The following is a 247,512-nucleotide window of genomic DNA, read 5'->3' as shown; positions in this document are numbered from 1 at the left end:
AAAGGAAATTAAATAAAAATTATTACTAAAAAAAAACAAACAAACACTGCATTTTCATGTTTCATTAGTTTTCGCGTTTATTTGTTTGAATCTCATTTTTTTCGCTTTTATTTGGGCTTATTGTTTGTTGTCTGGTCGCTGGATTTTCCCCCGCATCCTTTGCCCCAAAATGAGCAGCGCCAACGGGAATATTAAATAAATGAATAAATAAATAGCAGCGACTGGCAAACAGTGCGTGTCATAATTAACTGTTCGCTGCCTCACCCACACTGCCAGCGTTCGAAAATCCTCTTAGTCATTTAAATACTGGTCAACTACTGAGTACTCCTCATTTCACTACGCAATTGGCAAGGAAAAGTCTAAAAAGGATATAGGTTCCAAAACTTTTAACAGACTGATATTGAAAACTTCCGCTTATCTGCACTCTCAATTTGGAAAGTTGTCCGTTTTCCACTTCTTCCTGCTTCCCAGACGAATGACGATGATGGGCCCAAGGACCCAAGGACTTGGCCAATTCGACGGCCGGATAACGAAGGTGTAACATTTAATTTAATAAAAAACTTTGTCTGCCACCCAGTTTTGTGGCTAATCCAAAGCGGCGATTATCAGCGGCGTGGCTAAGCCAAGCGTTAAGCACTGGCTAATAGAATTTGGCACGAATGCTTCGAGCTCGACGAGATAACGTCGGATTACGGCGTATTTATATTTCGGAACCGTAATTGAATGCCCGCATGCGGGATATCTATTCATACATACGAGGTACATATATATATGTAGGTATATATATCTACTTACTTATAGTCTGGAATCGTTGGTTACGCTCGACTGGCGGCGGTTGTAAATTGTAACGCTTCACTAGCAAAAGGCGCAAAGAGTTTAAGTGCGACCGTAAAAACTGCTGGGACACCCCTTCCCTGCGTTTTGTTAACCCTTTTCCTCTCCCCTGCCCACGCACTGGGTGTTTTGGGCCAGAAGTCAAATAGAATTGAATGCCAAACATAAATTACGTATTATTAATTGCCGCCGCCGCTGTCGCCAGTGTCACCAATGTCACCACCAAAACCAACCTAAAGCCAATCTAACCAACTGCTCGACAAAAAGGGGTAATGTCGATGTTGTCAACTACATCTCCACCTCCATCTCTAGTTCCGTATCCATACCCGCACCCCTCCTCATTCTCATCCCACGCACTTAAGTTATTTCCCGGGCCAGTTACAGATGGAAATTGGAAGTATGCAATAATAGATTTATCATTGAGTTGTGAAGTCGTCAAAAAAGGTCACAGAGTGAAACTAAACAGTGTTTTGTACTGCCGACAATCAACACTAACGATCTAATTTACTTTTTGAAAGATTTTGAAAAACATTTTTTTTGCATTTTTGGTAAGGGTTGGATCATAAAATTTTGAAAAAAATTAATATTCTCAACTAAGGTACCAAATGATTGGAAATTTAACGAACTCAGCGAGGTATTACATTTCTCTTTTGGACATTTAGTTCCTGTCTTATGGCCAAAATACTGATTATTTTCTTGTCAAAAAGGTGTTTAGCGTTTTTGAAGTTGGAACTTGTTTCAAAGGCGAAAATCGTTTTTCTGTTTTTTTGCGTAAATAATTTATCACAGCATTCGAAATATTAGTCCAAATATGGAATGCCATACCTCGTCGAATTCGTAATAAAATTTCCTATCAAACTGTGTTTTCAAAAAAAATTTGTATATTTTTCAATTTTTTTTTGCAATTTTTGATACCCCTTACAAAATATGCGAAAATTTGGCCAAAAATTATTTTAACAGAGTCGGTCAAAAAGTGATTTGGTTGGTTAGTATTGGTAATTAGGAGTAAAAACTGTAATTCTTTTTGGTTTCTGACCATTTTCAGCCAAATTACACTGAAAATACCAATCGTAAATATTGAAACTTTGGCGAAAATCGTTTTTCTGTTTTTTTGCGTAAATAAGTATCGGTTTTTTATCACAGCATTCGAAATATTGGTCCGAATATGGAATGTCATACCTCGTTAATAATAAAATTTCCTATCAAACTGTGTTTTCAAAAAATTTTTTTTTCCCAATTTTTTGCAATTTTTGATGATGTTACCCCTTACAAAAAATGCGAAAATTTGGCCAAAAGGTTTTTTAACAGAGTCAGTCAAAAAGTGAAAACTATGAAAACTTAGTTACCAAAGTTTAAATTATAATTATGCTTAATACTTGAAATACTCTTCTATTTCAAGATCCGAATTTTAATTTGAACCAGTCCCACCTGCTGATCCCGATGACAGCCATCCATCAGTCGAAACTTTATGCACGTCATTGGGTCGAACATGCAAACACTCGCTGGTATAAATATTTAGATATCCGTCACTAAACATGAATTGGCATTATCATAACTTGCGTTTTATTGCCAAAACATTTATGAGACACAGACAGCGCGAGGAAGCGTTTTGAGAAGAGGGCGTTGGAGGAGTTCAAATAGTGGGCATTGCGTCGAAGTGCGTGTCGAAAGTTACTAGCTAGAAGGCATACCCTTCGGTATCTCGGTTCTCAAGGGGCGAAGAGGTCCTGCCATAATGATCATAATAATAGTTTTACGGGTTAGAGAAGTCACAGTCGCAGCGACAGCGACAACGAGCAGCAATAATATAGCAGCAAATCGACATTGGGTTAAATCGACGAAATGCCTCTTGTCCTTTCTTGTATTTGAGTAGTGATGGCAGTTATAGCCGTGTTAATGTACCCAATTCCAGTTTGATACTGGCATTTCCACTTTGGTAAAGTTTAGGTACAGCTAATGTTTTATGAACATGTTTTAGAATCAAATATATGGTGTACCTTGTGCCCTAGCAAATGGCACAAATTCCTGGAGTACCCAAAGCAACACTGATTTTAACGCCTTGACGGTGCGTAAATGTTGCGTGTGTTAACCAAAAAGGGTTGGCCTTCGGTGGGCTGAGCTGATGGGTGGGTGGCTCAAGTTTGTTATGCATATTTGATTAGTTAGCGCATTTTGTGGATACGCACAGGAAGTTGACTCCTTGCGTGTAGCACTGCGAAGTGGTTGCGGGCATCCCCAACCCCCCGCCAAAAATCTGTCGCACTCCCAACCGCCTGTTTGTTCAATGGGCGGAGCTGTTGTTGTACGTAAGCGGCCGCACGGCAGCAATTAAAATGCTCAACTTGTCAACAGCGCATTCCATTTCCATCCCCCAATCCACCAGTCCATCAGTCGGGCAATCCAGCGATCCGCCGATCCACCGTCACTCCTGTCAGTCCCTTTCGCAAAAGGCTTTGATTTGTGGGCAACAAAAGTCGAAAAACTGTTGACAACATGATGATGGTGATGATTCAGTTGGCTGGTTGGTTGGTGGTGATGATTCAGCCGATTGGGATGTTCCGAACGGCTGGCACTTGTCTCTGGATGCTGTTAACTTTGCGTTGGCTCACCATCGATTCGTAATTAGCGTAATTTGTACGCATTCTAGTATAATATTCGCTTTTGATGAAATATCTAACATTCACATGATTTTTGTTTGATAAAATAAATACTGAATATTGAAAAGGCTCCCATACGTAGTGTTTAAGTTAAACCTATCTTCAAATTTTATTATTAAAATGATTCCATAGGCCACAAGCAACTCTTTGGACCATTAAAGCTAAGTCCCCAGCGGAAGCAGAGAATTTTTAAAATCCTGCAACTTTGTAATGGCAATTTGCATACACTTCCATTTTCAGCTGCCTGTCAAGAATGCTTCAATGCAGAATGAATGGATTGTGATGTGGAACAGCATGCCCATTAACCAGTATCCATTATTCCTGGGCGGAGCTCCAAGGCCACAAAAAGCTGCCGCAGTCAGCACCTCGATTAATGGACACTGCCTAATCAGGGAAACGGGTAAAAGGATGAGGATGGGGAATGGGGATGGGACACCCGACCACATATTGGCGTATCCTGTGCTGTGATCATTTTATAAGCGCAATTTCCCCCTTTAACGATTATCCTCTCATGCGAAACTGGGTTTTTCGAAAAGGGGTAGAGAAAGGGAAGGGGAGGGGAGGGGAGGCTTCAGCTATCGATACGTGGAAATTTGTTTTCAATTTTTCGGTTGCAGCGGTCATAAAAAGAACTCACGCACACACAGACGCACACACACACATACACACCCACCTGTGTTTTTGAAAAAGGGTTGTCGGGGCTGGAGGAAACAAAGGGTAAGGGGCCGGGGGCGATCGGCTATATCCCTACACTGTACTATATGTATTTGTGCAACCATTAAAATGCAAATGCGCGACCATAAATAATGTGCGCAGACAGACGTTGGAGACGGAGACAAGCGCCCTAATAAAAACCACCCAAACGATTTAAAAAAAAAAAACACAAAAACTACGGTGAAAGCCCAGAGAATATATATACCTATAAAATCGACACAAAACCCAAATCGAAGTGGGCGTGGCAGGTGGGGGTACTCTCTGTTTTTTTTTATTCCGAAACGAGGGTTTTTTCTTTGGTTTTCGGGTGACGCTTCAATGGCTGCGGCGTTAAAGGGTTGCCATCGATTTGGCCGCTCTGCTCGCGTTCAAACGACGCGACAAATTAAAATTCCCTACATCCGGGAAAGAAAGGAGCCCCCTGCCCGCCAAAGTGCCCCCTCTCACGCCCCTGCCTTAGCTGCTGCGTAGGCGTTGCTCTACAAGTTTAAACAAAAGTCATGCTCGATTAAATTGCTTTTGTTTGTGGGACCTCGCGAACGGAAGTCGAGTTACCGAAAAAACTCAAAAAGCCCATGAAACACCAGCGAGAGACATCTATCAGATATATTCGAACTTGCATACTCGTATATATAGAGGCACTGTACGATACTGTGTGTCCCTCATCCATTGATCTGTGACGTAGGTGCGGCCTTCGCAGCATAATAATGAAAGGGAGCTGCCTTTTGTGTTTCGCGGTGGGGGCGCAAATTTGAAAATCAGTTAACGGCCAATTTGTTGGCCAGCCGCAAAAGAGCCGAAAATAATGCGGTGCCGCATGGTGTGGCATTGTGTCAGTGCCTTCCTCATCAGCTACCCGATATATTCCCCAACCCCCAACCCCAATCACCAACATCAACACCAACAGCAACGGCGACAACACCCATCCCTTCCCACTGGTAGCCATCGATCCATTTACTTATTAACGAAATACATTTTCCACATTCGCCGACCAGCGGCTGCCAAAAGATGACAAGATGATGGGATGTACCCGATATCTGAGCCTGCCTGCAGTTCGCCGAAACTCTATTTGCAGTAAATTGTCGACCCCTCGAATGACAATTCCTCTAATCACTTGGAAAGCAACGTTTATTATCGTGTATGAAACTCAACTGATCTACGCTTGGATCACATTATCTTATGCAAAAATCCTTTTTTTATGTTTGTTATTATAATAATTATTTTAATACATTGCTTTATTACTATATTTTACTGTATAAATGCCCAGCTAGTTTTTCACCGTGCACCTTTCAGAACGAACCATCGAAATGAGTGAACGGTGGACATTGGCGTGGACTGGCTGACCGGACTGGCTGACTGACGCTGCCATTATCCAATTTCCATATGCAAAGCCAGTTGACATTTTGCGGCAGCTACAATCGCCGCCACCTCCACCCCCCCGCCCCTTTCACCGCCCGTAGCCCTCCTATATGGAATATATATTCCAGCACCAGCCCCAATCCTGCACCCAATCCCCATTCCCATCCCCATCCCAATCCCAATCCTCTTCCCAACTGAGCCAGTGTTGTTCCACTTGCATAGCAATTTCGTCTGTGCCGTTGTCGTCACTTTGATTGATTTGACTTTTTGTGCTGCGATTTTCGTGTCGATTGCGAATGCTTTTCGGGAGGGGGGAATGTTCGTGGCTTAGATGGTCGCTATGGGAAAGGGGATTCCATCGATCGGTTGGCGTTTTGTGGGGATTAAGACTTCTGGCACACTTGCAAGTGGCACAGTTTCTTATACAAAGCATTTCAAAATTAAAAATTACACATGGCTATTTCACACACCCATGACCTATGAACCTAATAGTACATAATCAAGTAATCGGTTCTACTTGTTATCGAACTGTAGAGCTTTGCCACTGACCAAAAGGTACGCCTGAAATTCACTCCCGAGTTGCAATCCAGACAAAGGTTCAGTCCGAATCGGAACAATAGGTAAAAAGTGCAGATGAGGGAGCGGAAACTGTCGGCGGAGATTGTCAATAAAGTGGAAGAGGAGGATTCGGGATGGGCTCTTCCTGCTGCCGAGAACTTTATAGTCAATGCTCCGTTTAAAATTCCAATCGACACCCGAATGCGGCAAAGTTCAAGCGGCTGCAGATCCGCGAATCGGGGATTCTATATAGCCAGAATTCTCAAATCGAGTGTGTTTTTGTGCATATTTTATGCAAATTATCGCATCGCCGCCGCGATTTATGCGGCTCTGCGAACCAACTTGCAACTCGAGCGATGAAAAAATGTAAAACAATTTAACACTTTACACGACATTCAAATACTTTTGTGGGAAATTACCCTGGAGCTCATTGCACTCCATCCTTTGGCCGATTGTTTCAGTATACTCGTAACTATGTATAAATCTGGCCCCCGAGTAATTGGCTACCTGTTTATTGGGTGTAGTCAGCAATCGGCAATTGGAGCTGCCAACTTCCCATCTCAATTTTTTCTCTACGCGGGAAAATGTAACCCCTTAGCATCTGCATTTGGCGGCCTCAAATTGAGATTGGGGCATCCAGACATCTCCATCTGTCTGTCTGTCTAGGAAAATCGGGATAGTGAAAGAGGTGTTCTCGCCGTTGCAAGTGCATTCACAGATTACTTGGGCTAAGACGAAAAATTCTTAAAAAATTGGCACTTAAATTGGTGCTAGTATTTTACTATACTTTAAACGATCAGAGACAAAATGACAAAGTTGAAAATAGCATTTTCAAGTTAAGATTGAGTAACCCCTTTAAAACTTTCAGTTAAATCTCCTTTACAGAGTTAATTCGTATGCAAGCTTATTATAAACAGCTATTATGTTACTCGCTCAAACAAATTATTACAAATTTAATACGGAAATTTTCGGACTTTTCCATTGTGTCATTCTTATTGGCTAATTGATAGGCTTAAGACAACAGTTGGATGAACCATTGTTCGAAATGAAAGACCATTATTATTATTAAATTGGCCTAATGCAATGTTAACTTGAATAGGTGCACTTAGAAAAAATATAGTACATAAATAAATATATATGGATAACTAATTTTTACCTTTTGTTAAATTTTTGTTTGGTTGGGTTTTTTTCTTATTTTACAGGAGTATTAATGTTATTATGATGACAATATTTGTGGAGTATATCTATATAAGTTCTCTCTGTATTTATGCACAAGTGCATATATGTATATTTATGGATAACAATGCTATTGATTTTGCTAGCTGGACAATAAGGGCCGCAACGACAACATTAAGAACAACGGCAAACACTGTTCCAGCAATAAAGAAATCGACGGAGCCAACAAAAATTGGTCCAAAGAATCGAGCATAATAATTTGGGTACAACTGACGGATTGTGGGCAGACAGAGGCCCAAACAGAAAAGAAAAAAAATAAAAGTAAAATAAAAAATAACAATGGGGCAAAGGGGGGTTAAGCGCAGACGAAAAGGAGGCAGCAAAGGAAAATACGCGCACGGTTGCACAGGGGGGTGGAAATAAGGGGCAGGGAGAGGGGTGCAGCGGCTGCTGCTTCTGCTGCTGCTGCGTCCAGCATTTAACACTCAATTTAATACGAAATTTATGGCCAAGCGTCAGCGACGACATGCGACTTCGATTGGGAGATTGCGAGCGGCACTCAGCGAAAATATCACCGAAAACTGGCAAAAATTTATTTTAGTTAACTATCGCGTTGGATCATACTTTGTTTCTGTCACTACATATATTAACATTCTTAATTACTTGGAGAATCAAAACTAAGCTAAATTGAGTCTGGGTATCTATTAAACATTATCCTTTTTTTAGGAAACAGGCCACACCTGGCGCATAAACGGTGTGACCCTGCCTAACCCTTACCAGTTGTTGCTTAGCTTTGATAATCTTCTAATTTTTAAGCTTTTACATTAGAAATAAAAATCATAGTTTTTTCCTGTGTGCAATATTCAGAATTGGAGAATTTTCGGAACCGACTGACTAATTGACTGACTTGGCGGACGCATCGCTGCACACTTGACTGCCCCGATCGGGGGAAATTGGATTGGGTGGGTGGGGTGTGTGTATAAACAGTAGGAGGGGGTGGCACAACTCAAACAAATTAAAGACATTAGAGTTGATTTAATTTACGCCTGGCCATCTGACCCCGCAGCAAAACAGACCTGCAATTGGCACTTTTTACGCTGCCCTGTGACAAATTGCCGTCCGGCCACCAAAAGTGACCCCTCCTCGCTGCGCCCTTCTATTCCTAAACTATTCCATATGGGCCCGCACGATTTAATTGCTGGGGTTGACTGGAACTGGGACTGTGAACGAGAACGATACTGAGAATGAGAATGTAACGGAGACTTGCCCCCGGAATTTGGGAATCTTTCGAGTGTCAATTTCGTAGATTACAACGATTTGCCAATTTGCAAAAGCCAGATGGGAAGCGTTACATGAGGGGGAGTTGCGATAAGGCCATACCAAGGGTTGAACGCATCGTGGGGATTAAGCCGTCAGGATAATGCGTTTTCAATACTAGTCGAGCACTTTTCTAATGAACCTTGGACGTTTTGAAATGACGAGCAGGGAATGAGTTTGTCTGTCATTTAGTTCGATATGCCTGCATTTGGCAAATGTAAGCCTTCTAACATTCTTATGAAATAGTTTTTGCAGCTGAGGGACAAACCATCTGTCGAAACTAATTTATTTACAGATCGCTAATAAAGCTCATAGTGTCATCTCCAATCGCTTTGCGTCGAGGTATTTTGCCAAATATTTACTCAATCGCAAATTGATCAAAGCTTATCTAAGACTTTGGGCTACCCAAATCGAAAACCCATCAAAAGCAACAATGTTGATCATTTTGAAGATCGGCACAAGCTCGAACTCAGAATTTTAGGCTCAGGTCTGCTTGTGCCGCCTGAATGAGTTCGTGTCGAGGGGTCTTAAGAAAAAACAAAAAAGGAAGGAAGGGGTCCTATAAAAAAGAGCGGGGTTACTGCTTAGGGGCTACGGGATGAGGGCTAAGGGGTGAGGGGTGCATATCTGCCGGGAACTGCCTTTTGGTGCCCTTTAAGGCCTATCGCGTGATACGATCGCATAGCCGACTGTCGTCTTTGTCTATAGTTTTTCGCGCCAGGAAGGAGGGAGTACTGTTCAGTTGGCCATTTGAGAGCTGTATTGTAATACACCTTCTATACTCCATGCTGAATATAAACCATTACCACCTTTTTATAAATAAAATTCCCTCAAAAATATGTATAATAATCTATCTAATCTGTGCAGCAAAATTCCCTAAATAGAGCAGAAACTTGTAGGTAATTAAAAGATTACCCATCAATGGAATTTCTAGCCATTTTTAGCCAGATCTTCAGCTCCACTAAGCGATCCCAACCATATGCACATAGGTGGTTGCCGTTACGTGCGATCGGTCAGTTGGAACCGATCAATTAGGCGCAGAACAGGGAAGGCATCGGTAGGAAGGAAGGTATAGCCTTAGGCATATAGTGCGATTCCGATTCCGGATCGGTGGAGACCAGACATGGCGATCGATCGATGGCAAAGTGTTGGCCCTAATGGGAAAAGTGGTTTGGTTAAATGCATCGCTGGTTCTTCTTTCTGTCCATTATGCCAGTGTCAAAGGTCAAAGTCTGCCGGTTGTCGAGGCCGGCAGTCGTATGTCTAGCAATCCTGACCGCCGCACCTGACGGCTATTTCACACGGTGGTGCGGTGGCGGCGGCATTATTATATTTATACGGTGGTGCTGTCTTGCGGTTTTATGCCAGTTGGCATTGCTGTAATTTTTAGCACGAAAGGTTGTTTGCCACAATGCGAATGCGAATGCGTGCGTATTCAACTGTCAAAGTCTTTGAGTTTTGGGCGTTTTAATCAGCAAATAACAAGGCCGTGTCGGCATATCCGTCCTCCAAACCTCCGCTCTCCATATGCCATTGAAATTGAATCGATTCGATCCGATCGGCATTGGAGTCGGAATTGAAATTGGAATTTCTTGCAGTTGTTGGGTGTCAGTTTGATAAGTTGGTTGGACCCCAAAACAATGCCCGCTGTTAGCTGTTCCGCCCGATCTCTTCTGGCGTTAGCACCTATATATTTTTGTATACGTATATATATTTTAGTCAGTCTTAAATAGTCTGCAACAAAGGCAGCAGTTGACATTCCGAGGTCCAGCGCGAAGATTTCGAATGGGCATTATTTCTGGCCTTTCTTTAGATCGATGAAGTGGCCACTCAGCAGCAAAGTTTACCGGGTTGATAAATCAATCAAGTGACAAGTAATGCCCGATCGAACAACACCCACTACTAACCGAATTTAAATAGCTGCTAAAACAGCTAAAAATTGACCTGAGAATTAAGAATAGTTCCTATAGTGGGATTGATTTTTTAAAATCCTGGATCCTTGCGGCCACTTTGCCGTTGGTTAAAGATTTATTCGCCACTATGGATCCATGTCTGGCTTGAAATGCTACCCACATGGAAGCACCCCGTTCTCATGGGGCAATTAGAATGTTCCGTGGCTCTTTGGCTTGCATGACTTGGGAGCATATGCTATATGGCCGCCTGTGTATATGTCCTCTGAAAGCGATGCACACACGTGGCCAGCTGATTAATCACGTAAATGCGTAGTGGAGCACTCTGCTATATATGTATTACTATACATACATACATACATACATACCCATGATATATCTACCGTCGACCCCCCTTTTCCCCTATTGATGATTACGTGCAGTCGGAGAACACTCTTGGTCTAACGAACTAAATGGCGGCAAACGGCGACGGCGACGACGACAGCGGTCAACTTGAGTTCCTTTAGTTTTCTGATATGATGTGATGTGCTGTGCTGTGATGTGATGTGATGTGCCACACGCATGCGGATGATGCAGCAGCTCGCCCCCGCCTCTAAAATTTGTATCCCTTTGCTGCTGTCACGCCCCCTTTGGCGACCCCATTAATATGCCATGCGAGCGCTCAAATTGCAGGCCTTCCTGCGAATGTCTCATCCAAACTGCAGCGGAAATGTGGCCACTCCTCCATAGCACACCATACCATACCATACCATCCTCGACCTCATGCTCCTTTCTCTATAACCCAAACGGAACGGAAACGGAATCCAAGCGAACTCAGTTGAACCGACCAGAAGTGACCAGGACACAGTGCAATTTGGCAGCATCGAAGTCAACTCTCGCCCTGGCGGCTCATCATTAACACACACAGAGACAGACGGCGACAGGAGGGGCACGAAATGAGATACACTTAGAGAAACTGGAAGCTACTTAATTCTTCTACATTCAACATATAGCCCTATTGGTAAATACAACAGAATACCCATATACATATCTAATTTCTATGATTGAAAGGCGAATGTAAAATAAATCATTAAATGATAATAGAAACCCACTTATTTTTGTTGTGCACATCCGCGCACAGTTGACTACAATTCAACTTCAGCCAATTGAGTTGTGTCCACTGCACACTCAAGGGGCAAGGAAGTTAAAGAGCGCAGGATGGGATAGGATAGGATAGGATAGAATCGTGGACATGGTCAATTGGAGGGGAAGGGGGTGGCAAGGACTCAAAGGTTTTGCAAACGCAGTGAGAGACGAGTAAACAACAAATGGTTTACGTGCCCCTCAACCAACGGACTACCGGAGAGCTCTCTAAGTCCCCTGAATCCACCGAAACGAAGTTATACAGTATGGTATGTAGGTCCATGCAAATGCGGAGGCTTATAACTGGCATACTGAGCAACGAAGAGCAGTTCGCTATGCATCATTAATAGTACTGACATCCCCGTTCAGAGTAAAATGTTGACTTGGCACATTTTGGAGGTGACTCCAGCTAATTTTTCTAGAGATGTTACCAAACCGCCTTTAACACGTTTAATGTTTTTTTTTCTACACATGCTGTTGAAGTTACAAGAAAGGCAAGGAAGCTGAAAGGACTGCTTTAAGTGTGGACACTTTCCTAATATTGAAATCTTCAGTTAAGAGACTTGCAGAAACTGAATTAACTCAAGCAGGAAACTCCCACCCCAGCCAACAGACAAGAGTTTCAGTTTAAGCGTAAAGTGTGCAAAATCACAGTTAATATATGATGACACCAAAAAAGGCATTAAAGTGTTGTCTCAACGAGCAACATTGAAAGCTAAAGACGCTCTCGGCACATAAAGCCACTCCGACAAAAGTGCGCAATGTGTCGTCAGATTGAGCCCAGCAGGTGATCTGCCTCCTCTTCGATTTCTTGGGGTGACAAAATGCGTTGGTAATTGCTGGAATAATCGCTCCATCTCCGCTCCACAATCAGTTCGCCTTTGTCCCGTAATTTCGTTAAGTCCAAGTCGACGTAGCCCCCTTTCCGTTGCTTCCACAAGCTACATCCAAGTCCAGGAAGCTGTCCGACCGCTCGAAAAATCCCGTGGTTTCTTCTGTTGCGTCTCAACCGCAAGGCAGTGCCACCCCTTCCGATTCATCCATCTCCCCTTCCCTTTCTCATTGCCGCCACCCATGACAGCTCCTGTTTCTTTTCGGGGGGTGGCTGTGTGATAATTTGGGTGCAGCGGCAGTCGCCGCGGGAAATGTAATAATACATCCGAAAATCAGTTGTTATTATTCCTAAGCGTAAGCGATACGGCCAGCTCCGGCTACCACTTCCACTGCACTGAGCGAAATACGTTGGTGGTAAGCTACACAGATTGGCTTCACATATATATAGATTATACGTGACATTCATAGACCAACCTGAACACACATACATGTTTTCTATCCTTTAAATATAATGATGCACATAGTTTTTACAACATTTTAACAACATTTCCGATTTTTAGTGTACATGTGTCCGAGTTTCGCAGCGGAACACAGTACGCACTTCTTCGGCGGCATAATCACAGTAATCATAAGCCAGTGGTTGGGTGTCCAGGGGATGGGAATCGCTGAAAAGAAGTGAGGAGTTATTTGGGTAGAGCACCCCACCGTCTTGTTGTTGCTGTTTATTTTTTACGCTGACTCAATAGAAATGTTTTGTGCAATTGCGGCTCATAAAATCACAGCGGGTTGGCGACTGGCGCGATCGGGGGAAATCGGAAAAAAAAAACATAACAGAAAACCCGATTCCGGACCCCGTTCTCTGGAGTTGTGCACAACGATGACAACAGCAATACAAATTTTTTGGGTCCTGCCCTCCTCCACCGGCCCAAGTTCATTTATTCCGTTGTCGGTGGTGCAAACTGCACAAATAAAAGAGTTCACTTTGTGGCTCCACAGTTAGCATTACTAATTAGTTGGGAAAAAACGATACAGTGTTGTAGAAATCAAGTGGACTGGGGTTATATAACAGCAAGGTTATATTAGTGATCAAGAAGCATTGTAGCTATCAATCCTAGCCCTATCTCTGCCTACATTTAATCCAAAATCCTTTCCCCGACTATGTCTATAATCCGATGGGGCCCATCAATATTAATCAACATAAGCTGCGCTATAATGGTTGCCATAGCCGGGTGTTGACACCACTTGCACCACCCAAGGATCGGGGCCACCAACATTATCTTTCGCTGAGTACTGCGTGTTTGGATCCGGCATATATATATATATACAATATATATATCTTTCTGTTTTGGGATCCGTTTCGGCGATGTCACCGCCGCTTTGCATGTCGCAAGTCCACAAAAGGTGAGTTCGCCCCAAGGAGACAGCGCCACCGAAGTAAAAGAGTTGCGAGTGACTGGGTGGTTGGGTGGTTTAGTGGTTGGGCGGTGGTTCAGTGCTTTTGAGTGTGGGTTAGCTAAAAAAATTAACGGAATAATAAACAGGCGCTGCTAACGACACGCGGACAGAGCGAAAAGGCAGCCAAAGCCAGCGGCACGAATCCTTGCAAATTAATTGTAATTCATGCGCCGCAATTATCACAAAAAGGAGTCCTGAAATTTCAGGCAGTTTCAAGTTGGTCCCTCCAGGTATATCCTTTCAAAATTCTTTGTACACTATTCAAAATATATTACCTACTTGTACTCACTTAATAATAACCCATTAAGAATACCAACTAGTGATTTGTATAGCACGGATATGATAAGATATGATTGGATATGATTTGTATCGTAATATATAAACGGTAAAATTAATTCTGAATATTTGGTATAAGTAGTTGAAATCTTATACAAAAATTGTTCATTTTGAAATTTTTTCAATGTGTACATATTCAAAACCATGGGATCTCCTACCGCCGTGGCCCGTTTCGAAAACAACTCAAACTGTCAACTGTTTTCGAGGTCATAGCCTAACAACCACAACAACGCGGATTGGGGCATTGTGGGTGGTGCAAGGTGGTGTGGCAGGGTGGTCGGGCATGGTGGGTCTGTTGGCTTGTTGGGAAAGACGCTCGGTGACGAAGGTTCTCGCGCTTATTTAGTGACACTGATGAGTGGGCGTGGCAATAGCAATGAGCGTTAAAGTGAGCAGCGCCAGCGAGGCATAACGTTTGGCCCCACAACTATATCCCCCTATCTGTCTACATATATATATATGTATACATATATATTTATATATGTATATCTAAGCCACCGCACCCCCTTTTAATCAGAGGGGCTGTGGCCGTGTGCAAAACTTTTCGCTCTTTTCCACTTTTCTTTTGGGGGGCCCTGGCCACAGAATTATGTTGATTGGCAGCAATTTGTCATAACGTGAAATGAGTTTGTTGTCGTAACAAGCTTAAAAAACCACCAATCTCTGCCGCCCCCACAAAGACGGATAGTTGGGAAAAATATGTCGATAAAAACAAACAAATTAACATTAAATGAAAAGATTAAGTGTTTAAGTTTTGCCCTTTTGCCAGGCAGGAAAGACGGCACCGCCAACGTTCTGTAGGATTTGTGGAGTTATGTCAGCCACAAAATGGCAGCCACAACATTTTGAGAAGGCCTATGCAAATTAGGGAATCTATATAATTTTAATTGCACCTATAACTCGGTTTCCCCGTCGTTGAAGAATTATTTTTTTGAAATTGTCGTGCCTAATGGCTTACTTAAGTGCTTTATCGTTTGTGGTTTTGTTTTGAAGAATTTCCGTTCGGCAGGTTTCGACCATTTCTTTTGATTTTGGTTTCATAACTTTACTACTTAATTTTCTTAATATAGATTTTTTGAGTCTTTGGGTATTAACACATTGAGGTTAGGCAGGGTGAGTTAATGTACCGCTCATAAAGTTTTCTTCCTTCCATCTAGCTCTGTGGAAACAAGGACAAGCTGCTACAAATCCAATTCCTTGCTGTCTCTCATTCTCTGTTTGGTACAGTTGCTTCTTCCGCTCGAAGTTGGAGGCAAAATGCAGAAAAAGCGCCGCTGACAAACGACCCGAGGCGGATCCACAGGACCGGCCACAGCCACAGCCACCGCCGGAAGTCGAACAATTTCAGGCTATTTAACTTGGCCAGCCGAGCTCTCCGGTTTCCAGTTTTCAGTTTTCAGCTCCAGGCCGCTCCGGTCCACGCTTTGCCACGCTTTGTTGACAATAGTTTCACAGCAAATTAAGAAAAGGTTGGACACAGCACAGCAGCCTCCGGCCGAAATTTGTGGCGACACTTTCTATGCAAATTGCAGCGCACACAAGCGCCCACACACATGACCGTAAACCTTCCCCTCACATGGCGCAAAAGTACAGTCACTACAGCGAAAGTAGTCACGTAAAGCGGACGCAGCGTTGCATGTGGCTGCCTGCCACTCGATGTGTGTGTGTGTGTGTGTATGTGGCAAGTTTTTGGGCAAACTCTCATAAATCTTCGCTTACACAATGTTGGCGGGTCAGTTGTTGTAGCCGCCCCGCCCCACGCCTCCTTTTCAGCCACCCCGCTTGCTCCTTCAGCTTCCCCTGCAGCCACCAGCGATGCCACTTCAAACATCAACAATTAAAAGCTAAATCTAAAAATTTAAATCTAGTAAAAAGTATTTGAAACAATCCTCAACAGTTCTTGCTATACAATATGCATGATAATAATTCGGATTAAAACAGAACTTTTTAGAAGTATTTAACGCTTATCTAATTCTGTATACATTATTAGTTTTTTTGTTTGCTGGCCGAAAAATGTCCAATTTGGCAACACAGGTGCCACCGCAGAGCCATAAACTTTTGACCAGCTTTGCATATTCGGGGGCATCTGTTGGCAGGGATTTTGAAGGGGTTTGGGCTTTGCCGGTGGTGTTTCAAGGCAGGCAGGAAAGTTTTATTGAACATATTGTCTAAACAACATTATCCAAGCCAAACCAAAGCAAACCGAAGTTTCAAGCCCCAAACCCCTTTATCATGCGGCTGTTAGTTTCGGAGTCAATTGAAATTAATTATGTTGTTGGTGGACAATTTATGCGCCATAAGTGTGCGGCGGCATAAATTGCCAAAAGAGCATTACCACACGGGGCAAAAACAGATATGCGAATAAGTTTGAAGATAAAATTGGTTAAAATCATAATGATAGGAGATTAAGATGTTATGTAATTTTAGTTTGGTAACTGGATAAGCGAACCCAATGCATAAAGTTCCACAACTCAATTGTGTCCTGTGCATTTACATACACCGAAAATGGGGAATTTTATGGAAAGGGAATGTGCTTTTCGGCCTGCATTACATGCTGGCAAGTCTGGCAATTTCCATAATAACCAAAATTACACTGACCGCGAGTCAAACGCTGACAAATTTCCCATCGAGTGTCGCCTGACACTTAAAACGCCCGTCTACCTGGCTTTATTCATGGATGTGATGGATAAGAAAATTACAAAATTTCATGTGACACTTCATAAAAGGAAAACCAATTGGCCAGTCAAAGAAAATTACAGCAGAAATTACCCAGCGGCTGAAAAAGAGTTTGAAAACGAAGACGAAGCTTGCTTATTAAGCAGTTGAAATTTTTATGAATGAATTCGAGGGATTGTGCCTGGGTTTTCGTTTTGGGGCTACTGAAATTACAATTTGGATTGGGAGCGATCTTATCTCGGTTCGTTGACGCCACCATCGACTACCTCGACACTCGATACACACCTAGGAAAAAAAATGGGTAACCATTTTCAGAAGTTAGGGGGATCGTGACAAGTGCACTTGATTGCCGAGAGAACAATGGGCCAAGAAATAACTGAAGTCGCGGCTTCCGAGAATAAGAAACCCGTCTAGGAAATGGGCTTGACTACCATTCAATATTTCACATGGGTTTCGAGGCTTTAATAAAATAAATCAGCTTACTCCCTAGTCAAAGTTTCACTCAAGTAAAATCTGGCTTACGCCAAACGGATTTTGTTTTGAAACTTCTGATTCTTAAATAATTACGGAAGTGTTGGTGCCACGAGCAGTTCTCCAAGTGCCATCAGGCGCCACATAATTGAGCCCTCCTCCCTTTGGAGGAAAATTAAAAATTCGTATAGACGCGGAACTTGAGGACATCCTGAGTAGCTTTCTTTGGCATTCAAAAGCCAAAGTACTGCACTCCAGCATTGACGCACACATGTGTTTGTATGTGCGATTCACACCTGCGGACCCCAGCAGGTGAATATGTATACACACATGAGCAGGCCAACTCAATTCCATTTGCCAGTCACATGCTCAACGGAATCCCGGAATCCAGGAATCCCGGGCAAAAGTAACTGGGGCAGAGGCCAAGAGTGCCACTCGGCAGATAATCGCAAAACGGCCCAAGAAGAGCCTCCTCAAGAAAATGATATATAAAATGCCAGTGTTCCCCTCACAATTTCCCCATTTCCCAGCGAGGGGCCAGGTCCAAGTCGGTGAGTGAGTCGACACATCAAAGCAATTCCACAAATTAAGCTAAGCAAAACCAAACAACAGCCAGCAACTCGCATACACAGGACATTCACAGGGGCTCTGTGAAAAGGGGGATTGATTAAAATGGCTTTTAATGGGAGTTAAGTTTAACATCTTGGGTGGGTGGTACTTCATCGCGAAAATATGATGCAGTTACATAGATCAAAAGAAGAATACATTATCTAACTATAAACTTGGGTCAAGCGATTCCAGATCTCGAAATATAGGGCCCCCCTTTGAGCTACACCACTGGTGGGGACAGTCTTGTCGGCATTCTTTCAAAGCGTGTCCCTGCCTCCCTTATCCGTCCCGTGGCCCCTGAAAAGTTAGCCTCAAGTTGCAGGAGCGTCAGATGAAGTTGCTCCACTTGAACTCACACACTCCAGCCTCGCTTGGTTAAGCATGTGTGCGTGTGTGTGGGTTAGTGTGTGTGTGTATGGTTGAAAGTTCAACTTGAAAGTAGCTGTACATGGCTGCCTTTTTTTCAGCGCAACTTTGACGACTCCTCAGCCCGCAGCACGAAATGGACGAGCCAAGACGACATTCCTGGGGGCCAGGGAAAATTTAGAAAACAAGCTGGAAAAATGTGGGCTTGCAATATATGGGTGCGGATGAAAAGCTGTAGTTTTCCCCTGCAGGGTCCAATCTATGGTATTGCGTAAACAAGGCGTCAATCAATCGATCGATTCTATTTATAACCGTCACTATGCAAAAACATTCAATAGAGCTAACAGGATGTCCCTTGTTCTCAGTCTTAAGAGCCATATAAATTTCTTGGAATCTTAGTTAACATTTTTTGTGGATAGGAAGCTGGAATTGGTGAAAAATCTGATTACTTAATTTTCGATTTTCTAGTCTCGTTTTCTGTACTCCATTCACCCATGCATTTATTTCATCTTTTCATTTTTCGTCAAAAATATTTCTGTTAAATTTTGACCAATAAATGGAACGCAATTAGGTTCATCGTTACTCATTTTATGAGGGAAACATGTCAGAACACCTGAGTTGTTTTTATTTTGCTATAATAAATGGAATTGAAGTGCATAAATGGTAGTATGGTCGATCAAATAGCTGCAATCGATTTACGCAATTTTCCTGGCTTCCGTAGGGAAATTTTGGAGTGCCAATTGCACTCGGCGTTTTGGCATTTGTGAGAAAAACCATCCCCCACATATCACATATCGAAGAGGCATTAACTAATTTTATTAAGCCATCATCAAAAAGCCGGACAAATTGCACCACGCCGGCTGGGAGGCAAACAGGACTACGTACGCAAAAGGAAAAACTGCGGGCTAGCTACGAAAATTAAATGGACTGGAAAACTGGTCACTCACTCGTGCCTAAGGAACTTCGGGACTTTCGGGGGTGGAATATCATCCATCCATTCATTCATTTCTGTACAGAGTGCGTGCATAAAACATTGCTTATTACAACAACAACAAAACAAGAAGAACAACAACAACTGAAGCTTGGACATCCGCAGAGCAACCAAATTCCCAAAATTCTGTACACAGAAAGGAGCTTCGATGCAAATTTGGTTGCTCCTTTTGGCTCATTTTGGCTCCTTTGGCTCCTGCTGGTGCTGCTCTTGTTGTTTTCGCTGTTATCGTCGTTGTTGTTGTTGTTGCTGTGGCAGAAACTAATGGGGCACAATGTGTCCACACACACATACACACACTCACTCACGTAGGCACATACACGCACACAGATACACCGCCTCGGGTTGAGAGCAAAGAGTCCTGGCCTTAAACATGAGCTAAATCATCTGTAAATGCGGGCCTCAGCACGAGTCTCGGTTCAGTTAACTACACTGCCAGAAATATGAAAAAGGTTTATAAAATAAACCGAAGCTTCATATACTATATATTTAACTGACCACCTCGATGCAGTAAAAATTTAAAGTAGCAATCAAACATAATGAGCAACAAATGTGTAATGAAGCATTATAATTCACATTTAAGTATTTGATTATTTTATTTCTTCATGTGCAGGCTTCTTCGGTCTATCGTTTGGTTCAGCCGTATTTGAGCTAGTTGGTTTGGGTGGACGCAGTGGGGTTCTGGCCAGCATCGCCGTCCTCATCAGCCATGGCCAACAGCACAGTCGACCACGTCCTCACAATGCACACGCACTACGCACATGTGAGTGGGAGGATTGGGGCGTATGGGGGTGATCGGGGTGGTTATGCCAGTGGGTGGCGCTTCAGTGGTCAACTGGGATGGCTGCTGCTGCTGACGTTGCTCTGTAGCCGTTTCAGGCGAGAAAATTAAATTGGCCAAAAGTTGAATCCATAACTTTTGGCTATGGACTGGACACACACTCACACTCGTCTGTGAAAATTGAGTGTGTCCAGGATGGGTAGTGAAATGGAAATGAGAATGAGAATGGCAATGGAAATGGAAATGGGGCTGGTTGAAAATGGATGGGCAGCAGAGTCGGCCATTTTGGTTCGACCCCAAGCGAAGGCCGGAAAAATACGTGTGCAAAAATGGTCACGATGAAAATGGCCAAACAGAAAATTGGCAATGATAAGCCAGCAATAACTGAGCCAAAAAAATTGAATCAGTTATCCAATTTTAAAATATATATTTTGTCATCTTAAGAAGATTTTAAGAGTTTTTAGAAATAATTTACTCGTATGTGAAAGATTGAGAAATGTAATAGTAATATACATATATTAAAACGATATATTTTAAATATAAATTTTAAATATTAAGGCACCTACTCGTTGTGAAAGTCCCTTAAAATTGTAATAGTATTTCGTTCATCCCACAATTTCATTTAATGGTGGTCAACTGTATCTCAAATATTGCCGCCGCATCGCCCGAGGCCGATTAAATTTAATCTCAACTGTGATAAAAAAGAACAGCAAAATTAATACTTGACATACCGTGAAGACTTTTCCCAGCTAAGCGGAATGCAATAGGCGGCCGAAAATTCAGTGCCTGGTTTACTACCAAGGGTATAAAAACCTTAGTGGCGGCTCGGTGTTGAAGGAGGTTTCATGTGGAAACTCTCGTAATAACGGGAATGACGGGAATTTCAGGGACCACCAACTTGGGTGCTCCATTTTGGGGTCACTCTAATAAAGAGTCCGTGTCGGGATTCGGGAAACCCCACTCCGCATACATGTGTGAGTTTCTGCTTAAAAGCCAAGAGCAGCTGCCCGAAAAACCAAGAGGAAAATGGGAAATGCCGTTGGCGGGAGGGGGGTATCTCGGCTGGATGCAGTGCGGATCCCACGGCCTGGTTATGTTTGTTGCTGCCTTGTTGACTGGAAAATATGACCGCCAGCTGTTTGTTGTTCTCCAAACCAGCCCCCACGCACTCACATATGGTGATGGGGCGGAAATTTATTAACTGCTGGAACCACCTTCTTGATTCCTGGGTATTCTTCCCCACTTTCAACAACTCATGTCAAAGCTGATCAAGTATTTGAACCTTTTTTAAGGATTCACAGAACCGAAATAACTCTTTTTCTCTCTTTTTTTATTACCGGACAATTTAAGTAAAAGGCTCGTGCCAAAAACAAGTCTTGAAATATTTGTAGATATTATTAAATTATATCTCATGCATTTTGTAAAAACAATGTATTTAGTAGACAATAATCATTCATCAAAGATATAAAATAGACGTGACATTCAATACCTTCCCTCTTCGCGCACACTACCGCCATCTGTCCGCTAGCACCGGCAACGAACGGGCGCCATCTATGGGACGGTGCCTACACCATGGCTTTCTTTCGCTGTGGTGGCAGAAAAAAGCAAGAAAACAGGCTTTGTCTTCAGCGACTTTACTTTGGGGGTTGATTATTTCCACTCCGATTAAAGACAGGGTTGTTATTCGCATTTCGACGACGATTTTTAATGCAGAAAAACTTGCAAATTTTATGATACTCAAGATCGCTGATAGTAAGATGTGCATTTTTAACTTCAATCGTATAATGACAATTTTGAAAAGAAAAATAAATAGCAACATAAAGGAGTTTTTGTAGTAAAATTCAATGCCGTTTAACAAGTAATTGAAAACGATTGTAAAGTGGTTTAAGCATTCGCAGTCGCACTTTCATTTTCACTTTATAACTTTGTAATCACTTTTTACACCCTATTAAATGTAAAAATTAAAGGTAATCAAAGTACATAGTATTAAAGACTCCTTAAAAGCTAATAAAGAGAAATCCAAGTTTTGGTATCTATGTTTAAATGTAAGCTATTCGGTTGCAGTTAAATTATAACACATTTACCCAAGTGTCAGCCTTTTCGTTTTACGTTAATTAAGTATGAGTGAAGAAATTTGACCAGACACTTCCAACAATGCTCAGCATTTAATTACGTGCTCTGAAAACAACGAGTTCATGCAATTTGAAATATTTTAATAAAATTAGCATCGGTGGTTCATAATTGACTCCATATTGCAGCCCCCAACGAACCTCCAACCACTTGTTGCCCCACTTTTGAATAGTTAAAAAAAAAAAGGAGAAATATAAATTAATACCCCCAGGAAGAAGCGGGAAAATGAAAAGGCGCATATGCGTGTTATAATAGGGATGTTGGTGTGTAGTGGTATGAGGGTGGTAGTGCGGCGGCTAGAGTGTTAGTCGCTACTGGTGGTCATGTGTCACCATTGGCCAAGTACTTCTCAAAGGACAGCGAAGACACACTCGAACGCACACCAATGCAGATCGAAAGAGAGCCCAAAAGAGAGCCAGAGCCAGAGCCTGAGCACAAGCACAAGGGAGAGCGAGAGAGAGAGAGAGAGAGTGAGTGCAAAACGAAACCGAAGCAGAAGCATTAGGGGTGCTTTTCTGCCGGCGTCGCTGCCGTGGTGAGTTTCCTTCGGTTGCCCTCGTCCTTTTAGATTTGTCACCACCAAAAGGGGAGGTTTTCTGAGGGCAGAACAAAATTTTTTAGAGTAGGTGGGGGTCCTTGTGAGTCCTTGTTTTTACTACTATTATTGTTGTTGCTTTTCCGTTTTGTTTGTCAGCGTCGTCGACTGGATGTTTTTAGAAGTCTTTATGTATGCGTGTCTGTTGTCCTGCGTGTGTGACAAAATGGTGAATTTGCTCTCGCCGTCGTTTTACATGGCGTTTTCCTTTCGTTCTTTTTTTTTAATAAAATGGCAGCGCGTTTCCTAGCCAAAAGCAAAAGGAGGGCCCTTCTTTTCATCCCGCCCCTTGCACAGTCGCCTCGAAATTGAAATGCAAAAACACAAAACAATAAAATGCTTCAGATGTTGATGAAATAGATACTGATTGCGTTGGGCATTGGCGTTTGAAATGCTGGTTTTTTAATCTTTTTAGGGTGCCCCGATCGTTTGTTTTGAAACATTGAATACAAACATACATATGTATGTCACTTTTTTTGGACATATGTAAATGTGTTAGGTATGCAAATATAACTAGGTTTCTCTATTCTATTCTCTAATCCCTTCATTTATTTTTAAGCCTAATAATAAGATTTAGCTAGATTTTTTTTATGTTGGAATGCTCAAGTCATATGAAAACAAAAACATTTAAATACTTCAATAAATACAATGAATGGTTTGAGGACAAGGTTCCATCCTGCGCGCCAATAATTAGGTTTTTTCAGTACTTCTTTTCCTGGGTTCCTCCTCCTTCGATTCTTTTTCGCAGGACTCTTTGGTTATTTCCGATTTGAGCTTGAGCGGGGGGGTCTGTCGTGTCGACCGTCGTCATCCTTAGACGCAATTGTGGTGCCTTGGTTTTTGTAGTTTATGTTGTCGTTGATTTTATCATTGTTTTTTTTTTTTGAGAAGCTTGTCCTGGCATTGTTGTTGCTCCTGTTATCCTGGCTTTGGCGTTGGCGTTGTCGCCCCGAGGGTGAAAATAAGGCATTCAAGCGAGAGACACATTCAACATCTATCTTATACAGCATTTATACATATACATATATACAAATGTACATATATACTTTTACAAACTTATAAACATGTGTACATTTGCGGCAGCCGGCAACTTGCAAATTTATTAAGATGCCATCATTTATGTATATTGATTTGCCCCTCCAACAACAACATGATGAACAACACAATTCCGAGGAAGATAGATACTTATATGCGACCAATTGCCAGCACTAATTGAAATACTTTTATCAGTGCTTCTTGTTCTAGTCATGCACAGCGAAAATAGCCTAAGCAAATGGGGTTTTCTTGGAACCACGTTTAATTAACATTTGAAATGTATAAATTTCGACAAAAAAAAATAGTAGGGCAATGAGTTAAATAATATGTCTTTTCTTCTACTTCTCTTCCGATATGAAGTACCACTTGGGACCGTTTTTTCTCCCAGTGCACTAGTTGCTGTTGTTGTCTTGGGCTCATCCTTGGTCCCTGTCCGTTTATCCTGCCCCGAGGGACTGGCATCGATATGATCTAAGGGCTGCTGCTGTCCTGATTTGGCTTCCGTTGCTCTCCTTTCCATTCATTTGGTTTCGTTTCATTTCGGCTGCTTTTATTTTATTTCGTTTAGTTTTGGCTTCGAATCGTTTCTGTTTTTGTTGTTCGCGCCTGATTGCGCAATTCGCCAGCCCACTCAGCTGTAATCATCGTCGGCAGCAGCCGCATATATCTATATCTATCCTCATCATCATTATCCCAATCATCAGGTAGAAGAGGATCGCTAGCCGTAAAGCATACAATCTGCAGGCAATATGGACAAATGGATACCAGCACCCTGGGGAAAATAGCCGGGAATTGGGCCAATGTTTCTCTGGGGTTTGCCCCACCTGGTGCCCCGGAAAATGTGTTAAATATTTCAATTTCAAATCCAATCCAATGCAATTCTAATAACCAAATCCGGGGCCGTATGCAATTTGCATGGCCAGCTGCTGGCCAAAAGTTGAAACCCCCACCTTTGAGCCCTCAGAGAAATGGCCAAACGGAGTGAAAATATTTTATAACTTGTTTTACTTTTCGGTTCCGGGCTTTAGTTTCTGTTTCGCATTTAGAAAGTTTCAGTTAAACGGTCGCAAATTGACTTTAGCCAGCTGACACATTCCCCCAAAGTGTCTTGTAATAGTTTGAAGTGATAAATTTCGTAAAGCCATCGATACAAAAACGAACAATTAAGACTTTTCGAGAGCAAAAGTGATGATATAAATGTGTGAAATTGAAGGTAAATTTTTTAATGTTTCAAATACAAATTGGTTGTCCTTAAGGCACTTTTAAACATAATCAAGTATTCGACTTTTACACTTTTAATGAAATAATACAAAATAATGTGAATCAAAGTAACAAAAATAAGGAATAGGAGAAACTGCATAATCTTAGACCATTGTTTAAGCATTGTCCTGATTATTAAAACAGACATTGTGATTACATTTCCATTATTGATAATGTTGGGGAAAATGGAGAAATTGGATCGTTGGTACATATGTACATATATATGCGCATTCCCGACGCAGTCAAGCATGAATCTAATCAAAAATCGAATTCGAAATTCAAATCTCGTTCTCTCACGTATGCAGAGGCGTCCGAAAGTATACAACGTGTTTAAAAATGCAAAAGGCGTGGGGGCGTTGGGCGGCGGTCGATGGGCGTGGTTTTGCAATGGAGGTGTGGCACATCCATTTTGCGCGAAATATGCAAATTCAAAATAAATCAAATCAAACGCGCCGCACGAGGTAACGAAGCGGCAGCAACACCAGCGCCTCGTTGACCAAGGGATAGCCAATTTGGGGGGGTGTGTGGGGTGTATGTAGTGGGACTGGCAATTGCGATGGGGGCACACCACGGGGCGGGGAGTGAGTCCATGAAGGGGTACGGCCTCCTAAATATTTTATGTTGTATTTCGCGCTGATTGTTTATCGGCAAATTGCCTGGAAGCGCTTTGAACGCTCCATAGAGCGCCCACAACAAGTGCAACATTTTGAAAAATCTGAACAGAAAGCAAACACAACTGATCAAAGCACATGATACCCTTGGTCAAGCTAACAAAACGGTTTAATCATTTTACAGTCAATAATAGAAGTTATTAATTTAAGGAAATCCAATCATAAAGTAACTATTTAAAGAGCGTCTTATACCATAGATATACAAATAGCAATTACATGATTGTTAAGTATACCATGGTATTTTCTTGTAATTCTTTCTATATTCAGCTTCCTATTTGTCGGTAGCTGAATCAGGGGATAAAAGGACCCCAGAAGAGGAAATGCCGACGGTTACAGGATGCAAATGCTGGCCGAGAAAAGTTGCACCGCACAGCAGCGCCCCACGCGTCATAAATACGCAACAAACGTAAAAATTAAACAAAAACATAACAAATTAATGGATTCGTGTGTGTGTGTGTGCAGGCGAACATGGCAATATTTTGTGTAGCTATTCACTGTGAGAAAAGCACGCCATCAATGCCTTGTGTTCTTCTGATTTTTTTATTCCAGGGCATATGAAATGCTTGAGTAAGTATCTAAACATGTGACTTTGGTCTTTTTGGGAAAATTCATAAAATGCTCTTCAGTAAATCTCGTGATTACCAATATTTTTTCCTGTGCTTTTGGGGGCACTGAAGTTGGAATAAATCCTGGCTAGCCGCATTGGTCGCTAGGCCCGATTGAGTTTTGTCTACATGCTCCCACCGCTGCTATCCTTTATTTCCCCATCTGCCCCCTCTGTTTCCCAATTCCTTCGTCCTTGTAACCCCACCATGCTTCCGCCCATTTTCCAACCGGCAATTCCTATAACACTTGTGGAAATTGCGAAAACAGGAGATCCTGTTGGGCAATGGGTTCGAAAGAGTTCGAGTTCATTGTGCATAGTCAAATATTTTTTACCATAAATTTCGCACGTCCATCAAAAATTGATTGCGCAACGAACCGTGCAACCTTTGCACCTTCAACAAACACACACGCTCACACACACTCGTGCATTGTTGGTGTTCAAATTTTGCATATTGTTTACATATGGGCATTGTCCAGAATTTTTATCCACCCGCAGATTGGCGGTGCACTCCTTTCTCCCCTCCCCACTAAAATACCATTTTCCTCTACTGCTACCCATATTTCAAATTTCGATTTAGAAACAGCGATAAATGTATTCAGCAATTCAATTGAAAAATTATAGGCAAACTCAAAAGGGGTTTAAAGATAGTATTGCTTTGTAGAATAATCCTAAAATGAATTAAACCAATCTCAAATGGTTTGCATTATAATTCCTTGTACCTTGTATTAATTGCTGCTTTCATAATTTAAATTTGGACTAATGCTGGCATAAATTTTACCACTTTGGGCCGTGTCCAAACAGCAGTTAAAGCGGCTGGCAATCACTTCAATAAATTTGTTTACCCAGTGCACCTGCTGCACCACCCACCAAAGCGCCCAACCACCGAAACACCCCTTGAATTTGCAGCACCACCATCACCAATTGCTGTCCCCAAATGCAGAACGAATGGGGAAAAAAGTTGAGATGAAATGGCTGCCGAAGTGCAGCAATGTGCACTAATTTCATTGCTGAGTGCTTTTAGTGGGGACAGCGGCGCTGAGCAGCACCACCCTCTAACCCTGCCATCCAAGCAACCACTGGAAAAGAACCACCGCCAATCCACCGGGCGAATGAAAAGCCCGAGTGAAGAGTGGAAACTTCTGCACAAAAAAGAAAGATGTCAACAGCACCAATTAGTTTGAAAAATTGGCATAAATGAAGCCCGAAGCGAAGAAGGGTGGTGGTGCTGTTGGGGCAAGTTGGTGGTTCCGGAAAATGAGGAAATGGGGCAACTAGGTGGAGCAGCTGCGACAAGTGCCTGCTGCCATTGCCATGTTGTAAATAAATGTAGTGGTGGCTCAGCCTCGAGAGCCACTCGATTTGGAATTATGAGCACCGCCCAGCCATCTAATGAGAACTTCCTTTCGACCTCTTTTACACGCCAAACAAATTCGTGTATTTTTGACATAATAAATATAAAAATTGACATTTTTTTTTTATTTATCTGATTTAACATCCAATACCTTACAACTAGATACACCAACGACAATCAGCAAAAACATTATTTTTCCCTTTTCTTTTTTTTATTTTTAATTACCATTTCATGAATAAAAGATGAAGATAATTTTCTAGAAATTTTCTCAGTGCATTCCTGAGTTACCTAAACTGGATGTGCGACAGTATTACTCAATGGGTCGGGTCACTCCAAAATCGGTTAGCCACCGAGTCAAGTGAGTCACTGAGCCATTCAGCCATAGAGCCACCCAACCATCGAAACCACCCACTCCAGTGTGGTGGTTGGTCATTAATTAAAATACACACAAAATTGCACAAGTGCCCAAAGTGGTTCGATAAGGCCCCAAGTGGCGAACCCAAGGGTTCTGCTTCTGATTTCGATTTTGATTCCGTGTTCCGAGGTTCCAGGCTTCAAAGTGTCGCCCTCGATTCGTTTTTTTGTCCCTTCTTCATCTCGGTTTGGTTTGAGTTTTTTTTTTTTTGTAATTTGTAGTATTTTTTAATTAAGTACGGCTGGAGTTTCTTTTTGTGGAATGAAAGGCAATAAATGCCACTCTGGCAAATGAAATTCTCCCCATGCCACCGCAATTTCGAGAGGGGATTCTAATTTCGCTGTGTGAAGCCCAACAAATGCCAAAATGGCCGACATCTGCTTGAAAAACTACGAAGGCAGGGAGATTGGAGGGTGGCCGGTGTTTGGAGGAGGTTGGGTGGTTGAACTGTCGCCCTAATTAATACACCCCATCATCCATCATATGCAAGCATCGAATCCCCTGAGAAGCCAACAAAACTAAACCCTCCTGAAGCACAAAAGTCGCCATTTAGCGTTCAAGTGCTCGCATTCGGATTTGGATTGAGATTCTCGAGTGCCGGCGACAAAATTTCGATCACCCCGTGCATCCGCATGGCTAAAGTCCCATATCCGCATTAGCATGGTGCACAAAAGATGTTAAAATTAATTTCGCAGCGCTATTAATCAAATGCTGGCACATGTCGTCGTCGGGGGTGCAAATTGCCAGCTTATGTGCCATTGACATATAGGGATTATGGGGCATTTCATCAAATCAAACAACTTGCGACAATTCCCGGGAGCCAGATCAAAATGGCCACCACCGTTTCGAGTATGCCAAACACCACCCACAGCACCATTTAACTGCTCTGGACCACTCTGGACCAACCACCATTGACGGCATTGAAACAGACAAGGAGTTGAGCCAAGTGGAAAAATAATGAAAACATTCGAGGATAATGATGACGTCGCCGTCGACAGCCCTTGAAATCGATATAAGGTCGGTTGTATGTGTGAGGGGGGGAATTAAAGGTCTATATATATGGCTGTATGGCTATATGGCTAAGCCGGGGATAAGTGAGCCAACCACCCCGAAAAGAAGCCAGCTTCCTGGGACAGCCCTGCCAGCGCCCAGCATCCAGCACCCAGAACTCCGGGTCGACATTCCAGATTCAGGATTCTGAGTTCGGGAGCACGGGGCAGGAGCAGGGACAGAGGCAGGGAGCACTCGACACAACAACCGTCAGCGGAAGTCCTCGATGAGCCTCAAGGAAGTAAACACTCTTCAAAAACCCCGCAAAAGCTTGTCGCCCTGCAAAATGAATATTGGGCTAAAGGTCTAAGGAAAATAGTAGTAGGGTGTTGGACCCGCCGCAAAATGCCGAATTTGATTACATATACGATAGAATCTCATATATTTTATTTATTAGCTTAGTCCCTTGGATAGAGAGAGCAGAATCTTCCCCTAAATTATGGTCAAATCAATAGATATATTATTGCCAATGCCTGAATGATACTTTCTAAAACATCTGTCTTGACTTTAAGCTTCGATTTGGAGGATTCCACTCCAGAAATAAAAAACACAATCCCCGTTTGGTGGATCTGCCAGTGCTGTGATGAAAAATGACGTAACATTTTTTGTCGTTTGTAATCTATTTACACAAAAGGACGCTCTCGACTTCCGACAGTTTCCCAACCCCCTCCCCAAACTCTTCACCTCTTGTCGTGTTGTGTTATGTTTTTCAAGAGCAGCAGAACAAGGCCGTCCACATGGACTAACGATGGATGATGGAGCTGCATCAACAGCAGGACCAGCAACTGGGATATGGGATGCACGAAGCAGGATGCTGAATATGGAAGCTACTGCTGAACGGACTGTCATGGTAAGGCGACATATCATGACAAATCCTTTGTGCATGCATTCCAGACACTGGCACGAGAAATGCTGAAGGACCAAGAGCACAGGCTGAACTGTACTCAAACAAACTAGTGGCCAATATTCCAAATTTTTTCTCTCTTTCAGTAAACTAAACTTTCCTTGTAGAATTTTCAAATGTTTACATAAATCTATAGAAAGAAATGAGTTTATTCATTAACATCTTGATCTAGATTATGTTTTTAAATTATTTTCACTTTTCTACAATTTGCGCACAGTGCTGTGTCTGCTCCTCTGGTGTTGGCGACACAGTTGACGCGCACTCGCCAAATTCTTGCCCCGGCCACGCCTACCGCCTACCGCCTCCCATCCCCTGGCCAACACCCACTTTTGTAGGGGGTTTCAGTGGCAGTGGTGGCACTGGGCGTGGGCAAATAAAAAGCGAAATGAATGTACACCCATGTGATATTGTGTGCTTTCCTCTGGCTGCCCATCATCTTTTTTATTCTCCATCTCTGTCAGTCCGCCTGTCTGCCGTCCTACCAAACAACAAACACAACAACAAGATAAAGCTCCCCGTCGAAAAGAAAGCAAACAACAACAACAACAACAATGGGTGTACTTTACTTTTTGCTGATGCTCCCAATCCCGTACCCATTATCTTTTCGAGTTTACCTTGCTTGTCTTTTATTCGCATTTCATTTCTTTCCTCGGGCAAATGGTTTTTTTTTTGTTTTTGCTATACGAAGGAAAATGTACGCACATATATGTATGTACAACGAATTAGTAAGATATTAAATATAAAATGGCTTAATGTAGATGAAAAAATGTTTTTTTTCGATTTTTTGCTAAAAAATAATCCGTTTTTTTTCGATAGCAGTGAAAAAAGTTGTCCAAAAGTGGAATGCCATACCTCGTTGAATTCGTAACATAATTCCCTATATCCACATATGCTCAAATAATGAAAATGTACTTTTTTGACATTTTTCGCAAATGATATTAAGTCTTTTGGGAATTCTATTATAAAATAGTTACATTTCACAAGGATTGTAGACACAATTTTGAAATACATATTAACGATTGTTATTATTATATACTTAATTTTATATGATATTTATCAATATACCATGTATCGAATCATCCGAATCCCTATCCGCATGTGCGTCTGCAATGGTGCCGCCGGCTAATCACACCAAAAACATACATACATTCTGACCTACCGTGTAATCGAAATGTTGAAGCAATGTAATAAAATTACCAATAACATTGATGGGAAATAAAAAATAAATGAAAACCTAAATCCCATTAATAATTTATTTTAATCCATATTCTGACTACGATGTTGCTGGATTTTGCGACCCACTGTGTCAGTAAAATGTGTAATTTTAATGGCGGGAGTAGGACGACGTTTTCTTGTCCTTTTCGCCATCTGTCTACTGCCCAGTGTGTGTATATCTTATGAAGATATCGAGCATGCCTGCAACCCCCTGCAGCCCACCCGCGAGAATCCTCCAGCCGAAGGACTATGTGGTATGTGCCGTGCCGTCGTCGAGTGTTTGGTAAATAACACGTTCCCTGTATCGTCGCGTCCGAATCTGCACCACCATCGTCACCATGTTACATAGGGTTGCTGATATGCGGATGGCACTATACCATACTATCCCATAGCTTGCCATATCATACCACACGTTACGATAATATACCCTTACCATACCATATAGAATGCCCGGGGGAAGCTTTCGGCTTTCGACTTTCAACGCTTTCGGGGTGGAATCATATACTATACTGCGGGTATTCAGTCAGTACTCCGTATTCCGTATTCACAAAATCCAGCAGCTGGAGAAGCCAAGTGAAGTGAAGTGCCAGGGCGGCCGCCATTATACCAATCACTTCGAGGGGCGGTGCTGTGGCAACCGTGGCAGGCGCCTAAACAACAACAAATATACATACGTGCACGTTTATACGAAAAAGAAGCGGGAAAAACGAAAGCCAAAATGAAATGAAAATGAAAACGAAACGAAACGAAACGAAACGAAATGAGATGAGTTGAGTTGAGATGAAAGCGCGACACGTGTAGCCACCCGCACCATGTAACCGCCGACCCCCTGTCGTTTTGACTTTTAATGAAAGGAATATGCACCACCAGCACCCACACGGACACCACCCGCATATGCACTGTGCAAAAAAAAGCAAAAACAAATTAATTAAAAACCAAAAAGAAGAAAACGCAAGAGGTGGATAAAAAACATACTAATACGCCAGGGTTGTTATCTGCGTCAACCTTAAAACTTGTTTTCTATTTATTTTCTGGACTTTTTGGTATCATTTATTAGAGTCAAAAAGTGCCTCTTTATAAGATTCGGTCGTTAAGGGTTAACTTTTCCCCAAGTGCACAGTCACTTTGGCTTACCAATGAACGTTTTGCCTTTGTTCGGCCCTTTTGTTCGCATTCAAGTGTCGATACAGCCCCAAACTCCTACGCCGAGTTTGACTTTCCGGGAAACTGCATCCGGCGGAGAATGTGTGCCGGACGGATGCCGTAAACCGTTGCCGTTTGCCGGGTGTTGCCGTAATGCACTTGAGCATAATTTATGCTGTTAATTAGTCCCGACTCAGTCAATGGCCATTCACACGATTCGCCCCCGATTTTTCGCATTTTCCAATCGGCGTAGGGGAAAACGCTTCGCAATCATTTGTCCCGCTTCCATTTGTTTCCATGTGCGCGCCTGCTGGTTTTGGCATTGTTTTTGGCCCTAATGAGCCAACTTTTCAGCGCGTCATGTTTAGTGGCCTGAAGTGGGGATTAGGATCTGGATGGTCCTGGATTCGGGATGAAGCTGCGCGATTGATTATGGGATGCGATGCCAATCAGTCGAGGGCATTCGCAGAGGTGTGAAGGAAGTGGATAACATGGCTCTTTGTGTACTTCAGAGCAACTCAAAGCAAATAAGTAAGTGGCCAAGTGGCTATAAAACTACTCTCCAGCTGATTTCGGCAGTACAGGTGAAAAAACACGAGCAATAAACGGCGTGAAAGGACTATACTATACACTAGTAACTTTGGCACAATGTCTACAGATTTATTACTCATTACTAAAGTAATAAAATGGAGTTGAGGGTAAGAAAGCGTACAAGCGGGTTCGTTATTTTCACTGTTAGAAAAAATGGCATCGAACGCATCTTCATCTTTTGCCGCTTGAGCACGTCTGCTATCGCAGCCTTGTGATGTTGCAACCCCAACGCCCCCAATTTGCAACCATCAAAAACATATGGATGCTAGATATGTACAAAAGAAGTGGCATGCAGCTGCAAAAAGGTATTTTGTCATTTCTCAAGGATATTTCAGCATTTCTTCTTCTTTAGCTGCTCCAAACGAGCGATTTTAATTAACTGCTAGTTGCTCTCTCCCTGTCTCCTTTCTCTTTCTCTTGCTGTGGGCCCAAGATGAAAGAATCGTAGAAATGGGAGTTACGAAAAATCACCAGCAAAGCGTTTTTTCCCCATTTCTTTTTCTTCTTTTTTAATATTTTTGCTTTTCTTTCTCCCTTTTTTTTTTTTGGGGGGGGGGGGGGGGGAGGTGGCATTTGTCAAAGCTTCGTGGATGGAAAAAAAAGAGGGTAACGAAATGAGGGGGCGACGGAGATTGGGGTCCCTTTGTTTGGTGTTTGCTGAAAAGATTGTTTTGTTGTAATGCCGCCATTTTAAAACTGAGTGGAGCTCCAGAAGGAGGCAAGCATAAACCAAAAAACAAAAAAAGACATTGCAAAATGGTTGCCAAATGAGGCAAAAAAAATGGGGTGCTCAGCGGTACCATAGCGATTTAATTACGCATTGGGTTCAACCAGCTAATAGCTCTAATGAATTTCCTCTTTCTAAATGTTAAAAACATATGCTTACATTTTAAAATAAAAATAAGATTGTATTTAAACCGTACTATAATGTTCATATTCGAGTTTAAATTGGCAGAAAGTTCTGTGAGTTAAATGAGAATTCTTCTACAGGAGTAGACCTTAGAAATCTCTTCTATCTAGCCCGCTGGTCAAAACATCAGCTAAATGCCATTTCATCCCATTCCAATCGGGTTCCAGCGGTTCCAGTGGTGCTGCAATCCTGAGAATGAAATCCTGCCCTGAAAAAGTTGATTACCATTTCCATGGACATCTGACCCCCTTGCCACCATATTGCCATGACACTCACCCCGATACCCACTCTATATAATACATATTCGTATATATGTATGTATATATCTCTATGTCTGCAAGTCTGTAGCAAAGTGTGTGTCCCCTGGCGTATTTATGTGTATTTTTGTTGGAGAGGCGTTCTAATTAGAGAGCAAAAATTCACGCTGATTGACGCAAGCACCACTCAGCCCACACAAAGTGGTCCGGGAAACGCGGATTCTGATGGGTTTCCAGGGGGTTCCGGGGGCCAGAGACACCCTCGTCTCGCACAATAGGAATGCGGGGTGCAAATTCTTCAATTTAATAACTCACATCCGGAGGCGGTTATGAAAATGTTGATGATGATGAACAACTCCGCCTCGACAAGCAACTGAATGTGTTTCGTAGGCATGTATATACAGACATACATACATACATCCTCGCAGATACTATGTATGGGATGAACAATAAGATGTTGGGACAACAACCACTGAAGGACTCCAAAGCGCCTGACGAATGGTTGACACGAACGCAAACACGGACACGGACACGGATGAGGATGCGAATGCGGATGTGGATGTGGATGTGGACAGGGCCAAGGACTGCCTTTGGCACCCATCAATAGGGCGAATCAAGGGCATATAAATTCCGTTCTATACCATTCATTAGAAATAAAAAGTACACCCTTCGTGACTCATAATAAATGGCTTACATAATACGAACTAATATTATCAAAATATTCCATTCAAAAGAGTAATGTGAAATTTTAAGCTCTTCCCTATTAACAAACTTATATGTAGTGACCCCAATTTAAGCACAAGGCATTTTAGAAACCTTTCCAATCTATAGGTTCGTTTAATAAGTCCAAATTTGCCACTTGAAATAAACCCTTTTCTCACTGTATCACTTGGTTATATTAAATAAAAGTCAAGTACCGGGTATTACAAAGTCGGAAACTTGATGAGTTTTGTTTGTTTTCCCTTTTTCCCGCTGGTGTTGTTGGCGGTGGTTGTTTGCACAACAGCAAAAAGAGGGTGGTTCCAAGGACGTGGACTGGGTGGTTGGGTGGCTCAATGGGTGGGTTGGCCATAACGGAAATGAGACGTTTCATTTACATTCACACAAAGAGCTGATTTGGGCTCGAAAATTGGGATATACTTTGAGCTTGAAAGTGGGATTTTGTGGGAAAGTAAGAGGGGTATGGGTTTGTCGGGTTTAAGTAAATTTCGAATTTTGGATTGGGGATGGCGGATGGCGGATTGCGGATGGCGGAACTGAAGTTAAACTGAGAACAGAGAAGCATGCAAGTGACAGTTGGGTAATTTCCAAAAAGAGAAAGAGGGTGGGCCAACGGCAGCAGCAGATAACAAATCGAGTGGTGACTGTACCTGTTCCGTACAGTCCGCACTCTCGGCTCATGCATATTGAATGCTTATTCCGCCGGACAGGAAGCGGACCAACATTTCGACGGAAAGGGCGAAACTACGGCGGAGCATTTGTATTTCCGGTGCTTAAGACAAATTTTAAAAGAGGCCCCATCAATATTTGATGCCACTTCCTGGCTGAACTCGCTGCCAACTCCAACTGGCTTTCTAACAGGATTCGATGTCCTTGGGTTTGGGTCGGTTTTGTGCCCCAAGTGGGAGTTAAAAAGCATTCTTTACACATGTGATAATCAGCACGACATGCATTTATTACCGATTGGATGGGACTTTTGCAGATATTATTATATTATAATTCTGTTCTTACTATTTAGCGAATGTAGCAATAGAAGTTCACAATGATGACATTACTTTTTAGCTAGAACACGGCTATTTGTATACAAATCGGGTACAGCAAGTGAAAAACAGTTCATGGGAAATAATCAATGGGAAATGCATATGAAATATGGCTAAATGGATCGATATCTGCGATATAATTGGTGCTCGAGCTGGATTACGTTTTGCGTCCGGTCATCGCAGGATTTCTGCATCCTCTCCGCCTTCCACGGCCACAAATTCGCTCCCCTTATCCAACTGCATCCAAATCTCCGGGTTTGTTTGCCGAATGAAAACGGAAAACCACTGCCGAACGTCTCGAATGTCTCCAGCTTGCCTCTAATGAGCTGCCCATTGTCCGTTTGTGGGGCCAAAAGGGGAGCGTGGCTGGTCCAGGAGCAAGGACCTCAATCGAGACGGGGACAAACTATTTCCAACTTTAGCCAGCGCCCAATTAGTGACGCTCAAATAGCAGGAACAGCAGCAGAAACAAGAGCACACTGCGAAAAATATTAAAAATACTACATTTTGAACTCCCATTGTGACAATTAAAGCATTTAATTATGCATATAACTAAACATCAACTGGAAATGGGATGTTATGCGGAAAAACAGTTCACTCAACAATGAAAAAGTTCACTCTGTGCGTTTTTTGCAGTGCCTGTCCACAGAATGTTGCTGTTTGGCTATTGAGCAGGATGTCCTTATCCGGACCCTCCTTCACCCACTCATCCTTTGCCGTTGGAGATTTTTGCGCCGCAGCACTTAGAAAATTGCGCCATAATCAACCGCAGTTGTTGGCCTAAACCGGGAGAGAATCGACAGTCCGATGAGTACGAGCCTAAAGTCAACAATGAGCCAAGTCCCGGACCATGAGACCTGGTCTTGATCCAGGGCTCGCTGGACCCAGGACAACAAAAGCCAATGCCTGTTGGCTTCAGCATCAGCTTTAGCTTTAGCTTCAGATTCACGATGGGCTGCGGGCCTGCAAAAGTGCTGACTGTGACAGCTTACTTTATTGGCAAAATCAAATCAACATGGCATTTACATGCACTGCCAAAGATACAGGACCTCCAGGAGGCGCAGAGGGCTGGAGCTGGAGAAAACTGGGTGGGTGGAGTAGATATCACCCAGCCAATCTGCAAATATGATGAAATGCCGGGCTGTTGGAATCCGAATCAGAATCATGGGCGGTGGCGAAGGGAAATGGGGGCACTCTGCTGCTCGTCGTCTGCGCTAAATGCAAGTCAAACACAAGTCAAGAAGGGACTGCCAAGGGGTCTGCCAAGGGGTTCCATAAAATGGAAATGCACAGTGGAATGGAGAGGTAAACTTTCATCGATTAATATGCCATTATATGCCAAATTAAAAGTCTTTGCTTTCATTAATAAAAACGCCAGCGTATAGCTTTGTAAAACAAATTGATAATACCCAGATTTCGGCATTGATTCTCATCGAAAAAATGCTTTGGAGAAGCTTTGCTTTTTTCACTTGGTGCTAAAACACGTCATATTAAGTGCTAACATTGTTATATTACTTCAAAAGCTATCAGATGAGAACACTGTGTTTCCCGTTGATGGAATTGTGGGGAAAGTTTGGTTGTTTGGTTGTTTGGATGATGGGATGCTCTGATGGCCTCGTCTAGGTATTGAAGCTTGTAAAAATTGCATGGCGCTGCATTGCCGCTCAAGTACGAGTGGCGTAGTGACGAGCTTTGAGTGCTGCCCCACCAACCTACACCCTCCCCTCCTCTACTTAACACCCACCCCTTGGAATGGCAGCCATCTTAGCCAGGAGTCACTCTCTACAGGCCTCGTTTTCAAACCAGGCAGTCATTCACATGCATTCAAGTGGGCCCCTTTTGCGCCATTCCCCATTCGCAGGCCCCTTTTCAAACCCCCTCTCCATACACCACCCCCTTCACCCGTCTTTCGCCCCAAAATAAGCCACATTTTACCCCCTTTTTTGTACCCTACTTAGACCCCCCGCCACCCCTACCTACTCACCTCTGTCAACAAATCGTATTCATGACATTTTCTTGCATTGACTGGGCCACCAGTTGCGATTTCTTGTGGGGCGGGGTTGAAATAAAGGGGGCCAAATGGGGGCGTGGGTTGTCGGCTGTATTATTTATTTGTTGTCATCATTAGTTGTTGTTGTTGTTGCTGTTTTTGCTGCTTCTGCTGGAACCGCCATTTGCCTTTTTAGCCAGCTTCCAAGGGTTGCTGGCTGCCTCAGATTTGTAATGAGTCAAATTGTGGAGCGTTGTGGGGTTTTGTAGGGGGTTTTTTGTGGCATTATTTAGGGGTACGAGCACCAGATGCAGGCAGGTATTCAGATGGAGTTGACTTGGCTCGGCTTTAGTTTTGCCGCACTTGACGCGTTTTATAATTTCCGCAAATACAAACGGCTTAATTTGCGCATATTTCCGTTTGGATTTGCACGACTCGAGTGCCGATGGCGGTTATTATTATTTTCATCCTTTTTTTCTCTTCTCTTTTTATTTACATGTAAGCAAAGTAAAGGGCAGTATTTGCAGAATAGGTATTTTATTAAAACTGGAGAAGAAAGTGTTTGGATACCAAATTTAATTTGATGTATATGTTTATTTACAAGAACCCTGTTTCCTGATGCATTTTACTTAAAACTATTGAAATCGAACCGAATTCAATCTTTTAAAAAGGGGAAAACTGAGAGCTTAAGATTGAATTCCGTGTGATATTAAGCTGGTGCTAAAATCTTTTTTCGAGTGCAGCATCATGACCCAACGAACGACTAACTAGACCATGTTTTGGTGACATTCTTCTACATGTGGATGCTCCGTGACAAAAAGCCTTTCAACGTCGTTAGCTTAATAACTGTCAAGTTGATGTACGTCTATGAAGGGGCGGGCTATGCTCTAAGGGGCGTGGCCTGCCCACATAGTCACTTTTTTCGTTATCTGTTTTTGCACATATTCTTCAGCTTTGTCTGGTGATTCAACGGCTTCTGCTGCTTCTTTCCGCACTTTGCAGTCAAGCCACATAATTACAGCAACAAGAGGACCACCCACATGTGTAAGTGGGTGAAAATGGGAGAGAGGCTGGTTAGAGGGGCTGAGTGCAAGGGGACGGGGCCAGTAGTTCTCCATTCAAAGGACATGTGCCAATATGACGAAATGCGGTTGCCTGCACACAGAAAAGAAGGGAAACGCTGAAGGAGAGACAACATACATATATGGTATATTATCACTTACGCTTATTACAGTACGTTTTCTAATACCCTCGGAAATTAAATCAAATCATATCAAATCATATTTGATACGGCACATCACAAAATATACCTAATTAAAACTGATTATACAAAGATTAGTAAAATTACACTTTAGTATCATTTCTGTATCTCATCAAAATTATATTTCCAACTCAAGCCATATTTTCCATAATGTGTCTTAAAAATAATGTTTTTGTAAGGTAAAAATCGATCTGTACTGCGACTTGGAATAAAAAGGCAAGAAATTGAGGACGCTGTAGAAAGACTGAGAGTGCGGTTGAGTCCCTGGAAATGTGTGAGTGCCATTGATGTTTGTTGGGTGGAATTGGATGGAATGGGTGTTTATAGCTCCCCCGTATCCCCTTTGGCAACCCTCGACCTCGTCGGTCTCATTTGCTCGAGTGGCAGCCAAAACAAAAGATTTCTACTTGCTGCACCTTATCATCTCGACATTCTTTTTTCTTTTGTTTTTTGCCCAGCCCCGGTCCCGAATGACATTTTGCACTTTATTAAAACCATATCAACGAAGCAGAAAAGTCAAATGCAATGCTGATTAGCATTGCGGTGGGCGGTAGTCGGTGGGTGGTAAGTAGTGGGCGGATTTGGCCACATTTGGCCTTGCGGTTGACAAGCTGTGGAAATTGGCGCTTGATGGCGTCCTTAACGGAAACTGTTTAATGCCCAAAAGGGGTTTTTGGCAAGGGACTAAGAGGGAAAGAGGTTGAGAAACACGAGCAAATTGCAATTCCGAATCTACAACAAAAAGCAATGGAAAAGCGTCGAGAGAAATGACAAAAATTTAACTCAGTTGGGATGGAAATGACTGAACAGTAAAGTAGATTATCAAAAATTAAAGTTTTGAGCAACAAGTATTGTTAAAGTGAATTCAATGGTTATAGAGGACAGAATTTAAATATGTGGGTAAAGTAAAGTATGTATTTAAACACTTTAAAAAAATACCAAATTCTAGGAATAAAAAACTCATTCTTTAAAGATTTGCCTTCAGAACCGAAGTTCCTGCTTAATCGAAACTTCTTCCGCTGTTAGGTATATTAAAAAAATGCTATCTTCAACCGAAATAGCAACAAAAAAAAAAGCGGCGAACAAACAAAAAATGGAGCAGGCAAAGGTAAAAGCAAACAAAAATAGATAGAAAGCACAATATGTGGGTGGCTGGGCTGGTGGGCGATTTACTAGCTGTCGCTGTAGAGGACAACTGCCATCTGAAAGGACAAACTGGACTGCAAGGACATCCACCCAGCCAGCCAGCCAGGCATCCATTGCCACCAACACCACAAGATACATCTGGCGTACATAAGACCCATGCTATGTGCTAGGCCCCCAAAAAAGAATATAGAAAATTCAAAAAAAATATATATATTTCACTAGGGGAGCAGACAGGTGAGCACAACAACACCTAAAAGATCCCAACGTCGACGGAGAGGGAGTGGATGGTGGGGCAGGACGATGTGGAAGGACGCCAGATGACAGGACAACGAAAAAAGAACGACTTACCATCGGGGCTCAAAATGCACAGACAGAAAAATGTAGAAATTTGAATGTAATCTGTTATTTAACTAGTTAAAAACAGTTTTTTCCGAATGCATCTATTCGTTTTTGAAGCGAAAATAATGGGTTTTGGCCCGATTTTTTAAGATCTGACAATAATCCCAGCGAAATTCGCACTAGATTTTCAAAGGTGTCAAACTTCCTGGCGTCCTGGCCATGGCCAAAAAAAATTGGGCCCCATGGAGCGGGGCGCGGATTGCACAAGCGGAATGGCAAAGGGATCTGAATCTGGGATGGGAACGGAAGGCGGGAGGCGGACTGGGAAGGGGTGGTCCACCCCAGACACAGGGCGTGTATATACGTACAGCGTTTACAGCCCTATGTGTGCAGAGGGTTGCTATATACATAAGCCTATACACACACACGTATATAGGCGATTGTATATACAAGGGAGGTTTCCGTTTCGAAAAAGCGAGGCAAAGTAAAGCGCTATAAGAGCAAATATGGCTGCCAACACCCGAATTCGACACGTAAAGTGCCGCGTTAGCTGCGTTGCTATGACAACCCAAAAGGCCTCCTGGCTTTCCCCGGAAAACCAGCTCCACCCACTGAAATGAAAATCCTGGAATATCGGACGAAAAAAAAAAAAAAAACATCCCAAAATATACAAAGAGCAAAGAAAATGGCATGACTTTTTCAGGGTTTTCCTTTAGTTTTTTTTTTTTGCGGGGGTGGGGGGGGGGGGGGGGGGAGGGGGGTTTCCTTCGAACTGCACGGCACGTAAATAAAGTTGATGCGGCGGTCTATATTGGTGGGTCATCGGATTTCGTTTAATGAGATCTTCCATACACGTCGTCGCCAGTCAGGTGAAAAAGAAGAAGAAATATGGCGAAGATGGAGATGGAGATGGAGATTGAGATTGAGATTGAAAAGAGTCCCCGAATTGGAAAAGTTCACCATGGTGACGCGCATTTGCCGGGGGAAAAGCGCTGCGCTGCCTTCGAATTCTCTGGGGAAATTCACATGGAGTGCGAACAATTGAAAGCACATACCACAATTCGTCGGTCAGCCAAATAAGAGCATTTACCGTCTTAATTAGATGGATTTGAATGCATTTCACCCTAGACTTCATTGATGTAAATAATATCCATCCGGAGGATTGCGAAAATTGCATGTTATTGACAAACGTGAATGACAAATGAAATATTATAGGCATTCATAAATGATAACGTTGTTCGATTATAGATACATACAATATGTTTATCCCTACTTTTTCGGTTTTCGACAAAAAAAAACTGGAATTTTTTTTTTATTTTCGTTAAGGGGTACCGTCATCAAAATTTGCGAAAAATTGCCAAAAATTAGAATTTAGAATAATAAGTAAGGGCCACAGTTCGATTTAATTACGAACTCAACGAGGTATGACATTCCATATTTGGACCAATATTTCGAATGCTGTGTTAAAAATACTGATAATTACGCAAAAAAACAGAAAATCGATTTTCGCCAAAATTTCAATATTACGATTGGTATTTTCGGTATAACTTGACTAAAAATGGCCAGAACCACTAACCAACCAAATCACCGAATCAACCAACCGACTCTGTTAAAATAATTTTTGGCCAAATTTTTTTTTAAGGGGTAACATTATCAAGAATTGCAAAAAAATTGAAAAATATACAAATTTTTTTTGAAAACACAGTTTGATAGACAATTTTATTATGAATTCGACGAGGTATGGCATTCCATATTTGGACCAGTATTTCATATGCTGTGATAAAAAAAACCGATAATTATTTACGCAAAAAAACAGAAAAACGATTTTCACCAAAATTCCAATATTTACGATTGGTATTTTCGGTATAACTTGACTAATGGCCAAAAAGTTAAAAGAATTATATTTTCGTAAATAATTACCAATACTAACCTACCAAATCACTTTTTGGATATTTTCAATAGGCGTTTTCGCCATATTTCTATTTTTTTCTGCTTTTTTCTTATGAGAAACCCATGTAATTAAATTAAATTTTTTGTTTGATTAAAAAATTAATTAGTTTTATGTTAAAAAATATTACGACCATGGCAATCATAAAATAAACGAAAAAACCAAAATAACCGAACTCTACCGTACCAAAATTAGAGCTACTAAAAGGTAAATTAGTTGTTAAATCAATACATGTTCCTTTTCGTTTCCCTTTAAATGTAATATGCTGATAAGCAACCACCTCAAAATGGCATCCATCCCTCATGGAAAACGTTATGTTAATTTAAATTTCCCCGTTCTACCTTCACTTTTGACACGGTTTTCGTTTTTTTGTATATTTCTGGCTCCCTCGAGCGAGAATTAACCCAAATTGCTGATATGTTCGTGGTACATGGAATACAAACTACGAAATACCAAATACAAAACACAAAAGATTGCGCAGGGTGCAATCCATTCAAATCAAGCGAATCGAGCGAATTTAACAAAATCCGGACGCAGTTCGTTGCACTCCGAGGATTTTTATTTTCCTTTAGTTTTGTTGTCGGTTACCCATCTCGTGTGTTTTTTTTTATCGGCGCTCATCTGTCTGTCTAAACTGAAAATTTCCAGCTCGCCCCCTGAAAAACAATTGTTTCGATTGCGCAAAACGTGAATTTCGTTAGCGATCCGTTGGGATAATAGCTCAAGGCTGTATGGCTCTATTGTATTACCCAGAGGAATCTCAACTCGGGACTTGAATAAACATTTTGTCGGCTAAGCAAACAAAGTAATTGGGTTGCCAAATATTGCGCAGGGATCTCCGATCTTCCTCCACTTCATCCTCGAACTCCACATATATTTCCTTTTTCGTTGGAGATCAAGATCTGAAGACTTTGATAAAGCGAACCGAGTCGAAGGTGCATCCTCTCTTTTGAGTCGGCGGAAACAGACAATTGTCCTGGCTCAAAGAGAAGTAAAGGAGATTCGATTCTCCTCATTTACTAAGTAGAGATCTAGGAACCTAAGCCGAAAAGTTAAGTAGCAGCGATCGCCGCTTTTAGATAGATCGATCTACGAATGCCAAGATACGAAAGAGTTGTTTGGGGATTACTTTCAATAACCCTCAGATCTCCTAACTCAGATCTTACATCTCAGATCTGTTAAATTGTGCGTGGGCTAATATGGAGTCCAAAATCAAGGTGTTGCGCCAGCTGTCGCACATTCAGAAAGTCGCCGACCCAGAGAATTCCGCTTCTTTTTCATTTATCGGTATGAGGGTTCCAGTGCCGTCCGAGAAGTTTGACAAAAAGCTCTGGGACCGACGCTTTGAAGTGACCGACAATGCCGGTACACCGGGCGAAAAATTTAAGTTAAAAATGTGAACTATTATACTATGTGAACTATGTGAACTATTATATACACATAGTTCAGAATATAACTTTAATAAATATTGTCGCTGTTTAAAAAGCTGTTTTAAACTATACTCGTATGTAAAGATTACATTCGTTACCTCACCGTTTTTTTTTTTTTGCGCCTGATACCTCCATTAATATTGAGTACTTCCTGTAGCTGTGCTGTAATATCTTTTGGCTCCTTTGAAAGTGACTCATCCGGAGCTGTACAAAATTAGCTCACTTCAAAGTTTGAATATTTCCTCTTGGGCGTGTGTGTGATTCGGCAGGACTCTTGAGGCTCAAAATGCCGGCAAAGAGGGACGCCTGTCATAACTGCACAATGGGACGAGGGGCGCGAATCGCAGGACTCACAGGGCTCGCTCGTAGACTTCCTTTCTTTGTTTGAATCGCTCTGAAGCGGATTCCCCATATAGATTTCATTCCGCTCAACAGAGGTAACCGATACGGATGCTTGTTCTTTTAATTGCTCGGGCGAAAACGATAGGCAATCATCATCATTCACTGAATCAGAATCTGCATTTGAATCTGGACCGGGATCGGGAATGTGAAATCAGGAACCAAGAATCAGGATGCGGGGCAGCGGCGTCCATTTGGCGTCGCCTGTTGGCGGTCGGCGGCATTTTGATTGTCGGCTTTTGCGGCCGGCACAAAGTATATCGAATTACATATCCAGCTAGTCCATTTAACTGACTGAATGACTAAAGAGCTGATGGACGGAGTGTCACTTTTATTCCGAAATCGCGAAATAAAGAAGAGGGAAATATCTTCACTAGTTGCATTATGTTTAAAGAAACAAAGAAGACTTATTAAAAATCGCAAAACATAACTACAGTTTATTATATAAAAAATCTGATAATTACCCACCAATATTTATGTATAATTGGGTATATTTACTTTTTTCTATAATTTTCAGAACAGTTTGCGCCAAAATTCAAACGATTTCTTGAACAACGACCCTGTCTTATCCCACATAACCGCTAACAGCGCCATCTGACGGAGCATAGCACAAGCTGCGTCTCAGCCAAGTTGCAAAACCAATTTGCTGTAGACCGCCACCCAGTGCTGTAACGCTTGGTCTATCGCTAATCGATTTCTTATCGCCCATTTCAAACAATTAGTTGTAAGCTTTTGTCCTTTTTTAGAGAATTCAAGCTTTAGAAAACCTGGCAGCCCTGCAAGGAACGGTCTGAGAACATTGAAAATCAAAAATCGCAGGAAACGCTGCCAAAAAACGCGAATATCGAGACCTCCCTCGCCCCCCCCGCAAAAAAACGCGAACTTTAACACCGAAAGCAAATCGAAGAAAATATAAGTACATTTTCTCGAAGTGAAAGAAAAGCGGGCGAAAAAGGATAGAAATCCTAGACTTTCAAGTGTGTCAAAATCGAACAAAGGCGAGAAGTCGGATTACGGATTACATAGAATTTTACATACATTTGTATACGTGTATATAGATTGCATATTGGTTGATAACGGGACTTCATTTGCCTTTTATCCTTGGCGGCTCGGCCTTTGTTGTTATTGTATTATTATGTAAGCCTTTTGGAGTGTGTTGTGCTGTTGTTGTCGCAATGAACTCTTTATTGTCAAAGGCAATTGAACGTTCGCAGCTGCCGCACACCACGCCCCCTTTCGCCCAAGCCACCCACCCACCCACTCATCGCCAACTTTCCATCCCCCACAAGCACACAGAAACGCACACAAACACACACAAACACGCACGCACAAATACAAGCGCATACGCAGGACACGAAAGACCTTTGTCTAAGTTGTCAAGTTGTTGCTGTTGCACTTATTTGATGTGATGACTAAGTGCTCTTTTTTTCGTTTATATCTTGTTTTTTTGTTTTAAATAGACGTTGGGCGATATCGATCGCCAGGTTTGCCAATTATCGATAAGTCGCATGACGTGTATCCTACGAAATTCAGTTCAAGGCAACGCCTCGAGTCCTGCGTCTCTGCTTTGTGCTCATCCTTCGCTGCCCATCCTTAATTTTCCCTCCCCCTCTTTGCTTAATAACAACATCTATTCTGACATCAAACTATAATTGAATTTGCGAAACCGATACCTTGGGCACGCTAAGTCGATTATTTCGATAGTAGGAACTACTGTTCCAGATCGAAATTTAAAAACTGAACCCTTTTTGGACACCTTAACTATAAAAGTATCACCTTAAGTATATTGAATAATAATACTTCTTTGTCCTTCCTTGGAAACCGAAACAAATCCGTTTTAAAGCTGTATCTTTTTCTTTACTTTTAGAATTCTCTCCAGGATGTTGTCGCTGTCGTCGCCGCCGTGGCTGTTGCTCCTCGTCCTTTTGTTTTTTGCAAGTGGCTCGGCAACAGTGGTTTCCTTGGCGGAGAATGTAACTCTGGCGGCGTTACCTTCCTCCTCGCCAATTTCCGTGAGCTTTAGCACGACCTCCTCGGTGGTGGCGCCCATTTCCACCGAATTGGAGAATCAAACAGTCAGCAGCAGCAACTTGAATACAAACAACGAAGCCAGCGATGAGCAAACTGGCAATACCAACAGCAACACGAGCAGTCACAGCAGAAACTTCGGCGGTTTGCCCAACAGCAACATTAGCAATACCAACAGCAACTCCAGTTCAGTTTTCCCTTTGAGTACAACGACAGCCGCTATTTCTGGTATAGATCCGCAGGAGTCGCTCATTCTGGCCACTCCCACCGCTATGAATGGCAGTGGCACACCTCCCGAGCATCAGACAATTGGTCAGGCACCGCCCACAAAGGGGGAACAGGAGGCGATCCTGCGAGCTTTGGATTGGCTGAAGGAGAAGAGGGCTTCGGACTACGGCTGGGGCAACGATACCCATGTGGTTATCCTGGCCAAGGAACTTTCCGGCGGCCGAGATCCCAACGATAATGTAGATGGCCATGTTCAGGTCATCCAAGAGCTGGAGGATACGCTATCCGTAAAGGAAATGGAGATCGAGATACTGGCCATGCTGGATCGCCATCATACACTCCCTAAGCCCCTGGATCTCGACAAGCTGGCCAGATACGTTCTGGCCTTGGGTTCCCTGTGCAAGGACCCCAAGCACTTTCATGGCCACGACCTGGTGGCCACACTGCAGCATCATGAGCCGGCCCAGGATATTGAGTTCGCACTGACCACTCTGTCGGCCTGCAGTTCGGCGGCCCATGTTAGAAAACGCCAGATCCGGCGGCTTCTGGACATTGCCAGCGGAGTGACGGACCAGAGCGTTGATGCCATTGCCATGGTGATCCTAGCTTTGCGATGCATCGTTACCGATCATCGCCATCGGCATCTGCAACACTTTGTCCGACGACCGGCGCGGGGACTGGCCAGTCTGCAGGATCAGCGCGGCAGTTTCGGATCGCTAAGGAGTACGGCTCTCGCCATGCAGGCTCTACAGGATTTGGAGTACGATCCAGCTGGACACTGGAACCGCACAGCCGCCTCGCGCTACATCCTGAGTCGCCAGCGGGCCGATGGTGGATGGAGCGAGGAACCGCTGCAGGATGGCCAGGAACCCGACATCGGTGTGGGCCTCACCGCGGACATCATCCTCGCTTTGGGCTGGAAGGGATTGGGCGCAGTGAGGGCACTGCAGTGCGACCATGTGATACGCGAGAGTAGTGATCCTACGGGTGAGTACAGTCTCTGGGTTCCCTAAATATCAATAGATATTCAAAAAGCAACCAATTGGTAAGGCAAAAGTTGTAACATAATTGCTCGGAGAATGAGAATCCCCGAGTGGTTGAATTATAGTAATGTGTGGCAAAAGTAGAGGTTTGGGTCACCATTTTAACTTATCTACTACAAGTATAAGATTTCCTTCCACTGGACTATCTATTTTCCCGCACAGAGAACGGCGAGCCCAAGTTGGCGGTGCCATTCGGACTCAGTTCCTCTGCAGAAGAGTCGGATGCCAAGAACATCTCCTACACGTACACACTCTGGGTGGGATCCAATGTGACCGAGGCCTTCTCCCTGTCACTCGTCTCCCCCAAGAACACCAGCTTCTTTAAGGCCATGACCCAAGCGGCCGAAATGGATCCCAGGTACATCAGCAACTTAATCAATATTACTGCATTACTATTATCTATAACTACCATCTTCCAGATTTATTTTCGAGGCGCGTGAATGGCCCAATGGTCACTATGTGCACACCCTGTATGGCAAAAAGGAGGAGCCTCGAGGGTGAGTCTTGCCCAGACCCATACTATACATATTTAAACGTTAATACCGTGATTACAATCGGATTATTTAGGTATCACTACTGGCTGCTTTATCGATTGCCAGAGTTGCCCGATCCCAATAATACGCCCGGGAATCAGCTTATTGCGCCTGTTGGTAAGTTTATAGTAAGAATTCTCTGACACAAATGAATATCTATGCCATGAAGCTGTTCAAAACTCGTGTTAATTAGATATTCATGAATAGAGTCAGAAAGGTTTCACTGTATAAGAGCTGGGGGTAATTTCGATGCGAACTATTGCAGGTGTGGACGAGCTAATGGTCGAGGATGGGGAGCACTATCTTTACTGGTACAAGAAGCTCTAAGCACGCGGCCTTAGACGGAGCGGCAGTTTAACCCACTAAGCAAAGTCGATAAACACCCGGTGCTATTGGACTATATTTATTATATATATGGCCATAGTCACGTCTCACACACACACAACACACACGCAACAAGCAAAAAGGCACTTACACTCGCACAGGAATAGCTGTATGCTTCACAGTACAGCTATTCCTGCGTAAGTGCATATATAACTGCATAATAATGGCGTAATCAAAAAGGAAAAACAAAACAAAACAAAAAAAAATAAAAAGCAGAGAAAAACACCCAAAACAATACACAGAAAATCACAAGAAAGTGAGTGAAAGATCGGTGAAAGGAGGTAAACTGTGGAAGCCCAGATTTCTAACGGATAACTAGAATATAACACCGTAATAGTTAATTGCTCTAGACCTCACAACTGATCTCGATTCAGAGCACCTCAGGCTAATACTTATGCATAACGATAACGATAATTAAAAAACGATAACAAACAAAAAGAATGAGAGAGTGATAAAAACAAAAACTTAACGACTTAAATGCACTAACAACAGGCATCGAACGGTTAGCCGTTGACTAACGGTAGCAATCCGTCCGTTTTAGGCACTCTCAATGCTTTGCTTCGCAGCTATCGATGCTTATCGATTATATAATCTCGGTAATCGAGGCATAATCGGAAAAATCGTTTGTGCGATAAGCGATAACTATTTGGTTGCCTATTTAAGACACCCAAAGAAGAAGAAAAAAAACCAAATCAATGCTTTATATGTTATTGAAGTTAGAGAGTAGGGAAGGAGAGATTTGAAGGATCCGGATCTGATGAATCTGAAGGTAGACAAAACGAAAGAGAGGTGAAGAAGGAGGCCATCGAGCTAGTGCAAGCGAAGCATGTTTTACCAAACACCGTACGTAACAATAAGTGATTGAAAATCATCCTTAGACATACACACATACTGCATAAATCGATATATACATCTTGCATATACATTTAAAAGAAAAAACCAAAAGCAAACCAAAAAAAAAAATGGAAAAAACTAGTTTTATATGAAGTTAAGCGAACGAAGGCCGTGGCATATTATATAACGTCTATACAGAATAGCGAAAAAGAGAAGAGAACGATACTACCCCAGGACACTATATACAAACGCTCTACTATATGCCTGTCAAGAACTACTCACTTCCCATTATTACATACATATACCCATGCCATATTACCCAAAATTGCATTAATACATACATACATACTATTCGTACATGCTATCTATTCCCCTAATCATTATATAGCATCCCCAAAAAACCCATATTTCTTCACTTATCACTCGGAACTTTCAAGCCGTTGATCTTAAAAGCCTAGCCTAACCGAAAACTAAAACTACTAAAACTACTACTTGAGATCTTTAAGTGCAGCAGCGAATCCAAAACTAAACTAAACATTACTAACCTAGCGATCTAACTAACTCGTTTATATTGATAAGCATGAAATTGAGCTTTTTAATTGTGCAGATCCCAAATTAGAACACAAGAAAATACAGCTACAAATACACCGACACCGATACCAACACACCTAGAACACAAATGGATTTGGAGAAAGCAGCGTAGGATTTGAGGAATGTATTTATGTATGTCAGTATGTCCCCTTTTATGATTTCCCACGGAGTTATTTTGAAGTACCCCCGACTTTCAAGCGACAGAAGCAGGAAATATATATACATATGTGCAGAAGTCTATTCGTCAACTTTTTAAAATTCGATTAGTTGTGAAAAAGTTCTTTTGCATTTCAAAAGTTACCATTTCTGACTTCTTTTATTCTGTTTGGTGAGTGGAGAAAGTAACAAGAACAAGCGTGAATAAACATCAAAATAAATGAAAACTTGTGGAAAAAGCATTTTAACTGGATGTTCAAGTTAAACCACTTAATTGGGTTATCCAAAAAAGGTAAGGCGTTCACAATTTAAAAGTAAGCTTTTATTTCAGCTTTTCAATGCGGAGATTCAGCTTTTCTGTTTCAGGCAGATTAACAGTTTGGCTTTTTATCATAATACGTTTCATTTGTTCACTTTACTTTGCCAGTATTTGCGCTGTTTATTGTATGAATATAATATATAATATATAGATTCGATATTCGTTTGTCTTTGCTACGATTTGAAGAAGGCCGCATAGAGCACGAAGGCAACAGATTTACAACATCAAACACTTTACAAATACGTTGCGATTACTCATACACACATTACACACACGCCTAGCTAAGTAGGATGGATTGGAGGATAGGATTTGGATCGGCAACGATTCGAGTTCCATCAATTAATCAATTATAAGACCTAATTTCTTTATCCGGAATTTGTGGTTGCAGTTTGTATATAGGAATATTAAAAGCGTTAGGATCATGATTCATTTATATTAGGGCGGGGCGCATTGTAATCCTTGAATGATTTTCGATTTGGACATGAAAGCTACACTAATCTCATGTTGTTTTCATCCATTCCTAAAAGGAAATGGTGACTTATTTATGCAAAATATCTTAGTATAAGCGGATAAAAAATATATAGGATTTCAATAAGTTTCATTTACGAAAGTGTATAACAATAAATATAGTTTCGTAGCATATACATAATGGTTTGCTTCACTTTTCATTCATTATAATTTTTTAACAATTTAAAGAATAGGTTTTAATACGGCTGCAATTGCAATCCCAAATGAATTTAAATTAACTTCGGATTTCAATACCATCATCAGTTACACTGCACAATTAATCTCTCGAAAATGGAATTTAAAACCTGTAATCTCAACTAATATTATAAACATTTCAAAGATTATGCTCTCCCCGCCCTTTTACAAGTGTATAGCTAAATATGAATGCTATGTTTACGTAGTAAGGCGGCATTGCCTTGTTGTCAGTTGAGTAGCCCTGCTCCAGGGGATTACCCTCCTCAATTTTGTTCGCTGTGGAGTCGCTGTCTCGCTCACTTTTGTGTCCCATCGCTTACATGGCAAAACTGAGCTGCAGAGCATTGCGCAACTCGTTGAGCACCATGGATCCAATGACCATTTTCTCGCAGTTTACCAGCAGTGTGAGGGCATCCTCCATTTTCCAATGGAGAGTGAGCAGCACGAGGCTTTTGGAGCTCAAGGTTTGACCGGCGAAACAGTGTAGCTGGCCGCTGGAAGAGCTGTGCGTATGCGCCACATTGATTGACTCGAAAACCTTTTGCCGCAACGCGGCCACATCGATTAGATCCTGCCTCAGACCACGCAACTCGCACTGGTGCTCGTTCATACCACGGAGCTTTGCCCGCTCCTCGCGATGACAGCTCTCGCCGATCTGGACGGATCTCACCAGCTCGCCCACCGGCGGCTTCAATTGCAATCGTGAACTGCCCGCACTTGAGAGAAGCTCTAGGTCAACAGCATGCGTCGAATCATTGAAATCCACGCCCAGCACCGCACTGGCTGTTTGTTGAGGCTGGATAACAGTAATTGGCGCAAACTCATTCAATTGCATGCCCGCCGGCAGAGTTGTTTGGCCCAGGCGAATGGCCGTAATCTCTTTCTCGCCACGATTCTGGAACTGCAGCTCAATGGAGCACATGCTCGAGGAGTAGAGATGCGGGGAGCGGGTGAAACGGTAGGCCAAATGCAGCCCATGGCCACTGACCTTGTTAAGCAGCTCCTTGTGCTTGAACTCGATGTGCGAGGGACCCACCAACTCCACCCGATTACGAGCGTGCAGCGGCTGCAGTGGCGCCGCCTGTCCAGCCATCATTGGAGTGCCTATTGAAGAATTATTATAGAAAGAGCTTTGTTTGGGGATGCAACTGATTACCGGGCGTTAGGAATCCTCCCAGTGAGGGCGTCATCACAGGACCAATGGGCGGAATGTCATCCAGATCGAGAAGCAGATCCAGATTGCTCTTGGAGGGTGTTTGCTCCGGCTGTTTTGCCTGCTCCTCTTTCAACTTCTCCGGCTTTGTTTTCGTTTCCGTTTCGTTCTTTTTCACTTCATTATCGCTACCGGAAGCGCTGTCATTACTACTACTACTGCCACTGTACGCCGATGAATCCTCGCTGTCCGAGGTTCCCGATGAGCCTGCCGTATTGTTATTATTGTTTGTAGTTGCTTTGACCGGCGAAGAAGTAGTGGCTAGCTCATTGCTTGCAGCATCGACAAGCCGCTCCTTCACCGAGGAAACCTTTGGGTGCTGCTGCTGCTTTTGCTCCTCTTCGTCATCGCTGCTCCCGCTGCCATCGCTATCAGATTCACTGTCGCTGGTGCCACTGCCACTGCTGCTCCCTGATTCCGAGTACGCGGAAGACTTGTCGTCCGACTCAGAGAGGAAGCCCTTCTCGCCACCAGCACCCTTTTCCTTACCGCCTTCCCGGCCAGATGTATCCTTGGAATGTCCTGAAGGCGAATCCTCGCCCGGCAGCTTGTCCTGCATAAATCCAGCTATGTTGCGTACCGATGAGTCCGGTGGAATCACCGGAAAGGCGGGCAGTTCCTTGTAGCCAGCCGCTGGCATGTTCAGGTAGTGGGACAACGATCCCAACTGGAAGGTGTTGCCATCCCGGTATTTACTCTCCGGCACCGGAGCCGGTTTGCTGGCGAGGAATACTTGGCGGGCATGCTGACTGAGCACCGAGCTCGTTCCGCTTGCCGGAAAGATGATTTGACGCAGAAAACGGGCGCGATCACGGACATCGTAGTTGGGATCATAGCGGGCCAGCGTAAAGACGTACTGACACAGCAACGACGTCTGCTCCGGATTGGTCAAATAGAGCTTGACGCCTAGGTTGAGAACCTGCAGCTTCACCACATCCTGCTCATCGACAAACGACTTGGCCATCTTGCGCAGCACATCCGGGGCAATCAGCGGCACCTTCTCGTTGTATTCGCCTATAAGCCAGATGATGGCTGCCCTAGCTGCCGGCACATTAATATAGTCGATCAGTTTGGCCATCTGGGTGATAATCTCAAAGTGCTCGGCGGCTTTCGTTTGCAGGAGACGCTTGATCACCACCACGCTCTCGGCCACCACGTGCTCTGAACGGAATAAATATTAAAAATTGATATAGAAACTGCTAAAGGAAAGCTAAACGCACCGTCATGGTTGGACAGCAAATGCACGAGACCACTCAAACAGGTCTCGGTAACCTCCTTAATGCTAGATGCACATCGTCCAATGGCCTGAATCGTGGCCGCCACAAACGAACGATCGCTGCTGGAGATGTAAGTTTGAAATTCGCGCAGGATAAGCGAAATGCTGCCCGCCGAGGCCAGATTGGTCAGAATATCCAGCTTGAGGAGCTTTATGTGTGTGGGATCGCTGGTGCGCACAAAGAACGACTTGAGATGCGGCTCAAAGATCGCCTTTCGCTTGGTGGACATCGAGGCAATGCAATTGAGCACCACGCTCTGAACTTCCTTATGCGATCGAAGCAATCGTATTAGTGCCTTGGCAATCAGTTGCACTTCATTCTTGGGAGCCACATGATGATACAGCTGCGCCACTGCCATCACCACGGAGGCGTTTCGCGATTGTAGCAGTGGTTTCGTTTGCCTTAACAGCAGGCGATGGTCCACATCGATGTGGTAGCTGTTGCTCGGTGAGCTGGGTGTCCTACTGCCATTTCCGCCGCCATTATTATTGTTGTTGGTGCTTGGCTTGTTTTTTTCGTCATCGCTACTGCCATCATCGCTGTGGGAAGACGACTGCGAGGATTCGTCGTAGAAGCGTTCATTAACAGGCGTTTCGCCCAGGCCATCGTTGACCAGATCCTCCTCATCCGCATTGGGATCAACGAACTGAGTTCGCGCGTAGCGGGTCAACATATTAATGATGATCACCTGACCCCATTCGTCCACATCCAGGAGGAAATTGCACAGCTTGCGGTAGTTCTTGTGAATCAAGTCAACGCGTTCCGGACAAACCTACGAATAAAGACCCTTGCTATACAGACGGGAAATGGTTTATTTTAGCTGGAGACCCACCTCGTCAAAGGCCATCACCGCCGATCCCACCACTAGAGTAGTGCGATCCGATAAAAGCTTCTCAATGACCATGACCAGTTCATCCTTTTGATCCGGATCCAGGGAATACAACTTGGGGATTGCATGGGCCGCTGTTTTCCGCACATACGGACTCAAGTCCGCGGCACTATCCCGGATGGCCAGCATTACGATGGGCACAATCATGCTCACCCTTATGGAGGATAACACTCGCAGAGCGGAGGCGCGAATAAGTTGATTGGGGTCCTTGAGGGCCCTCTGAAACGTGGAAATGGATAGCAGGGCCAAGTCCTGCTGCTCCTCGGCGTATCTCACCAAATAGACGTAGACCAACTTCTTGACCTCAATGTTTTTGGACACCACATTCTTGACGACAGCCGGGAACAGATCACTGGCATCCCGTCCGCGGGCAATCATCCCAATAATGCGCTTCATGGCTTCCAGTTTAAGGCCATCCTTGTTGCTGTCCAGCATTTGCTTGAGATCATCGTGTTTGCGTCCGTCGGATTGGAAGAAAGCTGCTCCGCTGGCAGGATCCGCTCCGAATTCGACGTCCAATCCCATTTGGGGCCGCTCCACATATGTGGACATGGCGAAGGGATTGCTGGCCGAGTTCTGCTGCATTCTTGCAAAGATTTCCCTAGACTCGGATGACCACTTGACCTTTTACTTTCCGTTCAGATGATTTTTTCTTTTTTTTTTCTTATTGTGTGGGAGTTGGCAGTTTTCCCTTTCTGTTTTTTGCAAAAGCGTCCACTGTGAAACCTTCGTTCTGGATGTCGGATCCTCAAGACGAACTGGTGGTCAGCCGCTCGTCCTGCCACGCAGCTTGCGAATTTTGCAAGGGATACTATTATTTATGCCGAAATTCTAGCCAATTTTTGCATTTTTTTAGCTTTCTGTTTTCTAATGGTGGGCAACTATCGATAGTCGCAGCAAGACGATCACTAAATACCAAAAAGCGCAACGCACGAAAATACTAAAACACTTCAACAATAATGGAAGATACCAAGAGTTTTGCAGATAGGTAATGTATCGCTTACGAAAGCAAATACTTTAAACGAAATAACCGCGACAATTACTTTATTTTTAAAGTTTTCATTTTAGGTAAGTTGAAAACGATATAAACATTTGGTATCGTTAGTCTGTATATTTAAGCACCTATCGGTGGCTATCGTTATTCGAAACTATCGAGAACTGCTGTTTTTCAATATCCTCTATTTGTCCAAACCTATCGGAGTCTATCGAATCGACTACAACTACGTGGCTGCAGTACGTTTAATAGCGATTAAAACCAGGCCAAAAGTACCCAGAAAAACAATGGAATCGACGCTCGCCAAGGTACTGCTCCTTGTGGCCAGTCCTCTGATCCTGTGCCGCTCCAGCTACGCCTTCATCGTCAGCGTGGACGCCCACAATGAGGAGTGCTTCTTCGAGAACGTCGAAGGCGGCACAAAGTTTGGTACGTGAGAGATATGGATTTGCAGACTTTGACAAAGGCTTTAAACTGATAAAGTGGTGGTGACTTTGCAGGCGTCACCTTCGAAGTGATTGACGGTGGCTTCCTAGACGTGGACATCAAGATCAGCGGCCCGGAGAACCATGTGATGCACGAGAGCGAAAAGGAGTCCTCCGGCAAGTACACCTTTGTGGCCCCCGCCAAGGGAACCTACACCGTGTGCTTCAACAACGAGCGCAGCAGCATGACCCCCAAACTGGTCATGTTCTCCATCGACGTGGGAGAGGCACCGCAACGTGCACCCGGAGCACCCGGCGAGGAGGAGGTGGGCCACACCAAGCTGGAGGACATGATCCGGGAGCTCTCCGGCACGCTGACTAGTGTCAAGCACGAACAGGAGTACATGCATGTGAGTGAAGAGGGAAAGTGCTGCCGCCAGCTGCCACATAATCAGGATTGGGCGATGAGGAACCATTTATTGGAAGGCTTAGCCGTCTTAAATGTAGCCAAAAGCATTTGGGGTATATGGAGTACTGGGGCAATCGAGTCAACAACTGCCACATATCGTGGAAGCCTCCAGCATTGCTTGTACAGATCCACGTCGTAAGATTCAAGAGCGAACTTGGTGACTTGTTCTAGCTGCCACATAAACAATACCTAGTGGATACGTATGTGCATATAAAGTAGAAGAGATTACTATCCACCTTGATAAAGCTAAGAATATTTCCAGGCATTATTTCTATTTATTAACTGCTAAGTGTCTTGTGCCATCCACGACTAATCCCCCAATTTATTCACTCCCTTAGGTGCGTGACAAGATCCATCGCTCGGTGAACGAGAACACCAACTCGCGGGTGGTGCTGTGGTCCACCTTCGAAGCCCTGGTGCTGGTCCTGATGACAGTGGGCCAGGTGTACTACCTGAAGCGCTTCTTCGAGGTCAAGCGCGTCGTGTAATCCCGACCGGAAAACCAGGATGGAAGTAGCAAAGAAAGGCGACACACAAAACTCTGGGGGAAATGTGTGCGCAATGCGTTGCAGTCTCAGATTTAATTTAAATGATTAACAACCTTTTCTAATTAAAATAAAATACCTTGTAAAAAGTAATTAGTGCTTGAAAGTATGTCTATCATGAATCTGTTTCGAGAATTATAAACACAGATTTATCGCTATATTAGAGAAATGTTTAAGCAAAATTAATATTTTTTCCAAATTACCAAATATCTCTTAATGGAAACAGAACAGCAAATATTTTCGGACACACATTCAATGGGGCAACGTTTAAATTAAATTAATAAAAACCATTGGTTTTATAATAAATGTAGAGTGACAAGAAATGTAGAGTGAAATTCTAAAATATTTTCCACGTTTAATGTATATTCATTTATTTTGTAAGGCTTTTGAGTAGCGTTGAATTTATGCGTAGTCAACGTACCAGTGGAAATAAGTCATAATAATAATAATATCGAACGTCACTTTGCAGCACTGACGGTTCATTTCATATGTACATGTATTCTTATCAATGTCGAGCTTTGCGATCCGGGAAACTCTACTAAGATCCCATGTGCATCTGTTCTCTATGAGTCCCATAATGGGTTCTGTGTGCGGGACATCTTCCGCCGTATGGCCTGCCAATTGTACGAAGCTCCCGGAAAGTGTTTTCGGTCATCAGATGCTGCAACAATGCCGGCAAATGGAAAAACCCAACGTTCCGGTGGATCTGAATCATTTTAAATCTGTATCAGAGAAGTTTCCCGCCAAGGTATACTCATTGGAATTGAATTCGAATTTGTAATGTCTATAGACAAGGATTCAATCCCCCCCACATTAGTTTGGCATCGATACCTGCCGGGTGAAGGCGCAACCGGTGGATCGAAGTGATCACATACAAAAGCAAATCGCATCCGCCTATCCGGTGATTCACGAACGGACCCTCCTACTCTACATCAGTTTCCTGGAGCACAAGCTCAAGTTCGGTGGGTACAGCTAGAAACCTTCTGTTTTTTTGGGAGCTCTCATGATTCAGAAGAAGCTTAAGATTGTGGTCATATATTGTCAGCTTATCAAAAGAGGGGATATTGTATAAAGGCTTTGTTTTAAACTTTTTTCTATTAAGTTTTCAACTGTTTATAAAACTTTGTGTATTACCAAGCTTCAAACCGAAGGAAATTAAGCTTTGGGTCATCGTTTTACAGGCAGCGAGCAGGAAAAGTTAATCTACAAGGACATGACTCTAGTTGACTTTGTGCAGCGCCTTCTGGTGAAGAGATGTGTGTGGTTCTTCGGCAGTGGCGACTACTACCATACCATGGATGGCAAAATTGGACTCGAGGGCTTCGAGGCGGTGGGCACTTTCAGCGAAAAGGATCCCCTCACTCTGAACTCGGTGCTCAGCTACGACGAGATCAAGCTGGCCGCCCTGCTCTACGTGTCCTGCCACTCGGAGTTCATTAACGATGGGAGGAGATCGAATGCTGGTGAGGTGACCCAGAATAAGGACACAATCGAACGGGAGGGCGTGATCATTGGACTGATTGGAGCTCGTTTCGAGCGCCCCGATGTGATGGAATACCAGGATATCATGATAACCGAAACCCAAAACACTCAGGCCAAAGGTTATGGGTTGGCCAGCATGTGCAGTGAGACTGCCGCACCTGCATCAGATTTTCGTAGAATCTGGCGAGAGTTCTACGAGGAACCCAGGGACTTCATTTACGGAGACACTCCTCATGATGATAAGCGTTTCGAAGAGGTTACCGAGGGCATTTTCGATCACCAGGTCATGCGCAAGCGATATGCCATCACTTTCGATACCCTGCTTTTGGAGGCACAGGATAGAGCATCCAAGGCTGGCAAGCCCGCCTATATCCATGTGGTGGGCATCGGACTGGGCGTTTGGAAGGCAGCTGGCCAGCAGGAGCGCACCTTCTTCGAAGCGTTTGAGGGACGATTGCGGGCACTTGGAGAACGCCTCAGCAACATTGGAGTGATACACTTCTCCTGGTTTCATTTACCGAGGGTGGGAAGCTTGTACGACGGGGCCACCTTTCCCGTGGACAAACATCCGCAAGGTGGTATTCGCATCCGGAATTCGGTCAGAAGCCCGGGAGACAAACTAACGAAGGACATGCTGCCCGTGGTGACCTACGCCTGGGATGGAAATGCCCTGCCTGGCAACGAATTTTGGGCGGTAAGTAAGTGACTTTGCTAATGCATACGCTATTTAATGGTGATTTGCCTACAGAATAACCTAGTTGGCACTGGGGATCCAGCAGCCGCGTGCTCCACTCTGATCTCTGAGCTGCAAAATCCCCACATTAATGTGGAGTACATGAATGGAGCCAATCTGCACATTGCATCCGTGGAACACGGCTTGCTCCATGTGGGTGATTACGCCAGGCGACTGATTGTCTAAAAACTGGGAATGTTTCCTACACAAGCTCAAAAATATATATTACGATGGTGGGAGATTGAAAATGTAAATATCTGTCTTCTTTTTTGAGGGCTGTTGAGTGTGACACGTTGATATTTAATCATAGACACAGCTGTGAAAGCAAACCAGCACATTCTTCTTATGAATCGATGCGATGCCCGCATTCTAGCAATTCCATTGAATGAGAAATTGATTGTGTGTGTTAACCATTACTGAGTTCGTTTATTGAAATTGAATAGAATTATTAGCTGTCAAATGACAGAAATGTGATATTATTGTAATGTACTGCATATAGATAGCAACAAGTAACACAAGATCCCATTTCGTTTCGGCCATGGGTCAAACAATGCAATTCCCAGTACCTCACAATACCGAGTCCTTACAATCCCGAATCTTAGTGTGTTTGCTTTAGTGTGGTGTGTTTGTTTAATTGTTTTTTGTTGTTTTTTTTTTGGCATTTTTGTTAAGTATGTATTACAAATGAATCATATTTAAAACATTTTGTTCTGTATACTTCTGAAACAGCGTCGTATATCGAAAACAGTGATATAACATTTACAACAACTTTATGCTCAAATATAATATAATATAATATTATTCTTAATCAACAATAGCGTTTTATCTGTAACGGTGCACACGCCCCCGACGAGCAGTGCGGCACTATATAGCCGCATCTCCCTCGAACTCCCACTGTTCTACCGCCTGCACTACGTATGTACACTTGTCTATATATATATATATATAATATATATTATATATACGATATAACTAGATATAGTATAATTTCGTTACATTATGTTGTAGGTAATTAGTGCGAGAAACAGTACAATAAAATCGAAAAATCAAGCACAAACATGCTCCAAATATGATTTAGTTCAAGGTATATATGCAATAGGAAGGTATCGTTAACGCTTTTAGATTTTGCTTGTATTTCTAGGTAATTCATAGGTATATAATGATGGCAAACCGCTTGAGGATCTGAGTGCTTTCCATAGATAAATAAAAAAAAAATCATTTAACATCTATACAATCGAACTTTTGTTACTCAAGCTTCAGACTTATAACTAAATTCCTGTATAACGAATTAAAACTTTATAATATGTCCACCACTTCCGTTTCCACTTTCAGCAAGAAATTTCTTATACATATCTTATGTTATTTTACTATTATTTCAATTTGTTTACATGACATTTTTGAAAAAATATTTTACTTTCAATTACAATAACCTCTTGTTGAAAGTGAAAACTACAGCTGTAGTAGTAGTTCTAATGAACGCATAGAAATTGTTTTAAACATGGCTTAGTTATAGATTCGCTGTGCAAATCGAAACAAATATACATACGTATATCTTAAACATAATTTAATATAGAATATAGAAAAAAATACCTGGAAGAACAGAAAGGGCTTTAAAGCTGCTTATCAACAATATTTGTTTGTGATCTAATATCCCGGAACCCTAAACTAAATATGAAAATGAACGCGGCATGGATGAACCATGTTTCTGTGGTACAAAAAATTTGTTAGATCGTTATATGCATGATTTTTTTTGGGCTCACTTTTGAGGTGATAGAGGAAGGGAGGGAGGTAGTGGGTAGGGAAGGAATAATACCAATAACAGATATAACATATAAAAGCAGCTGTGTTGTACCGCGGCTCGTTAATTAAACTCAATTGAGAACAGCTTTTTGTCAGAGCGGTTAGGCCAATAACTTGGCTTGAGTCACCGAAGTTCGACTGCATATACATATACATACACATATGTAATATGCTTTTCTTATATAACATATAACAGAGCGGCGATAACAAGGAATCACTCGTCATGTCCGTTTATTGTACTGCGTATGTTGCGTTGCGTGTACGTTACGTTGCACGTCATTCTTTGGTGGATGGGCGTATATGTTTTGTGAAGGCGCCAGCGCTTGTCCATCCGCCTACGTTTTTGTTTTTTTGTTTTCCCCGTATCCCATATCCCGTAACCCGTAACCGGTAGCCGGTAACCAAATCGGTGCACCCATATGTTGTTCTTTCCACTCCTTTTCCGCTGCCAGCTGGCTTACTCATCAAAATCGCTGATCAGCAGGCCACGCTTGCCGAATCCCAGCGACGAGACGGCGGCCAGATTGGGCGTCGTATCGATGCCCTCGAAAAGATCACTTGTTGCCGAGCTGTTTAGCGAGTTCAGCGTAACATTAAAGGTCGATCTGCCGCCGGCCGTGTGGAAGCGCTCCTGGAGCTGTTGCTGGCGCTTCAGACGATCCAGTTCCTCCCGCAGCGCCTGGTTGCTGGCCCTCAGGCCATCCGCCTCCCGCAGGCAGTCGCGTAGCCTGTTTTGTAGGTGGACAAAATTGAGTAGTTTGTTTGTTTGTTTTTCAATGGTGACCATTTGGGTGTATGGTTTTGCTCAGGGGGAAACCGCATTTGATTAACATGGAAATCCTATGCTCGAGTCTTGAATCACTGGGACATTCGAGGGTCCAGCTCATATTGCACCAGATAGTGGCGAAAAAGAACCGCTTCGAGGGGTTTTGTTTACTAAAAAGATAACACCCCTATGTCAGCACATTAAGTACGCATATCTACTGAAAATGTGGAAAAGATCAAGTGTCCGCCCTTTGGGTAACTTTATCCCCGCTTGCATTCAATACATGATGTAAGCAGAATGTGGAGTTGATTGGCTAGATCTATAAGCCTGATAGCAAACCCTTTCTTGTACAACAATATGAATTTTTTCAATAAGATATCATAAAAGTTATATAGCTGAAAATCAATAGAAGCCCTTTTTAATGTACAAAATGGACTTATGGATTTCCGATTCAATGGTTTCCCCCTGTGACCAAGACCCCACTCACGTGTCAATCTCGCCCTGCATGCTCTTGATGTACTCGCACGCCTTGATCAGGATCTGTGACTTGGAGTCATTGGGCGGCGTCCGTCCACTGGCACTGCTGGCATTCCCTTTGGAGTGGCTACTTCCATTTGCGCTTCCATTAGTACTCGTACTTCCGCTGGTGCTGGGACTTGTGCTCGCCTCGCTGAAACTGGAGCTGGAGCTCAGACTGGGCAGCATCTCCTTGAGCTTGAAGATCCAGCTGTTGATCTTGTCGCGACGCCGGCGTTCGACTTCGTTGTGCGTGGCACGACGTTTGTCATCGCGTTTCTTATACGCATCCAGTTTGCTGGATGGCGTTTGGCCAGCGGATTCTGGCTGGGATCGGGCTTGGGCGTGGCTGTGGCCGTGAGAGCCATACAGGACACTGGAGGTGGTAGTGTTGCCTGGAGTGGGAGGATTCACGGTCTGGGTGGTTATAACCAGAGGCTTTGTGCAGGAGGAAGTTGTAACAGTTGGAAGACGCGGCTTTTCGCTCAACGTATCCAGTTCCAGCTTGATGGCCGCCTTGGTCGGCGATTCACCCATTAAACTGCCGGTGTCTTTGACCAGATAAATCTCACAGCCAGTGGGCAGCTGCAGATTGGTGGGCAGCAGCGAATGAACATCCAGATCAGAGCCGGGTTCCTGTTTAATGGTATAGTATTCCTGCGAATCCTCCGAGTTCTCGTCACCGCAAATGGTGAGGAATATCTGAGCACCTTGGCTGTTCATCAGCGGATTTCCCATGGCGCTGGTTAGGATTAGGCTTTGATGACCGTTGGCAAAGGAACTGCTGATCAGGGCCTCTGACAAATCAGCGGTGTGGTGATTGGTAATGGTCATGAGGCTTCCAGCTGTTGGATTGGCATTACTGCTGTTTACGGAGGAGGAGGACGTGGATGTGCTGGTGGTGGTGGTGGTGTTGGTGTTGTTGGAACCGAGTTCCATTTCCAAACGTGGCCGCTTTCGAACATTCATTGTTGCATCGATGAACCGCCGTGGGTAATGCTCCAATACGAAGCCCAATCCCAGCCAGAATCGAATCCGTGTCGCCGGGAATCACGTAACTGTGGATCTTCTCGGGATCTCCACCTCTATTTGCTCCGATCTCTCGTTGGAGGGTACTCGGATATGGATGGTATATATCCTCCGATCTGGCCGCTCTGCGGTATTATTAACTACCGACTGCCTCGAGGATTTGGTTTGGAATCGGGCGCTGCGGCGGATTTTTGGTCGTTCGTGTTCGCACGGCCATTTAACAATACGATTTGTTGATTTTTTTTGTAACAAAATTATTTTCGTTTGGTTTAGTGTGCCCGCCGGCGGGCAGCAAATAAATGTCGACAAATACACACAGCACAGGTGTAGCGAAAAATACCAGAATTAATGTTGTGTTATTTGCGCCAATTACAAAAAGTTTTTTATATTTAAAAACATCTTAATATGTAAAAAGATATTAACACGTTGAAAAAATAGATTTTTTATCATTATAGATACATAAATATATAGATTTTATAATTGCTGATTTTTCATTATTTATTTCAATAAACGATCTACAACTAACCAAAGCTCTTGGAAGTTTTTGAAAATAGTGAAAAAATACCAGCTGCGTATACGTAATATCTGGTGGACAAGAATACCACACTGGCGGCCATAATGTCGTTAACTTCGCAATTTGTTGCGAATTTGAAACGCTTTCGCCTGGTGACCTTCGATGTGACGGACACGCTGCTTCGCCTGGAAGATCCCCTCCGCCAGTACCATCAGACGGCAGAGGAGTTCGGGGTCACCGGAGTGGATCGCCGTAGATTGGAGCAATGCTTTCGCCAGCAGTTCAAGGCGATGAGCAGCGAGCATCCAAACTTTGGACGTTACTCGCCGGGTTTGGACTGGCAGCGATGGTGGCTCCAGTTGGTTGCCCGAACCTTTAGCTGCGTGGACCAGGGACTCTCGCCCGAGAAGCTGGAGCAGATCGGTCAGCGTTTAATTTCTGTTTTTCGGACCAGTGCCTGTTGGAATCATGTAGATGGTGCCCAGGAATTGGTGCAGAACGTCCTAAGTGCCGGCAAATGTGTGGGCATCATCTCCAATTTCGATTCTTCACTGCCACAAGTTCTGGACGCCATGGGCTTTGCCGGGAAATTCGATTTCATTCTGACTTCCTACGATGCCGGTGTTATGAAACCAGATCGAGGGATCTTCGAAATTCCGCTGAAGAGATTGCACATTCCAGCGGAGCAGGCCCTTCACATTGGCAACAAGATGGACATAGACTATGAAGGTGCTCGGAATTGCGGCTGGAGCGGATTGCTTGTGAGTGGTGGTGACCATCCCCATTCCTTTGCCAGTTTGTCCAGTCTGCTGGAGGCCTTAAGAACCCAACCAATCCAATGGTAATGCACCAAAGAAACTCCTCTCAGGAACCTGGTGTTCTTCGATTGAATCATGGCTGTAGTTATTTTTGTAGATTTCTTCTTTTACATTAAGAAACATAACTGGATGTAAAACAAGCGTTAAATATAAATACGCGATCTTTATACTCATTTTTTGGGGAAATTCGAGGGAGGAAGTTCCGGACAAATATAAACATTGTAAAATAGTTCGTGTAGTTGTTACTAACTATACGAAACCAGAAATAAACTAAGTTGTCCTTAGTTAAATATAATTAAAATCTTGTTTCTTATCGAATGTGTTAAAATCTTAATCAAAGTTATCATTAAAAGCGTTTTTCTAATTTAAGAAGTAATCTTGTTAACAAGCCAGGCAATTAGTTAGACGTTCATACATTTAGAGAACCTCCTCTCGAACATTCCCGCTTAAAAGCCTAGTCTGATTAAACTATACCTGAAAACTTATCCTATAGATTGGTGTATATATATACACGCACACGTCTCTCGCACACAAACCTAAATACTAAATACTATTTAAGAACAGATTAATCGTAAAAGCTATTTTGTGACCCAAAATATTTGGTTGATTTGTGTAGGGAATGTGCCAGTCCATGTGGTTGCGATTATACTATTACTATGTAGCCTTGGTGGCCTTTGCTGGCATTTGGGCCTTGGCCGCCTTAAGCTGCTCCAAATTGAACTGCTTCCGGATTTCGGTGGACACTTGGCGAATGACCGCATCCGTATTGGCCTTCAGATCCCGTTCAAGCACATCGATGTCCACGTCCTTGCTTTCCAGTCGCATTTGCATGTCCGAATAGAAGTCGCAGAATAGCACCGGTTCATCCGAACCATTCGGCGTCCGCGTGCTGCAGTATTGACCCCTTCGATGGAGATCATCGTTGTTGGTCTGGGCATCCAGGCCAAGCAGACGCCTCGCTCCCAGTGGTAGTTGCTGTTGGATCAATCTCTCGTGATTCTGGGAGATGTGATGCTTCAGCTTCTTGAACTCCTTCACTTCGTTCTTCATGTACTTCACATAGCTATACATCTTGGAGGTTTTCTTGGTGAGGTTCTCCAGGCAACTGATGAAGTTTCGCACCTGCTGGGTTCTCGGCAATGTGCTGGGATCCAATCGCTCGGCTTCATCGAAGTGCTGCAGGGATCGATTGAAGTCGTGTTTCATGGCCAGAGCAGAGGCCAGAACCACATGATTCTCGGCCACATTTGGAGCATGTTCCACCGCGGCAGTTAGTATCAAATCGGCATCGGCCAGTCTGCCCATGCGAAAGAGTATGGTCCCCAGACTCAGCAGGGGTATATCCTTGAATATCGGCGGTGCCAGCAAGGCAGCCAATCTGGCACAGGGCAGTGCCTCCCGGGCATTTCCTCGCATCCGCCAGTAGTAAGAGCTCAGGGTGTGGAACTTCCAGGATGCTGGATGGTGCTGCAGTCCCTCCACCGCATATCGGCGGGTCAATTCCACGGTGGCCATGCCCACATTGGTGTCGCGCTCCAGAAAGGCAGCGGCCAGGACCTCGGGCTGAAAACTCTCCAGATGATCGTAGGTGGCTGGACCCACGCTCAATCGGTGGTAATCGCTGCAAACCGGCTCCATTCCCATGGAGGATGCGCTCTTCTGGATGTGCAATTGCATCTGGTCCGGGAGATTAATCCTTTTCAGCTGCTCTGGCGTGATCTTCAGGTAAGACATTCGTTTCTCTAGCATGTAGTAGTCCATGGCGCACTTGGCCTGCTCCGCCAGATCCTCACCGAAACGCATCGAGAATCGAAGATGCTCCACAATCTGTTCCCGTTTGCGCAGGAGATCCAGATAGGACCGCTCCACATACTCACTGTACCTGATCTGCTCGAGAAATGCCGCCAGATTCTGAGGCTCCCGCATGTGGAATGGGGAGTCCAGTTTGGGCACGATTTGCTCCTCGCGTAGAACCCAGTGATTGCAGGCCTGGATCAGGTGAAAAATGCCAAGAAGCACGGCAAATGCCAGCGGGCACGAGCGCATCTCGAAGGACTAGAGGCGGAGGACCAGGTGGACCAGAAGGATCCGCGAATCCAAATCCAAAAATAATAAACAAACTCGCCGGCGTGTGACCAGAGCAGAGGAATTCTTATCAGTATTTAAATACTGAAAATATATGCCATATATATTTTTAGGTCGGGTATTTAGGGTAGCCCGCTTTAGGGTCATACTGAACCTGTGCATTTCGAAAAACGTGCGGATTTGCAGTCGATACGTTTTGGAGTTGTTTTTACCATATCCAAATACTTGACGACATGGGTGGCCAGGGCAAGGCGATCAACAGGAAGCGAAAGTTCGTGGGTCGCAAGGCCGATGATCCGGAGTTCGATCTGGACAAGAAACAATTCAAGGTGCTCCATCTGAATGCCACCGAGAAGCGGCTTATAATCGTTTTGGAAGGAGCCCAACTGGAGACGGTGAAGGTGGGTCACATCAAATGAACTCCTTCCATACATATTAATATATATATATATTATCATTTCACTAGGTGCACAACACTTTCGAGCTGCTTAACTGCGATGATCACGCGGGAATCATGCGCAAGAACCAAAGAGATCCGGGATCCTGTCGTCCGGACATCACCCACCAGTGCCTCTTGATGCTCTTCGATTCTCCACTGAACCGGGCTGGTCTCCTCCAGGTCTTCGTACGCACCGAGCACAATGTCCTGATCGAAATCAATCCACAGACCCGTATCCCGAGGACCTTTAAACGCTTTGCGGGACTGATGGTGCAATTGCTCCACAAGTTCCAAATTCGCGCCAATGACTCCTCCCGGCGACTGATGAGTGTCATTAAGAATCCCATCACTGATCATGTGCCGGTCGGTTGCAAGAAATACGCCATGAGCTTCTCCGGCAAACTGTTGGCCAATTGCCGGGATCTGGTGCCACATGGCGAAGAGAGCTCTGCCAGCTATGATGAGCCGGTGGTCATTGTCATCGGAGCCTTCGCGCACGGCGTTCTTAAAACGGACTACACGGAGGAGCTGTTCTCCATTAGCAACTATCCACTTTCGGCGGCCATCGCGTGCTCCAAAATCTGTTCCGCCTTCGAAGAGGTTTGGGGCGTGGTATAGTCCATCGCACTGTTTTTCTTAGTCATAGTCATAGCTAGTAGTTAGTCTACATCTATTCTTTTGATTGACTTCCATTAAATTTGTTGGAATATCCAGAACTGCAAACTATTTTTGGTACTTAAATGCCTTATATATATATGTAGTTTTCTATCTATCTATCTGATGCCATTGATAACGCAGGGCAAGCAAATAGATCCGTTCAATATATACCTCGTAAACCGAAGTAGACGATGAACACAACCTGGGTTATCTACGATTCCCTGATTGCGGTTCATCAACCCAGGCGACACACACTCACTTGCTCTCCGTTTTTACAATTAGTTGGTTTATTTTTGTATAATTTGCAGTTACAAAAGACAGGCTTAGAAAACTTGAATAATTTTGAATGTGTGTTTACGTTAATTTATGCTTAACTAATTGCCATTTAGCCCTGTTCTTCGAAGGGATTATTGCGTTTCTTGTATACGTTGCACAATTGAGAGCTCTATTTATTTTCCCCGTGAGGGAGGAAAGGGAAGGTTTACAGGATGGATTGTCTACTTGGCGCCCGGCTTTTTGGTGGCCACATCGGCTGCCTTCTTTTCCGCCTCCCGCTTAGCGGCCGCCTCCTCGCGCTGCTGCCGGATGAGAGCCAATCTGGCCAGATCGGCCTTTGCCTCGGTGGTTTTGCCAGCAGCATGGAGTTTCTCGTAGCGCTGGCGCGCTTTTTGCTTCTCGATCTGTTCTCGCTCGCGGCGGGAAAGCTCCGGCTTGGGCTGGCCGCCGGCACCGGGTGGCCCGTCGTCCAGCTTGATGGCCGACAGTTTTTGTGTGGCCTTCTTGGTCACCCGGTTGGGGTTCTCGATTTCAATGAGTGAGGCCACGCCCTTCTTGGCATCGCGGGCTTCCGCTTCGGAGTCGTCGTCGGAATCCTCGCCAGATTCCGATTCCGAGGAACTGGCCGCAGTGGCGCCCGCCGCTGGTCGCGACTTTTGATTGCGATTCACTGGCGCTTTTCGTGGGGCGGGAGCCTTTGCTTTGGCGGAGGAGGAACTGGCTCCGCCGCCGGCTGCGGCTTTATCGTCGCTTTCTGATCCCGAGCCGCTGGTCTGGTCGCTGTCCTCCTCCGATTCCTGCTGCAGTTCCTCGGGAGATGTGAAATGGCGACTGCGACCCTTGTGGTTGACGAACTTTCCTCGTGGCATGATGATTTATGGACTGATCCCTTCGGTTTCCTGGGTATTCGCAGTTCTCTCCTCCTGTGTATCCTATATGTTTGTATATCGAGCTGTTACTTTTGCTACGTTAGCGGATTCTTGCGGTCCGTTTATGTCTCGAAAATAATCTATATTTAATCACGTTGTAAAAAATTTTTGCACTATTTGCAGTGTTGTACAGTGCCGGTCAAAAGTGTGCCCGTGCGTTTACTGCATGGTAATACCGAAATACTAATAAGAATGGTACTACCGTATCACGTCTGGCGCCCTCCAGTGTTCAAGTTAGCGAAACTCGGCCATTAACCGCTTCCATAACCGTTTCAAAACAAGGCGGGAAATTCGAAAATGTCGCCGGTTGTTTGATTTTGTTTGTTTGCTTTTTTGACTAACTCCACGTGAGTAGCACTTTTAATAGAAGCCTACTTAATGAACTTCCTCAGCATTATTTAAAATATTATGCTAAATTCTTTAGTTTTATACCCATTTTTTGTTATTCTTGTAATTGTTAAATATAGAATATATATATTTGTATTTGTATATTTTCACGATCTGTTTATTATCGCACTTATATATTAAAAAGCTGGAAGATTTACACAAATAAACTTTAATTTTGGTTTGTGCTCGCTTCAGCTTTTGTAAGAAATAAACTGAAAACAGCATAAAATTGAAATAAATAAGGCACACGTGCTGGGAATTCTTATATGGGCGATGGCAAATTGTAAATTAGTGGTACATTGGGCTCTTTTATTTTTATTGGGTCAGCTCCGAACGAAGAAAAACCGATTTTACTATTACTCACTGATTGGTTTCTTTTTTAAAACCGCCATTTTGTCGATCCGCTGCAACTGCAACTGCAACTGCATCTGCACAGAATCTCGAGATACAGGAAAACGTGTATATGTATGTACATACATACATATACGAAAGAGTCGCATTGGGATTGGTCTGCCGCTGTGATTTGCAGGAAAACCAGTTTTCTTCACTTTTCACTGGTCGTCGCCACATGTTGCAAGCCAATAATGCGGCATTAATAACCAGAAATAATCGAAAATCGTTTTGCATATTTGTGTCAGCGCACATTCCTCGCTATCATGCATCTCATTAACGGAAACTCTCACATATAACTTATTGATTTGGGCGACAAGAAAAACAAAATCAAAAAAAAAAAAAACAGAAATATAACCAAATATAATATACTCGAAAATTTAATGCACGAATTAATTATAAATTCTGTGTGTGCTCGCCACGAAAGCGGCAAACAAATATTTAAAAATTCATGGTAAATGCTGTTCTTCTGCTCCGCTCTTCATTTCCCCATTTTTTTTTTTTGTAATTTCAGACCCCTTATGGTGAATAAATGTAAATGAAAGTTCTTTTATTTATTGCTATTACACCGGCAAGATGCTGCCCATGCACTTAGAAAGTGCGCCATGCAAATGAGAAGAAATTAGTTAATGGAATTCTAATTGCGTATACGCACTTTCTTGCTCCGTGCGTCAATTTGTTTATATGATCACTCAGATCGGATGGTATATAAATGTATATGTCTATCTATGTCTATGCATGAGTGTGTGTGTATGTGTACGTATGTGTAGCAGGTGGGCCAGGTTTTCGTAGGCGTGTGGGTGCGGGATGTTTGCACACTAGCGATGTCAAGTATGCCCCTACGTTGTAAACTCTTTATTATATTATTGTAATTTCGGCATAGAAACAATGTATTCCCCTAAAAAAAAGAAGAGCATTATCAATTCAGTTAGCTTGCCCCATGTTCCACCTCCGTGGCTCAACTTTTTGCAACCACTGTAAACAATCATGGCTCGTGTGTTACTTGGACAATGGGCAACTGGACTCCACTCCACTTCACTTTGCCTCGATTCCCGATACGATCGGAATATATGTACACTATATGTGTATATTGTAGAGCAGGCACTGTGATGTCTCATCACAAATGGGTCGATGACAGATTGCGTTGGTTGCTGGGACTGGCTGATTGTGATAAAAGAGCGCAGAGTACAAAATCGAAACGAATTCCCGGCCTAATATCGTTTGGTGAACTCCGATTTGGATGTCGATCAGGCGTCTCGTCTCGTCTCTTCTACTTTCATATTGGTTTCTTTTCTTTTCCATTTGTCAGGGTGTGTAATCAGCACTTGATATCAGTACAAGAACAAGGTGTGTTGTTACTTGTTACGGCTACTGTAGCTGCTGCTGGTGTTGCCCGTTGCTGCTGCTCGTTGATGTTGCTGCTGCTGCTAGTTGAAGTTGCTGCTGCTGCTGCCGCTGGTGTTGCTACTTAGAAAACGTGCGTGACATACAAATATGTGCTGCTGCAGGCTCTGCCACTGCTTACTGTATTTTATCGCGATTATTATGCACAAAGGCAGCACTTATTTATCTCCACAGTTCACCACATCTCTTCAGTCTGTCTGCCCATTGATTTCTGACCAGGACATTCGGACTTAATGTCTTACCAATGTAGCCATTGCTTAAGCACATTATAAATGATTTTCTTACAGTTTAATATACATTTTAACAACGTAAAGCCACTTAATTTCTAGTTCGTGGCTAGAGAAAGAGAGAGAGAGAGCATTTCAGCTGCGAAATGTTCGCCAGTGCCGAAATCCATCTTGGATTCTTCGGCGGACCTGGAGCACACCCAACTATTTGGCCCGCGGGCTGCTCTGCTCCTCTTGGCCCTGGAAATTTACGATGCTTCATTAGCATTCCGCACGGAGTGGGCAATAAATGGCCGCAACTCTGAATATGTCCCCGTTGGAAATGCGGTTGTTGCATTGGCGTTTGACTTGGTCCAACTGACTTAAGTTTGTGTGGCTTAACTAAAAACAGAAAAACAACGCGGGGTCAAACTGTGATTTGGAATGTTTATTGGCTTTTGCTGTCCAATTTCGCTAAATGTCTCTTTTTCGGTACAATTTAGGAAAAAAAAAAAACCCAATAACGAATTCAATAAATTAATTTGGTTTTTGGCGCAGCATCGAAGAAACTTTAATCCCGCTAAGAAATCTGCTTTCCCATCGTTGTTTCTTCTTTCATTCCATCAAAGGTCAATTTCGCTTTCTATACTCTATTCAAAACGCGGTATTATGTTTCTATCACCTGTTCGTTAAGCATATGAAATACTTTGCTAAATTATAAAATATAGTGAGTTCACTAGACCTGACTTACTTTTTTTTTTGGAAAAAGGGTATTGAATGTGGCAGACTTGGTATTTAGTAGTGAATCTCCAGCATTGAACTTTCGCACCACGTGTGGGCTAACCTTTTGTGTCGGAATATCCAGAAATGGCAATTCCTTTGTTCGTTTTTTGCTCTTTGTGGTGGTAACTGGCGGATAAATCATTTCTTTGGTTTAAATAAATCTTTGGCACAATTCAATTGTGATCAGGAATGTGTCTGGTTTAAATTTAGTCAATAGAGTCGCTGAAGCTATTTTTATAATCTGCGAGACTTACGAGTATACATGGCATTCGACACGGGACTCATGTTCAACTTTCCACTCCCAAAAAGGGTTAAAATTCATACTGAGAGAAAAAATCCAAAGATATTTAAAAAGTATTCCTAAATTATTAGAAAAACAACATTGGGCATGAAGTTTACCTGTTACCCCTCTTATAAAGACATGAATTAAATATAGCCGGAAGTATGTATATACCACTAAGAAAGGGTTGCTTAGTTTTTCTTTGTGCAAATTGATTGCAAACCTAGATGACACACAATGGGCCCTTTTGGCAGAAACTTTCATCCGCATCGATGCTTGGTTATTAATGATCGGTCGATCCATTGACCCCGACAGAAAGTCAAAGAAGAAATAGTAATAAAACGGGTTCTCCAAAGAAAGCCCAATGGTGCTAGCCAAGCTGGAGATGCTGAGCTGTTGAGCTGATGAATAATTCAGAGCCCTCGGGTTCGTAGGAAACCGTACCTTTCGGTGAACTGAGCTGCGCTGAACTAAACTGAACTGCTTGAGCTAGCATATTTTTTGGCAATTAGCCGTGGGTCAATAGGTCCGTCCGTGTGGTGCGAGCTAATATAAGCCGGTTGCCGATCGTCGGCTAGCTCAGTTATAGACGAGATATAGAGATGAGGAACAGCTGTGTGTGGGCTTTGCTGGCTCTTGGCATGTGCCTGGTGGCCACCAGGGTCGCCGGTGAGACCATGATCGAGGTGGACGAGAATGGCGATGAGTACGAGCTGAAGCGATTCTACATTCAGGGGCGCCAATTGAAAGGCGATGGCAGTCAGTCGCAGTGCGTGGTCACGAGGAGGAAGCGTTCGGGTCGTGCAGCAGGATCAGGATCGGGATCGGCAGCCTCTGTCTCAGTCAGTTCGCAACCCTTGAATGTGGAGAGTCTGCCCGCAAAGGAACACCGTGAGGGAGGAGCTGTTCTGCAGGAGGTGGAGAATAGCAATAGGCGTTATGTTGCCCTGACGGGTGTCCACTTGAAGTCGCCGCTTCCCCAGGGAGATGTTCAGAACGATGACAACGACGATGACGATGAGCAGGAGAACGATGATGATGATGATAGTGACGATCAGTCTTCAACAAATCAGCCCAACTTTGTCCCCGCTGCCTTGGCTTTGCCCCTGCAAAGTCAATCCACTGCTGCCCATCTTAATCAGGGAGTCAGTGTGGTCGCCAATGCCGCCAGTCATGCCAATGTGGCCGAAGATGCTGGTATCGTGGTGGTCCAATCGCATCAGCCGCCCAAAGTCAATCCCGATACCCATGCCGTATTTGAGCTGAAGCCCGTTCAATCAGATGCTGCCCACCAGTCAGCTGGCGTCAGCTTTTATCCCTTTGTCCAGCCCTGGGAGGTGGTGGACCAGCATGAGGATGACTACGATGAGGACGACTACGACGAGGAGGACTACGATGATTTCTACTACGGCGGCAATGGCTTCTACAGAGATCAGCCCGGCTTTAATGGCCTGGGAGTGTTCGAGGAGGAGATCATCAGCGAGGACCAGCCCATCTCTACGGTAGCCAGCTGGTCTACCGGTGGGGATGATAGCGACATGCAACCCGTCGTCAATAAGCGGCCCAATAAGAACAAGAAGAACAAGAACAAGAAGAACAAGAACCAGAAACAGAAGAACAAGAATCAGCAACAGAATAAGAAACGCCAGCAGCAGAAGAAACGCAAGCAAGAGGTTCAAGATGAAGAGCAGCCTGCGAAGCAAAAGAAGAAGCCGCAGCAGCAGGATAAAGATCAGAAAAGGAAGCAGGATAAGGATCAAAAGAAGAAGAAGCCTGAGGAGAATCAAAACCAACCGGAGATGGAGCAGCTTACTCCCGTGGATGTGATCAAGAAGCCAGTGGCCATGGAAGAATCTGCTGTTGCATCTTCTTCCGCAAGCAGCAATATTGCCGCATCTTCTAGCACCATTTCATCTTCTTCTTCGGGCAGCAATTCTTCCGATAAGAACAAAAAGAAGAAGAAGAGGCCTAGCAGTAACAGCAGCAGCAGCAGTTTTAGCCAGCGCAAGACCAAGAAGAAGAAGAAGCAGTCTAGCAGCAGCAGCATCAGCAACAGCAACAAGCGTCGCCGACCCAGCAGCAGTATTGGTTCTTCCAGCAGCAGCTCCTCCATTGGTGGCTATCGACGCCGTCGTCCCCAGCAGCAGCAGTTGCAGCAGCAACGTCGCCGCAAAACGCAACAGCAGCAGAATCGCCGCCGCCTGCAGCAACAACAGAAGAGGCGCCGCCAGCAGCAGCAAGAACGCCGTCGTTTGCGCAACAAGAATCGTCAATTCTACGGCGATGAGCCCATCATCAACTGCATTTACATCAACAAGGACCCAGCGCCGACCACCACCACGCCGCGTCCCTTCTGGAACATCCTGGGCCGCCAATCCGATTCAAAGCCCAGTGCTGAATCCGCTGTGGTCTCTTCCGAAGAATCGCAAACGGATCCCGTCGCCCAGCAAGCTGTTCTTCAGGCCGTTCGCCGCAATTTTGGCGACTTCGGTGGACGAAAGCGCACCAACCTGCGTTTCGTGTCCTAGATGACCAATTCCTCCTAATTTTTTTTTTTGCCTATTTATTTATTTATTGTAATGACAACCAGCACTTTTTTTTGTACGATTGAACCCGATGAAAGTTTAATTTTAGAGAGCCGTCTTGTGTGTGGACAACTTATTTGGGGGGCGTTGCATTTGGCTTTATTGATTTCTGCCCGCAGAAGGGTGGCAGGCGGTATTGCAGAAATGGGTTGTCGCAGGACAGGTCAGAAGAGAAATGAACAGGTGTGTAACCTGAATCTGTCGCCCCGTGAAAACCATCAACTGCACTGAGCCAAATTTGGTAATGAAAGCAAAGAAAGCCTGGTAAAAATGACCTGGTTATTCATTATTCTAGATTTTAGCTTGCATTAGTTGTAAAATATTTCCTTTAATTATCGTGTAGCCTTTTAGGTAGCCCACTAACTTTCTTTAAGTGTGAAAGCCTCCTCTGCTGGTTCGTTTTGTCCAGGACTAAGTTGAAATCACCCCCAAGAGGAGAAACGAGAAGCGGGACGCAGAAACTCCGGATATATGCCTCACTGCACAGGCCAAACAATTCCGGAGGGAAAGAAGCGGGGAAAAGGGTTGCGGACCAGGGCACGTTTTATGTCTTCCGTCAGTAGATGGCGCTCTCTTTCAACTCGAATCGTGCAACACTGCTCTAAAAAACACACTCTGAAGATATTATCTCAATTAAGTGGTCTACAAATTCATCTTTTAAAAAATATAATTTTTTTACTGCCCCATCAAAACTAGTTTTTATGTAGATAATTCCGCTTGTTGGTCGTCTTTTTTGTCAGTGCCTAAATGTGAGCACTCATAGTGACTCATTGCGATACTTTGGATCGATATTTCCGTGTCCAGCAGCAGCAGCCAGGCAGCTGTGTTTTTTACATATATACAGGCACGCACATATATGTACATATGTACATATGTACATTCGTGCAACAAAGGTACCCGCAAGATACAAAACCCATACTTGCACAGAAGATTACCCGCGATGGTTTGGCTTCCGCCCACTGGAAAAGTGGAAAGTTGGAAAGTTTGTGTTGTTCCCTTTGTGTTTTGTTTTTTGTTTGTTGGACAAATAAAAAACGTGCGCACACAGGACCTCGAGAGAAATCAGGCGGGGCGGGGGACCTCTCGTGGCGGCAGGACACTGGGAAAGTGGGTGTGGCCGGGAGGTGGACTCTGGTGTCACCACCCACCCCACCCTAGAAGAGGAAGCTTTTTACTCCGAACTCTGGACAAATCAACACAATGTTCGCTTTTAGCAAGTCATCGTGCGGCAGTTTGGGGATCTGGGGATGAAGGGCTCTCTAATCTCTTGTATATACTTGTACAATATAGACTATATAGGCAGACATGCAAAGTCATAGGCACATAACATGTGTGTTAATGCGATTCTCTGGGGAACGAGCCACTTAAACTAGTGAAATAGGAACTCAACTCACGTAGTGCGTAAGTCGATTCAAAGTAGTAGTACTAGTCCTTGTACTAAATTTCATATTAAAGGGTAGAACCTAGCGCCTGGAACCTTGTTACATATAAAAACTGTTTAATTTCTGTTTATTCTAGTTGTTCCGATTTGCTTTGTTTTTCTCACGATTCTTTGTTTTCTTTGAAAGGAGGGAGGTTCGATTTTTTGGGCCACTGCGAGGGGTTGCGTTATTGATATCGTGCGACTTTCGCAACTTCATTTCTGGTTTCTAGTATTTTTATTAAATTAAATTAAATTGAGATCCTTGATCTTTTGATCCTAAAAAAGGAAAGCAGCTGTTGTCTTTTGGCCCTACTGATTTATGGATACTTAGTGCCCCGTCCTTTCTAGTTCATATCTCTTTCAGTCGTTAAATGATATGTAGCACACGGAAAAAAATAAAGAAAAAACCAAAAACTTAGGTTAAAGTGAATGTTGATGGTGTAAAGGCAAAAATATGCAGTTCGATCCCATTTTCTTCAATGTATTTCTCACTTCCCACTCTTTTTTGACACAAACTCCTGTCAAGGTGTGAGACGCGGTGGGTCAACAACAGATTGCCAAGACAGATGTTTTGGCTGATGATCCCTTTTTTAGTGCCCTGGGATGGGCAGGAGAATCGGGATCCTCGAGACCTAGTTACGCAATGATTTGTCCGATTGTGGGCGTGCTGGAACCCTCCGCTTTTAACTTCAAAGTGCCCATAAAACAATCGACGACCCACGAGGGTTGGAGGAGAAAGGTGCGCCCATTTAGTAATAATTGGTTGCCTAATTGGGCCATTGGCACGAGGCGATGATGAAGTGGAGCCAGACAGCCAGACAGCCAGCTTATTTCAGCTGTCCTTTTTCGAGGGATGCTGCGGTTAAGCCGATCCCCAAGTTAATAATTATTAAGCCCGATCTCAGCTGCCCGTGCACAGTGAAAATCTCAATACATTTTTGATTCATTTTCAATTTAGTCTCCTTGTATTAAATATCCTTGCCATAAAATAGAAACCAACATTTAAAGACACTTACCTTACTAAGTATTAATACATCGAAGGCCAATTGGAATTTTACCCTAAAACCAGAAAGAAAATATATATTAACATCAATATATATATGTTTATAATTTATTGATAAAAAAAGACAATTATTTTGGAATTCACATGCAGAATTGTTTATTTCGCTGAAAGGCGTTTAATATAGCTATGTTTTATTTTTTCCCCCAGTGCTGGCCCAATTTGGAGTCAAAGTAGGACGGTTTTTGGACAAAGGCACGAGCCAAGAAACCGCAGAAATGCAGCTTGCACTAAGAAAAAAGAAAGAGGAGTGGATGGACTCATCATCGTTGTTGGAAAAGAGGGAACTGAAGAAATACAAAAACAGAAACGGGAAAAGATCCTGCAGGAGGACAATGACGTTGCCGATGATGTGTTGCAGTTGCAGATAGAATTGACAAAGGGGGAGATCCTTGATTCTTGCACATTGAGCGGCACGTGCCCCTCGGTTTTCGTTTATTTACGAGTTGCGATCATGTGTGCCAGGGATGCAGCGCGTGCAAGGATCCTCGGCTCCTCGATTCCTGGATGCACCTGTTCGCCCGGCCTGTCCCGGCCCATTAAAAACCGAGGGTTGGGGTTTCGCTTCAGAGAAACAGGTTCAACGATCGCTACCTGTTGACCGCTATGTGCTGCAGCATCAGGATATCGCGGCAGTTGCCAAGGTTGCCGAGTGCCCGAGCAGTTGCAACTGCAGCAGAATGAGCAGCATCTTTTTTTGGTGCAGGGGCACAAACGAAGCAGCTGAACGGAAGGCTTCGCTGCGGCCAAAGTGACTCACTCTAATTTATAAAAGTCTTACGCGCAATTTAAACAGACGTTTCGGCGTCATCAATTGACCCCAGTGCAAGTTCTTAATTCTAAAGTAAGCAAACAGCTTACGAATCACCTTTCCCGCATCTGTCAATGAAATAACCAAAACTGTCCCACCAAAACCATGTAAGTCAAGTCAGGTCCTGGTGTTCTGACTCCCATTCTAGCATCCCAGAACCTCGCAACTGACTCTCAAGGGGGCAGGAAAATTAAAGGTAAGGCATATATATCTATATAGTTATTTTCAGATAGGGTCCGGTAAGAAGGGAAGACATGTGCATGACTGCTTAATCTAATTTAGCTGCAATGCCGGGGACGTTTTAATAGGAAAAAACAAGAGCGAAGGAAAAAATAAATGCAGCAGAAGTCAACCCCATATATACAACTTAGTGTGCCTTATAGCGGCTACCATTGTAATATAAAGAAGAGGGCCCTGAAGAAAATAAGGAAAAACCTGCGGGAATGCCAAAGAGCCAGGACAGTACAAAAGCAATTAAAGAAAAGATCATGATGATGTTGATGTTGATGATGGCACAGGGAGAGATATATACCATTAAGGTAGAGCACACTCAACCGCAGCGCCGGAAGCGCACACAAGAAGATAGAGATGGCTAGATACGAGAAGATACTTGGATACTACAGATACCCAGCAGATACTTCAGATGAGCAGTGGAAAACGAAAAACAGAAAAAAGGGGAAGGGCGCCCGAGAAGATCAAGTCCAAAGTCGGGGGCATCTCGACTGTTGCAGTTGCAGTTACACTTCGCGCTTGAGAGGGCACGTGCCCCTGCTCAGTCGAAGGGCGAACCCACATGACATTTTTTTACCTCCTAAACCTGAACGCGAACGCATTCCCGCTTCTCCCTGTTGGCCATCTATGCAGTACAGATGGTGGCCAGGCCAAGTCTTAAGGCTCTGGGTACAGCTGCTGCCAACAGAAGTTCTTGATGTCTCTGATAAGTTCACGACCGACTGGTTTTCCAAACTTGGGAGACTGCATTCTTTAAATTGGCTATACTATTTGTTATTTTACATTCCAAATGCTTGTTTCGTATTTGCTAATCTTAACTGACAAACTAATTTAAAAAGGCCAAGTCGCTCTTTGGGATAATCAGTAGAGTTATGAAAACATATTGCCACCATTCAAATTGATAATTATTCTTAGCGGGAAGACAAGGACATGGCTTCTCGTCCTGGCTTAATCAGCTTAGGAAGCCTCGAATCGAAGAAGAAGTTCCACAACTGCCCCTTGGATGCGACCCACTTGTAATATGGTCAAGTTCTTAAGTTGACATTCCACTATCAAGATTGTGACGAATGCGGAATTATGTGTTATGGCAGCTGGTCATTTTGTCAGGGTTCCGTAATTTCCTTGGCTTCCGCCTCGTCCTTCTCCTTTTACATATTTTTTTTTTTTCTCCGTTTTTCCCTCCTTTTCCAGAGGTTTGTGGGCAACGCTCGAGCGACTCAGTTGATTTGGGATTCCTTGTGAGTCCTTCTAATCTCGACCGTGCCAGCGTGTAACTATAATAACTATAGCGTCAGCTGGAGGAGTAAGTCCTGAGGACTGTGATCCTCGGCGTGCCTTTACCCACGGAAAAAAATTTCAAAGTCTTCTCATTTCACTGCAAGGAATATTCCATTAAAAGCGGTTGGCAATCGATAAAGTCGCCCAAGTTTCATTTGCCGCAAACGAAGAATAATATAAAGTACTATTAAATTATGCCTAATTTCATATTGATTTTTTCTTACAAACTCTATAAGTGCTCGATTTTCCGCGAGTGTGGCAGCCGTTACAAGAGCAACGACAAACGACACACGACAATTCCCCGTTCCTCCGTTTCCTAAATATCCACGCCTTATCGAGGGACCTCCTTCCATTTCGATTCCCATTCCCACTTACATTCCCATTTCCACCTGGGGCGCACAACTGTCTTGCTCTTGGGCGGCTGTCTTCGGTCCGCTGAGCAAATGGCGGGAAAGCAATCCAAACCAAGTCCGGCCCATATGGCAAAAGATATAGACCTTCTTATCAGAAGACCGAGGCGGAGAAAGAGCCACTGGCTCCCATTTGGGAACTGCTTGGGATCTTTGGGGTTTGCTTTTATTTTGTAATTATACCCGTTACTCGTAGAGTAAAAGGGTATACTAGATTCGTTGAAAAGTATGTAACAGGCAGAAGGAAGCGTTTCCGACCATAAAAAGTATATATATTTTTGATCAGGATCAATAGCCGAGTCGATTTGGCCATGTCCGTCTGTCAGTCCGTCTGTTCGTCTGTCCGTCCGTATGAACGTCGAGATCTCAGGAACTACAAAAGCTAGAAATTAGGCATACAGACTCCAGGGACATAGACGCAGCGCATGCTGTCACGCCCACTCTAACGCCCACAAACCGCCCAAAACTGCCACGCTCACACTTTTGAAAAATGTTTTAATAATGGAAAAACCATTTTTGTATTAGTCTTGTAAATTTCTATCGATTTGCCAAAAAACTTTTTGCCACGCCCACTCTAACGCCCACAAACCGGCAAAAACTGTCAGTGTTGAAGATTCTCCTTCGCACTTTCACTATCTGAGTAACGGGTATCAGATAGTCGGGGAACTCGACTATAGCGTTCTCTCTTGTATTTTTTTGGAGACCCATGCGGGTCCCATGAAAAGCTTTGGTGATAAGCGTTTTCTGGGCGTGGGAAAATGCCGGGAAACCTTGCTTATCTGAAGCGTAAGCGTTGTCATTTGAATCCACATGCAAATGTGGGTGGATTATCACCTGAAATTTGTACATGTTTTTCCAGGGAGTTGTTCAAAGAAGCATTTCGGCTATTTGTGGTCTTAAGCGCGTAATAAACATGAAATAAAATATGAAATTGTAATAAAAACGTTGCCTAATTATTATTTGGATAAGAATACAAGGATAATGCCAAATGCTATAGAAGTTACACTTTGCAATAAGAATTATACTACTGCAACAATTAGCTCATTTTCTGTCGTCTTTCAAGTGTATATAGCCTTTTACTTTTTATTTACTTTTGCTCACTTCTTTACCCAATTATTCTCCCTCATCTCCTCATTTGTCGGCCTTTTGCTTTGTACCAGTTTCATGGCTTGCACGTGATAATTGCATCGGTTTCATTTTCGATTTCGTTGCGTTTGCCTTTTTTCAGATTTTAATTTGTATCTCGTCTTTATTTACACATAATTGATTAAACAGGTAAGGCTTTGAAATGTATTTATATGTACATTTTTGCACCAATATCCAAGTACTCCTCAACTTAAGGCTGCACATATGTACATATACCGCAGACATACTAAGACATACTACTCGAAGTTAAACAGAGATCTGGGTACTCAAATTGGCAGACTCTTCGTGTCTAGTGCATAAATTGTTTGAATTTAATATATATTTATGGAGCTGGCCGAAAAGTCTGTCTAGCGTAAAGAAAAGAAGGAAAACGAAACTAAAGCATGAAAAGCAGGAAAAGTGTTTCCTGGGCGGAAGGAAATACGGATATGTGGTACAAGTAAAATGCACCTCATTTTTGTTTGTTATCTCCTGCAGAGTAAAAAATAAGATTTCTCGTTTAATAATAACCACACATATATTTTAGTAGTTTCAAAGTGTTTTTGGAAAAGTTTCTTTCTGTGTTAATCCTGTGCCCTGTGCAGGATTTGATGCATTTTTTCTCTGGTTCGCTTGGCCAAATGTCAGAAGTCTGTTCTGAATAAAAAAACGTCCCAAAATAAAAACGAAGCGGGCTAAATGCAATATTTGACGTCTGCCATCGAAAATACCAGAACCTCTGGGATTACGACCACCAAAAAGCATCTGCTTTCCCGCTGGGCGTGGGTGGGGGATTTTTGGTTTCTGGTCGAGCACCACACCCTATAACCTTTAACCTCACCTTGCTGCCCATCCTCTGTGGACGGATGTGCGTTAAAAGTCACGATTAAGCGCCGCATCAACCCACAGAATGAAATACGCATTTCCACATCCCCATGATGAGTTGTTGACTCTTCAGCATTTCTAGTTTCTGGTCTCGGGTTTTTGGGTTGGGAATTTTCAACCTCACTCTTCATTGAGGGTGGATGTTGGCCTGGGCTTGGCTTTCGGGGCATAAAGTGCATGAAATTAAGTAATTAACTGGCTGAACTTCACTCCACAGGTCACCAAATGGGACCCAAAAGGTCACATCAATATGCCATCTGCCATGATGAATGTGCGCTGATTTATCAATTGAAATAATGAACATGAATAATGTTAGCTCACGGGGAAGGTCAAAAATGGTATTTACATTGGGCCAAATATCTTGTAACCATTTTTTTTTTGATATAAATAATATTTTAAGATTATTCTATAGACATTTAAAAACCACAATAGATATATTGTTGCAATAAAAAGCTTTTCACATCTCCATTACTGTGGTTCCCGCCCAAAAGTTGTCTCTAAATCGAGGCATATAATTAGTGACTTGATCTGGGATCGGGGATCACAGCTGTTATGTACCAAATAATTGCCGCAAAATGAGTGTTATATATATGTATATACATATGTCTCACTTGAACCCAAGCGGACATAAACGAGTTTGTCCCCGAGAAAGCTTTGTTGGCCCCTTCGGCTTAGGGTTCCGTACCCGCTTCCAGATTTCCGATTCCTAGTTCCTCTTAGTTTGCACTTCTTGTCGGACATGACATAGGAAAACAATACACGACGGTCTCTATACAATGGACCACGTCTATATAGATATATGTACATAGGTGGAACAAAGGGGCCAGGGGCCAGGAGTGACCAACGGTCGAGGAAAGTTCCCAGCGAGCAAATGAAATTAAACAAATAAATAAATGGACGGGAGAGATCGCGAGAAAAATGCAAATGAGCTTGGTCCGGCAAAGGGACATTAAGTAGCCGGTAGCTGACCATTGTCCAGTTTTAAGACCAAGAAGGGGTTGTTGCTCCTGGGTCTGTGGGTCTATGGTCTTTGGTCTCATTTCGGCGGTCGTCTTAAGGTGGGACACTGCACTTTTCTTTGCATCCCTACCCAATTCCAGTTTGCTTTTTGCTCCCATTGTAATGAGTTCGTGCTCGTTACTCACCCCGTGGTTCCCCTAGCGATCCCTCTCCCTTCCGATGATCCCGCTTCTGATCCCGACCCTTCCCCTTGTCCCCTTTGGCCTTGTGAAATTGCAGTTGGTCAGCAGTAGTCATCATCAGCAGTTTCCTCAATTTACGGGCCCTCGGGCCCAGAAAAAACGGCGACCTCATTTAAATATTAGTTGGGTTGGTCCTTCTTGGTCAATGATCTTGATTTGGGCCGGACCACTGTGAAATTGCCATCGCCAAGACATATATATTTATATATATATATTCTCACATCCTTATGCATCACACGCTTGACCAGGCGATCCTCCCTCCTCCCATTTTTTCTCATTCCGAGCCCCTTTGAACTCATATTTCATTTAGCTGACCAGTCCACCGAGATCTTGGTCATCCCGTTTTCGGAGCGGTCAACATGCGTATTACAATTTGATCCGGAATCCCTTGATTAGGAATTTGTTTTATGACGCAGTCACTTTTTTACTTCTCCTTATTGCTTCTGGCTTTTGGCGACCCTTGCTCCTTGGCCGTTAAAATGATAATTTATGGATCCGCAGCCGCACCTTTTCTGGGTTAATGAGAGTTTGATCTAGCGGCGATTTATCTCTGGCTCTTTTTGAGGGCAAGCGAAATATCTTATTGATGGGATTAGCTGGCTTTATTACTGCAAGATTTCCCAGGCCGCAAAAATAGACAAGGTGATAAGGCTTTAAGGTTCTAGATCACAATAGAATATTGGCAAGCCATTTCATAAGTATTTTCGCTTTTATTTCTATAAGCAAAAATGTATATATTTCTTTAAAGATACTCCCCTTTTAAGGCGCTTTCGACCATCTCCCGATCCTTTCCCTGTTTTTAAAATGTCCTGGCCCCTCGATACTCGGGGCATTTAGCAGCCTTAATTGCAAGTTGTTTCTGTTTCGCTTTCAGCTGAGCTGGAAATATCCCAAGACAAGGACGAAGGACCTACCGAACCCGATCGAAATGAGGTCAGTGACTGGTGTTGCAGGCGCGCAAGAAACGAGATCGGGATAGGGAAAATGGAAAAGGACAAGCTGGCAGGACCCTTGGGCATTGTGCCAAGGCGTAACGGTTTTCGCCGTTTTTTGTAGCCGCCTTTGTTTTGTTTTTCACTTTTTGTACATCTTTTATTTAGTTGAATGTCCTGGACGTGTCCGATGAATGGCAGGCCAAATTAAAGCAGGGCAAGCTTCGGTCAAGGATTATCAGAAGTTCGGCGAAGAATGACCAACGGTCGGTTCGGAATTTCGAACAATAAAAAAATTTAGAGCATTGAAAATACTTGATTGAAACTAAATTGCACTGATCTCAAAAAACTAAGCCTTTATTCTTAAAGCCAAAAATAGGACAATGTAAACAAGCACAGATTTTGACTAATATTTCTCTCCCTATAATAAAGAGTTTCCATTGGTCCACACTTCTGCAATGACTCCTTTACAGCTTCCATAATGGAGTGCAAAAACTGACATTTTCTAACCCAAAAATGGCCCTTTGGTCTAACCTCTGCAACCCCCTGGGGAAATGGCCCAACCCTTAGCATCCCGATATTCCGAGAGTTGAAAGATCAAAGAACATTCTCGGACATTTTTAATGAAATTGACATGGACCCCTCTTTGGGTCGAAAGAGATCACATCACATCGGAAGTTCGGAAATTCAATTGGTTTTTGGGCTCGAAAGTTCAAGATTTTCGTGTGCCCATTGGACATTGGTCAGCGGATCAAAAGGGGAAAGGGTAAACGTATCTAGCGCAACGAAACAGGATGTTGTCCAAGGAAAATAAGTAGAAAAAAAAGGGTTAAGTCACCAAACTGGTTTCTGCTCATCAACCGTTGTTGATTTATGGGTTCACAACCCCATTCCTCGCATACGTCGCAAACCCCTTTCCATTTTCTTGTTTCCCACTTTCCTGCTAAAGGTGACAGATCAGACCCCGGGGCGTAAGTAGAGCAGCATCCCAAAACGGGATGATGATGATGAGAATGATTTTTCTTTTGGCCACTCGTCTGCGTGTTAAAATCCCTAACCTCACCCTGCTTCGATCAATTGTCTTTGGAAAGATATAGACGATCTGTGATCAGCTGCCTGACCAATTAGTCAAATGTGCTGTCCCCTTATCCTTTAAAACCATTGCCTTGAAACTTTCTCAGGGCGCCTACTCGAAGATTTCGTTGGGAAAGTACTTGGCTGCTCGGTGATCTGAACCAAATGTCCGAAATACATATGTATTTCAACACACCAGCCAGTTTCGGTTTTCCACAATTTCAGCATCATTTGGCGGCTCGTTCTCAGCACCTTTTGACCCCGAGACGAGTGTCGTTTTAACTGCGCCCAAGAAACGAGAAAACACAAAATGAGAAACAAAATCCAAGTGACGAAGAAACACCAGCAGCTAACAACTCGTAATATGTTTTATTGCCATAAAAGATACGGTGCTGCGACTTAGATGAAAGCTGACCGAACTGGATAAGTGGTCAGCAGTTTCCGTTAGCCCTCTGCTTCCATCTTTCCCCACCAATTTCATTTTACTTCGCTGACCAGGGTGGCCCAGGTGTACCAACAAAAAGCGAGAAACACCATTCACTTAATTGCTCATATCTGTCACAACACCACGTTCGAGATCTGCTCTGCATGTCACGTTGTATTTGCTAGGGCCAAAATACGACCTGGGAATCTACAGAGTTTTTGGGGATTCCTTAGTGGGGTCTTCCAGGAAAATAGTTGTACAATGCCCACAAACCGTGCATATTAGCAAATTTGTAATATACTTATTCAAATAACAACTGATTTTTTATTGGAAGACATTTTAGTAGAATGGAAAAGAAAATAATACACTAAAAGAAGTATTTATTTTGGGCATGCAAACATCAATTTTTAAAATAAATCTATAGAGCGTTGCAATGGTGTTTTGTAATGCCAATGGTTGTCGAATTTATATTCAAAGAGCCTTGTCTGGGGATTGTGATTGTGTTGAAACGCAAATGTAAACAAACAATTTTGAAAGACTGTGAAATGGGAAATACTCGCTATAAAACCTCATTTTAAAATTGTGATTTTAGGCATACTGTTTGTTGGGCCTAACACTATTTTTCTCGCGATTGTAGACGCCTAAAAATGTGTTGCAGTGGCAGCAGTATAGGTACTCTCCATTACCCGAGGATATCAAACAAGGCAGAAAGCAAAAGGGCCATGAGCACCATCCGGAATTTAAATCCGAGTCGCATTTGATTACTGGACGCTTCTTATAACCGCAAGAGGGGCAAAAAAGACTGCCGTCAACGGCACTCCATCGCCTAACGGAGGATTTATAGGCCATCTTTCGAAAGGCCTCCATGTCGTCCTGTGGACACGGAACTGATGGTTTGTTGATCTTCGGAGTGTTCTTGGCTTTTGAGCACGGATAATCCTTAGAGGCTGGACCTGAATAGTCCACATTGCACTTGGCAGTCGATGAATTTTTGACAGGGTTATCGCTAGAGATCCTCCTTTTGTTCTTACCTGTGCATCATATACATTAGGTAAATATTCTTGTTGCATTATCAACTTACAACGATCGGAATCTGCTGCATTAAGTTCGATATCGGATAGACTCGATTGCTTTCTGATATGCGACAGGCTTTCGCCGCTGCTCCGATCCGAGGTGAGTTTGTAAGTATTTCTAATCTTGGTACTAGCCACTGCGAGTAAATCTGGATGCTCCTCTTCGATGTGACGCAGTAGTGCACTGGTATCAAAACGGGAACATCGGATCACTTTCATGCAGTGCAAGCAACGAAGGCACTGCTTTTGGTCTTTCTCAACGTTTTGCTTTGACATCTCGACTCAGGCGTAAAGGTCGACTCGTATCACACGACCCAGTAAAAGTGTTTGTCGAGAAAACTAAATCTGCCAACCGGGGTACTTTGAATTGAAATCATTAATTCGCAGCCTGCTAGACAATATACCGAACAAGCTTCCAATTAGAATGAAATGTATATCAGAGATTATAAAATGGGCAGAGTTGCCAAATGCAGCGACCAAACAACCGCATCTAGTGGTGCATCATGCAATCTTCCTCTTCAATTTCCATTTTCCAATTGCCGCATTCAAAAAACAAACAAAATACAAAAGAGAAAAAAATAAAACGGCGCAAAAACCTCGGCGAAATCATAATAAATATCTCGCGTAAATGCAACAAATTTGAGGCGCATGCGCAACCAGCAACCGGCTGCTGTTGCCGTGTAATTAACAAAAACAACAGAGAAGCCCATCACCAACCAACGCCACCCACCGCCACCCACTGTACCACCCGCACCACCGCCCCCCGCCCACTTTGCCACCTTCGATGAGCTAACGTTGTTTTTTTTTTTTTTTTTTTTTTAACTGACGGCACGCGCTGCGCTGCGATGCAATTTTCGGTATCTGCAAGATACATTCGCCGCTTTTATGATTTACGCTCGCCTCACTTTATATAATCGGATGGATCGCCGGATCGGGCCTGCACACAATCCACTGAAAAAGAAGCATTTCATAATTGAAAATGTTGCAACTATTTGGTAGCAGTAGCTCCACCATCCATCCTATCCATCTGTTTGGTCGGCTGACTCTTGGCTGCGTTGCATGTTTGATTTCTGCTAATGCAATGCGGCATCTTGTTGCTGTTGTAATTAACAGCAGAGTTTTTTTTATATTGTATATCTTTGGGCCTTTTCAAAGGCATCCAAACATCGTTCAGGAGGAAGTGGCCGCATATCAATTGCCTGGAAATGCGATCAAATCACTGCCGAGTTTTGTTCAAAACAGCTCGCAAATACTTTTTACTTAAAAGCACCCATAAACACAGTCGATAAAGGTGATGGGATTTTACCAGATAAAAAATAAAAAAACATACATTTTTTAAACTGAGAAAAAAGAGCTTGGAGAAACCTCTTGTTTCTCTTTAAATGTATTTATTCTTTAATGTGCCTAAAATTCATATATATCATCTGGAGCCCGAATTCCCAAGAGCCCTTCATTAGTCACATTTAAATTTGAAAATCGCTTCGAGATCAGCTGACAAGGCCAAAAGCTGAGCGCTTGGGTCTCAAGTTCTGGAGCACAAAGAAGGAGAAGCTCTTCTCGCGCGGCGCCTTTCGTGATGGCTAGTTCCCAAAGGTATTCGCTTACCATGTCCGTGATGCGCTATCGCATGTCTAGTATCACTTTCGATGGCCTTATCATCGCAATCATTTCTAGAACAGGGACTCGAAGGGGGAAACTTTGCGCACGCGCAGTGCATCACGTTTAGTAGCCAACACCCAAGAAACTCACACGAATGAATGGCTGGATGGCTTAATGGACGTGGACGGATGGCTGGCTTGTTGGATTGTTCATACAGGACCAGGAACTCCGGTTTCGCCATATGATCGCAGACTGGCTCCAGACGGTCGTGTTACCCGAGGGCAGCCCTTACGTAAGGAGGCTGCAGCACTTCACCTTGAAAAATGCTCGCTCAGCTAATCTGGTGTTTTTTTGTACCCAGAACAAAGTAACACGACTGCACGAACAGGAATTATTAGTTTGTAGTTTTCTTTTTATATATTTACATCTCTAAATAAACAAATATATAAATTCTATTAAAACATTATGATATAAAATAAATATATATATCTGTATAAAGAGGGCATATATTTGGTCACGAGGCGGGATTTACCGTAATCTACCATCATCAACGTACTAATCTCTCGCCCCGTCTCTTGCGCCCTATGGAGATCGATAAACGATTGGCAATGTGTGTCGTCCGTCGATTTCCTGCTTCACAACACATTAATAGTCGTCCGGTGTCCGTAACCCCATCTTTATCGATTGCTAAGGCATTACAAACAACAACTACTCAGCTCCCCAAAGAGTTCTTCTCTTCTTTTGCGAGTGTGTGCTGTGCGTGTGCATGTCCGTGCGATGGTTTTCTTCAGTTATATGAGTGTCAGGGAGTATTTTCGACGGTCACGTCCCCTACATAAATATCCATAAAAAGTAATGCTCACATCCGTCCGGATGAAATGCGTTCGTGTTTGGCGCGAGATTAATACTACACATAAGAAAAATATAATCCAAATAGTGCAATATTTCGTTTGAAAACACCCGGCATATATTCAAATCAGTTTTAATTTTCAGAGGTGATATCTTTTAGAAGACTATTATCAAAAAAATGTATTATTTAATTCATTATTAACCGGCTGGCCGGGTTACTTTTTTCTCACTGTGGCATAGTCTAAAAATCTTGCAACACTTTCGTTCATTCTCAAGCCTTCAAGCCTGCTCTATCGTAAATCATAAGCGATAAGATAACACTCATAAAAATAAGTCAAAACCTTCACACGATCAGAGCGAAATCAAACAAAGATATAGACACTGGCATACCTGAGATGTCCACATCCCATCCATCCCATATTCGATGGAGTTATCGGGCCAACAGGCAGGTGTCCAACACATCGGTGCAAACAAACGGGTACATGTACCTCATAAGCTATACGTATATATATGTATATATATATTTATATATCCATCCCATCCAGAGGGTCCAGGGAATGGCAGAGAGTTTTGATTTGTTGCCTCATTGGTTTTGGTTTTTCGGGTTTGTTTGGGTTTATTGCGGTTCAGTTGGTTCAATATTTACCCTGCTTATCGAGCACCCACTATCCGGAACCCGCGGCCCAGAATCGGGATTCAGTTCCAGATTGGGAGAAAATGGGTCAGAGGGGAGTCGATCGGGGTGTTCAATTTGGAGATCAGAAAACAACGTTATGTCATTCTTCATAGGAAACACTTAACTTATTTGATATTCAGACATTCAAATAAACTACATTTAAAAACTCTCCCTGATATCCACAAAGGTATGAGGCACTACTGCAATTAACAGATCTCGTTATTGACCAAATCCCTGGACATTTTCGGTGAAGGCTCGTGTCGGGGTCACCACCCAAGTAGCGTCAGCAACCTCCAATCGAGTCTCACTTCTAGCCCAGACCTTCCTCGAGTAGCGTTGGATAGGAGGCTTCTGGTTAATTAAACGAATGCTTAGTATCGGTTACCGTAAGGCAAGGTCGCCGGATTCTTCGCCACGTATGTACGTACTGCCTTGAACGCAATTTACCGGTGGCCATTCGAATATGCACAATCCAAGTCCACATCCGCCCACCAGCTGCTGCTGCTTCTGCCGCTGCAGCCATCTTGGCCAAATCATCGATGGTACCTTGGTGTTTGGCCAACAAACTAACCAACCAACCAAGTCAACACCCATCGCACCAACACCCAGTCAAGGCCATACATGTCGTGCTGAGCGGACTCACATCCTCCCGGCTAATTAATATAAGTTCTTCACTTGTGCAAATAATTCAATTAGCTACGATAATTGGTATCGCAGCCGAATGAAGCTAGTCGATGGGATAATACACTACAACATACTCGCATATACATATATTTGCAAGGATACAGAAGCAATCCACAAAGTTAAAATAAAATAGTATAAATATGAAAGGAAAGGAAATAATTTTGTTAGTTTCTTTAAAAATATATAAAACACTTGGATTTCATCAAAACCGCTATTTATAGAGAACATAGTCGATCGAAAGACCCGTCAAGGTGCTGGAATCAATGTTGCAGTTATTAGAGTGCAAAAGTAAAACGGAGTCATTGCTAAAGCGTCAAAAGACAAATCAATTAAGCGCGACACCCGAGTAATCCAAGTAGTCGAGTATCTACATATCCAGCTAACCATATATATAGATATACCTATGTATATATCCAGTGGGGCCAACAAACCCATTTAACCCACAACTGGCCAATGTCTTGTGCTGCGTCCGTTTAATTATGGAAAATGATCATGACAGAGAGCATTTCCTGTCCCTGTCTGCGTTTGCGTTTGGCTTTGCTTTTGCGTTATGTGGTTGAAGTGTCTTTCTCTTTTCCATTTTCAAAGTCCAGACCCCAGACTTAAGACCTCGTACCTGACCGCCTCCCAAAGACCCCAAACCCCTCCTCCTTTCATTCTCTTTGATAATTTCTCCGCACTTTGGCGGCGACTTCGGACATCGCACAGCCCGCAGACCAATCCAATACAATACAATCCGATGGCTTTTATGAGCACATGGGCTTCCATGGGCCCAAATAGTTGGGCCTCCGGGCTGCATCGATCTGCTCCCAGAATTTTAAGTACTTGCCGATCTGGCCGGCTGCCCAAAGATCCCAGTTTTCTTGATTCCCGGGGTTTCTTGAACCTAACTGTTGCTCGATGATTGAACCATTGATCGATCCCTTGCCGTATCGCTTGATTTTTCAACCGTGGCTATAAGGATTCCCATAGACATTACCAGATCCTCCAAGCAACACACGTGATCGCACTGCTGATCATCGTATCAATTGTCACCAAAGAGTAATCTGTACTTGAGAGTTGCTTTTTCTATTCTCAAAGTTTTTTAGGTGGTTCATAAAACTGCGTGCTGTTTCATTAAAGAGATGTTTAATGATTACAAAGCTGATTAAAAAAATAGATCACCATACTACATACATACTACTTTCTAGAGACCATTAAATCTTATAAAGACAAACGATTTTTTCAGAATCTTTTTATGAACCTGATGCAGTCTTCAATGGACTTGCAGTGCATTCCTAGAGTTTATTATCCTGTGGCTTCGATTATGATCAATGCCATGGGCTTTACGACCAGCAACTTGGATCGTTAACTGGGAGTCCATTAAACCGTAGCTAAGGAACGTAGCTAAAAGAACGTGTCAGACATAAAACCTGGTCTCAGGAGGCTCTCCGAGCATCATTCATCCGGAGACGGAGAGACTGGAAATGCGAACGAGAATGGGAATTTCCTCCGCTGAAGTTGAACTCTTGTCGATGTATCCGTTGCTGGAATACTAATACCTCACACCGAGAAAAAGCGTTGGGATTACTATATACATATAAAGAGACATATTTTGTATCGTCTATCATATTTTCTCAGAACACCAAATATATAATAAATAATGGCCACATACAAACTGAGTTTGGTTAACGTTCATGCTCAAGATGAAACTCGCATGTGCGTTAAATATACTTTCTGCCAATTTGATGTATATATCGAAGATTTTTTTGCTGTGCAGCTGGCAAGCAAGCTCCTACAGAAGAAGAACTGCCATTAAATTGGTACTTGATGGGGATGCGATGTGGTCGTTCATGCTGATGTGGCTGTGCTCCATGGCTATGGATTTGGATTTGGATGTGGATGGAATGTATGCTCCATCTGCAGCTCCAGCTTTTCGTCACTCCGTCCGTTTGCCATTTTTGAGGTCGACGTGTCTCTCGCACATTTAATGTCCGATGCCGCATTGTGCGATGCATACTAATTTGGGAGGGGCTGTTGTGGATGATCTGGGCATCTGAATCCGAATCCAAATCCGATGATCATGATGTAAGTAAGTAAGACGACAGAGCAGTCAGATGATGATGTGGCTGCCAGTATATCCAGTATCTCTATCTCTGTATCTGAGTATCCGCCCACGCAGTAGCGCGTCGTTGCTCCGTGGGAATCGTTTAAAAGGCAACTACCACACGGCTACCAAAACAAATTTCGGTCGAAAACGTATTTTATGGGTAAAACGTGAGGATGCCTTGAGAGGGGATGTGGATGTCACTTCTGCTGGCTGGGCTGTTTCGTTGGGCTTATTTATATACCAGCCGGATCATCATCAATGGCCCTCGCGCAGTGCGCACACTCTCCGCTCGGACTTGCTAACTCCAAGAGCTGTAGTCGATCTCTGCTCTTGGAAAAGTCCCTATTTTAATATACTTTTTTTTTGTTTTAAATTTGATATTACCTATGCATTTCTTGTTATTATATTATGCGTTTAGTATTCAATTGAAAGTGACTTATACGAGCTATTAAAAATATTGGAGACAACGGCATTATATTTTTACAGTGTATGCATTCGCAATTGCCCACTGGTGACATAATCCACTGGCAGCAGCCAACACATTTTTTGTCACTGGAGACGCACTTGAACCTCCAGCAACAACAACATCCTGAAAGAGGTCAAGTGATTGGCCATCTCATTGTGTTTTCTCATCAGGTGCGCCGAGAGGGCCTAAAGTCCAAAAACTCCGAGTGCAAAGTGGTTGGGCTCAAAGAAATATGATACGCAACATTGTGTATGCATGATCGTCCGTCGCATCCACAAATCCACATCAGTCTTCGATAATACGATGATCATCCATCCATCCCATATTCCTGTATCCCACATCCCACCCAGGTGGGAACGTGATCGGTTACAGTCTGCATCCCGTTTATTTGGCATCCTGAGGAAGTCAGGTGCCTAATTGTTTCCGCCATCATCTCCAACCCCTGCTTATTGATTTCTTTCCTGTTCTGTGGCATTGTGTGGTTAATTTTTGTCACCTGATCTCACCTGATAAGCATTGAGATTTAGTCTTTATCCTTTTCACTGTCTTCTTTCTTCCTTTTTTTGGTGCTAGTCTCTCGACATGAGAATCAGCGTCCATAGGGTTTCCCTATAGATTTTTTCGTATATCGCCTTCAAGTGTGGGATCATTGTGGGATTAAAGGATTCTGAGGAAACTTGGAGTTACGTTTTTGTGGGTCACTTAGGGTCACTTGGAGTATCAAATATTAAATGGTTGATGAATTATTCGGGCTACATATTTGAAATGGCTTCATCAGGAAATGTTGGGAAAATCTAAAAAGATTCACTTTAACAAATAATCTTCATACAAAATCTCCAATAAACTGTGACTATAGATGAACTTCAAGTGCTGAAAGCTTTAAGCGCAAGACCTTTCAGTCGTTCCTTGTTAAAATTCAAGCAAGTGCCTATATCAAGTGGAATGCACACCGCCAATGGGAGCAATGATGATATGTATCTTTGGGCAATTGGAGCACAACCGCCCACTGATAACTGACTAACCAGAAAGGGTACACCTTCCGAAGTTTTACCATTGAGACGCACTGCATGCTAATTGAATGAAACGCAGAGCCCAGACGCATTTCCAGCTAATGAACTCCCTCGAATCGGGTTTCCAGCTATTTAGCATTTAATTAACTTAATAATCTCTGTGCCAATTGCGAGAAGACGGAGTACCAGCTGCACATCGTGGGAAATGGCTAGATTACATTTATTTTCAATTATTTTATCAGAGAAACGTTTTGCGGCTGCGGTTTTATTACATGACATATTTGTTTTCGTCTTTCTTTTTTTTCCGTTTCTGTGTTTTTGGTCTGGTCTTTTGTTTATCAACAAAGTTGCTGGGCTTTGAAGGGGAATCGGATTTGGGGGCTCTACGCTCCGCTTCTTGTCACATAATGTGGCGCAGCAATTAAACGAAACGGCCTTACCGTCCGACAAGAAAATTAAGCCAGTTCGCGCACTTTGCATACCAATTGTTCCGATCCCCATTTGCTCGAGAAGATCGAGCTCGGGATTTAGGGCTTAAAAACGAGAGTGCACAATAAGAGTAATGAGACTACCAGATGATTAATTTGCTTCAAAGCAATTGTTTTCTGGCGTTGATGCCCTTGATTTGAATCGATTCGATCTGTATGTAGTGGGCAAACCAAGTGTTAATCTATATATCGAAATTCACTGTCACAATTAAATGAGTTCAAGAAAATATACTGAAATGGGACTATTTTTCGGTCCACTCACACGCAAAGGGACCACCCGAATCGAGAATCCCGGGACCTGAAGCAAGTTCCTAGGATGTGAACTCGCCACTGGGGTAGGTCATAATTTTTAATGATGCGCGGATTTGTCTCTTGATCATCTCGGTCATAAAAACAAGGGCGTGCGGCGGCAAGGGGTAAGGTCGGCAGCCGGGTGGCCAAAAAACACGGGGAACCAAACCCACAACAAGGTGTCGGCTGCTCTTTGGAGTTAAGTGTAATAAGCGGAGACTGTTGTTATCGTGAGTAAATATTATACATCTTGTGTGGAGCTTTAACGCCGTTTTACCCGGTATCTGTATCTTGTCCCGGTGTTTGTCTTTGTCGGCGGTTTGATGTTTTTTATCTCTGCCCGATGCTCCACATACATCACACTGATGATCTTTACGATCACGATGACAGAGGGGAAAACCCAAGGGAACTGGGGAGGCCGGAACTTGTCGCATGCCAAGACGATTGCGTGTCACCACTTCCTCTGTATAACTATTTACCGATATATATTAATTATTATTAAAATTAACATAATAACAATGAAAAGGGATTCGACCCTAGGCGGTATATATAGATTATGTACTCATATAGCTGTTTATCCCCCACCCCAGACACTCGGCAAAGTAAACAACGACTCGAGCTCGACGCCCGATCGCAATTCATGGACTACACACTCAGCCTGAGTCAAGTGGGTCAAAATCAGCATACAAATCCGCAACTGATGTCGCTGATTTGATCGCACTGGCGACGATTGGTATATGGTATATGGTATCGGATCGTATTGTATCGGGGATCCGATTGGATCACGCGATGGGATCAACTAAGTTGCCTGGAACTTATTGCAATTGTAATGCGTTGAATATTGATGAGAGAGCCAGCCTGCTCTTGGGGTTGAGATTCGTTCGGATTCGATTTTTAGCACGTGGAAGAAAAGCCAAGCAGATTGAACCACAGCAAGACCCATTTAAATTGTTAAACACAGGGGGAATCTATTGAACTAAGTCGATGTATAAATTTCCCCAGCGTACACGATCTTCCAATAGAATCTTCTATACGAAATTTAAGCAATTTGAACTTTGTAAATGGGTTTCCGTTTAGTCTGTTTGTTTACAATTTTAGAAACTTCTTGGTCCTATGCAAATGATAAGGGTATACGAAAAATAAATCTCTCCCTTCTTTGGAAAACTTCTAGCTACTTCCGCTCTTAATGGAAACATCAGCCACAACAAGGTAGATATCGGAAATGGCTTGGGATGATGACTCTTCCTGGACAATCCATACATAATTGGACAATCTCTGGCTAACCTTCTGACGGAGATAACCACAGGAATTAGGAGGAAATATTTGTCATAACAGAGGACAAATAACTGCCTGCAAGGAGGCACTCATTAGGCAGTCGGAATTGCAGCAGTTCCACTTCAATTTCATTACTTCCACATCTTCGATTTCGGTTTGTCCATTTCCGTTTTGTCCGCCGTCAAGCCATTTGTGATAACTGAAATTTTTTTTCGTTTTTCGTATCTGAAAACAACGTACACAACACGACTGGACCCTTAAAAGGCGATCTATATAGCCTGTCTATTCTGCGTGGCGAAGAAATGCCAAGGCAGCCCGAAAATTACGTATTCAATGGGCAATTAAAACGCGCCGGAGAAGATCGAGGAGATCTTTCGCCCCACCCCCTCGTTTCTGGCTTGACTGGCACGAAGATTGGATTGGATTGGGATTTCAAGAAGAAATCAAGCCAGCCAACTGTCAGTGCCGAGGCATGGCAAAGCATTTTAATATAGAAATTTTCTTGCGGCCATTATTTTAGGCCAACGGCCTACAACGGCCCGAAGTCGAGGCCCATGTCAGCAGCATACAGGTAAAAAAAATGTATAGATTATTACCAGAATAATCTAGCATAATACACCATGACTAAAATTATCGCATACTTTTTTATATACTTGGCAATTAAATCCTAATAAATCTATATTCTCAACATAATTCAGACGTAAACGTTGAACTCTTTTTTCTAAGTGCCTGAGCAGAAGACTCAGAAGCAGAAGACGGAAAACAGAAGACCGAAGAGACACGGCCAACATCCAAACCCATTGAACAGCCATCGAGGGGCGATCCATAGTAGGGCCTATAAGGCATGAGGTAGCCCCCCATCCGCAATACCCAACACCCAATACTCATACCCATTGCCGTACCCACTCCCTTCCCCGATTTTGGTGGCTGGTTAAAAAGAAAGTCGAAGTCCCATTTGGCGTTGTATTGGCTTTAGCTTTGGCTTCCATTGAAGATTGGCGCAGCAGCACCGCCAGCAGCCGTTGTCGATGCAGTTGGCCATCGACAAAGACAAAAGGAAAACACTACATGAATCTTTAATGAAGAATCACCAGTTACCAGTTACGAGCTACCAGCTACCAAGTTACAAAAGTTACCAAGCTACCATGTTGGGGACCATAAACGCGCCAACCGCCAATCGTCGCCATGATCGCCGTCGTACATTTTCTTTTATTGAGCAGAAAGATTCGGATTGCATTTGTTGCTGGACTTTAGGTTTTATGTTTGGATGTAAAGTCGTTTTTGGCGCGGCATTTGAAGTCTGAAAGTGGGAGAAGAGGAGGCAGCAGCCATGGCTGCTACATAGCTATATAGCCACCATAGCCATCAGCCATCAGACACCTTGGACATCGGAATTGGTTGGCGTGTCCAATGCCCAATGTCCAATGTTCGCAGCTCAAGAGCCCGATGCCCCATCGTGCACCCATCGCAATGTTAATGTATTTGGAAATCGTGCCCAGAGCTATATGCTCCACCTCTCTATCTCTCTGGATGTCTCTTTCGCACTTTGTCTCTGGGGGAATTTGAGAAAACCAGAATGGAAAGCCATCTCCAAACGGAACGAATTTGAAATGCTCTTCGGAATCGAGAGAACAACATTCACAAAATAATTGGTATAAGTTTAACATAAGATAATAAAACATCAAAAGTACATAGAATTGCAGAAACATATTTTTCTAAATGTCTCTTTGACTTATATGTTTTTAATGAAATTAACAGTGTATTTAAAAAGGTTTCACCAATAGTTTCGGTACTCGCAAGATACAAACAAATTTTGTCTCTCGATTTGCGTGTAGAGTACGATAGAATAAAAGAAATTTATGGACAAACTATGCATTATTAAAAAATGATGTGTACATGCGGTGCGTGGCTCGTTTGAGATTTGTTTAATAATCAAAATTCATTAAGCGAGTGCCCAGTGAATCGGTGAAATTAAGCACCCATAGATACATTATAAATATATCGCAGAGATGGTCAACGAACTGAATTGGCCAAACGTGGACCGTGAAAGTTTCAAGCCACGATTCTGACCCCAAAAAGGAAGGCTCGGAAAAAATATGGAATTCAAAGTTCGTTAAGGAGAGAATATCTCATTTAAAATATCAATATGTCATCTAAGCCATGTTCGTTTCTATCTCAAGCTAGGAGAAATTGATTCTGCATCCTTTGGCCATCAACCAAAGGCCAAGTGACATGTGATATGGTGCTTGTAAAGCTTCCTGGCCAGTTGGAAACAGAGGAAACCAACTGGACAAAGAGCAGGACCATGTCCACTGGGGCATTACATCGCCTCGTTTCAAGTCGGACTTCCGATTCTCGGATTACGTCCCTGAAATGTGATAGATTTTATGAAGGGAGAACAGATCGGATCCTTCGGCGGCGAAAGTTTAACTGCCGCCTTCCACTTGATTTAACCCTTTTAGCCAATGCAGCCAAGCTGACGACTCGACTCGACTCGCCGGTTTCAAAAACCCAGGGAGTCCAAACTTCAGATATAGCAAAAAAGACTTTCGTCTCTGGCGATTCTGTGAACTGTGTGGCACAGCGTAACCCGATCCCAGTCAATGATCCGGCGGCTCGGGATCTGTCCTTTTTAGCCAGGCTGCCAGAGCGCGTAAGGCCAGCGAAGTGACAGGTGCACCAGCGACACCACCACCAGGAGCACCACCACTACCGCCAGAAACTGAGCGGGAATGATGCAAGGATGCACCTATGTGCAACTGCAGGGGTTGCTGCTGCTTGGCACCAAAAGAAAAATGTAAAGTTTTCTTTAATAAAAAATAATGTTCTGAATACGTTCTAAATAATAATAGCAACAATTCTCTGTACGGTTACAATGTATTTCTATAAGTCAATTACTATTTTATGTATTTTGGTTCTTGTATTTTATGCACATTGTTCTTTGAGTGTATGTACTTCTGCTGGCACTTCTCCTGCTTTTCTGGCCCAACTGTCAGGATGCAAAGCGTGTGTCTCGGCCGTTCAAGGGAACCAAACACCGCAACTCGGCCAACAACAGAAAACGAAAGGGGCCTTAGTTGCATGACTAAGGGGATGAAGACAGGTTCTGGGGTTCTGAGGCACAGGTCAGGGCAAAAGGAAGCTGAGTGCCGACCACGTTCATTCAACTGCTGTCAGGATACCCGACACAGGACACCTGACCAGTTGCCAGGGATCGGAATATGCCAGGATCCAGGATCAACGCTCGACACGGCCAGTTTATTGAACTATTGTATCATCCCTTTGGTCTTTTTGGGTTCAGCTGCCAAACGGCAGCAGCAGGTTCATCAACTTACCTCCACTGACGATAAGAGCTAAAAACATATAGCATATAAGGTTGTGGAAAAACTGTAATTTCCTTGCCACGCTAATTTAATGCTTTAGTATTGAAAAATTGGCTTTATTTGATATCTCCTTTGGGGCTGAATAATCTAGAACGGAAATGGAATAAAAATACACTAGTAAGGACATTTTTAGATTCAATTTATGTTTTACTACGTTTAGAGGTCAATTTGAGGAGCATTCAAAATAAAATCTTCACCCCCGAAGCCACCAACACTTTGAGGATTCTGTAGAGAGTGGCCCAATCCAAAAAACCAACATCCCATGCATCCGATCCATCTGATCTTGCAAAAACAGAGGAGTGTTGCAGTCAAATATCGATTACCAGACGACATAAAAAATACAGGAATAAGAAAAAAGCATTTGCAACAAGGTGTGTCTGCTCTTCGGGTCTGCCTGGTGTCTGCTGTCATCACCATAATAATCATTGCCATCAACATCAACCATCCAAGTGTTGGAGTTGCGTCGTGGCTGTGTCAACAAATTAATCAGTTCAAATACGAGATACAGATACAGCGTTAACGGTTACATTTGAATATGCAGCCGTCATCGGAGACAACATTCCCCGTATCTGAGAAATATCTGTTAACCACTTCCACTTCCATCTATCCTAGTACGATACGATACCAACTTCCTATGCCAACTGTCCCATCCCATCCCGCTCGATCCTACGCTCCAGGCTCGTGTGTTTTAGTTTTGGGGTTGTGCGGCGGCGGTTGAGTCAATATTTTCGTTGGCTTTGGCTGCTGATAAAAAAGCGAAATCCAAATTGAATTCGAAATGCTCCCAGACTGCAGATGCATTTTCCGCGCACGCTCCGCTTGTTTGCGCTGAGAGGGTGGGCGGAAAATTGAATTGTGGGAGTAGAGATACACCAAAAGAAATGCCCAATTTCGTAATCAGCAGAAAGATTAAATATATTGTTGAATTATATCATAAGCTGCTCCTTTGCTAACATCCAAAGGATGGCATCGTTCCTTTGCCTCTGCGACCTTTTTTAAGCTGAATTGTGACAGCAAACCTTCACAACTGCAACAACCTCAAAAACAAAACCAACACGCTATATGATCAAATTTTTATTAAGTGCACTATTATTTCCAGTGCAGATAAAGATAGTTTCCATAGAAATCAACCGATTGACTTGAGCCCAAGTCTTTCGCTCGGATCGCAATCTGGATGCCAGGGTGGTTCGAAACTCCTGTTTGAATTAAGGCAACCGTTAGGACCAAAAAAAATGGGGCGCGACTGAGCAAACTTGTGGAGAGCGGGGGAAAGTAGCTAATGTAAATGAGCAGCTGAAAGTCAAAGGATACGTTGGAAGCATGAAATTACGAGTTGATTTTAGGCACACGTGAACGTGGAGCGAGATGAATTCCCTTTTACTTTCCTTGCATTTCACACATTTCTTGTCAAGGTCTTAAGAAAAAAATTACTTTTAACCGAGCTAAAAAGTTTGTAACTACGTATTTACGAATACATTTCTGGTCAATTGCTCTTAGCTATTCAATTCTTCGTATCTAACGAATCCTCCACCACTGAGCCAAAGTCAAACTGGGCCAAATTTCTATATTTAATAGCACAAACAAAATCCCCTCTTGCGCTCGATATATTTATATATATACATATATTACTATCAGGGAAAAAGATAACGGGTGAGCAAACGCGATTCAGACTCTCAAAGAAAACCCCACATGAGAAGCGCAGAGTCTCGGTATCATAAATGTGGTGCTGTTCCAGGTAAATATGAAAAAAGCACCACCACCAAAATAATGTACCACCCCCTGCCCACCCATTCCGGATGGCTCGGTGGTTCAGCATTTCCGCGGGCGCTCCTTATCGCCTGGCAAATCATCGATCATCTCAAATTCACGATCCATCATCATTAGGCAACGCATTTTGGTTCGCCTTAGCGATAAGGAAGCGAAATGGAGGTTCTTCATTTGACTTGGGTTCCATTTGTGATTCTACTCTTGGTACTTGGGGAACTTGTCTTGGATATATCTTGCGTCACTTCCATTTATCTTTGGAAGAGCTGATTTCTTTATATTTAAACGGGAAAAAACTGTCCCCCTCTAACTTATCTGTCTATAGGTCTTTGAGAACTAAGTAACTGAAGGAGGAATTTACAAAAAAAAAAAAACAAAATTAAAATGGTCAGCGTCGATTGCAGCCAAGTGCGTCTTGTGTTGCGTGTTTATCTTTATTGGGCTCGGTTGGAAAACCATGCCACGTGTCCGATTATAAATCCACCTTATATAGAGGTGGTATAGTCGGACGCTGGACAAACGATCTGTTACCGATTGCACCTTTTATGGAGCCGTATACTTGGCGATTATCTCTGTGGCAGCTGGATGTGTGTGTTTCTGTGTTGTAAGAGGCCTCCACAACTGATAGTGCAGTGCGACTCATAAACCTATCGATCTATAGCCCCAAAGATAACCAACCGACCGACCGACCCACTGATACGTCCGGGGGTTTGTTGTCATTCCTCCCATTTTCCACTTTGGGCTGCAGTACTACTCACTGTACAGAACCGGCAGAGTCTCAAAGTATTTCCGAAATTATCACCTAGATATATCTGTGGAGCCTTTTGCTGTTGTCTCTGGGCTTTGCTTCCAAAGTATCAAAGACGCTGGAAGCGATTTTTAAGCTCCCCGCCAAACGAAGGCGCGTGATATGGTCTCTGGCCTTCCTCCGATCGATTCCCATTCCCATTGCCATTTCCATTCCGATTTCGATAGATTTCGCCTTGTGTGATCGCTATCACGCACTCCTCCTCCGGCTGGTTCAGCTTATTCCGGCCAGGTGACTCACTCCCAATCATCACTCTTAGCGACCGATTCCAATTCCCACTATTACGATTCCCAATAACCGAGGCCATATCTCACTTCCAAATACTTATTCACACCTTCGCACGCCGCCAACTAATGATGATGTTGGTCTGCCCGGTGGAGTCCAAGTGATCCTACCTCTGACGTCAGTGTCTTGTGCATGTGGGTTTTTCCAGATACGATAGCCACAAGATCTAGACAGATATGGCGAAATAGCACCCACTACGAAGGTGATCTTTCAAAAATCAGCTGTTAACGTACTCGATGTTTATGAGGTGCTATGTTTCCTCAGTTACCAGGAAAATATACAACTTTTATTGGCCAATTCTTTTGAAAAAAGTATTGGAGATTAAAAACATTATGAAGAGTAAAACCTTTTTTATTTTGAATTCATCATCACCTTATGTACTCCAATGATATTATTTAAGAACTGAGCTTTGAAAGGGTACAACACTGTAATGCAACTGATGGATGCTTCCCTAAGAGCTAAATTGCAAATTGTGTTCATTTCACTGGAAGAAAGTGGTAGCCCCCTAATCGTTTGTCCATTAACCTCAAATTGTACTACGACTATATGCCACCGAAAGCCACCCAAAGCTCCAGGCCCCCAATCCCATACTCAAACCCGAACTGAAAGGCCGAGAATCTATAGTAATCCACGTAGATGTTCTGCTGCCGGGGCGAATCAATAAAAGTCTCACGCATAATTTATAAGGCTAAAATGGCAGTGGAAATGGGTTGGGATGGGCGAGGTAGATGGTTGGATGGCTGGGCGTGATGGTTTGGAAGACTGTATCTATTGTCAGGGTATTGATTGCTTAACCGCCGCTCAGCCACCCCATCCGCGCTGGAGAAACGCAACCTGACCAACCTGAAGAAGAGCCAACATCGCTGGATGGATAGACGGGTTGGTGGATAGGCCCACACACAGATACAAATACCAGATACTTTAACGGATACACAGATACACGACAGTTGCCTGGTTACCAAAATAAAAAGCCATGAGAATTTGTACATAACAAACCAAAACAGTTATAGGGGTTGCTTGTGGGATGGTTGGCTTGCGATCTGGGATATGGGTTTTGTGGTATTAGATCTATGATCTGGGATGGGTAATATCATTTTGTGGGTGGGAGAAAAAGGGAGATACCTGCGGGCGCGGATGTTGCGACCCTTTTCCCATTGGCTAAAAATGCAGGGAGCCCGCATGATTTCATCACCTTATGTAATCATCAACTGAAGAGGGGACCTCGAATTGGATGCAAAGTGGAGGCCTCCACGACAGACAAATCAATAAAATGTCTGTATCTGTATCTGGTCGGTTCTCTCAGTTTTTTTTTCTTTTTTTCCACTTTTTACGTTGTATCTGTATCTGCAGCTGTGGCTGCGAATGGCTTTTTGTGGTTCGTTGACTAAATGCGGGCGCGTGCGTTGATGGCCAGAGAAAAAAGAGAGCACAGGTTCAGGTATTGCCATAAACACGTGTACACACATGTATATACAGACGACCGCATATAGTATATATGGTGCATTTTATACATCCAGATGGACACTGTGGAAATGGAGGAAAAGGCTTTTAATGGACCTGGCCTAAAAGGTGGTTCATGCTTAGTGATTAAATAAAGAAAACCCCACACAGTTTTTAACAAATATTCGATTTATTAATTCACAAAATTCCCAAGGAGTCTCTTTATGCATATCTTGGAATAAATCTTTCCTTTAACACTTCATTCTACAATGTTACTTAAGTTTCCTTGCGGCTCTCCTTCTTGAAGCTTCACTGTACCTTGAGAAGCATTATGCTGTGTATCTCGCAGAGAAAAATCAATGCGCAAAGAGGAGAAAAGGCGTCCGAAAAGGAGAGCAAAAGAGGAGAGCAAACGAATCAGAATCAGAAGAACGCAAGTACATAAGATGTATATATACACACACACCCACACATGCAAATCGACTGTCCTGCGCAGCAGCAGATACACACATATAAATGCATATACATAGGCAGAGGCTGCTGTGGTTGGCTTACAGACACAAACACGCACACATTCAGACAAATCTTGAGCGAAGGAGACACGCACACACAGATACTCAGAGACAGAGATACACCATCCCCAGTAGCGTATCATAAATACAGTTGAGAGGGAGTTAGAGAACAAGTTTGGTGTACCCTACCTTTCCAACCCAGCATTTACCATAAGATTTCACCCCGGTGGACGAGAGTGTAACGCCCAGAAGCCCCCCGTCTACGCCACTGCCACCCTTCATTGCCACCCCCGCCCCACCAACAGAAGTTGTATCTATGTGAGCGCACGCCGAGTATCTGTGTGCGGCAGCCAGACTGTTTGGCCTGTGCCTGTGTGTGTACGTGTGTGCTGCTGCGCTCTCATTACACTTACACCTGAGTTTTTGTTTTTGTTATTGGTGGCGCTGCTGCTGCTTGGTTTTTCTTCTTCGGCCGCCAAGTCGTTGACGTCGCTGCCGGCGTCGCAGTCGCTACTTCAATTGAATTGTAATGAGCGTCGGCGGCGGGTGGAATGCACTGAACGAAAGTATTTATGCTCTTCAACAACAAAAAGTACGTAAAATATTAAATAGATGAAGGGAATAGAATAAAAATGCAATTGATATTTTCAGTTAATCATTTGTTTCATCTAAAAACCATTTAAGTACCCTCCAAATTAATAAGAACAACTTCGGGTTTTCATTGATATATGTATATCCTTAAAAATAATACTATCTCATTCATTCCTAAATCAAAAATGTTTAATTATTTTCGTTCGGTGTATATCTTTTTAGCTTCCCTTTTGGCCACTTTTCTTGTCGCTGGCTGTTGGAAAATTTGTTAAATTTTCGTCGCCAGCTTTACGGGTTTTTACAATTTGTCGTTTTTGTTGTTGTGTCTTGCCGCTTACTTCGCCCCCTTTCCCCCCGCCCATATTTCCATCTTGAACACCCTTTCTTCTGCTTCTTTTTCTACTTGCTCGTTTTCTGTTGCTTACTGTTAATGCGTTTTACGTTTTTATTTCCATCGTTTTTTCGCGGTTGTTGTTGGTGTCTCCATCTGACTCTATCTTCAACTCTAATTTGTTTAAATTGTTTTTTAATTAACTGTCAGTGACATTTTCTCTTCATTGTTTTTCGTGTTGTGTTTTTGTCATTTTGTGGCTTTGCTGTTTTGGTTCTGGCCGTAATAAAGCTGTTAAGGGAAAGCTACTGCTTTTAAAAGCCACTGGAAATCGAAACTGGGTTGCAAATCTGACGAAAACGAAAACAAAGTAGTTGAGTAAAGTTTGTGGTTTTTCAATAAGAAAAGCAATAATTGACATCTTTCTAAAATAATTTTTCGCAAAGAACTATTCAGAAATTTTAAAATACTATATCAAACTAATAAAAATTAAATGGGCTTTCTTATTTTCATATTTTGTTCTATTTTAGGCTACCTCGAATATGAGCAAATAATGGTCGTAAATAATTCTAGATATTTTCGTCTATTCCGACGAAGAATGTTCCCGCCATTTCCAATTTCACTCAAAATCCCCAATTTCCTTATCGCGGGAACAAGATTGAACTGACTGGCTATCTAATCGCATTCGTGCTCAGAGTTTCCCACCTTCCGCCCCCAAAACGCACCTACTTTTCCTACTTTGTAGCAGAGATTAGCGAAGCTGGAAGAAAGGGGGTACTTCCTGCGCAATTTCTGAAAACGTCGCCGGCGTTCTCGGTATTGATGATCACAGAGAAAAAGTTTGTTTATAGGTCTTAGCCAACTTAGTTCCAGAGATTAAACGAAAAACAGACTCCAAATCGCATTTTAACAGCTGCCCCAAGCGTGATACAGTGTTACTTGGCTTGGTATTATCATCAAGTGATATTGCAAAGTTGCGGAAAACTTTAACACATAGTAGGTGTACAGAGAAAGTATTATAACATTTATTGATATGCAATGCAACGAATACTCATAAGCTCTATAGTCAGTTGCAGTGTAGTGACAACTGTAGCTAATCGAAGAGTTCCTGGTTGATAGCAGCTATCAGTCTGTTGGCGTATTAGCATAACTACTCCTAATCTTGGCCAGCTCCCCATAGAGATTTTGACCATCCAAGGCCAGTGGCTATCTTGCTGGGTGGAATTCTAGCGATTTCCAGATGATTGCCACTCATCCAGAGCTAGCCAAAGTTACGCCGCAGGTGCCGAATCCGGACTCGGACACGTCCAATTTGGATGGCTTGCCGTTATGTAAGTGGATCAGTTCAGGGTACAGGAAGACGTGTTCAAATTCAATTTGCCCGATGACGAAACCGCAGTTTTCATTTCTTTTTTTAGCCCCTTCCCCCAATGGCATGCTGCATGTCTTCATTATCGTTTATTGAATACAAGCATGCTTATACATACATATGTGTCTGTAGAGAGAATATGAGGGGGTATTCTACCGGGAGGCAAAGGTAATCCCTGAGTATTGCACGCGTTGCCGATAAGCGATCGAATTGTAAACTCACTCAATGCAATCAGGCCATTATATTGTATATATGTATATGTATCTGTATTTGGCTGTGGCTGTACCTATCTGTAGCTACATATATTTGTCTCGGTTCCACCCTTTACTGTACATGTGCATACATATATCTGTATCTCACGGCATGTGCAAAATATTTCACGGCTTGACACCTTCTTCGGTTTCTGGTTACGCTCACAGCCTCATGGCGCCACTCGTAATTAGAACGCCCCAATAATAATAATAATCCCCATCCTATACTCCCATCCCCACTGCTTTTTTCTGTCTGGCTTTGACCCATTCAGTAATAATTACCCAATTTCTGCAGTTCAGTTTCACTCTATCAACGTATACGTGTTGCCCGGCTGGATTTCTTTTCGTTTTTCAACAAATTTGCTCGCATAATTGCAACGAACGAGCGTTCCCAAGCTCCCTGAGTTTCGTCTTCCAGTTCCCAGCTTGTTCTCCCTGCTTTTGCTCACATAAGACCAAGAATTTTCTTTATGACAATTCATTTGTTCAATGGGAATCTTTTGGCTTGCATAATGGCGAAATAATGTCTCCCCAACTTCTAAATTCTGACTCAGCGCAACCCGCGCCACAAAGGAGCCAGAGAGATAGTCGGAAAGTAATAGCAAATCGGCAGTAACTTTAGAAGCACAAGCCCCAAAGAGGGTTATGCAAAATGCATATGTGTACATGCAATATTCTCATTATTTCGGGGGAGATAAATCTTTTTACGTTCATCGTTGTGTACACAACGAAATTAAATATCGATTTTCTAACATATTTAATTAATTCTGTCTAATTCTTGGGCCTCTTTTCAGAAGCTTACTTTAAACTGCAATTTTTAGGTTCTTTCTGGCTTTGTCATTGTCTGTGAGTCTCTCTTTATAGCCGGCTTTTCCTTAGATGGTGTTTTCGTTTTCATTTTCTTTTACTGGCTGCCTAATTTCCATCAAGAAGCAATTACGTTGCTGATCATTAATTTCGAGATCGCATGCCATGTGACGTTGTTTTGTATGGAAGAGTCAGGAAGGGGGGTTACACTAAGAGGGTGAGTCTTCGTTGCCGACTAGCACACCTGTCCAGAATTCTTGGCTAGAGAAGAATGGGTACATTTAGCCACCAGAAGACAGCTGCCTTGGTCTTAGCTCGTGACCTGGTCTTTGGGGGATGGATGCAATTCCGATATTTTGTTGTGTTTCTCGCTAAATGCTCAATTCAGTTGCAGTTGAGCGGCAATTTAGACCATGTCCAATCATCAGCTTAGACCGCCACCAACAATCAAAGTCAATCAACGTCAATCAAAGCCCATAACCGATTGGTGGGTGGGATGGGCGTGGGCAAGACCAAAGCGTTGAACGTTTAGCACGACCTGCAACTTTCGCAAGACTTCGAAAAAGAAAGTTAAGCGCATCTCCCTACATGGAGAACAAAAACCATACAATCATAAATGCATATCGGAACATAACTATAACATATGTTACCAAAGGCAGATTTGATAGAAGTTTTGATATAAATTAAAAAAGTGACAAGTGCACAAGTTTTTTTTGTATGTAGGCCATATTTATGAGAATCGCGGAGAGAGGCCTTTGTTGTAATGGTCAGTACACAGATTTAAGGGCAAGTTGCGTCGCCCAGCCGAGGGTAATCGTTACACGTCGTAACCGCTGCGGATCGAAACTGCACTCGAGGATCTGCTCGGACCAGAAACAGATATTTGTTGATATATAGGGGCTAACGCAGGGGGGAGAGTGTGGTGAGGGCGAAACCAGAACAGAACCGAAGACAATGGCAGACTGCAGACCTTGAAACAGTTCAAAAACGTAAACGGTTCAGTGATCATTGATGTAAAAGCTAAAAACGGAGCAAACGGTTGCTAAGAGAGCAGCAAAGCTAAAACGAAACCGAAACAGAGTCACCAGTGGAAGCCAGAAGTTCGAGTTTGAGTTGGAGTTGGTCTTATGGCCGGAGTCGGAAGATAATGACTGCCAGAGAAGAACGCGGCCGCACAACATCCGTCATCTGGGCACGTCAAAAGCGGCTGTCTGGGGATAAACCCGCTGCTTTTAGCTCTTAGCTTTCAGTTCTCAAGTCTCTACTCTCGGCCAAGAAAACCATATAGTGACTGAATTCGAATCTGGAGCTGGCGTGCGCTCTGATCTGCCTGACTGCTTCGCCTGGCATCGGTTGGCATCGTTTGGCATCGGCCGCTGAGCGGTCTTGGCCCGGTCAAAAAATCGTTGAGCCGTTGAGTTGGTTCAGATCTGTGAAAAGCATATTTTGACATGGCCCATGGATCTTCATCATATTTGGTTTTCCATCATCAAGCATCATTATTAGCTTTTCTTTAAGCTCTCAGAAACCAAATGCTTGTGGAAATTCCTGGTCCAAAAATATCACTTTAATTATAAATATATGACTTGTATTTATTTAAATGTAAAACAAAACGTTTTCTGTGCATGAACTTTGCCTTGGGGATGCATCCGCATTACCGCAGTCGCAGTCCGTCCAAGATCAAAGCCACCATTGTCGTCTGGCTGTTGGTTTCGGGTTTGTGATGGAGTTTGGAATGGGTTCGGCTGTGGGTTGGGTTTGTCTCGGGGTCTGGGTCTGGGCACTTTCTGGCTTTCTGGCTCTCCAGCTCGAAATCTCCCTTCCCTGCGAGTGCTGACGTTGTCGGCCCCTTCAGGTTGTCGTCGTTTGCTCTGCGTTGTGTTGGGTTGCCGGTAATGATCTTTAACCAAGCGTAACGTTCGCTTTCAGTGCGTTTACATCTGCGCCGTCACCATCATGAGGATGATCAACAGCAGCAACATCAGCATTATGATCATCATCTTGCAGCCATTTCTTCGGACTCAGCTACAGAAAGACAGACAGTCGGTTTGAGTTGAGTCGGGTTGCTCCACCCGCTCCGCTTCCGTTGTGGCTCGAATTTAAATGGCAGCAAAAAAATACATTCACATAGATATATGTATGTATCTACACTATAGAGAGAGATGAAGATTCAGATAGGTATCTGTATCTGTGCCTGTGCCTGGTGCATTTTGAATGCACCATTAATGATCAGGCAGGCAGCGAGTACGCAGACCTTGATTCCCAATGGTCGAGAGTGGAGAGTAATTGCCAGAGGATCGCAGAGACCCTATAAAAGGGGAGCTAAGAATCTGGGAAAGTGAAAACTTTATATTTGCATTTTTTTTAAATTGTAAGCGGAGGGTAGTAAGATTACGAATAAGTAAGTAGTGCGCTAGTCAGCTATGACAAAATGTAAGCTTCTTTTCCCACCTAAGGACTCTTTATATTTAGCTTGTCTTAAGCTAATTTCATTTTCTGATCACTTGAGTGAATATATTTTCGTGCCTGTATTCGCCATAAATCTTCTCGACAAAATAAACACCCGCTTGTGATCCACGAAAACTGCTATACCTTCGCAGTTAGCCAGAACCCAACCTTGCGATGATCCCATGTTCTGACCATGGCCAAAACTGTGAGATGAGTGTGAAAAAGGGGCAGCGGAGGAGAGAAGGTTCATAAAATCGTAGGAAGCGAAGCAGACAGCCAACAATTTCGCAGAAAAATTCAACAAACTAAGACAGGCACATGTGTGGTATGGCAGATATAGGTACAGATACAGACACAAGGCTATGGTCACGGATACAGATGCGGATACCAAAATGCTAATGCGCCCGTTGGCTCCGGCTCTTCTTACTTTTTTTCTGCCCTCCACCTTCATTTGGGAGATGACCATAAAACTTTGGACCCATGCATCGTCGACTGGACCAAGACAGGGGCGTGGGCGAAAAAGGGGGACCCTAAGCAGAGTGGCGTGTGAAAAATGCCAAGTGACTTTAAATGTGTGCTGCCACTTGCTTCTGCAAAATTGATTTTCTTTGTCTTGTCCGATATTTATGTAACTCCATCCGAAAACTCTGCAAAGCCAGAGACAGTATTAAAAACACAAACATTTGTACATATGTACATATGTATATGCAAAGCTTATAAAAATAATCAAACCTGCAACCCAATGGTCTGCCATAAGATTTTTATAAAACACCATTTTCTCTGTATTTCTCAACAAAAATGGTGATGCAGAGAAAGAGATCTAGGAGAGTGAGGTCTATAAATAGCTCTCCGGCCGCATAAGTATCTATAGATGTAGGCGTTGAAATCTCGACGGCAGCAAATAAACAAGCAGCTCGACGAGATCACCACCATTGTCGTGATCTGCGCACAGCCACCGTTGAGACACAGATACATACACAGATACAGCTATAAAAAAAATAAAAATTATCTGAAAGATACAAGTTCGTCTGCGGTCGGGCTCCCCATGTACATATATAATAGTGTAGCATGGTATGGTAGACCATATCTGTATATATCTCAAGTGTGTGTGCTTCGTTCACCCATAAGTGCTTCATTAATCTCTGTCAGCGAGGTGGTCTTCCCTCTTTGGATCCCCCATCTCAAGCGAATGATTTTCGTTTTTTTGGGATTCCCTCATTGTTTTCATTCGTGTATCTGTATCTTCGAGCAAAGATCGCACTGTGGTAAGCTTTGATGGCTGCCCAGCTTAGCATTGATTTTGCCTCTCAGTTTTCGTTTCTCGGCTTCATCTTGTTGTCTTTGATTTGTCGACTTGGGATTGGTGGAATCGGAATCGATCGGAGCAATGAACCAGCGCGGTGTGTAGAATATCAAATGGGTTTGACTGTTTGTTAAAGGGTCTTATTTAAAGCATCATAAAGTCATAAAATTGTATTATTAAAAATAAAAGCACATCAAATTTTGTGTTTCCTAGTACCATATAATATGAAAACAAATTTTAAAGGAACGTAAACGGCTGATATCAGGAATGTTAGTCGGGCTTTCCCAACATCCTCGTAAGTCCGCTGTTAAAGGGGGTGCTTTGTCACATTCGAGTGGGCAGACAACCAAGACGACGCCACATGCGTGTGTACATCCAGAGAATACAAAAAAAAAATCAATAGCCAAAAACAACCGAATGTTCCTGGTGGTAAATGGTGAGTGGTAAGTACCAAGTGGTCACTGGCAACTGCCGGCAGATGCTGAAGCGCTCCATCCGCTCACCACCACAGAGGACACACCCAAGGTCCTACACTGAGAAAAGATATGTAGACTTTTACTGCTAGCAATGTTTTTTCAGTAAATACAGAACTCTTTGGTTTGGTTATAGCTTGATCTTGAGTTGAGTCAACACATATACATGGTATTTGCCCAGTTCCTTGAGATATTATTTTCTTAAGTGTATAGGAAAGGGAGTGCAACCGTCCAGTGTCAATGACACACCTTGTGTTAAACAAGGAAACGTCTTTGGGGAAGTCGGAACCAGCGACCATGAATAATCCCCGAAAAAATGTTCTCGCGGTGGTACGAATAGTTGAGCTCCCCTGATGCTTCTCCTCTTTTACTTTGTCCCTATATTCACACTACGTTTACTGGTTTTGTATTGTCAGATATCCACACGAAAATATATTACCCTGTAGCAAAATACAATTTCTTTCTATAAACAGTATCGGTTGTAGTATTATACAACTTGTAATTAAAGGTCGAACGTTCGCAATGATGTAATTACCTTATCATTTCGATCTTATGTAAACAATACAATGGAAATGTATGATGTTTTGGGTAAATATATTGGTTCCTTACATTTTGTTCAAAGACCTTATTTGTTTTGATATCCAGTCAGTTTAAAAGGAAACTTCTATAAACTGCGAAATCAATAGTGATCCCCATTATTAATTTAAGAGGTACGAGTCAAGTTGTCAGTTATCACGCGAGATGGAGCTATACATATGTACCTACAGGGCAGAGGCTATGGATCCCAGTACAACTACTCCCCCATAATATACACACTTGTTTTGTTCCGAGGCCAGCTTTTTGATGTCTGCATCGGGTTTCATGTCCCGGCAATTCCAACTAATGACGAAGCCAGTGACGAGTCGCCATCATCAGTGGGTAATTACCATCGCAGGTGGATGAAAATGGCCCAGAGTGGGTGGAAAGTCATATAAAAAGGACAACGAACAGGCAGGAACTGCCTGGACACGGCATGCTCATTAGGCAAATCCTTGGAGAGCCTTATCGAGTGTGCGGGGGATATAAAAAAAAACGGAAGTCGAATAAAACACCGATGGGGTTGTATTGTCACTGTCATTGCCAGCAGATGAATAATGTAACCCCTCATTTAGAAGAGCCACCTTATATAGCAGAAAAAAATAAGTGAAGAGCCAATTCGCACAGACTCGACTTGATTTACATCCTTTGATTGGCATTCGAGCGGTGTGTCAACCCTGAAACCCTTGTAAATGGATGGCTGCAACATGGGTGGTGCAGCTGTAGAACATGACCCATAAATGCAAGCGTCACTGGGAAATTTATTACGTGACTCAAGAATATTTTCTTTGCAAAAAATGTAAAGTAGAAAGTTGACTTAAGAGGATGCAGTGAGCTATGGGTATAACATACAGATATTTTATTGCGTATTAAATACATGACTGTATAAATGAGTCATAGGAGGTTCTACTTAGAATAAGTTCAACCACTGTATTATGGAAATCAAGAGTCTTAGAAGAAAACTATTTCAGTTCGGTCTTTGGGCCCTGAGCCTTAGACCTTGCCACTAGCCATCTACGGTTGCCATCTAGACAAGAACTCGAGACCAGGAGTCCGTAACCCGGAGTTGGCCCAAAGCCATTGGACACATCAATGTGGCAATGGCACGGGCTGCAGGAAAATCCGGGGGGTAGCAACGTATGTGGGGTGTCTCTATGCGACAATTTCCTGTTTTCCAAAGTTTCTACTCGACGAGGACGGAAAACACAGTAGAAAAAGCGGCGCTAGGGGAAAAAAGAAAAATAGGATAAAGCAGCCAGGCAGGCAGGCAGCAGCAGCAGTGGCAGAAAGTTACAGCAGCGATAAATTCGAGGGAAATGTATCTGACGATTGTCCCTCTCACCCGGATGGAGAACGAAAGGGGGTGGGGAACGAGAGGGTGCAGGTGGGGGACTACCATCAATCCCAATCCCACCAAGTCACCCCATCCGACAAGGATGACCCCCCGACCCTGCGGTTGGCGTGCGGAGCGGCACAAAAAGTTTCACTAGTTCTTGTTGGCTGGTTTTTGCATACGAAATGCGAGCTGTAAATTGTATCTGTGCGCTACTTAGATACACCAATGCGAGGCGCACGGGGGTGGCACACTCAACCACCACCATCACCACCCATTCCCCCCACTTTGTAAGAGTGTGTTTTCGGTGGTTTCGTTTGCCCGCAATTGGTTGCCGCAGCAACGTTGATTTAATAGATTTTTCCGTTTCAGCTGGGAATGTATGCAGATACGACAGAACGACAATACAAGGACAACCCTAGGGGTTGCTCAACCATCAACCCGTCAAAACCACCCACAACCACCCTGCATCCCTGGGCTCAATCATCCAAGTTTCTGTTGGATTCGGCGAAAAAAATCTCTGATCTGTGATTTGCTGAATGCTTTTGCTTTTCATTACATATTTTATATTTTTTAGGGTTGTTTGTCACATTATTCGCCAACAGCCTCCTCTTATCTTAAACCAGAAAATGGCGATTGGGGGTGGAACATGCGTAAGCTAATCAAAAGCTTGGATGACGGCGCCATTTTATTTTTCCTTCAATAATAATAACTATGTGTAGCAATAAAAAGATCACAGAATCAAACTCTTGATTTTTCAAAAAAAAAAAAAAAAAAAATTACTGTTTGCGCTCTCGCAGTCTATATTTAATCTGAGCCAGAAACGATGACTAAGCGGTCGTAAGAACTGCCAACTCAGAAAACGAGAAACCTCTGGACAGTGTCGGCAAAAGAGCAGTCATTATTCGGGGGGAAAGGTGAATGGGCCGCAGCGAGGGGGAAGGGGGTGGACGGGCCTATGGCTGAAGGACAACCCCCAGAGCCAAAAGCCAGGCCAAGAACCGAGAACTCAGGGCCGTTGGGCATCCGAGGCGAGCAGCAGGACAAAAGGCCCACGTCAGCCGCATGTCACTCGAGGCAAACGGAACCAAACCAAACCCAACTAAACCGAACAGAATATAAAAGCAGGGTGGAGAAGATACCTGGTATCCAATACCTTCTTCAGTACTTTCAAATAAATAATGTTAACTCTTCGATTTTTAAAATTTTATTATAGTCTGTTTATTTTTCTTTAAATGAATTTTAAGTTTTCTTCCGTTTTTGTCTCCTTTATATATGAAACTCAATATTTTATGTATGTTTTTCTCATCATAAATCCCTTGAGTTATAAACCACAACTTTTAATTTATTAATTTGCACAATAAATATTCATAACCAATCCACCCCTAACTGTAGGGCATGCTAAGAGCCAAAAGAATTTCAGATTCATGGCTTTGCTTGTGTTTTCTGTTGTTTCATTTCCGTTTTACCCACACATACAGACCAAATCTTAATATACATATATTTGTATATGTACTGGCGGATTACATATATGCACAGGAAGAGGGAGGAAAATGGAAAGGAGAAGAAGAGCGGGAGGACCGTCCACATCTAAGGAAGTTAAGCCAAACTCAAAACAAAAAAAAAATCGAGAGAAAAAACCGAAATGCGACGTCTGCCTGCGTTTCACCCTCCACCAATCTGCAGTCTGTCATTAATTTTGCCTGCCACCCTCGCCGCGGCTCACCTGTGCACCTCCCCTGCACCCCCAGCACCAGCACCAGCACCACCGCCAATCCCCTTTTTCTCCACCTGGCACGCAGCGGGGCCTTTAGTTAGTCAGCCTTGTCAGCTCGTCAGTTTCAGGTTCCATCCACATCACAACAACAACGCAGCCACCTCCCACTCTTGTGAGCACCATCGCCCAACCAACCCACCAACACCCCCTCTTCTTTTTTCATCCCTCTGTTTGTGTGGCTGTGTGCGTGTGTGTGGCACCCTGACAGGTGAATTATTTCCCTCTGCGGGCATTTCTAATTGGATTTTCCCTCGTTTCTAAGAAAAAATCTATGGAAAAGAATTTTTTGTTTCTATTTCAGTTGTGCTGATGTTGTTTCTCGTTGTTTTTTATGTGGCTGTGACGACCTTCTGTCGAAAGCCACCCGCTCGATGGGTGTTCAACCAACCCTGGAGGTGACAAAATTGTGGGGAAGCAGCTATACAGAAAAATAAACTATATAAAATAATCAAATTAAAAATTTCGGTAGAAACAAATTTTTTTCTAAGAATTATTAAAATATGAAATATTAAAAATAGATTTTTTGATCTTTTTATATATTGTTTGGATGGTAATGTTTTGGTTTGTGTGTAGAAAGAGAGGAGCCACCCAACCACCCACACGCAGCAGCTCAGCCACTACCCTCTGCATGACCTCTGCCCACCTGTGCAACCACCCTTCATCCTCCCACCATCCACCTGGTTTCTACCACCTATTCAGGGATGATGACGTCGTCGGTCTTCACGTTTCGCGTCGCTTTCGTTGTTCATCGTGCTTCACTTGGCCTATTCTTGTTGTTGTTGCTGCTGTTGCCTTGGCCGATTCTTCACTGGTACATAGAACCCCCATTTATATACAACATGCACACACATGTATATATATATATGTACATATTTACGATATAGATGTGGTAAATGGCCACGTCGTCGTTGCCTCATGGCAAAAGTTCTTCTGAATTTCTGATGTTGCTCTGATAAATACTTCACTGCGCCATTCTCGGTGGCTCCCTCTCCTTCGCTCACTATTCTCCTCTCACTTGCTCTCTCGTTCGCATGTTTGGGTGTATATCCACATGGAAAATCGGAGGGGGCACATTCGGCCCACCCATCAATGCCAAGCACTTTGCAGCATTATGTGGCAACAACAACCAAAACAACAAGAACGACAGCAGCAGAGAAAATCGAAATGGATGGACAAAGAATATATATCTATATATATGTATATGTACATGGATTTACAAGGCTATATACTGAAATATCTGAAAGTGGATGTAACGGGGCGGATGAGCGATGTATCATCCATCATTTAGTAGTTTCCGAAGATAAAATCTTGTACAGAAAATTTAAATTTTAGATCGAAAGTAAGAAAAACTAATGATTGAATCGCCATGAATTAGTACCCTAAACTGCATGAGCAATGCAAGATCTGAGCGGTTTATATGATGCTTTGTCATTTAATCGACGTCCATGATGATTCATTATGAGATCCGATCAATCCTCAATTCGGTCGCTTTGGAAGTTATATATGTTAGTGGGCTTATAGCGGGTAGAAAAGTAGAAAAGTCATATCAGCTAGACGATAAGCAACCACATCTGTTAAGCAAGTCCCCGTGACTGAGCCAGAAAAGGCAGTCAACCAGCAGTCGGCAGCCCGCAATTGATCTATCTATATAGCCCTCAGAATTATTTACTATTTCTAGAGCAGAGCCAAAGACGCAGAAGCTAAAGTGAGCTCAGGTGAGTTGTATAGTTTTTGTGTTTTATAGGCCAACTGTAGGAAAACACGATTCCCAACCGATTTCGATAATCGAATAGAGTCGAGTTCGGTGGACTTTCCGACTATATGACACGGGACCAAGTGGAGAACTTGATGCTACCACTTGATACTTGGGAAGAGCACGGATGATAAGAGGCTTTAAAATAATAGAAGGTTTCCGTTGATATAGCTCTCTTAGATGATATTGAAAAGAATTATTCAATACGAATCTATAAAGAATATAGTGACTACACAAATAGTACTAAATTTTCTATCGAATTTCAGGTCATATTTATTGGTATTTTTAGGGTAGTGTCATTGGGACCATGAGTTATAGCCTATAACTGATGGGGTGGTGCACTTCAGCGAGACACGCGGCTGCTAAGCTCATCCGACTGATTGGCGTCGCCAGTCGATGCCATTTCCATTCCCATTCCCGCTCCCAGTGCTCATTCCATTTATATTTTCATTCCAAGGCGCCGATAGCGCTGGCTGCAATTTCCAGTTAATTGCATTTTGTTGCCGGCGACGCTAGTTGTAAAATATTTGTGTATAGATTTGGGTTTCTTCGTGAAGAGGCGCCAGATTATGGGCCCCATAAGGAAGAACCTTGTGCGTTTATGTAAACATTGCAAATCAATCGAACTATCTGCCACTTGTGGGGCTCCCCTCTCCCGTTGCCTCTATAACTTTTGAGATATCCCCCAGTTCCGTCTTTCAGCTGCTGTTACTGTGTAAGAAGAACAGATGCCGGATTGTTCAGGGTGCACTATATTTTTGTTGTATTTTTTTTTGTATTCCCAGAAGCTGTGTAATCGGGCGACGAAGTACCCACAAATTTGCGGTTGCTCCATCTGGTCACCGAGTTGATAAAATAAATATGCGGCCCGAAAAATGGGAAGTTACATCGGTAACAGTAAGTGGATGCCACAAAAGTATTTGCGATAAGCAAATCGGGAGAACCCTACTTCCAAACCGAAAGGCATATAAGTTTTAAACGAATTTATATTAAATATACCTTGATTGTTGCCCGAAAAAAACAATTTTAGGAACTGTTTTGATATTTTACTACTAAATACATTAAACAAAAATTATTTTAAAATATTAAAATTACAAAGTCCCAAAGTCTAGCTGATCCACAAAAACTGTAACCCGAGTGGCGATTACAAACAGATTCACTTAAAAACCCTGGATTGCGGTTGACCATTTTGCATGGGACATGCTAAATAGCTGGCTGTGTACATTATAATTACGAGCATGATAATAATAATACAAACATTGGTCGGGGTAGCTCAGGAGCCCAAATCGCACCGATAAGATTGAAAATTTGCGGTCATCTATCTGGCATGTCCCATGGGAACGGGAAACGAATTAAAGAAATCAGAAAGTTTTTGAAACGGAGACGCTTCCAGGAATTTATTGCGCTTCTACACTTTTCATTATCCATGAGTGGGCAGAAATCAAGACAGTCAGTTAATTTAATTACGTGGATGCATGGCGATCATTGATCTATATAAGAAATGCGAGGCATCAGCGAAATCCAAACGCGAAGCGGTAAACTAAGACGCAGTATGATATGTAACGGTAAATGTACGTGGGATCACAGTCTCAGCAGCTTTTAGGATTTTTGTGGGGTTTAGGGAGTTCTCATTGTCTGAGCACTGCGAAACTCAAAGTTTACAGTCATAAGCGTATTAGTTTCATTATTCTCAGTGCAGCGACGCAGTCCTAATGCTATTGACCCGCGTTTAGACTCCCCGCAAGGTAAACAAATCTTGGCCGGAAGATTAGACCAAAAGAGACCTCATTTACTGAAGCTACGACAGCACGCGTCCGGCAAGTGAAAAGTGGTGTACGATATCGGTTATCTGGCTGCCCATTAATCATCCATCCATGCATCCATCCACTTCTGACCCACCTGTCGCCGTATTGATCAATCCCCCTTTATAAGTACAAATACACATGTGTGTACCCGTCCTATCTCCGATTTCATTATGTGCATGTTGCAATTAAATGATTCTGATGTCTCATTGTACACAGACAGAGGCCAAGAAGAACCACATCTCCCCAGCGACGAATACATGCATGATTTCGATATTTTTATTTTATTTTTCTGTATTTCATATTTTATTTAAATCGCAGTGGCCTGATTTTTATCTTGGCAATGCAGTTTTCTGGTACTCGAATTCTATGTGGACTTCGATGATAGGTTTTTAGTGGGCTTCTCGTATTACCACCGAACCCGAAAGGGGCTGATATTTTGGATGGTTGGGTTTTGACTTCCACTTGAGTGAGCGCTTTTTTCTCTCTGCCAAAATTCGCTGATTCTGTGCAAAAGATGTATGTCTGTAGATGTATGTATACTTATAGTATACATATATATATATTGGCTTTGGCACAAACGAAATGGAACCATTGGCGCACAGATTAAGTTAGGTGAGATTGCTGGGGAGCTTTTTAATGGTTCTCAAAAATTGATAAGCAAATTTCGATACTTGACGTAAAATCGTCTAGTGTATACTTTAATTTCTATGGCACTCGATTTTTATCAATCCAAGAATTAATCTGACCTATAAAAATGGTTGGTCATTTCACAAACTTTGTGGAATCCAATGACTGCCATGGACTGCTCTTTTATTGATTTATTCATTCACACTCTGTGTGCCAAATCCTTCAGTTTGGTAAGAAACATATAGTTTTTAGCAGATAAAATGTGGTAAAATCATAAACTGATAAAAATCTCTATGGGGTGCAAAGATCTTGCCAATTTAGTGATTTAGGGTCAGGCCGGGTGGCTTTTCGTTCCTGCTCTGGTTTCCCCTATTTTCGGGTTAGTCACTGCGTATTGGGTGAACTTCGATCGCTTTTGCCATATATATTTATCACATGAGTCGGCCATAAACCGAGGGGCAAAATGATAAAACGAAACCTTGATATAACTTCTCCTTCTGACATTTTTCGTTGGGCTTTTCTTTGTACATTTTCGATTGTCCCACGAGTTTGGGATCTTATTTTTTCCAGGGGTGGGTGTGTCGGTTGCTGGACGATCGGGCGGCATTATTCATGGCGCCTAAACAGCTTTGGGCAAACACCTCCCAGTAATGCCACCCACCCCCTAGAATGTCTAAAGCTCCCCCGACTCTACGATTTCCTCAATTATAATGAGCCACTTGAGCTTCCAGAGAACCCAGAACACAGAACCAAGACACGGCGAAGGTTCCTCAATGACAGCGATTGTTCATCGGGGCCAGACGCACAGATACACCTTAGAGTACGCCCCACAGAGCTACAGATACAGATAGAGAATACTATATGTGTGTACACATGTGTGTGTGCTGGGGCGACCCACATCGTTTGGCCATTTTCTTATTTACCCTTATCGAAGGCGACGCCAGATTTTCAACGTTTGATAAATGGGGGCGCGCACTTTACGAACTTGGGATTCGGTTGGCAGGCAACAGCTATGAACATATACACATGTATGTACGTATACATATACATACAAATAGAAAAAGAGGCATATTTGAATGGAGTCGAGTGGGATAATGGAGAGCAGCCTGTCATCCACCATTATGATTATGGAGAGAGTATCTCAGCTCCTCTTCCCCTAAATGGAAACCCCTGTTTTTGGGGCCGAATCGCCATCACGGATACTTTTTCCGGATACACAACTTGCACTCCACTTTAGCTGTTTACTTAGCACTCCACAGATTCTGTCCTGATTATTGATGTTTTTCTGTCCACAAATACTTCACCTATGAAGTATACTTAGCGATACTTCATGTTCTAGGAGGTATTTTTTCTTAAGGCACTTTACTAACTGATGCATTTTACTATTCCAACATATTTCAATTTTATTGTAATATTAATATGTATCTTGACATTACTCAATATGTCTTTGTCGAAAACCGAGTAAGGAGTTCCAAATGGCTTTTGACTATCCCCTATCTGGCGTTTATATGGATATTCGACTAAGCGATGATAACTATATATATATATATACATAGACGTTTTGGGCGGGATTCACCAGCGACCTTCTGTCGATATCTGAAATAAAGGCGTCGGCGCGTCATCCGAAATTTTCCCCCAGTATTTCTCCATAACATATAACCCTCGATCGGTTTACATTCGTGACTTGGCATCGTTGTCATCGCAAACAGCAAACTTTAAGACTTCTAAGCCCGAAAGCCGACAGCTCGTTTGGGTTTATGCCCGGGCGACAACAGCAACGGGAGAGTTGAGGAAGTGGAAATAGAGAAATATATAGAGCAAATGGCATTACAAGTTATCGGCGCTGAAAGTTACAAACCCTCAAAGTTATTTGCGAACAGCAAGAGACTCCGAATCGCTTCCCCTTGAAACCGAACAAAGATAGAGTGGGTTATACTATGACAGATAGACAGATACAATGTACTTCCCTAGTACGTCCTAGCCCCTCCCTTAGCCCATTCAATGTTGGGAAGACTGAAGACTACGCGCCCGACGACACGATTCTTCCCACAGACCTTCGATTCTGATCCGAAGAAATCGATGACGATTCCAATTCCGATTTAGATGCCTGCCCGCTCTGCCTCGTTCACTGATAAGATATTTTGTTTTAAATGATGATGTGCTGCTTGTCATATGTCCCCTCGAAAAGCTTTTTGGGGGATTTGTCGGGCATTAGATAATATCTGCATTGGTTGCCAACAGCGTAACGCGCTTCTGCTAAAAGGTACGAGGACACTTTATTTGCGCACCGAAATTGCTCACGACCTAATGGTACTTAACTCTTGTTTAATCGTAGATTAAGATCTGTATAAATATTAAAAATGTCTTTTTAAGCCTGGAAGATTTTTACGCCCTGGCTGTCTTTTAGGCTTAACACCCATACAGATGTCTGAATAGTATTATCAGACCTCTTATATATTGTGTGTTATGATTACGCATCAAGAAAATAGTCTGTTAATTCTTCTGAGATTATGGTGACACCTAAATAGAACTGTTTTGGGAACTCGGTGAATCCCAGAATGTTTTCCCATCGAAAGTTAATTCCCTATGATAGAATCTCTGCACATCTCAAAGTTCGGTATGCAAACCGCTGATAAGCGGTCATTTTTGGCCATATTATTTATATTATTTGTTGTATGCTCTGCTCTCTTATCGCCGCTGAATTTAAAATGATTTTTCTCATTAATACCCAGAACGGAAATTCAATTAAAGCACCTGCGATGGACGTGGCTTATCAAGCAGCCGCCCACAGGCACCAACGAAACCAAAAACAAAAAACTTTTTTGGCCTCGGAGGGAGATATAAATGTATACGAGCGATTGCAGAGCTGCTAGTTCTATTTTGGTGCCTTTTTTGTGGACACTCTGTGTTGACGAAATCTGTGGCACCTTCGGCTGGCCTCTATCTGAAAACCCAAAACCCCCTCTCCTTTGCCCGATCAATGGGTCAGATGATTGATATAGAATTTTGTTGGTGATTACTTCCATTTAGCGTTTCTCAATCGAAATCAGGCCAAAAGTGCCAAAAGAAAAAATAAGAACTTTGAAGATAAAAAACCAGAAAGCCAGAAAAGCCCGAGAAAAAAAGATTGGAGTGGCGCAAAGTTATATAAAATCACCGCGTGAACAGTACCCATTTTGGTGATACATTAACATTACGAAATTCGAAAGGTGAAGTTTCAACAATATCCAAACTACATCGCGCGTTTATAGATCCCATTTTTTTTTTTTTTTTTTGCGGTGCAGAATACCTATCTGCATAGCTTTATCTCAACGACGGCTAATGAGTTGTGAGCTAATGACATACGGGGGGTGGTGGCAGTTGAGGGGGGTGTTCTGGGACAACGGGGGAGCACAAATCATCTGTGGCCAACACCCGCCCAAAGTTGTGAAAATAGGCCCCACGATAAGGAAGTGTGAGGTGTGCAAATACTTTGCGTAGTCGAGGCACCGAACCACCTCCCACATTCCCTCGCCCTCAAACACACCTTTTGCACCACCTACGCATCCACATCCGCATCTACATCCGCGTTATCAGCGGGACAGGCGGCTCCTTTGAAGCTTCCAATGGGCGATGATGGGGCACAATAACTGGCCCAGATATTACAGTGCAAAGCAGAGGGTTTACGGGTTAGTTTTATGATCTAAAAAGACGAGCACATAGGCTCCTATTTCTTAGCTTTAATATGGAAAAAGGTCAGCAGAAGTACTTGTGAGACTTAAAGTGCAAGTGAATTGGAATTAAGAAAAGCAGATTATGAAATTTTTAAGGCAAACACCTTTCTGCGATCTTAACGTTAGTGTTATATTCTAACAATCAAAATAGGTATTTTCAAATCTGCTTTAATGTTTACCCACCGCCACATGTGCCAAGTGAAATAAGATGTTGCTCAAAATATCTACAGAGATGAGAAAGTCAACAAATATGGGTAGAATTGAAGGGGTGTGAGTAAAGATGGGTGTGGGTGGGGTGGTGTGGTGCTGTGTGGTGTGGTGAAATGTATTGTTTACCCAGCTTATTAGCAAACATTCTTATCAGTCAACTGAGCTCAGTTCGGTTCAGTTCAGTTCCAGCAGGTTGGGTCGACATCGATGACGATCATCGGTTACCATGATGACAATAATGAAGATGATGATGGTGCGATCGGGAGATGTCTGTGTTGTCGCTGGGAAAACACAACTCTGGAAACAAGAAAAGTGACGAGACGAGTCGGGACGGGACGGCATCGAGATGCAATAATCGATAATAGGAAACAAAAGCCAAACGAAATCCAATGCGTCCAAGGAAAACACACAGTATCCGTGAGATAGAGATACAGATGCAGATATGTACTCGGCGACACATGCGAGGAAAAAACGCGATTATTTGCTTAAGTGTAGCTCGATGCGGCTGAAACCGAAAACTCCAGTCGCCGAGATACAGATATAGATGTAGATACAGATACATACCGATCAGTTGACAATCAATGTTCAAACAATAAAGTCGAAAATGAAATTGAGGAGAAAAAAGCCACACAACTTTCAACGTTTATTTTCACAGATAAAAGATACAAATAGCGCGAGGCAGCGCCTTAGATTCGGATATAGTCAAGCAATCAGTCACTTTGCCAATACACGTATGTACATACATACATACTATACTACCTTCTTTGGACCAATGCTCTCTGAAAAGTACTGAGGCTGTTCCCCCATCATCATCGCAATCATTATGTGGCATGTGTATCCGTACCCATCATCCTCCCATTCGCAATCCCAATTACGAGAGCATCTGTGTTGTCGCATTTACAATTCGCAATTACACTTGAGTAAATATCAACATCAGCAACCAGCCAAGACGATGTCTCCAACCTCATCGCAACGCCTTTGCCTTTCTTGGCTGGTGACAATAACCCAAAACCTAATGAGCAATGTATTTTGGCAGAGGAATACGAATGCGCGACGACGAGGCGCGAGGTACACGCAGAAAAAGAGGGTATACAATACGCTTTTACATATGTATGTTCATGCTAGCCCATACCAATAAGCCCATAATTTCTTTAAAAAAGTAAAACAATAAATCTCTTACCTGCGCTCATATAATTTTGAAGCAACGATATACACACAAATATTACAATTAATTTTGAAATTCAACTTCATATTAGATTCACTTCACCACAAAATTCACAACAAAAAAAAGTAAAAAATTAACAAGAGCAATCACGCTTTTACAAATACACTATATTACAATATATACACAAATCTTACAATATATTTTGAAATTCAATTTCATATTAGATTCACTTCACCACAAAATTCACAACAAAAAAGAACAAAAAATTAACAAGAGCAATCACGCTTTTACAAATACACTCGCACTGCGGCCTAATTTACCTGCTCTTCTTGCACACGCACACACGCATACACGCGCACTTGTCCAGCGGAGCACCCGCGCACAAAACCGTTGGAATTGACCGTTTAGACGAAATAAACTGCGCAATAAATTTTGCTGCTCAAGGATCGCATTTGAAAGCAATTAATATTGCATTCTTATAACTATTTAGCCAAGAAAAAAACATAAATTAACGAAATGCATCACTTTTAAGCAACGCGAGTGAGAAAACGGTGAAAAAGGTAACGGAGATAACGGTAAACAGCGGCGGTTGCTGCAAAATGCCGAATTGAACCATTTAAACGATAAATTCCAAACAAAACTAATTGAAAACCGATGTAGAACATGTAATTCCGTTAAATAACTAAATAATAACACTATTCGTAACCGATTTGAGCCGAAATTCAATCAATTGCAATTTTCGCGGATGCTGCGTGGTGCCTGCAGCTCAAGCTTTTGATCAACTGTATTTTTTTCACATTACGCTTATCCTTCTCCCCTTCTTCGTAAGAGAGGAATCTCGGCGAGAAAGGAAAATTAAGAGAGACAGTTACATCTTGGAAAGGAATGGAAATAAGAATTTATAAATTGAGTAAATAAATGGAAAACTTATAAAAATAGTCTGTAATTAAAAATAAAAACTGTTTTTATTTAAAACTGAGAATAAAAGAAAAGAGAATATTTATTATTTACCAAATATTCGTAACAGCAATTATACTTAGCAACATATATGAAAATTAAATAAATTATTTGCGCCCAGTGTAGATGCGGGTAATCATTTGATACTGATACCAGACTCCGATGAGGATGACGATCCGTGAGATCGTTTCTGTTTCTGTTGGCGTTGTGATAAATATAAATTGCCTGATAAGGCTTGTATTTTGCGTTCTGTGAAAACTGTGGGAAACACAAAAAACAAAAAAAAAACACCAAAGCACAAAACGCTGGCCAAACAAACCGAATTCCAGAGCAAACCGTATCACCGGAGTCCAGGACAAAAATCTCGGAAAAAGTGGGGCTTGCTCCTGGAAACTGGCGCGGAATACGTTTGAGTTTAAGTCATGGAACTGTGACTCATAAAGTCCATTAGGTACCAGGAGATGTTACCTAGTAATACGCCTTTAGACTCATAGCTTCTAGTTATTTCTAGTTATACAGCAACAGGACCTGTAAGAGATAATAATTATGCACGATCATCAAAACAATGCCAAGAGTAGTTTATCTTTAGCGTACGCAAAGTATGAATCATGCAGCAAAATACTTACGAAAGTCTATCCATCGGGGAACTTTAGATGATCACCTGTAAAGACGTAAACCCAAGCATGGATCACCTCTTGTTGGATCTCCCCCACTTATCTCAGCCGCACACCTTTGCTTGTCCGCTGACTAAGTGCCGATAGATCTTACAAAGCGTTTTTTATTTTATTTGATTTGTTTTCTTTTTAGTTTTTGGACCCGGCACACCCGCACACAGCACCGATACTTTTCACAAAATTCCGCAGATCTCAGATAATGTGAAACCACAATCGAGTTAGCAGAACTTGGTAGTGAGTGTGTTCGACAACGATTTCGAGCGAAATACTCCACGGCTCCTATCTACCAGCCCCTCTTCCCCCACCCCCCGCCCTCGAACACGATCTATATGGTGTGTATGGTGTGTGTATGTACGCTCCAGCTGCTTATCGCTGGAGTAGGCACATCTCGGTGGTGCTCCGATGGGGGGGGGTTGTAATGGTGGTGCTTGGCTGGGTGGGTGCGATACTCAATGAACGCCCAATGCCCGATGACGACTTTGTGGTGCTGGTACTGGTGCAGTAGTTCAGGGTTTCGATGGCGATTGACTTAACCCAACTGATTCATGGCCACACGCACAAAAATGTCTTAAGCCAGCTGTGTGGGTATAGCCCCAAATACGTTTAACTGATTTTGTGAATAACACTAGTTGAAGCTTATGGCCAATTGCAAATATTTCCAGTTATTTATATTTATAGAACCCCCATGACTATCGGTTGGTTCCTCGTTGTGCAGATAGGAAACAGCACCCGAACCGAGCGAAAGCCAAAGCCACTGAGCACGGTGATGATGCACAATGAGCTGGATGGCTGACTGGATGGCTGATGGCTGATGGCTGACTGGCTGGCCAACGAGAATGAAGAAGTGTAAGTTTGGAGCTACATGTGATTAGATGCTTCTGGCGCCCAGCGACGATTGACGAAATTAACACGAAAGAAATGCGGCACGAGGTCTTTCACGCTGGAAAACCCCCAAAAACAAACACCCCAGATACGACAATTGGTCGCTCGGTCGCTGGCCAACTAATGAGCCCTTATCTGAGAAGTCCGCAAGACGTTCACAATCGTGAAATCGGAAAGAATGTGGCTTAGTTTGGCTGTTCGTTATTCATCACGGGGCAATCAATTTCCGTACGGCATGATTTAGTGATATGACCGCGGTGTTGCATCAAGCGAAAACCAACGAACCATCCATACATCCAGCCATCGATAGCCGCCGTCATAATTCCCGACGCCGCTGTATCATAAAACCCAGTCTCTTTGGGGGTACAAATATACCTATATGGAACATCTACCTGCTTGAAGAAACGCGGCGCGTGCGCTAATCGGCGACAGTTGTCCAACCCAAAAAAAAAACTATCTGGAAGCAGTGTATCTGTATCTCTATGAGTGCAGGCGCAGGCCAGTACAATGACCAAAATGATGGCCAGACGCGGTTCCGCAGACCATCCGGTCTTCCTACGAGTGTCGTTGATCCGGCAAAGTCAATTGGTTTCTAACGAGCTTAGCTCCTGTACAGACAATGTCTGAGTTTTGGGTGTCGCAGTGCCATGAATGGTTAAGCAATAAATGCAATATTAGCCAAGTTAATGGCGATGATGATAAGGACTTAGAAAACGTATGGTATGGCGTGGGGAATCTCACTAAATATAAATTAATATTTATTATATCTTGACCTGAATCTATTCAACGTGATAAAAACAAAGTCATCATTACTTTTTTTGTACTTAATATCATCATGATGTTTTTAGTTCTTTAAGAGTCTGTATACATAAATCACTTGGCATTTCCTCTACATTTATTGTAGGGCCACATGTTATAGCGAATTTTGAACCGAATCCGTATCAAATGCATGGGATTTCCCCCAAATTCAATGAATTGGACATTTTCCGCCTAATTCAATCGGTTTACAACAGCCCATTGGGTGGAAAAAGTGGGGGCCCGACCAGCTTTGCCCACTTGTTGTGTCACACACATACACACATATATGTATGTGAACTGGATTTATAGTTTGTATTGGTGGCAATAAACACACAGTCGCTGGTACCCCGTAACCCCAAACACAAGTTGGCGGGAAAATTCACCGAAAAGCAAACTGCGAACTGACGCATTCTACCAGCTAACGCCATTTGTTTGGCCACAAGTGGCGAATACCCCGTTCTTTCCCGGGGCATATTAATCATCTATACAATATGTTTACAAAAAAACACCAAATTCTTTCTATTGCAGCATTACTCTTATAAATAACAACCAAAGTTTAAGCATTTTATAAAACACATAGAAAAAATCCAGGGTATTAGCCACTTGCTCACTTCGCAAAACCTTTGTTCTGCATTATTATTGTACATTTGTTGTTGCTTTTATTGTTGTTATTAAACAAGCTGTTTGGCTGGTCATAGTTATTGTTCTTTTTCGTTTTTTTTTCGTAAGGGGTGCGGGGGTGGCAAAGTTTAGGCAAAGCGGAAAACCAAATGAAAGGTAAAAATATAAGAAAATATAAAATAAATGCGGCGCGCGCCTTTTTAATAACCTTTATCAGGTGGGTGACTGCTATTGTGGGTGGCTTTTGGGTGGCGGCGGGTGCCCAGTCACCTTGACATGTCACTGGTGACAACAGCAATAGCAATAACAACAGCAATAACAATAACGCCCATTAATCACGTTAACAAACAACACAGCACAGCAACAACTCACTGGCAAACGGGTGCGAATTAAAACAATTATGGCGCTGACTTTGCTTTTGCAAATAATAATCCCAAAACGAAAGCGAATTTCAGGCATTGCAGGCCAGTACACTGAGCGCATTTTCAGCTGCGAACTGCAGAGGAGGTAGAACATTTCAATATTTATATGCACATATGTCACGATGAATAGGAGAAAGTGGTAAAGCAATTCCTTCTCTTAAGTTTTCTTGGTAAAATTGTTTTGGCTGAATGTCGTAGTTTTTCTCTGTGTAAAATATACCCACAACTAAGTGATAAAGCGCGCAACATTATATGGAGCAGGACGATGGAGGGGGAGGGGTAGTTTTTCAATGTTGAAGAGCAGCGCGTGGGATTTTCAGTTGGCAGCATTGTTAGCTATTTGTTTTATGCTAAGCTAAATGCTAACTAAATGTTGGCAATTAAATGTTAATGTTGCCCCTTCTGCTGCTGCTGCTACTGCTGCTCTTCTTCTTCTCGTTTGACTTGATATTACTTAGCCGCCACTAGTAGTACATTTGCACCGCCAACACTTTCCGTCTCCATTGAAAACGGCAAATTGAAAAGGGAAATTGATACAGAAACTGAAACCGAAACTGAAATTGAAACTGAAACACTTTGGTTTCTCAGCTGTTAGCATATGGCAAAAATGCAGTGTACGTATATCATATCTGGCTGGCTTTTAATGTTTATTTAACACGCACTGCCATTACCATTATATTGTTGTTATTGTGTTTATTGTATTTATTGTATTTATTGTGCCACCCACGCGCATGCGCAACCAACTCAAAAAGACAGTGACGCACGCAGCAATGTTTTCCAATATTATATGTACATATATACAAACTTGGGAGTTAATATTATTAAGGATCTTAGGATCTCTCAAAATGTATCTGTAAAAACTTTTACGATAGAATATACCCAATTGCGGCATAATTTTGCCACTTTTCCGCAAGTTTTCGTTTTTAATCGCTGAACCACTGTGCGAATTTTTCAAGTTCATTATAAACAAAACGTAAATATTATTAAATTGTGTACAAACAGCGCGTTGCACGTGTCGCTGTGTGTGCTAGTGTGCGAGTGCTGTGGTGTGTGTGCGTGTGTGTGTGTGCGTAGGGGCGCGTGTTCGTGTCGGTGTGAGTGCAGAAGTGTGGGTGAGTGGGCGAGTGTATTGAACTCTTGCTGCATTTTTTGCACAATTTCGCCGCCTTTTTTTGCTTGTGCGCTTGCATTGTATTATTGTGCTCATTTATTTTTATTTTCATTGTTGCGCCTCTGTTGTTACAATTGTTTTGCATTACTTTTTCTTCGAGTGGAGGGAGAATCGATCGAATGCATCGATTTTTGGAAGAGATGCTCTTGGAAAATGGGTTGCTAGTCACCTAATTTACATTCTTTCGGCAGCTGACGCACTCTTTAAAATTGACCTCTCGTCTACTTGGCAACATTGAAGTCTTATGGGGCGGTCAACTGTAACGACAAAGTTCTTGCAGAACACTCGAAGAAAAATCGGAGACAAATTTGACAGTAGCCAGAAACTTCACTGAACAAGCATGAGTAATAAAGAAAACACCATAATAATAATGTTATACCGCAAGTAAATTGGTGAATAATATAAACCAGAGTCAGAGGCAAGCTACATGGTATTTCTTGCGGTACAATGATGTTAATTTCCATGCTGAGTGATTGCTGATGACGCACCCTGAAAAGGTGAAAAGGGACCAAAAAGAGACTCGATCGTCTCCGACTTCCGCTCTGGACACAGCCTAGAGGTTAAGGTTGAGGAACTGGCCAGGAAGTGTCCGCACGGGGGTTAATGGATACGGATATGGTTGGGGATGCTCACAGCTATGGATGAGCACATAACAAACAAATGTATTTACATACATACACACATACATATGCACACGAAGATCTGGATGTGCATCGCTAGATGATGTGCAAGTGCGACAGAAAGGGCAACAAACATGGCCAGCGTGGCCAATGGCAACGGGATTTGCCCGAAAATCCAAAATGCATCCAGGAAAATGCATATGTGTATGTGGGTGCTACATACAGTGTGCACTCGTAGCACAGACAAGTTGGTAATACTGCTTTGTACCTTTAATCCGTTAATTTTGTTTCACTTTTAACTAGTTTACGGATTCACTTTCTAGAACTTCATTTATCTTTAAAGCGGTTACTATATTTTTTTTTTTATATTTTGCAAATATAATATATACATAGTTCTAGTAACTTAATAGAGTTTAAAGCTTATAGTGACTGAAGTATTACAAAAAATATGGTAAGAAGAGCTACACAAATAATACTCCTGCGGTTATCTAGGATCATGCATCCCTTTCCAGTTGCCAAGTGTCCACTGTACTTCCAATTCCAATAAGATGAGTACGGCCCTCTCGCTCTTCCACACACACAGGCACACGCACACACACACACACAATGTGTAATCCTATTTGCGCCCAAAAAAAGAAGAAGAAGCAAATTTTAAACGAAGAAGGAGAAGGAAAGAAAATGAAAAGGCAAGCTGCGCTGCCTCCGCTCTCTTTTTTCGTTTCAGAGCGTAAAATTTGAAATGAGACAAAATGAGAGAATGGTTTTTCTCTCATTTCTTGCGTCGACTGCGCTGCATGCGCGAACAGCGACGCCGACGGCGGCAGCGCGCAGCGTGTATTTATAAATACAACTTTATAAATACAACATCAGTCGATTTTCATCTGCCGAATGTTGCGTTGCGGCTGCGCTGATAGAAAATACAAGATACAAAACTCGTGCGCGGCGCTTCAAGAAACCAACTCAAAAGCAGACAAATCAAATATCTAATTCTTGTGGAAAATATCAAAGATAAACAGAATTTCTCAATTCTAATCCTAAAGAAGAAATTACAAACACAAACTGCATATTTTTTTCAAGTTTTTTTTTTTTCAACCACAAACCATTGGGAATTTTTGGAATACCTAAGCTTTAAAGCCAAAGAAGTTTGAAAAATATTAAGTGAACCAAAAAAAAAGTGCTATCTGAATTAAGTTATCTGACAAAGATCGAAAAACATATATACTAAACCTAAAACACACAACACCAAAAAGCCACCAAAAATCGTTTTTAAAAAGGAACCAAAACTCAAACAGTGCGAAATTCGAAGTTGGAATGCCGTCGCAACTTTTAAACACAATTTCACAACTAAATATCCACTAAGGTAATTTTTTTAATAGTGATTATATTGGATTCTTTTTTTGTTGTTGTTGATTTTGTGATTTGTGTGTGAAAAAATTTTTGTTGCTTTGGATAACCAATCGAGCCGAAAAACATGGATTATCAAACGGATGAAATTGGAATAGATGTTGGCTCTTCAACTAAGCTAACTTTTTTGTGTTCAATTATTGAGGAAGAATGGGCAAAACTGTTTTAAAATTTAGAAATTTCTAACATTTTCAAAAGGATATAAAAATGGCAAACGAAGAGGAGTGCAGCAGTGTTTTAATATCGGTTAAGATAGCAGAAATAGTTCAAAATAGATGAAGTAGTAAGAATATTTCAGATAGTTTAGAACGATCGCTAAACAAATTATACCGGTATTTTAAATGGATCTATTATTAAATAATTCCAATGCTATATGCATTTTATTCAAAGAGAGGAGGAATATTTTAGATTATTTTCCTACGTGTGCAATGTTTGAAAACATTTCAATTCAAAGTCCTTTTCCAAAAAACCCCTTTCCTTGTTGTTTTGGGTCAAGTTCTGAATGCCATTAGCCGGGTCAAAAAATTACCCATGGCCAATGCTAAGACCCTTGAACTTTGACACACAACTTCTGTAGTCCGGGGATGATGATGAGACCCCGTTTATAGGGTTTAATGCAGATTAATGATCTGTTTAATATCAATATCACAGGGGTTGTGTTCCAGGTTAAACGGTTCACTTCACATTGGCTTGATTCACTTAGATGGGCGATTATAAATATGCTTTTCGCTGGACAAGTTTTGTGTTCATTGATAATTCTCAGGGACATAAAGGTGTGAGTATTTTCGAAAAAATCGCCCAACGATTGCTCGCCCCGAGAAATATATATATTTGGGAGGGATTCTTTATCTCAATGGCTTTTCATGACTCACGGACAACGAAATTGAAATCAGCCAACCAAAATGAAAGGCCAAACCGAAAGCCAATGGACAACAAACAACTAACACACATTCACCGAAAAAAAAAATGATATATGTATGAGCGTATTGTATGTATGTGTGTGTGTATATGTATATAGCGAACAGTGGGCTCGTTATCGGTAGAAAAATTTTGATCAGCCTCTGAGGTTTCGTTTCTTTCATTTGTGCTTTTCGGTTAGGATGTTAGGATTTCCAAATTGATCCATCCACTAGCCACAGCAACAACGAAAACAATTGGGACACCACTCATACTCATAGTCATAGCCTTGATAACGGTAAATGCTAATGAGCGTACCCACATTTCTCACCCACACCCACACACATGCACATGCACACGCACATGCGCACACACATGCGCACACACACTGAAATTCTAGATAAGAGCAGCATTGCCAGATGCGTATTGAATTCAATTCTTCGCACCTTTCTACGGATGCACTTGCAATTCTTCTTATTCGCTCTTCCCGCGAACGGAACTCGATTTCCAATAGCTTTTCGGCTTTTGTTTTTTCTAGTTTTTCTGTTTCCATTACTCTTACCATTACCATTGTTTACTTTCCTGGATCTTGTGCGATCAGCTGTTTATGGGACTCGAGATTTAGTATAGTATTACGCGACAATGACAATCGAAGACTGCGGAATGCGGCGACTATTGATTTTCTGTTATTATTCGAACTAGGGTTCCAAGTTTTTTAGAAAGGCATTTGTTTACGCGTGACATATTTGATTTCTCTCCATCTTTAGCTTTTAATTGGCAATTATGATACAATTCTGAAATCACATAAGGTAGTGTTGGAAAATCCTTTGATTGTTGTGACATATCTCGGTCTGTCTTCTCGCAAATGAGCTTCTCTCTTTGAACAATGATTTCAAATAGTATACAATTGTTTATGTGCGAAGTTTTGAATGTAATGCAAGAGTATCAGTTGATAATACGAGTAGATTTGATACACTTTCTCCAACTTCTATTTACTATACTACTTTAAACACTTGTTCCAGTGTTTTTAATGTGTGGATTGAGTGTTGTTAAATGTGCTTTTCCCCCATCTCTAAAAGTCCTTTCTTTTTACGGATTCTTCTCTACTATTAGCTCAGTTGACTAGCCTTTGGAAAAATGCTCGCCGCACACCAGCAACAGCAGCAGCACAACAACAGCACAGCGGAGTCGGAAATGGAGCGTCAGCGGCGGGACTCGACCACATCGGAGTCCTCGCTGGAGCACCTGGATCTGGGCCGCACGCCCAAGAAACTGGGCGGCAACAGTGGCTCCACACAGACCACATCCACGCCACATGAGGTGACGACGGTGGCGTCGTCGCGCAAGCGTAAACTTCGCCACTTGCAACTGAATCACCACCAACAGCAGCACTCGGAACTGCTGAGCGATGAGGACGAGTCAGCGGCGGCCGAGGAGGAGGAGGACGAGGAGGAGGATGACGACCAGGTGACCGCCTTGGGATCGCAAAGTCTGGGACGGCACAAGCAACGGCGCAGTGGTGGCGCCTCCACCCAGGCCTCCATTGTGGTGGACTACAGCAGTGGCGATGCCAGTTCGCTGCGCAAGAAATTCCGTCTAAATCGCTCGGCGGCCAGTCTCTCGGAATCGGGATTCGTGGACGCCAGCAGCACCACTGGCCACAGTGGCTATTTGGGTAACAGTAGCAGCAGCACAACCAACACCACTGCCACCACTGCACCAGCAGTTGGCGGAGCAGCGATCACGCCAGCATCCAGCAGCAGCAGCAGTGGCAGCAGCAGCAGTGGCGGATCCGGTGGCTCTTCGCCACAGGGTCTGTGCCTGTCCAGCGGCGAATCGGGCATCGGTGCAGGCGACGAGCACATGAAATACCTTTGCCCCATCTGCGAGGTGGTCTCGGCCACGCCGCACGAGTTCACCAATCACATCCGGTGCCACAACTACGCCAACGGCGATACGGAGAACTTCACCTGCCGCATTTGCTCCAAGGTGAGTCATTGTTTCCACTCAAATATACCCTTTGTTTTTCATCAGCTTAGAAACCAAATCTTCCATATAAGATATTCCATATACATATTCCATATGGAATATTGGTTTAAAAGCAAGTCTAGCTTAAGTAGTTGAGATGAAGCCTTTGAGTCGATAAATAGACAGGTGTACTAGGAGCCTAGGTTATAAACCCCCGATCGCCTGATTACTCACTCACCTGTTCTTCGTTTCTCCCGCCTTCTCTCTCTCTCTCTCTTCGCCCCGCACAAATTGATGCCCTACAAACAGGTGCTATCCTCGGCTTCATCCCTGGACAGACACGTGCTGGTGCACACGGGGGAGCGGCCCTTCAACTGCCGCTACTGCCACCTGACGTTCACCACCAATGGCAACATGCACCGCCACATGCGTACCCATAAGCAGCATCAGGTTGCACAGTCGCAGCAGCAGCAACAGCAGTCGCAGCAGCAACAGTCACAGCAGCAGCGGCGACAACAGCAACATCAGCAGTCACTGTCGCAGCAGCAGCAGCAGCAGAATCCCGCCCAGCAGCAACTGGTGGCCAGCACGTTATCCGGACGAGCTGAGAGCTACGAGAGCGATGCCAGTTGCACCACGGACACGTCCAGTGGACATAGTCACAGTCGCAGCAGCAGTTCCCTCAACAACAACAATAACAACAATAACTCGCACAAGACTAACAACAACCTGAAGGACTTGGAGGAGTTGGAGCTGCCGGCCGAGGATCAGGATGCGGAGAACAAGCAGCGTCGCCTGAAGACCACCATCAATAACAACATCATTGACAGTGAGCAGCAGCAGCAGGAGGATGTGGACGATGAGGAGGAGGCCGACGATGCGGATGTGGCCATGTTGACCAGCACACCCGATGTCGCCACACTTTTGGCCGGAGCCAGTGCATCCGGCGCCGCCTCGCGTTCCCCCTCACCATCGCCACCCGCCTCGCCGGCCTTGCTGCTCAGCTGTCCCGCCTGCGGAGCCGCCGATTTCGAGACCCTGCCCGCTCTGTGCGCCCATTTGGATGCGAGGCACTCGGACATACCAGCCAAGTGTCGCGACTGCGAGGTGATCTTCGCCAGCCATCGTCAGCTGCAGGCGCACTGTTGCCGCTTGCCCAGTGGCCTACCGCCGCTGCTCGGTGCCAGCAGTTCGCCATTGCACAACGAGGAGCCGGAGGATGAGGGGCACGGCGGCGACGACGAGGAACTCGAGCAGAAGGATAGAATAGCGTGTCAGAGCGAGGACTTCTTCCACCAGCTGTATCTGAAGCAGAAGACAGCAAATGGTGGTGGGGGCGGTGCCATCTCGCATCCGCCATCGCCCATTAAACATGAGCCGGCGGACAGCAAGGATCTGGCCGATATCCAGAGCATACTGAACATGACCAGCTCCAGTTCCAGTTTCCTGCGCAATTTTGAGCAGTCGGTGAACACGCCCAGTTCGAGTCAGTACAGCCTGGACGGCAGGGATCAGGAGGAGGAGGCCCAGGACGCCTTCACCTCGGAGTTCCGACGCATGAAGCTGCGCGGCGAGTTCCCCTGCAAGCTGTGCGCCGCCGTGTTCCCCAATCTTCGCGCCCTCAAGGGCCACAACCGGGTGCATCTGGGTGCAGTGGGTCCCGCCGGACCATTTCGCTGCAACATGTGTCCCTATGCCGTTTGCGACAAGGCCGCCCTGGTGCGGCACATGCGCACCCACAACGGCGATCGTCCGTACGAGTGCGCCGTGTGCAACTACGCCTTCACCACCAAGGCGAACTGTGAGCGCCACCTGAGGAATCGCCATGGCAAGACCAGTCGCGAGGAGGTAAAGCGCGCCATTGTCTACCATCCGGCGGAGGATGCTGGCTGCGAGGATGGCAAATCCCGCCTGGGCGAAGACCTGGCGGACATGAGTTTCCGTTCGATCAGCCCAACGCCACCACCGCCGCCTGTGAATGAGAGCAGCTCCCAGCTGAAGCACATGCTTCTCGGCGAGAATCCCCTAGCTCCGGTCACCCAACAGCCGCCGCTAAAGATTCAGGTAAAGAGCCTCGACCAATTGGTGGACAAGAAGCCATCGGCACCAGCTCCCCAGCGACAGCAGCAGCAGGAGAAGAGTGGAGCTGTCCTGGACTTCAGCATGGATGTTTTGGATCTCAGCAAGAAGCCAACTGGCGGCGCATCACTGACACCCGCTGTTACGCCCACACCGACGCCCGCTGCAGTGGTTCCAGTGGCGCCCGGCGGCGTTGGAACACCTGACTTGGCCGCCGCCATTGAGCAGCAACAGTTGCTCCTCGCGCAGCAGCAACTCTTTGGCGCTGGCGGAGAGTACATGCAACAGATATTCCGCAGCCTTATGTTCCAATCCCAGACGCCGGGATTCCCCTTCTTTCCCTTCATGGCTCCGCCGCCGCCGCAAGCCAATCCCGAGAAGCCACCGCTGGTGAGTCCACCAAGCCGCCTCAATCCCATGCCCGTGGGCGTTGGCGTCGGCGTGCCAGTGCCACCTGGTGGTCCCGTCAAGATGGTCATCAAGAATGGCGTCCTGATGCCCAAGCAGAAGCAGCGACGCTATCGCACCGAGCGCCCCTTCGCCTGTGAGCACTGCTCGGCGAGATTCACGCTGCGTTCGAACATGGAGCGCCACGTGAAGCAGCAGCATCCGCAGTTCTACGCCCAGCGGCAGCGCAGTGGCCACCATGTCATGCGTGGCAGGGGCGCCTCCAGTGCCGCCGCCGCTGCCGCCGCCGCAGCAGCTGCAGCAGCCGCCATGGGCGGACCAGGATCCTCCGGTTCCGGCAGCAATCACCATCATGGCCATGGGCACGGTTCCCATGGACATGCTCCCATTTCGGAGCAGGTCAAGTACGCCATACTGGCGCAGCAGCTGAAGGCGCACAAGAACACCGATCTGCTGCAGCAGGCTTTGGCCCACGGCTCCAGCAGTGTGGCCGGCAATCCACTGCTGCATTTCGGCTACCCACTGACCAATCCCAGTCCGCTGCACAATGGCAGCCAGGGTAATAGCCAGGCCACGGCCATGGATGACGATGAGCCCAAGTTGATCATTGACGAGGATGAGAACGAGCATGATCATGAGATGGAAGCGGAAGCGGAGGACGTGGATGACTTCGAAGAGGATGAAGACGAGGAGGAGATGGATGAGCCCGAAGATGAGCCGGAGCTGATACTAGATGAGCAGCCGGCCGAAAAGGAAGCCGAGGAGGAACAGGAGCTGCCCCAGCCGCTCGACCTCTTGGCCTCCAAAGAGGCGGCACAAAAAATGGCCGAAACCATTCTGGAGCAGGCCATCAAGGCGGGCAAGCCATCGACTCCACCGCCCGCCAAGGAAAATGCACCGCCAGCCAATCCCATCGTGGCCACCACCATGCAGGAGCCAGCCACCACTCCACCCAGTAGCAATGCCAGCAGTTTGAAAACGATGATCGCTCAAGCCGAATCGGTAGGTAAGTCCCTCAAAGAAGTGGCCAGTTCGCCGTTCAAGGATGAGTCGCAGGACCTGGTGCCGGTGTCCAAGCTGGTGGACAATGCCACCAGCCAGAACATGGGCTTCAACAGCTATTTTCGACCCAGCGACGTGGCCAATCACATGGAGCAGAGCGACGAGGAGGGCCTGGTGGCCTCCGGCAGCGCCAGTGAGAGCAACAACAGTGGCACCGAGGACGTCACTAGCAGCAGCTCCAGCAGCGAGCCCAAGAAGAAGTCCGCCTACAGCCTGGCGCCCAACCGTGTCTCCTGCCCCTACTGCCAGCGCATGTTCCCATGGAGCAGCTCGCTGCGCCGGCACATCCTCACCCACACCGGCCAGAAGCCGTTCAAGTGCTCGCACTGCCCGCTGCTGTTTACCACCAAGAGCAACTGCGATCGCCATCTGTTGCGCAAGCACGGCAATGTGGAGTCGGCCATGTCCGTGTATGTGCCCACTGAGGATGTGAGTGAACCGATACCCGTGCCCAAGTCCGTCGAGGAGATCGAGCTGGAGGAGCAGCGACGCCGCCAGGAGGCGGAGCGCGAGAAGGAGCTGGAGCTGGAGCGCGAACGGGAGTTGGAGCGGGAGCGTGAGCGAGAGCTGGAACGGGAGCGAGAGTTGGAGAAGGAGAAGGAGCGCGAGCGCCAGCAGCTCATCCAAAAGCTGGCGGCTCAAATGAATGCCGCTGCTGCCGCTGCCGCCGTCGCAGCCGCCAATGGAAGTGGAAGTGGAAATGCAAGTGGAGCGAATGGACCGACATCTGGAGCCATTGGAGATGCCATGGCTGGCGGAGATCTGCCCTACAAGTGCCACCTGTGCGAGGGCTCGTTTGGCGAGCGTGTGCAGTGCCTGGAGCACATCAAGCTGGCACACGCCCACGAGTTCGCCCTGCTCGTGGCCAAGGGCGCCATCGAGAACGAGCCGCTGGAGGCTAATCCCCACCAGCAGCAGCAGCACCAGCAGGCGGTGCACTCCGATGACGAGGCAGCGAATGGCGTCAACAGAGGCAAATATCCCGACTACAGCAACCGCAAGGTGATCTGTGCCTTTTGCGTGCGCCGCTTTTGGTCGACGGAGGATCTGCGTCGCCACATGCGCACCCATTCCGGCGAGCGGCCATTCCAGTGCGACATCTGCCTGAGGAAGTTCACCCTCAAGCACAGCATGCTGCGGCACATGAAGAAGCACAGCGGCAGGGCACACAATGGAGATACTCCCGGTTCCGATTGCTCCGACGACGAGCAGGTGAGCAGCCCGCCCAGCACACCGCAGCCCACTGTCCAGCACAACACGCCGGCCAGCGCCAACAACAACAATAGCTGCCACAATAACAACAATAACACCAACAACAACAACAATAACAACAACAAGCTGGGTCTGAAGCTGCACGACCTGCTGGACAAGGCCAGCGAGTGGCGGGCCAGTCGCCTGGGCGAGCACAAGGAGAACATGGGCGAGGCCACACCCTCGGGAGCAGCAGTCGCCGGCTCTGATCTGATTGGCAATCTGCTGGGCATTAGCGACCAGGGCATTCTCAACAAGCTGCTCTCCTCCGCCGACGAGGCGGCCAAACTTCTGGGTGTGGACAACAAGTGAGCTTGAGCAACTTGAGTGGAGCAGCTTGAGCGGAGCAACCTAGAGCCATAAATTCGGAAGTAGCAGCAGTAGCCGCAGCTTAACACCGCCTTACGTATACCAAAGCTTAAATAGTTTTCATTAATGGTAGTCTACTATTTAAAAAACGAAAAACAAAAAACGAAGAAAAACCAAAACGCAAGTGAAAGTGAAAACCTGATTAGGGTGTAAAACAGGAGTGCGTTTGAAAACAGCTCGATTATTTGAATGCAGGAGTCACAGGCTCAAGATATACAGAGAGAGAAAAAAAGGAGCTACAACTGGACACGCCTGTTTTGCACAGTTTAGAAGCATATTTTTTGGAGACCTCTTAATTTTTTTTTTTGTTTTTACGCCAATTCCTATTTGTTAAGCGGTCCAACCAACAAAACACAAGCTAATCAAAATCTTTGGAGACAAACACTATTTTTTTGAACATTTTTTTCCTAGCTATACAATTAATTATACATATTTTACAATTAGCCCTAAGTAGCTGCAATGACAAAAACAAAGCAAACACACAACAAAAAAACCCAAAAAAAACGCAAAAAAAACACTGAAAAACAACGAACATTTAAGCATGACAAGAAAAAGACTTGACACTGAAAAAAAACAAATATACACACGTAAAGTAGTAATAAAATAGTATATGTATAATGTACATTGAAAGAGGCCTTGAGAACCGCAGCGTGGCTTAAACCTAGTTATAAAGTGCAGGATGCAGAATGCAGGATGCAGGATGCAAACGAAATGAAACGAAATTTTGCTGCTTGCAAGTAAGGATAGTCAGGTATTTGTAAGACTAGGCTTAGACACATTTTTTTTTAAGGACCCTATTTAACGAAACTCATTCATTGCTGTAGCCTATAAAAAAACACACACATACACGCATTGAAACACATATTAAACATATAGCTATTTAAAAATATATACGAAAGGAAAAAAGGATGATGATATAATTAAATTAATGGACTTCTTACAGCAATAACCAAAGCATTTTGCGTTTGTAGCGTTGTTTAAGCTAAACAAAAATAAACGAAATTACATTTACCCAATGCATGCCTATATATACACACACACAACATATTTATAAAAACAAGCACACAACTATATTATATAAAATATATGGTTCTATTTTATGTGGATGCTGCAGCAGAACTACTGAACAAATTAAACTATGTACTTAGCGATTATATGAATGTACTTAAAACTGTAAAAGTGTACTTAATTGTAAACTCAGAAAGACACACGCAACGAGAATAGATTACAAATTGAATTCTAATAAAATAACGATGAAAGAACAAATAATCGCTGCTGTTTCTATTTTCTCAACAACTCATCTGATATCATCATGAAATGGTTACTTTAAAGGCAACGTAACTTTTAAATTTGGCAGAAAATAGTGTGCCCAACTGTAAGGAATGCATTGAGACGCCCTCTAAAATATGTGCATTTGGTCACACTGCGATACAGATTTAAATAGGTTTTAAATTCGTGTGTTGTTCAATTTATTTCTTTGAAAACATTACAAATTTAGTCAAATTCTGGTTGTATAGGTTCAACATAGTTTCTATGTTTGTAGTTGGCTGACTGCCTACCCTAAATTTGATAATTATTATTATTATTTCCTATAAACTAAGCCAAACCTGAAACAATTGATTAAACGATTAAAAGCTATAAAAAATAATAAAAAGCCTGACAGTGGCAAAAGAGTAATAATAAGAAACTATAACTGGTGGGTTGTCATTTCATCCTAATTCGATCCTCGCTAGATGATTGCCGCACTGTGATTGAGCGAAATTTGTCCGTTGGCCACGCGATTTTGAAGGCGCTGATTTGGGAATGGGATGTAGGAATTTACAGGATTATAGGAATATGGATATATATAATAATCGGGGTTGTATTATATCGTACCTTGTTGAAGACATCCCGCATCAGACGATTGCAGCGACGGCGCCGCTCCTCCTGCTGCCGACTTTGGGCGGCCATCACTTCCGGCAGACTTTGGCAGCGTTTGGTGGTCATCGCCTTCATTTCCCTGGTGGTAAATATCCTCAAGCGAGCTGCAAGTTAAGAAATATTTATATTATTTCAATATTACGCCAATTTTGCACTGATATCTTACATGTGGCTGGCGGTGGCAGCTGCTGCAGACGCCTGTCCAGCGTCTCCAAGCTGGTATTCTCGCACAGCAGATTGTCGAGCTCCTGGCGCCGATGGTTGCGTATCATCTGCATCTGGTTCAGTATAGCCTTGCGCTGCTTGGACTTGGCACAGAACTCGGGACGTGCCAGCTGCAGTTGATCCTGCAGGGAACGCGTTTCCGGAAACACCTCACTGTCGCCTGCCGGCGTAAACTGAATGGCATAGGCAATGGCTCGTGGACGCACTTGCAGCGTCTGGCGTTGCATGCTCTCTGCATGCATCTGCCTGGTCTCCTTGCGCAGCCTGCGCACCCGCTGGCATGCCACATCGTCGTACTGATGTGTGGTGGTCGTGGTGGTGGTCTCACACGTGTTCACCATGCCCATGGGTATGGACATATCCGAGCTGATGCACATCATCGAGGTGGACGAACTGGTGGTGGTTGTGGTCGACCTGCTGACGGCCGACCCGCCTGCTCCTCCGCCAGTTGCAGATGCTTCGTGTCCCTGTGCCCCTGTGCTCATCATCGATGCTTGCACATAGCTAGCTGCTCCCTGTGAGTTGACCACCTGGTAGTAGATGGCTTCCTTGTTATCCGCACAGCTATAGCCGGCGCTCCCACTCTGGAGTGGAGTGGCATAGCCACTGCCCGCCGCCTGGGCGTACTGCATCTGCATATATTGCTCTCGTTCGTCGTGTTGCTCCTGGGCCTCCTGCTGTCGCCGCTGGTATTGCTGCGAAAAAGAAAGAGATGGCTGGAGTAAGAGAAAGCAGGAGTGGCAAGGAGTATGTCCTGCTCTTTGGCAATAGTTTGAAGTGATGTCCTTACCGGGCAATGATGCTGATGAACACAAGTCCGCTGGTGCCCACAATGCTCGCAATGAGCAGCACACTGTTGCTGCTTCTGTTTCAAAAGATCTTTTTGCTGGTTTAGCTGCTTCTGCTGCTGGTAGAGTTTCTGTTGCTGCAGCAGTAGCAACTGTTGCTGCTGCTGGTTCTGATAATGCTCGCGGAACTGCCGCTGCCTTTGCTGGACAAAGGAGCAAACACTTTCGCTGCGACCACCGCCACTGGTGGAGCTTCTCGAGGCGAGCACGGGAGTGGCCATCTTTTTGCGGCCCAGTGGTTTCTGCTGGTTAAGGTGAGCTGGTGGTGGTGGTGGTGGCGGTGCTGGCGGCGTAGGAGTTTGAGGCAGTTTCCTGAGCGTCATTCCCGCCGATTCAATTCGCATTGGGAGCGGCGGTGTAGTTGGTGTTCCCGGATTTTCCACCTCTTCAAAGACTTCAGCTGGCATTCCTTGTGGCAAAAGATACTCCATTGGCGGTCGCTCAGATTCCTTGTCCGCTTCAATGTGCGAACTGTTGGGCAACGTGGCAATGGCATTGAACAACAGCTTCTGCAGCGCCTCCAGGCGACGAATCTCTGTGTCGATCCAGTTGAGCTGCTTCCTTCGCTCCGCATCCGCGCCGCCCTTCAAACGCTGCTCGTACTCTATTTCACTCTGGGTCATGGGATTCAGCCACTCCTGCGAATCCGAGCGCTCGGCATCTGCATCCGTTGAGGCAGCCTCGCGCGTTGGTACATTGGTCTTTTGGGTGATCAGCTCGCGTGAGGCGCTGGTTGAGCCGCTGTGCGATAAACTGACAGGCAGTGGCGACGGTGTTCCCGCAGTTCCTCGCTTTCGTGGAGCAGGCACGGGTAGAGTAATGCGTTCAGCTTTCGAGGAGCTTCTCGAACTGGACTGGGTCGTATTGGTGGCCGCATCTTGCCGCTGCTGTGATCCTGTAGATACTGTTCAAGATATGAAATAAGAGCTCGGCTTCTTAAATGATTTACTCACCCTTCAGATGCTCCTTTGTGTTTGTGCTCAGGGAGCGCAAACTAGTGCTGGATTCGGCCAGATCCAGACAGGAGATACGCCTGGCAATATCCCTGACGAGTTTCTTCTTCTGTCCCTGGCTGAGGCTGCGGGTTTTCACCAGAGAACAGAGCAAATCGATTCCCAGATCCAACTCCCCGCGCGGTCTACTCCCTGATCCCATTTCTATCGATGAGGAGGATGTGGAGGCAGTTGCAGTTGCGCCGGTGGAGGGGTTCACTACAGAGTTCTGGGGTTGCTGGTTCTCCTTGTTCTCATGCCGCCGACTGCTCCAAATCTTCTCGAACTGCGCCGCCGTGTACTGTCGCTCCTGCTCGCGCTCCTTCTCGCGCTGCTCAGCTTTTCTTTGCTGAATGGCCTTCTGTTCCCTATCCAGCTGTTGATCCTTGTCCCGCTGTTCTCTTCGCCTGTGTACCCCTTGCCGCACATCTCTTTGCTGCTGCTCGTTTTCCAGTTGCTCCTTCGGCTCATCCTCCTTCTCCTTCTGCCTCCCTTCATCTCGCTGGACCACCTGAACTTCCTGTTCCATGTGTATGTGGTAATCAAAGCTACTGGTCGCCGAACTGCCGTACAGCGAGGTGGCTTGCGATTCCCGCCTTGAGCTGGAACGCGAATTCTCCGCCCTTGAGCTGACATGTGATCCCAATCGGGAGCTGTTCTGCGAGTTGAGCCTGGAGTCGTCTCTTCTGTAACTGCTCAGTGATTCCCTCCGCGAGCTAATCAGCGATGCTCTGCGCGAACTAATCTGTGGATCTTGCACACACGAAGAAAGTTTTAAATCTTCTTTCCTACGACTGCCGATAGATTCTTCTTTGGGGGAGTCAATTTGGGTAGCCTCTCTAGCTTTGTCTTTCTCTTTCGAACTGCCTTGGTTTGACTCCTTGCGTGAGCTGCTGCGCGAATCCATCTGACGAGAGCTGCCTTCGGAATCCTCCCTCTTGGATTTACTTTGGGATTTCTGCCGAGAATCCCCCTTTCCATAGCTCAACGAACTACCCATGGAATCCATTCTAGTGCTCAAAGGCTTCACGCGATCGCTGCGATTGACAAATGTACTGCAAGCCAGCGGTGGCGTTGGCTTTTCCGGCATTGGCGACGGCTCCTCCGCCTCCTGGCGCTGCACTCTATCCGCATCCGTCTCGGGTCGCTGCTGTGTGGGCTGACGCCAGCCACAATCCTCCAGTACCGATCGCTCCAGGGTGCTGATGTTACTCGTGGACAGTGCCCTCTTGTAGTAGCCCACATCGGCCGCGGGATCCCATTCCAGGCGCTTGTGCGACTTGAGGGCAGACTCTGGTGTCTGCGTCTTTTTGCTCTGCATCTTGGGCGACTTGGTGGGTGTGCGTAGGTCCTCGGCGGACTGGGAGATGGTTTGTGTGGCTGCTACGGGACGAAAACTTGGGCTACTGGCCAATACAATGGGTATTATGGTGTATTCATCAGATTTTGTGCGAGTTACTTGTGATTTTGGAGATGTCAGGGGGATTGTGTGTTTACTGATTGGTGGTGACACTGGCAGTTCCAGGAGCTGTTCCTCTGCTTCTTCTTTGTCAGGCGGATGATCGCTGCTCTTCGTGCGACGCCTGCGGCCGGATGCTGGCCGCGATTTATGTTCCATGGAGGCACAAGCTGGCGGCAGGACTGAGCCCAGGGCACAGATGTGGGTGCTGCCACTGGCTGCACTGCTTGCCGTCGACGAGAAGGCCATGAATCGCTCCAATTCCCGCTCCTCGGCCATTGCGCTGATATATTCGCGGGCTTGCGGAGGAACGCGGGATGATTTCGTCGGCTTGCGATGGCGGGAACTGGACATCTTTGCCTTTCCGACTGCACCACACTTGGCTCTCAATGAGGAAACAGTTTATTCTACCGCTTTATGTCTGTTTCGCCACGCAGAAGCAGCGTTTTCCTGTTTGACAAGGATATGACGCTAAAATCATTTGAAAACAAATTGTGCCACTATCGTCTATCGGTGGCGATAGCTGGCTGGGGCCTATTTTATCGATGACAATCACTATGTTAAAAATGCCATTACATTTTCTTAAAGTACACATCAAGAAAGAAAAATGACTACTAAAGGAATTTAAGACTTCGGTAGTACTAAAATAAGCTAGTTGGTTAGTTGATACAAGTGGATGCACACAAAATGTTACTAACAGTCATGTAATAATTAGTTAACAGTGCCTATCGAGAGATATTGCTGAACCGGTTCGGACGCAGTGTTGGCTAACGATGCAACCGGTTCCAGTTGTCTGAGGATTTTCAAAATGGCATTTGGTGTCGCACTGCGTTGTTTATAATTGCCAGTTGCTGATCTTACAAAGAAAGAACAATTTGAATCCATTTAAAAAAATATAAGATATAAACTTTGACTTGAGATCGAGTAAACAATGTTGGAGACGAAGAGCATAGCTGCATTGGCATTCGAGGAGACGCCGCGCAAGCGCAAAAGGGAGACGCTCTATAAAAATGCTCCCCCGCCCCCGAATGCGCAGCAACAACCCCCAGAAAAGGACGCACAGGATGCAGCTGTCGTCGCGTCGACGGAGTCCTGCTTCACCAACGCCGCCTTCAGTTCGACGCCCAAGAAGCTGATGGTGGCCCGTCGCCGTTTGGCCAAGGAGAATAGCCATATCAATCCGTTTCCCGGCTTGGAGGTCAAGTCTATAGCTGATCTTGCCCAGCAGCAGCAGCCGATGTCCACCAATCCTTTCGAGGTCCTGCGCCAGCCGCCGAAGAAGAAGAAGCGCGAGCACGCCTGCTTTGAGAATCCTGGCCTGAATTTGGAGCTGCCCGAGAAGCAGTTCAATCCATATGAGGTGAGTTGGTGCATATGGGTGTACCCACATCCAAAAAAGTGTAGTTCAGGTACAGTAGCTATCACTTGCTTAAACATTATCCTTATAATCTGCATACCATATAAATCTATAAAATCTATAAATTATTATATTATATTATAAAACTACCAAGAATTTTATAACCCAGCTATAATATTTGTAGGTCGTCCGTTTGGCAGCCACGTCCGCCAAGGGCTTCGTGAATCCTGGCCTGAATTTGCGCGGCAGTGATGCGCCAGCCTCGCTGAATCCCTTCGAGATCCATCGGCCCAGCGAGGCGTCCGAGGCTGCCTGCAATCCCGCAGGTGTGACTAATCCGGCACTGGATGAGCAGCTGCCCACCAGCCTGAAGATCGGCTTGCCATTCACACCCACGCTGGGCTGTCGCATCGATTTTCACGGCATGTCACTGACGCAGCTGACGCCCAGCAAGTTGCTGGCCGAGAAGCTGGTCTTTTCACCCGTGCCCGTTCCCGTTGGCGTTGCGGCGCCCAAGAGATCGCTGGGCGCCATCAGCGAGGAGTCCTCGATGGACATTGGCAAGGAGCTGGATCGCTATCAACTGGAGCTGGAGAACAGCATCAACGAGGCGAAGCTGAGAAAGAATGGCGTGCTGCTGGATAGGGAGGTGCCCAGGCATAGCTTGGAGGTGGAACTGCCCAAGAACACCAAGGTGTCCCACTCGCTGGTCATGGAGACGGAGACCCAGGTGGTGATGAACACACAGGTGGACATTCAAGTGGAGAGGCGTCTGGTTTGTACCAGAAGACGCACACTTACCGAGATCAGTGAGGCGCCCGAGGTGGAGGAGGTGGAGGAGGACAAGGAGGAACTGCTCGAAAAAGATCCCGAGGCCGAGGAGATTCGCGAGCAGGAGAGGATGCTAGAGCAAGAGATGCTCTCAGAGAGGGAGAGACACTCAACGAGGGAGCAGCAATTGGAGCAGGAGAAACAGCTGGAGAGACAGAGACACTTGGAGCGCGAGAAGCTGCAGGAGAAGCTGCACGAGCAGCTGCGCGAAAAACTCCAGGAGAGAGCCAAGCATCTGGAGCAGGAGAAGCTGGAGGAGGAGCGGCTGGAGAGGCAGCTGCAAGAGGAAGGGGAAAAGGAGCCAGTCGACGGCGATGTGGCCTATGCCTCCGAATCCGACGACGAGCCCGACGATCTGGACTTCAAGGCGCCCACTCGTTTCGTGCGCGCCTACAGACCCGCCGCTCTGCCCACCAAGGCGGCCAGCAAGGAGTCGCTTCACTCTATCGCCTCCACCAAGTCCTCGAAATCGGCGGAAGTCAAGCCCAGTGGCGGCATGAAGGGCATGATTAGAAAGTCGATCCGCAGACTGATGCATCCCACGGCGCACACGTCGCCCGAGAAATGCGAGGACAAGGATGGACATGGCCATGGACAAGGACCACATCACAACATACTCAATAGCATACGGCATAGTTTGCGACGCAGGCCACAGAAGGCAGCGGAGTTGGAGGAGCAGATGGAGCCCGTGCTCGCCGATGTCTCCATCGTCGACACCAGCGAACGGACCATGAAGCTGCGCTCGAGCGTCGCCCAAACGGAGTACATGACCATCGAGCAGCTGACCAACGAGAAGAAGCACTCCCTGCGGAACAGCATCAGGCGGTCCACGCGGGACGTGCTGCGCCATGTGTTCCACAAAAGCCACGATGCCTACGCCACCGCCAAGTGATGCCTCACAGCTGGCTCCACAGATTGGATCGATTTTAGGGGTTTTAAGCTGAGCATCTGAGGCATTGTTGACACCCCTTTTTGGAATCGATCCAAGGCATTGAGTTCTTTTGAAATCGATTTTTCAGCACCTTGAGTTAAGTTTTGAAATGCACCCAAAGATTGTCACACAAGACCAGCAAACCGAAAGGAAACCTTTGCACTTTACATCACCTAGTTTTAATATATTCACTTTTTTTTTCTCAAATTTCGAAAGAAGCCAGCTGCAAATTGTTTCGCACAGTGTTTATAGTTTAAAGTACTTGATGTTTGCACGTTTATTCATATATGTATGTTTGCCCATTTCTCTTTATATATATATATATGCTTTCTAATATATAACATTTGTTTTCAACATAAACTTGTTGTGTTTTTCTACTTAAAAAGTTTTAACAAACGCAAGGTGGAATCCAGAGAAGTCGAGATTGGTCTGCCATAAATAATGAAATTAATTGAATTTCTTGAGTATGGTTAACTTAGCTTATTCTTGGACCGATTTCCCGTGTGCCAAACATATTTATTTTTGAGACATGCAAGATGATGAGTTAATATTTCTACTTTGCTCAAGTAATGCAATCCATTGGGAAACCATTCATGATCACGGACTGGAGCTTAGCGCACCTACTTGTAGACCGTTTGGAGAAGGGGTCGCCTTCGCTGGTCGATGGGCTTGTAGGCGTGCTGATAGACGCTGGCCAGTCGCCAGTGCTCCGGATAGCCGCCCTGACCCGCGCCGCCCGCTTGGCTTTGGAAGGGCGGCACCAGCGTCTCGATGTCGTAGTTCTTTTTCGCATACGGCTGCCGTGGGCGTGGCACTACTAATACTCTACCACCACTGCCGCCTCCACAGCCCGGCTCGATGCCCACGAAATCGCCGGAGGCATTGTGCTTGGGCACTCCGGCGCGGAAGGCCGCCTTGCCGCCGCTGGTCAAGCAATGACCATGTCCATGTGCGTGGCCGCCGAAGGAGGGGGCACAGCATCTGGGTGCGGGCGCCACCTTGTGGCAGAGACGGCGCGCCGGACGCCGCAGAAGAACGTCCCGCTTGCAGGGTGGACCACCCGTGGGCCGGCAATTGGGCGCAGTGCAATCCTGTCCAGAGTCCGGTCCCAGGTACTTCTCCCGCAGCGCCTGGTACGCCTTGTCGCCCAGCAGGGGCGACGACTGGTACTGCTTGGCCAGACGATCGGGCATGCCGCGTCCTGGTAGCTCCGCCAGGTTGCCGAAACTCACGCCGCCAGTGGACGCGCCGATGGCCGATCCTCGCCTGCAATGCGAGGCGCTGGAATCGCGGGAGACGCTGCGTGCCCGTTGCCTGGCCGGTGGTGAGTAGTCGCAGGCGCACGGATCCTCGCGATCCAAGCGCGTGCCACCGAAATCCGTACGCTTCCGCAGGATGTCCTTGTCGAAGAAGTCCGCCTCGCCCAGGGTGCTGGTGAAGACGCCAGCCGAACGGCCCAAGTCCGATGGCTGCTCCTCGCGCGGCGTTTTCACGCAGGTGAAGACGGCCGGTCCGGCTGAGTCATTGGTGCCATCTATGTGCCTGGCCAGGCGTGGCTCGTCCGCCGGATTCGCCGGCTTGAAGTCCCAGCAAATGGCCAAATCCATGGGGCCCATCTTTTTGGCCGGCGCCGAGCCAACGCCGCGATAGGCATCGCCATTGCCCAAAGCACGGGGCACAATGCCGCCGCCGGTCTTCGGACGGAACACCTTCATCTTGGTGCAGTGCGTCGGACCCGCATTGTGCGTCTTCACGCCGACGCCCGTGGCAATGGGATCGATTTCCAGTGCCAGGCCTGCATGTCCGCCGGCAATCTGCGCGCGCCGGAACGCCAAGTCGGCCACACAGTCGGGCAGCGGCTGGTGGTCCAGATTGTCCTGGTGCATCCGCTTGGCCAGCTCGAAGTTGGCATACGCCGGCACCACCGGCGAGGGACACCGCTCGTTCGGCTTCTCCGTGATCGAGTGCAGCGGCATCTTCCTGATCAAATCCGGATCGTTGGCGGTCGCGATAGTGGGTTGTGGGTCAAAGTTTCGTATGCCCACCGTTGGCAATGAGATTAGATCCTTGCCGGGCTCCAGGCAGGCGAAGCTCAGCTCACTGCCACGCTCCAGATGATCCGTATAGCGATTTTGTGCCGCTGCCAGGGCGGGAAACTGGCGACCCGCCGCCGAAGTCAGCTGCTCCCGGTACTTGATGGGCTGCGTGTCCCTGGTGTCCAAGCTGAGGCGACCAAGTGGCAGGCTGTCCGTGGCGAGGCGCTTCTGGTCGAGCAGCTCCTGGTGCGAGGGCAGCCGGAACTGCGGCTCCGTCAGCTCGCCGGGCGTGTAGCTCAGTTCTGGGAGAGCTGTTTGCGACATGGTTGGTTTGGAGGAGGAGGTTCACTTCTGGCATAAGTGGATCACATAAGTGGAGCAAGGCGATGGCAGTGCGGAATGGAATGGAATGGGGTGGGATGGGATGAGATGAGATGGGTGGAGAAGAGATGGGTGGAGAAGAGATGAGAGATGAAGAGATGAAGGGATAAATAGATGAAGAGATGAAGATGAAGATGAAGATATATGTACAGGTGGCTTAAACGGAGGTTGGTGTATTTGGTGGGGTTATAATATGCTATATGGTTATAAGATATATATTTTTAAGATATATGGTTATAAGATATATAATTTTAAGATATATGTTTATAATATATATGGTTATAAGATATATATTTATAAGATATATGCTACGAATTGTGCTGCCCTTTAAAATGTATTTTCTACTTTACTGATTTACATCGAATTTGATTTCTTGTTCTTTAGGGTTTTGGGTTTCACACAACAATATGCTACGCATGGCCCTTGGCCGCCTTGCGCTCCTTCTCCTTGCCCTTATCCTTCGCCTTGTCTTTGTCCTTGTTCTTGCCCGCCTCCTTGTCCTTGGGCTTGTCCTTCGGCTTCTCAGCCGCTGGATTCGGCTTGGTCAGCTCATTGGGATGCAGTGCAGCACGTCCTTTGGCAAAGGCGGTGATGGTGCGCTTGCGACGCCGCTTCTCGATGGCCACGCAGGCTGCCTTGATGGCCTTCGGCGGCATTCGCACGGTTTTCTCGCTCTACGGGTGCATTTAGAGGGGGAAGGAGGGAAAGGTGTGGGTGAAAGTGAAAATGAAAGTGAAAGTGCAGAATGCAGGGTGCAGTTTGAAAGTGCATAAAGTGCACCCAGGAAACAAATTTGTATGCATCCATGTCTTAGTTGCAGATAACTCTATCAGAAAGCTGGGGCACTTAGCTGGTGTTGATTGGTGACCCCGCTGGTGACCCCACTGGGTGGCCCACACACTCACCACCACCTGGCACTTGGCCCGCTTGCAGCGCTCACTGCGCGCGCTCAGCTCCTTCAGCTGCTTGAGGCCCTCGCACTTCGTCTGGCACCGCTGGCGCATCCAGTGCGGATCGTCCCGGTCGCCCAAGGTCGTCCGCTGGTCGCAGGCCAGTGCCCTGCGGTTCTCCCGCTGGCAGCAGCACAGGTCACGCGGAAACCCGACGAACTTGTACCGCCCACTCAGGCAGGCATCGTAGTGGGCGCAAAAGGAGCGCGTTATCCGCCGCGGGAGTTCGTAGGTGCCGCGATATTGGCCAAATGAGTTGCCCTCCCTGCGGTAAAGGCAGTTTCAGTTTCAAGGAATAGCGAGGGATAGTTCGACTTACTTCTTCACGCCGGGCAGCAGGTGTCCGTTATTGGCGGCCACAATCTTGGCGTTCTTGAGCAGTCCACGTGGGCGGGGTGGCGAGAAACGCGGGTACTCCCAGTTGTTTAGCCGCTTCGACTGGAATCGCCCCTCGAACTGCAAGGAACAGAGAGATGGAGAAGGTGGAGCGAATGCAGCAGTGAGGATCTGGGCGGGATTAGCCAGGAGTCGATAGACACCTGTTAGGAAAAGGCACTCGCAGTCGCCCCTTTGAGTAATTCCCTTATTTATGGTCCCGGCGCAAACAAGGCAATTGATAAAATAAAAAAAGGAGGAAAGGCAAAATTGAAGCCCACCCCGCAGTCCGTGTCCAAAGGGCAAAGCCACCCTGTGCGATTGGATTGGAGGTGGGTGCAATTACACGGCGTAATCTCTACGCCGGAACATGTGTAGCAAGGCATTTGTCTAATGCCACTTAATGCCTTGTTTGTGTTTGCCTTTCGAAACTCAAAACTCTGCTAAAAAAGCGAAGCAACTGATCTCTTAAAGACCGGCTCATTTATCAGGAGGATTACAGCTAAGCGGGCACGGGAATACCGGAAACCCAGCAATATGCCTGCAATTGGTGGCAACTATTTGGCATAATTGAATGTGTATTACTAGTGAAATGGGTGTATAAACAATATGCTATCTATGCTAGTTCAGCAGCTCCAAGATGGATACTAGTTGAGATCCAAGATGTATATTAGTTCAGCTCCAAGTGATACACAATAGTTAACCTCTAAGAGATATACTAGTTCACTTCTAAGATGTTGACCACTAAGAGGTATATATACTAAGAGGTATACTTAGAGGTTCACTAAGAGATTCATCCAGAGGTTCACTAAGAGGTCCACTAAGAGGTCCACTAAGAGGTATACTAAGAGGTATAGAAAGAGGTATACTAAGAGCTATACTAAGAGGCATACTAGTTCACCTCCAAGTGTGGCTTCCACTTTGGAGGACTCAAGCCTTGGAAGTTTGGAAACTTGGAAGCTTGGAAGCTGCGTCGTCTTCCCACGCGTACGGATTTCAATTAAGGAATGCAAATGGACCTCCGCTGGTAACTCGATACGCGGAGCGCTCCGTTGTCACCACTTGATTGAGCCCTTGATCGATGGGTGGTGGTGTGGGTGGTGCAGTGGGTGTTCCACTGGGTGCTGACTTGGACCAGATGAGTGGATGACTGGATGAGTGGGTAAGTGGGTGTGGCGCACGTTCTTAACGCGTGGCTGTTGGTCACCAGCATTACCGCATCGGCACTGTAATTAAATTTGCACGGCAATTACGCAATGTGGCAGTGTGGCAATGTGGCAATGTAGCAAGTACGCTCGAACAAATTGCGGCGTGAAAAATACAAATTGATTTTAAACTCAATTAGCAACAAAAGGAGCTTACAACACTTGGCCCAGGCCCACATGAACGGTGTGGTATCTATGGTGCGCAACACAATAGATACAAAGATACAAAGATACAAAGATAGATAGATAGATAGATGGTATAGTGGGCACACCCCTTCGGATGAGGTGGTCACCCCTACACGGAAGGCGAAGCGATGATTTTGATGGCAACCCTCTGGGGTGCAATTTATCACATGGTGTCCTTGCACTCGCATCCGCAGGATTAGACAGTCAAAAAGCTAGCTGGCAAACACGTGCAAGGATATTTCGATGCGATGGCCTACCAGGCAATTGTAGATGGGGTTGGGCTGCCCTCGAAGGTACAATACTAGTATTCTACTTTTTTCACATTTATACTTTTGTATCTCGTATCTCCTGCCGCACTTGTATCCTTTCCTATCCTTTGTGTGAGTGTGTCCTGGTCGAGGCGACAAGCACTTAAGCTAATTTCACGCTCTGCCACCGACTGTCCTTTGGTCCAAATTGGCGTATCCTGTGGATTCTGCTCCTTCTCCTTTCTATCCTTTTGCAATTTCAATTAACTTCGCCCAAATGGGTAAATCATTAACGCTGCGAATTGAGTCTCGAGTGGCACTTTTCGAATATGCTTCTTTCGAAATTCCGTCAGCTCCGTCAGTTAACCGATTCCGTTGCGATTGTGTGTGTATATGGCGAATAGCTGTGGACTCCGAGTTGCAAACGAGTTGCGTGGCAAAGGTTCTGGTCCAAAGTAACCGTTACCAAGTAAATAAACTTTAACTGTCGCTATTTGCAAATGTGCAAAGGGGCCGGTGGGCGGTGGCCGTTAGACGGAGGGGGCGTAACGAAAAAGAGGAGCAAACTGAAACGGTAACGAAGCGGTAACGGAGCGGTAACGAAGCGGTAACGGTTACGGTATGCGTGCGACACTCGAACACAAGAAAGCGCCAAAACAGGCGACAAATTTAAACAAAAAAATAAACAACAAAGGAGCTAGAAGAGAAACAAAGAGTTTGAATTTCTAGCCAAGAAATATATATATATAATATAAATATTATACTATATGTTATATATTATATAATATATATTATAGTAACTTTAAATGAGAAATATGAAATAAAATCTAGAAGAACTTATTAAACCGAAACAAACAGTGCAATTTAAGCCAACTTCCTTGTCGCCTGGTCTTTGTTTTTGTTTACCGACGAGCGTACACCCACAGGCACACGAATATCACCACCCACACAGCCACAAACCGACTGTCGGAATGCAGGAGTGCTTTTCTCACAGGATAGAAAAGGAAAACGCGCTGGCAGCAAGTTGGTTGCCATTGTCACGTTTGTTTGTTGTTATTATTGCGAAAAAAAAATATATATATTTATATATAGTAGTAACGATAGTAACGAAATAAGGCCGTTATTTATGGATATTGAAACAGCCTCCAAAAAAAAACAAAATAGTGGGTGCTTCCTTTTCACTTCTTTTTCTTGGCTCACCTGCTGTGCGCTGAAACTAAGGGCCATTTTCAATTTTGCCGAAAAGTCCAAATTTTGTTGTTTTTCTCTGTTGATAAAAAGGTCGATTTAATTTCTGATAATTGAAGCAGAGGCTGCTCTGCTCTGCATAAGTGGGCGGGGCTTGGCGCAGGGGACACGCCCGCTTTTGTGGGTACACTTGGTTTTCGAGGGGGTGTGGCAAGGGTGGGGCTCGGGTTAGCATCTGGCTTTTCCGAGCAAAGCGCTCAGACAAATGGAAAACTCGGTCACAGCAGCTGAGGTCACACATAAATTCGTGTGGGAGTTTCAAGTTTCGAGTTGCGAAGAGAAGAGGAAAAACACAAGCTTTTCATTGCGATTACTATGAATATTTTATATTTATATATATATATATATTTATATATATTTAGCGTTTGAGTACAAACAAATATCACGACTTAAGGGCTAGACAAAAAAAACGTATCTTAGTTTCTTAATTTTGTAGTTTCTTAGTTTTTTGGTTATAACCCTTGGTCAAGGTTTTCTTTTGCGGGTTAAGCACTGCTTTTCCATCAATCTAATTGTACATATGTACTATTGAAAATCTCTAGACTTATATGCGATATTTCTAGAAACTATAGTGCGAATTGGTGATTGTGCACAATGAACTTTAGATAGTTCACCAACTATTCACCATCTATTCATCATCTATTCACCAACTTTGGCTAATAGTTTCACACCTTGCATTTCATATATTTCGCGTGAATGGTGAAGTAGTTTATCCTTAGGTTAAATTGTGACCCAAGCCGAAAACCAAGCAAAAATCACCAAAAATAACATAAAAGTGCATCTAACATTTAACCAAAGGTTAGCACATCAGCCAAGTCCATCGAACACTAAGGTTGGTGACTCCTTGAGTGACTCTATCCAATGATCTGGTTTGCACATCGCCGAGTTTGCCGCCGGCCTTTCCACGCTACGCCTCCTGCTGAATCCGATTGCCACGCCCCCACGCCTACGGGGGGGCGAAGAAGTTGGCCTCGTTGAAGAGGCAGCTGGTGGCGAAGCTGGAGACGCCGGCGCTGTCTCAGGGCGTCTCCAGCACGTGATTCAGATAAGCAATGTAGCAGATGGCCAGCTTGAGGATCTCGATCTTGGACAGCTTCTTGTCCGGCGGCAGTGTGGGCAACAGCTTGCGCAGCTCGGCAAACGACACATTGAAGGCCTCCACCCGAATCCGCTCCCTTGTCGCATGCGCCGTCCGGTACTTGAGTGTGGCGCGCCGGCGACGACGTCGCTCCTCCCGCGACAGACCCACCAATTCCGAGGGATCCAGGTGGGCGATGGGCGTGGTCCGGCGTCGTGGCGCCGGCGTGGGCGGCGGTGGGGGTGCCGGTTGGGCGGCCGTCTCGCAGGCCATGCGCGCCTGGAAACGCTTATCGATGTCCAGCGTGGTGCTGGCCGCGTAATCCTCGTTGACCAGATGCGGATTGTTCGGCCCAACCATCTCGTCCTCGTCGGCCAGGTAGTAGCGGCTCAGCGAAATGCTCTGCGGCGGACCCGCCGCCATGTGGCTCATGTCGTAGACCATCTTCTATAGCTATGTGGCTATGTGCACCTCCGATTGCCTGATTGCCTGCTCCTGAGTGCTGCAAATGGACATGGGGTCAGAGGTTAGGCTATGTTTGCAACTGAAGCATTGAACTTGGTTTAAGGTTAGGATGTCCTGAAGTTATAATAGTGTATCCTTTAAGATGAAACCCCTGCCATTCGAACAGCAAAGAAATCATAACCCTTGCAGTCGAAAGTCCTCAAATCAAATAATTCGCCACTCGCATTATTTATGCTTCATTTGTGGACATTTGTGATGAAGGGTGTGCGAGTGTGTGCGTGTGTCGTCCTTTCCGAAGGACACACCCCTTTCGGTGCGCACTGTTTGCGTTTGCTATTATTTTCATTTATTTTTATTGTACTTATTCTGCTTATTGTACTTATTATGGGTGCATTGTGCGTATTGTTTATTCGCAACATATTTTCACACCTACACAAATAGCTGAACAATCGGCACGTTTATTTGCCCGCGGGAGTTGGCAAACCTCACAGATTCTAACCCCTCAACGTGCCCACCCTTTTGGTATTCCTGCGGTCTACGTATGATTTTATATCTATTGATTTAATGGGATTTTCTCTTTTTTTTTACTCGTCTGAAAAGTCACACGAATTGCATCAAGTCGCAGACGTGACTATTGATCCCTGGGGAAGATGGAAATCTGATCTGGTTTCAAGAACTTTTCATTGGGGATGTAACGCAAATTCCCTAAAGACTAAGGAACTTACTTGTACTTATGTCAATTGCACATGGTCAAGATAGGTAATTAGCAAATTGGTGGCTAAGTGAGACTCAATACAACTATTTGTATCTTTAACTTGATTTTGTTTCACTTCAGTGTCCTTGCTCGCAACTTTTGTTGTGTAACCTAAACTTACAGCAGTCACAGGTGCAGAGTAATCCTAGATCCTTGAGATGACTGGAAGATATCCTTGCTTGCCACTTGCCACTGGATGCGAATGCTCACCGGTTGGATGCGCACATGGAACTGACTTCCGGTCAGGAAGCTGCAGCCTCCTTTATAACCGAAATCGGAAACCACCCCATTTCGTAGGAAAGCAGCCAATGCCAAGTTAACCACCCTCGTGGATGAGCGCCAATTGTAGTGGACAAAATGGCGGAGCGTTTGCCATAAGACCGCCCCTTTCGCGAAGTGGACATCATCCCCTGGATGCTGTGTTTTCCGATGGGCAATGAACTGAAAGAGAACTATTTATATTTTCTCAGTAAATAACGGAAATAAGTTATTAAGCAACGAACATGTATAATCATTTCCATTTTTAAATGATAAATTAAGTCTTTTAACTTTACCGCCTTTGGATTTGAATCGTAACGGTTAACATCAAGCGGTTAACATTCTGTTTCTCTTTCTCCTAACAGCAGTGTCCATGCTGCCTATCGATAAGCTAACCAGATGGTCTGTGTGATCGTTATCGGCAGGGCAACACCAATTATTTCATAAGCGTTTTGCATTTTATTTACTCGGTAAAAAGTAAAAATAATAAATTAAGATGAACCTGGGAAGATTGCTGAATCCACTGAGGAGCAGCACATGGTCAGTGCGCAACTATGGCAAGCACAACAAGAAGTTCCTCTACAAAAATGGCCAGAAATTCGAGGGAATCACCTACTATCCCAGGTGCGTACTCACATCAACGGGAGAAAAACACAAAAAACGCAGCATTTCTTAATGTCTACACGGCTCTTCTATACGGTTCAGGACTCCCGATCACCAGGATCCACCTGTGGAGCCGGCGAAACTTTTCCGGGTGCAGCGCATCAAGCCGGTGAAGGGCAATCCCTATTGGGAGAAGCGAATCCTCAAGGATCTGGGCCTGGACGGAAAGCAGAGCGACTTTACCGTGGTCAAAAACATACCGGAGAACAATGCCCGCCTGTGGAAGATCAAGCACCTGGTCAAGGTTACGCCGGTCACGTTTCCCTACGGAGAGCCCACTGCCCAGGATGTCCGGCATACTATACTCAAGGAGAACGGTGAGTGCCTGGTAACCAAGGACCTGGGACCCATCGATATCCGCCAGGCGGCTCGCCAGGATTACGACGAGCAGCCCAAGCGTCTGGACACCGATCTTCTGCGCAAGGATGCCCGCCTCAAGTGGCTAAATCCCTGGTAGTTGATTATTATTCAATTTTTTTCCCGAAAAAATATAGTTTATTAATATAAAATGCAACTTTAAGTACGCATTCAGTTGATGGCCATTGAAACCTTCTTCTCAAGCGTCTTGCAACCCGAAATGGCAAACAAGCTGTGCGTGCGATCGTAACTAATCGAGTTGCTAATGATATCCTCGATGATTTCCTGGCTATCAGGTCGCTTTGGGTTGCGATTCCACCTAACGAACTCCGCCTCGAGGCACTTGATCACGTGCCCCTTCTCCATCGGAAGGAACGGAATGTAGTGATCAATAACGTGGGACTCGATCATTGTGGTCTTCTGCAGACCGCCATCCATGTTGTAGGCGACCTTCCTCAACAGGGGCTCAAAGTCACTCAGCCGCGTCTCCTCCCGCAGCATACCATTCTTCATCATAGTGCCCAGATGACCGGCTATGTGGCTGCCCGCCGTGTTCGAGAGGAAGATAAAGATGGCCTTTGTGTTATCCGTGCCATCGACGAAGGCATTGTAGTCCACCAGCGAGGTGAGCATATCGAAGACACCGCTGGGCATCTTATCCACCTCATCGAAGATGAACAAAGATCTCGGGCAGCTACGCAAGCTGTTGCGCACCTCCAAATTGATTCTCATCTTGTAGAAGCCCAATTGATCCGCGTTGGGAAAGTCCGCCTGTCCCAGATACTTGGTCACATAGCTCGACTTGGAGCCCTGCAAATACAGGGCATCCGCTATCTGCTCCGCCACAAAGTTCTTGCCCGTACCGGGCTGTCCGTGAAAGCTGATGACCAGCGGCTTCCGGGACTTGTTGCCCGCAGCGATGTGCGCCTTCAGTGCCGGGATGACGTGCTGCTTTACAATGTGCTGGCCAAAGAGTGTGTCATCCAGCGATCTTTTCAATTCTGTAATGCCCGCATCGGTGTCTTTGGTGTTTAGAAATCTTCCACTATCTTCCACTCACCATTTATCCTTGCCGGAATACTACGATCGTCGCAGCACTCGGAAAACCTGCAATATGTATGTTCCTTAAAGTACGTCCCGAGACTCATTGCGCCGAGGCCAATGGCCCCCATGGTCAGGGGCTCCAGCGATTGCAGGGGATGCGGCAGAATTACCAGCAGGCTAAGGCACAGCGGCAATACGGATACGAAGTTCATCTCTGCGATGCACGGAATGCGCTGAGTTGTAGCGATAGGCGGAAGACAAAATCTTCATTGCCCCGGCTTCTATCGATAGTTTTACGAGTGGCGTTTAACAGCACTGGCTGTCGTTGATTTTAAAATTATTTTACTTCTGGGTGACATACACTACATGTTGATTTATTAGCACATTGGATAGATCACGATAATCACAAGTAGAATTGCATATCAATGCACAGAAACGGTTACACAGGCGCCTTTTCAATCCGTTGACGCTGTTATCGATTCCACCGCAATCGATGGCGGCACATCACTAGTTCTTTGGCCAAAAAAAAAAAGCATCGCATCGCGTTTTTTTGTGAAAAATTGTGACAACGCTGTTTTGAAAGTTGGCACGTTAATTGACGCTCGCAGTGGAAGAGTAGGCGCACCGGCAAGGCTTACCAGTCAACCGAATCCTGTCCAGGAACCCCGCAAAAGTCCAGCTCAAGAGGTGTTCCAGCACCAGCGTGCTTTTGTGTGTGCCGGTGGCCAAGGAGAAACGCTGTTCGGTGTTTTTTCGGAAATTCACACGAAATCCAGGGGAAGATGAGTCGCAGGAGGGCTCACGACACGGAGGACGAGGGCTATGGTAAGTGGGCATCTATGCAATCATATACGCGGCGGAGTTTTAAAGATCACCCACCTTGCAGATCACCGGCGCAACAAGCGTAGACGTGTGTCGGAGAACCAGGAGATCGAGGATCGTCTGGAGTCGCTGATACTGCGGGTGGGCGAGCGGAGCACCTCATCGGTGGAATCGAACCTGGAGGGACTCGTCTCCGTTCTGGAGGCCGATCTGGGCACATTTCGCCTAAAGATCCTGCGCATCCTGTCCGACTGCGCCGTGCGAATGCCAGAGAAGTGCACCGTTTACACCACCTTGGTGGGCCTGCTCAATGCCAAGAACTACAAGTTTGGCGGCGAGTTCGTCGATCACATGGTGAAGACGTTCAAGGAGTCCCTCAAGCTGTGCCGCTGGGATGCCGCCCGCTACTCGCTGCGCTTCCTGGCCGACCTGGTCAATTGCCACGTCATCTCGGCCACCAGTCTGCTCCAACTGCTGGACACCATGATCGATGTATCCAACGAGGATACAGTGCCCCAGGTGCGTCGCGATTGGTTCGTCTTTGCCGTGCTTTCCACGCTGCCCTGGGTGGGTCGTGATCTCTACGAGAAGAAGGAGTCTGCCCTGGAGTCGCTGTTGCTTAGGATCGAGGTCTATCTAAACAAACGCTCTAAGAAGCACCACAATGCGCTGCGGGTTTGGTCCTCGGACGCGCCGCATCCGCAGGAGGAGTACTTGGACTGTCTGTGGGCGCAGATACGCAAGTTGCGGCAGGACAATTGGGCAGAAAAGCATATACCACGACCCTACCTCGTCTTCGATTCGATACTGTGCGAGGCACTGCAGCACAATCTGCCAGCGATTGTGCCGCCGCCGCATCACGACAACTTTGAGTATCCCATGCCCTGGGTGGTGTACCGCATGTTCGACTACACCGACTGCCCCGATGGACCCAATCTGCCGGGCGCCCACTCCATAGAGCGGTTCTTGATTGAGGAGCATCTGCATCATATCATTGAAACATACCATCACGAGCGAAAGGACTGTGCTGCCCAGCTGCTCAGCTTTCCGTTCAAGCACAAGATCCCGCTGGAGTACTGCATCGTCGAGGTGATCTTCGCCGAGCTCTTCCACATGCCCACGCCGCGCTACCTGGACATCTGCTACGGCTCCATTCTGATCGAACTCTGCAAACTGCAGCCGGCCACACTGCCCCAGGTTCTGGCCCAGGCCACCGAGATTCTCTTCATGCGCATCGACTCAATGAACACGTCCTGTTTCGATCGGTTCGTCAATTGGTTCTCCTATCACCTGAGCAACTTCAAGTTCACATGGTCGTGGGACGAGTGGGACAGCTGCCTGCTCCTCGACGGCGAGCATCCGCGTCCGAAATTCATCCAGGAGGTGCTCCAGAAGTGCCTACGGTTGGCTATAACCCCATCTCTATACAATCCATTGATTTTTATAAACGTTTTCTTGTTTCGACAGCCTTTCGTATCATCAGCGCATCACGGAAATGATGCCAACGACGTACGCCAAGTTGATTCCCTTGACGCCCGTGCCCAACTACAAGTACGCCAACGAGGAGGCAGGTGAGTCTGTGGCCCCTTGCCTTACGGATTACATGCCTTTATTGTGGGATTAAGTCTGCTTACGACTAGGCTTACGTGTAGGATAATTAGGATTTTAGGGTAGGGAAGTTAAGTATTAAGCACTGGCTTCACCTCGTTCTCATCCTCGTCCACAATGATGGGTATCTCCTCGCCGTTCTCGCCCACCTTGATGCTCACGGATCGGCTGACCGATTTCTGGGTGAGCACCTCCACCACTTCCTTGGGTGGTGCCGGCAGCAGGAGTGGCGCCAATGGAACACGCGTGGATGTAGCGGTTGTGGACGGCGGCGTTTGTGTGCTGGAAGGTGTGGTGCTGGAACTTGTAGTACTGGAAGTTGTGGTGGTAGTGGATGAAGTGGGGGATGGAGTGGTGCTAACGAAGGCTTCGTGGCGATGACTGCTCTTAGCCTTGCTGTCCTGCTCCCTTCGCCGCTTGGCCCACTTGCTCAGCGGTGGTTGCGTGCTCGTGGATGTAGTGGTTGTGGTGGATCGTCCAGCTGTTATCTTTGGCGTGGTGCGATGGCTGCTGATGGAGCGCAGTGGACTAAAGTGCGTGGAGGTGGACACAAAGCTGGCACTCGTGGTGGGAACCTCTCGTGGTGTCGTCGATCTCTCCGTGCTCGCCGTCTCAGTGGTTGTGCTGGTTGCTGCTGCAGTGGTGGTCAGCTCCGGCTGCTCCAAACTGACCGAAACTGGCCGCTGTTCCCCTCGCTTTTGGTCCCCGTCCTGCACTTGGACTGGCGGTGCCTTTTCGGTTTCCTCCTCCTGCGGCATCACATCGATGGGATTCTGATGCACATATAGGGGATCTGGCTCGGAGTAGCGATAGACGGTTTCCTCCAGCGGTTCGCTCTGCACAAACGACTTGTCCTCATCGCCAGCACTGCCGCCCGCATAGATGAGCAATGGTGGCAGTTTGGCCGTTTGATACTTGGACGCCTGTCCATAGATTTGTGGTGTGCGCAGCAGTAAATCCTGCTCTTGTTCCTCCAGCGACTCCGACGAACCCGAATTGGAGATGGGAAACTGCACCGTCTGTTGCTGGGGATACAAGTTTGGCGGTGTGGTCGGTTCGGGCGGCGAGGAGGTGGGCAAGCGATAGCCCAACTCCGAATGCAGCTGGGCAGCACCGGCACCGGGTGCCACATAGAAATGGTGATGGAAATGATGGGTTACGCCGCCCGAAATGGCGCCCAATTCACCCGGTGTCGCAGCATTGCCCAGTTCACCGCTGTGGCTGGGGAATCTTTCCAATTCCGGATGAGGCCCAAATTTCAGCGCAGCCGGGTAGCTGGGACGAAAAGTGGTGGGTACCACATAGTTGGGTCGCAGTCCCAGATTGAGCAGTCCCGGAAATAGCTCGATCTTCGGACTGCCTGGCGCCACTGCCACGGCGCCCTTCAAATACTCACCGATGTTAAGTTTAGGCGGCGGCGGCGGAGCTGGCTGAAAGATGCCGTGCACAAAGGTGGCCTGCGACTGCTCCGCAGCAGCACCACCTCCAGCGCCATATCGCTGCCTATCCTGGCGCCGCTGGGCCTGGAAGTCCTGGTCCTGGTGTGCCAAACGCCCGAAGCTGCGCGGATAGTCGGACTCCTTTTGGATGTAGCTCATCGGGTGTGTGTGGTGATGATAGTTGTGCTCCAGCGGCGTCACACTGAACTTCAGCTCGTAGTGGTAGTGACGCCCCGTGTCCCCGTCCCGATGACGGATGCGCTGCACCTGCCACAAAGCTCGTCGCTGCTTGCCACTGGCGCTGGGGCATTGGAGTTGGAAACACGTGCCGCCCTCGAGGAAGCGATAGGATGCGTTTCCCGATCCTGGAAGCTGCTCCAAGTAGCCCTTGGCCAGGGTCATGATGTCGCCGAAGCGCGCGGACGGCGCTCCGCCCAATGGAGCTCCAACCTGGTCATCCGCCGGCACATATGGAGTCTGCAGGAAGTCGTGATACTCATGCAGCTGGCTGCGCGAGCATCAACATGGCAACATAACCAACGGCACACAAAGTATTTAACCATCGGAGCCAAGCTGGCCAGCCTACCTGAGATTTCCGGCTGCTGCGCCCACGGCCGCATCCGTGAAGAGGGTCACGTATGTGACATGTTTCAGGGTGCGCTCCCAAGGACGCGTCGACGAGCTGCGTCGCTGGCTGAGCACTCGCTCCTCCGCCGGCTCCTCGTAGAAGATGCGCTTGCCGCTCAGCTGGTGTCCCTGCTTCGGCGTCAGCAGGAGATCACGTCCTGCACCCACAATGGCACAGCCCAAGGGCAGCTGCACACGGAAAGAGGATATAACTTTCAATCGAAACAAAAAACTTGTTCACATCGTTTGCAAACTAAGAACACGTCGCGTTCACTGGTCCCCGCTTTCGCTCAACTTACGATTGCCATGGGAACAGCCAGTAGCCAGCACAGATTCCTCATTGTCTGGCCAAGCACAAGCACATCAAAATCAGAAATATATATAAATATATATATATATATATATGTTCACAAAACAAATAAAGTAAGCAAACGAATGCGGCAGCGAATTTGCAAGATGCGTTTGAAGTGCGCGCGCGCGAAGAAGCGACTGAAACGCGTCCGCCAGTTGCGCTCGCTAATAATCGACGTTGGCGTCTGGAGCTGTAGAGCTTCTGTAGCTTCGCTGGCTTTGGTAGCTTCTGTGGCCATCAGCCAGCTCCATCCATCTATGCTGCTTTCGTTGGGGCAGCCAAGCGATGCGTTGCCACCGCCGCCGCCGGGGGCTCTTTGCGCAATCTAATGCCACACACACACATGTGAGTGTTATGTGTGTTACCTTTTTTTTTTGTTTTTCTTGGGCTTTTTGCATAGCTTAGGCCGAGAAGTTGGATTCGCAGCTGGAGTCGTTTATGCAACACCCTTTTTGGTGGCAGGGCGAACCGCTGGCATCCAAGACATGTGTGTGTGCGGATGTGGAGCACTGCTGAATACCCTGCTAAACAATGGCGGTCTCTTGTGAAAGCTCGTTTAATCATTTTTTTATGATTCTCCTTAAACAAAAAATAGTTTCTTACAGAACTTTATTACCAATTAGTGTGGCTAAAAATGGTGCATTGATATTCGAATAGGGTATACCAGTGCGTCACTACACTGCCTTGGATATGGATTGTTGTGGGCTTCTTGATTGTGATTTAATTTTGGCTATAGCCTCCATTTAAGCCCAAACTCTGCCTTAGATTTCCATTGAGATATGAGTTCGCTGGTTCGCTTGGCTGGAGTTTCCCTTTCAACGATGCCTCCACCTCCTCCTCCGCTTGGAATCGCTCGTTCTGGTGGCCCCTCTGGCTCTGGTTCCGTATGGCAATTTCACCTTGCCGGAGTTCTTCGTCTTTCCTGTCACGGATGCAGACGCCAGATGCCCCACTGGATAAGGCGAACCTAAACAAACCCATCACAACATTGAACTCTAACCGAGTGCACGAGATTACAACGCCCATTGATACGCTCAATTTGAGCTGGAAATCAGATTCCCGTGAAAGCATCTTTAATTCTGGCTATTAAGTGATGTTGACTGTCATTCGAAGGCGATGGAATAAATAGTCTAGTTGGGTTGTTGGTTTTGCGGTAGGCAGTCATTTTTTGTTATTATCCAAAATAGCAGCCAAAATGTGCGAATTTTTCCACTGCCAGCTAAACAAAAAGCGCCGCATGATCTTGACACAAGCGAAACTCCCAAACCATTGACATTGTCTACAGAGCGTTGGCCAAACTTCTTTAGCCCAAGTTGCAAGTGAAAGTTATGAACTGCAGTTGAGTGTTGCCATTTGTCCATGTCCTAGTGTGCCATTTCAGTTTGTGTCCATGTTTCCATGTTTCCATGTTTCCATGTTTCCATGCCCATCAGCAAGTTGCCAGCCATAAGTGAACAATGAATTGCCCATTTGCCAATACATTGGCACGACTGGGAACCCAGTCCCAATCCCAACCAATCTCCACTTTGACATAATTGCCGCAAGTGCCAATAAACTACATGTAGTCGGGGGAGAGCTGGCAGGGATCTGGCCGAGCTGAAGCACAACCATCATTAGTAACGCACCACGCCGAGCTTGGATGTGCAGATGTGTGTGGATGTGTAGATGTGGAGTGGTGCCGCTTGGTTCCACGCCATGAACCACATAACCAAGCAATGAAATGCGAATTGCAACGAAAGTGTCACCTAACTAGGAACAACGGCAATCGCATTTGCCAGCAAGTCTAGCGATTAGCAAGTACCTATTGAAGTAAGCCAATTGCACAAAATTGAATTAGAAGAGGATGGCAGATAGCAAAGTATAAATATGTTCATAGTTCCTGATGTCTTATGTCTTATATATAAGCCTCATGGGCAAGCCAATATGCCCCAAAAATCGAGGGGATCCAGGGCATGTAAACAAATTATCTCAATCATTTCCTTACACAAAAAAACTCGCTGTCTTTCGCCCCCTATCGCCACAAAAAAAAAACAGCCAACCTGCCGGGAACAACGGTGGCCCATCAACTGGTGGTGGCCATTCGGCAGAAGTGCACGCCCGAGGAGGTGGTCAACATCCTGAAGGACATACCGAGCAGTGGCTACAGCGGCGAGGAGATGTCCGACGGCAGCTTCAATGCGCTGAAGATCGATGTGTTTGTGCAGACGCTGCTGAATTTGGGGTCGAAGTCGTTTTCGCACAGCTTCGCGGCCATCTCCAAGTTCCATTCGGTATTCCGCGCTTTGGCCGAAACGGAGGAGGCGCAGATCTGCATACTGCACAACATCTACGAGCTGTGGTCCTCGCACCAGCAGATGATGGTGGTGCTGATCGATAAGCTGCTCAAGCTGCAGATCGTCGACTGCTCGGCGGTGGCCACGTGGATCTTCTCCAAGGAGATGACCGGCGAGTTCACGAAAATGTATCTCTGGGAAATACTCCATCTGACGATCAAGAAAATGAACAAGCACGTGATCAAGCTGAGTGAGTTCTCAAAGTTTCTAATTGGCTTTGTAAGATATTTGAGCTAACTGGGGTAATTTCCATTTTAGATTCCGAATTGAGCGAGGCGAAGGACAAACTGGCGAAGGCGGACTCGTCGTCCAGCGATTCGGAGGATGATTCCTCGCACAAGCGAAAGAAGCCCATCACACACGCTGATAAGCCATCCGAGGAGGTGAGTCCACTCATTAAACTCGCAAATGAACGATAATTTATCAATTTATTCATCATCATTTCCAGGTGGTTGAGCGCATGGAGGAGAAACTGGAGGCGGCGAATGTGAACCAAAAGCGTTTGTTCCTCATCGTCTTCCAGAGATTCATCATGATTCTCTCCGAGCATCTGCTGCGCTCCGATACGGACGGCCGTGATCCGGACACGGACTGGTATCGCTGGACAATCGGACGACTGCAGCAGGTCTTCCTTATGGTAGGTGATTCAATTCCTAACTCTGGGAACGTTACTTATTTCTGCAATTCCATTCCAACAGCATCATGAGCAAGTTCAGAAGTACAGCAGCACATTGGAGACGCTGCTCTTCACATCCGACCTGGACACACACATCTTGGAGGTGTTCCAACAGTTTGTGGCCCTGCGTGCCTAAGGAAGTACGAGTCCAGCCTCACCAACCCATTCTTTCCCACCCTTTTATACCGATGATGATGGATTTGAGTTTGTAAAGTTCGCTAATGATGATGATTAGACCGAACTGTAGGCATATGATTTCGGGTATCCGCATCCCCATACACATACGACAAACACACACTGGATTAGAGATAATTTTTTTAATTTTTGTAAACGACGCGAAAAGTTAACAACAAGAATGAGAAAAGCTCAGACAAATAAAGTCGAATAGGGAGTTTCTTTTTAAGGATAAAGACCAAATTCGTGTTCAAATGTGACTTCTTTTTGGCCAAGCTAGGACGAAAAGTCCTTTGAACACATTCCAATGCAAATTTTCCGCCCAAAAAAAGCAGTTTTCAATGCAAGTAGTGGTCCTAGAATGGAATGCCATACATCGTTGAATTCGTAAGAAAATTTCCAACAAAGTGGCATTTCAGTCTAAAAATGTAAAATTTTGACGATTTTTTTTCAAAAATAGATGATGTTACCCCTTACCAAAAATGCAAAAATTGGCGAAAATTTTTTTTTGTGTAAATCAGTAAAGTAGTGATTAGGATAGCTAGAATTGTTAATTAGCTGCATAAAAAAGTCAGTTTTTTAGTTCTGGGTTCATTTTCAGGCAAGTTGACTAAAATCGCTAATAAAATATTCACATCTTTGGCAAAAATTCGTATCCCAATTTTCTGCCCAAAAATAATCAGTTTTTTGCCTACAACAGTAGTTGTCCAAACCTAGAATGCCATACATCGTTGAATTCGTTATGAAATTTCCAACAAAGTGGCATTTATGTCTAGAAATGTACAATTTTGACCATTTTTCGCTGATGTCACCGCCTAAAAAAAAAAATGCACAAATTTGCATAATAATTAATTGGCGAAAATCAGCCTAAAAGTGATAGTCATATTTGAATTGTTGTATTGAATTTTGATGTACATCAAAATGCGCTGTTCATTGGGTGATTCAATGGGTGGAGAACATAAACTATAAACTATACTTATTGAAATGAACATTCTCATCCCACAAAATATGCAATGCAAACCAACAAGTAAAGTCAATACTTTTGGGCGCAAGATAAACAAAACACTACGTTGCTCTGATCTTGGTAAATATATTTATTTATATATTTGTGTATATATATATATATATATATACATATATGTATAGATCTGTTTTGTATGCATTCAATATATGAAAATATATATGTGGATATATTTTCCCATCTAGTTTCTTCGAGCGGCTTCTTTGATCTTTGGCTTTCGTTCAGGTTTAAGAATTGCAATCGATGATAACCATATGACTATAGCTATGTAGATTTGTAACCGGTTCCATGAGTCCGTGAGTCCATAATCTAGTCCAGGTTGTCAACGTGTCTCCTTTAGGAAGAGGTTCTCGGCTGGCTGGGCACATACTTCTCCGACGGCTGATACTGCCACTGGGCGCAGATTTCCTCCTGTTCCGTCTGATTGTAGCCAGCTCTAATCGGGATTCATTCACCGGAAAAGGAAAGGAATGGAAAGGAAGAGCGCAGGCATGCGATTCTCAGTGAGGTTTATTTCCACAGCAAACACTGTCCATGGTGAGCAAGTGGTCACCTGGTTAACTAATCAACTAGTGAACTATTGAACACGGTACATGCAGAACGTGAATGGCAATCACACATGCAGCTAGATACATACTACAAACTACAGTAAGTGGCTAGGATTAGGACAACTTATGACTACTAATACTAAACGGAGGAGCAGGTGTGCAACTCAAGGTGTTTGGCCTAGCTAATAGTTATCCTGTTGGCAGAGTAATCTTCACTGGCTTATGGTTATTGCTTGACTTTGGAATGCTATGAAAATATGTTCATGACTACAGTAAATCCTGCTTAAATGCCTGCCATTTTCGCTGCCTTAAGAACTAACACTGTACCGCCTAATGACTCACAAAGGGCAACTTACACAATAAAACCCATTTAAAGCATTAAATTTGCACACATTCGCTTTCCACATTCAGATGGTAATGCTCTGAGAATGTGATAATGTGATAATGGAACTTTTCCAGAATATCAAGTACCTAAGAGCATCAAACTTTCGCGGAATACCAAACAGGAGGAAACAAAGGTTTCTTCTTCTGTTAAAGTGTACTTCTTGCCTTTTTTCCCTTGGCGCTTCAAGGTGATATACTGCACATGTAACCCCGCCAGGAACTAATATAATATGCTGCATGAGTTGCTACGACTATAGGACACACTTTGGATTACTCGCCCACAGGAACAACTATTCCCCATCACCATTGGACGCCACCCAACCACCCACCGCGCGGAACAGTCTTCGGGGGCATTCGCAGCAGCGCTCCAACTAGCTCCATGGAGCGTCGAAGCCCCCGTAGCCGCGACCACTGTATGGGGCATATCCGTAGGTGGCGCCGGGTCCGGGTCGCTCGTAGTGGTAGCCCGCATCCTGATACCTTTGTGGCGGCGATGGAGGGGGCAGCTCCCTGGCTACTGGCACCTGCAGGCTGTCCCAGAGGAGACGCGGTCGCTGCACCACCTCGCGCAGGATATTCACCGCCGCCAAGCCAACGCTAGCCAACTTGACGCCCCAGCGGCGCGCCGTCGACTTGGCGGGCAGCGACCAGGCTGGAGCGGCCAGGGCCCGGCCCTGCGGATGGGCCAGGATCTTGGCTATCAGATTGTCCGCGTGCGGCGGGACATAGAGATCCGCCTGCCGGTATTCCGCCGGACAGTGATCGGTGCGGTAGTAGTAGTCCTCGAACCTCTGGTGTGCCGAGCAGGGACTCCGCTCCTGGAAGCACGTCACCTGCACCACATTGTAGAAGATGGCACCCAGCGTATTGGCCGTCTCCGTGTTCGCCGCCTGCAGGCAACGCCTGAATCTTGCATCACAATCGCAGTGGCTCCTGGTGAATGTGCCGCGATTGCACAATCCCCGCCTGCACTCGCCCACATTGAGCACATCCGGACACATGTCGTGCTCGCGACAGCAGCGATCCTCGCGTGCATGCGCGCCCAGATCCTCGTAGCTGGTGGCCGCCGTGCCCGGTCCGCACCACTTGGTGCCCGGATAGATGAAGCCCAGGCCGCCGCGAAACTCGTGGCCATACGATCCCTGCCGGCGGCACACCTCCTCCAGCTCCATCACCGACTCCCGCGGCACCTGGCGTATGCGGCGCGGATCCGATTGCAGCAACATGCGCTGGATATCCCCACTGGCAAACAAAGGAACAGTAGTATGTAGTAGTAGTAGTAGTATGTATATGTGAGTAGTGGACTCACCGATCGGTGTGCATCTTGCAGAAGGGATGTCGCGAGGAGAGCTCCACCATCACGCTCATGGTCATGTCGGATATGAGCACCGCCGATCCAGTGGTCGGTGGCACCGCCGAGCCGAGCCACAGGAGCAGGATCGCCGTCAGCAGCGCCGCGGGCAGCGGTTCCCTCATGGCGCCAACTGGAAACGGAAGAGGATATATCCTATATATATATATATATATCTATATATCTATGTACATATAAGCAGGGGGCGTGACTGATCCAATGGATAAGCTCTGCTTGGCTGCGCTGACGGCGCGATAATGAGGCGATATGTTGGAGTATGCATATGATATGTGGGCCATCATTAGCAACTCGCCTTTTTGCTTTTTGTATTTCTATGGACCGCTTATGCGATTTGACCTCTGGCCGCGAACAGAATCAAATATCCATAACTGTGCACAGTGGATCTCAGGCAGCTATCACTCGCAACAATATCAGCAATATCAGCTACTTGAATATGAATAGCTAAACATGGCATTTTCTTACGATAATCAGTAAAATCAGATATGCTTAAGTTATCAGCTCCATGGTGTTTTCATATGTGTCGCTTTTTATAGTTACATTTACTTATAAGCTATATTATGTTTCATTCAAAATATTTTTTTAAAAGCCGATTCTCAGCTGGGAAATATGGGAACTGGAAAAGAAATGCTTTCCTAACTGCATCTGAGTTCTATAACATCCTAGAATGTTGAACATGTTATATTACGTATACGGCAGAGTATTCAACATGTTATATTACGTATACGGCAGAGTATTCAACATGATATATTACGTATACGATACAGTACTGAATATATGTTTCTTTTAGCATATATAGAGGTGCTTATCATGTTTTTTAACCATTAATTTGCCATTTATTTATTGTATGTAGTGTATTTGGTATTGTTTATTAACTGCGCACCACTGTAAAGCCCACGATCAAAACAAAAGGCAGCGCAAAACAAATGATCGTGGGCACAGATAAAAGATACAGATACACAAGGCAGGCAGCCGAAACAATTTGCAAAATAAAATTTTAATCTATAAAGTGTGTGGGTGGGGGGAGGAGGAGGGGGAGACCCCCCGTTAGTGACCTACCCCAACGACCCAACCTTAGCCAAAATATAAAAAAAGAAACCAAATGCAAAATGAATATCAAGAGCCAGGAAGAGCGGCGCCGCTTCTTTTCCGCTTTTTAGTGGGTCAGTTGAAGGTGGAGATGGATGTGGAAGTGGAGGTGTCAGCTTGTTACCAATTCTTTGGCTTCTCTGCTTTGCTTTTGCTTTTGGCCAGCTCGCAAAAGGTGAAGGTCAGCGGCACCGGCCGTCGGCCAACATTGTTAATTAGTCAAAATGGAGAAAAAGTGAAGACAACTTGATTCTTCGCCCAGCCGCCTGCTCTACGTTTACTCGACGCCATTATTTGGTTACTATATTTTTCTTTTTTTTTCCTTTTTTTTCGTTTAAGCCAGGCCAAGGAACAATTGCAGCCATCACGTTCCGCGAGAATAATGAGTGATGATGTGACAACTTGCGGCCGCTTATTACAAGCATAAGTATTATTTATGTTGTTTGCAGCACATTGTCTTGCCCCACTGTGCGTGGGCGGCAACCAAAGGGGGGGCGTGGCCGAGTGACGCATCGCAAGTGGAGCGCCATGCAAAAGCGTGAGAACTTTTGGGGCATGGACGTAAGTAGTTAAGCATGCGAAAGCTAAATAAGTCAAAGTTCAGACTTGAGATGCTATTTAAATCGAATTTATTATTAACAAATTATTGGTAATACTACGCCCCTGGTAAAAGCCACAGGCGGAGCCTTGTCCCCTCGTCAGCCGTCGTCTGAACTTGGCTGTCACTCAGTTCAATTGTTATGTGATCGCATTTATGGTTATTTATGGAGCCCATCAATCGCAATTCGCATTAATAATACTTAATAATTCGCACCGACAAGTGACAACAATTGGTAATCAATTACGAGCAACACACCATTCCAAATTCCATATTCCATTCTATCTGTCGGTGAACGCAAGTAACTCTGTGTAAACATCATCTTCGTCTTTTTTCTTTATTTTTGTATTTTTTTAAATTTTTTTTTCTCTTTTTCCAATCGAAACATATTGAACCTCACCTCTCTGATGTTCGCATAATTTTCAATGTCAATGTTTTTGCTTTTGCTTTTGCTGTTGGCTCTTTAAGTTGGCAGCATAATAAGCCAGTCTTTCGATCTGTCGGCCAAAGAAAACGAAAACAAAGTTCGAATTCAAAATCAAAAGTGAATCCAGTTCGCTCTCTTCCATTCCAACGGCGTGTTTATGGACCTCAAGTACATTGACCCAACAACTCCCAAGTAAATTCGGAAAAAAAAAAACAACAAAAGTAAATATACTTAAACCGTTTATAGATCGCTATAACTTTGGCTTTAAGCTGTCACTCAGCAGAAAGAGATCAACGTTGGATCAAATCGTTTGCGCTTACAGTCAAGCTTCTACTACTTGGCTACTACTATAGTGTTCTTCGAAAATGGGTTTTTCATTTTTTGTCTCTTTGGCCAAGTTTGGACGAAAGGTCCTTTGATCACATTCCAGTCCAAATTTTCCGCCCAAATAATGCAGTTTTTAGTTCATAACAATGCAATGCTAGAATGGAATGCCATACATCGTTGAATTCGTTACAAAATTTTCAACAAAGTGTCATTTCAGCCTAAAAATGTAAAATTTTGACGTTTTTTTTTCAAAAATAGATGATGTTACCTTACCGAAAATGCAAAAAATTGTAAAAAATTTTTTTTGAAAAATCAGTACAAAATTGATTAAAATAGTTAACGTGGATAAATAGCTAAATAAAATAGTTATCCTTTTGTTTCTGGGATCATTTTCAGGCAAGCTATGACTAAAATGGCCAATAAAATATTCATATTTTTGCCAAAAATTCGTATTCCAATTTTCTGCAAAAAATATTCAGTTTTTTGTCTACAACAACGAAAATAGTTATCCAAACATAGAATGCCATACATCGTTGAATTTATGAAATTTCCAGCAAAGTGACATTCAAGTCTAGAAATGTACAATTTTGACCATTTTTCGCTGATGTCACCGCTTAAAAAAAAATGCACAAATTTACATTATAATTAATTGGCGAAAATCAGCCTAAAAGTGATAGTCATATTTGAATTGGGTCATCAGTTGTCTAAACCAGTTGGTGTTACTGTTTTGAGATCTCATTTTGGCCATGTTATAGCCAAAACATGAAAATCTGAGGCGGTTTTATGAGGCAGAGATCCTTCCTTTGCACGACTTCAAATCATATTCTTAGCCTCAATACCATCTGTTATCTTAGTGTGTAATTAAAACAAACATAATTATTTCGGCACATAAAAACGTGCCGGTCAAAATTTAACGCGTGAACTGCGTTTCATGATTCCAAACGAAATAAAAAGGCTTTTGTAGATCTTTTACGATCTAAGTGCGTGCAATTCAAAGGCTAAATGGCTGGATTTTAATTTGGCAAATTGGAGGTTTCACTGTAGTGCTTGGCTACCTTTTTGGGGGGCCATTAAACCCCGGGGAATGTTTCGCTGTGTACCTTGGTCAAAGTTTGAACTTTGATATGTCTACTAAAGTGTCTTCTAAGTGCACAGGCGGGTCTTGGAGCCACAAATCAGTTCGCATCAGTAGATCAGATCATTAATCAACAAACTCCTGTTTTTGGATACTCGTTGTTTTCATTATGGTTTTTATTTATGCTTTTTTCGCTTTTTTTGGGTGTTTTTTTTTGAGAAGCAGCCCTTCACTTGGACGCATCCGAAACTGGTTTGCGGTGTTCGTTTGCATTTTGAATGTCACGCTGCAGATGGAATGGAAACGCTGGTTCTTAAAAGCCACAATAACAAGTTGTAATCCCCTCACCTCCCCCCGTCACTTCTACCACTTTGTTTGGACGCCAGTTACCCACAGTTGAAGAAACGTGGTAATTGCGTAGTGGACTGTCGACTGTCGACTGTCACAGCCGCGTATCTCTTAGCCCGATAATCGCCGTAATTGCCGCAGACCTTCCGACGTGCCCCGTTCATAAAGGAATCGCATCTGCGTCCTTGTCCTCCGGCCACAAAAAACAACAACAAAAAAATGGGGTCAAGTTCAAGTGCAGCATACACACACACATACACACGATAGCGTCTATATTCAATTTCGGTTCTCGATTCGGTTTTCGATTATTTCGATTAAATCGATACTAGTACATGATGTCCTTGGATGTTCAAATTGCTAACATAAAATATGACCTAGCACTTCCTTTCATTTCGATATTGTGATTAAATATTACTAATACTAACGACTTATTTCGATACTAGTACATGATGTCCTTGGAACTCTGCGCAAATGTTGACTAGTTTGCTCAACCAAATTGCTAACATAAAATATGACCTAACACACTTCTTCATATTATAAATTATTATGATACTAATGAATTATTTCGCTGCTATTACATGATGTCCTTGAATGTCCAAATTGCCAGCATAAAATATGAGCTAATACTTCCTTTCGTATTATTAACACTTTCGAGCTCATCAAGCGAAGTTATCACACAATTTAGAAGCCTGATGGAGTGAGATTTGTATATTTGGGAAAGTGATCGTAAAGACGATCGAATTAGGGCCAATCAGAGGGCAAACAGTAGCTGCTCATTGTCTTGCCACAAATCTCGATCGGCGGGCGGGCGGTTCGATATGCATAAAGCTAACTGCACAGTGTCGGTCATTGAACGCCAACCTCCGCCACCCCCTCCCTCGGCCAAGGTCGAAAGACAAAAGATGGTCATAGTGGCAGTGAACTGACTGCTCAGATTCAGACTGTAATCCAAAACCCAACACCCAACAACCAACAGCAAAGACCCAAAACACAAAACCGAAAGTAAAGACAAGGCGTTAATTGCCTGAAATAGAGGAAGCGACTATCAGACTATCAAATCTCGAAAGTCTCGAAAATATCGAGGATGGGCCTGAATTCGTGGTGAAACCGATCGGAAGTTGTGGCCAAGAACATATTGTTGTCTTTTGCAATTGGCGAAAACGCTCGAGAATTGTGTACCAAAAAAAATAGAAAAATAACAAAGAAACCACATCACTGACCTTCCACTGACCACTGACCACGTGTGCTAATCGCTAAGCAAATTTCACGGCTTGTCGTGGATCGAAGTTGCCAAAAATGATGGGGCAGATCTTGCTGATCGATGACCGCCCAAATATTTAACCAAGTTGCCAGTTGGATGTGTCCACAAATCATCACCTTCATCATCATCATCAGACGACTGGCGACGAGAAGTGTTTGACATGCAAATGCTGGCCAAAATGCCAAGAGGTTCTGCTGAACAGCCGCCTTTAGATTTTTAGATTTTTGGGGACACTGGGTGGGGTTTCTAAGTGGTTTCCCATGCTTGCATCACCACTCAAATAGCCCACCTATCTATCTATGAACTACCGTAGTTCTAGTTAACTTGACGGATACAGTTTGGCAAAATTAAACTTATCCTTGAAGTACATATGTATCTAGTTTATATATATCTCCAACTTTGCAATACTTTAGCAATGTTCACATCCATGTATCTTTTTTACTGCCATACAAAAGTGATTAATTAGGAGTATTGAACATATCCTTTTTATCCTTAAGATTTGAGATAATTTGCATAAATATCTTTACATTTGCCCAATTTTTTAAAACCATTTAACTGGTGCTTGTAGACACATGTTATCCTTAACTTTCTGGGACACTGTACACTTGTTGGCTTTAGTTTTTCGATCGCTGATCCCAGCAAAGAATTGACATTTATCCTTAACTTGGAATTGCTTGTCCTTTACGATTTCCCGCACTTTCACTCGTCGTTTTGGCTGTGCTTTAATTCCAAGGCCGCCTGGCTGCCTTCACCTTTTGACATTTGGCCCATTCAGCCATTCCGCCCCCAAAATATATACATATATATTGGCCACCACCCACTGGGTGCGGCCTTCGTGCGTGAGTGACCTTCAAAAGGCAGCCGCAGGAAAAACCGCAACAAGGACAGGTACGCACTTCACATTAAAAACACATTCAAAAAACACGAAAAAAAGGGGGAAAAATCAGAGATGCAACACAATTTTTACCTGAGAACTTTAGGGAGAGAGGAAAGTAAAACTATCAAGCGGTTTGGATTCCCGATTCGTTGTATCGGGTTTTTAATGCGTTTCTTTAACGGTTGCCAAGGATGCGCAATTCAAACAGGGACGTTTAAATGGCTTTAAATTTTAAATGAAAACTCAATTTCGGTTTTCGGTTTCAGTTTCGGTTTCGATTTCGAATTCGATTTCTTGCGGACGGTGGCAGCAGCAGCTGAAGCAGCGAAACATTTCCGCGACGCGTTTGCGGCGCAACTGAACTTGATTCTGGCGCGTCGAGCGCTGTTAAACTTGGACTTGGCCAAAAAACCAAAAAGACATGAAAAAATCATGAGCAGCAAAAAACACAAACAACAAAAACAACACCAACAAATCCAACAGAAACAAGCCAAGAAACCGAGAAGCCCAAAAGCCGACGTCGTCGCCAGCGGAAGCTGCAGCGAGCACAGGGGCGTGGCTTACGGGGGGCGGTTTTGGTCATAAATTAAATTTGAAATATTTCCGCTCTTACTGTTTCATCTTGCAAGCAGCAGACAACTAGTTAGTAAATCAGTTTAATGCATTGCAACAGCGTAAGCCCCCTAAATATTCTTGAGCCCCCTTGGTCTACGCCCCTGGCCACGCCCACGAAGATGCGTCCAAAAGTTAAGTAAGAAGTGAAGCAAAGCTTTTCGCAGACAGGTGGCAGACAAAAGCTCGCAGCTTTGCGGGCTCCACACGTGTGGATTGAGCCCCCACTAAGCCGCTTAACCGTTTCGCGGTTTCAAACTCCACTAGGCCACTAGGGCGCACAGAACAAAAAAACAAGCATACTTTTTGGGGCACCTTTTGAAATTGTATACGTTTATTTAATATACATTGTGTGTGTGTTTGTGTGTATGAGTGTGGCTGGTGAGCGAAATGTGTTTATAAATGTTTGCATTGAAATAAAGTTAGTTACTTAGAGGCTAGCAAAAAAATATATATATATTTATATATAAATGTATCCAATTCTCTTAGGTGTAGTGTAGGTGTACCACAAGAAAAAAAAACCTTTAAGAAAAGCAACAAAAATGTTATAGATAGTGTGGTTTATAGATAGAGTGTGGTGTTGTCGTTCATTTTCAGTTCTAGTTGCAGCCATCTCTTGATGTTGTTCCATTTCTATCCTTCCTTTCATAAATTGCATGTGTTGCCTACGTAAATGTTGCTAATTACCGTTCTATACAAAGGACTTAACTTAAATTTATTTTAACTATTGCTGCTGTGGTAACTACAATTTACTAAACGACTGCCGAACAAGAATCGTTTGTGTGTGTGTAGAGCATATAAGCTCGATTAGTTAGTTAGTATCTGCTTGGTTTTGCTGATTGATGATTGGCTTGGTTGGTTTCTTTTGTTTTGTTTTGTTTTGTTTTTGTGTTGTGTTTGCCTTTGGCGCCTCGCTCAGTCTTCGCTCCTTGGATTATTGTCCTTATCTGATATTGGCAAACAGATTCAGCACGGACTTGTTCTCCTTCTGGCTGCGTGCCTTGCTGAATACGTTCCAGAAACGCAGCGTCTCATCGCCGGCACCCGTAACAATGGCCTCACCATCGGGACTCAGCGCCAGGTAGAGCACACGGTACGAATGGCCGGTCAGTTTGGCCACTTGAGTCAGCGATGGATACTTCCACACGAGTATCTGGTTCTGCGAGTAGCCGTGTGTGGAGACCAGCTCCGAGGAGTGCTTGGACCAGGCCAGATTGCATACCTGCGAGCCGGTGTCCACGCACTGCATGGGCTGGCCCGTCAGCGTGTTCCAGAATCGAATGCACCGATCCGCCGTTCCACCGCCGCTGGCCAGGAGTCCGTGGTGATGCGGCGACCAGGCGATCGCCTTCACAGCTGCCATATGCTCCGTGTATGATTGCACAGGATTGACGGAATGCTGATTCCACACGTACAGCCGATTGTCGTTGCCGCCGCTGGCCAAGTATTGATTATCCGGCGACCATTTCAGTCCGCACACCTCCTGCCGATGGCCGGCCAGGCGTCGCTCCGATTGCAGCTGCGGCGTTCTCGTGTCCCGCTGTATGATCCAACGGTCGCGGGAACCGCTCGACAGGATGTCACTGTTCCAGGCCAAGGCGCCCACACGCGCCGAATGCCCGTTCAGTTTGTTGATCTGCTTGTTGGCCGCCACATCCCAGACGGTCACGTAGCCGTGATGTGTGCCCACGGCGACGGTGTTGCCACGCTCGTTCCACGACACCGAGGTCACCGTATTCGCATCCGGACTGAGATCACACAGGCGGGTTACCTGAAAATCATACCATTAGTTTCAAGTTTCACGTTGCAAGTTCAAGCTAAAGCCAAGACTCACCTGACTGGTGCACGCGCTCCAGAGATAGACACAGCTGCCGAGGCCCACGGCCAGGACGTTCTGCGACGACCAGTCAACCAGGTTCAGATAGAAGTCGTCCTGCAACTCGGGCGCGTCCAGCACCTTGAAGGGAATGCGAGAGATCTTGCGCGTGGCCTTGCGCGGCGATCGCAGCAGCTTCTGGCTTTTGGCGCTGACCGGTGACAACGAGTACGGACACTCGCCATTGTAGTCCTGCAAGTACGTAAAGGAGTTAGAAATTAGGAATTAGATTGTATGCTAATTGCTGGCGTTACAGTTGCTGCAGCCGAGCAAGAAATTGCCAAAGCAAATGTGTCTCAATTGCGGGAGCAGCGCAGCACTTTGGAGTTTGCTTTGTTTGTGCGCCGCGTACTTGGCGTTCAGCAATTAACGCCAGCGTGCTAAGAGCTGCGACCGCGTCGCCATCCCTGCCCCCTGGTCATATGCTACTCCCCCTGCCCACCAACAGTCGCCAGTCAGCTCACCTTGTTCCATACACGCGCAAAAAAACAAAGACAATACAATAGCATTTCTACAAGCGATAGAAGTGAATCTACACTATCGATTCCAAGTGCAGCTGCAAGGTTTTTCTCGCCGTGTAGCCTGACAATTCGCATTTGGCACGCATTCCGCTTGGGCAGCTCTCTGCTCTCCGGCATTTGTTTGCATAGAAAATGCGGGCAGGGAAGTGTGTTAAGCGTATGCGTGAAGTAGGGCCAGTAGTCATAGACATTGGACCTCCGACAGCCACGCCCCCTGCGCCCGCTTACGCAATGAAATTACATTTGAAATGCGTGAGTCGACGGAAGATACCCATTTGCAACTAAGCGGAATTGTGCGTGCCCAGGCATTGCAAGATTGAAAATAGTTGGGCAAAGTTTTTTGATCCAAGTGCCAGATGGAAATGTAAATCAAATGGAAAACAAGGGTCAGGAAAGAAGCTTTCTCCGGCATAGTTTCCAACTGCATTCTATTAAAGCATGTAATGTATTCCGTATTCGTTTCTTATCCATGAAAATAGACTGGTCTTTCCACATGGCTACCAACTTGTAATCTTTGGTGTATGACTTCTGGAATTAAGGACGATAAAACTGAGGGAAATGCTGGTGTTGCGATACGAATTTGGATAGTAAGTCTTAGTGATTAGAGCTGTCAAGCTGACTAATAGTTAAACACTCATGCCATTCATTAGGAATTACTAACTACTATATACGAGAGCATATGTGTTTTTCAAGCCCGACACTCATTCAGTTCGCATATCGCTGTTCCACGATACATTCATTGCTATGACATGCAGTTGGTTTGCTGGAAACGCATTTGTCATTATGGGTTTGGTCAGGTTCTCGTTTTGCGATAAAGGTGGCAAGCAAACTTCCCGGCAAACAGAGCGTCCCAGATAAAGTGAACATGTAAAGTGTATGTACATATATGTGCACACTTTTAGGGTGAGATGAGATGATATGGGGTTGAGGTGCTTTGACCTGACCCCGAAAGACCCGAAAAAAGCACTTGACGTCATGCCACGACTCGTAATTCGTTGAGCGAATTAAAATTTAATTTAATTAACAGAGGATTGGCCCAACGAAATACACAGAACTTAATTACACAACTTGGATGGCAAGCTGCTTCTTACGTTTTTGTTTTTTCCATTGGTCACTTTACACTTTGGATGGAATTAAAAATTTGCTCACAGCCCAGAGAAGGCAGCGATTTAATGGTTTTTTTCTTCTGCGAATCTCAATCTATAAAGCGTACAAGCAACTGCCATTAAATTTAAATGCTTTTCGATGCCATGCGGCGTGAAGAAGAAAAAACCTCGAGAAAAAAAAAACCGGGTAAGCCTATTAGAAATTCAATTGCTAAAACGCTTACAAAGTTTGTGGCTGGCCGGAGGGGGATTACACACAGGGGGGAGGGGGAGTAGAGTGGCATTAAAACCCACTGACAAATCCGGCAAAAGGAAATCCGACAACTTGTGCGCGATTAAAATCGCACAGTGAGCTCTTGTCTCAACCTTGTGGCTTTTGCCTAATTTATCACCTATTTTTGTGTCCAATTTAAATGCCTAGTCTCTTCTCTCTGTTTTAATTATGATTTTCACTCTTATTTGGTTTAATTGTTATATTCAATAAGCAGAGCGCTGTTAATTACAGTACAGTCGGGTACAAAACAGCATGTCGCAGTGCCAGCAAACAAAAAACAGCATTCATTCAAGTCGCCCAGCAAACGCCAAACAAAAGACAAAAATGCGAGCTGTTAACCAAAAGTGACTAGGAAAAAAGAATCTTGCCGGCCGGCAATTGTTGGCTCTTTTATATATATATAGATATATATATATTTTTACTTTTTTATTTTTTTTGTTGGTGGGCGGCGCTTGAAGGCAGGCTTATAAATTAAACAAACAAACAGCCAACCAGCAGCGAGAACAGAGAAAAAAAAAAGCGCAGAAAAAAGAATGGAATTAAAAAAAGCGTGATTCCAACAAGAAGTGGCGATCGCAGAGGGTTAAGCAGAGCGGGGAGGGGGGATTGAGTTAACCCATGTTTAATGGTAATGTTGAACCTGTCGCGGCGATCGGACCAACTTAATCACGCTGCCACGAAAATAGTCATCGCTAATGCGATGTTAATGCAAATGTCTGCTGCATAAATTAATAATTATTATAAAAATGAAACGCAGAGTCAACAAAGGCAAACCATAAAAGATAGGAATAAGCTGCTGCTGCTTGCTTGCTATCTGTTTTCTATAATTCCACCTTAATGGCTATTCGAAATGGCTAGACATGACTAAAAAAAAATATACAAAAAATACACAAAAACAGGTGCACGAGATGTGTTAAATTAAAGTAACTCAAAGCGGTCGTGATTGGATTGTTGGCAAAAAAAAAAAGTACAAACAGTACTAGTAAGTACATAAGCAAGAACCGAAAGAAGGCATGTGGAGTATTAACTATATATATAATATATGCTATATCCGATTTTTAATCTAAAGAGAGTGCCACACACGCTGACTAACAATGATGGCCCATTCATTGGGCGCTAGGAATTCAATTCCAGCATACTTTGCAACTCGTCAATGAATTCACGACCAATCCCCTATTTTTCTTTTGCCTTTCAATCAAAACAATGGCCAAATGTCGAAAACGTCGAAAAATGTGTTGAGACCATATATTTTATGGGTGTCTACGGGACAACGAGCAACTACTACTACTGTAGACCACCGAAAAAAAACCTGGCACATTATTTATGACAATAAGTTTGCGACCGCACATAATTGAATTACATATCGTTTGTTGTGACCACAGGGGCGTATGAGAGATATAAGGGCTACATGCAAAGTGGGCGTGGCGTGTTAATTGCGTGGGCGTGATGTAGATGAATAACCGGCGATTTGTGGCTGAGTAATTGCACTACTACTCAAAATCAAAATCAAGTTACTCGACACTTGTTGCCAATTTGCGAAACCATTAGGCTGCAAAGAAATCAACTTGGCGTGGTCGCTATTTATCAAAAAAATATATATAAAACAATCAAATAATCCAAAGAAAAGGAAAAAAAGAGTGAGTTTCCAGCGCTGAAATGGCCAACGGAATGGCACACAGCAATCAGAGATCTCAGTTATTGACTCAAGTGCCGTTTTAGACCACTGAAGTAGTAGTTGAAGAGGGAGAATTCTTCTCCAGTCCAAACTCTCGACCACTTCAAGTTGCGTTTCCTTCTTTCCATTACCCACACACTCTTTAGTTGCTGCAGGGTATATGCAAAATGTAACTGAACTTAGTTCAAAAGCAGTGTAACAAACTCCAAACTGAAACTGTGAGATACAATCAATCTGTGAGATACAATCAATCTGTGAGAGTACATCTTGCAATCCAAGTAACTAGAAATAGAAGTGAAAAGAAACGCATCAATTTATGCAGCATCCAAAGCAAAGAGTATTTGATGCGTCGCATTCGAATAAATGATCACTATTCATTATCTGAAGTGAGTGCGTGGTGTTTAGCTCACTTATTTGTTTCGAACCTTTGTTATTTTCTGTTTCTGTTTGGCTGCCGATGATTATGATTTTGTCTACCGCTTCTGCTGCGGCGGCAGGCGACGTGTCAACTGTCAAAAATCAGTCAAAGCAAAATATCAAAAAAAGTCAAGAAGGGCCAACGACGATGGAGACGACGGTCAGCGGACGTGCCCCACACGTACCTCTTTATTTATTTTGAGGCAACATAAATCTGATAAGCGGGCAAATATGTCAGGTCTGCAATAATAATAATTACGCTGGTGATGGCGATGGCGATAGTGGTGATGTGGAAGATCACCGACGTTGCCACGAATCTAATGACAAGTGGCCATAGATACATAGTTACCCCCACTCCTAACACATCTGTTTTTCTGTTTCTATTTCCATTTCTATCTCTGTTTCTGTTTCTCTTTAAAGTTTGTGTGTTTGCCATCTATTTCACTTTCTGACCAAACAAAACACTTAAACAATCAGTCCACCAGCTACACACATTCGAATACAATTACATGGTGGCGATGGAGGCTTATATGGCTTATATGGCTTATATGGCTCATATGGAGGTTGGGATCTACGAACCATCCACGTTGGCCATCATCACGCGCACACCGAAGAGTGAGTGTGTTAACCTCGAGTTTTGGTCGTGGCAACTTTTCTCCGCTCAGACCAAAGCAAAGACTTTTCACACAAACCGGTTTCCATCGATCAATAGAAAGATGGTTAGATGGACAGAGTAGCACAGGGCTGAACTGGCCGGCAAGTAGTTTTCCCGCTAGGAAAAACCCTCGATTTTTCAGCAGTCAAGCAAACCAACAATGGGTGAAAAGACATACCATCTGTATGTACAAATATCATAACTAATGTTACGAGTTTTATACTCGTACAGAAATCAAATTCCCACGATCCGTTCGCTTTGGCGGTTTATTCAACTTTCCATTTGAAAACGCTGCTTTTTCATATCGCGCAGCACAAGAAAACCTCAATTAACACCGACTGCAAATTCAATTAAATGCATTCTGCAGCACACAATGCCCTGCGCAACCTCAATCAAAAGTCAAATTCGCTGACCTTTCAGCTTAGAGAATTCCGCGCACCAGAAAATCAAGTGGAGTTTGAAAAAATTAAACGCTTTCAGCTCCGTGTTCATTCGATAATTTCGTTATTATCCATGTTGTGTACTATCGTGCGATAGCTAAAATTCCGATAACTCCGATATACTCGATCTTTAAGAATTTCAGCCACTTGATGTGCTTGTTCCCTCCTCGTAAACTCGCGCAGTGTAAACTTAGCATATATATTAAGGAAAAGAAAAGCCCCCGCTGGAAATGGAAATGAAAACCCAGAGAGAAATGCTAATGAAAAACTCACCTGCTTGGTGGGTGACTGGTACTTGAAGAGACTCCGCTTGGCGGCCGGCGTATAGGCGTTCTCATTCCGCTCCTCGCCGGCGGTCTTCACGTCGTCGATCGCCGAGCCGAGGAGCTCATTCTTCAGGAGGCAGGAGTAGGCGAGACTATCGCGTGCCGTTTCCCCGCAGTCTCGCTGCTTCTTGCTCGTCTGCGGTGAGTTGTCATTGGACTTGTTGATCGACGCGAAGTTCGTCTGCCAGTTGTTGTACGCTCTGCACACAGGAAAAGATAGAAAACACGAAAATGTTAATGCTTATGCAATGAAAATGCCATTAACACCACAAACGGCCAAGGAAGCCATCTTAACCTAATCCCAATTCAAGCGATACAATTTCTATGATCATTTTCAACCTAAGCATATAGATGCCTCAACTTTTTTCTGTTTTTTAATAGAGTAAGTTCGCTTCGTTGCATAAAAAAGGTAAATAGAACATGAAAATGTACTTAGCCTTACATAAATAATTTATATCAAAATCACACAATGGATTCATGGGAAGGCAACCAACAGAACGCAGACTAAATAAATTTATGCAAACGCGTTCAAATTCAATTTAGCCATATCGTCTGGCATTTCCCCCTTCTATCACCTTTCCCCCCCACCATCAAAACAATTGTTATTATTTCTATCCATTAAAAGCATACAAAAAACGTGTGCAACGTGCAAACCAAAAAATTATTGACGGTCGAATTGTGCAAAAAATTTGCGAGAAACAACAACTAAACAATAATCATAATAACAATCATTTGCCATGAAATTTGGCCAAGTGTGAGAGAATTGCAGTGCACTGCGAAAAACTGTTTACGAATGCAATAAGCGTTGGCTGTTTTCGCCGTGCTACCAAGCTACCTTCACCCCTCGCACGACTTTACCCCCTTTTTAATGATTTCAGTTGGCAAACGCATTTGAAGTGCTCACTTCCACCTCGAATAAATCAAATTTCATAAGCGAATGGGGGACGCAATTTGAGCGAGGAGAAATATCCATATGTACATATGTGTACTATGTACCAGGTATACAAAATGCAGGCGCAACGAATGACAATTCAATAAAAAGGTTCAAAAAATACAATATACATATATATGATGTGCCACCTCTAACCGGAAACTAATTAAAAGTTTCAACGCAGAAAGTGACCAACTCGACGGTGTTTCTCCACTTTTTTTGTTCTACGGTGACCAATTCTTCGCAACTCTTCTCAACTTCTTTTCAAATCTTCTCAACTCTTTTCAAATATTCGCTGAACTCTCACGTCGTTTTGTGGCTTGTCGTTGAACCCATGTTGGCACACAAGAGTTCAAATTTCCCCGTTTTCCCATGAAGTTTTCAAGTTTTGAGCTTTTCGGTCAGTCAGTAGAGTCTTGTAGTCCTCTTAGTAATGTCTCTTTTTCACTTTTTCGTTTCTTTGCCTTGTTTCTTGTTGGAATTCTACGCGGAACTCATTAGCGAATAAAGCAGAAATGCCCAAGTTTTTCAGTTCGTCACTTCTTCAGTTATGAGTGCAAGCATTTACTTTAGTGTAGCTATAAGATCTGTATTATCTAATATCTGTAATATCTAAAATCTGATATCTGTATCTGTATTTTCAATTTACACCTTTGTAGCTGCACAGTTTTGCCCCATGGCATTAATTTCTATGTAAATCAACGCTGCCCATGTTTGTTGTTCGTGTTTGTTGCTACAATTTGTTTGTTTGTTGCTTCTGCAACCAGCTTTTGCGATTACCGTTAACTGAACGAGACGCAGCGCAGTCAGGGGGGAAATTCATAGGTTGCCGCCTTGAATCCGTTGCTGCTGCTCGTTGGTTCTCCGCTCGCCAGTTTTGTTGCCTTCTAAGCGGCAAAGATGACGTAGCAAAAAGAATAACGGCTCGTGCAGAGTTCAATGCACTCAAATAGATTTACAACACAGCGCTGGGCAGAGCAATCAACTAGCAGCACGTGGAAAATCATCATAATCAACTTGCAGCAAGTGGAAAATCACGATAATCAACTTGCAGCAAGTGGAAAATAATCACAATCAACTAGCAACAAGTGAAAAATCATCATAATCAATTGGAAAATCATCTGTGTCACCTGTGGCAACAGCAACTCACCTGCAGGGTATGAAGCGGTCGAGAGATGTGGGCGTGGTGGACGCCTCAAAGTTGTCGAACAGATTGCGGGCCACAGGACTGTAGTGCTTCAGGATGCGCTTCTCGTACTCGGGACTGAACATCTTAGCGGCCGTCGTAACTAGCCACTTGCCCTCGCCTGTTGTTTGATAGCAGCGCCTTCGTCTTCGCCTTCGAGTTGCAAAAACTCAACACAAATGTAACCAAACAAAACTTGCGCCAAAAAAACAACGAACACTCCAAAAAAAAAATCCAAAAAAATTACAAGTCTTGTTTTAGGTTTAAACGCGAAATGGCTGGTTTACGTGGCGTAGAAAATATATATACCATATATATAAACAATTTATATACGGGGGCTGCAAGAGAGGGTAAAAAGCAGATAAACATAATTAATTAGAATGGTGTCTCTATGTGTTTCGCTGTTGTATTTCGAATTTGAATAAAATTGTAATTTATTTGTGGTGTTTTTCGACTGACTACAGCGACATTTTGGCCTCAAAAGCCATTAATCAACGTCTGGAATTGAGTCTGGCCTCTTGGCTTTGGGGCCTTTGGGGCTTTTGGGCCTGGCTAATCGGCCCCGACAATTGCCTTTCTATTTACCCGGTCTTTTTCGCACCCATTTCGCTTTTGGGGGCGTATCAATCACGACTCAGAATAGAATAAACGATCGCGAGGAAGAGGCAGCGGGTGGGCTGTCATGTATTTTGGATGTATCTTCCCTCGGTTGCGTTCTGCATACCGAGAAGTACCCGCTAGGTTGACTCCAACGATCGCAGCTACAGAGCAAACGAAGCTTAGAGCTTTGGTTTAAATCTCGATTTCTGGTCCTTGGTCAAAATATGCAATATGATCGGCCCTTTTGGCCATTTTGGTCGCTAATTAGATCCGCCCCAGCGATCTATTTGAAATTCCGACGCCCCCTGCCCGCTTTTCCTGATTTTCACCTTTATATGAATGGCGTGCCCGGCGGTAATTAATTTATGGGCGTTAAGTGTTGCTTGTTTGCGACGGCGCTGCCGGATTTCCTCTGGCAGAGCGGTGTTTCTTCTTCAGGAACAACACAGGTTCCTCCTAGGCACAGCAGCGTAACCAGAAGCAAAGAACTTACTCAGGCCAAACACTTCCGCATCGGGTGCATAGAACTGCTTCTGCTGATAATGTTACTATTATTGCTTTGTTTTTGCTTTAGAAAATATATAGACACTGGGGAAGTAAAAACTGTAGACTGACAACTACGGACAACGGCCGACAGGTTACTGGATCCACTGATCCGCCTGGAAAGTAAAAACTCGGTTATGGCTCTGCCCAGCCCAGCGTTTCCCGGGCTCGAGTGCAGATAAGACCAAAGCTATTGATATTGACTCGCAGGTAACGCCCTCGGCAGGTACCCAAAAACCCACAACCCAAAACCCAGAATGTTGATAACTCGAATTGCCGATGATACGAAGTAAACGTTGCCTTCTTTAAATATCTACCCACTGGCAGACTGAAAGCCATGACTCAAGCCCCGGGCAGCAAATACAAGACGGTGACTTACGCCGATAGTCGTGAAATGGAGCCTACTGCGATAAGGTTCTCATACAAATATGGGGGGAGTTTTTCAGCTTTGGGGTAGGGTTTCCGTGTGAAAGTTGTGCTAATGTAAATACGAACGGGTAGGGAGTAATTCCAGTAAGGCTCCCTGGGGGAGGTTTTCCAATACGTATAATAACATAATCGCATTACAATTGATGACTTGATCACTTCCAACGATAGTGATTTGAGTTAGGATCAGTGGATTTGATTGATCTGCGAAAGCTAGTTGCTTTGAGGAGTGGGAATTGTAAAATACTTTCGTAAGCAAAACCAGAAAATTATATTTTCTGGGGTTGCTGCGCTGATGCCACCCCGTTTTCCAGGGGGTGAATTAACTGAACCCGTTCGCCCCCTCTCTGTCGCACCCACACAATGCATCTGCTGGAAGGTGACACGTCACTTTCCACGACCCCTACCCTCTCCCTCTCTTGCTTTCTCTGTCTTTCCGTCAGTGATCAGGGACAATGAACTTGGCCTCTTGTTGTTCCTTTCACGCTGTCTGTGATCTAAGACAATCTGTTTATGTTTCGTGCATGTGTTCGTACTATTTTTAGTGCATGACTTCCAGGCAGCGATTGGAAGTGGAAGGTCAACTGAATGCAGATAGAGATAATGAGCGCTCTGTGGGAGAAGAAAATGCCAAGGAAATTCCAGGCACTATAAATACGAAAATCCAGATATCGACAAATCGAAAACCGCAGTGAACGATAAGAAATCCGGGGGATGTGGTTATTTAAGTCTGCACCTCGCTGCGTTTCGTATTTTTAAATTCTACCTCCTTATCGTGGAACATTAAAGCTGGAATGATAACAGACCACGGACCACAGACAACAACAAAAGCAACCCCGTTCTCATGGGAAGGCGACTGCACGGGAATAATCGATGGCCGTAACGAAACAAAAACAAGAGAGAACGCTATAGTCGAGTTCCCCGACTATCTGATACCCGTTACTCAGCTAGTGGAAGTGCGAAGGAGGTCTTCAACACTGACAGTTTTTGGCGGTTTGTGGGCGTTCGAGTGGGCGTGGCAAAAAGTGTTTTGGCAAATCGATAGAAATTTACAAGACTAATACAAAAATGAAAAAATATCAAAACATTTTTCAAAAGTGTGGGCGTGGCAGCTTTCGGCGGTTTGTGGGCGTTAGAGTGGGCGTGGCAAAAAGTTTTTTGACAAATCGATACAAATTTACAACACCAATACAAAAATGAAAAAGTATTAAAACATTTTTCAAAAGTGTGGGCGTGGCAGTTTTGGGCGGTTTGTGGGCGTTAGAGTGGGCGTGGCAGCATGATTCGATAAACTTGCGCTGCGTCTATGTCCCTGGAGTCTGTATGCTTAGTCTCAACTTTCTAGCTTTTGTAGTTCCTGAGATCTCGACGTTCATACGGACAGACAGACGGACGGACAGACGGACAGACGGACAGACGGACAGACGGACAGACGGACGGACAGACGGACATGGCCAAATCGACTCGGCTATTGATCCTGATCAAGAATATATATACTTTATATGGTCGGAAACGCTTCCTTCTGCCTGTTACATACTTTTCAACGAATCTAGTATACCCTTTTACTCTACGAGTAACGGGTATAAAAAAAGAAAAAGAACAACAACAAAAAAATACGAAGAAACAAACTGCATTTATGTCAAGGACATGGCATCCAAATCGCAAAAAGCACACTGCGTTTAAATATTTAACTTGGCAATTTGCAATCAAATATGTTGTGGTTTTTTCTATTGTTATTGCTTTTCCTATTAGCCAGACAAGGAGAAGTGCAGAGGTGCAGATGGGGAGAGGAGAGGAGGAGAAAGAGAGCGGGGTGAGATCGTCTGACTCTCCGTCATGCTCCATCCCGCTCGCACACAATGTACAGCTAGCAATGGAAAATGTAAAAGGCAAAGTGTGCGGGAGAGCGGGCAGCGCGGGGTGAAGATGACGGTTATCTATGCCAGACATAACTGTTAAGACACACAGACGCAGAAAACACACACACACACACCCACTAGCAGACACTTTTCCACTTTTCCAGCTTTAGTTTTCGCGTAATCTAAGACTCTTCTGCAGACTTACAATTTTGAATGTTAATAGTTTTACGCGCTAAAGACGGTTAATTTTGATTTTTGGACAGCTGGACGCGACGCGAGTCCGTTTTTCGTTGTGTAAATTGCCGCTGCCACTTTTGGAAAAACTCTTGCAACTACCGCTTTTCGGGGGTTGTTGTTGTCGCTCGGGGTTTTCTTGCGTTTATTACACGGGCTGCTTCGTCTTGTGTCCGGTAATGCGCGATTTCAAGTTTGTCGACTGCCCGTGCTGCTTCCTACATTACAACAAAAAAAGTTACGTTTTTTTCACGCAAACAAGCCAGAGTGTGACTGTTCGTGGAGTGACTAAAACATACCACGCGGCATGGAGCGCTACTTCGTTGCAAAATACTGAATGCGACACTCATATACCGCATTTATAGCAAAACAGCTACACAAAACCGTTAGGTTTGAATGTTACAATAAATTCGCATAATACCTTTTTTATTAATTAATTAAAATGGAATATTGGGTAGGAGCAGAATTTTGAGAGCAATGATACTTTGTTCTCAGGTTTTGTTTCATTTACTTTGAAAAATAATATTTAATACGCTTTATAGTAACCCTTACCAGTGTAACCATGCTACATAGTAACCATAAAAATCCACACTTAGAACAATTACTTGTTTGAAATTTGAATTTGGTTGTCATAAGCATGAAGTAATAACATCAAATTGCCCGCATCCAATTGAACCCCCAAAGAAAATGCAAAATCCATTTAATTATGTAAAAATATATGTATTTCGTTTGAAAATGATGTGCGACGACATGAAAATTATATGCAAACGCCTTAGAAGCGAAGAACAAAAAAATTAAATGTTAAACCTTAAGATATTAGCATCTCTCTTGTTAGCTTAACTTATCAACTAGCTTAGTCAACTTAGCGTAAAACAGTAAATCATAAGAGACGAGATAAATACTTTCCAGTGTGCAGTACACTGAACAAATCGATTGAGTTCGAAAACAGAATAGTCATGTTGAGGAAAACTTTCGGATGTTGGAGAACTTCTTACTTCGGGCGATACAAAAAATATATATTACTATATAGTTCCTATTTACTATTTACTATTTTCTAACTGCTACTTATAGCTACACTATGAATTTGTTTTATTGTTTAGGCTTATATATCAATTTATATCAATATATATATTTTATGGGGCCTTTATAGCTTTCTATATGTACATGTAAACGAGTTATCCGATGTGTTGGTGTGTGTGTGTTGTGCACATAAAAAAATTGATTCAATTACACAATTTTGCGTAGTTTCAGTAAAGTAGAACTAGGATTTAAGGTTTTCCGTTGCATAGGATTTGTACTTGCAAGTTGCTCGCATGTTTCGTTACAATCTAGCCTAGCGCCTTCGCGTGGCGACTGTGGATGCGGACAAAGATGCTCCTCCTGGTCCCGCTGCTCCGCCTCCAGTTCCCGGTGATCCAGCTGCTCCCGCCGCCGCCGCCGCTCTGCTCCTGGCACTGTAGCAACTGATGGCCGTTATCAGATTGCCGGAATTACCACTGCTGCTGCGCAACGACCAGCGCTTGTTCAGGTGATCCGCCGCCGCCGCCAAGGCCGCCGTATACGCGCGCGTTCCAATCGCCAACGTGGGCACGGCTGCATTCAGTTTTTTCGGCGAGGGCGGCGGACGCGCCGAGATGGCTCCATTGCAGGCCTGCAGGCGATTTGGTTTCGCATTCGAGGCGGATGCACTGCCCACCAGTCCACTGCCGCTGGCACTGCCACTCAGTGTGCTGCGCCGCAAGCTCCTCCTTTGCTCCCGATCCTCGTGACTGCGTTTCAGGCGCCTGGCGCCCGAACCGGGCGTACCGCCGTTTCCCCTGGACGTGATGACCGGATTAGCTGGGCTGGTGAAGCCGGCTGGACTGCTGCCTCCGCTGGCTGGTGACGAATTGCTAGCGGGCGTGGCTGATCCGCCCGACGAGGCAGGTACATTTCTTGTCCTCAGCGTGCGCTTGGTCATGTCCAGACCCAGGCCCACACCCACACCGCCACCCAGGCCCATGCCCAAGCTGCAGAGGCTGCTGCGCAGCTGCCTCTTGTTCACAGCACCGCCTGCCGTCGAGCTGTGACTGCGACGGGTCATCATCATCGAACTGCTGGGCACAACATTGCCAGCGCTGTTTCCACTCGCATTGGCCACCACATTGATGCTTCGTCGACGATTGGCTGCCGACGCGGTATTGCTGCCGCCACCGGCCGATCCTCCGCCGCCGCCTACACGCCCAGCTGCTGGATTGCCAGATGCTCCGGCTGTGCCGCCGACCGTTTCACTGCTGTCTCCATAGGCCACAATGGCCGCAGCACTGGATTGTATGAAGGACTTGGGCTTGACATGTTTGAATATCTGCCGGCGACGCGTCTGCATGTGCTGATGGTTCTCATTGGGCACGTTGCGATAGCGTCGCATTTGGCGGATTCGCGATGCGGGCATAGAGCCACCCGGTCCACCAGATTCAGTGGGCAGAGCGTCAGCCATCGTCGTATTCGCCACGGCTACGGGCGAGTGCTCCGAGTCCTGCAACTTTTGAATGCGCTCGAATATGTAGTGCACCGCATGGGCGTCCTCTTTACGGATGTCGGCCACTGTATCCAGCACAGCAACGAGTCCTTGTTCCTGTTTGGCCTCCTGCTTCTTCGGCAGCTTCTTCTCCTGCTTGGCCAGAGGTTTATCCACCTCGGTCAGCATTTCCTGAACCTTCATCGGCTTCATCTTCTCCACAATCTGATCGGGCACCACATGAGATGGTGTGGCGGGCAACGTGGAGCTCACTTCATTGTCCTGCAACTCCTGTTCGTGCTGCATTTCTATGTCTATTACTCTGGACTCCGACTCCCGCTCCTCCTCCTCCTCCATCACTTCTCTTAGCGAAGCACTCCACTCGGTGGCAGCTGCGGTCACTGGGAAGGCAAACTCGTGCTGTTCCGAACTACTTATGGCCTCCACTTCCATTTGGTTCATTTGCTGCTCGCGCTGATGCTGCTGCTGCTGTTGCTCCAGGGCTACCTGCTCCTCCTCGGCACGCTCCTGCTGCAGCAGAGCATCCAGCTCGAGCAGCTCCGTTGGTTGTTGTGGCCACGATTCGGTCAGCCGCTCCCTTTCACGCCTGGTCTCCAGTTGGGTCAGCGAATAACCCTCTTGCTGCTGATAGTGCTGCTGCTCCTGGATGATCTCCAACATGCTGCGGTCCACCACAACGGGTGCGGAATGGGCCGTGGCTTGTTGGGCTGCTGCTTCTGCTTGTGCGGCGGCTGCAGCTGCTGCTGAGCGAGAGCGTGCCTCCTGTTCCTCCTGTTCGTTCAACAGCGAGTTGTACGACTCGGCGAAACTGTAGCTGCTCTCCAGATGCTGCTCTAACTCGCTCAGCTCTCGATTTTCAGCCGCTTCCGCTGGACTTATTGCTGGCTGGGCTATGCTGCTGCCATAAATGGCGCACTTGTCAATGCTGGTGTGGGAGTACAGGTCCAGTGTGGAGACATTGATTCGATCTGGTTCGGGATCGGGTTCCGGTTCGGTGACGCCGCTCCACGAGTTGTTGATGGTTGACTTGCGCCACGATTTTCTTGGACTAAACAAACTCTGCTGCAGAAGACCCACCGATTTGATTTCCTCCTCCTCCTCCTCCTCCTCCTCTTCTTCCACCGTTTCCTCATCTTCCTCCAGCTCGTCCTCGTCCAAACCGAAGTAGTCGAAGTCGCGGAAGGCTTCCGGAGGCGAATGCCGCTTGGCCAAGGCACTGTACGGCTGGTCCAGCACATACTCATCCTCCTCGATGATAAAGTCGGGGTAGTTATTCTCCACATCCAGTGGCGGCAGCTCCTCGTCGTCCTCCTCCAGCAGTAGCTCCACCTCCAGGTCGGTGTCGCGTGCCATCGCGGATTGGGAGCGTGCTGGCGTTGTGGGCGTGTTGTTGTTGGTCGCTGGTGTTAGTATCACAGTCACAACGGACGTGTTGTCCGCCCGCATCTTCTTGGCGGCCCAGGTTTTGAGGGCCTGATCCACCAGCGCCTTGCTGGGGTTCATGACGTCCTGTTCGTTGAGTATCTCGCCGATTAGATGCTCCTTCCGCACACTGTCCACCGCTTCCTGGGCGGTCACCACATTCCACAGGCCATCGGTGCCGAAGATTAAACATCTGCAGGGAAATTATTCAATATTTAGAAATCCAGCAGCGTAGCTAGCGGCGTATAGAAAATACTTACCTAAAGGTACTGGGATCGATCTTAACCACTTTGACATCTGGATCGGGACTCACAACGAACTCCTTGAAGCGGGAATTGTAGCTCCAGAGATCGCCCAAGGAACGAGCCACTGCCAAAAAAGGTATATCATCGACCAGGGTTCTGCGGCGAATGGGACCGCGATGCATTGGATCCCTGGGTCGGTTCCACACCACACGCGGTACACCCGATTTGATGGCCACATTGCCACCGGCTCGCTGGATTCTCGTCTTCTCCGCTAGTGACTCCGGCTTGTGGTCCGTGGTCAGTGGACGAGCGCGCCAGTTGCGTTCGCCTTTGTTCTGGTAACCCAAAACGATCCCAGAGTCACCCACATGACCGATGTAGATCTTCTCGCGACGCATGAAGGCCACTGTGGCAGTGGTGCCGGCGGTGCTCAGGTGCCCATTGGCAGTTCGGGGCCATTTCTCTGCGGGATTGCGAATGGGGAATACCAGATTATAGGCTTTTCTATACATCCAACCTAACTTTTATGTATGTATTATTAGTCTTATAGAATCGTGGGTGTTCTTGTTAAGAGTTGATGTGCAAACTACATAAAATGTAAACAGAAAACCTGATATACGCCAACAAAAACAATCCCAAACAAACTAAATGCATATTCAAAAGTAAAAGCTAAATTTCTACTTAGATATTTTATGAGACAATGAGTAATAGCATTTAAACAGCCACTTTACATCATGAAAGCAGTTGAAAAATCATTTTCCAACGCCCCTGGATTTTTGGCGCTAAACTGAATATTTCGGAATATCGAAATGACGAATATTGATATTTTCCACACAGATACACACATACAAACGTGTATCTGCGTTTCTGGCATCCCTTGAATTTCTGTGTACATTGTTTTTGTTATGCGAAGAGGAAATGGGCACACATTTATTTTCTTTTTCCCTTTCCCACTACTCGCTCTCTCACTCGCTCCATCTCTTTCGTTCTCGCATTTCGAAACGCCTTTGTGGGCTCGCGCCACCATACGGTCGTCCCGCTCTAACTCACAGTGGGGTTGCCATGCTTGGCGAGAGTACAGCCATATGGCAAGCCCGTGGAATATTCCACTCGCGATAACTAAGTGTGTGTGTGTGTTTGTGTATCTGTATCTGCTGTACTTGTATCTCTTTGTTGTGGGCTGACAATAGAGATGAGCAATTGAGCGATGGTTGAGTCATCGCCACGCACGGTTGCATAATTACCTAGAGATGGAAGACCCAAGGGAGCAGCTCGGGACTTGGGGTCATTATTTTTTTTGTGTGGGGGAGCGAAACGGCAACCCTGACAACGGGGACTTACGCGGTTTGAATGCCGCCAACTGGCAGTTATTTCATTTTTCGCGCATCTCTAACGGTCGCTTGGCAATGGCAAACAATTTGGAAATGAAATTGCATGAGAGAAGGCAAAAATACAAGTATATTATATATTCTCTTTCTATAGAGTTAAAAATCTTTATGCCAATACGGTGCATGACTTTTGTTTGGTTTCCCTCAACCTTAAGATGGCTTAGTTTCGCAGCTATTTCGTGCTCACCTTGTTCCCGCCACATGGCGAAATGTGTGGCGATGTATCCTTCGCGTATGGCCCGCAGGACATCCTCATCGTTATCGGACCAGAACTGCTTCTGCTTGACAATCTCGAGCATGAGGTGCTCCTTGGCGAAGAGCGCGGCCTCGGGACCGCCATGTCCGTCGTAGATACCAAAAAATGCGTATTCCAGTTCGTGGGTGATCGGTGATTCCTGGTAGGCCACCGAGAACTGATCCTCCATGTACTTCCGGCCGCCCTGGCTGCATTGTCCAGTTACGCGCATATTGACGCCCAGGGAGGAGCAGGGCGACGGATTGCCGGTGGAAGCGGTACTTCCAGTGGCGGAGCTGGAACTGGAATTGCTGTTGGAGCTGCTGCTCGAACTGGAATTGCTGCTGGAACAGCTCTCGGGAATCGATCGCGCTGGAACGATGGCCGCCGACCGGCGCAATCGACTTTGCGCCGCTCCCCCACCGCCCCTCGAGCGGTATGTGTTTGTTGTTGTTGTTGCTGCTGTTGCTGAGTTTATACGTTGTTTCTTTGGATTTAAAGGCTTGGCTGGTGATCCTCCCTCCACATCGACGACCATTTCCTCGGCTTTTGCTTCCATCTCGGTTACTTCCATCTCGGGAATGGGAATGGTGCTACTCTCTGGCTCTTCCTCTTCCTGTGCTCCTCCTACCGCTGCCGGTGCAACAACAACAACACCACTGTTGGCATCCAATGCTGAATGGCACCCACTGCTGTTGTTGCTGTTGCTGTTATTATTGTTATTGTTGCTACCGCCGTGGCGGGAAGAGGACAACTGCTGTCGCGAAGTAACGGAGGCTGTGGCTGTGGCTGCAGCTGTGCCGCTATCGTCTGCATAATAGTTAATAACATCGAATTCCACGAACGGCGCATCTGAGTCCTGGAAAGTACCGCTAGTCGCTGCCGTCTCCCGCAAACGAACTACCGTTCTTTCGATGGCCGACTTGATGAGGCATCTGTTGGTAGTGGTATTGGTAGTGTTGGCATTTGTGTTGGTATGGGTGCTACTAATGCTGCTCCTGTTATTGGCGGGCAACATCTTCGTTCCTCTGTTATTTTTGTGGTTCTCCCCCGTGTTTTGTTTATGCTGCCTGCTGCTGCTTCTTCTTCTTCCACCTTTTAGACTTCTCCGTCTCGCAGTGTTGTAATTTCCGTTGACATTTGGCACTCTCACACACACGTACAACGCAGCACAACACAAAAAAACAATAAAAATATATAAAGTACAAGAAGAAAAAGCGACTTAGGCCTTTCTCTATCCTGCTCTCGCTCTCGCAGCCCTCGCTGTGACGGGCAGTGCAAGCGAGACGACTATATGTGCTGTATGTATTTACGTTCGCCACCGAGCTTGGGTGTGTGTGTGCTCCATCTAGCGTATTTAGTATTTTGTATTTGCAATTGGCCGCCAAAAACCGATGAATTTCCTTTTTTTGCACCAAAACTAGGATGGAGTAGATTGTAATTTATGCTTTATCTTGTTTGAATAGCGTGGAGAAACAGCGCCCTTTTATCCACGACAAAAGACTCAATGCCCACGGCGCGCAGTTTCACCTTGATGATTTGTTGTTCACCAACATTTTCTGCTGTTCGATTTTTCCCACGACTTCCGAACACTTTGGTTTATTTTTTATTTTATTTAAATTTTTTGGCTGTCAGTACGTCCACATCCACACACACAACAAAATTCACGGTAAATTGTTTAACAAAAATTATGTTGGAAAAAAAATTAAATAGAAAGCGTGTGACCGTTGTGAAAGTAGAACGAAAATACCGCGCTCGATAGGCAATGTATAATACTGGTCGCTAACCAATCGATAACAACGATGAGGGCGTTGCATCCGATGAATGTATCACTAGAGCTTATTTTTTTAGTTTTTACTAATTTATACACTAATTATAGGAATACAACTTTTTTCGGATCCTTTTAAAATTCATCTACCGTTTAAAAGTAAAAAGTTAATTCCAAAAAAAAAATCTAGTCTCAATAATGATAAATAGTTGGGTTCGATATATAAATTATTTTATTTTATTTAGAAAGATTAAAAACTAGTTTCATAATCAAACTTAAACGTTTTTTAAGCATATCTTATGCAAATACATTCATATAGCTAACAGCAATGACCTTGATATTTTGTTATAGATTTCTATGTTTCAAATGGCAAAAAATAATACCATGAGCTACCGATACAAAGTATGATTTTCAATAGAAACAATTTTGTTAAACTCTGTATACGTTTTTATTATTTTATAATTCATTGTTTTTAAGTATCAATAATATAACTATCAACATTAGATTAAAAAAAAAAAAATGGCAATAAAGGAAAATATTTGGTTTCTGTTCTTTCACAATCTTACTATCTTATTCAAAGAGTGTGTCAATAAATAATAAAATATGAAAATACAGTTGTTTTAATGCACACATTTCAAGGATTTCTTTTATAATAATGATATACCCATTATATCTTTATAAATCTTTGCCTAAGCTTTTGTCTTAGCGTTAGTTACAGGTCGATCTGTGGTGAATCTCAATTAAATCGAATATACAATGTTTATATAGTATGGATATGGTTAACATAACTTAACTCAACTACATATTGTATATGAAAATAGATATAGCAATAGCTATACCAAAAACTTTTTGACATAATAAACTCAATAAATATGCCATATTCCAACTTTGCTAGCCAACTGGTCTGTCGACCAATACCAATAAAAAGTTTTTAATAAATAGTCTATACTTTTTAATTAAATGTATAAAAAAAAAATAAATGGAATGCATGCGAAAAGTCAGCTGTTTGTATCGTTTGCAGCTCTGATATCAGTGATGTCGGGCTTTGACTTGCACTCCATCGAATATTTACTACCGGCTCTCGAGTGCGGAATTTCGGGAGGGATTTCTGATCTTCAACGGTTCAATAAGGTTTTTTACTATTTGGATTTCATATTTAACAAGATTCTTCCCTTTTACCAGGTAATCATCAGCGTTACAAGCTCTGTTAATGCTATCGGGCCGCCGATAACAGTCATCACTGCTGCCAGACGCCGCCCGCCAGACGTGGCCTGCCAGACGCGGCCCAGCTCTGGCCAATCAGAGCCACTTACGACTCGATGTCGGCGCTCGTCGCCCGCCGTCCGATAAACCGAAATCGAATCCCGAAATCGAAGCCGTCGCTTAGTAAATCACCAGCAAGCAAACCGCTCAGTAGTTCCAGTTGTTGAGCTGTCAGGCTGATCTGCCTTCCATTCACCGTACCAGTGTAAAATCCAGGCGACTACGCTTAGCGGTAAAAACACCCACACACCCACGCACAACAAACTTTATGGGGGCAAATGTTTTTTCAACCCGGTTTCTAGAGATCTTCTGAAAAACACATTCCCTATTTGCTGTACTTTTTTTTCACGTTCTCTGTTCTCAAAATAATGAATAAGAAGAAGATGAAGTGAAAAAAGCCGCGGCGTGCTAAATTTGTATTGCGTGCAAAATTGTTACAAAAAAAAAAAAACGAAAGAGAAACAAGCAAACCCATACACACGCATACCGCTTTTTTTTTTGCTGCCCACAACTGGATTTTTTTTAAAGTTCGAAATTGGTATTGCATTAGGATTTATTTGGTGACAGCTGTTGAACTACGAAGTGAAAAAATCGCGCGCAATCAGCAAAAATTAAAAGGTAAGTCATAGAAAATAGCAAGCTAAAAATCACAAAAAACAAAAGCCGTGTGAATGTTCTTGAATGCAAAATGCAACGTTGTGCAATTTTAATAATGCGAAAAATTCCCATGGTGCAAAAGTGTGTGGGAGAACACAGGGCACATGCCGATTCATTTTTTTTTGTGTGTCAGTTTTTGGATTTTATTTGGAGCTACGGTGAAATCAAGTTTTCGGGTTGACGTCATTTTAATTATGCATAGAAACGCAGGTAATAGTCGAACATTTTTGGTCAGCGGTTGCCTTTGTTTCCGCTTCATTTTTCGCGAACTTTCCAGCTAATGATTGATCAGATGTCGAAAGTTTTAGCTGTTCTTCCCTTAGGCTGTGCGCAAATTGCTAATTAGAGAACAGCGCTGCTGAGGCGAGGCGAGGCAGTGTAGTCCTGCACTGAAAATTCGCGGGTTTCCAATTGCGAACGGAAATTCAATTACCCAACGTGCATGTGTAAGCGCGTGTGTTTGCATGTGTGGGTGTGTGTTGTTCTGCCTGTGATGGCTAGCAAAAAGCGTTGCATACTTGCAGGTGCAGGTCCCGGTCCACTCCTGTCTCTCTCTCTTTTCCTCTCACTCTGTTTGCTAACAGCCTGCCATTTATAATTTCATTTTATGTCGCAGGACGACATGTGTGTGTTTGAAAAACACTGTACAAAAAATAGGGCCAAAACAAGCACAGTTTCGCGCTCATAAATATACAACTTGTGCTCTCTTCCGCTGCCTGCCTTGCTGCTCCTCCTTCCCTCTCTCTTTCCAACACACTGTTCAGCTGTCAATGCAGTTTTCTAATTGACTTCATCAGAAGAGCGAGCAGAAGAAGAAGTGGAGGTAGCTGCAGCATCCATACAAATACACACATGTCGTCCCACTCACTCCATTGCCTTTGGCCACCTGTCAACTCTCGGCTGTCTACCCCCTATCCCCACCCACAATCCCTGTCCCTATTCCCCTCCCTTTCGCTCTCTCACACTCTCAGCGTGATTCCGCCCGCCAACAGTTTTGCCAGCTTTACCGTTATGATTTGTCTGCCCTGCACGTTACTGTCAAACGTCAGGAACACGAACAAGCCTGTTAAATCGCCACAAATTCCAGTCGCCGATTGAAAAAAGACGTTTCAAAACTGAACATAAATATGTGTACAAGGCACCGAGCAAATCGGAAATTAATGTCGTCCATCTGTTTCTGAACAGGAAGTAATCAGGTTTGAGATGGCATATTGCACAATGTGCATGTGTAGATATCAAATCTCTGAGGGCTTATCATTCAGAACTATGCAAAGTATTGATGGTTAGATATGGCAGATTTAAAAAAAGCTACCATTAATAATTATCATCAATGGTAAATAAAAAGTTGATTGATATAGATATAGAGTTATTATAAATCTTAAATGTAAATATAATATAACGCTGAGGCTCGATAGCGGGTGCCAACTGTACTTGTGAATTCATTTACCAGCAAAAGGGGGGGCCTCATATTCTTCGTGATCAGCTGCATGTGGGACTTTGCTGGTCGCTTTAGCTTGGGAGCTTTCACTAAATTCCGGATTGAATATTGGATAGTGCGAGTGTGTTAGCACAAAGAGCCGGGTATCCTAGCGACTAAAATTGGTTGCGGTTGCTTTGCTTTGCCACGCCACTTGGCCACCTTGCTTTCTGCCACCTTGCCACACCTCCTGGCAACCCACTTCAGCAGCCCTTCCGCCCACTAGCACTGCCACAACCACTCCCACTCCCACATTTTCCACCCGCTGATTTTGAGGTTGCAATTGCAAAATGCCAAGCGCACTTAGTGAGCTCCGCCATTTGCCTTGGTTCTTCTCCCCCGCTTTGCTGTGCTTTTCGCAACTAATAAGCAATGCCATTGCTCGCAGAAGTATGCTACGAAAAAGAGCAATTGCAATGGAATCTCCTAGCATGTGTGTGTGTGTTTGTGAGCCTTGAATTTGAATTAGTTGCTGTTGCTGCTGGTGCTTCGCAGCTTCTCTGTCATGGCCACCTACGCGCTCATGTGTGTGTGTGTGCGTGTGTGTGTGGGAGGGAGGGAGGGAGAGAGTGCGAGAGAGAGGGAGCTTCTGCTCAAGGCCATGTTGCAGTGCACTGCCTGTGCAGCCATCTCGCTCGCTCCATTTAATTTAAATGCATCCTGCATATGCATATTGCCTGTTAATGGACATTGGTATGTGTGCATTGCCCCTCTGTGTGTTGGTGCTTGTTTGTGTTAATATGTCATCCTGTGGTTCTGATATTTGATTTGTAATATTGCCGCTTGTATTGCTTGTGTTTCTATAATTAAATTGCCTGGCTTCTGCTCTGCTGTGCAAACGGTCCCAAAAAAGCATGCAATGCGCCTGCGTTAATAAAGTGTACACAGCAAGAAATCGGGACTTATTGAGAAACACTCATAAAGCAGAAAGCACAGATCACTTAATATCTGAGAAGTTTGAAACTATTCACGGAACCGTTGTGATTCAAACATGCTTACGTCATGCGAACATTGTACATATTAATCAGTTTTTCTTTCGGTGTATATGTGTGTCTGTGTCCAGCGGAGGCAAACTTTATTAAAACTCGCTCTTTAATTGAAGAAAATGCTAATAATGTTTTACGATGCGCTCGTCTCTTTTCAGTGGCGTTGCTCATCTCTTTTCTCTCTCTCTCCCTCTTCCTCTCTCGTTACAGTTACAAAGGCGAGGCGCCAAAAAGAGCCACTTTTGAAAACGGTTTGATTCGAGTAGTTTAAACACATAGTAGGCCAGAGCCCCCAAGAAAAACAGCCAAAATGTCTGATCGCAAGGCCGTAATTAAAAATGCCGACATGAGCGAGGAGATGCAGCAGGATGCCGTCGATTGTGCGACACAGGCCCTCGAGAAGTACAACATTGAAAAGGTACGAATTGAATAGTTTACAATTGAATTGAAAAGCTACGAATTGAAACCATATCGATAGTCGTGCCGAAAAATATGCAATAACATATTTAAAGTCTTGAAACAATGCTATTTTTATGATCGCACACATCTAGAATGTACATAAATAGCCTGCAAATGCCTTGGCATTCCATAAAATGTATAGAACGCAAGGGGAAAAGTTGATCGCATTCACATTGAAACAAGCCATCCACTGATTAGGGGATGGAAAATGTGGAAATGTTTAAATACCACCTGCATTACTTAAGTAAATTCCAAACAACTCAGTTGCTAATTCCGTCAATAAACTCGCCAATTTGGTAGCTAAATAGAAACGCATATAAGACTGGCTTAGGGCTGCAGTTGATTTGCATGTAAAATGTTTAATGATTTGGATAAATACTGAACTCTCTGGCAGAATCAATTGATATTAAAGCCTTCGGTTGCAGGCTAAAGCCTTCGGTTGCAGGCAGGCAGGTAATTAGAAATTAGAAACTGACAGCGTTGGGATTATTATTTTGGCCCAGAACCGTAATTAAATTGGATTTACTTCTACTCGCATACGCACACGCGCACACACACACAAACTAACACACGCGCGTTGTTTTCCATTAGTTTTCCCAGCTCGGACATTGTTGCATCGCAGGGCGGGCGTTTGGAACATGTAACCCCAAACTCACTTTTCTCCCAGTAAACTTGTGGTTTGCACTGCGTTTGGCAATTTCACAATTTTGCGGTGCAGCCTTTGGGTTTTCCGCCCACGTTTCCATTTCCACAGCCATTTCCTTTTGCCCCTATGCAACCATGCAACTGCGTTGCAGTTTTCCTTCTTCTCTTTTTCGCCTCTCTGGGTGAAGAACTTCTTTCACAAACAATGTACAATATTTGCCTGCATTTTTTGGAAGTTTTTCGTAATTTTATCACTCTTAACCTTTGTCCTTATCATTGGCTTAATGGCAAAGGCCACAGATTTTCTTTTAGCAATTGGATGCAGCTAGCATATTTAATGTTTGATAGCAAAAATCTTTTTGCGCAATGAAAAAAGGGGTGAAAATGTGGATGTTGAATCGAAAAGAGGATGCAATCATTAGGGTTAAATGCATTCTGTATTGGGTGGAAATTGAATCAGCAGCTATTTGCTGCTGTGTGCAGGATTTTCCGCTTTTCCGCGACTAACCTCCGGTTAAAGTGGCCTGACTGACTTAAGGAGATTTTCTCTAGAGGAAGTAGTAAAGCAGTGGAAGACTGACCATCATTAACAATGTCCGACGCTCATGCGAAACAACAACTAAAATAAGCTCTTGATTTAGTTGAACGCATGGAACAACAACCACAACTACTACTATAGGAATAACAACAATAACAAAACAAGAAAGAAAAACAAAATCAGCCAGCAATGTCAACAATGGCGAAGAAATTGAGTAATCAATAGATGTGCGGGTGGTCGTGGGGATTGCGATTGAAGGAGAAGTGCCAAGCACACACACACACGCACATCTCGGCTGCACTGCGAGAAATTACACATTGCATGCGTAATATTCTTAGCTTAAGTGAAGTTTCCACTAGCAGCTTAAAAACCGAGCCCTGAAGCCAATATGGTTTTCAAAGCAAAGTGTTTCATCCATTCGAAAAGCATTATGGAAATTGTTTTCCCCGAGTTTCCCGAGTGCGATGGTCACAGAGTGCAGACCCTGACGGAGGTCACTAAGAATGCGGCCTGCAGGGAAATGTGGGGAAAAGCCAGAGGAAAAGCCAGCGAGGTGCGGGGTTCGAGTGGAAAGCTGCGGGCATTGCCAGCAACTAGCAGCAGGCCTTTGTCAATGCCAATGGCAGAAGACAACACACTGAGACTAAAAGCATAGCGACTGCTATTCTGTATTCTGTATTCTGCGATACTGCGATTCTGCTACTGAGACGCTGGCAAAATGGAATCGGAAAATGGAAAAGCGAGCGAGGGGAAAAAAAAACGCGGGCCCTTGAAAGCAAAGCAAAGTAAACTTGAAATCACGACGGAAGTGAATAAAGCGCCAGAGGGGTGAAGGGAACTCGTGGGAGGAAAAACACAGAGCGAGGTTCTGCTAATTGAGCAGTAAGGCAAAATGTGCGTACACAGTGGATATCGGCTAAGTCAAACAGCTTTCAAGCTCATTCCCACAACATTGCTTACAACATTGCCAGCCAACTAAATAATTTCTATCAAAGTTAATCATTTAAGTAGTTGCTTTGATTTCAATAGGAAAAAGACAGTTTTTCAACTGCGGTGATTTTCACTGTATGTGCGACAGGTCCTGGAACAGCTCCGAAAAGTATGCCACACATTTTCTCTTTACTCGCACTCTTCCCGAACTTGTTGTCGTTGTTGTTGTGCCCAGGAGCTGGGGGATATGGAAAGTATTGGGTGGCTTTTAGGGGGGTTGGGGGTTACCGTGGAGCGGGTGGAGCAGTTGGGGCGAAATGAAACCACCACCGAGACACCTGAAACACCTGAACCACCAGAACCACCTGAACCACCCATTGCGAGCCTACCTCTTGTTGCTATATATAAAATATATGCCACACGATTGATTGCCTTTTTGTCTTTACTCTTCCTTTCTCTCTCCCTCTTCCCTTTACCCTTCCTTTCCGCTTCCGCATCCTCTTTCCATTGCTTATTGCGTAATAATAAGTTGGCCATTATTTCTCTCTGTGTGCCTGTGTTTGGTGCTGGTAATTAAATATGGATTTTTGTTTTTGTTGCTCAGCGGCGAAAAAAAACGCACACAAATTTAATTGTTTAGATGAAAATTGAAAAATTGAAAAAATGAACAAGAAAAATAGAATCAAGCCTGCGGCAAAGATAATGGAAAGCCGCAGAGTTACCTTTAACCTTTAGATGCTCTAGATGCTGCATTGAATAATTCCGCTTGTTTCGCCAATAGTTTCGAAGTTCGAATTAATAATTGACCTGGTAAAATCTAATGATTTTCCGCATTTCCCAGCTGATTATAAGTTGAAAAATTCCAAATCGCAGCGATACAATGGCACATTGGGAGAGGTGCAGAAAACAGTTTTTGGTATCCATTAGATACGCAACTAATACTACAAAATGTGGGGTTGGGTTGTAGCCGCCCCATGGGGCGCACAAGGGTTAAGCCTGGGCCCACTTCGCTGTACCTTATGTATGTATTTTTAGGGGCGCGCAACCTTTCAGGCAGCTTAAATCGTATCCATAGGCATTATGTTGCCCCTCCCCATCCCCCTCCCCCATCCCATTTCCATGTATTTTTGTATCTGTGTGCGTATTATGTGGGTGTGTGTGTGTGTGTCTGTGAGCTGCGATTTAAAGGCAAAGCCCTAAATAAGCCAACAAGAGGGCCAAAAAATAAAATGGAAAAAGGTGAAGAGGGGAAAAGGGGGAAAAAACAGCGGGGCAGCAGAATATAAATTTTCAATTCAATTATTTTCTGGTCTTATGTTTGCTTCCAAATAAACTTAATTCGTTTTTAGCAGCCAGCGCAGCAGGTGGCAAATAATATCGTACTTTATAACAATTAATTCTATTGATTTTTTTTAACTCGAAGAAGTCTTATTGCTTTACTCTTATTTGATTTACTAAACATGCAAAGTGTAGGTAATTAAACTACATCATGAATATGATGACAACTTTGATGAAAAACATAATAATATCGAGGACTTCACTCTATTGACACTCAACTGTATCAGCTTTATATGCTTTTCATATATAAAAACGAATTTAATTAGATTTTTTGTGCTCTTGTTATTATCCTTGCATTTTTTTGTTTGCTTCTCCTGTGACGCACAAAAGGCGGAAACCCAGCGGACAAATAAACACGACAAACAGTTTTGCATTCAATCGTTGGTGGTGGGGACTTTATGCATTTTTATTACTACTTTCTTCTTTTTTTATGGGGTTTGTTTGTGATTTTTTGCGTGGCCAAAATGTTTAATCAATATGCAGGCAGCCGGCGAATATGTGTATGTAAATAGATTGTGTGTGTGTAAAAGGCAAACACATGCACACATGCATCCACTTTTATTGGCACACATTTATCGAATCCAGAGTTTTTTCTTTCTTTTTTCCATAACTTAAAACGTGTCCTGGCTTATTTGCCGGGGCTCAAAAGCCTGGGCACATTTTCCAGAAGTGGCCCAAAAAAAATGTCTGGAAATTTTGCTTGCGTCTTTAAAGTGAAATGATTAGGTTTTTAAACCCATCGTTGCTATTGCAAAACTGTAATCAATCAAAAGTAAAGGCGCAATCGCTGCTGCCAAAATGTGTCAGTTACCTTCCCTAAATTATATGACCAAAATTGCAATGCCGATTTCATTAGGCTACAGGCTACCTATGTACGTATGTATACAAACGTACATATGTTTTTAGTGGCACAGAACTGAGTGTGCACGACAACAAGAAGCAGCACTTCAACCCACTCTATGGTTACACCCAACCACCCACTCTTAACCCCTGTTGCCACTGCCTATTGTGTGTGTGTGTCGGAATGTTCATTTTGTATTTTTTTGGCGTTGCCAAAACAAAATTCCATGGCATTGCTAGGGGTGGTAAAGGGGAGGCCCCACCTCACCTCACCCCAAATCAAATTGAATATAAAACAATCAGCCTTATATTGTCGTCTGACACGACACAAAAATATGCACGCAATAGGCCGAAAGCAACAAAACCAGAGTGGAAAACAAAACATGTCCAAACGAAGTGCTCTGTAGAGGGAGCTCCACAAAAAAACAAAATGGGGAGCAGCTGGAATGACTTAATAGCCATGATCGCCGGCGGATTTCATTACAGTGGAACTTCAGCACAGTGAAACCAATGTCCTTGCAACGTTGAAATATGAACTTGGGGGCAGGTATCACTGTATGTGGGGATACACGGGAGTGATGGCGATGACGACGACAACTTTAATTGAAGGATAGCTAAGGCAGAGAATCGGATAATGGCACTCAGCTAAATCAGTTTTATATTTCCCTTTGTTTCCCTTTTGTTTCCTCTGTTGGCACGCTTTTCTTCGCCTGTCCTGTTTGTTTCATTATTGCTTCGTTATTTTCACCGTTTTTGTTTTTGAGGTTACCAGGTTAAGTTTATGACTTTGCACGCATTCCCCTGCAACAATTGAACCCCAAACCCCCTGGTTTTTTGACCCCCACCCATGACATAATGAAATCAACTTGAAGTGATGCGCCCAAAAGTATGGCAAAAGAAAACTTTCATATTTCCCCAACTTTCGCAACAGCACAGTTTTATTTTCATAGGGTTCAACATGGCCCATTCCGCATTTTCCTCATTCCTGCCACCCATTGTTGGCAAACACATAATAATAATTGAAACAAAAACCTAGTGCTAATGCACTTTTAACCCCCTTTCAGTTTTAGGATGTCAGCTGCAATTATTGAAAGCCGTGTGGGATAAAGATAAAATACGACGTACTAACAGATACTTTGCTGCCACTTTTGGTGACAACCCATCAATATGAGCTGCGAGCTACCCAAACTGGGCTATAAATTTCCCTCGAAGGTTGAGATTTTCATATTTATCTGACCTCCATTGTGCTCTCGCCTTATATATACTTATATATATCTCATTATATACGGGTTGTGTGTGTGCTGACTGCTGCGTGTGTGTTTGCGTAACCCTGTGGATTTAGTCGCCAAAATCGACTGACAATGACCTTTGACATTTGCCAGACCAACCAAACTGCATGGGTTTCAACGCAGTGCCTCTAGTACTTTATACTACCCACCATAAACCACCCACCTAGCCAGCAACCCAGCTATTTTGCAATGTTTTTACCATTACACTTTAGCGGCATTTATTTCAACCCTTTGCTCGGCATTCGCCTTCTAAATTGTGGCCGCATTCACTTTGTGGTTTGCTTTAGTGTGTTAGTGTTAGTTAGTGTTAGTATTAGCATGCATAATTAGCCTTTGCCACAAGAAGAACAAGAAGAATGCATTAATGTCAGCCAAATGACTTAATGCGAATAAATAACAACGAATATCATAACTAACTAACTCATTAGCACAACAACTTTTAGTTCGACACAACGCCCGCGTTGAGTTTTCCCTTTAGGCCACCAACACTTTTCGGTTGCTGCCTGGTTTTTGGGGTCACATTTTGGGTTTTACCCCCCGGCGACTGGGCTCCGAGAGGGGCAAGGCGGTTGGGTGGAAAATGAGTTTTTCGTTTGGCATTTTATTGAGTTTGGCGTTGCCGTTTGCCGCTAATTTCAAAACAGTTAGCAGCCACTTAGGCATTTGTTTTTTTGGCACCCTTTTGATGGGCATCGTCGCTTTTGGGTGTTTTTTTTTGGCTTTAGTTGTTCCCATCTTGCCAATGCATTTCTGACAGCTTTATGGAATGTGGCATTAACTTCCTTCGACAATTGGCAGTTGCATGAGTGAGGGTGAAATGTAATAGATAGCCACTATGCGAAATTGAATTACAACCGAGAGCCGCAAACTTATCAATATTAGATTATAAGATGGCAAAGTTTGAAGTTTCGGCACGACTTAACTTTTACTAATTGAATTCCGTCGAAAATGTAACAAAATCACAGGAAACCTAAAAGCTGCAATAATTTTACTAGCTAAACCAAAGACTAATGCATTATTTTGGCTTTTCATTCAATTGCAGGACATTGCGGCCTACATCAAGAAGGAGTTTGACAAAAAATACAATCCCACATGGCATTGCATTGTCGGTCGCAACTTTGGATCGTATGTCACCCACGAGACGCGCCATTTTATCTACTTCTATTTGGGCCAGGTGGCCATTTTACTGTTTAAGAGCGGTTAAAGTATTGTCGAGTCGGATGAAGTGGTGGTGAGGAGGCTGATGGAGATGCAGCAGTTGCCCCGCCAGCAACCACAACAGCAGCAGCAGCAGGGGCAGCAGTCGCATTTCGGGGCATCAGAGGATGAGGATCTAGAGCAGAAACAGCAACAACCACATAACCAATCACAGAAAACACAGCACCAACAACAGCAGCAGCAACAACAACTAGAAGAACATCTCAAAGATGCAGAAATGATGACCGATAATCCGAGCGAGAAGCAACAACAGCAGCAAGAACAGTACCAACAAAAGCAATCTGAAGATTTGGATATGGAACTAACCGACGATCAGGGTGTAAACGATGGGGAGAATGAGCAGGAGGCAGTCGACGACGAGGACGACGAAGATGAGGAGGACGAGGACGACGATGGCACCATCGTGGAGGACAGCGATGCCACAAGCTGCAGCAGTTGTCGTCGCGCCGAACTGGAGGATAACCAGCAGGAACAACAAACGTCTTCTTCTCCCCAATAAGATCGGGGTGTCACCTAGATGCATCAACGGGCGATCTCTTCCACAAAATGGAGGGGATGCACACGCATGGATGCAAGGAATACCGATTTGTTGGTGGTATAGCTTATTGCTGAGTAACTTAAAATGATAAAGCGAAACAACAATGTTCAATAAGAAAGCGCTACTAGTACACACAATATACACAACAAGAAACTGAGGAACTTGTTCACAAGCATGAACCAACGCTGTTTAGTTTTGAAATCACCATTTCCCATCCCAAGCTTCGGCATGTATAAATTGATAATATAGTTTAGAATTAGCAATTGGTTACCATTTGGATTGCATTCGCGCCCCATGATTTGAACTTCTGTTGGGATACTTATATTTTTTCTTTGGCAAATGTATTATGTGCTGGCGCTTTGTTTGGCCTTATAATTTACTTATGAAACCTGCAAATGCGTAATTAAATAATTGTTAACTAGAAATGAACCAAAAACCATGTGTTGTATTTATTTGTATTATTTCCCTCTTTTTGCATTTTCCACAAATTTCGTTGGCGCTTATCAGAGGCAAGAACCATACACCCACACACGTACACATAGCACAGGCAACAACCACCACTACAACCGAACGAGTTAAGTAAAAAAAAAGAGAAAAACAGAATATTTAACAAAATTGTAAGGAAAACTCACATATTTTTCTGTCGGATGGATTATTTATGTGTATTGAACTCTCAACACTTGTAATCGGAAACCAAGCAGAAAATATATATATAAAAAAAATAGTATAATGTGAAATTTGCATACACACACCATACTCACTCACACACACAGACGCTCTCTGCACACCTAATGGGTACACAGAGAAAAATATAACGAAATTGGCACGCTTTCCCATAAAAATGGTATTCCAGTTTTTTAAATTGGTAAAAAAACGCATTTCCAAATTGCATTTGTTAGTTTCTCCGTACCGAAAACGTTTCACTATTTCAATCGTCTTCTGAATATATTATGATGAAATGTTGCTATTTAACACCTTATCTTGAAAAAAGCAATTATAATTCATGAAAAGTTTATTGAGATGATAGACGGAGATGTTGATTGATTAAATTGTCTTGGGTCGTTTTTGATGGATATTAAGAATGATTGCTGATTTCTCTCTGTGTGCTTAAACAATGTATTATTCATTGCTTACGAGAAAACCAAATCGGTGCGTGTTTGCACATGGATTTTTCCCACCTCCCCACCAAACCCCCCATTCTCGCCCATTATTTACTCCTTTTCCTGGATTTTGCTAACCAACAGCAAGCCAGCAAAAACAAGAAAATAAAACTATTGCAATAAAACTAGTAGCAAACAAATTACACACAAATCGAATATTATGTGTATGTGTATATGTATTGTCCATCCACAGCAGCGAAGTATGCAACAAAAATTTTTTGTAGAAACTGCAAGCAGTAATTAAACAAAAAGAGCAGATAATGTCGAAAGCAAATGCAAAGACAAAATAAATAATTATCATCTTGTCGTTTATATAAATGTGTGCTATGTGTTTCTTCGAATCGGATTTATGTTATATGAAACAGAAGAACAGTAACAACTTAAAGGCAAATATTAAGGAATGAAAGCGAACAGTAATAGGAAACAAGGAAACCAAAAAGTAAATATATATATATTCATGCAAGAAATACAAAATAAAGTAAACATTGGTGTAAATTAAGCAACAACCTAAGTAAAACCTACTAAAAACAACCAAAAAAAAAATAAGGAAGCTTAATACGTAATTTCCTGAAAACAACAGAAGACATATACATATGCATAATTCACACACATTTACCGTTACTTTTCACACACACAGCACCTCTCTCTCTTTAGGTATTGCGTTTTAGATTATTGCTCAGCACGTTTTTGCGTAGACACAAAACTATTTATGCTAACGGTAAGATAGGACCTTCTCTCTCTCACCCACACCTCCTCCACTTACACACACACGCTCGCAAAATCAAGAAGAAGACGAAAAGAAAAACGTAATTTTTTTTTTTAAATCGGATTGGCGGATTTCTAACGGGAAAGAAAACAAAAACACACGAGGACTTCTAATAAGTGTTTATACATACATACAAATATATATATATATACATGTATATGTATACATATAAAACAAAACCAAAAACAAAGCAAAGATAATGAGCATAATTTTTTGTCATAATGCAAAATATTTGTGTGGGAAACCAGTTTTTGATGTAACAGAAAAACGCGCGAAAAAAGATGAATATGTGTAACGGTAACAGATCAAAAGATAGATAAAAGAAAGTGAAAATTTGATTTCTTTCGCTTAGTTTTTACCCAGTCGATCGATCCATTTCCCCATGTTCCGTTAGTAACGTTTAAACTCAAATCTTTTAGCTGCCATTTCTGATGAAAAAGCAAGAAATAACAAACCGAGAAACAAACAAATACAAAAACTAGTTTAAAATCTTAGTTCGTAAACCGTTTATTTGAATTTAACCGTTTAATTCTACTTGACCTATTTCTATTTAACTGGTTTTTTGTGCAAGAAACAAACATTACTTAAGTTTTTGTAAGAGATTAGTAAATTATGTGAGCTGAGGGCGATATAGAGCAGAAATGCAATTGCAACTGCAATCGCAAATGCGGATTTATGGAGACAATTTCAAGTAACAATACGAGTAAGAAATGAGAAAGCAAACAAAAACCAAATGAGATCTTCAATGTGAAATAAAAGTACTTCTTTGAAACCCCTGGTTTTATTTGGTTTTCACTTGGGCGGTAAAATATTTCAAAATGTGGATTCAGTAAGTAATTCAGAATTTTTATAAATTGACTAAATTGATTATTGACTATTGAAAATGGCACTCTACAGTTTTCATATTTCAACTTATATGGATAAAGAAAGTTTAATAAGCTTTTCTAGTATTTTTTGTAGCAAAGAGAAAGTTTTAGTATTTTCTTTAGGGTCACACTAATTGGCTAAGTACGGCGTGGTATTTTTCGCTATACCGCCATACGGTTGTTATAGTTGTGCAATATAGTAGTTGATAAACTAATCTCGCTACCTTTTTTTCCGATTGTTTAACTTACAACGACGCGCGGCGGTGCGACTGAGACACCAGATATATAACGTGCGATTCCAGATCCGGACAATCCGCATATAGAAAGCCCCCTTTCACATCCGATTTGTGTCAGTCGAACGAGAATAACACAGCGAAAATGTTGCGTACTCTGTCACGCGTTAGCGAATTGCCCATTATTGTTAAGCAACTGCAAAAAGTACGTAATCCCAATCCTGCTTTGCACCCACTAACACTTCTAATTGTTGTCACTAAAAATCCATCTGACCCAAACCCGTTTGATAATGAAAACACTAAAAGCGTTGCCATAACAACAACATCATCGGCGGATGTCGGATATTTAGCAACAACCACAACAACAGCAACAATATCATCAGGAACGGGAGATATTCATCGTCGTTTTTCGGTTTATTCCAGAATGCAGCCCAAGCAGGTGTTTCAAAAACCAACAATTATGCCACGGAGGCCACCGTACAAGTGAATCGGGTGCGTATTATATAGCATAAAGCACCTGTATCTCAGGAAGAAAAAAACGGTTACATAATGAGATTTCTGCCAGATAGCAACGGTTAATGGGGATTCGTTTGCGTGTGCATGTGCGTGCGCGTGTGTAAGTGCAGGGTTGCATTTTGCCGGTCAAACCGCTCATTTTTAAATGACAAGGTCACGCAGCAATTTGTAGTTTTCCGTCTCCCACGCTCTTTATCGCCGTCTGCCTTTTGCGTGGCCGACGCGTGACTGTTCACGCACCATATAACATATAGTCTTATCAACGACCCGCCGATTTTCGCCCTCTCTCTGTCTGGCTGGCTCTCTGTTTACGTCGATTCTCACGCCATAAATTAGCCGCCATAAAGCCCGATTTGGTTTTTGGGCCATACTTCCGAAAATCCTCGATATCTGGTTATAGCTTTTCAGATAAGGCAAGCTCGAAGCTTGTGATTATTTGATTTATCCCATCAAACTCCTATCATTTTATTACCTATCATGCTTCCAAACGTTTCCGTTGCGATTTTAAGCAGCTGTGTGTCAGCTGTTCATTTAAAACACTAATGAGTTGATTGATTCAATGTTAGGTTGGTGGGAAACAATCAAGTTTAGGTAACTAAACTGTTGATGTGGAAATATGTCTAAAGAATGTTTGCCTATCTTACAGCCCTTCAAGCTGCACCGCCTGGACGAAGGACCCGCCACGGAAGTGAAGCTGACCAAGGATCAGGCCCTCAAGTACTACACACAGATGCAGACGATCCGCCGGCTGGAGACGGCCGCCGGTAATCTGTACAAGGAGAAGATCATCCGTGGCTTCTGTCATCTGTATTCCGGCCAGGAGGCCTGCGCCGTTGGCATGAAGGCGGCGATGCGGGATGTGGACAACATCATATCCGCCTACCGTGTCCATGGATGGACCTACCTGATGGGTGTCTCGCCCAGCGGCGTACTGGCTGAGCTCACTGGTGTCCAGGGTGGCTGTGCCCGCGGCAAGGGTGGCTCCATGCACATGTACGCACCGAACTTCTATGGTGGTAATGGCATCGTGGGCGCACAAGTTCCATTGGGCGCCGGCGTTGGCTTGGCCTGCAAGTACAAGGGCAATGGCGGCATGTGCCTGGCCCTCTACGGCGATGGTGCCGCCAACCAGGGACAGGTGTTCGAGGCCTACAACATGGCCTACCTGTGGAAACTGCCTGTGATTTTTGTCTGCGAGAACAACAACTACGGTGAGTGCTCTAGCTAGTGACAAAATACTTATTATACTTATACTTATTATAATCAAATGTGTTATTCATTTATCCTTTAGGAATGGGCACCAGCTCTGAGCGTGCTTCCTGCAACACCGACTACTATACCCGCGGCGACGCTTTGCCCGGCATCTGGGTGGACGGCATGGATGTGCTGGCGGTGCGCAGCGCCACCGAGTTTGCCATCAACTATGTGAACACTCACGGACCTTTGGTGATGGAGACGAACACGTACCGGTACTCCGGCCACTCCATGTCTGATCCGGGCACATCGTACCGCACACGCGAGGAGATCCAGGAGGTGCGCCAGAAGCGTGATCCCATCACCTCCTTCAAGGAGCTGTGCATCGAGCTGGGTCTGATCACCACCGATGAAGTCAAGGTGCGTTTGGGGCAGTGAGGTTTTGGTTTGTAAGCAAGTTATGATTGCTATTGAGAATATTCACATTACAGGCCATCGATCTGAAGGTACGTAAGGAGGTCGACGAGGCCACCGCCTTCGCCAAGTCCGATGCCGAGCTGGGCGTGAGCCACCTCTGGACGGACGTCTACTCCAACAACCTGGAGCCCAAGCTGCGCGGCACCATCGCCTACGATATCGATCACATCCAGGAGCGCAAGGGCGTCAATCACTAAGTCATAGGGTCAACGAATCAGATTCGGGAACTCACAAGACACTAAAAACGAAACAAGAAAACCGAACACCAAACAAACACTAATCACTGACAGACAGACACGAAGACACAACTCAGACACACTTGGACACAAGCGAAATCTCTAGCTCTTAAGCCGAATGTTGAATGATGAGAATCCCGTAGAGCGGAACGGACCCGAAGAGACCCACAAAAAGCTTAGCTAATCGGAGCACTCCAATCACACATCGTAGCGCACCACATTACTCTGGGGAACTGCATTGGATATTATATTGCGAACGTGTTCAATAAGGATAAAGCGAGGTGTAAATTGTTGAAAATATACAAACCTAGAAAAATTTACCAGCTGTCTTTGTAGTAAATATGCTCTTGAAATGTGTAAAAGTTGTACAGAAAATGAGAAGGAAATATCCTTCTCTTTCTGTTTTGTGACAGTTGCCATCTCTGTCGATTTGCTTTTGATTTTATTGTCGTATTCCATTTGGTCAAGTAAAAATCCCTTTTGTCACCAATTTCCGAACATTTTCAAAATTTATGTGCGCGGCTATTGTTCATTTGGCTAAAGGTTCATTTTGGTGTCCAGGTGTTTGGAAATCGCGATTAGGGTTGGGGTCAATGATGAAGCCCAGCTGCGTTCGCGTGGTGATGAGATGCAGTGGAGCCCGCTCCATCCTCGAGAGAAACATCCTGTGCAGGATCATAGGCCGCCACAAGTGTAGCTGTCTGACCCTGGAGAACGTGAGTGTTGGGAATGGATAGATACCATTTGAATAAACTACATCTATTCTAAGAGTAGAAGAATTTACTTTGAATTAAATAAAATCACTCATTTCTCCTTTGTTCTCTTAAATTTTGCGGTATAATCCATATTTTTCAGTAACTTCAGAGATGCTTCTCGAACTTCTACCATAACCTTTCCCATACCCCATAGTACTTAAGACTATATATATTTATACAAAATATTTATAGACGTTCAAGTGCTACGACCTGGAGAATGGGCCCACGATGGACGTGGAGCTGTCCAGGGATGACGCCCTGGCGATGTACACCCAGATGCTGGAGGTGCGCCGCTTCGAGACGTTGGCGGGCAACTACTACAAGGAGCGCAAAATCCGTGGATTCTGTCACTTGTACAACGGTCAGGAGGCAGTCGCTGTTGGCATGAAGCAGCGTTTAAGATCCTGCGACTCGGTGATAACGGCATACCGTTGTCATGCCTGGACCTATTTGATGGGCGTGTCCATGCACGAGATTATGGGGGAATTGTTAGGCGTAAGGAGCGGCTGCAGCCGGGGCAAAGGTGGCTCCATGCACATGTACAGCGATAGGTTCTATGGCGGCAACGGTATCGTTGGTGCTCAAGTTCCGCTCGGTGCTGGGATTGCACTTGCGCACAGGTATCGCAAGGACAACGGCGTGGCGGTCGTGCTTTATGGTGATGGTGCCGCCAATCAGGGCCAGGTCTTTGAGTCCTACAACATGGCCAAGCTGTGGTGCCTGCCCTGCATTTTCGTCTGCGAGAACAATCACTACGGCATGGGCACCCATGTGAGGCGCGCCTCTGCCATGTCCGAGTTCTACATGCGTGGCCAGTATATCCCGGGTCTTTGGGTGGATGGCAATCAGGTGCTGGCCGTGCGCAGCGCCACCCAGTTCGCCGTGGACCATGCCCTCAATCACGGACCCATTGTGCTCGAGATGAGCACCTATCGCTATGTGGGACACTCCATGTCCGATCCGGGCACCTCCTATCGCTCGCGGGATGAAGTTCAAGCGGCGAGGGAGAAAAGCGATCCGATCACCAGTTTCCGCAGTCAGATAATCGCATTGTGTCTGGCCGACGAGGAGGAGCTGAAGGCGCTGGAGGATAAGACAAAGAAGCAGGTGGATAGCATTTGCAAGAAGGCCAGCACCGACAAGGAGGTGGAACTGCATGAGCTGCACACCGATATCTATTCGAAGAATGTGGATGGCAAGATCCGTAACGTGTCTGGCTTCAATTTGGAGCACATCAAGCTGGCGGAAGTGTGCTTTGGCAAGCCGCGAAGGACGCCGGCCTGCGAGATCAACGATGTGCCAGTGGGCGCCGCGATAGACGTGGCCAAGGCCAAGGAGCGGAAGGCCGAGCAGGAAGCCAAAAAGGCCAAGGAAGACGCTAAGGGTAAAGGTAAAGGCGAACCGAAGGGCGCTGACTCCAAACCGCCCAAAGGAGAAGATGGCGATAAGAAGAAGTCATCTGCAACTGAAACACCAGCAGCTAAAACACCACCACCCACTAAGAAGCCACCTGCACCCAAAAAGTAAGATGCCCCCACCCGCCAGAAATGTGGGGCAACATTGTAGCTTTTCACCAAGTGAAAAGTTTCGCAAGAGTGCTTTAGCTGATTTCTGAACCCAAAAGACGCAAGCAAATTTATGTAAATTACAGTATAAATCTGTTTCAAGTAGGCAAAAGGAAACGAAATATATTTATTACATTAGATAAGAACTTTTAAAACGTAACTCAACGTATCATTTACTTTCAAAGTTCGTAGATTGCAGAGCTTGTTAGGAATAATGCCTACTTTTGAGAGCTTTTTTGGCCAACGGACACCTGTAGCAGTTCGTCGAATCCGCCATTCCGCGCTCCTTGGCTGCTCATCATCCGCGGAGCGGTTCATCTGTGGGGGATGCACAGATCAGAGCGGTCCACTCATTTATCATTCGCCTAAATGATCTTATTCTTGATCTTATTTCGGATCAGTTCCGTTCAGTTGAGTTGGGATGAGATGAGATAAGATGAAATGAGATGGGTTGTGATGCGATGTGATGGGTCGAGTTAAGTTGAGATGAGAGGCACGCGCTGTGCGACCGCTCTCGCCCTCTCGCTCGCACACCTGCCCGACGTCCGGGGAATATAGTCGATATGGCCGAACGGGGATTCAGTCTCCTCGCGATGCTCTGGCGTTGATCTTCGCCGATCTTCACGTGCTATCCGAGCTCTTTCCTGTCGCCAGTCATCTCTATTTTTTTTATTTTTACTTCGGGTGTGTTTTTTTATTGGTTTAATTGTGAAGTGAAATTGATTGAGTGCACCATACACAAATAATATAAACAAACTAAATGTCAATAATATTGAGTAATTACACCTTGAAGTGTGCAATAAAATCAATTAATTGGTGAAATTAGGCGCGCTTTTAAAGCAGACATGCAATGTAAATGGCAAAAATGCAATAAAATGGCTTATTAAATCGTGGTGACAAAAAGGCGGCCAGAAATCAACTCAAATGCCACAATCAAATTCAATATTCAATTGCGTTTATTTTATTTATTTTTTTTAATCATAATAACTGCTGATTCCGATGACTGCACATTTGATCGGTTTTTGAGCCTTTATTTAGATGCAAATATTTTGCATTTCAATTGCGTTGATGCCTTTTTATTGCACCCACTTGCTGCTGCTGTTTTTGTTGTGCCATAATTTCGTTTGTATTTTCTGCGAAAAGTCCAACTAGAAAAGTCCAACGGCGGGTGTCAAACAATTTTCATTTGAATTCCTTTTTTTTTCTGCGCGTTCTTTAGTTTTTTTTTTTATTTTTTATACATTTTGTTTGGCTTCACGCTGCTTTCATACTTAGCACACAAAAATGTGTGAGAGCCAGCGGCGCTCTTGGCTTCTTTATAAGTTCTTTTATTTATTTATAAATACGCGTTTTTTCGTTTGCGGCGCATAAAATAATGCAAAACATTTATGTTGGCGTTATTTCCTTGTTTTTTCCACCCATTTTGCCTCAATTGTTGACAATTGTGATGGAAGTGGACTGCAGAAATATGGAACATTTTCAAATGACATCCCACAGAAGTATGTGAACGCTTTGCAAAACATTAATTAATACTCAGTGACCATAAAAAACAAAAGCAATCTGTGTAATTGATGGCTTTGCTGCCATGACCAAAACAAAATTAGCAGCAAATATATATACGGCGAAAAACGGCAAACAAACTCGATTATTCCAGGTATAAATTGAATTCATCACTTTAATCACCTGAAATAGTATACATGGAATGTGTAGGGAGTCTCATGCTTTTCTAGAATTTGAAACTCATCGTTTCATGATCTTAGATATAAATTTGCAGAATATTCGAATACATTTGAATAACGCTTGAGACTGAAGTCGAGAGCTGATCAAATACACTCAAATCGATTGAATTGTTTTGTACGCGTCTCAAGTGACATACTTGAGCAAATTTTCGAGAGATCATTGAGGAGCATTTCACAAAACCTATGTTATGTACGAATACCCAGTGCTCCGCATTTATGAATAACTATGTATATACATATATACAGGCAGGTATATGGTATATGTATATGGTATATAGTACGATCCAGGGCCAAGTCGAGTGGCATTTGTTCAGTATTTCCGCTACATTTGCATTGACGGCGGGCAAGAAGTGCTGGGTACTGGGTACAGGGTAAGGTGAACTGAATTGAGAAGATGCCACACTCACTACCCGCAAAGCCGATCAATTCATACCCATTTCCATTTCAATTTCAATTTAAATTCCATCTGAAGACATTTCATTTTCATTTTCATTTCAAGTTCATTTTCAATTCGTCAGGCAGCGCTAACTTCGGCTAAAAAATAATGTGAAACACATGTGAGGGAAAAGATTAAACTGCTGGGATGGGTGCGGGTATACATGGCGTATACTCAACGAAATTGCCACAAGAGCAAGAAAAGAGGCTGTGCAGCTAATCCGGCATCTAATAAATATAATCAAAATTGTTTGCCGCCGTCTCGAAGTCCCCAATTGAATAATTGAACAATCTAACGCGAGATCGCCATCTCCGCAGCATTTTGTATTCATTCTGCTGAAAGAAGATCTATTCATGCGTTTTGGGTGCAGAATCGGAAGAACACATTTTGCTTTGGTTTGATCTTGGATCTTGGAATGTAGATCAAGGTGCGGATGAAGCCCAGCTAATGCTGATTTATACAATTGAAACGTGTTAAGTGGGCGTCTTCGTTTGATGCTATTTAAATCCGATTTTTGGAAGCCTAAAAATTACATTGAATTATGTATGAGTGTGTTCTTTTCAAACATTCTTTCAACTTGCAGGGTATTTAATGTGGTTTAATGTGTTTATTCTTTCAATCAATTAGAAGTGTCAATATATTGTTTTGTACATCCTGATTCTGATCTTCGCACTACAATTTTGCACATAATAATTTCATAATTTATAAAATCATAATTTTCGGCACGATTTCCTATGGGCGAAAAAAAGCAGAGAATCAAACTGATGACGCGACCTTGAGTTAAAATAGAAATTTATGCGCAACATTTATATTTATTTATTTTTGTTTCTGTTGGAAGCGATGGCCGCACGTCACCAATTGCCAAGCAGTTTGAATATTTTTCTTCTGAATTTGTTTCGATGCGGCTCTCTTAATCCCTTGGCTGCCCCTTAACCCACTGAAAATTCTTGGCCAAGAATGCAGCTGGCTGGTATCGCTGGTATACGGAGATAAGATCTTTGAATTCAAGTGAAAATGCATTAACATTCCGCGGCCAAGTGCACATTTGATTCAAATAAGGCAGCCAGAAAATTGAAATTGAATTGCCAGTGGAATGGACAGAAATTGTGAGCTAAAATATTCAACGTATTGCTGGATGCTGCAACAATTACCACCGCAAATCAATAATTTTTACGCCTGCCTTTTGTTTGGAGGTCGATTCTCTTGTAAATATTAAACGAAAATCTGGCGAAAATGGCCGGCGTTGGTTATTAAGTTTTTATGACTTTTTAATTGAAAACCTGGCCACAATTCATCAAAAAATCAAGTCGGAAGGCTTCTGCCGAAATCCAATGATTTCGTACTGTACAAGGCCTAAATCCAAACATCAAATCTCTATAGTTTCTCATAGGAAAAAACAGAGTCGTATTTTCAAACCACTAATGCAAATTAAAAGCGAATTCGTTTGAAATCTCATGACAACGACAACATTTCTGGCAATTAGTTAACCACACAAGGCAGGAGAATCATTTTGACCACATGTGAATAAAGCCATAAAAAGTGGATTTGAATGTGTGGGAAAAACTGAGGCAAATAGTGAGTGGTGGTAAATAAGCGAAAATGCAATTTAGAGAATGACAATATTATTTATTTCATTTGTTGTGCTCTCGTACCAAAAATAGATGGGTAAAAACAACAGGCTAGAAAGCAACAAAAAAAAAAAATGAAAACGCCAGAAACATCAGGCCCAAGAAATGAAAACCAAATCACGAAAATCGAGAGGCGAACGTGACAAAAAGATACAGATACAGAAGCGCAGTCACTGAGCCAGCAGCAAACTAATGATTCTTAGAACAACAGAGCAGTGAAAACCCAAATAAAGAGCAGCAAACGACGCACAGATGACAGAAAATATCAAATCAAATGCATTCATCTGGCAGGTGGAACATGACAGGAAAGCTGAGCAAAATGTGCAAAATGGCTGCGAGAAATAGAACGGGGAGGGCTTGGGGCATTTGGGGCATGTGGCATGGGGATGGGGATGGGGGCGCGGGGGTGCGTGGGTTGGAAAAGCCATATCCATTAGCAAGTGGACACTCAATCAGCAGCCGTCTAATGACGAACCCCTCAACGAAAACGAAAATAAACAGCCGAAAAGCGAGAGGAAGTACGAGTACTAAAACCCCTGACAGCCGTGTCTCTTAACCCAAAAAAGAGAAATATCTGCGAAGTGCAAGTGACTCAGCCGAAGCGAATTTGCCACAGTTACCTGCTACAATAAAAAATCTATTATATTTTTGACAGGCAAGATCCGTTTCGAAGAATACTATATACTACTATACTATGTGCTCAACAAAAAAATTGGTGCAGGAAGGCAGGCAGGCAGGGAAAATCATCAAATTAATGGTCAATAAATGCGTCATTCAATTGCAAAATAAATAAATAAAATTTGCAGCTGATTCAATTCAATTTTTGTTGAATTTATTTTTTAATCGAATTTTAAAATTTATGGCCCATTAATTTAATGCGTTTCCTCGTTAAAATTTAATATAAGCATACAGTACAGCAATTAAATTATTAATGAGCACCTTTGTTTTGGAAAATCCAAAACTCAAACAGGTGAACTGATACAGGTGTTTTGAAATTATTTATATTAAATCGCATCGGACTTTTATGCAAATGATAACACTATGAGATTAGCAAGTTAATAAAATAAATATTAAACCATTTAAACAAATTGCCCAGCATAAAATTACAGATGCGTCTCGGGTTGGCCATTCAACATTGAATATTAGAAATTTTTTGGCACACTTTAAGTGTTTCCAAGGCATTCTCGTCACGTAACTTGGCTGAATATCGAATGGCCGGCGATAAAAACGCATCGAGTCAAATGGCAAAATGGAAAATTGAAATGCAATAAGGCACTTAATGTTAAGCATTAAATAATTGACATGTCCATATAGCTGGGCAAACAAAGTGCATATCAAATTAAATGTTAACCGCCACGTTTGCCCACACATTCATAGTATCTATTGAATAGATGTTCACGTACGTCAAGCTGTACATATGCATATACATATTCATATATAAATATATATGTACATATAGCCATGTCGCAGCACGTGCGCGGCTTAAAAATTGTATTCAGAAATGAAAATGAAACGAGCGCAAGTCACATGAGCAAAATTTATGCACGTGACGCTCGCGAATTTCCCCATTTGCCGAATGAAAGGCTCTAAAATCGCAGCATTAATTGATTAATTATGCAAATTCAGATGTCAAGCTGACAAAAATATCAAAACTCTGTGCGCTTTGAATGGCTGCAAAATAAAATTACAAAGTGGCCCGATTCCTTTGATAAATGTGAATCAGTTATGCGCCAGATTTCTTGCCTTTTATTGGGATTTCTTCTAATGGGGAATATATGCCAGCATATTGGATTTTAAGGAATTAATATGACTTTCTGCTGACCTCTGATGCTTTTGATATAAAACTATAAAATTATAAAGTATGTTGTTCATTATACTCCACAAAAGAGAAGCAAACTGCTTATAAATAAAGCAATCTATTTATAAAACCCAGCATAGCCATATGTATCCCATTCACCCGCCTTCAGAAGAGTATCTGCCCTTCTGCTTGTTCGAAAAAAAGCACATAAAAAAGGCAAACAAACACAGAATAAGCGTTTCGGTATATGGGTGTTGGAAACTGTTTGCCAAAGCCGTCAGACATTTAAACATAAACAAACAGGCTGACACACGCACGCTAATTAAGTGCCCATCGTGCCTTATGCCGTGTCCACCTGTGCGTATACGTAATTAATGCCATTATAATCTCTTACGCATAATAAAGTAAGCAAGGGTAAAAACGTGCAAAATTATGCAAAAAATAAATAAAAAAAAGAAACAGTGACACAGAATGTGAACCAAGTATTTAATTAATTGTCACCACATTCTTTTCGATATTCGGTATTCGATTTCATTTCAAGCTCAAGCGATTAAATATTATAAAATCGCCACCAGTGCGTATACGTAATATTCGTTTATGTCACGTGGAGAGGAAAATCGAAAAACGAATAATACCTGGCGCTACAAATACACGCAGTTTTTAATTCTGTTTGCCTCCGTCAACACCTTTTTTTTCCACGATGAAAGCTTACAAATATTTGCAATTCGTATTTATTATTTCTTTGGGGTTTCGTTGCTTTTCTCCGAGTCTCGCTGACCATTTTTATGAGCTGCAGTACATCACCAAATGTTGCCCTGTATGCTTATTGTTTATAAACAAAACGCCCAATAGACTGGCAGCCAAATGATGGCTAAATAATAATAATAAATAGCATTCAGTACTATGGAAACAGCGTCTACAAATGGATTGAGGTAAATTCTGTGTGCTGTGAGTGTTGTGTGTGTTGACCACATGCCAAGTCCAAGAAAATAATGTAAAACTAAACAAAAGGCGCTGCGAAATGGAAAAATGGTAGGTGTGGTGACAATGCGCTTCTACCGAATCCTATTTACAATTCCCAGCTATTTCTGGAAATTTCGAGCTCCAAGGGCATCACACAATTTTGCAAAGCATTAGAATAAATATTGCAGAAGCGCTTTTGTTTTCCACAGTTAAATCCTCTCTTTGCAACAATTTCCTGTTTTATGAAGTTCCTTCGCTTTAGCTTGGCAAAAATATAATTTTACACCCATAAAATTGACTAGCCAACTTATCCTTATCATTTACGTACTGATTTTCGCAGATACAAATTTTTGCCATTTGTTTCACTTTTGGTAGCATCATCTATTTTTGCAAAAAATCGTCAAAATTTTACATTTTTAGGCTAAAATGCCACTTTATAGGAAGAATTCAACGGTGTACGAATACGGTGTATTACATTCCATATTTTGATCAATACATACATTATGGTAGACGAAAAACCGAGGTTTTGGGCTGGAGAATTGGATTACGATTTTTGGCTAAAATAAGAATTTTTATACCCGTTACTCGTAGACTAAAAGGGTATACTAGATTCGTTGAAAAGTATGTAACAGGCAGAAGGAAGCGTTTCCGACCATATAAAGTATATATATTCTTGATCAGGATCAATAGCCGAGTCGATCTGGCCATGTCCGTCTGTCCGTCCGTCTGTCCGTCCGTATAAACGTCGAGATCTCAGGAACTACAAAAGCTAGAAAGTTGAGATTAAGCATACAGTATCCAGAGATATAGAAGCAGCGCAAGTTTGCCGATTCATGTTGCCACGCCCACTCTAACGCCCACAAACCGCCCAAAGCTGCCACACCCACACTTTTGAAAAATGTTTTGATATTTTTTCATTTTTGTATTGGTCTAGTAAATTTCTATCAATTTGCCCAATAAAAGTTTGCCACGCCCACTCCAACGCCCACAATCCGCCAAAAACTGTCAGAGTTAAAGACACTCCTTCGCACTTCCAGTAGCTGAGTAACGGGTATCAGATAGTCGGGGAACTCGACTATAGCGTTCTTTCTTGTTTTTTTTTCGAACCTTTCGCAATCAAAAAGTCACTCATAGTTTTGTAAAAGGAGGTCATCTGCTCGAAGTGATGAGCGGACAAACTTAAAATTGCCCAAACACAAATCCATTAATAATCATCAGCGGGGATAAAAAACAAAGGAGAGAAGCAGCCGAAAAAGTGAATAAAATAATAATAAAAACCTTTTAGCATATCCATGGCTAAATCCCCCGAGCTAATGAGGCGGAGAACTCCCAGACCCGCCCCTTTTTCGCCCCCTTTTCCACACTGCTTTCGGCTGGGAAAACAGACAACATTGTTGCCAGCTTGTTTCAGTTCTTTTTTTCATATTTTCTGCGCACTTTTTTTGTTTACTTTTTTTTTGGGTGCGGAGTGGAGCATGTGCAACAATGTTTTTATTTTGGCTGAGCTTATTTTTAGTTACTTTTTGTTGCCTTCGCTGAGCGAGAGAAATAACTTTCTAAATAAACGCAGCGCAGTTAGCAACAATGGAGGTACCCATATACACTATACAATATATATATATATATATAAACACTTTCCGCTTTCGCTGTCTGAGCATTTTCGTGACGCTTTTCCACTTATTTCTATTTTGTACGTTTTATTTTCGTTTTTATTTTCCTTGGTCGCGTGGCAAAGTTTTCTCCTTGCAGCATTTCCATTTTATTGCCGCGCAGATTAGAGTTGCAAAATTGTTAAATTTTCATTCCAATTCCGGTCTTAATTTCTTTTCGTGGACAAAGCGGACAAAACGCCTCAAGTCCTTAGGCCAATTAATTGACAGCGTATAAAAGATAATGGTGAATAAATAAACGCTTGGTTAACCACTCGGCAACATAAATAATTGTGAATAATTGCGAATAACGCATCTAATGGAATTAAGTCATCTGGCGATCCGCAATTTCACAACATTCAGGCAATTCGTGAACAATTTGTTTTTACATAATAAAATTATGCAGGGTAAATTGGAAAATGCAGAATTTACTTGATAACAGGGATATTTATATGCAGAATATAATTACGATTTTCCCACTGATGAAGTTTATACCTATAGCAAAATGTTTTAAACATTAAGCAGCATATTCAATTTCTTATTTTACTGAGAACTATATTTATGCGAATTTTCGCATAATTAATGTGCCCTTTGCCCGATTCGTTTGCCTGTAATTTGTATTTGTAATACTACCTTATATCTTTCCATGGAAATAAAATGCTCTGTGTTTCTTCCATGTCAATTTGCTTGTTAATTTTTAAGTTAAGCTGATAATTAAATGTAACATATTATTATCCAGATTGCGCTATTAAATCGAATTCAACTTTTTGCTTATCCCAAAAGAGATTTTATATTTAACTGGAAACCATATAGATATTTCCTGGCTAGAAGTGGTTAACTGGGCTGTGGGAATACTTAGTTATATGTGCCACACCATGCCATAAACCTGCGGGGTTGCAGCGGAACTTTTGGCGACAAATTCTAAACGTTGTCGCCGTTCGCCGTTTGCGCCATCAAATTATGCAACGCGTTCTGCTGCGTCACGTGTTTCCACGTTTCAACGTTGCCACACAGGCAGCTGCAGTGGCGGCGTTATAAAATTTAATTAATGCAGCCGTGTGGTGGGGGAAGGGGGCGGTGAGAAGGGGGCGTGGCTGGGGCCGTACGAAGGCGGCCCAAGAAACGGGATAAGCTTGCGCAGAGACGATGGTCCTGAAGGCTTTGTCTACTGCTGCTGTTTTGTTGTTTTTGGGCCAGGTGTAAGGCATGAGTGCACTGCGAGAAAAGTGAAGCGTTTTAAACATAAAATGGGTTTTTCTTATGCAACATAAGGCAGTAGCAGGCCAGAGGAGCATTTTATCAGAGAAGTGGGTGGTATGTTTAGGTTTGGATTTTGCCAAGTGCACATCCCGCGCTACGGACAGCTGTAAAGTGCTTTGTTAATTAGCAAACTGGCGGGGAGGAGGAGCTGAATCAGGAGCAACAGCAGGAGCAGGAGCAGGAGCAGCAGCAGCAGGAGACCTGAGTCGTAGCTGCAGCTGGCCTGCTGGCAATAATTTGCGCCCGCAAGTATGCAACACATTTTGCCACGGCATGCGTGTGTCAGTTAGCGCCTCTGTGTGGGTGTGCGTGACATGTGTGTGTGTGTGTGAGTGTGCGTGTGTGTGCGCCTGCATTGTACTTCGCACACTATTTGTCAATGTCAGAAGGGATTCGCAGCTACTTCTGCTTCTCACACGCCACTAAATTTCAACGCCCTGCGATGCCAACGCGTCGGCAGCCAAAACACCTTCAATCGCCATCTCTGCTCTGTGTAATTGAGCAGCGGCGCCAATTGTCCCGACTCGAGCGGAAATAGCTACACATTGTTGCCCCAAACGGCACATATGGTGTTTAAAAAATTTGAACAAGCGAATTACGCTCTAAAAATGATTTTTCAACGATTTATTTTTCAATCAAGGTGAACAACAAGTTACCCAAATAACTTTTGGTTGCTTAATTAAACGCAAACTATTTTGTTGCGAGTGTATAGCCAGAGGTCGCCAGTCACGTGGCCACCTGAAAAGTTACGCCCCCATCGGCGTCCGTTGGCCAGTACGAGCATTTGGCACTGTTTAGTGCCGCCTTTCGCCGCCCCCATCCATCAACCGCAGGACCTTCCGTGCAGCAAACCGATGGCTACTGTGTGGCGCAACGTGTTAATCGAGTGGAGCGCTCAAAGCGTCGCTCATTTGGTTTTTCATTGCCGTTGACGCGCTTTCTCCATCAATGTGGCTTGATTTTGTGGCAGCCCCGTAAGCGTTGGCCAAAACAGGCGGCGACAGGGGGCGACAAGGGGTTAAGCATGCCTTTGGCATCCATCAATGATGCAACAACAGCCATTCTCCCCAAAGAGCTCACTGATTAGCCAGTGTGTTGAATGCTGTTTAAGCTGGAAAATCCAGCGGCTCTAAATTTAGACAATTTCCCAGTAGGTTTTGTATTCGTAGCAGCATAAAGTAGAAAATTCTGATGTCCGAATATGGAGCTGCTTACTTCCAATTACGTTTCAACGTATTTTTCGCCAGGCAATAAAAAGAATCTGTCGTAAGCATTATATTTGCCAGCTAAATATATATCAAGTTAATATGCCACACAAACACACACACAGTTGATAAGTGCCAGCGTGTGTGTGTGGGAGAGCGCCCTAAACTATGCAACACATTTGCATGTTTGTGCGACGCTTTTTTCCCCGCCGCTGCTGCTGCTTTCTTCGCTCTCAGCTTTCTCTGTGATATGTCTGATATGGCCTGTCTGCACCGACTGTCCCACACCCCCTCCCCCCCTATCCCCTGAAACCCCTAGAAGGGGCGGTGATGGGCGTGGCTGCAGGAAGATAGAGAGCAAAAGCGCAAAGCGCAGCGCGTTGTGAAATGCAAGCGAATTTGCATAGAAAATAGACAGTTTGGAAAATTGCATTCCATGTTGATAACTTAAGGCCCCATTGCAGGCACCGCTTTTCCTCACTTTTCCCCCCACCCTTTGCACTTTTCAGGCACCTTGCCATACACCCTCTCAGCCGCATTTTCATTCCCTCCACAGCTTTTCCACAGCTCTTAAACATTCGCCAGCTGCAATTGAAAACGAGCTTCAAGCACGCAACGCGTGTGCATAAATAACTTGTTTAAGTTTTATGGCAATGGACGTTGGTCCTTTGCGCAGTATTCCAGCGCCTCCTTTTGAACACCGCTTCCCCCCACCCTCACGCTTCTACACCGGGAGAAACCAACGGAACTGAAATGGGTAATCAAGGGTAATGTTCCAGCAAAACTGTGTGGTTGGGCATAAGAAGTGGCTTGAAAGTAATCAGTTCTAATAAGATCATTTAGAAGCATAGGCCACTCTTCCATGAATACTTACACCTCGTTTGTTGCTGTGTATGTATGCTTGTCTCACGATTTATAAACGCCTGGCAGGGGACTAGCCATTGCACTCGGACCTGGTCACACCTTGAGCGAAATGCAATTTTGTCTGCCAAGCCGGGGCGTCATCAAAAAAATTGCAGACTGCGTTGGCAAATTTGGGGTGTGGCGATGGGAGATGGGGTGATGGGGAGCTCAGGAGGTGGGGAGCTGGGGAGCTGGGGAAATGGGGAGCAATGCAAGTTGATGGGCTGTCACGGCAATACTGCACCTTGGCCTCAGTCCGGACAAGCGTCATTCGTGTCCGCATCCGGATCCGCATCCCTGTCCCTGTCCTTATCCCGATCCGTATCCGTATCCGAATCCCTTCTGGTCACCGTGTCCTGCGGAGTCCTGGACAGATTCTTTACCCCATTTCCACGCTCACCACAAAAGTCCGGCTGCGACGAGACAGAACTTGAAATCAAATGCAAAAATACCTGAGGGAAACTGTACTTGCCCAGTGTTTTTCCCGGCACTTTTCCAAGAGGTATCGCTGCTAGGACATCATCTGCTTGCATTTTGCCATTTTCACTATGCCTTTAAACTAGCTTCATTTTTTCTATAGATTTGCTATTTATTTCTTTAGATTTGTTTTATTTTTCTTATATATACTAGTTAATTAACCTCCTAGCTCTGCATTAACACATGCGGTTGCTTAAATTACAGGGTAACTCGTGGCGTGTACCTTTATGAGCGGGGCCATCTGTGTTTCTTTTTTTTTTGCCGACGTTCTCAATGCCACAAAGTCGGTAGTAGTATAGTTTAGCGCACTCGTTGTTGTAGTTTTCAAGTGAAAGAAGGAGCTGTCGGAGCTGCCGACCCCTTCCCCCCCCCAAGCAGAATTCAACCTTCCCGCCCCTGGCCGCCGAGCTGCGAGCTCCTGTTTGTTTTGCCACAAAGGCTGCAATGGATGCCTTGGTTGCTGACTCCGAATCTCGGACCTAGGGCAACCTGATGGAATTGCCGACTGACTCACTGGCTGACTCACTGACTGACTGACTGACTCTTTATGTGACTCTAGCCTCCTCCAGCTCCCACTTCTTGCCAACTCCAATGCGAGTGACTGGGGCTGCCTTGTCATGATGCTGTTGTAACTATTTGACTTTATCTTGTTGCCGCTGCTGGTTCTGGGTAAACAAAATGCACTGGGGTTAAGGAGATGAAGTGCGGCCGGGCTGGCAAGACAGTCGGCGATAAACAAAACCCAAAAAGCGTGGACTCGGCCCTCGTGGATTTATGTGGTCAGTGGGTTGTTGGCGAGCGCTTCAGGCTCTACACGGCAAAAAAAATTGGGATGACTGAACTTACAGCGGATCAGGTTGTTTAAGCGTCTGTACTTGTAAATATTTAGATAGATCATTCTTGAATTTTTATTCTTGCGAATAAAATTTAGAATTTCTTTTCTAATGTGGTCTTTCAGTGTAGTCCTCTTAGGCTATTGTGTGTGCGCCTTCGCTCTGTCTGGTTTTCAATTTAAAGTTAATTTTAAATGTTGCTTAAATGCAACTTATCCTAATCAGGGAAAACGCAGCCGCGGGCTTTGCTTTCTTCTCTTTTCTCTCCCGACGCTTTTTTCCCGACTGCCTCCTTGAGTCTGGCTTTAAAGCCGTTTTCCCCATTTTCCCCATTTTCTTTGTAGTTGACTGCCAATTAGGAGCAAGGCGCACATTTTTTTGCAGGTGCTGAGAAAATGGCACACAGCCACTTGACTTGCCCAAGCTTCTCTTGTTGCTATTATTATTATTTTTATTTTTTGTACCCACTGAGCCACTCACTAATTATGCAAGGGGAGCAAAAAACACAAAAAAAAAAACTCAGAGGAATGTAAGAATTTTTTGTTGCATCTGGCCGAACTGTAAAAAAAAACCAAAACTGGAACGCGGCCTGGTGGCAAGACGAAGCGAAGGGTGGGGAAAATCTGGAGAATTCTTCTTCGCTTTTTTCGCACGGAACTGTCAACCGCCCAGGTGTGTGTGTGAGCTGGTGTGTGTGTGTGCTAATTTAGGCATCTTTTGTCGTGTCTGCCCAAATGACACATATACAGAAATGTGTCTAAAAACCAAAAGGAGTCTTTGGCCTTGGGTTATACCCTGTAAAAAACATACTTTTCCTTAATTTATTTCATACTAACTACCTTGCGTATACGTAATATTTGTGTTTGCAATTGGGAATGTCTTCATTTAGTTTTTTACTACAAGTGTAACTATTAATATATATATATATATATATATTTTTATAGATATATTATAAAAATAAAAAATAAATGAAAAAATTTTCATAATTATTTTATAATAATAATCACATACCCCTTGATTTGCTTAGGCCAAAAATGAAAATAATTTTGTTGCCTAAAAGAGAGATGTGTATAGAAACCGCCAACAATAACAACAAAACAGACAACAAAAAGTCTTTGTTTGCCTGCGGCTGCCACAACAACAACAACTACTACTAAGTACAGCCTGAGGAAGAAGAAGAGCAGACGTATTGTGAAATGCCAAGAAAAATGCAAAAAAAGGAAAAAAAATGAAGATGGGCCTGTTTTATTTCATTCCGTTCCACTCAGCGGCATTTTAGCCATATTTCGCCATTTTCCTTCCAGGCGCCGTTCATTCACGTATTCATTCACGCATTCATTCATTCATTCAATTATTCAGTCAGGCAGCTAGTCAGCTAGCCAGCTATTCATTCATTCATGCCCATTCATTCCGGCATTCATTCAACCATTTCCATATTCATTCATTGATAAGTGAGGCAGGACCTTACAGCTCTCTTCTATTTCAGAGTGCAGCTGCACTGCACTGCTAAAATGTTTCCTATATAGAATGCAGATCCAGATCGACATCGAAGTTATAGTTTTTCCCTATGCTGCTTGCATCGTTTCAGGTTGCGGTTTAGGAAAATAGAGAGCTAATTTTATTTTGAGGATTTAAAAAACACTTTTGCCAAGAGACTGTCAAAAGTCCCACAGCAAGCTAATGTGTGTGTGTCTGTTTTTTTTGCAATCAATTAATGGGTACATTTTGTCCCACCTTTTTTTTTTTTTTGGGAACCTCTCAAATGTCATCAGATGTGGCTAGCGGACATAAAAGTATTTTTGTTGTTTTGTTTGCTTTTCCCAAGTTCGCTTAATGCAACGAATATCGTTTTTCGGTTTTTGGGGTTTTCGGTTTTTGTTTTCACTCACGTACGTGCAATATTTGCGAATTTCGAGGGGCGGCAACTTGACTGTGAATTTGCCACTTTTATTGTTTTTAAAACGCTTTCCAATTCCTTGCTCTCCTTTTGTCTATTTGCGATTTTCTATTTTGACCATTTTACCCATTTTGCTCGATTCTCGTTGCTTATGTTTTTTGTAGTTGCCCCTGCTGCAATTGCAATTCCAGTTTTATTTTACGCGCAATTTGTCTGCCCAGCTTGTAAGTGGGTGGTAAAAAAGCGTGGGAAAAAATCGTTGCAAAATCGAGAAATGCTTGCCACGAGCTTGTTACGAACTGAAACAAAAGAAATGAGCGAAAAATCCCCGAAATTGCCCCGAAATTGAAAACCAAATAAATAAGTAAACTTTCTATGCGGGTTCTGTGTGTGTGTGAGTGTGGAAAATGTAATTCGAGGCAAATATCCGAGTGGTTGCTGCAGAAATCTGCAACAAACAGCTGGAAGACAGAGCTGCAGGCCATATCCTTCCACTATCGCAACGCCCTTCTCTCTTGCTGCGCTGGCCAAGTGCTATCTGTATCTGTCCGATTGTTGGCCAATATCAATGCCAATCCGAGTTGGCCATAAATCATTTGGTGCTGTCGAAACCCAAGAAACCCAAGAAACGCTACAAACGCAAGGAACGGAAGGATATCGAATGATTAGCGTGAGAAATTATAACGCTGCAGAGTGTTGATTTTCCTCTTGTTTCCTTCTTATATATTTTATTTGGACCTCAAAGTGCAATTGTGTAATAGTTGCGATCTGATTAATATTTAGCTTAAGCACAAATCCCAACTGAGAGGTATGCAACATTCTGTTTGGCGTTCGAACTTCGAAGTTGCAAACCATTTGGCTTATTTCATTGCATACTTTGCGACACCTTATCAAGTGATTTATTTTGTAAAAGAGTTGCCAATAACATTCACCACAAAAACTCGCACTAAGTAGATTAGTTCCATTGCGTCGTAATCGTATATATACATAGCTAACACAACTACTGTATTCTTTCACATTTTTCCAGTGGGCGTGGCAGTGGGCGTGTGTGTGTTTTCGCTGCTGACAAAAGTGCAATTGCAATAGCAATCGGAATCGAGTGGAGATACGGAAAATCGGGTGAACGCAAACCGATACGGGCCAAACTCAAGTGGCCAGTATAGGCGGCGAAAAGCAGGCGGAGGCGGAGGCGGTGGCGGTTGAGGAGGCGTGGTGGCAGTCATGACAATGTCCTCGACGTCGACTGCGACTGTGACTGCGACGTCGACAGCGACTGCGACGCTGGCCGAGGCAAACGCAACTGTTGGCGAAATGTTTTCGGATGCTGATATGGCGGAAGTGCGGCATGTTGTCCAACGCATTTTGGTGCCGTGCGTTTTTGTTATTGGACTATTGGGAAATTCAGTGAGCATTTATGTTTTGACGCGGTAAGTGCACTTGTATCCCCCCTCGTACCCCTCGCTACCCCTGCGCTACCCCTGCGCAACCCCGCCCCATCCATTTCGGTGGTTATTGTTGCTGGCTTGTTATTGCCCAGCCGATTTTGGGCAATGGCGTGGGCGTGGCCTTTAGGCACTGCTATTTTATGCATGCAACAGATTTTCGAATTAAATATCAACTACTTGCTTTGATGGCGATGGCGATGGCATTTCAAAGAAGTTTAAGCTGCCAAGTGACGGAGAACGTTAAGTGATTAGGCATGCAAAAGCGTTTAATCGGATTTTCCTGCTTTTGGTTAAGTGCTGAAAGGTATGCAATGCACGTCAAGCGCATTAAACACGACATTTAATTGTAGCCACCGCTGCACTTTAAAATCATTTCCACACGGCCAACAACACAATAATAACAGCAACAGCAACAACAACTACACAAGTGCAACAACAATAACAGTAACTGAAACAATAAGAGCCATTTTATGTGCCAAATGCAAAAACGCACACAGCTGCACACCGATAGGCGAAAGTGTGTGAGTGTGTTTTTTATGTCTGGCGGAAAATATGCGACAGTTGCAAGTGCTCTGTGCGGCAGGCTGACTGCTATGACACCATATGTCCAATTCCCGGAAAAGCTGGGAAAACGTAAACAGTGTTTTCAGAAAATTTGCAAATTTCCCCCTCTCAAAGCTTGCCAAATTAATTTTTTTTCACAAAACAAAATGTATTAAATATTTTAGATTAATTGCTCTTTCTTATGAATTATTTGATATCCATATTTATAACTTTTCGCATAGAACGTTGACGGCGTGAATGGGGCTTTAATTAAATATTTGCATTACTTTATTTTGTGTTGCGGGAAATGTAGAAAATTTAACTTTCTGAGCTGCGGGCGTTGCCAGGGAGCAAACTAAATGCTAACAGTTAGTTTTTATTGTTCATCTTTTGGCTTTATGACTGTGCCGACATTTGTGCGCATTTCGGAAAATGCCCAAGGCCACCCCTCCCCCCTCGAATTTTCCACCACCCGCTTTCGCAGTGCACCGTTTGGCTTTCTGGCAATTTGCTATTTCAATTCGTGTTGCACTTGGCAGCGTTTTGCATTGTCCACCGAAATGGTTTGGCCTGATTTCCAAATGGCGGCGAATGCGGCCCAACAACAGAATAAACACCATTTGCCATTCTTTCTGCTATTCCTGATGTCCGCCATTATTTTGTTTTCAGAAAGCGCATGAGATGCACCACAAACATATATCTAACGGCGCTGGCCATCACGGATATCGCCTACCTGACCTGCCAGTTGATCCTGTCACTGCAGCACTACGACTATCCCAAGTACCACTTCAAGCTGTACTGGCAGCTCTATGGCTACTTCGTCTGGCTGTGCGACAGTTTCGGTGAGTACTACTAGATTTGTGATTAAAAAGCGCTCAAGAAACGGAAGTCGTCCTTGCAGATGCACAAAAGTATGCAACAATACGCTGAAAAGCCGAAAGTAACTCGAATTTACACCGAAGGATATAACTATGCTTTTAAAGTTAAATGTGCACGAAAAGGGTGTAGATATTTAACACAAGGGGAGGCAAACTTTGCTAGGAAAAGCGTACATTTCATGCGGCGAAAACAATTGCTGCTGGGGGTAAAAAGACCGAATGCAACGTTTGGAGAGCACTAAGTGGAATGGTGTGGATTCCATAAATTCCCCAGTTCCCGGTTTAGCTTCTGCTGGATGCCCCCCCCATTCCCCCTCATTCCCCATATTCCCCGTATCCATGGATTCCTGCGATGGGCCCATCAATTCGAATTGCACCTGCGGCTGATGCTGCTGTTGTGCATCAATTTCATTGAGCTCTGCCAATTTACGAGGTATAGTAAGCAGCGCTTTCTGCAAAATGCCAGCGGTCAGCTGAGGCTCACTGCCATGCGATAGCGTTTTTCCGAACCATTTTCCGCTTTCCCACCCCTTCCAATCCCCTCCAGCAACCTCATCAGCGCAGCACGGACGTCAATCGCTTAGAGTGCGCCGCGTTTTGAATAAATTGACAGGCTGCGCAGCGAATAAATTGGTGTGGGTTCAAAAATGTGTGGTTTGTGGGATTAACAACGGAGCTGCGTTTATTTATAATTCCAGAGTACACGCGAAAAAATGCGCTTGTCCAACCCAATTTAAGCTTCATTTCGATTCAATGATTTTATACATTTTCCTTAAGAATCTATATGTTTAAGTATGTGAACTGAACGAATCAGATTGGAAGTTTAGCCAAAAATATTTGCAGTGCATCTCACTGATTGCCTCTGTATTGTACTCATTCACTGTTTTTTTTGCGAACAGGGTACATCTCAATTTACATAGCCGTGTGCTTCACCATCGAGCGATTCATTGCGATACGCTATCCGCTCAAGAGGCAAACATTCTGCACGGAATCGCTGGCCAAAAAGGTGATAGCAGGTGAGTTAGGCTCAAAAACAATGGCATACATATACATATATATTTGATGTATCTATTTTGCTTTGCTGTTAGCCGTGGCCATCTTCTGTTTGCTGTCCACACTCTCGACGGCATTCGAGCACACAATTACGATAGGTATGAGGCAGATTGATGACGCCTACCAGCCGTGCAACCAAACGGTGGCCAACATCTCGCCCACGCCGCCGCCCCCTGTGGCAGCCACGCCCCCATTGGTCACGCCCCCGCTGCCCACGCCGGCGACCATTTGGCAATCGCCACCATTTGACGCCACCACGACGGCCGGCTCGTCGTCTAATCTGCTCGTCGACTGGGGCAGTGGCGGTGGCAGTGGTGATGGAGAGCCAGGTGAGTGACGAGGGCATCGCATAGCGTACACTCGAAAAAATCGAATGGATCCAGAAGTTCGACAGCTTTATCAGTGCCCGCAGAACCCTATTGAATCGTCTTCTATAACTTTTCCCTACACTAGAGAACATTCCACGACATCGCCGTCAGCGGCAGTCGTCTGGATTTGTGACGCTGCCCACATTGAGAAAAACGCTGGAGCTGGAGGAGCAGGATAAGGACCAGGAGCAGGACCAGCAGGGGTCAGGGGTCACGGAGAGTTTGCTGCAATTGTTGCAGCGTCGCAAGCGCAGCGCTGAGAGCCACAACATCAACAATACGGATGCATTCGCATTTAATGTAACGGAATACTGTCAAAATGTGAGTAAAATGTGCTGGGAATAGCGGAGATTTCCCTGGTGCGAAACCATGAGAAAATGGTTAACCACCGAAAATCCCGAGGGGTGTTGAAGTGCCATGACTATGATAAATTTGGCAATAACTTAAAATGATATCTGTGCTTTGAGTTGGCTTGCTTTTACTCTGGTCACTTGGGAGTTCGTCTTTCTTTAAGTTTGGCTTAGTTGTTATTAATGGGAATTCACGTATGTTTGCATTCTAGGTGACTTTCTATAATCATGGTCTGTCGGAACTGGGCTATGATGAGCTATATAGCTATCTGTGGAACCTGTTCACACTGCTGGTCTTCGTGGTCTTTCCCCTACTCCTATTGGCCACCTTCAACTCCTTTCTCATTCTGCTGGTGCATCGCTCCAAGAATCTGCGTGGTGACCTCACCAATGCCAGCAGCATAAGGCGCACAAAAGTGAGTTATACGAAAGCACAGTGTTTTACAATAATATGTCATTTCAAATCCACACAGCGCAAATCAAATTCTGGCTTAAAAGGCAGCGTATCGCAGGAAAATCGCGTGACGATCACACTCATAGCGGTGGTGTTAATGTTCATAGTTTGCCAGCTGCCTTGGGCGATCTATTTGATTGTCAATCAGTACATGGAAATTCAAGTTGGCACACAGGTGGTAGCGGGAAATGTGTGTAATCTGCTGGCCTCCCTGCACGCGGCCTCCAATTTTTTCCTATACTGTGTGCTCTCTGATAAGTACCGAAAGACGGTGCGAGAACTGATAACTGGATATCGCTATAGACGTCGACATGCCCGCAATAATACGAGTCTCTATGTGCCGCACACGACGACTACACTGACCCAAATAAATGGCGATCATTATGGCAGCAATTATGGCGGAGCCGGAAGTCGTCGAAATCGCAATACGGGTCGCCTGATAGCGTGAAGATATCTATACAAATTTTATATTTACTGGTTCAACTCCATGGGATGACAGTGATGATAGCACATGTCACGTAATTTCTCGAGGCGAGAAGAGGGCTTTAAATTTGCCAGCAAATCACACGGAATCACAAGTGACTTGATTGCATCAAAATCAAAAGTGATTCAATTCAAGCGTGCGATTAGCAGAAAATTTAATTTGTTATATCAATCGATATCTATGTATATCTCAATCTCTCTCTCTCTTTACATATCTCTCTCTATACATATATATATATATATATATATACTACATAACATACATTGTGCCATAATGTGATGATTATAGATTTATGCTAGTTAACCTAAACGTAATTGTTGTCCTAAGTACTAAACGCACGCAAAATACACACACACACAAATTAACAAAGGCCCATTGAGAGTTTTGCTATTCGCACCTGTCCCACTGGGCGTATGAGTAACGCAACCCACCAGCAATGCATATCAACTTGCTGCCCAGCAAATCGACAAATATCCACTATGCACTAGTCCACAGTTGGCATATCCTGCGAGACTGCGGTCAGCAAAAGAAGTCAAAATGAAAAGGGGAAGAAGGCAGGAACAGGACCTTCTGAATGTAAAGCTCGAATGGTTGCATTCCCATCAGCTTAAGGTGTCAATACTATGTTGCAGCATTCTTTGGGCCGTAAATTAAAGGCAGTTGTGCTTAGATACATTAACTAGCAAATCAAATATATATGTATATATATCTTAAACCACAAGCTTAACCAACTGTTGCAAGGATGAAAAAACAAGGTCAGAGTCTCGGCGCACAGGTGTCCCTTTACCTGTTGTTGTTGCCATAATTAAAGTGTTGACAATGGGCAGCTGCAATCGCCATTGCCAAATCTCCAGTTGCCAGTTAGCAGTTAAATTGGACTGACCGATACCTAATTGAATGCCAGCCAAAAACCAGGTTCTTGCCCATTTAGTTCACAGTTTCCGGTTCCCGGTTCCCGATTTCCGGTTTCCCCACTTCCTGTTTGCTGTTCGCAGGCCCAAAATGCAATACGAACAGCTGCTGCAATCGAACTGCTGCAACTGCAGATCCAACTAAGCCGATAATTGAAGGTGCCGTGTTTGGGCAGTGGAGAAGTGCAGAAGTGGGGCAGTGGGGAATCTTCCATGTCAACCTCAAACCGCCCACCTTTCCAGGATAATTGGTTCGTTGGGAGTGGGTAGTTGCTAGTCGTTAGTAGTTGGCCATCGATGGCGAATGCTAAAATACAAGTGAAAATCTTTTTCGGAATGCCGGCAATAAATTTCGAAGGGGAGAAAATGTGGAAAAGCGAAATCTAACCCATCCACACACGGAAAGCCACACACACACAAACGTAATGGAGTAACAAACATTTGCGGTTTACTGCATTGCTCTATTTCCATCCACACATGTACAGCATTGGCCACGCAAATAGGTTTTACCCAGCAAAATACCACATTTCAAAAAAGGTTTATCTTAGCTATTAGTTTGCAATCGTTTTTGTCAACTTTCATGCCATCTTGATACATATTTATTTTAAACTTTAGCATAAGTTTTTAACTGTTACTATTTTAGTCGCCTATGTAAGGTGTATTGATACAGAGCAATCGCATTTGTTGTTAAGAAATTGAGAGCACTTTTGCAATAACAAGCTTAGAAAAAACTCTTTATTAAATGTGCGGTAAGTGGGAAATGCAATACGTTGCTATAAAAATGCACATTTTCACCAATTTAAGCAAGTTAAAGACTGCCATTCTATTCTAATCTAATCGACTCGCTTACATCTTTTCCTCTATCATTTTATTCGGCCATCATCAGGCCATTGAAATGGACCGAAAAATCGGGAAGGGGTGTGGGGGGTGGGGCGTATATTATGAAAGTGTAACAGCTGATTTCACCACCCACATTGTGGCCGCCTGCCACCACTAGAGTGCATGAAAAATTACAAGTCAGCCCCACAATTGAAATATTTCCGCCTCAACGCACTGAAATGCGGAATCGAAAATAGTTATCTGTGCGCCACCAACGAACCCCCCCTTTTGCCCTTTCCCCCTTTCTTTTTTTACACGCCAAAAATATGCAGTCAAATCGAGGGGGGGGGGGGGAATTTTTGGGGGGTGATATGGGGAATATGGGCATATAGCATGATATGGCAGACGGATGTGGCAGCGACAAGGACAACATCGCTGTGGACACATATGTGCATTATGTGTGGCCCAGTTGCCAGCTTCGGATACTGGGTACTGGCTACTGAAAACTGGATATTGAATACTGGATACTGGTTGGTGTATGGCGATTGGGGTCCGAGAAATTTCCATATTTGATTGTTTTTGAAGGCCTGCCGCAGGACGAGAAAAGCAGGAAAAGCAGACAAAACGCAGAATAAAAAGCTCGCCAAGCGGCGTCTGTTTATTGAAAACGGCATATAAAAATCGAATGGGCGGCGGCGCTTTTTCGTCCTTTTTGGAATTGTGAAAATGTGGAATGCACCAGGCATAACATACTTTTGGGGGCGCTCACCGAAATGCATGCATTTATTTACAGATATGTATGTACGTAGGTGCAAGGACAACCCATCCAATGGTAAAAAATATTAAGTGAAGGCAAAGAAAAAATAGGCACGAAGGCCGTTAGCAGAATGAAACGAATTACGAGTACCCTAATCGAAGAATTCATATTGCATTGTCATTCCAAAATATTTGTATAGAAATTTAGAGTGGTGTAATCTCACCAAGAAAATTATTTGTTAGCCGATCATTGATATGATGCTGAAATCAGGAAATTCACAGAAATGTGTACTTGTACTCGAGTTTTTTCCTATTTTGTAAACTCATTAAAGGCAACTAGTAGGCATGTAGGGAAAATTCAAATAATTTGTTCAGTTTACAATTATTTTTGCTGGCGCAACCCGAAAAATAGTAAAGCATGCAAAACATTCGCAGTGACACAAAAGCATGAACTTGCAAAAATAAACAGGGGAACAGTAGAAAAAAAGTAAGCACTCGTGACAAAGCGAAAGTCGGATAATGCCATTGCAAAAACAAGAAAAGTGGCAGCAACAGCAGCAACAGAATAACATTATAAAGTATCCTGACCATTTTTATTATTTTTTTTTTGCAGCCATGCAGCCGGCAGCGACAGTCAAAAAGTTGTTACAAAAAACAATTTTCGGATTCAGTAGTTTGTAGCTGCAATCTTTAAATGGATGTACATGGCAAGTGGGAAGTATCAGAAATTAAACGCGAATTGATTGCAACAAGAAGATAGCGAGTTTTTTTTTATTTACTTGTCATACTTATGATGAAAATAATAAAATTCTTCAGTGAAATGTTCGATTTTTGCCGAATTTAAATATTCGAAAGACAGAAATCACATAGGCTTTGAATATTTCTATGTTGTAATAAACAGCAAATGAAGTAAAACAATGCACATGATTTTCTGCTTTAAACTTACACAAAAACTTAATTTAATCCAATTAATCTTTATTCTACTTTTCCCCTTAATGTTTATTTGCGTGTTATTTATTTTAAGCAATTTGTATTTATTTATTTATTTAGTTTTCCCAGGCGTTTTTTATTGCTATTTTGGGGCAAATCGGAGGCCATAAAACTGTGCAAATTCAAATATGCTACAATTGAGCCTCGTAAAATTTTACGTCGAGCGAGACAGCATGACCGAGTGCGAGCGAGATAGCTGGCACAAGATGGAATTCTGAAGGGGGAAAAACGGGCACAAAAACATTTTGCGGTTGAAGGCAGTTAGCCAAATATATGTACAACTAGATAAACAAGCTGCTCAAACTAGTTGCACACAAACACCGACATACACACACACACGCACACATGCACACATGCGAGATCCTTTAGAAAGGGATGGCCATATGGGAGGTGGAAAAGCGGGAAAGAGGAACAAAAAAATGAACCAAAACTGACAAACCGTTTAATCATTGGAGTTGTTCTCTCAGTGTTTGGTTTTCATTTTATAGTATTTGCCAATTTCTTGATGCCCTTGTGTGTGGTGTGCGAGTATGTGTGTGCCAGCTAATTTTCGTTGCCTACTTTTCGGTACTTTTAGCACACTATTAAGCAAAAATATAAAATATACGCAAATATTTTTGAAACAAAGGGATATACAGTTTGGTTGGGATAACTTTCAAATTTTCATTTATTTGTTGCAATATACTTAAAATACGTCATATATTACAAAGTTCAATGGGAGTTTTAATGGCACTTCTAGAATTGAGGTAGGTTAACAAGGATTTATTTTAATTGCTGGGGTTTAAATGCGTTGTTTGTGTGCAGTGTGTGCCTAATTTTCCTTTTCTACTTTTTGAGCTTTTCGCTCGGAATTTCGTTATTCTTGCCATTAAATGTTTTCAATTAACAATCTGTTGTGGCTTAACTGGAATAGCCTACCCTATTTATACTTTAATACTTCCACTCACGCACTTTGCACACACACACACACACTGATATATTTGGGGATACCCTTTTGGCGCTCTTTCTGCTCTTTGTTTGCTGTTTTCTTATGTTTTGTGCTGAAAATTTGCTTAATTAAAAATAACAAGCAAAGCCAACAGCAAACATCAGCCCATTGCAATGTTAAAACCAAAAAACCCATTTGAAGTGAGTGGCAGAAGGGGGTCAGGAGAGGGGCAGAAGAATAAAAACCGCAGAGCTACAAGCAAAACTTTGTTTAATGGTTAGTTAAGCGTTTAATTTGCACAAAGCCTCGGAGCTCATCATCCACTCGCACCAGAGCCACATATATCAGCATATGTACTCGTATTCACAGCCCCAAACTCCCCTGATGACTCTTTAAAGCAGCTGAGGCCCATGTGCCCGGAGTTTGTTGTCTTCAAATGCTTTTCACCAATTGGTTATTACTTTCATTTTGGTTTCATCAACACCCCGAATATCCCAAATTCAGAGAAGCTGCCCAACTAAACATCAGAGATTATTTCCTCTGCATACTTTTAGATATTTTTAAAGCCCTTGCACTATTTTTTTAGGACCAGCTGTACAGATATTTTTCTATTTTAGCAGCAAAACTGCTGATCAGCCCAGTCGATTTTCATTTTGAATTCAGTAAAAACTTTCCGTTTTCCCGCAGATTGCGGAGTCAAGTGGTGGTGGGGAGGTGGAAAGAGGTTAATGGCTTTTTGCTGAGTGCAGCCATGTTTGTGGCAGCCAGCGAATGGCAGCTAAGCGGCTTAAAGTTGACGCACTAAAATAATTTCAGTGTTAATTGTATTTGAAAACCATCAAGGCTGCTGCTGGCCCATGCTCGCCGGCTAAAAAACTTTTGCCTAATGCCAATTAGAGGGAATGTCCATGTTGCTGTATTTTTCGGGGGGATTGGAGAAAAACTGGCGGCCACAGAACAGGGCTGATTATGCGATTCCCTTTTATCTTGGCCACTGTTTTTTCTTATTTTCCAGTAAAAGCAAAAATACTACAAATTACTCGCTTTAAATAAGTCTCAGCGTTCAGTCATTATAAAGCTCTTTCATTTTTCGCTGTAAGCGCCCGCAGCTTCCAAATGTTATTGACTTGCAGAGTTTAAGGATTATTTGAAGAGCGCTTCTTAGAAAGCAGGCAAAATGTTGGCAAAAATTATGCACAAAGCCATTTTGTGCTAAGAACTATGGTAAATCTTATAAGTCTATTTTCACTCTTTTTTGTTCATAAAAGTGTCTTAAAGAGAATTCACAGGACTCCCTTTGAGGTTATTATCAATTTTAAAGCCCATTCTTTTTGGGTGATGTATGAAGATATTAGTGTATAGTGTATATCCTATACCCAATACCCTAGAGATGAGCGCAGCAAAGTGACCGACAGTGCCGGCTTGCCCCTAAAATGAAACCGTAATGGTAATGCGAGTTCGAGATTGTTCAACTGCAATCGCCGCCGTCTTGTTGTTGGTTTGTTGGCAACGCTCGAGTGGAATGTCTGGACTGTCAGTCGGCCAACGACATCGGCATTGTGTGTGTGTGTGTTTAAAATGGCAACAAAGCCAAAGCGCCACAGTTTTGCTGGGAGGAGCAGCAACTGTCGCCAAGCTTCATAGGCTGGGGAGCACGAAAATTTAACTTTTTAATTAAGGCGAGGCAATGGTTTTTATTTTGTTATTTGTTTCCCTTGACGCCCGGCGAGTGGCAGCGAGTCCTGCCACAGGATAAAAGGCGGCCAGGAAGCGCAACAGGCAAACTTGACACATAAAACGGGGGGATAAAGGACGAAAAGCGGAAGAAAAACAAGCACAATATTCATAAAAAACAAGGGAGCCGCCTGCAGTGCGATATCAAGATCTTGAATACCCTGCTTTAAAATTTAATAATTATTAAGCTTAAAGTTAGCTTCAAGTTAGGGAGATTGTCTAAAACAGAAATATAATATATGTATATATACATATATATGTCGTATTTATGGTTTAAACTTGAAATGAATGCAAATAACTGGGTACACCTTTCGCAAATGGCAGAAAAGCAGCAGAAGAACTTCAAAGCGGCGACAGTTTAGTGTTTTCCCAGTGTCCTTGTTTGTGTATGTGTGTGAGTGTGCGTGTGTGTGTGCGTGTGCTGGTGCGTGGGTCACTGGGCAGCCATCTTGCGGCTGTTGTGCTCAGCTGACAACAAAAGACAGGACAAAAGGACTTTGTTTGAGCCTCCGCCTGTCGCAGTTGCCTTAAAAGAGGCAACAACGGCAACTTCGTCCTGCAGATCCGGGAATTGATGACATTTTAAACGCAGCGCAGTGAGCACTATTTCCACTACAAACAAAAACGAGCACTTTTGTGTTGCGTGCACAACATAAATTAGACAGGCCATTGCGCTTGGGTTACAGATTTAAAACTGAAGATATAACTAAAAATAATCAAATTATTTAGGAAAACGTTTATGCTTTGTTTAGCATTTTCTTCATTTCATTTAGTGCGTTGGCTGAAAAATATTTGTGCATTTTCAAATTCATACAATACTTAGGCGAATGCTACGATGCAAATAAATTCGGTTCGGTTAACGCTGCGTATACGCAATTTGTGCGGCTGTAAGTCACTTTCCATGGATTGTGTTACGTAACGGCCAACGTTTGTGAAGCGTAATTGCTGAGTGGCAGTGTGTGTGTGTGTGTGTGGTAGTGTGTAGCTCGAATTACCAATTTATTTGACAAGCTCACAAATTGCAGCTTACCGAAAAGGGAAAATCAGAGACCAGTTAAAAATTGAGCATGAAATAAAAATAAGATGGAACAAAAAACAAAAAAAAAGGGAAAAATATACATATATGTATATGTATTCATGTACACATGCAGTCCCTTCAAGTGTGTGTGTGTGTGAGTGTGTGTGTGCTCAATGCCTTATTGACAGTTGATTTGCACTCTGATTGCACAAAAGGAAACCCGAAATCCGTACATTAATTAAACACTGAGCTCGTCTGCGTCTGTGCCACTGCCACTGCCACTGCCAGTGTGTTTGTGTCTGCCACGCCTCCCTTTTTGGTGGGGGGGGGGGCGTACAAGAGAGGCGGTGGTGTTAGGCAGGATTTGGGAATCCGAAGGGCGGCAATGCCAAGGATTGCCAAGGATCCCGACACCGGAAGCCATACATACGTATAGATATGGCTGCCCTGCTGATTCGGTTTCATTGCATGCAGCTTGCCTTTTTATGGCTATGGCACAACGCTCAAATCATCCCAGATGCTGCCCCTCACGACCAGTCCATAGTACAATCCTCGACTCGAGACACTGGCACAAAAATGTTTGGCCATAATCTTAAACCGATAACTCAATCATAATGCTAATGCTGTGCTGTGGCTTTTTTTTGTAGCCCAAAACTTGACTGCAAAACGCATTAATCTGG

The 247,512-nt window shown here is 44.1% G+C and overlaps 29 protein-coding genes and 3 long non-coding RNA genes across 40 annotated transcripts; 16 read left to right on the top strand and 16 right to left on the bottom strand.

The window, feature by feature from the left end:
- Window positions 1-43,260: 43,260 nt before the first annotated feature.
- Window positions 43,261-44,157, bottom strand: LOC120321386. Its single transcript, XR_005560981.2, has 2 exons — window positions 43,494-44,157; window positions 43,261-43,400 (listed from the first exon to the last, which is right to left on the bottom strand). It is a non-coding gene; the product is annotated as an uncharacterized LOC120321386 (long non-coding RNA).
- Window positions 44,158-45,367: 1,210 nt separating this feature from the next.
- LOC6524235 (uncharacterized protein CG3556) lies at window positions 45,368-50,597 on the top strand. 2 transcript variants are annotated; one of them, XM_039377625.1, is made up of 6 exons: window positions 45,368-45,571; window positions 46,441-47,816; window positions 48,035-48,230; window positions 48,292-48,369; window positions 48,440-48,522; window positions 48,671-50,597. In XM_039377625.1, exons 2-6 carry the CDS (start codon window positions 46,454-46,456, stop codon window positions 48,730-48,732), a joined length of 1,782 nt encoding a protein of 593 aa, XP_039233559.1. In that variant the 5' UTR covers window positions 45,368-45,571; window positions 46,441-46,453; the 3' UTR covers window positions 48,733-50,597. The 2 variants fall into 2 exon arrangements, with proteins under 2 accessions (XP_039233559.1, XP_002100098.1); XM_002100062.3 differs by having other exon boundaries at window positions 45,368-45,710.
- Window positions 50,598-50,670: 73 nt separating this feature from the next.
- On the bottom strand, window positions 50,671-55,668 carry LOC6524234 (AP-3 complex subunit beta-2). The gene is made up of 4 exons (XM_002100061.4): window positions 54,714-55,668; window positions 53,825-54,653; window positions 52,548-53,765; window positions 50,671-52,495 (listed from the first exon to the last, which is right to left on the bottom strand). Exons 1-4 carry the CDS (start codon window positions 55,353-55,355, stop codon window positions 51,708-51,710), a joined length of 3,477 nt encoding a protein of 1,158 aa, XP_002100097.1. The 5' UTR covers window positions 55,356-55,668; the 3' UTR covers window positions 50,671-51,707.
- A 289-nt stretch (window positions 55,669-55,957) lies between these two features.
- Window positions 55,958-57,696, top strand: LOC6524233 (transmembrane emp24 domain-containing protein 2). Its single transcript, XM_002100060.4, has 3 exons — window positions 55,958-56,193; window positions 56,265-56,599; window positions 56,997-57,696. The coding sequence occupies exons 1-3, from the start codon at window positions 56,052-56,054 to the stop codon at window positions 57,144-57,146; spliced, it is 627 nt and encodes a 208-aa protein (XP_002100096.1). The 5' UTR covers window positions 55,958-56,051; the 3' UTR covers window positions 57,147-57,696.
- Window positions 57,697-57,711: 15 nt separating this feature from the next.
- On the top strand, window positions 57,712-59,672 carry LOC6524232. The gene is made up of 4 exons (XM_002100059.4): window positions 57,712-57,951; window positions 58,021-58,165; window positions 58,385-59,379; window positions 59,434-59,672. Exons 1-4 carry the CDS (start codon window positions 57,712-57,714, stop codon window positions 59,602-59,604), a joined length of 1,551 nt encoding a protein of 516 aa, XP_002100095.2. The 3' UTR covers window positions 59,605-59,672.
- A 148-nt stretch (window positions 59,673-59,820) lies between these two features.
- On the bottom strand, window positions 59,821-63,822 carry LOC6524231 (uncharacterized protein DDB_G0271670). The gene is made up of 2 exons (XM_002100058.4): window positions 62,472-63,822; window positions 59,821-61,946 (listed from the first exon to the last, which is right to left on the bottom strand). The coding sequence occupies exons 1-2, from the start codon at window positions 63,467-63,469 to the stop codon at window positions 61,676-61,678; spliced, it is 1,269 nt and encodes a 422-aa protein (XP_002100094.1). The 5' UTR covers window positions 63,470-63,822; the 3' UTR covers window positions 59,821-61,675.
- Window positions 63,823-64,117: 295 nt separating this feature from the next.
- LOC6524230 (rhythmically expressed gene 2 protein) lies at window positions 64,118-65,230 on the top strand. Its single transcript, XM_002100057.4, has one exon. The coding sequence runs from the start codon at window positions 64,148-64,150 to the stop codon at window positions 64,886-64,888; it is 741 nt and encodes a 246-aa protein (XP_002100093.1). The 5' UTR covers window positions 64,118-64,147; the 3' UTR covers window positions 64,889-65,230.
- LOC6524229 lies at window positions 64,925-67,013 on the bottom strand. The gene has a single exon (XM_002100056.4). The coding sequence runs from the start codon at window positions 66,905-66,907 to the stop codon at window positions 65,516-65,518; it is 1,392 nt and encodes a 463-aa protein (XP_002100092.1). The 5' UTR covers window positions 66,908-67,013; the 3' UTR covers window positions 64,925-65,515.
- Window positions 67,014-67,084: 71 nt separating this feature from the next.
- On the top strand, window positions 67,085-68,108 carry LOC6524228 (ribosomal RNA small subunit methyltransferase NEP1). Its single transcript, XM_002100055.4, has 2 exons — window positions 67,085-67,347; window positions 67,413-68,108. Exons 1-2 carry the CDS (start codon window positions 67,180-67,182, stop codon window positions 68,001-68,003), a joined length of 759 nt encoding a protein of 252 aa, XP_002100091.1. The 5' UTR covers window positions 67,085-67,179; the 3' UTR covers window positions 68,004-68,108.
- A 197-nt stretch (window positions 68,109-68,305) lies between these two features.
- Window positions 68,306-69,579, bottom strand: LOC6524227 (28 kDa heat- and acid-stable phosphoprotein). The gene has a single exon (XM_002100054.4). It carries the CDS (start codon window positions 69,185-69,187, stop codon window positions 68,540-68,542), a length of 648 nt encoding a protein of 215 aa, XP_002100090.1. The 5' UTR covers window positions 69,188-69,579; the 3' UTR covers window positions 68,306-68,539.
- Window positions 69,580-73,302: 3,723 nt separating this feature from the next.
- Window positions 73,303-75,335, top strand: LOC6524226 (glutamic acid-rich protein). Its single transcript, XM_002100053.4, has one exon. It carries the CDS (start codon window positions 73,339-73,341, stop codon window positions 75,223-75,225), a length of 1,887 nt encoding a protein of 628 aa, XP_002100089.2. The 5' UTR covers window positions 73,303-73,338; the 3' UTR covers window positions 75,226-75,335.
- An 11,165-nt stretch (window positions 75,336-86,500) lies between these two features.
- Window positions 86,501-87,583, bottom strand: LOC6524225. 2 transcript variants are annotated; one of them, XM_002100052.3, is made up of 2 exons: window positions 87,219-87,583; window positions 86,501-87,168 (listed from the first exon to the last, which is right to left on the bottom strand). In XM_002100052.3, exons 1-2 carry the CDS (start codon window positions 87,484-87,486, stop codon window positions 86,726-86,728), a joined length of 711 nt encoding a protein of 236 aa, XP_002100088.1. In that variant the 5' UTR covers window positions 87,487-87,583; the 3' UTR covers window positions 86,501-86,725. The 2 variants fall into 2 exon arrangements, with proteins under 2 accessions (XP_002100088.1, XP_015045563.1); XM_015190077.3 differs by having other exon boundaries at window positions 87,222-87,583.
- A 38,760-nt stretch (window positions 87,584-126,343) lies between these two features.
- Window positions 126,344-132,322, bottom strand: LOC120322366. The gene is made up of 2 exons (XR_005562148.1): window positions 126,945-132,322; window positions 126,344-126,846 (listed from the first exon to the last, which is right to left on the bottom strand). It is a non-coding gene; the product is annotated as an uncharacterized LOC120322366 (long non-coding RNA).
- A 65-nt stretch (window positions 132,323-132,387) lies between these two features.
- On the top strand, window positions 132,388-142,213 carry LOC6524224 (ras-responsive element-binding protein 1). The gene is made up of 3 exons (XM_002100051.3): window positions 132,388-132,866; window positions 134,921-135,796; window positions 136,085-142,213. Exons 2-3 carry the CDS (start codon window positions 134,945-134,947, stop codon window positions 140,885-140,887), a joined length of 5,655 nt encoding a protein of 1,884 aa, XP_002100087.1. The 5' UTR covers window positions 132,388-132,866; window positions 134,921-134,944; the 3' UTR covers window positions 140,888-142,213.
- A 172-nt stretch (window positions 142,214-142,385) lies between these two features.
- On the bottom strand, window positions 142,386-146,925 carry LOC6524223 (Alstrom syndrome protein 1 homolog a). Its single transcript, XM_002100050.3, has 5 exons — window positions 144,891-146,925; window positions 143,880-144,841; window positions 143,031-143,784; window positions 142,820-142,968; window positions 142,386-142,736 (listed from the first exon to the last, which is right to left on the bottom strand). The coding sequence occupies exons 1-5, from the start codon at window positions 146,740-146,742 to the stop codon at window positions 142,674-142,676; spliced, it is 3,780 nt and encodes a 1,259-aa protein (XP_002100086.3). The 5' UTR covers window positions 146,743-146,925; the 3' UTR covers window positions 142,386-142,673.
- A 223-nt stretch (window positions 146,926-147,148) lies between these two features.
- Window positions 147,149-149,867, top strand: LOC6524222. The gene is made up of 2 exons (XM_002100049.4): window positions 147,149-147,748; window positions 147,930-149,867. Exons 1-2 carry the CDS (start codon window positions 147,320-147,322, stop codon window positions 149,466-149,468), a joined length of 1,968 nt encoding a protein of 655 aa, XP_002100085.1. The 5' UTR covers window positions 147,149-147,319; the 3' UTR covers window positions 149,469-149,867.
- LOC6524221 lies at window positions 149,753-152,128 on the bottom strand. Its single transcript, XM_002100048.3, has one exon. It carries the CDS (start codon window positions 151,865-151,867, stop codon window positions 150,128-150,130), a length of 1,740 nt encoding a protein of 579 aa, XP_002100084.1. The 5' UTR covers window positions 151,868-152,128; the 3' UTR covers window positions 149,753-150,127.
- A 117-nt stretch (window positions 152,129-152,245) lies between these two features.
- LOC6524220 (protein Flattop homolog) lies at window positions 152,246-156,195 on the bottom strand. The gene is made up of 4 exons (XM_002100047.4): window positions 156,089-156,195; window positions 153,194-153,330; window positions 152,830-153,139; window positions 152,246-152,598 (listed from the first exon to the last, which is right to left on the bottom strand). Exons 1-4 carry the CDS (start codon window positions 156,113-156,115, stop codon window positions 152,335-152,337), a joined length of 738 nt encoding a protein of 245 aa, XP_002100083.1. The 5' UTR covers window positions 156,116-156,195; the 3' UTR covers window positions 152,246-152,334.
- A 253-nt stretch (window positions 156,196-156,448) lies between these two features.
- LOC6524219 (helix-loop-helix protein 1) lies at window positions 156,449-158,660 on the bottom strand. The gene is made up of 2 exons (XM_002100046.3): window positions 158,555-158,660; window positions 156,449-157,716 (listed from the first exon to the last, which is right to left on the bottom strand). The coding sequence occupies exon 2, from the start codon at window positions 157,656-157,658 to the stop codon at window positions 157,155-157,157; it is 504 nt and encodes a 167-aa protein (XP_002100082.3). The 5' UTR covers window positions 157,659-157,716; window positions 158,555-158,660; the 3' UTR covers window positions 156,449-157,154.
- Window positions 158,661-159,093: 433 nt separating this feature from the next.
- LOC6524218 (39S ribosomal protein L30, mitochondrial) lies at window positions 159,094-159,902 on the top strand. Its single transcript, XM_002100045.3, has 2 exons — window positions 159,094-159,315; window positions 159,397-159,902. The coding sequence occupies exons 1-2, from the start codon at window positions 159,188-159,190 to the stop codon at window positions 159,809-159,811; spliced, it is 543 nt and encodes a 180-aa protein (XP_002100081.1). The 5' UTR covers window positions 159,094-159,187; the 3' UTR covers window positions 159,812-159,902.
- Window positions 159,827-161,018, bottom strand: LOC6524217 (torsin-like protein). Its single transcript, XM_002100044.3, has 2 exons — window positions 160,772-161,018; window positions 159,827-160,712 (listed from the first exon to the last, which is right to left on the bottom strand). Exons 1-2 carry the CDS (start codon window positions 160,965-160,967, stop codon window positions 159,883-159,885), a joined length of 1,026 nt encoding a protein of 341 aa, XP_002100080.1. The 5' UTR covers window positions 160,968-161,018; the 3' UTR covers window positions 159,827-159,882.
- Window positions 161,019-161,261: 243 nt separating this feature from the next.
- On the top strand, window positions 161,262-169,029 carry LOC6524215 (nuclear cap-binding protein subunit 1). Its single transcript, XM_002100042.3, has 7 exons — window positions 161,262-161,580; window positions 161,642-162,980; window positions 163,045-163,148; window positions 167,638-168,126; window positions 168,195-168,319; window positions 168,385-168,573; window positions 168,635-169,029. Exons 1-7 carry the CDS (start codon window positions 161,538-161,540, stop codon window positions 168,746-168,748), a joined length of 2,403 nt encoding a protein of 800 aa, XP_002100078.1. The 5' UTR covers window positions 161,262-161,537; the 3' UTR covers window positions 168,749-169,029.
- On the bottom strand, window positions 163,154-167,616 carry LOC6524216. The gene is made up of 3 exons (XM_039376568.2): window positions 165,551-167,616; window positions 165,211-165,440; window positions 163,154-165,132 (listed from the first exon to the last, which is right to left on the bottom strand). The coding sequence occupies exons 1-3, from the start codon at window positions 165,590-165,592 to the stop codon at window positions 163,257-163,259; spliced, it is 2,148 nt and encodes a 715-aa protein (XP_039232502.1). The 5' UTR covers window positions 165,593-167,616; the 3' UTR covers window positions 163,154-163,256.
- Window positions 169,030-169,860: 831 nt separating the features above from the next.
- On the bottom strand, window positions 169,861-178,545 carry LOC6524214 (acidic phospholipase A2 PA4). Of its 2 annotated transcripts, XM_015190076.3 has the most exons (4): window positions 178,201-178,499; window positions 172,049-172,223; window positions 171,529-171,981; window positions 169,861-170,243 (listed from the first exon to the last, which is right to left on the bottom strand). In XM_015190076.3, the coding sequence occupies exons 2-4, from the start codon at window positions 172,213-172,215 to the stop codon at window positions 170,144-170,146; spliced, it is 720 nt and encodes a 239-aa protein (XP_015045562.1). In that variant the 5' UTR covers window positions 172,216-172,223; window positions 178,201-178,499; the 3' UTR covers window positions 169,861-170,143. The 2 variants fall into 2 exon arrangements, with proteins under 2 accessions (XP_015045562.1, XP_002100077.1); XM_002100041.3 differs by lacking the exon at window positions 169,861-170,243 and having other exon boundaries at window positions 170,300-171,981; window positions 178,201-178,545.
- Window positions 178,546-179,025: 480 nt separating this feature from the next.
- LOC6524213 (fizzy-related protein homolog) lies at window positions 179,026-192,056 on the bottom strand. The gene is made up of 5 exons (XM_002100040.3): window positions 191,763-192,056; window positions 188,094-188,467; window positions 185,960-186,212; window positions 180,557-180,790; window positions 179,026-180,493 (listed from the first exon to the last, which is right to left on the bottom strand). The coding sequence occupies exons 2-5, from the start codon at window positions 188,213-188,215 to the stop codon at window positions 179,666-179,668; spliced, it is 1,437 nt and encodes a 478-aa protein (XP_002100076.1). The 5' UTR covers window positions 188,216-188,467; window positions 191,763-192,056; the 3' UTR covers window positions 179,026-179,665.
- Window positions 192,057-192,495: 439 nt separating this feature from the next.
- LOC6524212 lies at window positions 192,496-199,352 on the bottom strand. The gene is made up of 3 exons (XM_002100039.3): window positions 197,552-199,352; window positions 195,992-196,439; window positions 192,496-195,924 (listed from the first exon to the last, which is right to left on the bottom strand). The coding sequence occupies exons 1-3, from the start codon at window positions 198,615-198,617 to the stop codon at window positions 193,125-193,127; spliced, it is 4,314 nt and encodes a 1,437-aa protein (XP_002100075.2). The 5' UTR covers window positions 198,618-199,352; the 3' UTR covers window positions 192,496-193,124.
- A 1,370-nt stretch (window positions 199,353-200,722) lies between these two features.
- On the top strand, window positions 200,723-211,179 carry LOC6524211 (dynein light chain 1, cytoplasmic). Its single transcript, XM_039376592.2, has 3 exons — window positions 200,723-200,862; window positions 203,961-204,168; window positions 210,832-211,179. The coding sequence occupies exons 2-3, from the start codon at window positions 204,061-204,063 to the stop codon at window positions 210,991-210,993; spliced, it is 270 nt and encodes an 89-aa protein (XP_039232526.1). The 5' UTR covers window positions 200,723-200,862; window positions 203,961-204,060; the 3' UTR covers window positions 210,994-211,179.
- On the top strand, window positions 211,033-214,243 carry LOC122319442 (ataxin-8). The gene has a single exon (XM_043207169.1). It carries the CDS (start codon window positions 211,033-211,035, stop codon window positions 211,504-211,506), a length of 474 nt encoding a protein of 157 aa, XP_043063104.1. The 3' UTR covers window positions 211,507-214,243.
- Window positions 214,244-214,508: 265 nt separating this feature from the next.
- LOC6524209 (pyruvate dehydrogenase E1 component subunit alpha, mitochondrial) lies at window positions 214,509-217,313 on the top strand. Of its 2 annotated transcripts, none has more exons than XM_002100036.4 (5): window positions 214,509-214,775; window positions 214,877-215,062; window positions 215,733-216,297; window positions 216,378-216,700; window positions 216,772-217,313. In XM_002100036.4, exons 1-5 carry the CDS (start codon window positions 214,716-214,718, stop codon window positions 216,952-216,954), a joined length of 1,317 nt encoding a protein of 438 aa, XP_002100072.1. In that variant the 5' UTR covers window positions 214,509-214,715; the 3' UTR covers window positions 216,955-217,313. The 2 variants fall into 2 exon arrangements, with proteins under 2 accessions (XP_002100072.1, XP_015045561.1); XM_015190075.3 differs by having other exon boundaries at window positions 214,511-214,775; window positions 214,994-215,062.
- A 56-nt stretch (window positions 217,314-217,369) lies between these two features.
- Window positions 217,370-219,473, top strand: LOC6524208 (probable pyruvate dehydrogenase E1 component subunit alpha, mitochondrial). The gene is made up of 2 exons (XM_002100035.3): window positions 217,370-217,709; window positions 217,941-219,473. The coding sequence occupies exons 1-2, from the start codon at window positions 217,506-217,508 to the stop codon at window positions 219,273-219,275; spliced, it is 1,539 nt and encodes a 512-aa protein (XP_002100071.2). The 5' UTR covers window positions 217,370-217,505; the 3' UTR covers window positions 219,276-219,473.
- Window positions 219,474-219,872: 399 nt separating this feature from the next.
- On the top strand, window positions 219,873-241,306 carry LOC6524206. 5 transcript variants are annotated; one of them, XM_039371049.2, is made up of 9 exons: window positions 219,873-219,997; window positions 220,811-220,967; window positions 235,129-235,528; window positions 236,759-236,931; window positions 237,867-237,983; window positions 238,056-238,349; window positions 238,474-238,709; window positions 238,951-239,154; window positions 239,212-241,306. In XM_039371049.2, the coding sequence occupies exons 3-9, from the start codon at window positions 235,323-235,325 to the stop codon at window positions 239,638-239,640; spliced, it is 1,659 nt and encodes a 552-aa protein (XP_039226983.1). In that variant the 5' UTR covers window positions 219,873-219,997; window positions 220,811-220,967; window positions 235,129-235,322; the 3' UTR covers window positions 239,641-241,306. The 5 variants fall into 5 exon arrangements, with proteins under 5 accessions (XP_039226983.1, XP_039226977.1, XP_039226986.1 ...); XM_039371043.2 differs by having other exon boundaries at window positions 219,885-219,997; window positions 220,778-220,967; XM_039371052.2 differs by having other exon boundaries at window positions 219,887-219,997; window positions 220,768-220,967.
- Window positions 241,307-241,780: 474 nt separating this feature from the next.
- Window positions 241,781-243,080, top strand: LOC26534587. Its single transcript, XR_001453791.3, has 2 exons — window positions 241,781-242,649; window positions 242,776-243,080. It is a non-coding gene; the product is annotated as an uncharacterized LOC26534587 (long non-coding RNA).
- The last annotated feature ends 4,432 nt before the right edge of the window (window positions 243,081-247,512 follow it).

The sequence above is a fragment of the Drosophila yakuba genome, chromosome X (assembly GCF_016746365.2).
Source record: "Drosophila yakuba strain Tai18E2 chromosome X, Prin_Dyak_Tai18E2_2.1, whole genome shotgun sequence".
Taxonomy (NCBI): domain Eukaryota; kingdom Metazoa; phylum Arthropoda; class Insecta; order Diptera; family Drosophilidae; genus Drosophila; species Drosophila yakuba.
This window is presented reverse-complemented; position numbering and strand designations above follow the sequence as displayed.

What these genes read in the sequence shown, in the direction of transcription:
- LOC6524212 (XM_002100039.3), bottom strand. Translation starts at nt 198,617, where the DNA reads ATGTTGCCCGCCAATAACAGGAGCAGCATTAGTAGCACCCATACCAAC. An exon ending in CGCCATGTGGCGGGAACAAG is followed by an intron (nt 196,440 to 197,551) that starts GTGAGCACGAAA and finishes GCAATCCCGCAG; the next exon opens with AGAAATGGCCCCGAACTGCC. An exon ending in ATCGATCCCAGTACCTTTAG is followed by an intron (nt 195,925 to 195,991) that starts GTAAGTATTTTC and finishes ATTTCCCTGCAG; the next exon opens with ATGTTTAATCTTCGGCACCG.
- LOC6524233 (XM_002100060.4), top strand. Translation starts at nt 56,052, where the DNA reads ATGGAATCGACGCTCGCCAAGGTACTGCTCCTTGTGGCCAGTCCTCTG. An exon ending in CGAAGGCGGCACAAAGTTTG is followed by an intron (nt 56,194 to 56,264) that starts GTACGTGAGAGA and finishes GTGACTTTGCAG; the next exon opens with GCGTCACCTTCGAAGTGATT. An exon ending in ACGAACAGGAGTACATGCAT is followed by an intron (nt 56,600 to 56,996) that starts GTGAGTGAAGAG and finishes TCACTCCCTTAG; the next exon opens with GTGCGTGACAAGATCCATCG.
- LOC122319442 (XM_043207169.1), top strand. Translation starts at nt 211,033, where the DNA reads ATGGAGATGCAGCAGTTGCCCCGCCAGCAACCACAACAGCAGCAGCAG.
- LOC6524215 (XM_002100042.3), top strand. Translation starts at nt 161,538, where the DNA reads ATGAGTCGCAGGAGGGCTCACGACACGGAGGACGAGGGCTATG. An exon ending in CTGATAAGCCATCCGAGGAG is followed by an intron (nt 168,320 to 168,384) that starts GTGAGTCCACTC and finishes CATCATTTCCAG; the next exon opens with GTGGTTGAGCGCATGGAGGA. An exon ending in TGCAGCAGGTCTTCCTTATG is followed by an intron (nt 168,574 to 168,634) that starts GTAGGTGATTCA and finishes CCATTCCAACAG; the next exon opens with CATCATGAGCAAGTTCAGAA.
- LOC6524224 (XM_002100051.3), top strand. Translation starts at nt 134,945, where the DNA reads ATGCTCGCCGCACACCAGCAACAGCAGCAGCACAACAACAGCACAGCG. An exon ending in CCTGCCGCATTTGCTCCAAG is followed by an intron (nt 135,797 to 136,084) that starts GTGAGTCATTGT and finishes CCCTACAAACAG; the next exon opens with GTGCTATCCTCGGCTTCATC.
- LOC6524228 (XM_002100055.4), top strand. Translation starts at nt 67,180, where the DNA reads ATGGGTGGCCAGGGCAAGGCGATCAACAGGAAGCGAAAGTTCGTGGGT. An exon ending in CCCAACTGGAGACGGTGAAG is followed by an intron (nt 67,348 to 67,412) that starts GTGGGTCACATC and finishes TCATTTCACTAG; the next exon opens with GTGCACAACACTTTCGAGCT.
- LOC6524206 (XM_039371049.2), top strand. Translation starts at nt 235,323, where the DNA reads ATGACAATGTCCTCGACGTCGACTGCGACTGTGACTGCGACGTCGACA. An exon ending in AGCATTTATGTTTTGACGCG is followed by an intron (nt 235,529 to 236,758) that starts GTAAGTGCACTT and finishes TTTTGTTTTCAG; the next exon opens with AAAGCGCATGAGATGCACCA. An exon ending in CAGTGGTGATGGAGAGCCAG is followed by an intron (nt 238,350 to 238,473) that starts GTGAGTGACGAG and finishes TCCCTACACTAG; the next exon opens with AGAACATTCCACGACATCGC.
- LOC6524227 (XM_002100054.4), bottom strand. Translation starts at nt 69,187, where the DNA reads ATGCCACGAGGAAAGTTCGTCAACCACAAGGGTCGCAGTCGCCATTTC.
- LOC6524219 (XM_002100046.3), bottom strand. Translation starts at nt 157,658, where the DNA reads ATGGTCTACGACATGAGCCACATGGCGGCGGGTCCGCCGCAGAGCATT.
- LOC6524214 (XM_002100041.3), bottom strand. Translation starts at nt 172,215, where the DNA reads ATGAGGGAACCGCTGCCCGCGGCGCTGCTGACGGCGATCCTGCTCCTG. An exon ending in TGCAAGATGCACACCGATCG is followed by an intron (nt 171,982 to 172,048) that starts GTGAGTCCACTA and finishes TTTGTTTGCCAG; the next exon opens with TGGGGATATCCAGCGCATGT.
- LOC6524211 (XM_039376592.2), top strand. Translation starts at nt 204,061, where the DNA reads ATGTCTGATCGCAAGGCCGTAATTAAAAATGCCGACATGAGCGAGGAG. An exon ending in AGAAGTACAACATTGAAAAG is followed by an intron (nt 204,169 to 210,831) that starts GTACGAATTGAA and finishes ATTCAATTGCAG; the next exon opens with GACATTGCGGCCTACATCAA.
- LOC6524232 (XM_002100059.4), top strand. Translation starts at nt 57,712, where the DNA reads ATGTCGAGCTTTGCGATCCGGGAAACTCTACTAAGATCCCATGTGCAT. An exon ending in GGAGCACAAGCTCAAGTTCG is followed by an intron (nt 58,166 to 58,384) that starts GTGGGTACAGCT and finishes ATCGTTTTACAG; the next exon opens with GCAGCGAGCAGGAAAAGTTA. An exon ending in CTGGCAACGAATTTTGGGCG is followed by an intron (nt 59,380 to 59,433) that starts GTAAGTAAGTGA and finishes ATTTGCCTACAG; the next exon opens with AATAACCTAGTTGGCACTGG.
- LOC6524222 (XM_002100049.4), top strand. Translation starts at nt 147,320, where the DNA reads ATGTTGGAGACGAAGAGCATAGCTGCATTGGCATTCGAGGAGACGCCG. An exon ending in AGCAGTTCAATCCATATGAG is followed by an intron (nt 147,749 to 147,929) that starts GTGAGTTGGTGC and finishes TAATATTTGTAG; the next exon opens with GTCGTCCGTTTGGCAGCCAC.
- LOC6524221 (XM_002100048.3), bottom strand. Translation starts at nt 151,867, where the DNA reads ATGTCGCAAACAGCTCTCCCAGAACTGAGCTACACGCCCGGCGAGCTG.
- LOC6524209 (XM_002100036.4), top strand. Translation starts at nt 214,716, where the DNA reads ATGTTGCGTACTCTGTCACGCGTTAGCGAATTGCCCATTATTGTTAAG. An exon ending in CCACCGTACAAGTGAATCGG is followed by an intron (nt 215,063 to 215,732) that starts GTGCGTATTATA and finishes CCTATCTTACAG; the next exon opens with CCCTTCAAGCTGCACCGCCT. An exon ending in TCACCACCGATGAAGTCAAG is followed by an intron (nt 216,701 to 216,771) that starts GTGCGTTTGGGG and finishes TTCACATTACAG; the next exon opens with GCCATCGATCTGAAGGTACG.
- LOC6524230 (XM_002100057.4), top strand. Translation starts at nt 64,148, where the DNA reads ATGTCGTTAACTTCGCAATTTGTTGCGAATTTGAAACGCTTTCGCCTG.
- LOC6524231 (XM_002100058.4), bottom strand. Translation starts at nt 63,469, where the DNA reads ATGAATGTTCGAAAGCGGCCACGTTTGGAAATGGAACTCGGTTCCAAC. An exon ending in ATGCAGGGCGAGATTGACAC is followed by an intron (nt 61,947 to 62,471) that starts GTGAGTGGGGTC and finishes CCTACAAAACAG; the next exon opens with GCTACGCGACTGCCTGCGGG.
- LOC6524229 (XM_002100056.4), bottom strand. Translation starts at nt 66,907, where the DNA reads ATGCGCTCGTGCCCGCTGGCATTTGCCGTGCTTCTTGGCATTTTTCAC.
- LOC6524223 (XM_002100050.3), bottom strand. Translation starts at nt 146,742, where the DNA reads ATGTCCAGTTCCCGCCATCGCAAGCCGACGAAATCATCCCGCGTTCCT. An exon ending in CACAAAGGAGCATCTGAAGG is followed by an intron (nt 144,842 to 144,890) that starts GTGAGTAAATCA and finishes TATCTTGAACAG; the next exon opens with TATCTACAGGATCACAGCAG. An exon ending in TTCATCAGCATCATTGCCCG is followed by an intron (nt 143,785 to 143,879) that starts GTAAGGACATCA and finishes TCTTTTTCGCAG; the next exon opens with CAATACCAGCGGCGACAGCA.
- LOC6524216 (XM_039376568.2), bottom strand. Translation starts at nt 165,592, where the DNA reads ATGAGGAATCTGTGCTGGCTACTGGCTGTTCCCATGGCAATC. An exon ending in TGGCTGTTCCCATGGCAATC is followed by an intron (nt 165,441 to 165,550) that starts GTAAGTTGAGCG and finishes TTCCGTGTGCAG; the next exon opens with CTGCCCTTGGGCTGTGCCAT. An exon ending in GCAGCAGCCGGAAATCTCAG is followed by an intron (nt 165,133 to 165,210) that starts GTAGGCTGGCCA and finishes ATGCTCGCGCAG; the next exon opens with CCAGCTGCATGAGTATCACG.
- LOC6524235 (XM_039377625.1), top strand. Translation starts at nt 46,454, where the DNA reads ATGTTGTCGCTGTCGTCGCCGCCGTGGCTGTTGCTCCTCGTCCTTTTG. An exon ending in CGAGAGTAGTGATCCTACGG is followed by an intron (nt 47,817 to 48,034) that starts GTGAGTACAGTC and finishes TTTCCCGCACAG; the next exon opens with AGAACGGCGAGCCCAAGTTG. An exon ending in TCAGCTTATTGCGCCTGTTG is followed by an intron (nt 48,523 to 48,670) that starts GTAAGTTTATAG and finishes GAACTATTGCAG; the next exon opens with GTGTGGACGAGCTAATGGTC.
- LOC6524213 (XM_002100040.3), bottom strand. Translation starts at nt 188,215, where the DNA reads ATGTTCAGTCCCGAGTACGAGAAGCGCATCCTGAAGCACTACAGTCCT. An exon ending in ACCAGTCACCCACCAAGCAG is followed by an intron (nt 180,791 to 185,959) that starts GTGAGTTTTTCA and finishes ACGTACTTGCAG; the next exon opens with GACTACAATGGCGAGTGTCC. An exon ending in GGAGCGCGTGCACCAGTCAG is followed by an intron (nt 180,494 to 180,556) that starts GTGAGTCTTGGC and finishes TATGATTTTCAG; the next exon opens with GTAACCCGCCTGTGTGATCT.
- LOC6524225 (XM_002100052.3), bottom strand. Translation starts at nt 87,486, where the DNA reads ATGTCAAAGCAAAACGTTGAGAAAGACCAAAAGCAGTGCCTTCGTTGC. An exon ending in TGCAGCAGATTCCGATCGTT is followed by an intron (nt 87,169 to 87,218) that starts GTAAGTTGATAA and finishes TATGATGCACAG; the next exon opens with GTAAGAACAAAAGGAGGATC.
- LOC6524220 (XM_002100047.4), bottom strand. Translation starts at nt 156,115, where the DNA reads ATGGCCCTTAGTTTCAGCGCACAGCAG. An exon ending in TTAGTTTCAGCGCACAGCAG is followed by an intron (nt 153,331 to 156,088) that starts GTGAGCCAAGAA and finishes TGTTCCTTGCAG; the next exon opens with TTCGAGGGGCGATTCCAGTC. An exon ending in CTGCTGCCCGGCGTGAAGAA is followed by an intron (nt 153,140 to 153,193) that starts GTAAGTCGAACT and finishes CCTTTACCGCAG; the next exon opens with GGAGGGCAACTCATTTGGCC.
- LOC6524234 (XM_002100061.4), bottom strand. Translation starts at nt 55,355, where the DNA reads ATGCAGCAGAACTCGGCCAGCAATCCCTTCGCCATGTCCACATATGTG. An exon ending in CGGTGATGGCCTTTGACGAG is followed by an intron (nt 54,654 to 54,713) that starts GTGGGTCTCCAG and finishes CTTTATTCGTAG; the next exon opens with GTTTGTCCGGAACGCGTTGA. An exon ending in TTTGCTGTCCAACCATGACG is followed by an intron (nt 53,766 to 53,824) that starts GTGCGTTTAGCT and finishes TATTCCGTTCAG; the next exon opens with AGCACGTGGTGGCCGAGAGC.
- LOC6524208 (XM_002100035.3), top strand. Translation starts at nt 217,506, where the DNA reads ATGTGCGCGGCTATTGTTCATTTGGCTAAAGGTTCATTTTGGTGTCCA. An exon ending in GCTGTCTGACCCTGGAGAAC is followed by an intron (nt 217,710 to 217,940) that starts GTGAGTGTTGGG and finishes AAATATTTATAG; the next exon opens with ACGTTCAAGTGCTACGACCT.
- LOC6524217 (XM_002100044.3), bottom strand. Translation starts at nt 160,967, where the DNA reads ATGAACTTCGTATCCGTATTGCCGCTGTGCCTTAGCCTGCTGGTAATT. An exon ending in TATTCCGGCAAGGATAAATG is followed by an intron (nt 160,713 to 160,771) that starts GTGAGTGGAAGA and finishes CGGGCATTACAG; the next exon opens with AATTGAAAAGATCGCTGGAT.
- LOC6524218 (XM_002100045.3), top strand. Translation starts at nt 159,188, where the DNA reads ATGAACCTGGGAAGATTGCTGAATCCACTGAGGAGCAGCACATGGTCA. An exon ending in GGAATCACCTACTATCCCAG is followed by an intron (nt 159,316 to 159,396) that starts GTGCGTACTCAC and finishes TATACGGTTCAG; the next exon opens with GACTCCCGATCACCAGGATC.
- LOC6524226 (XM_002100053.4), top strand. Translation starts at nt 73,339, where the DNA reads ATGTGCCTGGTGGCCACCAGGGTCGCCGGTGAGACCATGATCGAGGTG.